Here is a 288358-nt window from a genome sequence, read left to right as displayed (position 1 = left end):
CAGCACCTTGAGGATAAGTCTCCCCCTCCCCCCACTTTTGTTTCATTCCAAGTTTTTTTTCTCTAGTTCAAGAAGTTCATGTCTCTAGTCTGTCATCGTGAAACTAAGCTTTAGATTTTCAACTTTACTGAATCTGATGTCTGTAAGGAAAAAAGTGAAGGCACAGATATATCAAAGCTAGGGATTACTTAAGGTTGCATCAGAGAGACTTTCTCCCATATTTGAAGGCTGTGTGACAATCTGGAAGACAGGGAGGACTGGAAGCTCTCTCTGTTTGCATACTTCTGCATATCTGCAAACTCAAAAAAAATGTTTTAAAATTGATTGTGTCCAAATGTAAAATATTTGAGTTCATTTAAAACTTGCAGTAGTATTACTCATTAGTCCTTCTGGAGTATTTGGTTAGTATCAAGCCCAGATTCCAATCCTTTGTAGAGTTCTGACTGGAGATAAAAGTCTTGAGTCCTGAGCAGGAGCTGAACTGTAGTCATATTTAGTCCCTGTGAAAGTCAAACAAGTAAATGACTTGTACCATTCCTTTTGTCACAGGTAGTAAATTAAACTAGCTGCAAAATTAATTTTGTCCATCTGTGAGAAGGAAAATGGGTCTACAGCTATTTTTAAAAGTTTATGTCAGTACTAAGATAAAATGACTAAATTAGTTTTAGGATATGAATAAATTCTAAGCATTTGCACAACAGATTATAGCGTACCTTTTCTATCAAACATTTCAGTGATAACAGAAAAAGAAATAAGTGTCAGTATGACAGTGATTCAGAATAAGCTGTTTGCAAGACAATAGAGAGACAAGAATTGCTTTTAAAAAGCAGGTTTCTCAGCTTCCTGCTATATTATTTTCAAGTTAGTGCCAAAAAGGCAAAGTTAATAAGTATTGCCACTTAAACTGTATTTTATCTTGTCAAACTGTTTAAGATAGATCACCTTGTAAAACCAACTATTATATTATCAGTTGTGTCTGCCTACTCTGAAATGAATCATCTTTCAGGTATTTTAACAGTGTCATCAACAACTTGTTTTCTGTCACCAAGGAGGTTCTGTGTTACAACATGCTAATACAGCCTGTGGAGAAAAGTTGTGGTTAGAGTTAAGGACTCTCTTTTTCTCCCCTTTCCAACTCCTGGAATTTAATTGAAAAATCTCCAGGTTTTCCAGAATGGCATTTTCATAATGTCAGAGAAGCTGGAGAATTCACTCTTCAGTTGTAACTGGAAGCAAGGGGCGTACATAAATCACCATTTTTACCCCTACTTCTACCAAGAACTTTTGACCATTTTCCTGCAGTACTCATAAGATACTGTATTAGGGTGAGTTCCAGCACAGAGAAGGAACCCATGTTCTTTATTATACAATAAATACGAGTTTCAGTTGTCTTTACTGCATATAGAGGGTCTTATCAGCCACTATAGCGTATAAATTATCTTCCTGTTGATGTAGTCCCAATAGCCTTTATTGTAGACTCCAGAATAGCCATTGTAACTTGCCAATTCTTCTACCAATATCTTAAAACCATACTTTCAGGCAATGTGTTTGATGCATCATCTTAGTTAACCATCTACTTGCTGATAAATTTAATTATTATTTTATAAATAAATAATTTTTCAAAGTTATCTATAATTGTTGCTTTTTTATAAAGGTCAAGAGGTTCAGCTTATAACAGCTGCCTTCCCTTGAAGAAAGGTTTTATCTAGTACTGTTTTCTATGTGTATATTTACAGAATCAATCTTAGAGTGCTAAACTGTGTGACCTAAGTTCAAAAGTGCAGTTATGCACTTGCTTAATTTTGACTGTGTGAGTACTTTTGTAGATTTCAGTGGCAATATATAGTTGCTTAAAGCACGCAATTAAGAATAGCTGCTATAGTATGGTATAGTGATTGATGAAAAGTCTGAGTCAGAAGCTTGTAAATCTTATGAGTCTTTAATAAACAAAAGTTAATTTAAAAAAAAAATAATCCTACTAGGGAGATTGATTTTTAAGTGTACTTTGTTGATGTGTTAAAGCTGATATTAGGGAACCTAACAAATTAAAAGGCTAATACAGTCCAAAAACATCATATGAATTGGTTTGATAACACATGGGGGAAAGAAAGGGGGGGGGGGGGGGGGGGCGCGGGCGGGGAAAAAAAAAAGAAAAAAAACCCACCTCCCAGCTCTGAGCCAGTGGACTTGTGTTGGGTCAGGTACTGGTGTTTTTTTTTCCAAAGTCTGACCTGCTGCCCACAGCTTTCTCACTGATTTCTTTATTCCAACCCACAACCTGTGCTGTGGGATTAGTGTCTCTCTTAAATGAAGGTTCACAGCCCAGTCTCTGTGCTTTCTCTTTGGACATTCTCAGCAATTGGATCTTTCTTTCCAAGCCATTGACTTTGTTTTGCATTGAGCATTCAGTCCCTTGTATCCAGAGCTTTGCTTTGGACTTCCTTTCTTAATATTGGTCTCTGCCACTTTGCACAAGGCTTCTGTCTTGGACCTTTACCAGGTCTTGCTGTGGACATAGCATCCAACTCCTGATGTGACACTATGGCCCTGTCATCAGGACTGAAACAGGCCCTGAGTCAAGTTGCAAGTCTGTCAATCTCCCAACACTTAGTTCTAATGAACAATGGTGATACCCCAAATTTTCTTTGAGTGTTCTCAGCACAAAGCATTTGTTAAGCCATTTATCCTAACATTCAGTTCCTTTCTATTGCTTTAAAAAGTTAAAAACATTGAAGACATTTCTTGAAGTCTAGCATTCCTGCCCTCCCTTTGGGAGGTAATTATTTGCTAAGAATCATCCATGCATTTGAGTTTGTACAAGACAAAGGAGTCAATGATCATCTTGTTTAATGGTCGAGGAAATATAAAGCATGACAGCATCAGAGACCTAAGAAAAGCCCCGTGTCTAGAGAAATGTACTATTTTTCATTTGTCGAGTAATAGGCATAAAACCTTTTTTTTTTTTTTTTTTTGCTGTTTTTGACATTACCATATATTTGGACACTGCTGAAGAAGCTGTTTGGCATGTTCTTGATACAGAAATTCACGGATGCTTCTCCTCACAGTCTGAATCTCCCCAAGGGAGAAACGGAGTATTCAGAGAGTCCCTGAAATGAAACTTAATAGCAACGAAGTTACTATTAAGCAGGTATTATTTATTGCAGCGCTGGGCAGCACTGGGGATTCTCCACCATAAGCGCTCCACCGATTTGGTAGACTTTCAGAGATTATATACTATAAAATCCTACATATTCACAGGATTTCTGTGAAATCATTTACATAAACATGAGATTTCCTGGAACTTATTAACATATGCAAATGTCTGATCCGCATGCGCGGTCATCTCCCGCGGTGGTCTTTGGGTGGTCTTTGGGGGTCTTCAGATGAAGGCTCGTAGTCTTCTTCACTGTGTTCACTGATTGACCTTTGCTTCTGCGCAAACTCAGTCCTAGGATCACTTAAACGGTGTCCTTCAAGGCTGTCGTCATTCTGTTGTGACTTCCTATCTTCCATGCATTTGTTCTCCCAAGGCCCAGTTGTCTGAGATGGGATTATCCCGGAGCCCCCATATCTTACAACCATTCTAACTACCCTTAAATCACAAAGGCCTTTCTTTTGTTTAGTTAAGTGACTAAGATATTTAAAATGTCCTCCTTGCCCCTAGGCTTTAATTCTTTCAGGAGGCATTTTGATGCAGTGGCTTTGTCTATCTTGGCTTTAACCCTTTCATTCTGAAATGCAGAGGTTTATGCAAGGCACTATAATGCAACGGGTTGTTCTGCAAAACTTAATTTCTGCCATCTCACTCGTTTATAATAGGGATCCTGAATGTTTTGTTTGTAGTGCATGCAGGCTATTTGCATTTACAGAATGCTCTAAGAAATTCAAATATTTACACTCTTGGCAGTGCAGTGATCTGTCACTCGTTGTCAGCTCAGGGAGCCATTTTATGAACTTGCGACAATTTTATCTGTAATACTTCAGTTGGCAAGAAGTCTTGCTGGGCCACATTATGATTCCCTTGTGTGTCACCTTGTCATCTTAGAGCATCACATAATAATGTAGCTCTTCTTGCTCTTTTCCCATGACAGCCAGCTGATAACTCCTTTCATCTGAAACATGACTTCTTCAGTGCAAATGGTCAACTTAGTAAGCAAAACATTTTGCATTTCCTTCGACAACTATTTTATTTTCTATTCATTTAAAAATTGTTTTGAGCTTTGACTAGGAAAATATCCTGAGTAACACTCATTGGTGAAACGTTTTAAACTATGGAACCATATTTTAAGTAAATTCAGTAATCTACATTTGAATGTACTAAAACAATCTTGTTCAGTAATACAAGCTGATACGCACTGCTTACAAAAAAATGCAGGTTTCACTAAACTTTCAGAGTATCTGCAGGTATCTATGTACTTGTGTATCTCTGTACAGGCTCTGGACTATGCTTCTAGACTCCTCGTGTGCAAAAGGAAAGGGGAAAAGTGACTGATCTACACTCACATCAGGACTGAACTGAGGTTGCACATAAAGCCTGCATATCCCCATGTCCAGTCTCCTGGGGTTTGGCTTTTGAAACAGTTCAGATGATATGGTGAAGGACCTGAGAGAGAGCTAAGACAGCTCCAGTAGTTGTCCTACAAGCACCACAGTATTATGTGCTTCAAGGACAGATTGGGTTTCCATACAAACAGATGACTGAGAGAAGCATTGATGATTGTGTTGATCATGCAGGAGTAGTATAGGTACTATTCCTGTACTTGCTTCTGCATGTACAAGGTACCAATTATTCCAAATTACCCAGAGGTACAGAGGAGGCAGTGTTGTTACTTAGTGTAGTACGGTACAAAGCAGCAAAGCTTGCCACGTGTTCAGGAGGTAAAGTCTGCGCAAGTCTATTGAGTAATCTGAGCTACTACCTGCCTTCCTGGGAGCCCTAGAGAAGGACACCGATAGGGTACCAGTCAGTGTGAAGTACAGTGTGGCCTAATGTGAAATCAGGGGCTTGAAACAGTACTTCCATATTCATGTGCATAATAACTATTCTCATGAGCAATGATTTGTTGGATCAGAATTAAAAACTGCAGGTGTAGCTTTGTAGCTAGGGAAGACTAATCTGTGTTCTTCCCAATCCTAAATATGTTAATAATGTGATTTTTTTTTTTTTTTTTCATCAGCATGTAAAGATGCCAGTGCATAATTTGCAAGTAATACATAACAGATAGGCTTGATCTTTTAAATTCCTGGAGGCTGGAACATCATTGTATTTTTATATAAGGGATTGGTAGCTAGGGAGAAAGGAGGCCCATTTGGTTAGGAAATGCATCTCCAGATAAAACTAAATTGCATTTAACTTGGTTGCTTGAACGCTAGTAACATATGAAACAAAAGACAACAATAATAAATAGATTATTTATATATTTTTGGAAAAGAGAGAAGGAATCAGTTTTGGAATTGTTTTTAATTTGCAATGCTTGTTGATCTCAATGGAAAGTAAAACGAGATACAAATTTAAAAGAACCTTTGTATGTCTTACTTCTAAAAGCTTTATTGAAGATGAATAGACAGAAAATATTCATAGAAATAATGTAGTTTTTAGGAGAAACATGCCATAGCATGATTATATACTGAAGCGCTGTTAAGTAATTTTTTTCTTATACCCCATAAAAAAATGCAAAAAAACCTTCTCTATTACATTACCTTCTCTGTCCTAAATACAGGTTCTAAGAAAGAAATTTTGGTAATTTCCCAACTAAGAATTAGGGCAAAAAGTGATGAGGAAAGAACAGTGGCTTCTATTCTCTCTCCTGCTGTGCATCAGAAAGAAGGCACTCTAACTGTTTCCCTATCACATATGTGAATCTAGTCTATTGAGACACAGGAGATGTCTAAAAGAGAAGGACCTATCTTTGATGTCATTTTCCCAGTCTACAGTCAGGGACCACCAGGCACCAGTCTGATACAAAATAGCCACTGGATCAGGAAAACAAAAAAATGACATAGAGAACAAAAGTTTGCTAAAGTAATCTTTAAGTTTCAGCTTCTTAAATAATTTGAGCACTTCTCAGGAAGTCCCAAAGACTTGTTCTTCTAACTCTATTGCTAGATAAAAGAGAAAAAAAAAAAAAGCAGGTAAGAAAATAATGTATTTTATAAGAAAATAATGTATTTTATTTCAAGATGTTTATATTTCTGTATTCCAGCTCAAATTCTGCACCATTATCAGTGGTAGTTTGGCTATATGCTGTTTTTTGAACACTGCAAAATAGTCATTAAGTCCATACACATACTTCTACAGTCTCTTAAAATCAAGAAGATATATATATATATATTTCCAACAGTTATACTATTATGTTTTCCATTGAGTAAATAATTAATGACACACTTAAGGCTAGATTTTTTCAATGATAGTGAGTTAAAATCTCATGGAAGTTCACTGAGTTGAGCACTAAACTCTTTTACATCTGTTTTTATATATTACAGCCCTATTGACCAAACAGACCATAATAAACTTGGACTGTTATGGTGAATTGTTCCAGACTGATCCCTGAATACTCATTACATCTGATACAGTTTGCACAAAAATCTATTTATTATTAAGTGCCTAAATGAAGTTGCAGGTTTACATGATAGGCTCTAATAGAGCTAGAGGAGACATTATAGCCAACTTCATTAATTTATGTATTTATTTTAAGGTTGGTAAATAATATTTGCCCCAGAACTGAATGATTCACCATGGTACAGAAAGAGCCAATTAGCCCTGCATCAAAGGTTGAAACACATCAAGGAAAAAGACCCTTCATTGACTTCTGTGGGCCTTCATGTTCCTTTTCATTCTCAAACAATATGCAGAAAATTCTAAAATTTCATAAGTGTATAATCATTTCTCATTTGATGCCTCCAAAGTTAACTTGGGAGAAGGAAAATCACTTAATTACTTCACATCATGACTGTACTAGAAGGTACAATTATAGTAGTGTATTAATTGATGTAACACAGTAGATTTTGGAGCTATAACTCCTGATTTTATGTTGGTGTAAACTAGGGCAGAATCAGGTCCACAGAATGTGTATGTAGGCCCCCCTTTTTGAAGCATCTGGTGCTGGCCTTTGTCCCAGATGAGCTTCTGGACCACAAGATTCAGTGACCCCACTTTGGCTCAGTGAACTTAGCCCCCATGCTCTTATAACAGAAGATATTTGAGACACATGCTAAGGATTTGGTTTTTGACAGGATGTGAGCTACATCCTCATCATTTTTTTTTATGATATCATGTTAGGGTTAACATGGAACCGTGTACTTCATAGATTGCACAGATGAAAATGCAGTGTCACAGGTGCATCAAGTGTCTAAATGAACACTGTCCTTCTAAAAAGTATCTTCCAATCTCTCTCTTGAGAGTTGCAGTTATTTCACAAAATAAACCATGCACAAGCCGTTGCCCATTCAGCCTTAGGCTGAACTGGGTGAATTAAGAAGTGATTGTTGTGATGAACAGAGTCCTCACTTTCCCAGAGTTCAGAGAGAATACAGCACGGTACAATGCATATTTTCCTCAAGTACACAGGTAATGAACCCTGAAGGAGGAAGAAAATATAAGCAGATATTCAATGGTTAGGTATGCCCGTAACAGAGTACCAATTTTGTAAATTGTATGGTAGTTTTGTTTTCTGCATTACCGTGTACTTGACATTGAGAGGAGATAAAACATAATTTACTTGTTGCCTAAGGCAAATTCAGTTAAGCTCCCTATCAAGTAAAAATTCAGTACAATATTGCCATTGTTGTTCATGTGCTTTAAATATGATGAAATATATTCACCCCTCAGAGTTCCTTCGTGGCAGACAAAGTCACTTGAATATTTTCTTTGAAACTGATGAGGCACTGTAAGCAGCCATTTTAATGGGTGTGAGAATTTATCATGAAACTGTTTCTTATGTTGAGGCTTTTTCATTTAATATTTACCTATATTCAGTATATGGATCTTCCTTGATTGTATCTAGAAGGGGAAAAGTGTTTTTACAGTAACTAATGGTCCTTTTTTTTGTAATTGTAGTCAAATTGATATTTTCTTCACCCTGAAGTAGTGACAAGGACCGATATTGACAACCGATATTGGGAAGTAGGACTACGAAAAAGGCAGACATATGAAGAAAAATAGGAGCACTGGTCAAAAAGTGTCAGCTGCATCTTCCAGTTTTAATCACATCTCAAAGAGCTAGATTCTAGAGAATAATGAAAGGCGTAGAGGGAACATACTGCTAAGAATACTGTGTGTACCCAATAAGGCTGCTGCAATGTAGGGAGGCAGGTGAACTGACTTGTGGTTGGGAAATAAACCCTCTGAAGCACTAGAATTAGTGAGAGAGCTGGAAGGATCATGAAGATTGGGGTACAGTAAAATCTAAGAAAACAAATAATTTTATAAAATTAAGAAAGTAGTTTTCTCATGATGTCTGTTGTCAGGGTAGGACATGTTTCCCTAGTAAGGAAGACTAGGGATGCAACCTGAAGGGTAATTTTCACTTTTTCACTTCTGTTGAAATAAAGACCCAACCTCAAATTTCTTAATATCTATCCACAGAAAGTGACACAACAAGATAAGGTTGTCCAGTCACCTTGAAGTTGGCTGCTCCTAATCTTCTTAACAGCTTGACTTATCCTTTGGGCCTTTACCGCCTCTGGGGCAATTCATTAACATCACCAAATATGTTAGCCTGCTCTCTTCCTTTTTATGCCATAGCTGGTTCCAGCCTAATTCAACAAAAGATTCATGAGAGGATAGCTATTATAATGTCTGTGTTAAACAGCGTCCAGTTTGAATGCAGCAGTTGAAAAGCTGAAGCAGACTTAACAAAGATGCAGTTAGTTAAAAGTGCTGTGCCTTTTCTCCTGACAAAGCTTGACAGCTGACTGCTGATTAAACACTGCAGTCCTTACCCCAGGAAGCTCTGAATCAGGCTAGAATTAAGAAAAATCTTCAAAGCAGTCAGAACTTCAGAACTGTGCTTTACAAATGGGAGATGCTGGGTATGTAATCTAAAAAAAAAAAAAAAAAAAAAAAACAACGAATACATGACACAATTTCCAGATAAGCTTCAGCATAGGCAGCTAACTTTGGCAGGCAAAGGATGCTCTTTCTGACTGATACTTCAGTGTAAAAGTGGTTGCTGCCATTCATCATAGTTAGGGTACTGATGTTGTTCTGCCTTGTGAGAAAGATCCTTTTAGGGACTTGGCCCGCTTAGAGCTCATTGCCTAAATGACACCTAAATAATAAACATTAAAGGTGAGTTCTTTTCACTGCTTCCAGTATCTAGTGTATTTGTCACTATGACTTAGTGAAGTATAAGAAAACAGTCTAGAAAGCAAGGTAAAAATGTATTTTTTCTCCAGCTTACATTGATTAATGTTTTTAAAGGGTACAATGACAAGAAAGTGAGGGGAATCAACTGATAAAAATTGAGGGACAAAAGTGATATACCTATAGTAATGGCAAGGGTATCAGCAATGTCATGAAGTTAACAAAAAATATTGCTGCCATTAACATCACAGAGTGTGGGAAAAACATGTGAAAATAGGACTTCAGGGTATGTTCAGAATTCAGAGACAAATATCTCATTGTGGCATTGGATTGATAATTCATTTTTATTCACCAATGAAACTGCATTTTTCTCTTTCAAGTGAAAATGAGAGCTATTAGTATTGGCAAAAATGGGGATTATTACTGAAATAATGAGGAAAAAAAATCCTTATTTTAATCAAAAAATACTCATTCTAATAAGAAAAGTCCCTGATGCTGCACATAGTGTAATACCTTCTCTGTTATTTGCAGAACTGGGTTTGATGGGATGTTGTGGTCACAGGCAGAAAAAGGAATTCTAACACATCTTTATTTTAAAATTAATATGCCTCAAATCAATTTACATAGAACCAGCAAATAGTCAGTTGATCCACCTGATCCTTCCCAATCTTGCCTGCTTTATGTAGCTAATTGGATCGACTTCCTGTTGCTGCATCTACTGTTCAACTTAGGGGTTATATCTTTAAGTGTTTTAAATAATTCACTTTCTTTGAAAGGTGGACTGTGACTCTGAGGCTCAAAACTCAAGGATTGTTAATACCTTTCAGGAATAGATTTACAAAAGTTATTTTTGTGACCCGTATACCCTAAATATAGCTTAAGCGTAATGAGAGCTAAATGAAGAAAACAGAAGTGGAATAAGCATATCTTTGAAACAGAACATACTAATTTGATAATAGTAAATATAATTCCTTAAGATGTACCTGCAGCAGACTGTGGAGCGCACATTTCAAAGGGAACTGGCTTCTTGTGTACGAGGATTTTGAAAGACCCCAGCGAAAAGTGCTGAACTTCCCAAAGCTTCTGGCTATAAGCAGGTGAAATAGGAATTTAAACCACAGATCCCAGCTGTTGAATTACTTTATGCAGCAAAAAAAGGATGTTAGTACTGATGAATTGATGACTATAGTTAGTTAAAATACTTTCACTGATTTTTTTTTTTTTTTTCTTTCCTAACTGAAAGTTTCTTTGTTTGTATACCTTTCTCTTCTATCTCTCTTCCTGATAATACAGTTCAGCTTCAGTTGCTACCTGGGACTTTTTCTCCTCACTTACAACCATGTGGGTTTAGCTTTTTTCCTAGTTCCCTTCCTTAAATTTTTTTTGTGAGCTTTGTCCGTTTTACTTCAATTAGTATCATGAGCATGATTTAACACTCATGCAGCATGGAACTAGTTGGAAAAGTCTGAAGTATATTGTTCCGAAGTATTAAGTTATATATTTTCTGCAGACATTAATTTTAATTTTTAAATGTAGAAAGTTAAATTCCAAACAAAGTAATTTCTTCTGATGTGGAGAAAAGTTAATAGCTAGCAAAATGCCATGCAAATTCAGCTTTTGTTTTGCCTCAGAAAAATGTCTCATTTCTATGCATTTGCTCTTATTATTTAGTACAACGTAGTTTTCAGCTTAAAAATTCTCTACTCTTGGATTTTGTTCAAAATTTGTATTAATTTTTACTTTCAAAATAGTTTTGGGGTATTGAAGATATTTTGCTATAAAAACAAAGTTTTTTTTAAAGGAATTGTGATATGATGTCACATCTTTAAAATGTTAAGTCATGAAAGAGCTCACTGCATATTTTTAAGCTCATTTGTGTGGCCAAATGAGTAAAGAAAAGAAGTCTAGCCTATGTAATGAAAGGTTCGAGTCCTTAGAAACATTTCTTGCTAGAGGGAGAGTCAAGGGTCTATAATCAAACAAAAGAATAAGCAGAGAAAAACAGTTCTTCAGTCAAAGTAGCTGCTGAGTTTCTGAAGATACAGCAAGTAAAGGAATGTAGATTCAAAGTACCTGTTTCTAGACGGGAAAGATTTTTCATACACTTAAGTCAAAATCCTCTGGCCTCCTGCAGAGGAATTCATGGTTCAAAATAGTGTGGTAATCAAACACCCCTGTGCATGAGAAGCCTGGAAGCAGAGTCCATGCAAGGTTTTGTGCAGTGTGGTATATAGAAATCAAAGATGAAAATGCATTAGAATAGAGGAAATATTCTGATGGGGTAAGATGACAAGATGGGATCCAGGAGGAGTACAGAGCATTGGACAAAATCTGATGCAAATTGGGTCTGTTTTACCTAGTATAGACTGGATAGCAATTCTACTATGGCTACTTCATTGTGAGGTTCTAGTTTAATTCTGCAAGTATCATGGGTATGAATCCTGTTTCCTTCAGAGGCATTCAAGGAATCTGATTCTGAGATGTATTCCCTACTGCTGGTTTGCTGTTACGTGTGGGGAATGGAACATCATTCTAGAATTTCACTCCAAAGTTAGGTGGGAAAATTGCTGAATATTGAAAGAACAAACAAACAAACTTGCTGTGCATTTTAAATTAAGCTTCATCTTTGTTTATTCAGCTTTACTTTCTGAATATTGTTATTATTGATTGATTTAATAAATCTGCAATCAAAATCAATAGCCATGCCCTTCAAAGCTCTGTTTACTGGGAAAATAAAAAAGGAAAAAGATTATTTGGTCAGTGTAGTTTCTCTTAGTTTTATTGTCTCTGTACAGGACACAGCGGAAACATATGAGTGAAGAGGAACAGAGTTTATTGTAGCTTTTGGAGTAGTGTTTCCCTTTGTAGTGAAGACTGAGTCCCAGTGGCTTAGCTCTAGTTTGGATTGGTGTATAGCTGATTTCCCTAAAGCAATCTCTGAAGATTCACACTATGTTCATAAAGTGGTATTCCAGAGGTTACCATAGTATATGCCTTCTAGTGCAGGAGCTAGAGATCTCTACCAACCGCTTAGACATGAACGTGTCTTAGGAAAACTTAACAGTATTTGCTGGATTTGGTTTTGCTTCTTATCCCTGTCCAGGGTTGCTAGCAGGGGACTAAATGATTACAGTGACTACAGTGATGGTGGATTGTCATGAAAAAAGCTGGTATTATCTTTGTTAAGCTCCTTACAAAGAGGGAGAAGATTTTTACCTTTTCTCCCTGGGCCTTCAGAGATGTATGAACTGCCCAAAGAAAAAAGTAGTGTGTAATTCCAGCAAACAGTGGCACATCTCTCCGTCCTCTTGTTGCCTGAAAAGCTTTGTTCCCAAATCTGACAAAGGCTACACAGGGGGTGTTTTTTTTTTTTTTTTTTCATTTTTTTTGACAAACATCTCTTATAATCAACATTTTCTCACAGGTAAATGATGAAATCTGTGAAGTGAAAGAGCCAAGCAGTTAGTTGAGCATTCATGCTCTGATATGGTATAGACATGTGGTTCTCTGTTCCTCCCTCTCTGTCATGTTACTCTCCATTTTTCCTTGGTTCAGTTTTGCCTATGTAAGTTACGAGAAAAATGCATCAGTGATCCTAATCTTCAAATTCTGGCAGTTGGACAAAATCATAATACATGGAGATTCTTTTAATTTCCCTTCTGATTTCTGAGACTTGCCATTTGTACTTTCTGTTGTTTCTGGACCACCAGAAGCAGAAAAACCACTTGTAAATTGATGACTTACTGTGGGAATCATATAAATTCTAACTGAGAGTGACAGAGTAATGACAACTGGAGGTGTGCTAGAAGAGTAGCAAGCGTAAATAAGGTAAGCTTAAGACATTGCTGATAACTAATTAAGAAATTAACTGAAGGACAACAAAACTAGAGGCAATTTTTACCAAAGGATAGCCAAACATTTTTAGCAATATGATTAAAAAAATTAGAACTTTCAAACAACATTTTAAAAATCTGTATTAAAGATTTAAAGATCTGATTTCTTTTAAATTTGCTATCTACAAGTTTGTGTTTAATTATACTTGCCATATTTATCACACTTTTGTTTAGCATTTCTTGCTGTTTAGCGCACTTGAGTCTTGGTTGATGGCTTTTTTTAGGATGGTTTAATACTGGGGAAAAAACCATAATATTTATGATAGCATAAATAATATGAAGGGTAACTGTTTTAAATTAACACATGTAGGTTTGCCCATTGATAAAAGGTTTTTAAATTCTGTTTATTTATTTTAATTTTTTTTATTATTATTTATTTATTTATTTATTTTCTCCCTAATTCAAAAACTATTTATTGCAGTGTTAACCAAAACCCTTGTAAACTGAGGTGTAACAGATTGTATTCTCATGTTCTTATATTTCTCATGTGGCAAAATCCTTAAAGATCCCAAATACCTGCCCGTGGTCCTTTAAAGACTATGTGAAAGGCAACACCAGGAAAAGAATATTTTAAAGTTTGCTGGTTCTTGTGGGATTCATATGAGCTTCATAGACCCATAATGCTGTATGTGTTCAAGTATGTGTAGCTCTCTTGTTTTAAAATATAAATAAAATCTAAAAGCAGGATGTTGAGTAACTTTTCACCCCAACTCTCGTAATCACATGGCTACTGCTGTTTGGAGTTGTGGGGTTTGTTTTGTTTTAAAAAATGGGGGAGGGGGGAGACTTGGTATCTTTGTGAAACAGCAGCAGCCTCAAAACGCTAAATAGATCAGCGCTAAATCACATATAGTTTTAATGTCATCATGATAAGTGACTTATATTAGAATTCAGCTGTGCTTAATTGCTGGATTGCAAAATTAGGGGTAAATCCATGATTTGTCTCACTGTCAGTCTATTATGGTTATCAGATATCCAATTCCCTCCAGCCAAAATAACATTTTTTTCTTTTTTTTTTTCCTTCATTTAGCCATGACTCATGGCTAGATATACATAAATGAGGAAACTTCTTATGTTCTGTGGAGATTTTATTGCTTACCTAGATAAAAATCTATCTGTAGTATTTCAAATGACCTCCTTTGGGCTAGAAAAATATTTCAGAAGAGCAAGGAAGTGGAGACTTACTGACTTTCTCTGCGAAGAATTTTCCTGTAATTGTTTTTCATTTTGGGCCAATGCTCTTAAGTGACAGAGGGATTTCATTTTACTGATAAAAGTATAGAGAAGAACATTGACAGTTAATTCTATCTGGTGATACCATTAACTGATAAAAAAGCCCATAATCTGTTGATGATATATAATTATCAAATAACCCATAGCATGGTTTGCACTATTAGTTTTGAGAACATTATAGGTGATATTCAAGCAGAAAATATTAAATTGTTTCATTAAGTTTATGTCTCTGTTTCCAGTTTTAACTGAGTCAGAATTTGATGAGTTTAACAGGATTACTATCAACTGACTCTTGTTACTGGAACACGACCATGTTATACGTCTACTTTTATAGTTGTCATTTTGTTGTTTTTTTTTAGTTGACTTGATATTGTGCTGTAATAAAGGGTCCTTTCACATTCTTGTAAAATAGTGAAACAAATCAGCCAGGACAACAGTAAAAAGAGAAGAGCCTTCCAGGCAAGACACGTTCTTCCTTACTTTCCTTCAGATCTATATGAGCATCTGAATAGAATAATCATATCCTTGCAGAAACCAAAGCAAATTCTGATGTGGATTACTGACTCCTAACAACTGTGACTTTAGGTAAATGTGACTGTTCTTCATTTCTGTACCTTAAACACTGTTTTCATAATTTTTTTTTTTTCTACCTTTCTTGTGAAACCTGGTTGAATTACATTCTTCAATGTTTTCTTATTCCTCTTTTCTGAAAAGTAGGGGAAAGGAAAATCGGGTTTAATTTATCTTGTGCCTACAACTGAACAGGATTGGCTATAGCAATTTAAAAGCTGGTAACTCAGACTTGCAATCTGAAGGAAACAGCTTAGAACCTGCATCTGTAACACAGCATAAAACTCCGTGAGGTTGTATCAAATCAGTTTTTATATTTTGTTTGTAGGTGCAGTTTGAATAACGTTTTGATTAATTAAATAATTAGTTTGAATAATTCTTTTTGGGGGGGGGGTAATAGAAACAAATCTTAATGAAAAATAAGGGAAAAACGTGACTTTCTCTTCTTGCATCTTAGTTCCATGAACTAATCCTTGTAACGCATTTGTGATCTACAGCATTTGCTGTCATAGGAAACATTTTATGTGAATCTTGAAAGACAAAAGCGTAATTATTTATGAAGCACTCAGTGCAGTTCTTAAAGAAGAGTCAAAGATTTTCTGTAGAACGAGGTCGCTACAGCTGTGCTGTGTGGAGGGAAACCTTAGAGAATCATTTGACACTGGAAGCCGTCAAAGGATGTGGACCAGTAAACAGAGGGGAATGAGAGAAATTGATTTGAAGGCTAAAAAGCAATAAAAGAGAATTAAGATGTGAGGAGTTGTGGTGGGTTGACCATGGCTGGATGGCAGGTGCCCCCCAAAGCCACTCTATCACTCCCCTCCTGTCCTGGTTTCAGCTGGGACAGAGTTAATTTTCTTCTTGGTAGCCGGTATGGGGCTGTGTTTTGGGTTTAGGATGAGAACAATGTCGATGATACACTGATGCTTTGGTTCTTGCTAAGTAGTGCTAAGCTGTTGCTAAATAGGTGCTAAGTAGTGCTTACACTGGTCAAGGACTTTCCAGCTTCCCATGCTCTGCCGGGTGCCCGGGGGGCTGGGAGGGAGCACAGCAAGGGGGGCTGACCCAGACTGGCCAAAGGGTTGTTCTGTACCATATGACGTCATGCTCAGTATATAAGCTGGAGGAAGAAGGAGGAAAGGGGGGACATTCGGCGTGATGGCGTTTCCTTTCCCAAGTAACCGTCACGCGTGATGGAGCCCTGCTTTCCTGGGGATGGCTGAACACCTGCCTGCCCATGGGAAGTAGCAAATGAATTCCTTGTTTTGCTTTGCTTGCATGCGCAGTTTTTGCTTTACCTATTTAACTGTTCTAATTTATTTTACTTCAATTATTAAACTGTCTTTATCTCAACCCACGAGTTTTCTCCCTTTTAGCCTTCCGATTCTTTCCCCCATCCCACCAAGGGGGGAATGAGCGAGCAGCTGTGTGGTGCTTAGTTGCTGGCTGGGGTTAAACCATGACACCTCCACAGCTGGACAGGGGAAAGAAAATACAATGAAAGGGTTGAGATAAGGACAGGGAGGGATCATTCACCAGTAACCATCACAGGCAAAGCAGACTCAACTTGGGGAAATTAGTTTAATTTATTACCAATCAAATCAGAGAAAGGTAATGAGAAAATAAAAACTAAATCTTAAAACACCTTCCCCTCACCCCTCCCTTCTTCCTGGGCTCAACTTCACTCCCCATTTCTCTACCTCCTCCACCCGAGTGGCACAGGGGGACAGGGAATGGGGGTTGTGGTCAGTTCATCACACACTACCTCTGCTGCTCCTTCCTCCTCAGGGGGAGGACTCCTCACACTCTTCCCCTGCTCCAGCGTGGGGTCCCTCCCATGGGAGACAGTCCTCCACGAACTGCTCCATCGTGAGCCCTTCCCATGGGCTGCAGTTCTTCATGAACTGCTCCAGCGTGGGTCCCTCCCATGGGGTGCAGTCCTTCAGGAGCACACTGCTCCAGCGTGGGTCCCCCATGAGGTCACAGGTCCTGCCAGCAAATCTGCTCCAGCATGGGCTCCTCTCCCCACAGGGCCACAGGTCCTGCCAGGAGCCTGCTCCAGCGCAGACCTCCCACGGAATCACAGCCTCTTTTGGGCATCCCCCTGCTCTGGTGTGGAGTCCTCCAGGGGCTGCAGGTGGATATCTGCTCCACCCTTAACCTCAATGGGCTGTAGAGGGACAGCGTGCCTCACTGTGGTCCTCACCACAGGCTGCAGGGGAATCACTGCTCCAGCGCCTGGATCACCTCCTCAACCTCCTTCTTCACTGACTTTGGTGTCTGCAGAGTTGTTCCTCACATATTTCCACTCCTATCTCCTGCTGCAGTCGCACAGGGTTGGGTTTTTTTTGTTTTTTGTTTTTTTTCCTTTTCTTAAATATGTTATCACAGAGGTGATGATGCGGGAAACTTCTAGCAGCTTCTTAGAGAAGCCTTCCCTGTAGCCTCCCCACTACCAAAACCTTGCAACACAAATCCAATACAGGAGTAAAGGATTAAATAGACAATGAATATGTTACAATTGAACATACAGTAAAAAATAAACAGGTGTAGAGGACTTTAGGGTGTGATGAAAGTGAAGTACAATATGATGAGAGAGAAACTCTTTCCAGAAAAAAAAGAAAAACAATAGTATTTTTGGAGTAATTTGGGGTGGTGACTTTAGTTGGTTGGCTTTGAAATTTAAAACTGGAAGAAAGCTCCTGGGTTGCTCAGTCTAATGTCCTTCTATCTTAGGCAACTGTATCATGTAATCCCTTTTCTAAACTGTCTTGGAGTCCTCCTATTCCTAATGAGAGACTGCTAGAATTTAATTTTTCTGATAGTTAAAAATCTTGTAACATTCAAACTAAATACATTCATGGCAGAGATATGCCCATTTTTGTAGCATCTCACAGCTGTGCTAATCTGTTGAAGTCAGTTGATGTGCCACAGGTTATTTCAACTGAATGCCTAATGAGAAGTAAACAAGCCAAATAAAAGGATATTAGCTATTGATGTGAAAGAGGCAGTTTAACTGCAAAGGAAAAAAATGGGAAGTGTATGTTTGCTTTTAATAGCTGAAAAACAAGTATTGTGATTTACTGCTTTATTATTCTTGGGGTTCTTTTAACCTTATTTAGTGTTGCAGGATTTCTAAAAGGCTACTTTCAGAATATGAGATTCTGAAAGAAGGAAATACTGTACTTGTTTCTGGTTCGTGTATCTCTGATTGAGAGATACGTTCCTGAAATTATTAGGAACAAAGAAAGGAGTGGGAATTAGTTACTTTTTTTTTTTCTTTGAAAGTAATAATAAATAACTAATGCTGAAAATTACTAATTTCTTGAATATTTTTTGTGTAGTTCTGATACAGTACTGGAAATCTTTTTATCTGATTTTATTGTACTGTAATTTCTTTATTTTCCTTGTGATTTCAAAATTCCAGGATATTCCTGAGAAGTAAATGCCAACATTTTGATAAATGAAAAGCATCTTTGACCCAGCAATGAGGATATCAAAGAATCTTTACTATTTAACATGATTTGACAAGACGCTGTGGGGGTGGACTTTCAGTAGGAATTATTCTGCCTTGCTGAAGCACTTAAACGTACAGGAAACTTTGTATTCAGGACTTCACAGTAGCAAATTGCAGTAGCATCTAGAGCGTTACAGCCCTGGAAGTAACTGAAGGGGCATGCTGTTCCCAAGTAACTGTTGCTTTTTGGAGAAAAGTTTCTCTATGGGTTTAGAGAGTAGCAAAGAAGAGAGACAGAAATTGCCCTAGGCAAACCTAGGAAGTTGTCAGAAAGGTTTTGGAAAAATGTGGAGAACTGTCTGTATAGCCTTCAGGATGCTGCAACCATAGGGACAGATGTGACTGCAGAATGAATTGGATTTCTCAGTTACACACAGGCTGCTTTGGAAAATTACAGCAGTGCTCCCTATGTCAACATAAAGGTGGAACAAAATAATTTGATGGTATCTTTTTTTTTTTTAATTATTCATTGTATAGTAAATAGTTTACAAATATTTTCTTAATCTTTGAGTTTTCAGCACATTAGTCCTGAACTCTATAAATATATTCATTGATTCACTAGGTAGTTTGGACAAACATCGGTGAAAAAATTATCTGTTATAATTTTCCTTAGTCATCACTTACCTGTGATGTAAAACTGGGCAGCTGAATCAGGTAGTATTCTTGCTGTAAGTGAAGTGAAAGGCTGATTACATTGTTTATTAACAGTATTCACAAGCATTAAGTTATAGACAGTTTATTGTGTAGAAGTAAACACTCTGTGCCCACAAGGAAGTATATTATGCAGCTACATCTACTGAAGATATCGTTAAAATTTTCTAATTAATTTTCTCTAAAAAAATCTAAACCTTTTAAAATATTCTCTGAACCGTCTGTATTATCAATTGAGTAGAGACAAACAAAAAGATTTTCACTGCTCTCGGTTGCCAAGTTTTCTGCAAAATTTTGAGTGCTATTTCATGATCATTCAGATATTATTCCCTTTACAGCAGATAATAGTAGATAGTCCAGTTTTCTTTTAATTTTTCAAGACAGATGCAGGAGGGAGATAGGACTTGGAAAGAAGGATGTCGTGGTAATAGTAGGATATATTACATTGTAACAAATACAGTCAACAAAGCAAATGAGTACCTTACATGAAGCTGGGAATGGAAGAGAGGTTTCCAGTAGGATTCCTCTAAAGAAAAGGGAAACTTTTAGAGCTGAATTTTGAATAAATCTTTATATATTTGGGGTTGAAGTCAGTAGTATAAAGACAAACATCTGACCAGGAAACAATGACAGAACGTCTTGGATATCCCTCACAGCGCGAGATTCTTTTTTCATTCTAATGCCTGTGTTCATCATCATTCAATTTACTGCTATTTCATTTACAAAAAAACCCTAGTGTTTCATGATGAGTCTTAAGATTTTGCTGGCTGCAGTATCTGTGTGTCAGCATAATCAGACAGAACAGTTATAGACTGTGTCTAAACAGATGGAACATTAAAATAAGTATGAGGTTTAGTTGTACATCATGCTAGAAAAGATGAATAAAATGGCATAAAACCAGATGTGGCTGTTGGGTGTTCTACATGGGACTGAGCTTCTTTCTTGTGCTGTTATCTCTGGAATCCTTTAGAGGATTTTGAGTGAGATTTGTATCCAGTGCTTTAACAGCTTAAAAATAGGTTCTTTCCTTCTTTTTTTTGCTAGACTGATTTTGACAAAGGTGAATCACTCTCCATTTTCTGGTAACAGCTTTCTGCTACAATCCAGGACTGAACACTTATATTTTGAGAGAACTTACAAAAGGTATGCTATTTAAAAACCTTAAAATCCTATAGCTTTGGCTAAGTTGTTTACACTGGTATTAGTATAAGCTATATGCAGCCTGCCCGATCACAGATGTTTAATTTACATTCACCTGTCTTGCATGCTTGTAGTATCTGTGGCTATCTGTCATGCATCTATGTGCTGAAAAGCATTTACATTTTGAAGAGCTATATAGCAAAATTCAGCAGGTTTTCTCATTGTTCTTACAAATTGCCACTAGCATACCAGCTGTATAAATAGATCATCATTTCAACAAGTAGGCCAAACTGAAAACAAATACTAAACTCTGAGTTTAAAGAAACAGAGGTTCACTAGAGGAAAAAGAAACTTAACTAAAAAAAAAAAAAATGCATCTTCGTCCACTTTTTGTGATTAATATTAAGATCAGCTGGAAAAGACAAACTCCTATTAAATATGCAGATCATCAAGATTTTTTTTTTTTTATTTTAGTCCTTAATGCATGATCCAAAACTAAGCAACAGTAAGTGCACCATCTGGATAGTTAATGATTCCAATCTTTTTTGAGTTCTGTTACCATGCTTCCCAGAGTATATTTTTCTCATTTATGTCTCTTTGTCAGTCAGTGTAAAGTTGACCAGTCATGTGGTTATTTAGGACTTCATTTTTGTGAGGAAAATTATAGATAATGTTGATTGCTTGCAGAAAATTTGTAAGGCTGTAACTCTTCTGTGCATTGTTAACATTTCAGTATGTGCCACTTAAGTTTTTTCAAAATCTTCCAAAAACTATGGAAAAATTAAGACAAGAACTGGGCTTTGTATGAATCTCTTGTTGAAAACTCTGGAAATGAGGTATGATGATTCTGGTCCTGGTTCATGACCCGTTCTGTTGTGTTCATTTAGTTCAATTGAAGTGACCTCTCTAATTTTCCAGGGGAAAGAATAGCTTGTAAATATCACTGAGATCACGCCATGCAGAGCATGATGAGTTTTGATATATTTTTCTCAGCCATAGGCAGGTTAAAATTCTTCTCTAATAGCAATGGGAAACAATGTAAGCAGAGTGACTGCCACACCGAATAAATAGGAGATATGTAAAACACTGATGTATGATCAAAAGGTGGCATCTTTACCAGTGGTAATGTCTTTTCGCGCTTTATATATAACAACATAAAATAGATCTGGAAGAGAAGGTCCATGACTTTTGGATGCTGCATCCAGGGTTGTGTGATTCACATTTAAAACTTCCCTCAAAGCTCAACCAAAGTGTACAGAGAAATTGGATTGGTTGGAATCACAGGTAGAAGACAGTGTGAAGAATTAGATGCAAGGTTTGTCCTAGAATCAATTCACATTTAAAGACATTCTAAAAATGAATTTCTGAAAGCATGCCTTTTATTTTGCATGGAGAATGATATTCTGAGTTGACCTGTGTAAGCCACTAGACCTGACAGAATTATTTTGGGATTCTATCTCATTTAACTTTCCCTGATCTTTCTTTATGAACTATTTGTGATCTATTTGCGGTGCACTTTGGCTGCTATGCAGACATTAAGACTGTTACTTATATACAGACTATGTATTGTACATTACCTGCACGCTTGGGATTCTGTTGATCTCTGATGATTACTTGTTTGTGTGTGTTGCAAAAGAAAATTTCCTTCATTCGCTACATACGGTTGCCAATACTTTTTTTTATTAGTGTAGCGTATCAGTCTAATAATTCAGGGAGTTACGTGCCTGAGGATTAAAGAGAAATGAATAGAGAGAAAGGTCCGACAGTTTGTTAAGAAAGGAGCTTGCTCTGTTATTTCAGACCCATTAATTACTTCGGGTGCTAGCTCCTGGGCACTTAGATTGTTGTTTGGCTCTGAAAGTTTATCAGAATAAGAAAACAAAGGACCCTTTCTGCCTATCAACTGTAACTTTCTTGGTTTCAACTAAACAAACTTTGTGAAATGTTTGAGCTAACTTTTTTATTGTGCGGAAAGGTCAGACATGACTAATGATGAAATGACAGGATGGATTATATCACAGTTTAAAAATGTAATTAAAATGGGGAATTTTTTAAGCCCACTGGCATTTTACTGCTACCTACAGAAGCAGAAAAAGTGTATTTGCCACTAACATATAATTTTTACGTGAGAAATTAAACCTGCATGCCCATGGCCTGTGTTTGATTTTGCTAATATCTTTTCAAGCTGAAGGAGGAAAATTTGATAACTGTTTCTCTTTTTTAAGATACATTTTTGCCAAAGCCTATGCAGGTATTTAAAATATGGTGTTGTGGGCTTTTTTTTCCTTTTTTTTTTTCTTTGTTCTTTTTTTAAAGGTATTTACCATTTCCTGCAGTAGTAAATGTGCAATCGTTTAGCCACTAATCCTTTTAATAAGTGAATAACCTGCATATGAAACATGAGAGTGTACCCAATACTTTCAGCTATAATCTGAAAGACAGTAGTTTTTCAAGAAAATTTTTCAAGAAAAATTTTTAATTTTCAGCAGTACCTACTACCTGAATCTGGTAAACATTTATTTCCTCTCCTGCATTGATGAACTTCAATAAGAAAGTATGTGAATATATGAAGAGTTGTGAGAGTGTTGTTGCATGAGGTCCTCTTATTATGTACTAGATTGTGTATATACATACACATATTCTGAAGTATGCCACACCACAGTGATAATTCAAAATTAATTTAAGAAAGCCTGAAACACTGTAGTGTTTTAGAGATAGAAGTAGAAAAAATTATCATCAGATGTGGTCCCCTGAGTTGTGACTGAAAAAATTAAGATGATTGGCTAACTGGACAAAATAGATGCTGATTGAGGGTGTCAGCCCTGTGTGAGATTTCGAGTATTGAGTCGTTTTTATAGCTTCTATAGTTGACTTGCAGGCCTCTGTAGAGATAAGCTAAATCAAAGCCAAACTGAATGAAGTCTCTGGAAGTACTCTTGTATTTCTACCATCCCAGACCTGTATCATAGATAGTTTTACAAAAAAGCTTCACCCCCACACCTTAAGAGAGACATTGTTCAAACCTATGTAGGGTATCTAGTTTTTCCAATTAAAACTGTCTGTGTTTCCTCAAAACCATTTGACAGCTAGCCTGGGACTTCCACTGCTTTGAATGATTTTACCAGTTCCAGAGATAACACCTTTGTCTTTAACGTGAAAAGACCTGACAAACTTTTTCAAAATATCAGATGCTCTGAGAATCACTGGAATAGATTTCCCTCCACCTAATAACATGTGCTATACAGGCTTAAGCTTAAGTGAGGAAATTGCAAGTTGCTATGTATGAATGAAAACAAGAATCAGAAGCAGGGATGGAGGCTGTCTGCAGAGGTGGCAATAGTTTGCTAGTGTGGCAGACAACTGGGGATATGCTGTGATATGTATATATATATTTTTATTTTATATGTATATATGAATGACTACAGGATCCCCATTTTTTGTTTACATGCTCTTCTGTTCCTTGTTTCCCTCCTAGGAACCTGTCTTCCTGGCCAGGTGGCCTTACTTATGTTCGGGGTTCAAAACTATCCCAGCCCATTCCTTCTGGGCAGCTACAGAACAGCCAAGGGGAACAGTGCAGTGGTACATGCTTGGGGAGAGCAACAAAGGTTGCTGACTCATGGGCAGGTGAGAGAAAAGGAAGCCTTCCGTCATGTATACTTCTTAGCTATACTCAGAGTAGACAATATCAACCCGGGGACAGCTCTACCCACCTAATCGTCTTTATAATTTACATATGTTGTTTTAGTTACATATATATTTCTTTTGCTAAATCTATACTTAACTATTAATGTGTCTAATTCTTGAGTCTAGTTCGATTAACAAATCAGATTTGTCAGTGATGTTATGATTATGTCATTATTTCTACTTAACCTTGCACTTGACAACTAACAATCCTAATTAGTAGTTAAATATTTTAAATTAACAGACATATTGTCTTTGATTTTGTTTTCCTCTTTCTCACCAACATTTGTATATAGCTTTCAGGTGAAGCAGATCATTCGTACCTCTTAACACACCTACAATTTCTTTATTCATATCATGCATCTGATATAGAAATAGAGGCAAAAGAAAGCAAGCAACTTGGTAAGTGCAGATACACTAGATTTGGAAAGTATTCCTAGTAAGGGCGCAACTACTGTAGTCAAAACTGTCCTTTTACTAATAAGCATATTCTGAATCCCTCATGGGTATATTTTGTGTCAGCAATATGAGTTTTCTCAAACGAACTGCAGCGACTTAATTTTTCTTACATCCATATTAGAGAATCTCAATTCGTCATGTCACTGTTCATCTAGGTATGCAAACAAAGCCTTGTAATCTAAACATGGCTTGAGGCCAAGAATATAGACAAGGTAGACTGCAGAAACATCAGGATTGTGTTCATAGGATAAATATGTTATCCTAAAACTTGTGCTGGCTCTTCATTGGACAGCTCCAACACCAGCTGAGTTTGGGGCAACAGAAGCTTGTGACTAATTGAAGCAATGTGCCATACTGAAAATTTAAGATAATCCTGTGATGCCAAAATATGTAGATCAGGGTTCCTCAAATGGTGGTATTCTGTTTGTATGCAGACCGCCAGTACGTTTTACCAGTGATTTCTGTCATATTTCTGAGCAGCTTTCTCATTTTGCTGTTCTGATCCCTGAGAAAACTGTTGCAGTACTGAGGAGAAGAGACCATGCAGAATGCAAAGGGGTGTTGAAACAAGGTGACATGAGACAGGACTTCACTTCTGAATAAATCTTACTAAAATTACTCCATGGACCTTTGTAAAAGTGATCTTAGTAACCTGGTTTAAATGAAATACCAACCATTTGAAATGCCTCCATGAAGTATCTAATGGATTCAGTTGGTTACAGACTTAGGGTGAATAGTGGAGTAAGTTTGATTTGCTGTTCCCTATTAGATGTCTTGGAATCATCTGTGGGGGAAAGACAAACTGTAACACTAAGAGGTAGTCTAGAGCACATACTAGATTAACGAAATAAGCAGAATTTATTAAATAGAAAAGTTCTGCTATTAGATAGAACTGACAGTTATTGGAATCATATAGTAAAGCTATTCAGTTGGGGAAAAATCATAAATAGCCTGCTGTTGCCTCTAGCATTTGTTGCATTGGATTGAAATGGTTCCTCAGAAAATTATAAAATATATTAATGCATAGAAATGACCACACACAAAAACTATTTTTCTTGGCATGCTGTTTATAGCCTGAGAAAAAAAGAAAATAATGAGTTTGGTGAGCTAAGTGACATCCATATTTTAAATATTGCTGTTCCTGTAATTTTTTCCCATTTGGCATGTTCCTTTGTTACTTAGGAGAAACTAGAAATGAATACTAATTAGGGGCACAATGAATATTTGATGTATACTACACTTTTCCTTCATGTTTTTTTTCTTCCAGATGTGATACTTTCTCATAATGGCTTATATTATTCATCATGACTAAATGAATAAGTGTTTTTTGACAATACCTGCCCTAAAACCAGGCTAACATATACTGTCATAATGAGTCTTCTAAGCCTTCTTCCTTTTATTATAAGATATTTTGTCCCCAAAGGATACTTGAATGATCTAAAGGAGAAAAAAACAAACAAACAAACAAAACAACCTGGAAAACTTATAAGAAATTCAATAGTGACAAGCGAAAGGCAACACACTTTGATAGGAGTAATCAGCTTCACAGATACAGGATGGGCAAGAACAACCTAGGTATCTTTTCAGCCTTGTTTTTAGCTCTGTGGGTTTTTTTTTTCCTTCTTTTAGTAAGAAAAGCCTAAAACACTATAGCATCTATCACAGGTTTTTATTGCCATACTTTATTTTAGCAATTGGAGAATTCCGAATCCACCGAGTTCTAATTAAAATTTTGGGAGGCAATGAAAAGGAGGATAACAATTTTCACTAATAATGTGATAGCTAAATTTTCTGCTAATGTTCCCATTACAAAATCTTTTTTAGAGTTTTATTCAGCCATGAAAATGTTATAAGATGAAACTCTACATGCTCTCAGCCTAGGAGTATTTAAAAAATCTGTTTAGCAGCATTGCATGTTCTTTTCAATAAAGCAACAACAATAATTGGAAGCTTTAGCATAGTATGCACTCAGTGATCTCACAACATCACTATTTTAAGAGTTTTAATATTCTGTGAAATAATATTCTGCTTGGAAAAACGGAATTTATAGAATTATCCATTTTTACGTGCTCCCATAGACAAGTGGATTTTCTTGTACACGCTGACTGCTGTATGAGACATGTAGTATGACAGAGTGGGAAGGAAGCTGCTGTGCCTGTCTGCTAGATATACTGAAATGCAAAAATGGACTGCTGGTGGTCTTGATCTCTTTAACCTAAATGTGGTTAGGAAATGGAATAATATTGGCACAAGTTGGAAATGGCCTAAAAATGGTTTGAGCATTTGGGCCTTCCAATTTCGGTAGTTATGAACAGGAGTTTATTACACTGCTTTTCTTGCTCTGACTTGTGATATATACTTAAAGCAAGATCCATAGCTTATGTTCTGGTGGCTTCACTCTGTGCCTTCTTTGGGAATAAAAGGAGAAAAGGTAATGAATGAGGACAGCCTCACTTCAGATGAAGGATGATCAATGCCTCTCCCCATCCCAGTGTACAGAACTGTGAAAGACAGTGGAGGAGAAGGCATTTTTTGGACTATGCTGTGTCCAAGAATCACTTTCTTCACACTTGCTATAGCAGACTTGCTTATTTCCTTATAATTTAGAATTGAATTCATGATGTCTTTACACCTGAATGTCTCTAAATGATCCTTGCTAACCTATAAGACAAGCTTTCTCCTTATGGATTGGCAGATGGGGACGTTTGTTTGAGCGTTAATTTTATTTAGTAATATATGTTTAGTCTAAATTTGGTAATAATACATCTTATGTGACTTTAAATTATATGCAAGTTCTCAATGTGAATGAGTGGTTTTTGACAGTAAAAACATTAATAGCAGAAATCTCCAAGTGAGCTAGTTCTATGAGGTCAATAAATTCTTGACCCTGTCAGACTTTCCTTGGTAAAGCTATTGTTCAACTAAAATAGTTTTTCAAATAAACAGAAGTTGTCATAGTTTTCTTCCATTTTTCAATTTTTAATATGAAGTAATATGCATTGACCAATATTTTGATTAATGATAAAAAATGGAATTTGAAATAAAAAAGTCTACTCTTACCTGAGGCAGTAGTTATTGCTTGTTTTTAAACTATGAGGCAGGAAATTTTGAAGTTTTTCTTTAAAAAAAAAAAGAAAACAAATAGTGGTGTTGATATAGAAAAAATCTTTTTAAATTGCCACCTGACATTTCTCAATCATACAAATGATGTTGGAAATCTTTAATGTTAACTCAGCTTTTTCAACTAATTTCTTAAGATATATTTCTATAAAGTATTGAGATCACAGCTTTGGAGACTGAAATCCCATGGTATCTTTATACATTCTTATATATCCCATAGTACACAGTGTAATATTAAAAGAGAAAATGAATATTGAATTTAAATATGAATTTTAAATCTGCTGCGTTAAAATCTGAAGGTACTTTTTTTTATGTAGTGGTTCTTCTGTTTAAAAGGGAGATTTTGTTAAAGCACAATAAGACTACCTCTCTAGGTTCCATTACCGTTTTTAACCTGAAAATGGAACTTTAGGATGGATCTAAGGAACTTGTTAGAGGAAGCAAATGGTCTGAGATGGTTGATGCAGTTGCATCTTGTACAATGGAGTTTCACAGTTCCTGGAACATGATCTTCACAAGACAGGAAAACTTAAATGTTGGTAGAGTTTGCAAGACAAATTCTCAGAATTTCTATTAGCTTGTAAAACCAGTTGCGTTTGCTGCATCTGTCACGAGCCCATTTTGAGTAGTGCACAGAAATGTTAATTCATACATTTAAATTTAGTCCTGTAGATTTTTTTAAATCAAAGACCATATCTGATACTTTATATCACAGCAGACCATACCAGGCAACTAGAGAATGTTTGAAGCTGTTATATGTAGTGTATAATCTATTATTGTGACAAAAATAATGAAATTCTACTGTTAAAAGAGTACAGGAAAGGTAAATGAATGGTCCTACTGATAAGATAAACTGACAAATAAAGTAAGAAATGTTATAATTAAAGTAGATGGCTTAAGGATTATTCAGAAGCTCATAATATAGTGTTATCCCATAATGTGCACAATGTGTGCTACAAAAACCTAACAGTACTCCCAGGAAGAAACTAATCGTCTTGAGTGACAACCCAGGAAAGCTTTTAAGATCTGGGATGCTTTGGACTGGGGCTTTAAAGTTTTCCAGTTACAAGTATTTCATATTGCAGTTTTTATGTATTTCCTTAGACAGAAAGTTAAGTTTGAATAAGACTGTTGGACTAAATCTTTAAATCATTAAGTGGCATTTATAGTCAATATGAAGATCTAAATAAACATAGCCTGATTTCTGTTGTTTGTATGAATAGAAGTTTTGATTCTCATCATATCTGAAAACCAAGTACCTTCACTTAAGTGTCTGTAGGTGTATGTGGTTTCAGATGTATAAATTCTCAAGAACTTTAGTAGAGGCAAGTGATGCTGTGGGGAAATCTGAGCACAGAGCAGCCTTCCTTTGTCTGCTGTAGATCACCATTTTATTACAGCACCTAATGATGAAGCCAGACTGTTTGGTAGGATCTGGTAGCATCTTTTTTCTTTGTTATTACACACTGGATTACTGTCGCACTCCTCAGTGAGACTGAGGGCTTGTGTTAGACTACTGCATTTTGAAAGGTCTAATCCATGAATTGTCTATCCTTGCAGGACAACACCACTGAGCAAAAGCAAAATGTTCTAAAACTGACTTCTAAAACCAACAGGAGCAGCCTTATGTGGAACTGTTCAAGTGCTAAACCAGCCCTAGTGACAATAAAGAATGCAGGGTAGAATCACCTTTTCTTCAGGACAAACTTGCAAGCTTTTTCTTTCATTGAGCAGTTTTTTTGCGATAGCTATTGCTAATGCTCTGTTGCAGTGCTGTAACATACTTCTCACCTAAACACATGCTCCTCAGTCATTTGTCATCTGCCGTGATGCTGTGATGTGTTGGCATGTGCAGCTTTGATGGAGCTGTCATTACTTGGTACAATTTGTTATCATCCCGTGTATCTTCAGATCACTGTCCTGTCATTTTAAATGTAACCTTGTCCTTGTGGAAGGAAAGTACTGCTTTTCTAAGTTACTGGTAAACTTCCCATGCACTATTCCTTTTCCGGATCCATCAATCGTACACTTCATAGTATTCCTGAATCCTTACCAGAAGACAGAAATTCTTCTTGATATTCCTCTGCTTCTTTGGACACACTCTGTTAAATAAATAAAACTGTAGATAATGATGAATTGCTGAAGTGTTGTGGGCCACCCATTTTATTTAACTATGGGGTTACTCGTTGGTCCAATAGGAACATTATTTCTCCCCAGTTATATATAAATAATCAAACAATAGCTGCTTTAATAATTAAGTCAAATAGTACCTGAGTGCTGGGGATCAGAATACTTCTAGCAGTCTGATTAACTTTTCTGCTTTTATCATAAAATCTCACTTCTCTAGGAACTGTTGTCAGGAGTACAATTTTTATAAGGTTGTTTCACTCAAGACCCTTGCTTTTAATGGGCATATGGAGGCCCAGAAGAAGAAGTGATTGTTATAATTCTTCAAAATATAAAATACCTAAAACATAGGGGACAGAAAGTCCCCATCTTCTTGCAAACCTTTATATGCAGTGTTCCTAGGTAAAAAGGAGCTTTTAAAAACAAAAATGGATGTAACTGTTCTAAATGGCACAGGCATTTGTTTCTATTGAATTGTATTTTGTATGATGGCATTTTTCCAGTCAACAGTCAAGCTCATATTTTTATGAATTCATGCATAAATCACATGTTGATTAGAAAACCAGTGCCTTACATCTCATACTTTAACCAGTTTTAAACTAAAATCTAACTACAGAATAAAGAAAGAGGAGAAAAATTAAAGTGAGGTTATACTTTGAACCCAATGGAATGAAAGAAAAACTGCTGTTTCTGAGTTCACAAATATGAAATTTCTTGAACGTACAAATCAATCTTACTGATTTGAGGAAGTACAGGACATACAAACCAGCCATTATTTCTGCCTAAAATTAGGACTACCAATATTTTATGAAAAGTAAACTTTGGTCATGTCTATATTTAACTCCACCGGTAGAGAATAAGTCTTTGAGAATTTGTGAAAACTTATAGAAAAAATATCATAGAACATGATTCTTCAGTAATAGTAAGTCCTGCCCTGTTTGTCTCTTCTGTTTCTGAGCACTGAAAGCTGGCTCTCTCCTGTGAAATCAAATCTTTCACTGACTGTCGTTGCTACAACTATTCATTTTAAAATGGATAAATATTATATATATTTACCAACATAGTGCATCTATATAGATACATGGATATAGATAGATATAGATATATATGTATTATATTGGTATGTCTTTTCACTTTAGGCCAAGGAGCATACAGAATTATTAGATGACTATTAGAAAACCATTAGTTTGAATTTATATGTCTTATCACCTAACATTGAGGGTCCTAATTATGATATTTAAGGGACATAAATTCAACCGAACACATAAAATCTGATGGCGGGATCAGCTCCAAGCTATCATCTCAGTGCTTGCCTTCCAGCTAACTCTGAAATTTGCTCTAAGCCCAAAACAACCCCTGCATAGGTGTTAATCTAATTACATCACAAATAACCAATTAAAGTGTAATGAAACACAGCTCAACCCTGTGTTCACAATGCAATATTCACAGTCCTAAAATCAGCCCCCACAGCCAGAATTAAAGGGGCTCAAAGTCTATTCTCTCCGCTTAATCTCTCTTCTGCTTTGTGTCTTCAGTTCTTACTGATATGTTCACAGCAGCACTGGTTAATTTGTATTGTAAGAGTGTCCTGAAAATATCTCCCTTGTTAGAGCTTCTCGGGTAGTTCATGATAAGTACATGTGAGGGAAGTTCATAGCACTAAAGAGCTTATAATCTAGGTAACTATAACCTTTAAAATAATTAGCAGTGTAAAACCTGGAGTCCACAAATCAGCTCTTTCTCTTCATTCAGATCCTTATGTTTTCAAGGAGGGTTGACAACAGTGGTGGCTACCTTGTGTAATTAATAGCGAGTATGTTCTAAAGTATTTTGTTTAATTTTTACTAAAGTCTTAGAATAGAGTGAGATAGGAAGAAAAGGTTGTTTACAATCAACTTTATCATTTGCTGATTTATGAGGTATTTCCTTTTGAGTCTTGATAATGATCTCTTAAAGTAGGGGCTTTCAACATACAGCATGTGTTGGGGTATTTTTAATTTCTATTTGAAATGGACATGAAATGAATATGTAGTCTCATTATAAGAGAAATGGAAAATAGATTTTCACTTGGAATGGAAAAAAGCCTTGGAAGTAACTAGTATATCTTGATTTGTGATTTCCTTTCTTCCTTTTTTTTTTTTTATTGTAGGTTTATCTGTTGTTTTCTCTGTCTTATTGTTTATTGAGAGCTTTATAATTTTTTTTTCACTTAGCTGATAAAGGTGTTACATCTCATCGTCCTTTAGCGAGTGTCTTGTTTTCTCTTGGACATTTCATTCTAGTTTCTTTTTTTAAATACCTTCCCTTCTTCTTTCATTTGTCATCTTTCTTACTAACTTCAGCGTTACCCGTCTCTTTTCTTTGATAATGTTCATCTACTATTTGTCTCTCTTTTCCCTGCCTTTTAGTTTCCTGGTGGCTTTGGTTCTTTTTGTCTACTCAACTGCTTTTGATTGCTTTCTTTTTATTACTCCTCTTCCTCCTGCATCAACAGTATCTTCCTTCTTGTTCTGAACTCCATGGCTATTCACAATATTGAATAATGACCTGTTGCAGTTGTAGGTTCCTTTGAGATGCTAACTTCTCTTCAGGACTCTGGTATTTTCCCAGGATGTGTTTCCTGTATTTATTTTACAGACAATGGTTTGGTGTTCATGAGGGTCAGATAATTTCTTTTTGTCCAGTATTGATGAATTGAGAATTCAGTAAAAAAATTCCCTTTTGTAATCATCTTACTGTAGCCTATACTGTGCTTGCTCTTTGATTTTTCTGTAGGCCATATCTTCAGGGTGATGAAAATTAGTACAACAGGTGATCCATTGAGTCTTGTAGGAATGGAAACACTGCAGGCCTTTAGAGGGAGGTTGGATTGCTTGTTCATACTTATTCAATTACAGAATGGTGGAAAATCAAACTGTCCCTTTGTCATCATATGTGTATTAAAATTATGCCTGTGCCATCTTTGTTAGAAAAAAGGAGTGTAATACTTCCAACTGAAAGTAACTAGGGTTAATTGTTAATTGCCTATTATTATAGAGTCATATTATTGTCTTTCTTACCCTAGGGATGATTTTAAAAATCTTGATTTTTATATGCAGTGTATATTTCTATGAGCATAGAAATCTGTCTTGGTAGTTTAGTGTTCATCTTATTTATTTTTTTAACACATTGTGTTTAATATACTCACTGAGACACAGTCCTCCCTAGTGAATTCTTGTAAACTCCTACCTTCTCAAATGACAATATGATTTGTCCATTTGCTTATGCCAATAAACTTTATTATATTTTTTCATAGAGAGGAAAAAATCAGTATCAATTTTCCATATCTTTTCCCTCAGAAACTCTCTTCATGCTGATTAAGTCCTTGAGATTTTAACATGCGATATATTTGTTTGTAATAAACAGGTATATATTCTATGCTGATCAGCCTCTTTCTTTGCTAGTCGTTATCAGTATCTGTGGGTTGTTCCCATGAGACAGGAAGGATTTAGGCTGATTAAAACACCTGATACTGTAATATTTGCTTAGCACTTAAAAATAAATAAAGAATAAACATCAATCACTTCTATGTTGAGTAGATTCTGTACTTATCTCTATTTATATAATTGAAAATAGAAAAAGGGAAAGCCATATGCATTTATTTTTAGGAGAAAAAAAACCTACCTAAAACTAGACTAGCGGCTATGCAAATCTGGAATTTTCTTCAGGATGGTGAAGTAATGTTAATTTCCAGAAATCACTGCTGTGGAGGTAGGTAATGGATAGATTTTCCTGACTGACCAGAAGTCTGTTTGTTGGTCATCAAACTTCAAAGGAACAGTTGCAAGGTTATCAATTCCTTATTCTTAGCACTATTTTTTCTCACTGTGGGGAGTGTCATTATATCTCCCTCCCATCCCTCTGCGCTACAGTGACCCAATGATGGTGATGTTCCAAATTGAGGATGATGCTGTGAGAAATTATTAGCCAGGGTTCATTCATGTAGCCCTTTGAACATATGGAGCTTTATTTGTGTGAGGATAACTCTTCCAGCTGGTCTCAGTCCAGTTCTCAGTGGACAGGCGTCTGCAGTCTGTAAATAGCAATGACGGTGCTTAATAAGCCATAACAATAGTCTCAGCAAGAAGACCTTATTTAATAAAGACAGTGGATCCGTTGATCAGTTCATAGAAACTCTGATGCATACGATTGTGCTTGGTTTATGTTTTAACTAGATTTTTTCTATTTTTTGTTTCCATTTGGGTTTTTCCCATGCCACTGCAATAATTTTCAGTTTAATCTTTTAAATGGCAGCGCCCTTGCATTTTCAGAACTTAAGAATGACAAATTGCGTAGTGTACGAAACTTTAGGATTCTTGTTTGCACAGCATATGTGAAAGGTATCTTTTAAAAGTACGTCTTCCCTTGAAATAAAATTGATTATAGATATACTCCTCCCCCCACATAGACCAATATTAAAATGCACCATGAACTATTTATATGATCATTTGTTTACTGCCTTTAATGTATTGATGGAGGAAAAAAGCATAGAAACAATAATTTAAAAGGTTGTGTGTATATATTGCTTTCCATTTAAATAACCCTGCATGTAAATTAGCAGTGCACACTTGAAATTTTTTAGCATGAGGGTCTCTTCTGCTCCTAGATAATTAAATATCACCCTCTGCTATCACAGGCAACTGATATCTAGTCCACTCAGCTCCAGAGAACAGCAGTAAATAGAGCAGCTATAGTAAGAGACCAAACGGGGAGATAGAGGGAAAGATGAATATAGCCAGGCAGAATAAGGAAGGTCTAGGACATTTTCAGTGCCCTGCCACCATTTAGTAGGTGTTTGGCTTGAACTATAACAGTTTCATCTGAAAATGTGGCTGTAGGTTTGTATGTTCTGATGTTTATTTTGGCCTAAAATAATGTGATTCGCTCTAGTGTTCACAAATAGTTGCTGGATGTGTACACTGCTTTGTGCATCGTTTTATTTTGCATCTGTGTGTGCGTTCAGAAGTACATCTCAGTATTAGTTTGTGACAGATGTCCTTTACAAGCAAAAATAGTTTGCTGTTTTGACCATCTCAAATGTGCTGTGAAATCTTTTTGATTATTACTATTGTTGTCTAGCAATCTGGATTTAATTGCTCTTTGATTTTCCTACTTCTGAGACTGAAATGATGTATACCATTACTTAAATGTTTTTATGAAAATCAGTGAGGCTTTTAACATGAGTAAAACATAGGTATATGAATAAATGTTTAGAAGGTAGGTGAAATATTTTAACGAAGAAATACCTCTGAGCTTATTTTGGAAGGCCTGAAATTATGAGTTTCCAAATAAGAGGCCTAATTCTAAAATACTTTATTTCTTCCTTAAAAGCATTGGCTATGTTCATGTAGTCTTTAGTTTTGGTGTTAGCACTTCTTAAAAAGCAAACACCTTCCAAAGTTTGTCCCCTTAGAGTGAAATTGGAAAAAACCAGACTTTGTACTGGTCAGAAAACCACTGAGAAAAAATAAAAATACAGAATTGTGAACACTGAAATGTACTCTAAATCATGCCCCAGCAGGATGGCATCTGTTTCCAGCTAAATTTTCAGTCTTGAAGTAGACACCTAAAAGCAAGTTTGCTCTTTGAAGAGACTGCAGGAAAGTTACTCTTTTAAGCAATATGTTTGGAACTCTTCCGTGAAGTATGAGATCAATTGAACTGTATTTCTTCTCTCTTACAGCTGTACATCTTTGAAGAGGAAAAAAAAAAGTTTCCTTGAGATGGAGAGAATGGAAATCTAGAATCGCATGTTTAAATTTAGAGCCTAATGTTTAAAACCACCCCCTGAGAGGGAAGTTGCAGGACTCTGTCCCTACCCCACCTTATTGTGTGTTTTGTTTAGTGATTGTTTAATGTAAAATACATTTTAAAAATAACTAGCAGAGGAACCAAACCACAATGTCCTCATTCACTAATGAGTGCTCAACCTGCTAATTGAAATTGAATCATAAATGTTCTTACTTGCCTACTGTCAGTCCTCCCATTGAATCTTCTTACAGAAAGATGAAGAGTGTCACTTTTGCAGAATAGCCTAAAGAGCTTATGATACTCTCTAGTCTTCTCCTTGGAGATCTGTGTTTTTCTATGCTTGGGCATATGCATGAATTAAACCAAGGTACCCTGAGTATTATTTATTTTCTAGAACAGATGCGTGGAACAGCTTTTACCTTTTCTTCTTACATATCCCCACACTGTGTATTTCCAAGAAAGATTTGAGCAATTTAAGCAATTTTTTTAGCAACTAAAGAATTCTAGAGCAATTTAGCATGACGGGTTGATAGAACCTGACCAATCTTAAGCACTGAGTTGTTTGGTCATGTCAAGATTTAAAGGTTGCCAAGAATACCCGGAGGTAAAATTTTAGGTGCCAGAAGATATTTAAGGCACATATCTGAAGTAAGTAATTTAGGTACCTCTAAGGCTTAAGTGGCAGCTGAATAAGGGCTTTCAATTTTGGATTTAAGAGTTTAGCTCCTTTTTTAAATCCTTTTCTTAGTGCTGAAATCCCATTTTTGCATTTAGCAGAGTATCAAGCTAAGGGCTTCTATAATGCCTAGTTCTTACATTTATCTATTAACTGTAAAAGCAGTAAAGCAATCATGACTGCATCCCATTCTACTGTTTGGATGATTTGTCCTTGAGCTAGAAACATTTGGTTTCTTGCTCTAGTAGGAAAACCAATTAGCTTCATTCTTATGGCCTTTTTTTTTTTTTCGCACCAAATTGTATTCAATTTGTGGAAGCAGAATTCTTGAAAACATGGAAATTTATATTCAGTATGTATGTATGACTTAAAATCCAGAGAAGGGTCTTTTTACTTTGACTTCTGCTGATTACTTTTGATCTGGTGCAACTCTTAAAAAACACTAAAATTAATCAGGATTATGTATTGGCAGCGTTGAATTTGATAGGATTACACTGGTAATCCTAAAACATAAACTGCCTGTTAAGAGATACAGAATAATGTACAAATTCTCAGCTGAGATGACTATATCAGTCTAACCGCAGCAGCACAGAGCGTGGCAATATAAATTAGCTCATAATGAGTTTCGTGTTGCACTGACCAGTTTATTGTCAGTGCCTGAAGTAAATAATTGAAAATGTGCTTTCAATTAAAGCTTCTCTTCAGTGTGCTTCAGTCTCACTGGTAGTATCTAGCATAGACTAACTTGAATTTCTTTAAAAAAACATTATAAAATACACCCCCCAAAATACTTCTTTTTTTTGTGTGGGGGGTGTTCAATTCTGTGCCGCCTCTGTGGAATTCTCACGCCTCTGTGAGTGTTGTCACTCACCAGTGGCATTTTCACTAGGTACCACATAAATGGCTATGGAAATTAGTTGCAGTTAAAATACCCTTTCTTCCTCTTTTGCTTTTTCCACTCTCAAAATGAACTCCTTAAGTCATTATGATTATGAAATATTTCATTTTATTCTTCTTTTTAGTATTTGTTGTTTCACTTGGTATGTGATACTTGATATGTGTTAGTCTTACTCCTATAATGCTATTTTTTGTGGGACAAAAAAATTACAAAAAAACTCAGGTTTTGAACTGAATTTTTTTACAGCATTTTTTCTGTTTCTTTCTCTTTTTTTGTTTTTGTTTTGTTTTGTTTTTGGCCCCTGGTGGTTGTTCACAGTCAGTGACATGCAATTACTGTAACTGACAAAACAAATGCTGCCTTGATAGCAAGGAGAAAGCATGTTTGCTGTTGCCACCACTGAAAAGTAATTACATAGCTAAATCAGCGGAAATGAAAACTACAATGCAAAGGATTCTGAAAAATAAGTAGGACATTAACTGCAGTTCTGTTTGGAACAGTAATTATGTGGAAATGCCGGCTTTTGACTCAAAAAGGTACTCCCAGACTGTGATTGCAGTTTGATTTATAGCAGTGTAAATCAGGAGTGACTGTGATGTTGGAGTCAGTGGCATTACAGGAGCGTAAAACAAATGTAACTTGCGTACACACTTTGGATTATTCCCAGTTTTACCATTAGTCAAACAAGAGCGTGAGTTGCACCAATAAAAACAGAGGTCTTCTCTGCAGCTGGGTCTTATGGCGTTGCAATCAGCAGCATTGACTGTTGACTGCCACGGCTGCAGTTTCTACAAATGCATCACAATGCTGAAGGTGAGAATTAAAGTGCTTCCAGATTTCAGCTATTAACAAGGTATGACCAGAAAAATAAAGATGTAAAATTGAAGAAACCAGAAAAGTATAACCTTGAAAGAAAACTACATTAGATGTGAAGGAATAAACACTAAGGTGTTAACGTATCTGTTTGAAATGGCAGCTATTTGGAGCTTATGGGCTTTTAAGCTTTGAGGGCTTATAATGAGGGTCAAGCACAGGAAATTGTAAGGGGACAATGATTTAAATATTATCCACATGGGTGCTTAAACTAGGCTTAGTAACATCACCTACTTGGGAGGCATAAAGGATAAAAGTAACAAACGCACACACATAGCAGTTACATGGAAAAAATAATTATCAAAAACTTAGGAGAATTTTCCTTTTTACTTTTTTTCTGGTTTTATAATTACTGGTTTTTTGTCTGTAGCTCCTGCAGCTAAAACCACCTGAAACAGTGTTTTTTCTCACCTTTCTCACCCTGGTTATTGTCAATATTTTTCATCTTGACAGATACTTCTGACTTGTGCTGCTTATTGTGTATACCATGACTCTGTGGTAATATACAAGAAATTCCAACTTGAATTATGCTATGTGATTTTGGGCTCTCACTGAATTTAGATGTCTATGCCCCTTTTCAGGTCTTGGAACTAAAAATATTTTGTTTATGGCAGTGATGGGCATTTGAGGTTTCTGTTTGGTTAATTATTTTTTCAATTGGAAGAGCTTCTGTTGGTTCATCTGTGTGGATTGACTGGATACATAAAGTTGTACATTTTAGAAAGTACCACCACCACCAAAATAGAGAGAGATGCAGGGAATAAAACACTAAGAAACTGTGATATGGATTCCTTTGAAAATACATGCAACTGTGCTTAAGTGCAACTTTGTTCTCATTGAAAATCAGTAGCAATATTGAAATAATAATTAGTTTTTAGTGCATACCACATGTGCTGTTGAATGCTCTGTGATAAAGACCATAGGCCTCACTAGTTGTTTTTACCACAACTTATGACCCGAGGCATTTACCTCAGTTGACTGTTGAGGGCTCTGTTGGATAACGTTCATTGTCCCAGCCTAGTTGAAGCAAGTATAATGATTTACTGGAGCAAATACAACAAGAGTGGTTTCATCATCTGCGTAGAAGCAGGTGATTAATTTCTGTTCTAGATATTGCCAGACCTGTATCTTTTTCTAAGGTTATATTTTCAGTGTCTTTTCATATAAGCAAGTTATGGTCTTCACCTTTAATACTTTCTGTTTGCATTTGTTGAAGAGACGGAAATGATAGTGCAAACTTCAGGATTAGAATTCAGTTTTAGAAGTTTTTCAAACACATTATACTGCAACTACAGTTAAAGTTATAACTTGGGATTCCATAAAATGCAGCAAAAGCCATTCCTTTAACGTCAGCCTACCGGCAAAATTCTTCTTTAGTCTGAACTAATTCCCAGAAAGGCTTGTTCTGCCGGTTTATGAAGAGTGACTTTTTGAAACTGGAGTAAAACTTTTGTGCTCTTTCAGTAATATTCAGTACTGCCAGCTAGTGGTCGACTTCAAAAGCTTAACATAATGGAATTTGTTAGCAATTTAAAAACAGAAAAATAGAATAAAAATGGAAAAATGGAATAATCTGCAGGTATAGCTGGCTCTCCTAGTATTTGTCTAGAGCAATATGAACAGCGAAAAAGAACCTACCTGTATTAAGATTTCCTTCAGCTTTTTGTCACCCTGTATCTATCAGACTCATTTCAGGAAGATATATTAACTAATTCATGTCACAAATTGCCATAAAGGCATGAATAGTCACAAGATTTGTCCACAGAAATCACAGAGGATTTTCCAATTCATTATTTCCATGAACAATATTGTATGAAATATGCAATATTCAGGATACAGTGAAAATATATCTAATATGCCTGTTCAATGAAGGAAAGTTTTGCCTAGAATTTTTTCTCTTTAAATACACTCAATTTATCACAGGTTTCAAAAATCGGAGCAATATGAGTTTCATCTAAAGCTAGTATTATCATCTAAAAGCTAGTATTAAAGTTCTTATTAATCTACCATAGAGAGGAAGGAAGCAGAAAAAAGGTTCTACAAAAATACTGGACTTCTAAAGTTGCTTGGCCTTCTAAGGTCACTTTTATAAGATGTAATCAGTCCCTTATACATCCTCTGTTTCACACACAGAAAACAATTTTTAGGTAAGTTTTTCTTCTTTTCATGTGACTTTGATCTCTATGAATGTTTTGTACATCTTCTGAATGGTGAGAATTGCCAATAATCTTCGATACTACCAATTATTTCAAAATTTTATCATGCTCAATATTATTTGGCATTAGACTTTTACAATATTTTTGTACTTTAAATAAGAGCAGAGAATATTTTATTTTTAAATTATCTGTTAGCTTTGGAAGTTTCCAGTATTTTATGGCTGTTTTAATGGAGGCTTTGAAAATCTTTGTTAACATGCTTGTGAATTTACCTGGTAAGTGACTTGAAAACAGTTAAGATTTTCTTTTTGATATTTGTAATGGTTCCAAAACAAATGGACACAATTTATGAGTTACAAATTTGTTTGAACTGCAGATCCTGTAAACTCTTCTTGTATATGAAAATGAAGCCCAATTCTCCACCTACTATAGCTTTATCAGGAATTTAGAAAATCCTGCACTTCTAGTTTAAAAGCATCACTGCCTAAAATCACTAAGAATTTGTCCTAAAGATCTGCAGGGGCAGCTCATCTGTCCAGTAGAAAGTAACCATTTTTGCACAATCCTCAAGGCAGAGCTTTCCTTGACAGGCCTTTTTGTGAATGCAATAAAGAATGAAGCAGCCATAAAAAGAAATTTCTGTTTAACATGCTGTTTAACCAAGAAAGCTTTAAGGTGCAAATCATAGCTGCCAATCCTAGTTTTCTGCTAGCGTGGTTCTGGTTTGCTAAACCTATAAATTCTTAACCTGTAACAACAATATATTGCCAAACAAACTTTCTCCTTGCCTTTCCTTCTTTTGGTATCTCTGAGAACGTGAAGATTGTGAAATTTTGGGGGGAATTCACCCAGTTTAAAAACTTGCTCATTTTGAGAACACTTCTGCAAACTCTCTCTTTTTGTCCTTTAATTTTGTAGAATGGAATCTGTTTCTTTCTAATGTGCTTTCTACTGTTCCAAATGATACATTAGGGTTTTTCTTTTGGTTTATATTTTGATCTTTGCCAAAGAACTAAGTGTTTAAGTCTCTGTAAGAAGTAAGTGGGATTTTGGCCTATTTACAAGAATGCAATAAAGAATGTCTTTGACAAGATGCATTTTCCACTTTTCCATCTTCTTTGCAAGTGGATCGAGAGAAATTTATACTGCAATGAGAGAAAATGCATGGGGCTTTCCACATCACCTGCACAAGAGTCAAACTGATTTCAGGTTTATAAAAGAGGATGGAAAACCAGAAACTGAACTGTAAACATTAAGCATCATTAGCAATTAACTTCTTCATATGTAAACACGTAACTAAATTTTTACTTATTGCAGCACCAGTTGGTTGAGTTCCTCACCTGACACTTTGATTGGGGGTTAATGCAAGCTGGTATGTAAAAGGTAGAAATACGGTAATAAACCGCTTATCCAGAGATACAGCTCACAGAGCTGTCATTTTTCGGAGCAAGTCCAACAGAAGACAACTGAAGCAGTTTTTCACAGTGTTTAGGTTTCTGGTCTGTACCAACTCTCTCTGTTCAGTAGACAGGTGGTTAGTTAACCAGATTCTGATGTGTCTGACCAGTAAACTTGTATCCATATCAGTTGATCCACATGCATCAGCGGAGGAAGTGGGACCACTGGGCAGCGATTCAGTCTCTGTACTTTGCACAAAGAACTTTTGTTGGAGAGTCTCCCTGAAGCTCTGCTCTTTTATTGTGGGTGTTGTCATTTTGTTTTTCATACAATAACATAGATTTTTTTGGAGTGTGTGTTGACTGGCTAGAGGATTTCTATTAAGATGCAGATGCTTGTGATTTAATACAAAAAATATAATTATGCTAGTTGCAATTGGGAAGATATTGGGAAGATAATTTTGGAATAGGAATGGGATTTGGATGCGAGTTCTCCGTCTGCAGGGTATTAAACAGAAAATCAAATAACATCATGCATTAGTTTTAATTAATGGTTTTGGCAAAGTTGACAAGAGGAGGTAGAAGTGAGAAATGCTTCCCTTGTGTGCAAATGTTGAGACTTTGAGGTACAGTATTATAGAAAGGAGTACTGCATTTTGACATGGATTAGCCTGTCCTGTTTTGTTGTGAAATAGATCCATGTACTTAGCTAATTTTTGAAGCATATTTAAATGTGCGTTACGTTTTACTTGTTGATGTTTTTCACTTTCTCCTTCTGAATTTCCCCTCACAGTGTGTTTACATGAGAGAGCATTTTCAAGCAGCCATGTTTTTATATCCTTTCATTTTCTGCTGTGTGGGAGCTGTTTCCTATACTGTTCAGGTACTTTCAAGATTACGGAAGCAAAGACAAAAATCCTCCATGCTTTCATCCTTCTGTTTCCCTGCAGGAACATCTGAAATGTCTGTCAAGCTCACTATGAAGCTACTGACAAGGGAATAAAGCACTGGGCTCTGCAGACTCTTCACGCAGGTTTTTGCTTGTTTTTTTAAATTTATTAAATGATTAATTTCATTTAAAAAATGTTTGAAGAGGGCGGGATGATAAACAGTCATCATAGTATCAAGTGCCTTTTGGATGGAAGGCAGCTAAGATCTCAATTTTTGTTTCTTTTAAGACAACAACTGGCTGAGTTTCTAGGAAAATGAGATCTGATCTCAGAGCAGCCAGTTTTATCATTGTTAAAAAGACAGATATGCCAAAATGACAGATATACCAGATATAGTCTATTAGATTTGACATTTTGAAGCTAAAAGTCAATTTTTTTTTCTTTGACATATGTCCTGGTTTCAGCTGGGATAGAGTTAATTTTCTTCCTAGTAGCTGGTATAGTGCTGTGTTTCGGATTTAGGATGAGAATAATGTTGGTAACACAGGGATGTTTTTGTTACTGCTGAGCAGTGCTTACACAGAGTCAAGGCCTTTTCCTGCTTGTCACACTGCCCCATCATGGAGCAGGCTGGGGGTGCACAGGAAGCTGGGAGGGGACACAGCTGGGACAGCTGACCCCAACTGACCAAAGGGCTATTCCATACCATATGACGTCATGCTCAGCATATAAACTAGGGGAAAAGCTGTCCGGGGGTCTGCTGCTTGGGAACTGGCTGGGCATCGGTCAGCAGGTGGTGAGCAATTGCATTATGCATCATTTGTTTTGTATATTTTTATCATTACTATTATTTTTTCTTTCTTTTCTGTCCTATCAAATTGTCTTTATCCCAGCCCATGAGTTTTACCTTTTTTTTTTTTTTTTTTTTTTCTTTTTTTCTCTCTCTCTCCTCTCCCCAATTCTCTCCCCCATCCCACTGGGGGGGAGTGAGTGAACTTCTGTGTGGTGTTTAGCTGCCAGCTGGGGTTAAACCACAACAATAATCTATTTGATTTGTTGTCAAGTTATTTCTGTTATACCTCTGCAATGTCATTTAATCACTATCTTATGTGTGTTAAATTCATCATAGTTAATAATATCATTATTGCTCCTGCCACATTGGAGTGGATTTGCCTGGAAAAGAAGAATGAAACTCCTTTAAAACTCTTTAATGCTAAGCCTGGAAAATCTTTCATACTCCTCTGGGCATGGTGCAGTTGCCTAAACAGAAGCATCTAGTGCAATTTTAGAAGTATTAGGCTGTATTACCTGTCTTGCAGCTACTACTAGAAAAGGGCATGATCTTCTACAGGTCATGTCATGTCCGTCAGCTGTGTGCAGAAGTCTTTGATACCCTAACACTTCACTCAGTGCTTGTGTTTGAGCAGCGGAATTGACCCCTTCAGTATCAGATTTTATCTGACCAAAAAAGTGTGCCTGCTTAAGATAACTTCTGACTCATGCCTAAGTGACTGAAAACATCTCTGTGTTGCCCAGTTGAGTATCTGATTAGCCTGGAAACTTCATGACAGAGCAGAATGCATTGGGATGACACTAGGTTGGGCATGAAATTACTATATATACAACTATATATACACTATATACATACTGTGTCCAAGCCAATAACCAATGACTCTCACCCATGCAATATGGTTTTAATTTCTTTGGGTAGCTCTTTAACTCTATAGTATAGAAACTTACTTTCAGAATTGATGTATGAATTAACAGAATTGACTATGTGCTGTTTTAAGTTTGAGGGACTTTGGGCCCTACACCCTTACTGACATTTCAGATTTTCATCCCTTGAACTAAATTTATGTTTGGGAGTCTTAAAATATCTGTGCTTGGTTTTGCTCTGATACTATCTGGCAGCAACTAGGTGCATACATGTCGGCTTCAGAGGAGTTTTCTTGGATTCATTAATGCCTTGTTTTCTGCAAGATAAGAGCAAAACTGTTCATGGCTTTTCACTATTGTTTTTTGAGGAGGGAGCTTCTTTTTGATATTAAAGTACTTTCTCATTTGATTCAGTTGCTTTTTTTTTTCTTTTTGACATTAGCGTGATGACATTATTTTTGAAATACTATAAGAATGTTATATCAAGTTTATGTTCATTAATTTCAATATTTAAGAGATGTTTTTTGGTAGAGCAAAGTCATATTTTACTGTCTCTTTTGTGAGAGGTTTCTGTTCATTTAGCCTAAATACATTTTCTTTAAACAGAAACAATCAATTTTGTACACTGCATCTAATGCCCAATCTAAGGTTATCTTGTCCTTGGTAAAGATAGTATAGATCTTAGAGTGGCTCATTTCTGTAGGGCATTCCAATGTCATGTAATTTAAGATTCTTTTGATTAACCTATTGATTTGGGAGGATAAAGGGTAAACTATTTTTCTTTTTATTGTCTTTTTCTATGAGCTTGTTTTTTCTTAATAAGTAAAAGAACAAATAGAATTTTCCAGTGTAATTTTTTCAGTACCTATTAACAGTTGAATGTTTGGGGTTTTTTTCTCATTAGTAACGGTAGTTCATTTTAAAAAAATCTTTAGTTAATAACGAATTAGGGAATCCTTAAAAAACAGCTAATGAATTAACTAGAAATGTTTTCCGTAAATACTGAGAATATGGAAGTATTATGCTGTATCATATATATTTAATGATCTGTTGCCAAAAAATACAGATTTTTCCCTCCTCAGAAAAAACAAAGTGTTACAGGCTTAGGGTTTTTTTAACATCTTAATGGAAAGCCTCTGATGAAAAGAACCATTGTCTTATTTCTATTTGAATATACATATATATATATATATATATTTTAGCTTTTACAAACAGAAATTTTTGTTACACCATTTCAGTATCCAAAATAGAAATGCCAACACTTTTCATTTTAATTTCTTACAAGTAAAAAGTTAATTTTTCAGAATTGAAATTTAAAAATGCTGTCTAAAACAGTTTTCATTCCTTAATTTAAAGTCTCCACTCTAATCCATTTTCTGTGTCATGCTCTCATTAAAAAAATGCCTTTTTTTTTTTTTTTTTTCATCAGGAATATTTTCATTTGAAATATTCTGGTCAGCACTGTGTCACACTTCTTTCTCTAAAAATTTCTGTGAAAAATATGTTGTGATGAGTCATGTTCTGCAACTGTGCAAGGTGGGGATTTAGCTGGTTTGCAATTTTCCATAAGTGGAGTTGCCCTATTTTGAAAAATGAGTTTACCAGCTGTTCTTAGCATCTTGCAGTACTTCTAGGTCATGCTGTTTGTCTATAAACAGGAAGTAGTTTGTTACTTGTAAAATAAAGAAGCTCCTATATTCCTCTGCTTAAAGAATCATAAAAAGGTATATGTGTTGATAGGTTTTCATCTTGGTTTACTGTATGGCTGTGTTGACTAGGAAGGGACTAGTAAATAAATTCATGTTTAGAACCAAGGAGGGATAGACCGTGATGCTTGCTGTTGGAATGCCTGGACAGGAACTTTATTTAACTAAAATACGAGATTGTCACAGAAGTAGTTGGAGTCACAGTATGTTTGTTCATGGGCAACTACCTGGAAGGTAACTACAGTGAAAATGGCTTTTTTTCAGTTTGGATGCTGGTTGTAGCTGATGCCTCACTGAAGATCCTTGGATCTTCTGAAACAGAAGTCAGGGAGACTTACACAGGTAGATTTTGACAGGTTTCTAGCTCCAAGCCTCCATGATTTCCATAGAAGATACCTCTGTAGGTAGTATTACTGAAAACCAAGCAAGTACTTCAAAGGCTGGAGGAAACTGTTAGTTCAAAATCTTGGCTCAGATTGCTACAGGGTCTGCTGTGTTGTCAGTTTGTAAGATCCAGACTCAATCTGTGTAGATCTATGATGATGGCTCTATGTTTTAAACACCATCTTCAGAATCTCTGGAAATTGTAACTCTGCTGTAGAGTAGATAAATTGCATTAATTTAACAGTTACATGAATCTTAGGGCTAGGCAATATTTTATTGTTAATTGCTTGATCTAAAAATTGTTTCCAGGTTATTTTCCCCATACAGAAATTATAATTCGGAACACATCCTATCCAGAACACAATTATAGTAGAGTATATATCCAGAATTATTAGAAAAAGGCAGAATTAATATTTCTCAAAGTTTACATTTATAATATTTTGCCTTATTATCAACATATAAGAGAGTAATTCAACTATGTGTAACCACTTACAACCATAGCATAAATGAATACAGAAAACAACGTAATTAAACAGAAATAAAATTAAAAGGGTTGTTTGGTTTTGTTTTGGTTTTGTTTTATAAAAAGTAGAACAGAAGCATAAAATATTTTGTCTAAAGGAAAGGGTAGCAGGTGTAAGAATGGGCAGCAGTCATTTGTCAACATAAGAAAACCATAATGGTAGCATCAAGAAAAAAATTATGCTAATAAAAAAGTCATGCCTCATGGTACCATTATTACTTGCCTGTGTTACATGAATGATAATGAGAATTACATCACTTCTTGAATTTCTAAATTGCTTTACAACCTGATTGTTTATACATTACATTCTGCTTCACAGTTGGCAGATTTTCAGCACTTTCCAAAGAGTTTAGGTTGTAACATTGTACATTCTTTGCCTTAATTATACATGCAAATGTTGTTTCACGTTTCCATAAAACTCATGAACCTTTTCCCTGAGGCTTGTCCTCATTTGTTCAGCTACGGAGGCTAGGAATTTCTGGTACAGAAAGGCCAGAGCACCCTTCTACTTACGTGGAAAACTGCCTTTCCCACTCATACTGTTTCTGTGCTTTGGTTTTCATCATATGTCAGCCCAGCACTGGACTGAGGCTCCACCTTCTTATTTATATGGATATTTCTTTTCTTGGTAGAATTTGGAAACTTTTTTTTTTAGGAAAAGTATGTTTTGCTGGAGTTTAACTTTGAATCTGCCCATTTAACACTACTTTAACTTCCTCTACCAAATGTCCATTTTCTTTTTTTTGGATCACAGCAGAGTAGTGATAAGAGAGATGTTTCAGAAACATCAGTTTCACAGCCTTGTAATTCCAAAGAAGGACATAAATGCTTTTTTTTTTATCTAGTCCCTAATATGTAAATCCCACACAACAGTTTCTCTGAACTGTATCACACAAGATCCAAAATGCTTTTGAAGATGAGTTAAATAACAATAACATTTTGAAAACTGACAAATCCTGAAGTGATAATCTGTTTACTTTAATATTGGTAGTCATAAACCCTCAAATTTGTTCTATGACCAAATAATTCCAATTAGTCTATTTTACTAAAATTCTGTTAAGTTTTCTTTAAAAATCGTTTTCTCATTTTAATCAATCCCTTCCTTAACACTTACAATATATACCTAACTGGCATAAGTTCAGTGAGGCAATTCTAATGATTCACTGTAAATGTAGAGTAGCTGGTGTTCATTTCTGTCCTATCATATGGCATTCTTGGTAATTCCAGAATGAGAGTTTTGAGGTGATTTGATTTTTTTCTTTTCAGAAACTGATATTAGTGATTTTTTTTTTTTTTTCTTCCCTCCAAGCTCTTCTTCTGACATGTCAAGTGTAGTACTCATTGTTCTTCTCTCATCCAGGCTGATTCTGGGATGGTAACTATTACCTTGAGTTGTTCCATTTTCATAGTTCCACAAGACTATGAAATACTGTTTTTCTTTGTTTGTACCGACTCTGAAAAATAACGTAATTTCTAATTGAATCAATGTCAGTTTTCTGGATTGCTGGGGCTGTGTCTTGGAGATCCTTGATTTTTCTCTTCTGTTGCTTCAGAATTTGGCCACCTGTGCCTTTCCTCTTTGATCTTCTGGAATTATCTGACAGTCTTTCCTCATCCGTCAATCTGATGACGTTGAAAAAAAAGCCTAGTGTTCTAAAGAAAGCGGACATCAACTCAGGAGTAGCTGCTGTATGGCTGGAATGAGAAGTCTTGGGTTCTTCAAAACTACACAGCTAAAACAGCATTTTATATGACAAATATATCTAGTTCAGTTCACTGAGTTTCAAGTTCAACATGTGCTAGTGAAGCAAAACGACTTCAGCTACTAAAAATTTTAAATTATAATGAAGGACTTGTCAAGAACTTTGGTTTTGCTCAACTTCTGGTGAAGCTCGCAATGGAAAGCACAGAAGGTCCAGACTATTTGCTAAGAAAGAAGGGGGTGCTGTAAAGAAGAGAAGTCTTCCAGTCTGCTGGGAAATGAAGTTACTTGGATAAATTATATTTACCTTTCTAAAATTTATAAGATAAAAATAGTGAAAAATTATTAATGACCTATCATCTCTTAGTAATTTTTTTGCACCATACAAGGAAGATTAAAGTTAGGTTCTAGCACTTCCTTTCCCTTTGTGTCTTTTATAAATTAAATTATCTGCAATTTAAGAGGCATGGAAAGCTCGCTCTTGTTGACTGCAATCTGTTCTTCTCAGATCCTGACAAAACATATATTTTAATTAAAAACCTTTCACACTGCATCTAATCAATTGGATAGTTCCAATTGAATAGTTCATCCTAAACGTGTTCAGTGAATGCAAAACCCACTTCAAAACACATAAAGTATTTACTAAACCAAAAGTAATGAAAAGGTCTTTTGATATAGCTGCAAAATGATACAAAAGAATAAAGAGGTGACAAGGTAGATTCTTTCCCTATGTGAATTGGCACAGGTTCATTTATTGTCAAACAGCTTGACTGTAGGTGTCTCATTATCTGAGCTTGTGGAAAGACCTGAATTTGAAACAGTGATTTGGTGATATATGCGAGAAAATATCTACCTATGATGGATGAATATACTCAGTGGCAATGAAAAAAGCATCTTAATTTTTAATCTACTTTTGCTTATGTTTTTCAAGAATAACATATTCTTGGTAGAACATGCTGCAGATCATGTGGTAACATTTTTGTTTCTGTCCTTATGCACAAATTCAGAGAGAGACATTTTGAGTAATTAGAATAACTTTGGAACTTCAGATAAAGTGAAGGCTTTTCTGTGCAGAAACTGTACAGAGCCAACTGTGAATTTAGTATTCACTGCATGCTCCTCCCTACTCCCTAGCAAATATTTTTAGTTTTTACCAGGAGTGCATTCTTGTGCTGCAGCTGTCTACATGAGTGGAATTAGTCAGTGTATTACTAATTCATAGCCTGGCTTGTCATGTGCTATTTGCTATGGACAACTCCTGACTTTTTTTTTTTTTTTAAAGTCTCTCCAGTTTCTGGAGTTTAAGAAGCGAAGTCAAACTGCTGAGCTTTACTGCTAAATATTTTGCAATAAGCATATTCTTTGCCAGCCTGATTTATTAATTTTTATTGTTCACCTATGTACAGCTAAGCTGCTTCCATAAAACACAAACATAAAAGATGTCTTCTGAGTCACCCTCGTGTTAACTGTAGCTCAAAACTGCATTCAGAAAAAGTTCCAAGTTTCACCATAGTGTTGAAACAATTCGCCTGTCATTACAGTGCATGTGAAGAAGAGTTTTGGAAAAATACAACTGTTCAGTTTCATTTAAATTATGAATAGTAGATTTATGTCATTACAGCTTTATAAATCCACAATATCCTGTTAATTACGCTTTATGGGTCTCTTAGGTATTTCATAATCCTTGCTGTAGCACAATATATTTTTCTTTATTACAATATGTTGCTTAGTAATGCACAAATCTCACTTAAAGTGCAGCTGCTTGCATTTTTTTTTATGGTTGTCTGTCTTTACTTAAAGGATGGCATCAGTAATATGCCTCTTTCTTTGTGCTGGGAATAAGGATGATGGTTTGATATCATGCTTCTGAAAGTTGCCATCATTAAAAGGGTGATAGCTCTCTTTATATGTCTTTTCAGACACTGGAATTCATTAATCAAAAAAGCCCATATACGCAAGGGGAAAGGGAAGCAGTTTGCATAGTCTAGGAAGCTACCAAACAAAACCATCCACTCAGCCACCTCAACCCCCCCAGAAAAGGAGGAGGGGAGAAGCAGAAGCAGAGAGCAATGTACATTAGTCTTTAATGATCTGCACCTGGATTCAATTGCACTTTCAGGCCAAGCATTGGGCATTCTAGAATGCAGTTTCACAGCTGGAACAAAATGCTGTATCTCAGCAAGCCAAAACAATTAGGGGTGTGAGAAAGGACTGTTTTGGTTTTAGGGTTGAAATGCTCAGTTCATGGTAAGATTTCTATTCAAAAAAGGCTAATTTCGTCAACAAGTTCTATTACAAAATGTAGCTACAAATGAAACCATGATGTGGTGTTTTTTTTTTTTTTTTTTTTGAACAAGTGAAATCACAAGCAGTATCATCCACATACAAGCTACTTAAAGGAATGACAGGTGGTTTTGTTTCTCCTATAGAAATTAATCCTTTTTCCTTCCCAAGGACCTTTGTGCAGACTGAGCTCTTTTCCTCTGAATGTCCTTATTGTAATTAGCACCTGAATTGATATCTTGTAAGAGAAATACAGTGCTGTTTTGAAACACATTCACACTTTCTCTCCTGTCTTGCTCTCAGAGATGGATAATGAACTGTTAAAGGGTGAGTACCAGAAACTCAACTTTTGATGAAGGGTTTGCAGAATAACTTATGTTTTAAGAGTAGTGTCCCTCTTTGTTCACCTGCTGTTAAATCACATTTGTTACCTCAAAAAGAAGTGTTGAAGAATAATTCTGCATAGCTGTTTCTACATGTAATATGTTTAGATTCTGGCTGAGATAACTTTATTTTCATACTGATGCTAGAAATCTGTATGGCAGTTTGTGGCGTAAAATAAAGCATGATTCTGCTAATAGATTTCTGACACAAGTGTGCTTGGCTGACTGCAGTCACCTAAACCATGGTTTACTTCACAGTGAATACTGAACTGCTGCCACTATGGGTGTTTCCACAGTAGCGTAGGTGTTCAGCGTGACACTGGCGTAAAGCTCTCAGCTTTTTAAGCAAATTTTGTAGGAAAAGGTGAAAGAACGTAATAAATGATGGCAGGGTGTGGGAGGAGAGTTGCTGAGTAAGATTTGTGATTAGAACAGAGAACATAAAAGGAAAGGTCTTTAGCTGCTTTGCTGTTCCCTGGAATAAGGGTGACAACTTAGCTAGGGAGGGTCTGTCATGTTGCTGTAAGGAGGGCCACCATTCCCAATCATCCTGATCCATTCCTGCGTAGTTATAGGTGTACAAACCGTTCAAGTCTGAATAGTTCATGAGAAAAAACATTTACAAGTTTAGTTGTAGATTGTAGGAGAGTTTGAGAGAGAACAGTTATAGACAATGGCATGAGTGATTAGTAACACAAAATTATGAGTTGTCTGGCTAGTGAGAAGCTGCTTTTGACCTTGACAAAAGAGGAAATGTTTTATTTGTGTATCTGATCAGCTGGCTCAAGTAAAGTAAAGAGGGTCTTTTGGTGCCTCAATTGCTAGTACAGTAAGAGGAGAAACTTTAAGTAAAAGGGATCAAATCTTCTGTGCAGAAATACTCATAGTTTGAAAAGAATCTGTAACTGTGACTCTGTTCAGACATTGGGTATGTGATAAGATCCATGAAGATCTAGAGCATTAGCTTTACATTTGTGTAATCCTTTCTTTAGTCACAGGTGGATTTCAGTCACACTTTAGTCTATTTCTTATTGACTCCAAATTGTTGTGCACAGACTTGTTATTTTTGTCTTGTTACAGAAGCACAATCTTTTTTTCCCCTTTCCTAGTCTGTACTGAGTTTCTTCCTTCCACCTGAATTTTTTTCCAGACTATTTGACACCACCGTTAACAGCCTCAGATCCAAGTTTTCTGTCTTCAGTAGAGAGTCATGGAGCATCAAAGTGCTTCATCAGTAAATACCCCTTTGCAATCTGTTTGCAGTAACACTTTTCAGAACTCAGGCCCATGCTGCCCAGGGAATGCAGTAAACCTTTCCACAGGTGTTTTTTTTCTGCTTTCTACTCTTTGCAAACAGTAAATCCGTATCAATTTTCTAGTCATGGATGACAGAGGAAATTGGTGACAGAGGAAATATTCCATAATAACAAAGACTCTACTTTTGAAATGGCCCCCAAATTTGCAGGGGTGAAGATTTTGTCCTATATATGGTAAACAGTAGGATTAATATTTAAATATTCCTTGAATAAAATGGTATGAAAAGTTTTTTCCTTCACAACTTTTGTATTCAGTTGGTGAAAATTTAAGTAATTAAATGAAAATAATTAGATTAAAGCTTGGGGTTTTTTTTTTCCTGTTTTGCTTGCAAAATTGAGGGGACCAAGTTTTTTTTATCCCAAACAAGATAATAGCAAGAGGAACTCTTCAATTTCATAGATATTTCTGCAACAGTTGTCTGTGTTCGATAGTAATCTGTGCTCTTGTGTTCATGGCAGGTAGGACACAAAATAATAGACTTAATTGGTTGAGGCAAAAAAGATCTAGGATAAAATTGTGAATAACTTTCTATTGATAATGATATTGAAACACTGGAATAGATAGCATGGAAGAGTAGCAGAGATTTCATATCTGCAGCTTTTAAAGACGTATCAGATTACTAGTTAGAATGAAATGTCTGAATTGCGTAGGTGGAAGAAATATTTCCTCTACGATTCTCTGCACGTGCGTATTTTCTGAAAGTGCAGCCATTTCAAAATAAATTAAAATGACAACATGTGATCTATTTAAGGCTTTTTGACATGTAACAACATATCTTAAACAAAAAATAATTTTAAAATTACCTTCCTGATAAAATAGTATTGAGGCAGCCTTATCTTAAAAATCAGGAAGTTCAGAAAAAGAAAAATCTGAAGGGTTTGTGTTAGAGGGCAGTCAGTGAATATTTGTGAGTGTGTATTGTAATGTGTAATCTTCTATGAGAAGATGACATTTTTAGGTGTTTGTTAGAGGTGAGAGAGATTCATGTAAAGATAGCTATCCTCAGAAAAAATGAAAAAAATATTTGGAACTTACAAGATGTTCTGGTCCATACTATAGTTTTTATCAAAATGTGTGCTCTCGTGTATTATGACAAATTACTTTAAATTCCTATTTGGGCTAAAATGTTGTTTGAAACCAATTATATGCACTGATTGGAATGTGTGTCAGCTGCCATATTTAAGTTCTACCACATTAAAATTATATGTGATCATGAATAATTAAAATAACCAGTAGAAAAGCATTGGCTTTGAAGGTTAAAAAAGCATATTGTCTACAGAAATCCACCTTTTTCTCCCTTTAAAATTCAGAATAGAAAATATGCAAAGTACATTTAGATCACGTTTAGACAAATTCACTTTGCAGTTCAGTGCAAGCTACGAGCCAAACTGGTAGAACTACATCAAGTTAATTGCTATGAAATGAAAGCTCGTACCTGTTCTCAAAGCCTTTACAGTTACCCAATTTCAATTTGTGGAAATCATGTTAAATTCAAAAAGACATTGTTAAAATTGTGAACAATATTTTAATTTTTAACTATTTTTTTTTTTTCCTTAGAAAACAATTATATCTCTGGAGTTAAGTAACTCTGAAAAATCTTGCAATGACTATTGTTTCTTAAGTGATTTTCCTCCTTCTTCTTTGTTGTAGTATATGGAAACTACTGTTAATAGTTTGAGGAACAAATCCTATTCTTTTCTGCCCTACATGTATGTTTTCTTTATCTGTTTGACTTTTGTAAAACAAGTCTTTGTGGGCCTATTTATGCAGATGTTAATGGATGTGAATCAATGTTAATGCAGTTAATGGATCTAGAGAAAACACGAGAAATACATCCACTAAATTTGCATTGTTTTTTCTTCAACCGTAGGGTTTTTTACTACCTACAAACAGATTTGCTAAAAATGGTTTGTGTGGGTTTTTTTTGTTTAAATGCCTAAAAGCTCTTAAAGAGAAAAAAAACTTTGTTTTGTAAAGCAGAAAAAAACCCTAAAACTTTGGAATGACAATTACTGGCTTGCTCTTTGTTTATGAAGTAATGACCAAAAAGTATCTGCAATGAAGTCATGTTGTAGGGGAAGGCAGCTCAAATTAAGATTATCTCACATTTTTTCCACATAATAAGGAAAAGTATCATATTTTTATACAATCAGAAGGGTTTGTATTTTGTTCATAAGGTTCTATTTTAAATTAGATTTTTATAAAGGTATTGCCATATAAATTTGCAGATTTTTATCTTCCCAAGATGTTTGATTAATAGACTGTAACTGGAGACTTCAGAAAGAAGAATATGGTAGCTTGTCAGTGATATGGCTCATTGAGCCAAGGAAGTACAAAGCATGTTATGGTAAAAGGCCACAGGTAGTGACTTCTTTTTAAAAACAAAAAAAACAACAATAAAAAACCCCAACAACACCACCAAAAATATATAGAAAAGGAAGTGATTGCTGTTTCTGTCTGTGCTCTGAGCAAATCACCTGATATTTATTTTGACTGCGTTCAAGCAGGGCCTTCTAACACTTTGTCTTTTAAATTTGAAAGAAGCACTATCTTTATGTACAAGTTGGCCAAGGTTCCTTGCCTGTTCCTCTTACTGCACACATTATGCTTTTTCACAAGGAGGTGAAACTTTTTCAAATATATCTTGTTTTCTTTTGCTTACTTTTTTTTTTAATACTCTATTCATACAAAAATGCAACTTTTTAAAGATTTCTTTCAAAGTTCTGGAAATGAGTCTGCCTGTTAATGACATGTAATGAAAGTATTCAGAGTACTGCAAATGGTGGATGTTCACCTTATGTTCACCTTATGGTGAATTACAATAACTTATCAGAAGAGATTAATTATGGGAGCAAAGAACTCTTTTGATGCCCGAAAGACCCTAGCTTATTCTTGTTTGATTAATGGTTGGAAGGAGCAGTGTCTTCCAAGACAGGTGCTTCTTATCCTCTATTTGGCTATTTCCTTGGCTTTTTGGGGAATTAAATGCATCCTTTTCTTCCAGCTTATCTCGCATAGTATCCTAACATACTTACCTGAGAGAGGGCTATGTGCCATTCAGATGGTTATACAATATACCTTATATTATGGTCAAATACTTGTTGCACCTCTGGTACTGGTATATTCTAGTTAATGTTGAGTACTCTGAAGGATAGAACACTGACATTAAAGGATGGCGATATTCTTAAACAAATCTTGATCTGTAACAAAATGGGAATCTTTTTTTCTAAATAGTAGATACCTTGTCTAGGTTTTCAGCATGTCTTTCTTGAGCCAAACTTGGTTAGATTGCAGATACAGCTGATGTAAATCAAAATCTTGACAATCAGCAGAACTAAACAAATTTATAGCAGCTGACACTTTGCTCTTCTGCTATGCACTACACCATATAGAATTTTTTTTGTTTAATGTGTTCACAAGAGCTGAAAAATTCATTCTTATAAATTACTGTAGGACTCAGCAGCACATAGGTATTTTTAATCAGCAATTATGAAGGGAAGATTCTTAATTTTAGATTTTATTACCTTTATTTTTATCTGTCCAAGAAACTTAGGATACCTGTCACTGAAACTACCTCAACAAAGTGAAATTTTATCTTAGTAGCTTTCTACCTGTACAGCATGTCTTTCATATTTGACTCTGGTAGTTTCTCCAAAATGATGTAAGCTGTTCCTTTCTTCCTATCCTAAACAGTCATGTAACAGTGCTGTCATAAGTAATTGTTCTGCTGACGTGCTAAGTTTCCTTTTATGTTTGTAAAGTCCGTGGGAATTTCGCTACTTTGGAGAAGTGTTACCTAAAAAGTAGCTTATTCTGGCAAGTGGGATGAGGCGACATTCAGCTTCTGGAAGGAAAAAAGTCATCCTTGAACTATTGAAAGAGCTATGTAATAGGCTGATACAGGTGCAGACTCTGTAGCCCTGCTGGTTGACTTTGACATGCTTTTTTGATTTTAAATGCAGGAGATTCAAACACTGACAGCTCTTCATAGCTCAGAAAGCCTGTAGGCTGAACAGCATATGGTCTGCTTTGGCATTGTGCAGGGGGATGATCCATTCTGAAGTGCACCATTCAAAATCCTCAGCATGCCTCCAGTCCTTCTATTGCAGTACAGAATCCCGTACCGGTACTTATCCAGTACCTATGGAAAGAAAAGGAGACAGGGATTCCCCATGAAAAGGATCAGCTTAGCTTTGGAATACATAAATACAATCTTCCTTATGACTTAACTTTAGTTATAGGAAGTCAGAACAGCTGGAGATTGAACTGTTGAAAATTGCTTCTGATGAATTCTGGAGAAGGATAAAAAGTAAAGGGAATAGCACTTTCACTTTGTTGCTCCCCCTTCCATTACATTCTCTCTTATCCAATATTTTTATATTTTCCCAAAAATGTTCAAAGTAAAACTGAAATCTTTTACATTACCCTTCAGGGAAAAGTTATTTGTTTTTAACAAGATTCAGCAGTTCTTATAATGTATTATTAATTTCTTTCAGTGATCATAACTTTTCAAGGTGTAGCCATAGAGAAATAATTTCAAAAGAGGCTGAAACTACTTAGATCACATCAGAGGAGATGAGCAAATGGCTGTTAGCCTTTCTTCCTCTTATCCAGAGAGTAACCATTGAGTGTCTTTCATTAGGTGAACCAAAATAAAATTGTTTCCTATCAAAAAAGATTTTGCTTTATTTTCTTTCCAGTGTTGTGATCTATATTCATTTTTATAATAAAAAATATAATTTTGAATGCTTCTTAGCTCTATTTTTCTAGAGGTCCAAAATATAAAACATTGTCTTATATTCTGTATTACTATAGCTCTCGATATATAAAATGCTTTAGATACAGGGGAGAGGTATAAGCACATCATTCAGATCTAAAAGGATTTCAAAATGTTTCCCATCTTTCTTTAAAAATTTCCAAAGTGTTTGGCTAGAAAGATTCAGGGTTTGCTTCAAAGCTGACTGAAAACTGGTGGGCAGTTTCTCATTGCTAACATGCTTGAGAGGGAGGGAGGAAGGGAGGAAAAATACTTTAATCGGCTTCATTTTTTTTAATCTAAGAAGGAAACCAATTATATAGTTTCAAGTAATGACAAATTTCATACCTATTGCCATCAAACCTCACAGTGATTGATTCCAGGCTTTTGAAATTGTTTCCAATAGCAACATCAGAATATTTCTATTGTTGGAAAAATTAAATTTTTACTATGTTTTCAATATAAATTAGCTTGCCTTTGTAACTGAGATGATGCCAGAAGCTCGTTATAAGAGAATTCACGGTGACCATCCAAAAAAGAGGAACTTCCCTTCCTCTTCCTTTTTAAATTTGATTTCCAGCCTTGAAAATAAAAACTGTTGCAATTTTTTCAGTAGGAAAGGGACAAGGATCTCACCATTTCTGCAGCATAACGTGGCAAAGAACAAGTATTTTATCCTCACTGTGCTTACTTGTACTTGGAGTTCTCCACAGGGCATTAGTCTTTTAGCAAATCCTGGTTTGAATTGACCTATTCTGTTTCCTGTGCCTAGAACTCCACGATTTGATGCTTATTATGAAGCACATAAAACTGTAAAGTATTATGAAATTTTACTGCAGCTACAGTAATGTTTGTTTCTTTCCTAAAGTAGCGTGTGGCAGAATAGTGCAGCATGAATCGTACCTGATGCACCACAACAGGATCATGATCTATTTAGATGTGTTTTTCTTTATGCTTCAATGAATTTCAAACCTTTTCACTTCGTTGCTCAGCCTTACTTCTACTACCTCACAATAGTTACAACAGATGTTCTTTTATTTATCAATAGAAAGCAGAAAAACACAAGGCCTCTACAAAAAAAGCCTAGGTTTTCTTTCCATCCTCCCATGACAATAAACTCTTGCTTTACCCAAAGTGACTGAACTTATGTTTAATATTTGATGGCATATCTTGTCTCAGATCTTCTCTCACTTATGGTTTATGATGAAAGGTGAACAACTAATATGCTTTGCATAATGTTTTGGCGAAAGTATCCAGTAATAATAATACTAATGCTTACTTTTCAGCTTCAAAAGAGATCTCTAAAAGACTTCTAAAATATAAATACTCTACTGTAATGCAATGATGAACCATCATAAATACTTTGGACACAGGAGAAAAATATGAATTCTATTACTACTTCATTGATTTTGAAGTGGAGTTTGCATTTGCTAAGAAGTTCTGCTACCTAAAATACTGATTTTTTTTAAACAAATATATTTAATGCTAATTTCTTAATTTATCATTTTTGTATGTCAGAACAGTGCACTGTAAGAGTTCTCATTTTCCTAAATAACAGAAAGCTGCTGCTTGCTATCGCTATTCTAATTGTAGCCTCTAGTTCACAATAAATAACTTCAAATGTGGTAAGGAGAATTCCTTGTCTGCTCTGTTAAGATATTGCTAGTCTTTTTTTCAGCAGGTGAGGGATGGTCTTAATTCCAAGATCCTTGCCAGATCATATCCCAGTACATTAGTTGAGGCAGAGGGATATTGATGAGATACACTAAAAAGCCTCAGTAACAAGGTTCTCATGAATTTTCTGAAACAGTGCTGAAGTGAATTAGCAATAGTCATATGAGTTCAGCAGAGGAATTTTAAAAGTTCATACCAGCTGAAGATGTAGATCTGAGGTAATACAGCTTGATATGGGTACTAATTAGTATATGCAATAATTTTCACAGTGCAAGAAGGATGTTCCTCTTGAGGACACTATTTTGAGACATGAAATATTGGTTAGTTAAAGCCTGAGATTACAGGATTAAGGGGCAAAGTTAAATCCAGTAAAACAATTCTTGTGTTTTAACATTAAAGACAGACCTCTAAAAAAATGAAAGCATGATTCAATTGTTAGTATTTAAGAAATCTGGAATCTGCCTTCTTTGAGTCTTTAAGAAATTATAACGTTGAGGGATCGGTGGGTGGAGAGGGAGACCTGCATGGGGATTTCCCCCTCTGCCCTTTTAAAGGAAATGAGATATGAACATATGAGAAACTAAATGTCTTTCTCCCAGAAATGGAAGAGACTTGCCTTTGCTAAGGCTAAAATTCAGCCTTGCGCCTCAAGCCCATGCAAGATGTGTGTATTATCTGCCTCAATTAACTTCCACTTAAACAGTAGTTTAATAATGTGCCTGGGACATCATAATTACAAGGAGTTTGCATGTCACTGAATGCCATGCTCCATGGTGGACAATGGTAACTTATATTTAATGTATTATGTATAGGAACTCTCATAGAAATACCATAGCTGTTAGGTTGCTTCTTAAGAGCATGAGTTTTAGATATTTCTTGATGTTATGGGCTATTCTTACAAATGCTAGCACCTTGACACAATTACATTTGTTTCAATGAGATTTGGATCAAGTTTTGGGGAAAACCTGAACAGCTTTATTATTTTTTTTCCCCCCTCTCTATTTATGCTTGATTGTCAAAAACAACAACATAGCTACTGACCAGAAGCTTTCTTGTTCTACATGCAATCTGTTTCCTTAAAAGACAACAGGAATCTGATCATTCCTAGAAAAAGATATTTTGTTTTATGAATTTCTTCTGAAATGTGAATTGCTACAGTGGCTGGTTTCTACTGTGAAAAGGCAGTCTGGTATAATAGAGTACAGTATATAGCACAAAAAGATTCTTTTGTCCCCGTGTATTTCATACTATTATGGTAAGTCCTGCAAGTTTCATAAAGTTTTAGTTCTAACTTTTTTTTTTTTTATTTTAATTGCTTATCTGGTGATGAACCAGACCCAAGCATGCACACTAATCTATGATTATTTGGTAGAAAACAATCAATTTCTAGTCTTATTATGAGACTAGAAGCTCCATCTTCAATTCCTCTTTTTTATGACTGGAGAGAAGCTCAGAATTCCTGGAATTTTTGTTATGAAATGTAATAATGGTATGAAAAAAATTTGAGATCACCAGAACAGTTACCTGGTTACAAATGAAACCTATGAAAATCAAAAGATTCCAAATCTGTAGGGTAAAAGAAAATGAAGAGGTGATTTTAGTATTTGGGTAACACTGCACAAGTATAACTATTTGAATACAAAAGGTAACCCTTCTATGTATCCTTATCTAAACTTCTACTAAGGACCCATCTTATTAGCTGAACCTACTGTGTCTGGTTAAAGAAATTGTTATTACCTGAACCCCAGTGCCTGGGTGAGCTTGAGGAAAAAAATATCTTTGTCTTTTATCCAGGAGGAAAGGAGGAAGAGCATCCTTTTGTCTGTCTCTCATCGTACAGCAAGAGTATCTCTGAGTTGCCTTTTGCTCATGTTACATGAAAAGTCTCCAGGCATTTACTTCCAAGATTTGCTGCAATTCTGGGAACAGGCTGTTACTGAAATACATGATGAGGTACAGTCAGTAATTTTTTTCTTTCTTTGACCTTGGCTAAAGAAGCTGCTCTATATGAGTTGGTATTAAAGACCTAAGAGGCAAACGTCACAATCTGTATAGGTCTAACATTTTATAGAATGATGTTTGAGGTTGAAGCACATGGTTCATTAACTAGAGATCACAATTTTTCTCAGTAGCTATGTGGCTATATTTAGAGAAATATGTTTTCACCTCATATGAAGAAGGTATGCATATGTTCACATACATATGTACATATGTTCACATACATATGTACATCAAACCCTCTCCCCACTGTAATATCTAAGTCTGTCGAAATTAATGTTTGTTACACATTAAAAAGAAAAAGCGGGGGGAAGGCAGCATACAACAACTCAAAGCTTGTTTTGCTGACATTTAATGAAAAGCTGTATTACCACACATTACGTCTTGAAGATCTATGAGGCTACTATAGAGTCAGTCTCTAGTCCCCTTGTGATCTTGGAAGAACCTCCAAAAACCCAACAAATACCTGAAGGTTTATTCCAGTAAGGGTTGAAAGCGTTTGTCTCTTAGATAGCTTTGTATGATATTTTATTTAGGACCTCCAAGCCTTTTTACTGATTTTTTTGGGGGAACAAAACAATGGTAACATGGAACAACTAGTTAAAGTCATCCATTTAGAAAACACAGACCATTTGAAATGATACTGTCTTTCCTGCAGCTCACAACTCAGGCAGCTGCACATATGTTTATCAGACATTGACTGCTTCTGTTATGGAGTTTTTTAGGGGAAGAAGCTGCTTTACACTAGTTGAAAAAGCATGATGGTAAAATCAGCCAGGATGCTTTATAACACCCCTTAAGACCATATCACTGTTTTTCATGTCTTCCCATTCAATTTGGTCCTTCTTTGTTATTCTACTGTATTCTTCAAGGGTCTTAATTGGGCATGTGTTTTATTTAGTCAAAGGTCTATAAATCCAGGTCAAACAAGAATATTTTTAAAAAATTGAAAGTATTTAAATTTATTTTACAGAATTACTTTTGTAACACCTGACAAATTTTATATTCCCTGCTCTCTTTTTCCCATGAGAGAAATCTAAAAAAAAAAAACCAAAACCACCCACATATAACCACTGTTTATTTACTTGAATATGTTCTGGTTTTGCCTCCATTGGATTTCTAATTCAGAATTGTATCAGATATTAGCTGTGGAATACAGATACAATTTTTTTAACTTTTCTTGCTTATCAGAATATGATGGACCAAGCTTTGTATGTTAATGGTTATATTTCTAAAGTGATGAGTATTTACCGTATGTAGCCATTCTGTGAGATCATTGGAATATGCAAGGATGACTTGATTATTATAAGTCTGCATGTTTTGAGGTATCCTTGATTTCTACTTGCCAGGCACCAGATCTTCTCATTTAGACCTGTTACGCTATGACCGAGTGCTAGAATATCTGAAGTTTGCAAAGCATGTTATCATATGAAAGATCAAGTTATGTAAAATTCAGTAACTTCTAAAGAAAAAAAATGCTTCTTAGTTTCTGTGGCTAAAATGAAATAACATTGTATTATCATTTCTTGTAGAGTAAGGATAGTATTTTTTTTTTTTTAGGAGAGTTTCAAAGTATTTGTTACAGATGAGATTTCCAGGTTCAAATCTCTGTATTCCACTTTTGTTAATCTAGATACCTAAACATCTACCCTCCAAGGAAATGCATCTGAAATATACTCAGCAATGTAGCTCACTAGAAAAGTCTTTGAAATTTAAAATAAAAAGTCACTATAGTATAACCTGCTATTTGTTGGAAAATACATAAGTAAGTAGCTTTTGGTAATTGTTCATGAAGCTTTTAGGCAGATATCCCCTCAGGTGCCTGTGAATTTCAGTGCAGTGTGTGATGATGTTGTTTATTCAGGCTGCAAATTAGCATTCTTTACACTTCACTACTTCTTTAGACATCTGGGACTTTGTATAATTGGTTCTGTAAACTTATTTCACTTGTCTGTAAACTTATTTCACTTGCCTACAGTGTGGAAATGATTCTCTATAATATATTGTCACATCTCACTATGGAACAAAGTAAAGTTGTACAATGACAGTTTCCTGCAGTTTACAGAAGTTTACCTCTTGCCATTGCAGGGCATGGCAAGTCATATTGAAATTCAGAGTCTAATGCCAGAAGTTCTGTAAGTTGACGTGCCAGTAGTGATGTCCAAAATTATTTTGCTGATGAACATTCCTCTGTTTCACTGATCTGAAAAGTCCAGTGAATTCGTCAGTGGTTTCACCTTGCACTAAGGTTTGAACATACCTAACTTTATCCTTTTACGTGTAAAATATTGTATCAGTCAAGAGACATTCCTTATCTTTTATAAAGGTTGATGCTACCAAGTTCCTTGTCACCTTTCCACCTGTCCTCTGATCCACATGGAATTACTAGTTCTAGAATGATTTTTCTTTTCAAGGAATAAGTTTGGGATTTTTCTTAAGAGTAGTTTGAGCTACTCAAAATTTTTGACTGCTGGAAAGGAATCCACAGCTGACAGGCTATTTATTAAGGACTATACATCCCACATAGTAACTCACCAGAAAAAAAAAAGATAGTCTGCAAGTTTCCCTACAATCAGAAAGTGTCTATTTTACCTTCGAGCATTGTATTTTGAATAAAACTAAATATGGCACCAACTGGCATGATTATCATGAGGTAATTGGACCCAAGGGATTAGAAGCATTTGGCTACAGGTTGTACCTCTAACAACCCAGAATGTAAATTATAATAATTACTGCACAATAAAACTCTGTATAGCTGCACCTTATTTCCCAAGTAGCCTGAGGTTAGCAAAATGCTTTTGGATACCTTCAGCAATTTCATTTCCTTTGTACCTTAAGGTTGCTTCTATTAACATCAGTTTGATGAAGGAGTGAAATGAACAAATGCAAATATACCTTAATTCTGTTCTATAACTTCAGTGCTGTTTTGTAAAGAAAGTGTTTATGCGTGGTATTATGTCATTATTTCTAATTTTTTTTCAGAATAAATTCTGCAGGTGTCTTGTGTCTCACACAAGTGTTCAGTGATTATTATCTGTAAAGTCAGGTTACACTGAGATTTTTAAGCAAGCCAAAGAGTTTTAATACATTACAGTGAGAAGCTGAAGAGGGTAGGAGGAATCTATGAGGTAGCTTTAAAGACTTAAGTCTTTTACCCTGAGCTTTACACATCTTGGATATTTTACTGTAGTTGTCATACCTATGTAGCCTCAACTGCTGTCAATGCCACTTTCTGCACTAGAAACTCCCTACATCACTTAGACTGGCAAATGTATAGTAGCCTGGCAAGGGGAAGGGAGAAACCTCTAGGGTCATAAAAAATGAAAAAGGTGATTTATAACTTACGTGACGAAGCAAGTAGTTCTAGCTCTGCTTACGTGACCTGGGAGAAGAAAAGGACATGTTAAAGTTTTGCATATGTTGTCTTTCACTTCCATATATCAGAAGAACTTCCATATTAGCGAGTGAAGGAGCAAATGTCCTTAACCTCTTCCTGTTTGGGCGTCTCTGTTCTACTCATAATTGGTAAGAACTGTTTATGTTCTCTCCATCTTCAGGGCCTAAAAATGGAATAACCTCAAGACATCATTAAAAAAAGTAATGGATCTGTCTTTTGCCTTTCTGGTATTTCTCTGACAGAACTGAAGTTATCCATTGGATAACACTAGTACTATAGCCCAGCCAAATCTCTGTATTGCTACAAATCTCACAATAAAATTTCCCATGGCTCTATCACCTCCAGTAGTAAGAAACACTAATCTTAAACTTCAGAGAATTTCAATCCCATAATACTTTATCACCAGTGATGCAATAATTCCAAACCACGAAACACTAGTGGGAGAAGGACATACATTTCTAAGATCTTTACTCACAGTCTTCACTTGCCACACTGAATTATCCTGTTTGTATGCATATTAGCGTATATGTTAGACAATGTATGTTTCACAGTACCACAGTAATGCTATGAATAGGTTTTCTTGCACGCATGCAACACTAGAGGGTTTATAAGATCCTTAAAATTAGCAATCTGATGAACTCATCTCTCACTCCACCTACATTTGCCTCCTCTCTCTTTCATTTATTTTCCATTAAGAAGCAAACTTTTAACTGAATGACTACTTTGAGTCAATTTGAACAGGCTATCTTTTAATGGATTGTATTACTTGGTAAACCACACCTTAGAACTGAGTTGTCCTTTACTCAGTGTATCCCAAGCTTAGTTTATCTGCAAGTGTATATTTTTTGCATGATTCTCAATTGAAATATTTCACTTGTAAGGTGATTTGAAAAATTAGGTGCCTGGAATAGTGGTAGGTGGCTGTCTGGTTCTGGAGTGTGTCTAACTCCATGCTAAGCATAACAAAACTTTCTTTAGGGAAAGTTTCTGCATAATTTCCTTATGCAGCAGACCTTCGAAAGAAAGGGATTCAGTGAGGATTCCTACTTTCATTAGATTTAAGGCTTTAGTGGAGCTAATGATACTATAACTGGTGGGGGGAAGCAAAGGAAAGATCCCTTTCTTTTCTTTGATTGTTGTGTTTTCTCTTTCTTCTGGCACTTAAGAACTTCTTCATCCTGTTAATCTACTTCATAGGATGCTGTTCAGCTCTGTAGATGATGGCACTGTTCTACAGTAGTAGCTGTGAGTGAATGCGCTTCTCTACCTTAACCTTTTGGTAGAAATGAAATACTTGCCTGACTGCACTTCTTTGTGACTAAAGCAACAACTGAACCTAAAGTTTTTAAGCAGAACTGAAAAGTAGAATTTCTCTTCTGCTCTGGTGTAAGACCTGCAAATATGCAGCAATTTGAGATACATTTTCTTTTTTCTTTCTGAAAATGTAGGCTGAATTTTATTTACCCTCTAAAACTTACATATATGTAAGAGTGCAACCAAACAGTGTTTGCTAGCACAGTAATGACCTAAGTTGCGCAGTCATTAATTATTTCCATCACAGAAATATATAATGCCATTAGAACAAAAGCAGACTGTAACTCCAGGAAATCAAACATCAGCCACCCAAAACTAATAGCCTGTCATTACATTTCTGTTTACCAGAGAAAAAAATTTTGTTCTTGCTGATTTGAAAAGGTTCCCTGGAGTAAATGCTTCTATAACATACATAAATCATATCCTCCGTCAAGTAACCTAATGATGCTTTGGGGGTCGCATCATTAGGCTTCCACATAATATTTTGCCTGACAAGGGATAAAAACTGTCTTCTAATTATCAAGGAACTGAATAACAGGGACAAATAAATAGTATTAAATGAGACTCTCTTCTTTTCCTGAAAAACAAACAAAGAAAACAAAGCACACCTTTCTGGGGTCTGATTTTACTAAAATCCTAGTCCCAAGGGTATGCTCTTGCTTTCAGTAGTAATAGAACTGGATATTTTTTTTTTATTTCATTTTTTACTTGCCGATCTTACTGTCTGTTGTCATAGATAAGGTGGATAAAATGCTTGGGGTTTGTCATTGGAGGTAGATCACTGACTTTTCTTCATGCTTCTTGAGAAATGTCTTCAAGATATTGATCAAAATCTGTTTGATTTTGTGTGTACTGTATCTGCAACATTGTTTCCTTGAAAACACTTTTTCTTCTCTTTCACCTAGATGGGTATGCAGTGTCTTTCCTTTCAAGAAATGTAGCAAGAGGCATTAATTGTTTCTATATTTTACTTTTATAAATCAAAGCACTAAATGTTAAATGCTTTTAAAACAACCAGAACTGGTAATCCGTATAAAATGTATTAATTACATTTATTACATACATAGTAACAAACTGTTATCAAGTGTTACTATGAGAGAACATAAACTATATTTTGGATGTCAAAAGAATATGATTTTTCAACTTGAGTCACAGAAATATGGTTGCCAGTCTTGCCATTTCTGCTCTAGCAAGGGAGAACCATAAAATGTCCCTTGATCACTTTAAGCTGCCCCATCACACTGGAGAGGGAATATTTCCTTGTAGGAAGGGTGACTGTAACCTCTGTTGCCTCCTTTAAGACTGATTTCCTTAGCATGTACCTGCAATTTGAATCCAGTGTCCTCTGAAAATCGTGACTGAAATACCCATCTTAAGAAAGCAAAACTATGAACAAGCAAATGTCAGATCGCTGTTTCTATGACACCACTTTGTATAGGCTGACTGACTCCCACACAGAGAAGGTGGGGATCAGGAAGGATGGAAGTCTGGGCTAATGATATGGATCTCATATCTGAATTATTCATCTGTAATAGTAATGAATTAGTTCATTAAATTAGTTCATTAAATTAGTAAATTAGTGAATTTATATTCTTCCAAGTTGAACCTAACCTATCCAGTGCTAAAACATATTTCTGCTTAACCATAGTAGCCTTATTAGTTTTTTTCTTGGTCTCTTTAATGTCTTAAAATCCACACTATTCTCTCCTTTTAGGGTTTGCACAAATTTAGCATTCTTATTTTCTAAAGTAGATTTTGGATCAAAACCCTGTTAAAAGCACATTAGGCAACTTGCATTATCATGATTAATCTTTCAGTCCTATCTATAAACCATGTAGTCCAAGCAGTAGAGTCAACAATCAGAATTACATTAACAATTTTCTGCAGTGTGCCTGACTGAGATAATTTGAGGATGTTACTAACTTGTACATACAGGCTTCTATGTTTCTGCGTGTGCCTCAACCTCAACTAGTTTTCTGAAATCAGAATCATCCTAATACTCTATTAGCCTATAATGACAGCCTTTCATGGTTTGTTACCCTCTACTCTGCCAGTTCTCAATCTTCAGTTATAAAATTAATGAAATCGCTGACATTTAAATGTCTTTTCATCCATACTCCAGATAATTGCCTGTATATACTTTAATGATTTCCTCACACACTTAATGCAATTAAAGACATAAGCAATTTGTCTTTCTTCTAATACCTTTTGAGGAAGCATACATCTTAGGGCTACTTGTGTCAAAATGTTGTTTTGGCTGCATCATTGTCCTCTATAATTCAGAAAGTTTCCTAATATCATATCCTTGAAATATCTGAGACTAATTTAACTACTTCAAAAACCAAATTGCTTAGATTTGCCTAAATTTTCCTTTGTTTCCTGTGTTTTTCATTGAAACTGCTCGCCTGTATCAACATGTGGCACATCTCTTCAAGCCTAGAAGGAAAATTTTAGATGCCTGTTGGGAGAAAGTAACTTGATGGATTTAGATACCTTCATCTAGACTCTAGTATTAAACAAAAGCTGTTTAGATATTTTGAGGACTGTAACTTTGGATATGAGTGACTTTGTTCTGCCAGAAGGCATGTATTTTTTTGTCTAGCTCTATGAGCCTTCTTGACTGACAAATGACCTTGTTATCTTTTCATAATGTTTTCCATCAAGTATTGTGGGATTTTTTCATTGCATAGGTTATCCTGTTGCTTTTTCTCTTGGTTGTTACTTGCCCACATCTTCTGTCATGGATGAGTGTCCATGCTGCAGATAACCACATGGTTAAAATATGCACAAAGTTAGAATGAAGTTTGATCCGCTCTAGTATTGTTTGGTTTTGATGCCTAATATAACAGGTGCTGTTCTAGACTGTAGGTCAGTACTTGGTAATAGCATTTCTGTAATATCACTATTTGCTTTTTATTTCTTTTAGAGAGGTGGTAGATATACTATGTAAGAGCCGTTAAATCTGAGATTCATTTATTTCATGGTATTTTTACTTCTAACAGGCCAGTGTGACTAGGCAGGAAGCTAAGTAGATCACATTCTTTTGCTTCCATTACAAGAGCATTCTTTTTCTACAGCTTAAAGCTAATTGTTGATAATCATAACTGTTACAGCTTCAAGATCATTCTTTTCTGGTGAATGTTGTGTGCTAAATTTTGTTCTACTGCTGCAAATAGAAGCTAGGATTTCTTATTTTACAATTTCCATTATACTTTGTTTCAAATCATATAAATCAAAATATTGCATATGCTTGGGGTTTTTTTTTCTTTTAATTTCAAGTTCAAAGCTCATTAAACCTGTGTCAATTCTATTAAAATTCATAACAGGACTAACAGTAACCAGGCTGTGATATTTAGTAGTGAGAACTGTCTGTTTTCCATCATAACTCAATAGCCAACACCCATTCATTTCACATGGTTCATCAAAGAGCCCCTGCATGATTGTAATGTTGTTCCCTATGAATTTTAAGCAGTAAACTGAAGACTTTACATTCAAAATATCTCTGCTAGTCCCTTGAGCCATTAAGCTTCCTTATACAAAATAAATTTTAGTGTCATCATATGTCTTGTTACCAGTGTGTGATACCTGTAATGAGACATGCCTTCCTTAGATTGTTAGCTGACAAGCTTCTAAAGCTGATCAGTCTTTGATCCTTCAGATGGAAACTGGAAATGTTGAAGTGAAGTAAGTAAGAAGGCTTACTTGGATATTGGCTCATAATCACAGCAAAATACCGTGTCCCCATTCCGCCCCCCCCCCCCTTCACATTCATTTGGCTCATGTAACAAATTATGCTAATATTTCTAAACTACTTCGAAGTTATAAAATGTTCTACAAGTGTATTCAAACAGGTGTCAAACAATAGCCATTTTATACTGAGGGGTTGTTTCGTATATTGTTATATTAAAGACAAGGTTTCTGTGATTTTAGATCCCTTTGAAACTCTTGCTTCTCACTTTGCAGTTTTCTCAGCTTCGTCTGTGCCCAGAGGCTGTGAATTTGGGGGCTCTGAATTTTCAGGAGCTTCAGAAATTTTCAGTAAATGGTCATTTTGAGTTTCATGAAAATGGCTAGAACAATAATTTTTCTATTGTCATGTTTTAGATTTGTGGCTGAAATCTGTGATGTTACAGGAAGATTACTTCTATTAGCTCAGTAGCTCAAAGCTATCTAAATTCCTTCTACGGGAGATGCAGTCTCACTTGCAACACAGACCTCTCCAGGAATGCCTTTCCTTATTGCTAGGGTCATAAATTGGATTTAGTACTTCCTCCTTTTTGAAAATTTGTGTATGAAATGATGCGTATGAAACTGGCTGCATGGCCAGGCCCAAAGATTTGTGGTGAATGGAGTTAAATCCAGTTGGCGGCCAGTCAGAAGTGGTGTTCCCCAGGGCTCAGTATTGGGGCCAGTTCTGTTCAATATCTGTATCAATAATCTGGATGAGGGGATTGAGTGCACCCTCAGCAAGTTTGCAGATGACACCAAGTTGGCCGGGAGTGTTGATCTACCAGAAGGTAGGAAGGCCCTGCAGAGGGATCTGGACAGGCTGGATCGTTGGGCCAAGGCCAACTGTATGAGATTCAACAAGGCTCAGTGCCGGGTCCGGCACTTGGGTCACAACAACCCCATGCAGCGCTACAGGTTTGGGGAAGAGTGGCTGGAGAGCTGCCTGGCAGAAAAGGACCTGGGGGTGCTGGTCAACAGCCAGCTGAGTGCCAGCAGTGTGCCCAGGTGGCCAAGAGGGCCAATAGCATCCTGGCTTGTATCAGGAATAGTGTGGCCAGCAGGACCAGGGAAGTGATCGTTCCCCTGTACTCAGCACTGGTGAGGCCACACCTTGAGTCCCGTGTTCAGTTTTGGGCCCCTCACTGCAAGAAGGACATTAAGGTGCTGGAGTGCGTCCAAAGAAAGGTAACAAAGCTGGTGAAGGGTCTAGAGCACAAGTTTTATGAGGAGCGGCTGAGAGAACTGAGGTTGTTTAGTCTGGAGAAGAGGAGGCTGAGGGGAGACCTCCTCACTCTCTACAACTACCTGAAAGGAGGTTGTAGCGAAGTGGGGGTCAGTCTCTTTTCCCAAGTAACAAGCGATAGGACAAGAGAAAATGGCCTCAAGTTGTGCCAGGGGAGGTTTAGATTGGATATTAGGAAAAACTTCTTCCCTGAAAGGGTAGTCAGGCCCTGGAACAGGCTGCCCAGGGAAGTGGTTGAGTCCCCATCCCTGGAGGTATTTAAAAGACGGGTAGACATGGTGCTTGAGGACATGGTTTAGTGGTGGAATTGGCAGTGTTAGGATTGTGGTTGGACTTGATGATCTTAAAGGTCTTTTCCAACCTAAATGATCCTATGATTCTAGGATAGTCTGAGTAAATTTCACACTATAGCCAATAACATAGCTTTCACACATTGAAGAGGAAAGTGAACATTGCAGGATTCCTCATACAAAATCTTTCCGTTAATTTGGGAATATGCAGACATATATAATGCCTCACAGCTGGAGCTATAGCATTTCCTAGCCTAGACACGTAATGAACCATTAGCATGCTACACTGTCTGGACTTTTTCTTTATGCTTCCAAGAAAAATGGAGATGAAAAAGTACAGAGCTGAAGCATGAATTTTCCCCATTCCTTAGTTGTTGAAAATACAAAAAATCACAATTGAAAGCTAAACTGCAGGGTTGATGCCTGGGAAAGAAAGGCTGTTTCATTTGTTTGGTCCTAAAGAAGCTTAGATATTTAGGAAAACAACCTGGTACCATCTGCAGCACAAAGTGGTTGAGTGACAAGCTGTTAAGAAAAGATGTGGATTTCTGTGTTGATGTATGTACATCACTGTTAAAAGTTCAAAGAGCCATGCCACAAGTATTTTAATGTAAACATAATGGATTTTTTAACAATTAATCCTCACAAAGCAAATTTCCTAGACATTTGTATAATAAAGGCTATTTCTGAGTTTTGATCTAAACTTTTAAACAGAGAATTGCTCAGCTTCCTGTCACCTTACAGGTTTTAGAAATGTTTGCTATCTACAATGAACTCTTTGTGTCAGAAATTTATGTAGACATATCACAGGTAACTTTTTATTCTATAAAAAGTATATGTAAATTAGGTATGACCAAGAGACTGTATCAAAATTCAAAGGCAGAAATCCTTACTTCTCCAGATTAAATCAAACCGGAATTTTAGGCTTTGTTCAGATTCTGTTCTTAGCATTGTAGTTTGTGGAGACTCCATGACAAGAAAATTTAAGTACATGTTCTAAAAACATCTGCTCGCTTATTGAAACTTTAAATATTTAAGTTTGTCCTTATATTGCTTAATTGTTGTATATGGCTCTGACTTGGGTATTTCATTATCCTGAGGAATTTTTCCTAGATAGACCTGTAGGAATATGCACTGTAGCTAATGTAATGGATCACATGTAAATGATAACACTTATTTTTTGTAACCCCATGACTACAAAATAAATGCTAACCATTACTACCTCCTTAGAACAGAAAATCAGACTTACCTCTGTGGAAGCTGTCCCTTTTAATCTGTAACAATCTGTAAAACAGAGAAGAGAGAGCAGCAATCCTGAACTGTAGTCACTTGTGCCAGGCTAGAAAATAAGTATCAAATCTTTCATGACTGAAGGCAGTTTTAAGGTAAGGCATGGATTGTTGTGCAAGGCATTGCATGAGGAAAATTTAGTCTTTCATGAAGACTAATTACTTTGGTTATTTTCTATGTTTTGACATAAATCATAAAAGGTGCCATAGTTTACAGGAAACCACTCCGTTTCAGAGTTGTTTTGGAAGTGAGAAGCCCAAAACTTCAAAACAGCAGATGTAAAGAGAAACTATTCTAGAACATCTAACTGAGCCTTTGGCTACTGCTTATCTGAGGTTCTGACATCCACAGTGCTTAAGTCCATAGGCATAACTGTACAATGCTGTCTTTATGTCAATCCATGGTTGCAATAAGAGGTAAAGAGATGTAACGCTTTATTTTAGGTTACCATAGTTCTTGATTTTACTTAAAGAAATTCTTGTTCACTCCCCCTTTACAGCAGCCAGTAATGCTTTAGACACATCTGCTGTAGCATGTACGTGCCCAGTGATGATCAGAAACATCTTTATGCTTTAGCATTTCATTCTGTGATGAACATATGGAGCTTTTTAATACACTTTCAAACCTAACCCATCACCTCTGGTCTGTTAACAAAACCCAAGATTTTTACAAAAGAAGCTAAAATATCAGTAGGATTACATTTGGGAGCAGTGTAGTTAACTCAGTCTTGCTTATACTAGTAGAGCAATGTTTGGGTTTGCACAATAATTCTTTCCTCCTTTTAGCATGTTGCTCTCAGAATTACTTCTAGTGTTGACCTGTGTTATTTCATTCAGGAAACAGTTGGATGAAATGAGCTTAGGTGAAGTCTGCTGCAGAGATCCCAAAATCTTCAGCAGACTTACAAGCATAGAGGTTTTCAGGATAAAGCCTTTACCATATGAAAGCACGTAAGATTCAACATGAAGCCTGCTCCAGGTGACCTTGCTTGAGGAGGGGATTAGCTAAGATGACCTTCAGAGATCCCTTCCAACCTCAACCATTTTCTGATTCTGTGTCCTCTTATTATACTGAGGTTTATTTTTATTTTCTTATAATTCTGTATAGCTAGTGAAAATAGGAGATGCACGCCATTAGCCTCTGCATTTTTTTAATTCCATGTCTTCTGAATTCTTTAAGCTTCATATATTAAGTCATGGAACACGCCTGGATTCTGAGGACAATTTTTCAAAATAGTGTACAGCCACGGAGTTAGCTAAAGTCAGTAGAGGCGTTAAAACACTAAAGGAAAAGTCACTGCTCTCATTCTAGTTCCTTTGTACTATGCAGAAAAGCCTGATTTCCTACAGGGGAATTTCCCTTGTTGCTGTACTGTTGAGGATGTCTGTTTGAAGGAGCCTCATAGGACCCCTTGGAAAGTGATGGAATAATAGTGTACTAGAGAGATGTTGGAGAGCTCTGAAATGGGAAATGGTGTCAATTTACAGGTTCTGTACTTAAACAATGCTAGGCCATGTGTGAGAGTGCAAAAAAGCTTTCTTAAAACTGACTACACTCATTGAGGCCTGAAGAAACCACGATCCACCTCTTAGCAGTAGAGTAGAAAATCACAGAGTATCCTGAAGAAAGTGTTTACAGGCAAATTAATAGCCTGCAGAATTAGAGTGTAAGTGCATGATGCCATAAATACTAATGGCAGTGCATATCACTTAACTCAGTTATTAGGTCTAATTAACTTGATGTAGACTATTTGGTAATAATAAGTTAATGTTATATTCCTTAGAATATGAATTAGAACATGAAAATATTGCACTCCTGTTAATAAAATGACAGAATTATGTCCAATTAGCTATTGGGAGATACATTCATTATTAAATCTTGCTGTCTATGAAATGCAAACTCAAATATGTCCTTAGAAATAAGTTACTTCATCAATAAAAGCTTCACCCCCTTACTCTATAGCAAGGCTGCTGTGTGTACTGATGAGTTGGATCTTTGCCTTACTTTTTTTTCTAATGTAACAGATGTGCTGCTTCATCTTGTTGTACATTGAGCAAATCCAGAAAGCACTTGATTTTTCTACTGATGTCTATCTAATTTCCATGATCCTACAATTTTAGGAGTAAACTGCTGAAAAATCTTTTTCAAAACTAGAAGAGATCAAGTTGATATTGAATATTTTAAAAGCAAACATTCTTAGAAAATATAATGTTCAGAACATGGATTCAATTGTGTTAAATGCAGTCACACAGGCAGGATTGTGCTGTTAATGGCATTATCTCTAAGTGCCTTAACTGACAGCTGATGACAACTGGAATCAAATGCCTATGCATGACTGCTTAACATAGCAATTAGAAGTATTTACATATCGTACCTCCCCCTTTGTCTTTTCTTTCTTAGGAGCTTGTCTTTTCCTTCCTAGCACAGCCTCACAAGTTAGGAAGGATCTTGTCTTTTATTTATGAAGTGAAATGTCTGACTAAAGTTATATTTTAAATTTAGCTTCTTGCTGCATATACACAGACATGTGGACTGCTTTAAGACAGAGTAGAATTATAGGATATACACTAGCAACAGTGAACCACATGAAGAATTCATTTTGACTACTGATTCTTTTAAGAACTAATAGGAGCTTTAAAGTATTTTCCTGTTGAATCTTACATGTTTCTACCTATAGTCAAGGGTTGATCCTGCAAACCTCCACACTTGTAAACGTGCTGAAGGTTTCAGGATCTCTATGGCAGGCTTCACCTCTGCTCATCTCATCCAACTGTTTCCTGAATGAGATATCTTGTAAATCAAGTCAACACTACAAATGAAAAATCATGCCATTAATTATTGAAGGAGACAGAGCTATGTGAAACTTGCAGAAAAAACTGTTTTGTATTTGTCTATCAAACATTTTAATATTCTGAGGCCATACCATCACAAGCTGGTTATAAAGAAGTGCTAGTTATTTTTTAGAACTGTTTTGGGAACCTGCAGTGATGGTAGTTTATCAGCAGTAAATATGTTGCCTGCTAGTAATAAATTTGCAAAATAAATTTTGAAAAATGAGAGTCTGTAGAGTCAAATATTTAAGTATCTTACAATTTGTGAGTCTGCATGTAGTTTACCTTCTCAGTGATGAAATGTTTATTGTAAACAGCAGAAACTATTATGAAAATCATATCTCACAAAATTATTGCCAACTAGCAACTGCAGTCTAAAGATTAAAATCTATTCAGCTTTCCTGTTAGTCAACTGCACTTGATAAAATTTACAGTAGTAAATTAAAATTACATACTAATGAAAGTGCAGTTGCCTGTTCCTGTATAAAGATAGGGCTGTGTTCCATCAATTTCTGTAATGTCTTTAAGTAGCCTTGTTTTACATTATAAATGTAACTAAAATGCTCTTACTAGCATATTTCTAAAGAAATCCATTCTATTCGTTAAATAGTTCTTACAGAAAACTGAAACAAAACAACCAAACAATAAAAGTAACTGTATAAGATGGATTTTAGAAAGTTACACTTTAAAATATAATGAAATTACCCCCCTTTTCTATTTTTTCTGTTAGTTAAGAGATGTCAGAAGGACATCAGAACAGCTGTTTGAATGCCTAATCAAAGTAGAGTTGAACTTCTACATTAAAAAAAAAAAAAAGATGCAAAGTGGTTTTAATAGCATCCTTTCTCTTTCTCTTTGAATTCTTACTCCATCAGAGTTTTATTGGCTGGTTGGACGTAATCTTCCAAGCTTACAATGTAGGGCTAATTTTTTTTTTTTTTTTTTTTTTATTGGGAAGATTCCATAATACTAGCACATATGGGAAATTTTCCCATATAAAAATAGACTCTGATCAGCTGATCCAAATTATACCCATCTATGCATGTAGAATTCCAATGATGTTAATGGAACTGCTCAAGTAAAGGCTGCTTATCGGGCACCTGGGAACACTATTCTATTTTGTGGGGAGATTAAAAATATCACTTTGTCAGTATTGCTTAATATGTAAAACACGTTATGCAAAACCCAGTGCTCAGGGAAGAGCATACGTTTTGCTTTTATATTCCCATTATGCCAGGAGCTTTGCCAACTCATGAGCAAAAATACTATTTTCTATGTTCTTGGAATATAAAACAGGCAGCAGACTTGAAAAAAATCATCTCTAGAGTTGTGTGACCTATTTGTTTGAGTGTTTAATTTGTGAGAGAATTCCTAAAAAGCAAAGAAAAGCTCTTCCTGTTAAGACTTGGCATCTTCATTTAGCTCTAACATGTCTGAGAGTCGTCTTTGCATTCTGAACTGGTGATTCAGTTAGTTTTTCGTATCCACTCTGGATTTCTGAGATCATATTCAGAAATAAAATTTCACTGGAGAAAAATAAGGTGATATTTTCATAGTCAAAAACAGATCACTGTGAATTAATTAGCAAGAGAGGGAGAAAAAGAATGGGGAAAAAAAATCTAGAAAGTAGTATTTCCCACCTCTTTCATCTTCTGAATATATAAAAATATAGATAAAGAATATGCATATCTATATAGAGAAGTTTATTATCAACAAATATACTCAAGCCCGATTTACAGTTTGTGAAATAAATGAGATTTTTTTTTTAATAGAATCATAGAATGGTTTGGGTTGGAAGGGATCTTAAAGATCATCTGGTTCCAACCCCCCTGTCATGGGCAGAGACACCTTTCACTAGATCAGGTTGCTCAAAGCCCCATCCAACCAGGCCTTTACTTCCATCCTCTGTAGGCTTCATTTTTGAGTTTGAGTTTGTCCAGAAGCTCCTTGTACATCCACGCAGGCGTCCTGGCTTTTTTGCCTGACTTCCTCTTTGTTGGGATCCATCGCTCCTGAGCTTGGAGGAGGTGATCCTTGAATATTAACCAGCTTTCTTGGGCCCCTCTTCCCTCCAAGGCTTTATCCCATGGTACTCTACTGAGCAGATGTCTGAAGAGGTCAAAGTCTGCTCTCCTGAACTCCAGGGTAGTGAGCTTGCTGTGCGCCCTCCTTGGCGCCCTAAGGATCTTGAACTCCACCATTTCATGGTCACTGCAGGCAAGGCTGCCCTTGACCTTCACATTCCCCACCAGCCCCTCCTTTGGTGAGAACAAGGTCCATCATAGCACCTCTCCTCGTTGGCTCCTCTATCACTTGGAGAAGGCAGTTATCATCAATGCATTCCAGGAACTTCCTGGATTGCTTATGCCCCATTGTGTTGTCCGTCCAACAGATGTTGGGATGGTTGAAGTCCCCCATGAGGACCAGGGCTTGTGAACATGAGGCTGCTCCTATCTGTCTATAGAGAGCCTCATCCGCTCAGTCTTCCTGGTCAGGTGGCCTGTAGCAGACCCCCACTATAATGTCACCTGTTCCTGCCCTCCCTTTAATCCTGATCTAAGCTCTCCGTCTGCTCTTCATCCATCCCCAGGAGGAGCTCCATGCACTCCAGCTGGTCATTGACATAGAGGGTGACACCTCCTCCTCTTCTCCCCTACCTGTCCTTCCTAAAGAGCCTGTAACCCTCCATTCCAACACTCCAGTCATAGGATCCTCTAGTCCAGTGTGGACCAGCACCATGGACCTGGAGGGATGGGGCATCACTCTCACTTGTCAGTGTCCTACTGTCTCATGGCTTGGCCTCTACATGTAGTGGCTCCACCTTGGGCTTAGCTTTCTGTATCGTGTTCAACACCCATGTAAGTATTCCACCACCCCCTTTAATTATGTATTTGTATTCTCACTAAGTTGAAGTGCAAAGGAAGCTCTTAAGCTCTTAAAAAACTAAGTGGGCAAAATTAGTAAAGATGAAGGTAGCTTTTTTTAACAGAACAGGAATCTTAATTTGCAAGTCCTAAGCTGCTTTAGAACACACATTGTGTTATCACAGAATTTTTAGTATTACAATCAATCTTCCTTTTCTTTCTGTCTATTTCTATCAGTTTCTTTTGAAAGAAATCCAAAGACACACTTCTAATTATGTGAAACTAACTGTTTCATGTCAGGATTGTCAGATGTGCTTACCCAGTATTTGGTTACTGAGGGATGTCGCTGTTGTGAAATTGTCACACCATATTTTGATGTTAAGCTGACTAAATAAGATGGTTTGAAGGCATTTAGTGTTCATCTTATTGCAGAAAGTGGCTGTCAATGATGGGGCTGGCACATCACTAACATAGAGCAGGTTTTGGAGCAATCAACACTTAAAACTGTGTTTGGTCTCCACTTTGTAAATTCATTCCCACACTTGGCCAGTTTTGTTTATGTCTCTTCAGGTATTAGTGAAGGTTAAGAAACTACTGTATGAAGTCATGTATAGAGTCTGCTAGGCATTACTGTAAAACATCCAACAGTAATACTCATGTCTAAAAAAACGAGCCTCATAGGTCCTTTTGTAGTCAAAGATTTTTTGCTTTAATGTTTGGGGACAGACAAACTGTCACTCCTTGTCTTATATTGATTGTCATTTCTTGTAAGTATGCTATGTCTTAATAAAATGAACAGCATCACATTCCACAACAGTAAGTTAAAAATTATGTGGAATACCACCATTCCCCTGTACAAAACAGAAACTAAGGTCCACACTGGAACTTGGTCTGAGGCAAGGACAGTTGTTGCATGGTAAGGCAAGAGATCATCGAACACTGGCAACAAATTGCACCAATAGTTGAGTAGCTCCCATCTCCAGCCAAGTTTCCTCAGGCATGAAAACTGTTGACTAGTAAGGGGAAATTTGCTGGTAATCACTTGTCTGGTAATAAAAGTAGGGACCTGGTTAAAAGTCTGCTTTATTTTTTTCTGATATTTGATGATGCATTTTACAAGTTGAATTGAATGCCTGCAGTGCTGTAGTAAGGTAAATTTACCTGCCAGAATTATTTTCAAGAAACTGGTTCTGCTGTCATCTTAATCATTTTGCCTGAAATACTAGATCCAAGAACAACATGGTTGTGCATTGCCCTAAATATCTGTTTAACTTAAGTATACTAAAAAAGCCTAAGTGCTTCTTTTCTCATTGTACGGTAATTATAAGGCTAGTTTAATAAAGGGTAAATGAAACCTTACCAAAGGAAGTGAGGTTTAGCCTAAAATAATTTAAAAGAGATGATATAGTGCGTGTTAAGCATGATATTTGTGTCAACATGAGTCTAGTTTCAGGAGAAGTCTAATATAATATCATTTACTTCCCATGACTTTTTATTTGTTAGTACCTGGATTTCCACGCTAGCTTGCCTCCATCTCAGCAATCTCTGTAGGAGCCTGGGAAAGGCTCCTGGGAGGCAAGGAGTCTATGGGAGTCTGTTAAAAAGTAAATGCAGGTACATTGTTTTTTTGTTTTGTTTTTAATTGAGGTGGTTTTTTTTCCTAGAACAGATGTAGGCGCTGAAAGAGCACCATATTCCACAAGAGGAGTGAATATTATAAGAAAATATTTGTGTCACCAGATGATTTAAAGAAGGTAATGTGATAATGCCTGAAACATCAAAAGTTGCATAGCAAACAGCTGAAATATGATAGACTAAAGCAGTTATGGAATTCAGTGATACAATTTGATTAATTTTCTAAAGAAGTTGGAATATACAAATTCAGATGTGTATACAGTCTTTGTTCTTTGTAAGTCAGAAGTAAGCATAAAATCCGAAAGCTTGATATTTGTGTATTATAGAGGATACTCTTGACTAAATGTTATTTTGAAGTTTTCAACTCCTTCCTTTGGAATTGAATTTGAGACTCTTGCCCAGATCGCTAGTATTCCTTTTCCAGCTGATTAAGGATGTGATGCTGTATCTTTAGTAATGTAGTGTTTTTCACTATAGGGTATGATGATTTCAGGATCAAATTATAAACAAAAAGCATATACTTTAAAAAGGTCACTTTTATTAATTCATATTTTCTTATCCCAATGATTATTTCCATTGAAAAAAAATTCTTCAGGTCTTAAGCTAAAGATGGCTTTATACAATAATTTAGCGAGATGTGTTATGTCACTTTGGATCTTTGGAACATTCTGAATTCAAATTGCTAGAGATTGCAGATAAAATGTAAGTATCCAAATCTCACAGACATATCCCAGGCCAAATTTGTGTGCATCCCCACATGGAAATAATTTGTAGATTGAAATTATCCTGTTTCTTGTATTTTCTAAATTTAGTGCTATTCAAGCATAAGAACATTAAAACTTTTAAGATATAAACAAACTGCTTCTTTGAACAGAAGCACTACATATCAATAAAAAATTGTGGATTTTTGAAAACATCTACTGATTAATTATTTTCATTAGATTTATTTATTTTTAATATATTTATTTACAAAGAGACATGCTTTTCAGCGTGTTGTACTTAAATTAAGTTTCTCAACACACAAAAGTAATTATCTCATTATTTTTTTAAAATATATCTGGTCATCTACATTTTTAAAGTTGAGATAAAACTGGAAAAGCAGGCTTTAGCATTCTTTACTTCAAATCTTTGTGATTATATAAAACCATATTTACAAAACCAGAGTGCCATTATGCCATAAGCCTCGTTCCTGCCTTGCATTACAATTAGTTGAATCATACTAATACCGTATTTCGACTGATATCAGCAATGGGAAAACACATTCAGTTTGTTCCAGGTTCCCTCTTCCATCTCAATCTGGTTATGAAACAAAAATCATGAAACTTTTCAACCAGCTACAAAGCACCAGTTAAGTAGAAGCAGATAAATTGAAAGGGTTTGGTTTTTGGTTTGGTTTTTGTTCTTCTTTGTAGAGCAGGGTGGAACCCAACTTTGCAAATTTCAGCTGTGATAATTTCTTAAGGACTCAGTTCTATCCATAATAAGTAGAGGCTAGAAAGAAGTGGTTATCAAAAAGCTGTATTTCACTTGAGCTAGGATATTAGGCATTGGTCTAAGATTATCAAAGCTTTACTGAATATAGAGTCTGGAGGAATTAAGAGTTTGGAAAGGGGTGGTGTATAAATTGAGAAGGATAATCCATCCTGTAGTCTTTTTTTGTGTAATACATTTGAAGACATAATGACTCTTGCAGACAATCCCACTGAAAGAACTAATTAAATAGATGCTATTACATCAGCAGAGTAGTTGCCACTGCGGGCAAGCTTCCAACAGGAATAATGTGTTCTACAGAAATGAGCTTCCTTTTCGTATAACTTGCACATATGTTTAGATGAGGAGAAACCAGAGATGACTGTGTCACAAAAGCAATATTCTTGATAGTTCCGGCATCCTGTAACAGATTATGAATTTCACCTGAAGTGAGTAACTTTGCCAGGCCTGTTTTTTTGTAGGTACTGCCTATGGCAGAGCAGTTGTATACACCATCTTGTTTGTTATTGGTCACGATACAAATATTCAAATGTTACCTTCAGTTAAAGTTGTTTCCATTTAGAAAGTAAATGTGGAGGCTTGAAAGCTCTGGAAATAGCTGGATATTAATTGCATTGTCTAAACATACTAAGTATGGTGGACTAACAAACATAGTAGGCTTCAAATTCCTAGGACTCTCTTGTTAAAGTCAATCTTTGCAATCATGGAAGGTACGCTTAAATTAAGACTTCGATCTTTTTCTTATAGTTGTATTTTCTAGAGAAGTACATTTGCAATTTGCATTTGTACTGTAAGGCAACTGTGTTTATCTGATTATTGTTGTCATTTTCAGTTTTCTGTAACTGAATATTTGAAGCATCTTTGTTATGGTTATTGTGTCTTGAAAATTCAGGGATGATTTCCATTAATATTTAAGCTGGTTAATTGCCTTCGTTACCAGTTCCATTAACTGCTTCAACAGAGTGACTGCTAAAAGATAATATGTAAAGGCTCACTGAGCCTTTAATTATGGACTCAAATCCACTTCAATACATCAAAATACTGTCTAAATACCTTCTGCCAACCTTTTATTCATTTCTTTAGCTGCAACCAGAGGTAGCCTTGTTGGGCTGTCACACCTCTGTTATCATTGTAGTCACAGATGTTTGTCTGGAAGTAGGCTATGGGAGTAATCCTGCACACAGCAGCACATTTTGTTTCCCTAAGATATATAGTTATGTGGAGTCACAGGTTTTCCTGCAAACTGTAGAGTCTAAGCCTCTGACTATATGATTTTCAAAGTGACTGTGACTGCTTTATTGCCAGAATGTTATATTCATATGAAGTAAATGAAAAGAGAAATAATAAAACATAGGCTTTTCAACACAGTGATGTAATTATTGATCTGTTTAAGTTTATGGCACATTGACTGGCCTCTAGAAGAGAACACCAGAGCCAAAGCTGTGTAATTCAGGGATCCAGTCTGTCAGTCTGCATTTCTGAGTGAGTAAATGAGTTGTTTCTATTATAGAAGTTTTTCATAGGTAGAATTATTTCAAGGATGTCCTAGTTTTCCTTCAGGAAGTTACACGCCATCAGTTAACGAGAGCTGTTCACAACAATGATCACAACAATATTTTCAATTATACTTGCAGCAGCTGGTTTTAACTGATACTGTATTTGAGCTAACAGCTGTCCATTCAAGTGATTGAAAATCCCAGGATTTGCACTTTGTCACTAATGTCCCCTTAAGTCCTCACATGTGTTGTCATTCTGTGCCAGAAGTAACGTAAGGTTCTACTTGTAAATTTTAACCAAGAGATGAAAGCAGTTTGCTGCAAATTTATACTAAAAAAAAAAAAAAAAAAAAAAAAAATAAAAAAATTGAACGTAGTCTTTGGATTCTTAAAAATAATTTGCAAAAATGTTACGTTACTCTATTTCCTGCTTTAACCAGTTCACTGTTCTAAACTCTCTCCCATCAGGAATAGTGACTTTTTCCCTCCCCCCCCCCCCCCCCCTTCTTTCACTCACTGGAAGAGGTATCTCATGCTGGGTAGCATGGGGACGGACTGCTCTGCTGTAGCTTTGCTGCTTAGCTTAGAAGATAAAGTGCTTATTATGAAAGACAGTACTGCTTTGTAAAACAGGAGATCTTGCTGAGTAAAGGAGGTGGCAATCCCCACCAGGGTCTGCTGATGACATGCTGTGTGACCCTTACCTTCCTGGGCTTTCAGTCTATCTCCTCATTTCATCTTCTCTGGAATTTGTACGTTTTTTATGACAGTGGCTTATCATGTGAAAACCATCAAGTCTGAGTATTCTAGGCAGTACTGAAACCATTGCTGTTTGTACTTGGGAATATTTATAATGTAAAGAACAGGATAACAAATCCATGACTGGAAAAAATGGTGTTCTTCATGCCTTGCATGCTCAGATCATGAACTGTTGACTGAAGGATTCTTTTAATCTACTTTAGGTCTGTGCACATTGTATTTGATAATAGCATACGTATTAGTTGTTAATATGCTTTCCAGTGCCTCTGGTAGTGGAAGATGTTACATGGCAACTCATTCACCCTCAGTTTATAGGAAGAAAGGTCTTCAGTATAGCCTAGATACTACTATGTACTGAATTACATTACCTGAAATAATAAAGTCATCATATTGATGTAATTTATCCTCTTTCTGCTTACCAAGACACTTCTCTGGATTACACACTTCTGTGTTCGTTTTGAAAAGCTATCACTGTTCTAATGTACAGAAGTATTTCAGTTTCTCTTACTTGTTGTGATTTGAACAGGACGGCAGGTTGTTAAACTCTCTCCTATTTAGATGCTGAAGTCTTAGTGATGCCTTTGCCTTGCAGATATAGCACTTTACTAGACTAGTAAAGTTGCTACTTTATAGGTACTTTTTTCTTGTCAGCTGCTTTTTTCTATGGGTGACGTGTCTGTTTTTTTCAGAGTACTGTTTCCATTCAACCATCTTTTAAAATTAAATCACATAAATTGTCAGGGAATCCAGTCCACCGTGTGAGATAAAGGATCATGAAACAGTGGCATATTTTCCCTCTACTGTCTGGTGTGGGTATCCAATTCTGCATTGTATAATATGGTAAGTTACAGAAGTTGTAACTAAGTATAACATGATCCTGTGGGAAAAAAAAAAAAAATAAAATCCATGTAGACTATAGCCCTTCTCAAGAAGGTATCCCCAAATATGATTTGCATCTCAGAAGATTTAAGCTGGCTCAGCTGGGACAGAGTTGACATACCTCAACCAGGGAGAATACTACTGCTTCACTTCTATAGTTTCTAATTATATATGATATTTGAATTAATTACATTGAAATATAACTAATGATGTGAAATTATTTTACAGCTTTTACATTAACTAAATCCAATGTACATTAGAAAAAAATTGCAAAAAATGGCTTTATTGAACATAGTTTTACATAATGCAATAGTTATTGTGAATTTTCTGTGGAAGTGGTGGCCTGGAAAGTAAACAGCAAAGTCATCTGCACTGCTATAAACAACACTGTGCCTTCACGATGTGCTAAATATATTGCAAAGCTTTTAGCTGTTGAGAATCTTTTTATATAAGTGAATTGGTTTGACAGAAGGTTTTGGGTTTTTTTCAAAGTGAAAAGAAATAGAGTTCGCACAAAAAGGTTTGATTTCTAAAGTGCTGCTTTTGCAACTGTCTGGTATAATAGGAAATGGGGAGGGGGGTTAGCTTTTAATGTCCTGGGAAATTAGGCACTAGTTAGCATTCAAAAAGTATTTCTAACCTGAAAAGTAGCTGCTGCAACTTTTGCATTTGTTTTCCAAGCCTAAAATTTTTCATTTCCTTGTTTGATAATAAAATTGAGGACTGGCTTCTCTGCTGTCTTGGTGCAGCAAAGACAGTTCAGTTGGAAAAAAAAGTGAACTGGAGTCTGCTTTGGCCTGTGCCTCAAAGGCTTTCCAGTATGAGATCCAGTTCTGAAGTTCTGATCAAGTTCATCATCTTCAGTGTCTTGGTTCATCCTTGATATTCTTCAGTTTTGCAGGGACTTGTAGAATAATAAGCATTACATATATATAATGCATAATAATATAACAAGCATAATAATATAACAAGCATATATAATAATGATTATGCTGATGACTCAGGAGCACAACTTGCTTGAGACCAGATTGATCTGTAGGGTGTGGATGAGGTCTTTGCTTGCTAAACGAGGAGTACTGCAAGTAAAAGGGGGACCTTCATTATTCAGCTTTGAATTTAAAACTTGCTAAAAGCAGCCTCTTTATGATGGCAGGTAGTTCTAGCTAATTTTTTTAAAAGTCACAAATTGGGTAAAAAAAGTCCCGTGACTCTTCAACAATGTGGTAGAAAATACAGTCTTTTCTGTACAACTACACATTTGGGGGAGACAAGCAGTGTAAAAGATAGAGGAAGTGTCTTTCTGATGGAATCTGCCTCTAATAGTCAGCAATTAAAAAAGCTGCATCATTCAGATATAACCTTTCCACATCCTGTCTGGATGTGCCCTCTAATCTTAAAACACATTAGTCATTATATGTAGTAGGTCAGAGGATAATGTTAAACTCTAAATCAGTTTCTTCTCTGATCTTTCTAAACCTTTAATGCCTTCTTTCAGACAGAACTGCAACTGCTAAAAGGGTTTCATCAGCCATTCAGTGTCAGAATTTGCAGCAACAGGATGGACGGTATCTTTTCACATTTTTTGCTTACAATCATAAAAGAAGAAATGGCTGTTAGCATTATTTTTCCAATCCAAATGGATTATTATACCCAATGAGAAAGTGAAAGTGGTATGTTGTGACCTCATTAGAACTACTTGCTATTGCTACCATGAATTTCTTACCAGATTTCTTAGCACCAGCTTCTTAATGATAGTGTTTCATTAGCAGCTTTCATCTGTGGATCTTTAAGAGGTTTAATTATTTAGTAATAGTGGTACATTAAATTAATTACTTAAGCCTTATTATATACCTTTGTGAAAGAACCAAAACATTTTTAATCTTATGTGGGAAGAAAAAGTGTTACAGAGACTTTAACACTTATCTCATAAAGCATGTGTAATAAACTCAGATATGGGCACTTCAGGTGACTGACCTGATTTTCATGGATATTGCATATGTGAAACCTAAATTGGCTGTCTGATTTAACGAAAGTTAGGGAAGGCTGTTCTAAACTATTTGCCCACAGCTGCTCAATGACCCAGATCATTTAACTCTCAGTCCCTTGCTTTAATGCTATGGCGTGCTTCACTCTTGTGTGAAAAATATGTTTTTCATTACCATTAAGACCTTTCTGCCACACTGTATCTGATACTACCAGAAAAATTCAATAGTAGTTCATGTTCATAGAAAAGAATCCAGCACGGTTTGGATGGAAAATCCAGCCTACCATGCTTCAGTGGTGAAACTGAATTAAAATAGGGGATAAATATATTGAAAATTAAAAAAAGAGGAGGTATGGCTTTTCAACACCAGAAAAGACATTGCTGAAAAAGAATGGGCCAGACGGGAGGAAAAGAACCAGATTTTTGCCAGTCTTTCTCAGTTAAAATATAGGTGAATTTGGCTGAAGTTGTTCCAGTAAAATCTGCATAAGAATAAAATCACTGCCACTGAAGCTAATGAAAAAAATTCTCATTCTTTCACTAGAGCTAATGAAAAAAACCTCTCACTTAAATCAATGTGCCCTCTATTCCATCTGCAGTTTTTGCACAGTGTAAGAAGGCTATGAAAACAAAGAAAAAGAGAACAATAGTCATGAAGAGGTCTGATAATGCCCATCAGAGGAATACTGAGTCTCTCTAATGGCAAAAAGTGCAGTGAAATGCGCTTTCAGTTCTTTGGTGTATTTTTACTCATTGGAAATCCAAATGAGCAGATGGAGTAACTTAAAAATAGGAGTCATGTCTTTTGCAATTAGCATTGGATTCTTGAAGAAGTTGGGGCTGGACTATTTCAGGAAAGGAATGGTGTGAGACCTTTAAGGGTACCTTACAACTTTTTTTTCTTTCTTCTATAAAAGAAAGGGGTGGCAAATGGTTGGATGTATAAGATCTTGAATGTATAGTAGATGACACAGAGAAGCATGGTTTATGTTGGCGGTAGTATAAACCCAGGGCACCTCTACTCTGTTAATTATTTTGCCTGGCTTACAGGAGAAACTCTCTTACTGCATCTTGTGAGAGGCTTTTTAATAATACATAATGAATTAACTAGAAGAAGGTTAACAAAACAGTATGTATCAGCACATAAACCTTTTCCATTAAGCACTAACTGCATGAATTGCCCCCCTTTCTTTTCTTTTAGAGATAAGAATAGATTCATTAAAGTAATTCTAAATATTTTATCACCTTTAATGTACTCGTATAGACAAGACTTTGCAATACAGTCTCAGACATAATTCCTAAATGAGCTCTTTCCTTCATAAAATCTCTCATTAATCTGTCTAAAAAAAGATGTATGACTGTCTGCTCAATAAAAGCATTGTCAAACCTGTGATATGTTGGTTTATGCATAATAAAATAAAGTAGCCTAAACTAGGTAGATAAAAACATTAATGACCTAAAATTATAACTCCTGAAGCTAAATGAAAACCTGCCTTGTTTTCTATGGAGAAATTGGATTCTTGTTTTTCGAGGTGATGAGTACCTCTCGTTATTAAAATGATTGGCCATAGAGTTCACTCATCACCCTTCTGAAATAGAGGGAAATTCTCCTCCCATGTAGAGACGTGCTGGACCTCATCAAAGCTATTCTGAATTTACTTCTGACTCCAAGGATGTAACCGATGAGCCGTTCTCTTTGGAGTGACTAATTGCTATTTAGATTACAGGTGCTACCTTGATAACTGAAAATTATCTTCTCTTCAATAGGCTTTGTCACATTGTGGCATCTTGTGGAACAAATCACTCCTAACCTACAGAAAAAGAGCTTTGTTATCCTGATTTCTAATGGAACTTGTGACTGAGATGGCTGGAAGGGCTAAACATCTTCAAAAGTAGCATTCAATTCAGCTAGGAAAACTAGCAGTGGAGATTGCCTCACATGAGTAGTACTTTATACCTCTTCCCAAATGTGTTTTGGGGACTCGTGAGATATGAATCTCACTTGGCTCTGAATGTTATTGATCTATTTTCTCAGGCCTTAATTTCAGAACACTACAGGTATCTGCTTTTCAAAACAAGTAGCACACCTGCACAGCTTCTGTTCAGCCTGCTCATGTTCACCTGATATCCAATTAACAAAATGCTCAATTTTCACACCTACAATACCTGTATCCTTCAGGGCACTGCAATGTTAAAGTTCACTCTGGGGTTCCCCTAAGTGAAGCTACCAGATCAGTAGGAATCTGATAAATAACTGACTGTCACAGACTGACTTATGAGTCCACTGTGAAACTGGACAAAGAAAAATGATGGCGAGCAAGGTAAGCACCATATGTTACACAAGTGGAGTGAAGACTTAAGTATTCCTTTTCCAAGAAATGTGAAACCCAGCTTCGCGCTTAATCCCAGGTAGCTGAAATGGAAATGCAACTGCAGCACTTCTCTCCTTCTTTACCATCTTCGTTATTGACTAAGGGAGGAATGCAACTCAGCACTTGGCTGTATTAAGTCATAAACTAGATAACTACGCAGTGTAATGGTCCTCTGATACTTCCTAGACATTAAAATATAAGAATATTACATCTTAATTTGAATTGTGTGCTCTGTAAGCTGTCAACTAAAAATAAAATCAAGGTCAACAGCTGCTGAGAAGCTGTAGGAGCAATCCAGTATTAACTACCTGTTAGTAGTAAAGAATAAAGCAACCTCTATCTAAACTACTCTTTTTGGAAGCATGTAGGGCCATATGTATCTCATATGTATGCATGCTCTTTCAGTCAGCTCTACTAATACAGTTGGTCACATCTTCTACCCAGCAAATGGTTGCTGATTTGTGACAGACACATGAGGATGCCACAGTGAGAGGATTTTTGGAAGCCCTTTTTCAAAGGTTCCTGGTTATTCACTTTGGGACAGTAATATGATTTCAAGACTTTTTTCATGGTATAATAGAAAACTTCACAAAAATCGAAGACAGCTCGGGCAGAATGGAGAACATTCCCAAAGTGCAAGACAGTAGCCAAATGAAAGAGCAATTTCTACTTCTGGAGAAGTGCTAGGCAGGCATATGAAGAAAATGAGAGGGACAGATGGAAGTGTACTAGGGAGAAATAGTGATTTGAATGAAGAAAAACACTTTGCCTTGGAAGAACAGTGAAAGTAGAGAATGTGACCCTATGGCTAAAGTGTTCATCTCTCTGTCAGGTACCTGGACATGGACGTGTAGCATCCTCTATCTCTAGGTTTTTGTGGATAAAGAGGTAAACCTTAAAAAGCTACTGTGGGGAGCTTCACCTTTATAGACTGTCTATTCATAATTTCTTTCGTGGCACATTATAAATCTTTGCTTTACATGAAGGGTAGAGGAGGAAAGAAAAATTTTCCTGATTTATGGCAGAGTCTCCAAGTATTTAATGTTTCAGTGATGGGTCTTAGCCTCTCTTGGTGTAAATATTTTGGAGGTAGCACAGCTGATACTAGCAAAGTTCCAATGTGGGTTTTTTTTTGTTGTTTTGTTGTTGTTTGTTTGGGTTTTGTTTTGTTTGTTTGTTTGTTTTAAATTAAGGTAGGTTTCATGTTGGAAATCCATGCATGGACAACTAGAGATAGACTTGAAGAAGGACACTTAGATTGCTGCTTACTGATCTTGTAATATGTATGATTTGGTGGATGGCACTGAGAGAACTGTGATCTTTGGAATATTCCCGTAAACAGGTTGCAAACAGTTAGTGAACAATTCCTGCAAGAAGGATACTTAATCATCATTTGGAAAAAAGTTCTGTTATTGTTTTACTGCAAGTTTGTAACTTTTCTTGATTTCTCTTTTTCATATATAATTCTAGAGCAAACAGATGTGTGTGTTAATTCACAGAGCACACATTTAGTTTTCCTGTGTTGTTGGGTAAGGTTTTGAGCTGGTGTATTTATTTGTGCAGAACCAAGGTCTATTGCATAGAATCCTTTATACTGGAATTACTGAGTTTGCAGAAGGTTTACAAATAAATAAAAAGACTGTGGTATACCTGAATGCAGTGGTAATGGAACACAGTAAATATAAGTGTATGAACATCACTGCTTGATGCTCCCAGAATAATAGCCAAAGAATCTAAGATGTGTTTTGAAGGGGTAACTGTAGATATTCTTATAATACGTAGTTTATACATAGATCCTGATAAGTTCTATAAAATAAACTTTTTAAAACTCTTTAAATACATTAAGACATCTTACTGAAAGGGCATTCCCACTATTAATATCTTTGTGCCAATTATACTTTTGTGTTAAGTCAAATGAGGAATGGTGTGCAGGGAGAAAGACTTTTCACTCAGAAAAGCATATAGTGTGATGATTGAAACATGAATGAGTTGAAGTGTTTTCAGGAACATAGGAAGTTGGGAAAAATCAATGTGATAACAGAATTGCAATGTGTGGAATAGAAGAATATTTTTCTGGTAGCACTCTGTCTGCTTTAAAGTTTACACAATGATACTTCCAAAATATCTAAGAATAATGTGAAAGAACTAACAATAACTTTGTCCACATTAAGTCTGTCAGGCTGATTCTATAACTTGTCCAAAGTGAAAGTTTATCCACAGATTCCATACCTGAGAATTCTTGCAGGACCTCTGAATTCAGCTAGAGTTTAGCCAGCAGATCATAGGATGTTTTTTCAGGGTACACCTAGATTTCCCATAGGAAATCTGGAAATCATCCCAATCTGGCAAGTAACAACTGCACAGCTGGTGTGGCTGCATCCCTACTGAGCAGCCTAGATTAGCCAATTGTTTTTATTTGTATAAAAGCCTCTATGGCTAAGGTTTCTAATTGAGACAGGTAGAAAAAGCAACAGAGCTATTTCTGTGAAAATGTATTGCTCAAATTAAATCAAAATCTTTAATTAAAAAAAGGGTTTTATTCTTAGAACTTTGTTTCAAGAAAAAACATACACAAAAAATAGGAAAAAGTCCTGGCAACTTTAGGTTATTCTATTTTAAAACTTGTTACAACCAACATGTCTTTTTTAGAACAAGGTTTAATATTGATTATTTAAAAAAAAAAAAAGTGTTATATTACCAAGCAAAAAGAAATTTAAAAAATGAACTGGTTTTGGCAAAACAAATTGTCTTCAGATAAATGCATTTCCCTCATGGAGTTTATAATGTTTTGGTTTAGAATCAGAGCAAAACCATATTTTAAATCTCAAAATCTTAGTGAAGTGGAATTCTTGTTCTCCAAACAGCCCCGCATTTTAAAATTAGACCTGAGAAAAAATCTGGTAATATGAAATATGAACAGACTTTGGAGAGAACGATGGGATACGACTCTTAAAGTAATTGTGAGAAAGAGAGAGGTACTTCTCCAGAAAAAAAAGATCATGTTTTCTGCTGTCAGCAATTGAAACCTCTTAACCAAAGGCTGAGGGTTTTTTTGAATCTTTATATTGATTTGGGAGTTTCATATTTTTTGGTTTATCTCTAAATGTCATTCAAAGAAATAATTGTTGCAAATGTTTGACAGAAGTGGCTGTTCCAGTGGTGCATTTGAGACTGTGAGTAGTCTCACTGTCTCAAATAACATGATGTGTGCTGAAGTGGGTTGTTGCATTTGTGAGACAATAAAGGCTCTTTTCTTTATAAATTATGAGTAAGCCGAGCATGAAGTTATGTGCCAAGGGCATGTCTGCTCCTTAAATACCTTTTTTCCATAGATTTGTATTGATAACTTTATAGAACTGAACTCACAAGTATTTTTGTACTGGTTGAAGGAAAATGGGAAGAAATGGAAAGAAATGGAAAAAAATGGAAGAAAACTTCATCTGTGTTTTCAAACTTTAAATCAAACTTTTTTAAAAATAAAACTTTTAATCTTAAGAGAGTTAATTATGATATTTTTGTAACGGAGGAAGTGATTTGAAAAGCTTACAGGTTTGGGTTTTGTTTTTTTTTTTCAAAAATGAAACTTCCATTTGTGCAGATAGTTTTAGTGGTTGTTTTTTTGTTTTCTTCAATTTTACATCTGGACTGGTAGCTGTTACCAAATGGAAGCCAATCTGAATTGCTTTGGTTTGTTTATTTGTTTACTGTGACAAAAATAGAAAATAAAAATAATTCAATTACAAACATTCCCTTGCACCTGCAAGTAGGATAGGACAGCAGCACACACATCCCTTTTTAGGATTACTCTTTCTTTCTAAATATTTACATATTTTGTGTAGAAATTAGTAACTCCCAAAAGAAACAAATACGTGTACAACACGATATTGGAAGAGCTGATTTAAATGTCTAGTTTGGTTCAAGGAGAGAGTAGATTTGGAGGGGGAAAGGCAGCGTCAGATCTGAGGTGGCTTTAATGCACAAGACTTGTGATCGGCAGCTATCAAGAACATGAAATCATTTATGTAGTGATAGCTTTTCCACCATTTTATAGTCCTGTAGCAGGCCATAGAAGCCATTCTTATTTTAAAGGATTTCTTGAGGAAGGAGTCCAAACTGCATCCTTTTTTCCTTGGGTGTGTTTCTTACAGACACAGGTAGAAGTTATTACAGCCAGAAGTATTACTGAAGTTACTTCTAGGGAATATTCCCACTATTGGTTCTCATAGCAGCTGGCTTCTGCCTTGTTTGCAATTAAAAAGAAGCTCTAATGCACTGGTGAATCAAGCCCATTAACTCTTATGAACAGTAACTTCTTGAAGTTACCTTCAAAGATGATCAGTAAAGCTGGGAAGGATTTAATGGATCAGTGAGGAGATAGGCAGAGATCCCCACTTTCGTCCACAGCCTCCTGAAACAGAATCAGAAGCCCTAATAGGAACTCTTTTATCAGACCTCCATCTCCACACCTAAAGACCTCTGAATGGCCCACTCACCAAACTCAAACCTCCCTGATCCGGCTTCCAAGTGTTGCTCTGCTGTTGCAGCAAAACTTTGCAAAGCAAGATTTCCTGAAGAAAGAGAACAAAGCATTTTTTCCCCTCATTCTTGATGAAGCAACAATGAAATACCTTGAACAAGTTCCCTTACTAGTGAATCTTGAAAAGAGAATTTCACTTTCCTGATCCCAGCACCTTACAGTGCTAATTTCATTTAGGGATGAACGGTTTTGTACAGAGATTCATCATTTTCTCTCTTTAGGAAAAAAAAAAAAAACACAGAGGGAAATTAAATCTCTAAGGATTTTTCAAGAGCAAGATTCCCATTGCACGAAATCTTCATCAGAGTATCTCATTAGATGGCTCAATCTAATGCGGAACAGTCTTTAACCTTCTGCTGCACAGACTAAGTGATCAACTGGTTGTAGGATTTCAAACACTTTGCTTAATAATGTCTTATAATGAGTGCTTAATGATGGAAGAGGGAAGGGGAGAGACATTCATATTCTTTCCATTTCCTCTTTGAAATAGTTTCGACTGACCTTTCCTAAACGGCGCTCAGAGTAGGTTCCTAATAACTTCTAATTAATATTTTCCACACGATGCTCTACATGTGAAATCTGATGTCTTACTTATTTCTAATGCCCAGCAATTATTGTATTCAGTCACAGTTGTTTTATGAACTTGACTTCAGCAGTGTATGTGAGGTCTTCCAAAATTTATTTTTGTAGGCGGTGCAGTATAATTGCAAAATGCTATTGTAGAAAAAATGAAGATATAAATTGGTGTTAGATGTGCAACGTGTATTCAAAATATTCTTTGCTATGACAGTAAGATTAATTTTTAACAGATTTTTGCTGAAGAGTATTAAAGGTTATTATGAATGAGTCACTGCAAAATCTGTAGAGCTAAATCTCATGCTGTCTTTCATCGTCATTGCATGTTAAGTTTAAAAAAATGCATGTTTATGTTGGCAAAGCATTTATAGTTTATCAGTAGTAACGTTGTTTATGGCACAATCATAATTATAACTTTGCATGGATTTAACATCTAAAAGTCAGTAACTCTGTAACAGCAAATTTCTTTTTCAAGATTTAAGGAAGAGACAAAGTTATATCTGGATAGAAAATAGGCCTTTTCATCTCAAATTATTCTATGTGAGTGCAAGATTTCCTGTTATTAACAGGAAAAGCTATGATTTCATCTACTCTGAGTTTTAGCTGTTTCTGATTAATCTTTTATTCTAAAATACATTATATATTTAGGTAGCTGAGGACTGAGATATAATGATATGTCATTTTCCTTGGATACATTCAACAGTGACATGCAAAAGCCCCCTAAGCTTGAACCTAGGCTTTTGACAAAAAACCTAAGATTTAAGAAATTTGAAAGTGGAACAAATTGACATTCATAAAATTTGAATGGAGAAGGACTTAGAAGAAGAACTTTTACCACAGTTAGAAGTTTTAAAGAAATTTCTTTCTACAGTTCAGGCATTAGGAGATTATTGTACGTGACTCAAGAAGCTGGCAAGTTTGATGGTTTTGTGATATTTTGTAATAAATGGTGTTACAAAACGGTACTACTGTAATTCACAGATGGTTATAGTGAAGCAACTGCTCTTTTTTTTGCAATATTTAGAGAATGCATTAATTCACCAACACAATAAAAATTCTATATGGAGCTATCCAGTAACCTACTATGGATTTTTTTTTTTATTTTTTATTTTAAACCTGGCTTCCTAGTTATTAACTAAATGCAGTGCTACTTTGAGAGTTCAGAGATCCACAGTGGTCACACCAAAAGTAACATTTGTAGCTTACTGGAGTAGAAGTGCCAAACTACTCAAACGCTTCCTTTTCTATTACAAAACAGTTACTATTTTAACAGCAATTTTAAGTGTATGTGTCAGAAGTATCACTATTCATACCATTCCAGCAGGTGCTCATATTTTTACATGGTACATGCACCATAGTAATTTAATAGATGGCAGGCTTTGCAACAAAATGCTTGCTTCAGACTTTGATCAGATAACTTCTTTTCATCCTTTGTCAATTGTGGGGATTTTTGGGATTTCAGTAATTTCGATCAAGATGCTTTAGGAGCTCAGTTGAGTCATTTAAACCTTAGACTGAGAGAAATGTGAATTACTTCTTTGTACTATACTCTGTGTTGCCACTTTTTTTCTGAAAGTGTGGTATGTATCTATTTGAAATCTTGATTGGAGTACAAGGGTGGTGTGTATACATGCAAGAAAATATCCCTTTTTATACATATATTCAGAATTTCAATAACATTTAAAGATATACAACTACCATAATGAGCTCACGCTGTAGTAATTATCCAGGATAGCTTCTGAGTATATTTTGAACTTCCTGTTCTATAATATTATTCTATCCCAAAGATACGACTTAAGTTTTTTCTTCCCAGGAGTATTAAACCACAACTTGTGGTTTTAAGACCATTTGAACAAGCAATTAAAACTCTACTGTAACAGTAACCTGTCATCCACATTTTCCAATGTCACCAATCTCTATGAAATGTTATGCTGTTGCAACAAACATATCTCATTTACATTGGATATCTTCTCTGTTTTTTCCAGGATTAGTAATACTTAATTTTGGAAGAGGCTGTCCCATGTCTCTTGTGCTACCTATAGCAAAGTTTCTACTCCCACAACATCACAGGGGATGTCTAGTTCTTCCTGCTTTTATTTCAAATGCAGCACGCAGAAAAACAGTGACTGTTTCTGCCTTTATAGTATTATCACTGCACTTATAAGTTTGCACTTCATTGACTTAAATACACTTTATCAAGTACCTACATACTTAAATATACTAATTTTTATTTCTTGTTGTTTTTCAACACATACTGATTTTTGTCTTAAGTATTAATTGTTTAGGTGGGTTTTAGTTGCACTTCTGATTATTATAGCTTCACATTTCATGGAGCTTCAGATGTAATTCTTTGAGCAATGAGATATGGTTTAATGTCTGTGTTATTGGAAAATCTAACTAGTTTGCCATTCTGTGTCCAGTTCCATTTTTTAGGCAGTATAAACTGAACTGGTACATTCTGCTCAGTTCTTTAAGTCTGGGGAATAAAGATCTGTGTCATTCTTCTGGGATACATGTGCATAGGCCCCTAGTAGATGTGGTGGACTCGAGCACTGTCAGCAAAGGTAGTGTCCAAATAATATATTTGCCAAAATTAAATAAACCTCTGAGCATGGAGCAAGCTTTGTTTTTTCTCTCCCTGTTTTGGAGATGGAGAGTGGACAGCCCCCTTTGGAGACCCATTACTTAACTGTTGGATGCTTTCTCATGGAAAGCGCGGTAGATATTCCTTGTAGTGGGGAACTCTTCCTCAAATTTCAAGACACCTATTCAAGCTATGATAGCACTTAAATGTCTTCAAAACAGTTCTGATAATCTTTTTTAAATATGGACAAAACACATTTTTTCTCTAACTGTATTTTGAGAATGGCTCGTTAAATGGAAATGTAAACCTGTTGAGAGTATCTGCCAGAAATACTGTCATGCAGACATACCCACAAAATCTGCTTTCTAAGCAATAACATTAATACTGGGAATGCCTTTAGGTTTGATTAGACTGGTCACTGTAAGCAAATTCAGTTCCAAATAATAATGAACATTCCAAGTTTTCAATTAAAGCTGTCTATAATGTGTAGCTAAAGCCGGTCATTTGCAAAATCAAATCACAAGCAACAGGTTTAAAAAAAAACTATTGCTGGCTCAGAATTTCTGCTAAATCTGTGACCTTTGAAGTCCTCAATTACTTACTAGAACCTGAATTTTCACCTCTGAATTTCTTTACTGAGCTTACTTAAGAACTTAGAGCAATCCCTCAGCTAAAGGTCACAGTGTTGTGTGGTGTTATCTGGGGTTTTATTATTCCATCGTAAACTATGACATTTATAAAATGTCAGCATCTGAGGAAATCAGGCCTATATGAACATGGAGGAAGAATAAAACCTGCTTACTTTGGCAATTCCATAAGTGGTGGTTCAGAGTTATAAATTTAATAGCAAAAAATAATACAGCATTCTCTATTGTTTACAGGTATTAGTAATTGTTGTCCTGGGTAGACATGCATGTTAGTACACTTAGGAATAAAAATTAAGGAACATCATACTTTGTTTAGAGTGATTGTGCCATGCTCAGTGACCACAGAAAGCTCTTTCTTGTCAGAACTAACAATAAATTTGGTTCCTTAATTTTCCTCTTCCTAGTCCTAACCTGGGGTGATCCACACTCAGGTAACTCATTTTGGTACCAGAGTTCAGAGGAAAGCAGATCTTTTCCATACTCAGATAACCCACAGGTTTTTTGGGGGAAAAAGAAGGAAAGTCATAGTGATAGTAAGATAGCAGAAGGTAGTACGTCGGATAACAAAAAAGGGACAGCGGAGGAGCAAGAGTAAGCAGCATCCCTGGTGGAGGCAAGCTGCTCCCTCTTACTTCCTCCTGTCATCTATTTCTCTCGCTGCTGTCTCACCCTACTGCCTTTTCAGGCTTGATTGCCCATTGACCCTCCATCTGAAATGACAATTTATGTTTCTGTGAAGTGAAAGAAAATGCTAGTGTTTTCTAATCTCTGTGCACAGGCATTAAGTGATAACACACTGTGATACCAATGAGGTATTGGGCACTTGAGACCAAACCCACCTGTATAAAGCTATGGAAATCCACTGTCTGCAATTTTATTCATTTATTTGTTTGTTAGTTTCAATTTATAGCAAGGCTGGGATCAGCTCAGATGGCTAACCTGAAACTGTTTTTCCAACTTTGGCTCAGTTAATTTACACTAATCCTTGATTCTGAGTCCTCTGACCTCTCATAAACACCTACGGAAATCAGAGACACATAACAGGGGCAAAGAACATCTCTATTTTTCCTTATAATTTTTAAAACCAGTGTTTAGTCACTGCAGTGAGTCACTTTGGGAAAGGAACAGTAGTTGTTATATCCATACTCCTTGTTTGTAGATTCTAGACCCATGCACTGACTGCATACTTGGGGCAAGGCAGGAGGGTAAAAGGTTTTGGTTAGGAACCAGGCAGAGACCTGTGGTCACTGTTGTGACAGTGGTACAGTTCTCACAAAATGGGAGACAATTAATCAAGGGGTTAATGTCATAGTTATATCTGAAAAAACTTAGGAATTGTGATACATTTTCAAACAAGACTTCCGTTTAATCTGCAGTATTCTTTTTGTCACCTAGAATTGAATTTGAGTACCCTCACAATAATAACTAGAAACAATTCAGACCATAGGCTTATCCTCATCTGAGGTTTTTGCTGACTGGTCTGTTACTCAAATTCCCAAGAATTTTTATGATCATGTACCTTTATTATTATATGCCAAATATATGTCTCGTCTCTCCCCCTGCCCGCCTCCCCCCCGCCCCCGCCCCCCCCCCCCCCCCCCCGCCTTGAAATCACTTTCTGGTTTAAAAAAAAAAAAAAAAAGAAAAGAAAAAAAGGAACAAAACAGAAAACCCATCTCACAATGTATCTGTTTGCAGTTAAAATTAAACCTGTGCTTTATACACAGCAACGTAACTAATACTTAAGTTATATTCAGCAAATTAACATCTCTATGGACATTCTTGTCTGTTTAGTTTTGGGTACCTCTATGTTATATGTAATTAAAGTGTTATTTAACATTAAAGAAAAGGTGAAAAATATATTTTAGCATTTTAGAGCATTTATCAATTTATACCTAACTGCTGATCATTGAGACTTTCTGTTAAAATACAAATAATAAGCAAAACTAATAAGCATTATTTATGTGATAGCAATGGAAAAGAATGCTAACCATAACAAGAGAAAAAAAGGAGCATGAGTAAGTAATCAGTGAAGACAGGGCTGGGAAGGGATGGGATCCATTTCAAAAAGCATCAGAAATACAAGATATGTTTGTCTACATTTGGGCTTGTTCTCTTGCCTCCCTTTATTGTCAGTGGAGAGAAACAGGGACAGAGATTCACCCTTTTTCTAAAACGTATATCTAAACTAGGATGATATTTTTCTTTTTAAAATTTGTTCCTTTTTCTACTAACCAGCTCCAATTGTTAACTTACATTGAGAAGCAGATCCAGGTGTGTGGTTACTATAAAGACACATGAAACAGAATAAAATAGACTTGGTACCTGTTGCCAGTGAAAGGCAGCTAAATATTCTCCAGGGAAGATAGGCTTCATTTTCTTCACACCTTGCTAATTCAATAGATTTGTGGCTGCAATTTGGTGCCACTTCAATTGCATTTTATGGCTTTTGTCACTTTGAATTTTTATTTTAGGAAGTGAGATTCTGATCTCATTGTCATCAGTGTAAAATCCGTTGCAGTTAATGAGTTGCACAAGTAAGGAAATGGTATATGAGTGGTCAGTATTGGCTATTAAGAATTGGGTCGAATATCTACCTGCATTGTCTCTGCTACAGTGTCATTGTAATGAGATACTGAGAAAAGTATGGATTTTGCTTTGATATGGATAAGGATGGTGCAGTTATGCACCTTCCCCTAAATATATGCTTTTTGCTGTTTGAATCTAGTGGACATACTGGTATGTTTGAACAGTTTGTCATGGTTACTGCTAAATGCACTAGTTCTTTTACTTGTTACAGCGTTATCACATTGTACCCATGACCTGATAAGGCAACTTCACCTTCAGAGGAAGCAGGTCCTGTAAAGAGTAACTTGACTTTTGAAAGGAGCATTGATTTTCACCCATTTCCTTACATTAGTAGATGTGTATAGGAGAGGAAATAAGTCGTCATTTTCAATACAATAACAAGGTTTAGAAACATTTTTCTTAACAGAAAAAGTGATCATTAAACAGGGTGGAAACATTTCAATATTTATTACTAGTATCTATCATCACTCTCAGACTTTTTTGGTTAGTAATCAGGTTGCATTATTCTTTAACTTTTAGTTTACAGATCCTCTGTACGTAGGTTATATGTGACTTTGGACCCTATAGCATTAAGTGTTGATTTTGTGTTGTGTAATTGATAGCATACATCATTTAGTGCTGTTTCTGCTCTCTGTTTCAGAACTTCTAAAAATGGAAAATAATATAATGTTCAGCAAGTCATGATACTTTGAAGAAAAAAAATGAAAGACATGCTTTATGTCCTGGATATGTCAGGAATCTGGACCTTTTCCTGAATAGAAAGATATTATTTATATCACCAGATTTAAAGATTCCTAATTTGATTCCATAAATCACACTAAAAAGATTGGCTCACTGAGTCAGCCCTTGTCAAACGTCCTTTGAAATGGTTCTGCTGATTTCCTTGGCACAATGGCATTAACATGAGTTTAAACAACTCACTGAAAATCAAAGAAAGTCTGCCTAGAAAGGCAGGTGCTTGGGATCTGTAGGAACCTGTATTCTCCCTAGCCTGTGGGACACCTGGCTCAGGTTTTCAATTATTTGGCTAGCGCTGTGGAAGGAATCCGGACAAGTCCTATTATTTCCTCTTTTTCCTCCTTCCCAAAGTAGGACATCGTGCGGCTGTTCTCATGCTGTTATTCTCATAACCTCACACCTGAAAATTCCAATAGCATTATGGTAGTTCTCATGGGAAGTGATTGCTGCTCGTGTGAGCAGCAGACTCACCCCTTCTTTCCCTTTTTCCTTACCTCTTAGTTGTAAGCATTTTGTTTCACACTACAGGACTCAATGATATGTGTGCACAAAGTTAAACAACAACCAGCGTGCAGCAACTGCCCCTTATAAAAGCATCCTCCAATCTGTGCTAATAGCATTATAAGCAGGAACTACCCATAGGAACTTTCAGTGGGCCCTGATGAAAACTATAGCTACTGTAACAGAAATATCATGGAGGAACCATCTGCTGCACTGGGGAGGACGCCCAGAGAGGACACTCACCTGAGGACCCCATCACTTTCAACTTCCTTTGCGAAACCCAACCGAATATATATATCCCTAAGTTGACACTCATCTTAACCCTCCAAATTCCTATTTCTCATGAGGATCCAGGGGAAAGAATCAAATCGTGTTGTCTCAGACTCTTCCATCATTATTCTATTTAAGTGAAGCTTGGATTTTGACTGCATGAGTTTGAGTGGCTGCATGAACTATGGAGATGGGTATTATTAATTCAAAATGTTGATAAACATTTTCATCGAATAGTATGGCTAAGAGAAGTTTATTTACAAACAACTGATGAACAAAAAGAAGGAAAATAATTTTGTTTGCTATAAACTGTAACAAAACCAGAAGAAATGTACATTGTAACAGCATGTGTAAATCTTTAGCTAAGGCTCCTCAGAATTGGGAGTTTGAACTGTTGAAATGTTGAACTGGAATTTGAAAGTGTCATTAAATAGTTGAGAAGTTCTTGAGTTGCTTTTCATACAAACATACTTGTTAGCATGCGGTGTATGTGATTTAAGTTCATAGCATGCTAGTGGCAGTGCTCTTTTTATCTTCAGTAATCAAGGCTATTTAAATAAATTGCATGTCATTATGAAGTCCACTAGAAATAAAGGGTTAGAAAAATAAAACCTTTATGGCCTCACAAAGAAAGAAATGAAGTAATATCAGTTATGTGCCTCCAGCTGTACAGCCCCTTCATTATGTGGGAAAGAAGTTGGTGTACCTGCCGTCTGTCAGCACTTTTTCATCTATGGCCCATTCTTGCTCATGCTGCTTCACCTGTGAGCTGCGTACTCAGAAACACAGTCTTTTAGTGTTACATGACTATATCCTGCTGCAACAGCAGGAGCTTTTTGAAATCTGTTTATCCAGCTTCTTAAAAAATGCAAATAATTTTTAGCAGCTCACACACCTTGTCAGGTTTCACTGAGATAATTCACTCTTTCTTTGATTCACCTCAAAGCTGCTGAAATCTGATAAAACAGAGAAAATCATTCCAGATAAACACAATGTCATAGAAAGACCTGGAAATGACAACAAAATTAGATTGTAATAATAAGAATGAACTGTTCTGGAGTATAAGCTATTTTGTGGGCAGAGCCATTTTCTCAAGACAAGGAACATGCCCTATAAAGTATGAAGAATATGAAAGTCAATATAAAGAAAACTGAAGATTTAATGCAGAATCCTTTGTGTGACTTAGAATATGAAGCACAAAGTCATATACTTGTATAAAGATCCCAGAAATTGACAGGAAGCCTAAATTTTTTGATTGAAGAGAATAAATGAACCTGAGGGGGGAAACAAAATTCTTTTAAAAAAAGGTCTACCGAGTATTTTGTATGCTTGTTGTAAGCTTTTTGGTGGGGTTTGGTTTGGTTTGGTTTGGTTTTTTAAGAGATCCTAAATAACCTAACTATTTGTAAATGGATATTGTGCTGGTTTTGGCTGGGACAGAGTTAATTTTCTTCATAGCAGCTAGTATGGGGCTACATTTTGCATTTGTGCTGGAAACAAAAATCCCTGATAACACAGGGATGTTTTCATTACTGCTGAGCAGTGCTTACACAAAGTCAAGGCCTTTTCTGCTTCTCACCCCACCCCACCAGTGAGCAGGCTGGGGGTGCACAAGAAGCTGGGAGGGGACACAGCTGGGACAGCTGACCCCAACTGACCAAAGGGCTATTCCACACCATATGAGATCATGCTCAGCACATAAAGCTGGGGGAAGAAGGAAGGAGGGGACATTTGGAGTGATGGCGTTTGTCTTCCCAAGTAACAATTACGCATGACGGAGCTCTGCTTTCCTGGAGATGGCTGAACACCTGCCTGCCGGTGGGAAGTAGTGAATGAATTCCTTCTTTTGCTTTGCTTGTGTGCGTGGCTTTTGCTTTACCTATTAAACTGTCTTTATCTCAACCCATGAGCTTTCTCACTTTTACCCTTCCGGTTCTCTCCCCCTATCCCACAGGGTGGGGGAGTGAGCAAGAGGCTGTGTGGTGCTTAGTTGCTGGCTGGGATTAAACCATGACAGTCCTAGAAATCGCAGGAAAACAGGCCAGAAAGAGACCTTCAGAGATCATCAGGGGAATCCTCATGCTCTAAAGCAGGCTAACACTCCTGGCTGAAGTTTGTCTAATTTGTTCTTAAAGCTCTTCAGTGATGGAAGCTTCAAAAGCTTCCTGTGTAAATCTAGTTTAATGCTTCCTGTTCATTTCTCCCTTTTATTGTACTCTCTGATATAAATAGATGAGAAAAACCTGAGATATGTTCTCATTCGTGAGGGTTTTGTTTTCTTATTATTTTTTTTCTGGTTCCCATAGCTCTAGTTAAGTGCCCACAGATTTTCTCATGAGAGAAAAGTCAAATACCACTTGACTGAATCCAAAAGAGGATGCAAATAAGAAGATGAAGCACAGAGTTTGTATGATCTAAATCTCCATATAGTTAGAAGATCTAGCTAAGATGCAGTGTTATAATAAAAATGGGACCTTGGAAAAGGAAGTAATAGGTAGCAGCCACCTGAACACTTTCAGTCAGACTCACTTCCTCCCATAACATCATAAGCATGATATGATTTAAGAAAATGAAAACTGAAGTTTGGCTTTAGACATTATGCAAAAAGAAGACATGTATGAAATGTTTTCTGAATTGATTCTCACTGTTCTATTCTGAACCTTTTGCACAGTCCTGGACTTCCCCCGCCCCCTCCCCAAGAGTACCTTGGGAATATTTTTTATTTGATTTTCATTAAGCAAGGACACAACCATTCATATACCTGTTTGACTCTTGTTTTCCAGGATGGGACTTAAATCATCCTGTCTGCCTTAGGTCTACCAAGTACCGTTACCACAAGCTCAGAAGAGACACAGAGGCAGTAAGTCCAGGTCAAGGTAGTCATGGACTTGAATTCTCTTTCTCTTCCCTCTGCTGCCTCATCATTCTTTGTAGCTTAGCCCAAACCTGTGCTTCTGTTCTTTGGGCCTAGCCTTTATGACCACAGCCTTGGATTTATAAAACTGTTTTCAACCTCTTTCTTGCCTGTTATATCAATTATTTATTATTATATTATTGATGTTATTATTGATATTATTATATAAATTACTTCAATTATGCATGATTTTTTTTTTTTCTTTTCCAAACTTCTCTAACAGAGACAAATAGAGTGCTTCTTTGGGACAGAGAAATCCCTCTTGACATCATTTCTTAGCTGTAACCCCATGCTGACAACCTGCATACTTAAGCCTGTAAGGAACAAACGACAGCATAACACTGACCACTGTCTCAACAGCAAGGGAAAAGTAAACAGCTGGGGCAAAACTTCAAACCCAGTGACCTATTGTGAATTCTGTTGAAATTGTTTTAGAACTTGTGATCCTTCTGTCCTTAGATGTTCAGAGTGGGATGTCTTTGATATATAGTGCTGATAAGAGGCTTATTCCATTAAGCTGTAGTGATTCTAGCTTTCATGCATCATTTGACAGAGAAAATGAGAATTTGCAGAAGTAACAGCTAATGTAAAGTATATTAGGTCGCAATGCAGTTAGACAGGTAGGAAATAAAGTTTATGTATTATGTTATAGAGGGTCTTGCACATTTATTATATGTGCACAAGAGAGATCTTTTTGGGTACTTTTTTCCATATCAAATTTTAAAAAATGCTAGGAACACTGTTTCTGGAGCAGGCTGTACCCTCTTAACAGCGGTTAGGATTTCAATTTCAAATAAATATTCTTATACAAGTCATAAAAGTTAAATTGAAATTGGAAGAAGAACAGGAAAGCTGTAAGCAGAAGTATGAGGAAAATAAAATGGTAGTTGACTCAAATAATAGTTTTACTAGTTCCATATTCTACCTAATATCTTCAGACATACACACACAGACACAACCTTAATGCTTAAATAATGCTTGTGTGACATTTTTTTCGGGGCTATTTCAAGAGCTTGTCAAACTAGTTCTCACCCTGCTTGCTGAAGTTCACTCTGAAGAGGGATTTCTTCACTGTACGTTTCTGCTTATGAGACGATGGAAGGAAAGCATTGCAAACATCAAGAAAGTGCACGTAATTGCATTTTAATTAATGCCTTTGATATCTGAGAAAAGATTGGCAATAGTTAAATAATTTGTTGCACAGTGAGTTGTGAAAGTGACTTGCAGTGACAAAATATATTACAGCCTATTAAAATATCCAAGCTTTTTGGACACATCACGAGCACTGAGGTGATAGATATTTCATTCCTGCTGTGCTTTAATGCATCTGTAAGTTGATGGCACTTGTAAGCAATAATCTGAATTGCCTGTCAGAAGAACCGTTTACTATTATTTACAAAAAAGGGAATAAATAACTTAGGATGTCACTACTTCTGTAAGGAAATAAAGTGACTGCAGCAACTTCTATAATGAAGGAAAGCTCAAGCACTGTTTTAAATTGTGGTCTTTGTGTAGCTGTGCGTAAGAAGTTGTTTTTCATATTAGCCATATGATTATCTCCCACACTTCAGAAATGAGATATGAAGAAAAAGAGGGCCAAAACCTGCATTCTTTCATACCATGCCTTTTGAGGAAATTTGGCTTAACAGTATTGCATGAATAGGTTGCAATTATTTTTACAAGTGCTGACAGTTTCCTGAAAACCTTATCCACTTTCAAAATGTGTTTCAGCTGCACCAATAAATGATCAAAACCTTTTAAATTTATTTGAAAATTAATTTTTTCCCTTGTGCAGCCCTACAACAGAAGAAAAAAAGGAGGAAAAAACATGAGAGAGTGTGTGTGTATTGTTTTGGTAACTGAGGCACTCCCCTGGGATGTGTGAAACCCAGGTTCATTTCCCTGCTCAATTTGTTTTGGAGGGAAAAGTTCTTCTGTAAGACCACGGAGATAGCACCAAAACAGACAAATTAAGGGACCCTCCTACATGCACAGGCAAGGTGAATAGCCAGCTTGTAAAAAGCATATGCTTCTTTCATCAAAATTTAGAGTCAGAAACTTCCAATCAATTCTTATTTTTGCCATATATAAAACAAAAGAATACTTTATTACTTCCGTAAGATTTTATTTACACCAATCCTAACCATAAGGAATAAACCTGTTTATATTAAAATGTTTTAAGTTTTCCAAAGGTCTCGGTCCTTTGTTTAGAAATACCTGCTTATCCTTCATTTTAGCATACGCACGTATTGTTTCAGAGCTTGATCCTCTATCACCTTTCCTACTACCACAGTATGTTGTATTTCAGATAGGAATGCAAAATCTGAAAATATCTCTTTTCTTTCAAACTAAGGAAGAAATTTGCAAGTGGTCACAGAATTCTAGTGCTGAGGCCTTTTGTTTATGCTTCCCTTTTTAGATGACTTGATCATTTGAGGTTAGAAGAGAATGGTGGCTTTTTTTCCCCTTGGAAACATTTGATCACAAGGGAAATACACAACAAAGTACTCTTCTGAAAACTGGTAAAGTCTATGTGCAGTATTAATAAATTTTGCTTTCCGCTGCTTTTGCCACTGAGCGTAGCTTCCCTTTTGCTGACACATATATGCTGCTTCTGTGTTATGAAGAAATAACTATGACCGTTCAAAACTATGTTTTAGTTATATATCATAGACTTACTTGCGGTGGTATTCTGAAGGGCAAAACTGAATTATAAATCCAAGTAAAAATGGTGTAAGAGCTCAAGGTATGGTAGCAAATGGAAGAATGTTAGAACTCAGTGAAAAAAATTGTGCGTGTCTAAATGCTTCTTTCTGTACTTGCCTTGAGGAGGTGATTCCCATTAAATAATTCAACTACGTTTTTTTCAGCTACTACATTATTTGCTGTAGCAAAAATCAGTAAGAGAAACAGGGAGAGTGTAACTGAAGAATACAAATAATCCCAAAAGTAACAGGTTATCACCCTCTTCGTATGCTAATTTTAGAACATTACAGATATTATGGCTTCCTAGTTCAGCTATATACATCAAATATGTTGTAATAAACTTTTTTCATAAATTCCAATTTCTGTTACTCACGTAATTTCCTAGTAGCCATCATAATCTTATCTTTAAAACATTACAATGCAATCCAGTACTGTGATGAAAAAGTTTGAGTATTTGACAAGGAAATAACAGTTTAACTTCGCGTTTGAAAGCCCAATGTTTTTAGTGGCTGAAGTCATCTGGTCATTTGCTTTTCTATTTATTGTCTTCAGGACAAAAGATTTTATTTTAGGAGACTATGTTGCTATTTATCTTGATTTCACAGGTTCTTTCTATTTTCTGTGGCACTAAAGTGTATCTGTTTTTCAGGATTGTGACTACTTGATATTTGGTTAGCTTCAGAAGCGTAGAACTCAAGACAGTTACAGAGTATAGGAAGAACATATATCATTCAAAAGGCATTGAATCTGACTTCCAGCCAAAACTAGAGAGATTTTTGCAGTCATATGTCCCGCATTTGAGAAAACTGTGGATTAAACCCTCTTTATTTGTTCACAAACTATGTGAACTAACTATACTTTTATAAACAAATTCACATAATTCCCATGGTGTGAATTCCAGTCCAGTGAAGAGGATCCCATGATGCAGACAGTGTGCTAGGAACACACTTCCACTGCAAAAACTATGGCCTAAAGAAAAAGGTATCTTGTCCTTCATTTCAAAATCCAGTCTCAGAGGAGGTCAAAGAGATGAAAAATACCTTATTATTTTAGGTACACTGTACTGTGCACGGTGTCTTGATAAAGATTCAGTCTATCTACTGTGGTATCCTTAATGGCTAGAAAACAATGCTTTCTTTAAGCTTTGTAGAAGTGATTTTTAAAATTTAGTTTCCCAACTCAGCAACTCTGTCCATAGGAAGTAAAACTTAGTATGAATCACAAATAATCATTACATCATTTCAATGCGATCAGCTCAGGCAGCATAACCCATTGTTTAATATAGAAGACACATAAATATTTCTTGGCACAATTTATGCATGAATTTATTATGAACTGATTAACTTTATTGGTGAATACTCTAAATATCAAGAGCAGAACAAGAAAGCAATTTCAAAGTACTACAAAAATATGTACTGAAAAGACTACATGATACATTCTAAATCCTCTCAGAATTCATTTTCCCACAAGGCTATTTTTTTAAAGATTGCTGACATAAGAGTAATGTTTGTTTAGGTGCCAGACTGAAATGACAATTTTAATCTTTTCCTCTAAAGGAACATAAAAAAAATCTTATTTTATTACAGTGGAGTGTTTTAACCCTGATGTGTGCTAGAGAATAATGATTTGGCTGTCATGGCCAATAAGAATGCAAATTCAGATGCTGGAAACCAGACAGTTTCCCAATAAAACCTGAACTGGAACTACCAGCTAGCTTTATGGAGACTGATAACGCATGGATTTTATGACTACTTTGTAACATGAGCTGGGTATTGGCCAGTGATAAAAGTGGAAATACTCATATTCCATTACAGTGCCTTTCTGTTATTATTAGTGGTATTATACTACCATCTAGAGGCCCAGTTAAGATTAAGCTACTATAAAGGAATACCTGTTAGACCTATAGAAACGTTTTTAGTTCTACTTTGAGCTAGTTACATATAACCACCAGTACAACTTCTGGAGCATTTCAACAAAGCTTTTCCATACAAGTGAAAAAACGTTTGCTCTTCTGTGCAACCTGAACGTCGGCACGAGTGCCAGAAAAGCGGTTCCTGTTTATATTTATCATTCAGTCCATTATGATTACCTGGGTTTCAGTGCATGCCTAGACTTTTGAAGTTTTTAGCCTAATGGAGAATTTAACAAATCTTAATGCAAAATCTTGTTTCCCCTTGAAATGGAAAGTTAAAATAGAAGATAACCTTCCTTCCCAGAATTTCTTAAACAAATTGATTCAGAGGGTATTATAAGAAGTTGCTGTTTCAAAGTACCTTTTGAGTACCAAAATTTTGCCCTTTTAGGCCCATTTTGCTGAAAGTTGTCAAGGCCTGACAACACAACTGCCCAAGTACCCTATGACAACTTGCTGAATATTTTCTAAAGGAATCCTTCTCGACTGTCAGGGCTGAGAGTAAATTCCTGGGGATCTAGCAGAAAGGTGAAAGGTTTGACAGGAAGGGCATAGATAGATATTCTCACTCAGAAAAGTAAAGGTGCTTTTTAAATTTTATTTAACCATGCATTTCATTATGTTCATCTTTTTGTATCTTCTCGTTATTTTAGAACTGAAATGTGGTGCTGTGTTTTTGAAACAATTATGCCAGAAGACAAACACCTTCACATCTGGATTTGCAGGTGTCTTTGGCCAAGTTAGATGATGGGCAGTAAGTAGATCACTATGCTGGTATTTCTTTGGAATTGTCTAAAAATGAGGATTTAATCTGGGTGGGATTTGTGGCATAATTTCCTAGGCAGAATATAATTGTTTATACGGGCCAATTTTTCTTAAAAAGCCCTAAATGAAAGTGATCTTTGTCCTCTATTCAAGGGCGCTTATCTGTAAAGATTTAAAAAAGAACCACAAACCTGAAAATCTAGGTTGTAAAACCTGTGCCTGGATCAGATAGCTCCTGCTCAGCAATCCTGAGAGCCCCAATGCAGCAGTGATCAACATCACCTTGGTCTTCTTGAAATACAATGTGGCTTTAGATAGTGAAAGTATTTTACTAAATGCAGCAGAGCATGGACAGCATAAAGGAAGATTAAGGTGAAATTTGGATGTATACAGTTAAAGCTGCAAGTCTCAACTAAACTTCAACCTATCCTCACAGCACCTGAAAAATCCATTGGTGTCTACGTTTTCACTGGGGAGATTTCTCAAGGGCTCTCTGTAATGCCTCTGGACATGCTCACAGCAGTCACTGTCTGGGAAAGGCTGACAGCTTCTACCCATCTTGCCTCTAAATTCACCTCTAAGTCAGAATATTCAAATGAGGTAACATTTTGGTTTTGTCTTTTGAAGGTCTGGTGAGCGTGCATTGCTCACGCCTGATGCATGAGGGTGACATTACAAAAATGTGGCAGCAACCATAGGAGATGAAGGTAGCACTGTATCCAGGAGAGGAGAGAGTTGATTCAGTGTCTTTCCCAGCTGGAAGAGGTTCCCAGTTATTTCTCCTGTGTTTTGACTCCCTGTGGTGAATCCATGTAGGAAAGAGCATGAGACCCACACAGTTACACTGGTGAACAAGCTCTCTGAATTACAGTCAGTGACTGATGAACAGAAATGCTCAATACTTTGCATATGCATGTCCCCCTGTGGCTACAGAACAAGGAGCTCATGTTCTAGCAAATAATGAAGCTTTATAAATGTCATTTTTAGCTGAATTAAATTATACAAGTTCATGATTAACCAAGCGAAGAAGGAAGAAGGACTTGAGTGTTCTGCAGCTTTTACAGGGATCCACATAAGGCATTAGGAGACCCTCGTCCTGAAGACTAGTTGTTTATGAACTAGCCACACATAAGCACCCATAATTAAATTTATGTTAATTTCTCTTGTAATTGATCTAAGTAACTCATTATTGTCAGGACGTTTAATTGTAAAATATAAATTAGCCAAACATCTCTAATATATTAAATTGCTATTCTAATTTATCCTAATTCCTATAAAAACACAGCCATGTACCGAAGTTAATAAAGAAAACTGATGTAGGTTTGGCTCTTGTGCCCATAATAAATTTAGTTTAAGAATCCAGACAGAATTGCAACAAACAAGTGAAAGATAAGTTTCATAAATTTAAATTTTAACCTAATGTGGTGTTCCTAACCTGTGTCTAAGCTACTTTTTTCTGCATATTGTCTTGATACATTTAAGAAAACAATTGCATGGATGTGTGAGTATATAGAGTATAAAATAGGCGTCTAATTCATAATGGGGCTACCTCAGGGTGGAGGATCAGTGGAGCAAGTATGTTCTGCAAATGGCTCCCATTAGGCTACTGCTAGAATCAACTGTTTTAAAATATAATCTCTCTCTCTGCTGATTCCAACTTTTGAATTTAATTCCTCATACTCCCACTCCACTATCTTCATGTCTTATTATATACACTAGTAAATTCAGATAATACTTGAGGTCGTTGTGTGTAGTGAGGTAACATCCTTGCAGAGACCTAGTTTCCTTAAGGTTAAAATCGTATCTTTAAATTCACAAATAAATCTGGATAGAAGGCTCTATATGAAGTATAGTTTTTAAAGAAAATTCTAGTGACAGTTCCACATATGAAAATATGAGGTTTTTTAATACTCAGAAACTATTGGGAGCTATGTTTGGCACCTTCTGTTTGGAATATCTGTTGAAGACCCAGCCACCTGATGAAAACCTAACCATGGGGAAACAGTTTTAGGTCAAGCAAAGAAATGGGACAGACTAGTACCCGCTGCCTGTTTGAGCCTAACAGTGTCTGTTCACTAGCTGCCTGAGCCTAAAATATACAGAAAAAATGAAATTTTGCTGTAGTTCTAGACAGAGTATCATTTTCACCAAAGTCACAAGATGGCATCATTACAAAACCCTTCACGTCAAGTAAAGTAGAAAAACAATTTTGTATGTAGGGAGGTTTTATCTATTTTGTCATTGCTTAGATGTATGAGAGTGTTTATAGGTTTAATACAAGAAACTCTGTTTGCCTTGAAATAATTACACGAAATGATGTACTTATATACATCTTTAAAGTGTCAAATATCTTCTGTGATATAGTGTATAAATAAGAAATAATCAGTTTTGCCTAATAGGGTGGTTAGTGCTCTGTCTATAATCACAATGGCTGAGACAATGATTACACAGGTTTCTTAAGCCAAACTAAGAAAAGGGCCTAAATGACTGTAATGGAAAGTACAACATTTCCGTAATCTATGTAAAAGCATTGCAAGCTTACTGAAGATATTTATTGTTTTGTCAGAAATAAGGGGAAACTATGCTCGCATTTTTGGATAAGCAGCCCAGGATTTAATGACAGGGTACTTGTCACTGTTGTTAATGAGTGGGGCAGAATCACTGGATAAGGAGCTATGGTGCAGATGAAACTACCATAAGGGGATTATATAAATGTCTAGAAAACCAGTCTCAGCAACTACCTTGCGGTGATTTCTTATGAAAATGAAATTCTACATTGACCAGGGCTTCACAAGGGGCTTGGAATAATGTACTAAAATAATGAGGTTGTGATTGGGAGAGTAAAATGGAAATTATCTGAGATAATGAGAAACAAAGGTAGCATATTTGCTAAGCTGACCAGCCATGTGGAAGAGGGTCTCAGCATGGAGCAGGTCACAAGCTATATCTGTTGTTGCAATAGCAGATCATGTGGATCAACAATCTCATAGTTCCAAAAAAGACAAATATTTTCCCAGAGTGTACAAACAGGGAGAAAGCCTGGAGGACCCAGGAAGTAATCCTTCTATTCTACTCCTCCAGTGCTAGGCTTCACCTGAAGTAATGAGTCCCCTTTTTCCTTTCAGGGAGATGTTAATCCATTGGAGAGAACTGAAGAGGAGGAATAAGAATGGTTAGAAGTTCAGAAAACATGTGAGAACTGGGATGTAAGTGAGGTCTGAGAAGGTAAAAAAGTAAAAGTTATCAAATGCTCTTCACAGAAAAAAAATATTTGTTTTCAATGCTTCAAGAAGTAACGAGTTTAAAGTGAAGCATGGGGTAATCAGTTTGGATTAGGGAAATAGGCAGAGTAATGAGGCATTAAATAGATGCTGCGGGAGGTTATGCAGCCTAAATTATTTAAGTACAGATTAGAAAGGTACAAGCAGACATTTGTCAGAAATGACTTGGTTAAAACTGATACTGTTTTGGGTCAACTTGTGGTCTAGAAGTCCTGTTAAGGTCTCTCTTTGTTCAGTTTTCTATGGATATCTGTACACAAACAGCTCAACACACTCTCATATTCAAAACGGGCCTTAAAACTTGACATGAAAAAATCTATGACTTTGAGTTCCAGACCTAGGCCTTTGGCTAGGTGGAGCAAGAGCTCAAGGTCACATTGTGCTGCAAGGTGGTAAACAGCCTTGAGTTGGGCAGGGGGGGAGCATGGCTCCATTGTATAGTGTCCCTGTGACAGTCTGTCACAAAATCTATGGAAACAAACTAGTCCATTAAACAACGGCCTTGCCCAGCCTCATAATTACACAAGTAAATCATTTCTCATCCAAAGGGTTTTTGTGCTCACCTGGTTCCCTTTGTTCTACCTAGATGAATAAATGTATTCTGTTTGCATCTGCCAAAGAACCTAAAACTACATAGGCTGTCTTCCTTCAGAACTACCGCTTCGCAGTGTTCAACATCTTTGCTGGTAAGAAGCAGTGTCGTTTTCCTTTACACTAGAATGGCATTTTCTAAAGGAGACTAGGAAACCGGGACCTTTCATAAATTCCTGAGTGATCCCTGTAGGCATGAATCAGTTTTCTCCTGACTGCATATTGTTAATGATTTCTGAGAATACAATATCTAGTAATTTAAAAAAACAACAGACATAATAAGGAATACAAGGATATACATCATATGTAAATTAACCTTATAGTTCTCATGTCTAATTGCTGGATGTGACATAGGAAGAAAACAAGGTTTAAGAGCTGTGGAAAGTTTCATTCTTATGCACAAAGGGCTTGTTGGCTGACCTTTGATGTTATTGCTTTTTCCCCTTTGCCTCAGTGAGAATATGTATCTGAACTGGCACGCTGATTGGCATGCTTATGTTACACCTTCATTTACCTCTTATCTCTTCACTATGAAAGTTCTTTCTGGTAGAGACTTTAAAAGTCAGGAACTGTTTTTTATGTCTGTGCATTTGTGTTTCTGTTTGTTTTGTTTTTAACAAGGCACTGCTCTATTTTGGGCACAAATATAACATCAAAACAAATAAAAATATTTTAAATATTTGAGAGAATTCCTATTTTTCCTACTCTCATAACCAGGGAAAAGAGCTAAGTAAATAGCTTATTTCATTAGCATGGTGCTTATACTTATATGAGCAAAAGTACCACAAGGTGCTTACGGTACGTGCTTATGCGAATATCCCTTTGTAGAAAGAAGGGCAGGTACAATAAAACATACTTTATTAGGTTGCAGTTTAGGTTTACATCTCTCTACTAAAAATAATACTTTCTAGCAAGACCCAATTAAATTTTCTCTTAAAATGAAGCATTATATCTCAAAGCACACAATGTAGCTGAGGTAGCTTTGACATACTAGTCTGGCAGGGATTTTCAGAAGCCAGTCTCTTCTCCATATGTATTCCTGTCTCATCTGAGAGCAGAAACATCTATTCTTAGGTTAGCACTGCTTAGCTGTATACCAGGAAGACTTTTTTATTTTTCCAATGAATGCTGATATCTTGATAAAGCCATTTATCAGACTACTGGGGAAATAATATTTTATGATAGATATGAAATAGAAATATGAAAAAAAAAGCAATGTTTTTGGGTTTTTTGTTTCTAGGTCAAAAATTCAAAGTTCATGCTAATCTTAACTGCCTTCAACTGAAATAATGGTGTTGGCCACTTCTAAATCAATGACATATTTGCTGTCTTTATTTTTTAACAATTTCCATCACAGTTCTGTTGAATTTTACTGCTGTGAACCAAACCACACCAGACAGCAAAGTTACTGCACCATTACCAAGATCATCCTCCATGCTGTGCTGCCAAGCACACCCTTGCTTGTATTTCACCTAAAGTTACACAGCGTTTCCTTCTTCAGGTCACCTAACAGGATGCAGTCCATTGTAGGAACTCTGCAAGCCTCAGAACAGGACAGATTTGTTTGATCTGGCCTTGTCTGCTTGGAGCTTTGTTCTAGTTTTTAAGCTGTAACAGCAAATCGTGTAGTGATTTGGTTATTATTACTCAATCGGTTTCAGCTGTACTTCAGCTTTCCACAGCTACGTGGCATAATATCTATTTTTATAGTCATTTTGCTTTATTTCTGCAGCAAATAGCTATTCTGTGTTGAGTACCTGTTCATGACTAAAAGTATAGTGTAATGTGGAGGAGTGTAGGTAGGGGATGATAACCAAGGAAAAGTGCCACCAGTAGTTAATTACTTATTACTATAGGAATGCACCGTTGGGAGCTGGGTAAAACTGGATTTAGCAATAACAAAGAGAAAAGAGAGGAAATATCCAACATAAACACAACACGCATAATAAAATCAGCTTCCATGTGGAACTGAGAACCAATGAAGAAAGAGGAAAGTGTTGTATTACAAAGCACGTGGAAATTTGCACTAGTGGATTCTTGGGTAGGGAGGACACTTCCATCAACATCAGGATCTTCCTTCTGGTAGAGAACATGGGGCACTGACAATTTGCCATAAACCCCTCTCCTCCTCCACCTCCTTTTTGAGAAAATCTGGCACCACTGACTCAGAGGACCTCACCAGAGGGGCATTAAAAAAGGAGAGAATGACATGAGAGGAAAGGGGGAGATACTGGGGACTGTGTGTAGAACTATTTCTCCCCACCTCCCCCCCACCTTCCACCCCTCTTTTTGTAATAATTAGATCAAACCAGTAGCCATTTTTTGATTGGACAGTTCTGTTAAACTAACAAAAAAGTCTTAGCTCCACATATGCAGTGTGTTCCCTTTTTGTCCCATGACAAATGTAAGAATTGCACTTTGCTTGCATAAAAACAGGGAATTGTGCTGTTTATATGTGATTAAATATTTAGTATCCACATTTCCTTGTGTACTTTAAGAAAAATTGATATAGCAGCTCACTAAAAACAAGCAAACCCAAGGATAGCTGTTGCTGTTAAATTCTCCTTTAAGACCATTTTTAAATCCGTAGTGTACTATGGATTTAAAGTAAAGAAAAAGAGAACCTAAAATTCTTCTTCAGTTTTTCAACATATTCCTGGTTAAAAAAAAAAAAAGTTTTACAAATGTTCCAGTGAAAAAAAGTAAATATTGTTTCTGTGCAGAAGTAGCATTTTGATGAGATTAACTCAGTCTAGGCATAATTTAAATCAGGAAAGTACATATATAAAGATTTTACAGAATACTAGAAAATAAATACTTTGTACATCTGTTAAATTGATTCCATATGCTCATTAAATAATTTAAAGTGTTACTAACATATTTCTTCAGTGTTTCAGTGTTTTCTTTAAAGTGCTTAATTCCCTTCACAGTTTATTAAGCCATTTGCCCTTCAAATTGCTGTAATCATTGTAAGAAAAAGTGGTTTTAAAGATAGACATACCAAGTCATCTATGCAAAATAAAACCTTAATTTCAAATTTTGAAATAACTGAATGCAGGTCTTTCCAACAATACATGCCATGAGAAAAAATTTTTTCCTCCTCACTTCCTTCTCTCCACCACCGATTCAACTTAAGCCTCAGCAGCGTGCATTTGGATGAGTTTATATGTGTAAATGATAGTAGAATTGCCTGGGTTCTCTGGGAGGCCAAATGGTGCTGGTAAAAGGGAGTAGAACTAGCTTTCTGGTCCTTGCGTGCCTTTAAGAAAGCTTTTTTTTCACCTGTAACCCACGAATAAATTAGCAGAGCTTGCTTCAAAGACAGAAACTGCAATATCCCTGCTTCCCTTTATAACCACTGAGAGCAAGTGTCACTCAGATGCCCAAATGAATCCTCCGAATATTGTGGTACATAGGTTTGAAATGAAATACAGATTTCAAAAAAGAGGGGTGAAATAAATGGCTATGGATTCATCTCACTAACTCCATGGTCATCCCTGGGACTTCTTACAGATGAAGCAGGAGGTAGCGATTGGGACTTTTTGCAATCTAGTCTTCAGAAAAGACTGCTTTCTCTGCTGAGCCAGAACAACTGCAAGGAGAGAGCAAAGCACTGAGCAGAGCCGCTCTCCAGGAGTGGCTGCCTTTATTTTAGGTGGGTGCATCTCCTGCTCTTCTCTCACTTCCCAGCTCATGCTTTTATGTATGTTTAGTCAACTTGACTAAAAGTCAGCTTAACTAAATTGAAACAAAGTAGTCACAAGAGGCTGTGATCTGTTTACCAGCTGGCAATTTTAAGTTAAATTAGCTATCTCGTGCTTTCTGGCAGCCTTTAGTTTGCATCTTCAAACACATGTACAATTTTCTGAAATTTGCCATTTGTGTGACCACCTTGAAAGGACTGGACTTTAAAACTCATTACTTCAAGAAGCTGGGAAAATATCAAAGCAATGCTAGAATGTGAGGGGTTGGTTTGTCTTATTTTGAAATTCCTCCAAAAATCTGGGATAAGATAGGGTAGAATTAGAACTTGGTGAGGTAGATTTTCACTCATGAGCTGTCAAGTCTGTCTTTTTTTAAATAAATAAGAAAAAAACATAAACAGGAGTGGCAACAAAAAGTACCATATTAATCTCCTTTCTTTTTTTTCTAATTCCTTTTCTGTTTTTCTCTACTGCTTTCTATTCTTCTTAATTTTTGGTATTTTATTAAGGACTAATTCTGGCTTTCAGCATATGTGATGTAATGTTAAATTCTGAATGTAGTTAAATGCATGTGTATGTGAATAATCAGTGTGTCACCGAGGCAACTTAATGTATGCGGCAGCTATTATTCCAACCTAGCTACACAGTCGATATTAGAAAAATAATCTTCATGAATTCTAATTGTTTTGGTTTAATAGTATGGGTAATTATTGTGGGTAGGAATTTATTTTCAAAGTATGTTTCTTCTTTTTTTTGTGGGAAGAATTTTAATAGAAAAGGAGGATTGTATCTTGAGCGCTTCTTGGCATTTTTAAAAGTTGTAAGCAAGGTAAACTACAATTAATTTTTCAGACATAGGTACTGTTTGCTTTTCTGCAACATGAATTTTCTGCTAATCTTGTAATAACTCTATCAAACTTGAAGCAATAAATATTCTAGCTGCCTGTTAGAAAAGCCTTCTAAGAAAAGTTCCTGTTCTTTCCACAATGGAACCAGGATTTCATCTAATAGAATTGCACTGTTAAAATCAACAGAAGTCAAAAAAAGACTTTGACAAAATGTTTTTAGCTTAATCAAGAAAATTGCCATGCAGAAGTACACTTAAACATTGAAAATTACCTTTTGCTCTCATATTTTCATGTGCTGAGGTTCTCACATTTCAAATAGCAGCAAAGCAATTAGCGGATACAGAAATGCCTCTCACCTTCTGAAGTGATACTGCCTAAATTCTTTCTTACATTGCACTATATTTACTTTGGGTTTTGGATCCTGGATATTTAAAATGTTAATATGTCAAAATACAGAATTTCTGAAGAACTAAAAGCATGAGAAGGAAGATTGCTAGAGGTAAGCCATTACTCACTGTGTTCTTAATATTTTATGGGTGTATGATACATGTGAGCTGCATTAGTTGAATGACTGACTAGTTTATACTAGAATATACTTATGCCTTTTTTCTCTCAAACCTAGAACGGCTGGATATTTCCTGAAGGAACTGTAGCCTTTGGAAAGCTCACACTGGAGCAGACTTTTCTGAACAGGAGGAGGAACAGAGAGGGACCTTAACCCCCAATCCTCTTCTGCTGCTGGCGTGGCAGGTAAAGGAGTTAAACTGAGCCCAGGAAAAGATGGGGGGGGAGGGATTGTTTTAGTTTTTGTCTTTGTTTCTCAGTATCCAAATGTATTTTAATTACCAATAGAGTAAATTAATTTTCCCCAAGTCTGTTTTGCCCTTGACAGTATCTGGTAAATGAGCTCCCTGTCTTTAATTTGATCCACAAACTTTTTCATCTTATTTTCTCCCTTTGTCCTGTTGAGAAGGGGAAAGTGGGTGAGTAGCTGGGTGAGTGTTTGGAAGCTGGCCAAGGGTAATCCACCACACGTTTGCATTCAGATTAATCAATATCTATTTTATCCAGATTAAATTATAATTGGGCATAAATTCATTTCTTAGTTTCTTTCTTTCGTTCTTTCTATTGCATATTCAAAAATTGTTAAATTCAATCTCATTTTACAGACGGTCTCTTCATTGCTACAAGTGACAGAGTGTTTTTTCCCTTTCAAATAGGGATGCCCTGGTGCGTTTTCCTTTGTGTTAATTCATAATTTCTCTGGAAAAGACTTAGGACAGAACCTCACGGGTCTGTAAGCTTGTTCTCAGGTTCTCCATGGGCACAGAGGTAGGATCCCTTACTCTATTTCAGTCCTTCTAAATCTGTCATTTCTTTGTGAAGCAGCAAGAACCTGTTCCAAAAATACCATGGTTGTATGACTGGGATGAATCTGCACTTTCAAAGATGATAGTAAGAGGTGTTGAATTTTGCTATTTGATTGTGAGACACGTGTTGCACCTGTCAGTTAGTGTTTTGGCACACAAAATTTGAAAACCCCTGACTTACTATACTTTTGCACTTCACTTTGGAGTACACGTAGAGAACTGTTCAGAGACGAGTTTGAAAAAAGCAGTTTAGTACAGTTATCTTGTACTTTCTTCCAGATAGCGTGCTTGGGTGTTACCAGTTTGTGGTGTGTTGGGTACATGTGATTATCTCCCTCTCCTGGCAAACTGTGGTGCATCTCCAAGGCTTAGATAAATTTCTGTATCATGTAGTTGAAGGAAGACAGAATTTGAAACTAGCTATTATGGAAATCACAAAAAAATACCCAAAGCTACAGTATTTTCATTGTTCCAGTATTTATATTTTGCCTGTCCTTGCAGTCTGGAAGGATGGGATTCAACTCATTCAATTGAAGCCATTTAAAATGTATGGATCTAGCCGAAGCCGGTTGTCTTAAGTATTCTTTACAGAGGTAGACACTGGCAGGGGGCACTTCATCTCATGTAAGACACCTATCTTTTGATGGCTAACTTTGCCTCTGGAAATGCTACCTCTCTGTCTGCATTAACATTTTGTATAGCCTAGACAATCACTTTCAACCATGTGTCTAACTTTTAAATGGCCAAAGGTACCTGCCATGTGATTTTTCACAGTAGTCTCCAAGGCTGTGAATCCATTATCAATCATAATCTTTCATTTGCTTTGGATTATTCGGTTGCACAATAACATTTGGTAAAGCTTACATGAAGCTAAGCTATCTTTCTTCTACTTTTATAACCTAGAAGGGAGTGTTGTAGCAATTGGAATAGCAATTACAAACTACTTTAAATGTGTATCTTTTTAGCGTGTTTTAATAAATGTATGCATTTGAAATAGAACACATATTTTACATTCTACCGTACCTCTTAGGTGTTCAGTATCCTGCTACTAGTATTGAAGACAACCACATTGAAAGATTGACAGGTATTTTGCATATATATATATATATAATATCAAAAGATTGATTATAACATTGCATTAAATTCACATTTATAGTTTACATATATTCCAATATCTAAATATGTATCTGAATAAGTTCTGTTCTATCTGAGAAAATGGTTATTTTAAATACTGTATTTACTTAGTTTTATTTATTTCTTGCTGTATTTATCATACCGTATTTATCTTAGGAACAAAAGCCTGAAAATGAAATAATGAATTTTTTTAAGTGGTTTTTTTTGTTTGTTTGGGTTTTTTTTTGCTTCTATGAAAATTTTTACAATTTATTCTAAAATGAAATAATGGGATAATTTTAATAAAAAAAAAGGAACCTTGAAGAATCAGAAGCCTGCAGATTGCTTTTATCTTCCTGTGTCACTGAGGAAAACAATTACAAATTAACTGCTCTTCTGACAAAATATCTGTCCAATTTAAAAATAGCTTTTTGTGCATCCTCTCAAAGCTGCCAACATGACCTACTGTAGTGGGTTCTTCTCCTCTGCTTGGGATTGCACCAAGAGAAATGTTTTCCTGATTGACTCCATCTCTCTCATTACAGCAATATATTTGGGTTTCTATTTTTTGAATTCTGATCACCTTGCTGTTCTAACTGAAAATAAAGTTCAAAACAATGATGACATAGAAGAAAAAGACATACTTTAACCAAAAGGTATGATAATCTTCAGATGGAAAGTGAAGGTATTTTACATAAAAATATTATTTCAAAATTCAAACAATTCTTATGGAAAGAAAATGGAGAACTACTAGCTGAAAATGAGAAATTTGGGAATAAAAACAGATCCACTTCAACGCGGTCGCTTAAATTCATTATTAATGAAAAGGAGAAGTGTAAAGATAAAACACCTTTCTTGATATTGCTAATAGCAACTACAGCTGCTGAAATTCAGCACAGAAGTTCCATCAGAAAAACCTGGGGAAATGAATCTGTGGTTCCAGGAGTTGAGGTTGCTCGGTTGTTTTTGCTGGGCATTGAGAGCAAGGGTCCAAATGAGGTCCTACTGAGAGAAAGTGAGCACTATCACGATATTATTCAACAGGACTTCCTGGACACTTACCATAACTTAACTCTTACAGCTTTGATGGGCATGACGTGGGTTGCCTCTTATTGCAGTGGCTCAAGCTTTGTGATGAAGACAGACATTGATATTTTTGTTAATACAATGTACCTAATAGAAAAGCTCCTCAGGCCTCTTTCACCTCCTCCACAAAATTATTTCACAGGCTGTCTTATGAAAGGGCATAAGCCTATTCAGGATAAAGAAAGTAAATGGTACATATCAGAAGAAGAATACCCAGGTGACAAATACCCTCCTTTTTGTTAAGGAACTGGCTATGTCTTTTCTGGAGACCTGGCTTCAAAAATTGTCAATGCTTCTCTAACAATAACATGTATACATTTGGAAGATGTTTATGTAGGGCTCTGTCTTAAGGCAAAGCGAATACAGATAAGTCATTCATTGTTTAACATGTAGGGGGTCCCATTTTCTCCTTGTCTGTACAATAATATAATTATACCTCATCATATTTGGACAAATGAGCACATATTCTATTGGGAAACACTGCAAGAGAAGAACCCACATGTCAGGCAGAACAGAAAGACCCATAATGGAGAGTCCTTTCTTTCCTTCACAATGGACAAAACAGCAAATATTTTCTTAGAAACAGAGCTTTTATGTAGTGATAATTTTCAATGTTCAGGGCCATCCTGAATCAGAGGTACAGTTTTTGTATTAGGTTGCATTCAAAGGATTTTTCTTCCATAAAGCAGGCTTTCTCTGTTGACTGAATACTGCTTGGTACCTTACTTTGTTTTGGATGAGGTGACAATTAATTCTCATACTGTTTTAAAATATGGCAAGAGATCAACTATACTGAAGAAAAAGCAATGAAGATGCAATGAAACTTAATTTTTCATTAACAAGTAATAATCAGTTAATGTGTTAATTTTATATTGCTCAGCTGTAATTAGTCTATGTACCAGTACCTTTACTCAGATGGCATTTCAATGTGACTGAAGAAGAAAGCATGCATGATATCCTATGCTGGTGAATTAGTGATAGTAATATGGATGGAAACAACTTTTTTTAAGAAAATCTAATATTAGGATTTGCCAGGTCTCTCTTAGTGCATGCAGCTGCTATTACTCTCTGTAGTCATATATACAAAGAACACCTCGCACACAAGATACCCCTTGGTTGTTATTATGGAGATATAATAAACAAGAGGAAAATTAAATGCTGATAGAGTATTTGACAGGAACATATTAAATTCCATTTTGGGGTACCCAGCCATGTACAAAATATCCTCATGGCTAAGGAAAAAATAAAATTATGTTTAATAACCTTGCAAGCTAAAAGTTTGAGTCAAAATGTCTATGTAAGTAAATTACTTTCCAGATTTCTCTCCAACCAAGAATATAAATTATCTGCTACTCCCAATAAGAATTAAGAGACCTTTATAGTAATTACTGAGTGGGCCAACTGTCTGGATTATTGAATGGCTAGAAAAAAGCACCTGTAGCTTTTCAGGAAGCTTCTCAGTTGCATGTGGGAATCAAAATGTCAATCACATAAGTACCAAATACTTCAACCGGAGCTGAAGTGAGAAAGTGAGAATACAAGATATGTGTCCCCACCGTCATTTTGTAAGCATACCTTATGATGTTTAAGAAAGAAACCTAAATGAATTATATGTCTTCATGTGGAGAAAATAACCCTTTTCTGCAGTTGCTCAGAAAAAGCCAAAATACACTTCCTTTAGGAAATTCACCTATAGAAATCAAGGTTATGGACTGAGTTTCCTTTTTTTCCTCTTGGTAAGCAGGTTATTTCTATGTGTTGCCCACTGAGTCCAAAGATTTGAACCATTTAGAGAGAAACCAAAGGAGAAAAACATGAATTACCAGGAGTCTTGATTAAAATGACCAGCAATGAAAACCTGAAGAAGCTGGAACTCTTTTCTCTATGCCATCGTCTATGGTTATGTTACACTAATATGCCAGCAGTAACTTAGCTGATCTGCCCTGGGAGAGAGGTAAGGATTAGATTGTACTTTTCATCCGTACAACTAAAGAAAGCCCTGAGCAGCCTGGTCTGATCTCACAGCTACCACTGCTTTGAGCAGCGGGCTGGGGACTGGAGACCTCCTGAGCTTCCTTTCAAACAGCATTATCTTGTGATCCTATGATTATATGACATGATATGATTATAGGAACTTATCTAAAGCATGCTGAGATTCTGACTGATTGCAGTGGCACTTGGACGAGAACGAAGACACACTCCAGTAATAATAATTCTTACTGAGAAGGGACTTGCTTCAGAATGCTGCCTACTAGAGCTGTCAATACTTGCTGATGCAAATTTTCCAATTAAGTCCAAAAAAGAGTGCTTACTTGGAGAAGTTTACTGAGTGTGTCAAAATAATACGTGTATTATGACTGTGCAGTTAGAATAATGTGGGCTCTAACAAAATGGGATGTGTATCTGGCACCAGAAAGAGAGAACAAGCCGTTAAATACTGCTTTGTTTCTGCAATATCTCCTAAGCCCTTTCAAAACTTTTTTATCTGTCCTCAGAACAATAAAGAGTTTTAAAAAAGCGAGTGAAATTTGAGTCTACATTAGTTGTGGTACAAAAGCACTTGAAATTTGTGTTTATATTGTGTTTTGGGAAAATCTTCAAATTTTCTTTTACAAATGAAATCAATATGCCCTGCGTAAGACATGATGCTGGTTCTCTAAGCCTGGCTGCAGACACAGGTGAAGCTTCTGACTGGGGTCATTTACAAACAGTCATGGCAGAGGTTGTGATCCCTGTGGGAGAGGTTTGAGCTTCACAGTCCTCTTTCCTCTGGAACCATCTTTTTTCAAGAAAGTCTTAATTATATCAGAAGCACTTACTGCTGTGAGAGGAAGGATATTGGAAAAATAACTTTTCTGCATCACGTTTCTGCATTCAGGTAAGACTAATCTCAGGAAATACAAGCCTAAGAAGAGTACTGTCTTCCAGTTCTGATGTTGACTGAGAAAAATGTGTGTTTTGCATCCAGAAATAATTTAAAGCTATGTTTGAAGAAGCTAACCGATAATTGGATTTTGTTATTGCCTTTATGGTTGCTGGCATGTTGTTTACTGTTCTGCTTGTCAGTACACAGAACTAAAAGAAGCTGTATTTTAGATTTGGTGTCTTGATCTTTATCTTAAGGACTTCTGTACTTTAGAAGCTGTTGGAGAAGGATATAAAACTTTAGGCTAAGTTTTATCTGATTTAGAACAACCATTTGTGTAGTTCAGTGTCTAGAGATATTCCCTTCAACCATCCCCTATTCAGTGTAGTTTTGTGGTTTTTTTAATGGACATATTCATCCAAAGTATAGAAGAAAAAAAAAACCAGTGCAGTCCAATTAAAAAGCAATCTCTTGCCTCAGATATTCTATTGATTTGTACTCATAATTCGAGTTGTTTTCCAAACATTTGCATAACACTTTCAGATGACCAGAGAGCTGTTCTTATGCTGCAATATATTCTTCTTCCTTCTAGACTTAAGAATAAATTATTTGAGGATGACACCCTGAAAACTGAAGTTGCTTGAAACAGAGTAGTATTTTATGTGCCACAAACACTGCAAGAGCATAGCAAAAGTGTAGCAGTTGTCCAGTACGCTGAATGCCTCCAAGGTCCGTGGATTATTTGAATTCTTCAGTCACTGGTTCCATTTAATGAAAAAAGCTTATAGTTAACTTATCATGCTTGATTGGCCTTCAGCTGTGTTGAACTCTTATTTTATGCAAATTCACAAATTCTTTAAATTCTTTTAGAAAATGTTTATTGCCTCTACCATAATGTGAGGGCTACTGCAAACAGTAGCTCTTAAGATGGCAATAATGAAATAATACTAGGCGTGGAAGTTGTGGATTATGTGTAAAACTCAGATGTAGCTGCAGTATTGTTGCTGATAAAGGTTTTAAAGAAGTCAAATCTGTATCAAGAGGGAAGGTAAATAAAGCATCTGCATATGTTTCTAGCCATCATTTGTACCTTGATCTAATAATTTTTTTGTTGTTTTTGAAGCTGGTAATGAGGAAGTTCCACATAGTGATCTTAAGGACTTTCCTGCAGAAACAAGCCCTGTTACAGTCAAACCTATTAATATCATGTCTTCCCTGCCCTGCCAAGCTAAATTAAAAAAAAAAAGTTTTTTCTGCCTGCATTTGTCTCTGCATTTAATGCAGCTGGACTGCACTGGCCAGGTAATCTGCACAGAGAAATTTAAGTAGCCTATGAGTGGGAATACTTAGCACCTGAGATGAATTTGAGGGACAGGTCTATAGTTTGACAGAGGACCAGGTTGTAAGTAGTTACAAATGCTCTAGATTTTGTATGTCTTTTGTTTTAGAATAGTGCCCCTTGTCCTTGGGAGAAGGGGGTTGTGATGATTCTTTTGGGTTAGAATTGGCATCTTACCCAGGTGAACAGTGCAAGATTTTCTTCAAAAGGATTAATTTCCTTCAACAGTTTCCTGGTTCAGCTGCCACCTACATGCTGGTATGTAGAAGACACATCTGGTGACTTGTAGTTCCTGAGGCCTCAAAATGTTCTTCTACTGAAAAGCTTCTGCACTTTGTCACATCTTCCTTTTTGGTTCTCCATTTCATTATTTTGCTGTAACTATGTTCAGTTTTTTGCCTTTTTTTTTTTTCCCTTGTAATTTATACATGTGTATATTTTTGTTAGGTGTTTTTAACAGATATTTGTAGCTTACAGACACATGCTGATGCCTTGTTGTTGTTCTAATAACAAGACTATCTCCAGACCTTCTTATACGAAGCCTCATCCCGCATGTGTGGTTGGAGAACAGGCCGTAAGACAAATAGTGGGGCAGGAGCAGGGAATACCTGATATGAGACTCACATCTAAATGCTTGTGAAATGTAGCTTTCTAGCAGCTTTGCATTGTTATGATTTTGGTGATCATACGTGCAGCCACCGTCAGAAACCTCAAGTTCCTTAGCAGTGCTGCTTTGACCTCTGCTTAATAACTGCTGACACAAACAGAACTTTATATGCATTAAAACAATTGTACTTAGTAAGTTTGGTTTTGCTGAAATGAGGCTTACTTTGTCAGGCAGTAGTTGGCTCCGATATGAATTTAGATATATAACTTATTAACTTTCTGGCTAGCATAGTGGGATATGAGTGCATTTTAAATGTAAGACGACTTCTAATGTTTATTCCATCCCATCATTGTCCATGGTCTAAGTGTAAGGAGCACCTATGAATAATATATTTGGATGCCTCATACAGGCAGACCAGTATAAATACTGAAGCATAAGCAATATGTGTTCTTGATTAAAGCACCTGTCTAGAGACAAACCATGTGCCCAATAACTGAGCAATTAAAACTGGCATTGGGGAAAGCTGTTGCAGTAGACCATTCCACAGTTCAATCATATTCTAGGAAAAACTTGCATTGAAGCACTAAAAATATGTTTGCTGTCTCACTATCCCCAAACAAAACAGTGAGCTTGCAAATGTGCCAGGTGATGTAGGGGTAGCAACTACAGTCTTGAGAGTTGTATTAGACCAGCTTAATCACAACTGTGGAACACTCTCATAGGTAAGAAAAACTGCAAAAATGAACTTAAATACTTTGATCTAACTGATTTGTCTGGATGAATTATATGTGCCTGTAGATTCTTATACTAGATGTGTATAGAAAGTATAGTTGTAGTAATTTTTAATAGTGGAATAACTGGGACTAAAATCAATGGCGTGTTCTACCTCATTTCCTCCATTAAGTTTCTTGCTTTGGAATGAACTTCTATTTTCTGTAATATTTATATGAAAACCTGTAAGAATCAAAGATACCTCTTTGCACTTCAGCCATTACTCTGGTTTGTGATTATGATTATTTCTAATCCCTATTAAAGCTTTCTGAAGACTGGCCAATTCCCCCCCACCATTTTACCCTGATTGCTGAGAGTTTTCCTGCAACTTCAATTCTGTGTTCATTCTTAGTTGATGCTCACAATAGACTCCGAGTTCATGCTGTTGAGTATGCTGTAGAAAAGAAAATCTGAAACTTGAAGAAGCTGCTGTAGATATCATATGCTTGATCTTTCTTATATAGTGTTGTTGAGAAAATGTGTTAAACCATGTCATGTTTTAAACTAGATAGCATTCCAATGGTGTGAAAGGACTCAGGCTATGCCGCTCTGCCTTGTATTGAATCCACCCAAGTGGTGATAAAAGTTCCTGATAGACAAGAATCTTCTTGAAGCACTTCCTTATTCCTTGCAACGTATTTTCTTTATTTGAGTTAGGTAAGGAAGAGTCACTCAGGAGAAAGTCAGCTGTTCTTTTTGACAAATACAAAGAGAGTGACAATTTTCAAGTTTTCATTGGAGAAATATAAAGCAAGCATTGAGTCAGCTTGGGGGGGGGTGGGGAGGAAGGGAGGAAGAACGAGTATCTTGGTCATTATTTCTTTATCTGAGGAGACACAAGTCTAGAGAAACTTCTCCTTTTTTATAGTGCTAAAAAGCTAATGTTACAAAAATACCCTTCCCTAACCATTATATCGATCAGTCTTTCTAGTATGAAAGTGTATTAACTTTGTTATATATTAGTTTGTGTTACGCAGTGCAATGTAATGAGGTAGTGGAATTTTACTGGAGACTTTGTTATTGTTCATAAAAAGTAAAACAAACTAAAGGACAGCTTCACCCTGGAAATAAGGAGTTTGCTTAGAATCTTAGAGCTGTCCATGAAGGATAAAAGATACCGCTGGACAACCAAGACAACACTAGCATCCTAACCCCTTTAACACATTTTTGAAACCCTCCCAGTGTTGTCTGGCATCATAGGTAAGTATCTATAGCAAGACTGACTCCAGGGACATCTGGATCAATAGACAAGCAGTAAGAATGCTGCAGAAATATAGTTGCTTTTGCACAAAAGGGAAAGAATAGAAAAAGAAAGCTAGTCTATTGGCAGCATCATTGAATAATAATCCTAGATTAAGGGAACAAGGGTGTGGAGATGTCCAAAGTGGGGCAGAGGAGACAATTTTCGAAGCAATGGATCCCAAGGAACTGGACGCTACTGTAATTATTGTGGACAACAAGGCCATTGGAAATGGGAGTGCTTGGTACGATCAAACCAAAAAAAGCCTCCCCAAAGGACCTCTGAATCCTATGGTGCAGTCTTTTCCTGCTCTATGCAACAGGGGCAGCTACATTTCACCCAGGACGGACAGTTAGCGGAGGCCTATTGTGCAAGCGCTATAGGAGCCTCTGAATATGAAATATTTCCCTCTTCTTATGAGAATTCAGTCTTAAACCTTTTGATTAGTGAACATAATTACCCCTTTCTAATGCATACAGGGGATACTTTTTCTACCTTAAATCAGTAAGCATATTCATCTGGATTCTCAAGACTCTTTTGCATTTACCCGGGGAAGGATACACCTAACATGGACAAAGCTCCCTCAGGGCTTCGCTGGGTCCTCCACTATCGTTCTAAAATTTTAGTATGTTTTACAAGATGATGTGCTTATAAAATGTGGGTTTTGACACAATATGTTGATGATTTGCTAGTAGCCATGGAATCTTGCACAGCTGACACCTGTGCCTTAGGTTAAGCAATGTAATAATCTGAACCCTACAACCCTACTCCCTTTACCTGGGGAAGGAACACCACATCATGGTTGTGTGGTAATAACCCATGAAGCTGAAAAAAAAAAACCACCAACATAATAAAAAACAACCCAAAACCTCGAGAATATTCTAAGGGACATGCCGTTTCCAGATCTTGAACTATGTGTAGACAGATCCTCATATTATCTGAATGGTAACCAAGTTACAGCTTATTCAGTAACTACTGAAGATAAGGTAGTGGAGGCTTCACCACTCAGTCTGAAGCTGAGTGCGTGAGCAGCAGAATTGATTGTGTTAACAAAGGCTTGCCAGCTGTCCAAAGAAAAGACTATAAATACCACACCACTGGACAGTTATGGAAGCAAGGAGGCTTTATAACTTCTAGTGGGAGTAAATACTGAACTGTTAAAAGCTATACAGTTGCCAAAGAAACTAGCTATCATTCATTAGCCAGCCCATACTGGTGAAAGGACAGAAGAAGAAACAGGAAATGATCTAGAGAAGTTTTACTATAATTAGTAATTGGTAGTGTGGGTGTTGGTGATTAGTCAAATCATGTTGTACCTGAATGCTTTAAAGGTATAAGAGTCCTATGTATAACCATATTCAGGGTGCCCCAGTTTGGGCGGGACACCTCATGCACATAAATAAGTATTTACTCTTTTAATTCTATACTTTGCGTCCCAGCCTCTCTCCTCGGTTGGCATGGGCCAGTTGCGAATTTTTGTAACAGTGTACAGTCTCGATTTTATAGAACAAATAGAAAACGTTAGTTCATAGAAACTTCAAATGCTTGTTTTTAACTTTATGAAGCAGAAATATTTGCCTTCTTAAGCTTCTTGAGAGGCTGTGGGAGTTTATACTTGTATTGAATTACCATGACTGACAGCATTCTTGTATTAGTAGTGTAGGCAATAATGAAGTATATAACAAAATCATCATTAATATTTTGGATTAACTTCAGAAGATGACCATAAGAAAAGTCTTGGTCATCTCTCATAACTTAATATGAATTAATAATTCTTATCCTGTCTCCCTGCAATGTATATTCTGCATCAAGCACAAGGAACAGTGGCTGAAAATCTGAAGTGCAGCTCTTTAGACATTTATTCAATGTATGTGTGTTTCAAAGTGGGCTGAGCTCTTTCTAATATAATTTCAAGAATATGCAACAATATTTTATGCAGATTGCTTTATAATTCTGCATTTATATCACTGCCTTGAAAAAGTCTTTTTAATAACCTTGTACAACTTGGTGTCACTACAGTGTTGCTTGTTTTTATAAATTCATTCTAATTAATTTTTAATTAATTTTTATTAATTCATTTTAAATCATTTGATTTCCCTCAGATACCAAGTAGAATTCAATGCAGCAAAAACCTCATGCATCAGTGCTCTAAAATTACAAAATAGTTGCTGTCAGCCCTAGCTGCCTAGAAACTACAGAATTGTGTGTTACTTCTGGTGCACTTGATGTCATTTCAGTTTTTCTCCACTTCTGAAGCCTGAAATCTATTTGTTCTTTAGCATTTTATTGGTACATTGGTAAATAAGGATGTATAAGAAATATTCAGTAATATATATATATATATACACTTGTATACTTTAAAATCGTTAAACAGTAGTTGTAGTAGGAAGCTGTTTGTGGGAGGGGAAATATGTATGCTGGGAAGTACCTGTTCTTTTCCAAGTCAAAATGTCATGAAAACTTCACTAACTCATTCTACTGCAGGTTTTAAAAGCTCAAGCTGTATGCTTTCTCCTTTGTGTGTGAATTAATGAATGTTCTGGAATTGGAGTGAAATAGTTAAAGAAACACACTGCATTCCACTGAAACAACTTTTGTGACTTTTTATTGCAGACTAGGTAACATCTTTTCGTAAGTAGGTCTCGCTTTGCTGGAAAATTCCCTTGTGAGAATGAAGTAATCATTATCTGCTATCACTTTCTTCACTGGAATTGTGACTTTGAGTACCAAATTGCTTGGTATGTGCTAAGGTAATGTTGGGGAAGATGGGCATCTCTGAATTATTGGTAGAAGTAAGTCAGGAGGAAAAAATACATACATTTTAGCACAGATTGTAATAATCCGATTTTTTTTTTTTGTGATTGAGAGAAACAAATACAGGTTATCTGGCCATCTGACTTTTGACAACTGGTTTACGATTAAATCTCTTGCTTATGTCAGTGATCACAGCTCTGTATTTCTCTGTTCACTGAGTGAACTATGACCAGACAAAACTCCTCTGTTTGACAGTCATTTGGACCTGCTGATTCTAGAACTTCATCGTCCCTTCTCCAGCACTGAGCATAGGGATTACTGTTCCTCAGTCTGGTCTCCAGTCAGGCTAGACTTGTATTATGTTTCTGATAATAACGATGAGAAGAAAGCATGTGAACATAAGCTTGCCTGTAGGATGACCATTAAAGAATTACCTCCCTGGCCACCAAAGGAACGCACGTACTGTCTCATTCAGTGTTAATGTAGAGGTGCTTAGGATGGTTCTTGAAAGGTCAAAATCCCACTAGAATGGGGTCTGCCTATAAAGATATGCCAGAGGAAGCAAAGCTGTTCTGCTTTTAACATGAAAGGCAGTCAATTTTGAATAACAGAACTTTGTGGTATATTATTCATGGGTTATTCGAACTTCTGCTTCATAAGAAGCTGTTGTTAGTTTTTATTACCTTGCTTGTCTTCCAGCAGATTTTGAAGATAACCAAGTATTTTGTTCAGAAAGATTGCCTTTCATTCATTTTAGAGACTGCAAGTGTCTCCAGCTGTCTTTGTGTTTGCTTTAGCAAATCTTCTGGGGCTAACGAGCAATTAGAAATTCATCAAGCCTGGAGAAATATCAGGTCACATTACACGCTACTATTCAATTCTAGCTGAGCAGCAATTCCACTGAGTTGGGTGGGAGAATGGATAAACCTGACTGCTTGTTTCTACTGCTTTATGGGCTGTTAAATGCGAGGCATCAAGTCCCAGCTATAGATCCTTGTGGCAGAGAGTCCTTAAATCTGTGGTGGGTACTATAGGCACTGTACAGGGAATGCCTGTGAACAGTGTGTGAATCACACTGAAAGCAGAGTATCTAGCTTGCCAGCTGAAAGGTAGGCATGGTTCTGGAATCCTGTCTGCCTCCTTGAGACTCCGTTAGAAAGGCCTTCAGTATGAAACAAGGGATCCTCCTAATATTTTGGAGTGAATCCAAGTTAAGAAACTTGGATTTTTTTGAAAATATTCAACTGGAATACAATCTTCTCACTGAAGGCATTAAAAATAGGAAGTTGTTCACACTGCACATGCAGTCTCTTCTGGGATAACTTCTATGACAAATCTTGGACAAGATCCTGTACCATATACTGTTTTTTAAAAAACTGTAGACTTAAGTCTGCACAGCTGTTTCAATTGTTTCTTTTTTTCCACAGTACCCAGAGGGAACATTTGAAATACTTTGTCTTTGCCTGTGAATAATTTGATAAATGACTAGTGTGTGTGGAAAAACACTGAACAATAATGTGCTCTATGCAGAATAACTGAAATCCCTCTGAACCACAATGCTACTTTAATGTCAAGATAAAAAAATTGCTGAGAAACTCTACTTCCCAGTTATCCTTTTTCCTTTTAAAACTGGTACTCTTGGTCTTCTGATGGCTTCAGTCCACTCTGAGACCTCTGTGGTTTTTTTATAATTGTGGCTTTAGGATTTCTGACTTAATATGGAACAGATTAGTTAAGTTTTGGAAGAATTAGGAGGAAGGGAGGGAATAATAGCAGATTTGCTGTCATTCCTAATATGAATGTGACTTGATTTCAACATCCTTACAATGCTGATAAGCATACTCACATCCATGAGTTGTTCACTGGGCAACTTGGTATTTTATTTCTCAGAAATGAATTGTAGTTGTTCTACCAAATAATATACAACAGAATGTAAACAATTTTGACTGAGTTTTTGTACATGTAGGACATCAAGGGAATTCAAAGAATAATCAGCTTTTTCCATTATAGACTACCTGCCAAATTTCTTGTACCAGTTCTATATGGATAATTGTAACAGTAGGTTTTTTTACCTTAAGCATGCTCTTCCCCCTTTGTGACAGATGGCAAAGCCAGAACGTGATTTTGGAAGATCATGTACAGGCATGCTTAATTCTGTAGAAAGCTTGACCAATTGTGGCATTCTTGTATGTGTAGACTAGATATTCTGTAGCAGCTTCAGATATTTCATACACTAGCCGGTGCTTTCTTGTGTACTTAATGCCAAAAAGGATTCTTCAGATCCATGGTGCCTTTTCACATAACGTGGTATTACATTCATTTTATGGAATAGGTTACAAAGTTCTTTAATTTTCAATGTGATACATAATTTCATATGAAAATGTATCACGTTTGGGTAACCTGAATGACTGGTCATGTACATACTTTGAACAGTTGCATTCTGGCATATTCATGGAAATGAGAAGGACTTGTGGTATGAATCGTTCCCTAGAGGGATGCTTTCACTTTTTATCATAATCTATCCAGGCTTCTATTGACAAACTCACAAAGGTTAAAAGGGTTATATTTCACCTGAGCTATATCACTGTTTGCAGCTTCACACAGATAGTACCTTCCCAGTTTTTGCAAATATGGGGGGGTTGCCTGTGTGACATGATAGGGACTTTCCTCCAGGTGGGCTCCTCCGAGCTAATCTTTCAGTGAATGGGCCTCCAATCTCAGCCTCTACGGTGTGATGAGGCTGTGTCACTACAACCTGACCAGTGTAAACCCAGAGAACTAACACTCAAGTCCTGGAGGCTAAAATGGGACTGAAAGTAGCCTGTTCTAATATAAATGGGTGACAGGCTGAGACTGAAAATATTCTCAAAGGCTGGATTCTTGGCACGCAAAGCCTCATTGGTGCCTTTAGGTATTAACATATTTTCTACTACAAACTATGCATGGTCTCTCTACAGGCATCAGATAATCTTTACTGATGTAGGTCAGAAGCTTAGTCGCTGACATGCTGTCACCTTGATAAGTATGCTTAGAACCATCTAAGCAAAACACACGATGGAATCTGTCACTTTTTAAACCATTTGTTCATATTGGTTAAACAGTAATAGGTGTCATAATTCTGTTAAGCTGACAAATTTCAACTGCCATATTGGACAGGACACAAGCCTGACAATCCCTTAAATCAGAGTTTCTAGACGTCACATTTCTAAACTTGGTCACTTACCCACTGTCATTTTGTTTCCAAAATCTGAATAAAATGTACCACTCAGTTTTCAAAATAGTTAGTGGAAACAACATGTGTATAAAATTGTCTCTTAATTTTGTGATGAGCTTTACACATCAAAGTTGCGTTTCCTCCCTGGTGTCTTGTCCCACTGTATTGCAGAAGCTGTCTTTTCGGCTGGGTGCAGTATTTGGAACATAAGCCAATGGATCAGGTCGGATCAAGTATCTATAAGAAGAAATTATAACTCTTATTAAAAATACTTGGTGCGAGCAAGGATAAAATAAGCACATGCAATTGTAATGTTGAAAAGATCTGAGGAAGACTTAGAGACTTATTTTGAAGGTGCTTAGTCTAGTTCCTGTTGGGTAACTTGGACACTTGGGTAACACCGCTCACTTTAGATTCTAATAATAAAGCTTTTCATGTTTTGTCTGCCTGGACATCATCTGTGTGTACTAGGCACAGCTAAACCTTAATTTTGACTGACGGCTCCTTTGCCTGTAACTGTATTTCTTTATGCATCTCTTTTATTCATTATGCCTTAAAGAAGGGACAAGCAGTCCACAATAATTTCTAAAAGAATTTTGTGAGAAAACAATCGATAATTCTTGTCACTGTGCTCAATAAATAAACAGCCTGATGTTGATAATCTTGGTGTAAGCTGGCAGTCTGGAGATGGACCCGTATTCTAAGAACTTCTAGTAGATCCGAATACTTGAAGAAAATGCCTCATAAGTTTGAATCTAAGTTTGAGATGTTTAAAATAACTGCTTTTCTTAGGATAACGATGGAAAAGCTTCCTATGAATTTGTAAGTATATATTCTGCACTGCTTTGTCAGCTGTCTCAAGTGACAAACTATCTGATCTGAGACAGCATTTGGGGCTGACGCAGTAGCAGCTTCATGCTGCTGCAGAACTAACATTTCAGTGTTCTGACCTATCAATCAGTGCTTCCCAGTGCCACTATGCTCCTAAAGATAAGACAGACAACTAGATTCAATCCCAGTATTTTAAACTTGTCCAAAGATGAGCAGTACTGTTGAAGCCACTGGAAATTTTATTTCAAATCCTGGTTTTGACTGGGGTTTTTTTTGAAAGAAAGAAAAACGAAATGCAGGAAAATGAAATGTGAAAGAATCCTTTCTCTCATATTCTCAGAAATCTTGGTGCCACATGTCTGTCCATCTCCTCATCAGCCAAATGAAAATGCTTAAATATCCAAACAGAGACCATGTATGTGCTGTGGTGCTTATAAAGATCTGCTGTATTACTTTTGCAGTGGTCCTGAAGAAAATTTCTGTTTTTACAGGCCATGAACTTCTACCATTCAGTATAATGAGTATGTTTTGCCCCATGCTTAATTAAAACACCCTGGAAAATTCTTCAACAAAGTGCAAAATCCTGATTAACTGAACTAACATGTTCTGTGAGTGTATGAGCAATCACTGTCATATTTCCCACAGAACTGCTGTATCTGTTTTCGGCTCACCTGGTAACAGACTGTTCCTGGCTCCTGAAAGCATGGGCTTCTGAGTCTGTGGGGCATTGGCTTTATGGTGGATACCCAGGAGAATCACCTGATCTCCATGATTTGGAAACACCACCTGCCTCTTTGTTAATGTTTCTCCTTCTGTCAGGGCTAAAATAGAATAGCAGTGTTTTCTCTCTCTCATAGAGTTTGTTGCTACAAATAGCCTGAACTTATTTGTGTAAAACAACAGTTGACTTAAATATGGGATTAAAAAATCTACTCTTACTGTTCCTATCTAGATGATGTTCTCATGGTATCTATTTGTTTAAAGTCAGACTTATTACCCTCTATTTATAACATCTGATATTTATGTTTACTCCAGAACAACCTATTTGTTTTGCTGATCCAGCCAATGAAACTGAGGAGTAGTGGAAGAGTCTACTCTGTTCTGTTCATCAAACCCAAAGGAAGCATGTTTAAACACATGAAAAAAAAAAAAAAAAATCTTATTTTTCTTGCCTTTTTTTTTTTTTTTTTAAGGAATATATTTTCTTAGATTTGCGGGGGGAATGCAGGTCTTTCTGTTTGTTTTTTTTTTTTTTTTTTTTTTTATAGAGTAAACTAAACAAAGACTTGTACCTGAAATACATAATTCACAAGTTCTACATCACAAATAATTCTGTAGCAAGTAAATCACAGCATCCCTTAAGTAAAAATCAACAAGACTGTTATAGTGATAAACCTTGATAAAATTGTAAGAAGCCCAAATATATGACTAGAGCCTCCAGGGTTTATAACTGGCCAGATGTCACAGCTGCCAAATCTCAGTGGTCGCCTTCCTCCCTTAAGCATGTCTGGAGCAGTACTGCACAAGCAATTCCTGTGCGTGATCTTTGGATGTTACTGCAGATTCCTGAAATTTGGAACTCCCAATGGCAACTCTTGGAACCGAAACTGCAACTCTGAATTTGATGTTTCTATAGGGCATCATCAACACAAACCCTAGAGCAAATAAGGAGAGTGTTAATCTCCAGGAAAAAAAACCAAAACATGTCAAAGGAACAAACAGCCCGTAGTGGGGTTTTGGTTGTTTTTTGGTTTTGTGTGGTGGGTGGGGTTTTTTTGTGTTTCTTTGTTTTTGGTTTTTTGTTTGTTTGTTTGTTTTTTAAATAAGGAGAGAGTCAGTGCTAGCAACAGAATGTATTGTACTAATTCTGGAATGAAAGAGAAAAAGGAGTGTTACTGCAAGATCCACTTGCAAGTGCTAAACTCCAATATAGAAAAAGAACATCATGCTCTGCTGAGAGTCAAAATGTTAAATGTTTTGGTAGAAAAAAATCTCATGGCTGTAGAATGAAAATGCTGCTATTCGGTACCTGCTTCTTAAGGCAAATAGGCTAGATGAAATGGGGAGTTATTAAGGCAAAGTCTGAACGTATCACTTGAAATGTAAGTGCTTTTGTTTTAATTGTTCAATAAAGACAGTGAGATCATTGTCCTTTAAGCTCCATCAGGTCAAGATACTAAACATTAGGTTGCAAAGCTAACAAATGCAAAGACTAACAAGAAAGCTTTTTGAGCAACCAACAGCTGCGAATGCTGCTTTGGGTGCAACCTGTCTCTAAAAGCTGAGAAAATTTCCTCATATGCTGGTTCAGGGTTGTATGTTACCTAATATATCCGTGATAAATTACAAATGTAATAGGATCATAGTGAATGCAAAGGACTTAAAGTTGTATAAGCATGGGAAATGGGAGAATGAAGGTTGCATCTATAGGAGTTAAAGTGAATACGTGTTTTGGCTTCTATCATAGATATGCACAGAAATATGTGGTTTGGATAAGAATAAGCCATGTTGGCATAAAAGTGCAGCTAACAAAGTGTGATGAGAGAGTAACCAGCTGGAGGAATTCTGCAAAATATATTGAGAAGGGGAGAAAAAAAATAGGAAGACTAGCCTTACAGCTTGTTATCAGGAAGGACAAATAGAAAAAGCTTTTTACCTGCTCTGGGATTTCTGACTAAGACAACTGTAGAAAGAGAACAACCTCTTCTTCCTTGCCCTTCCACTAATAATCCCCCATTGCATGAGGGTGAAATGGCTGCCTAGTCAAGAGAACTGTAATCAGATAGAGTAGTGATCTGGGTTATTGAAGCATTAACTGTTATCCAGGTACAAGGATCATGTTCCTTGTGTTAGGTTTTAAAAAAAAAAAAGAAAAAAAAAAAAAAAAAGTCTGAGCTTAAGCTGAGACACAGGCCCCCTCATTAAGCATCAGGAAATGAACGTACATCAAGCTAGGTAACAGTATGTGCATTTACAGGCTAAATATGCGTAGGTAGCACATTACAAATTCAGTACCACTGCAAAATTATGCAATATTGGATTGCTGAGTACCTTTGTTTTTGCGAAGAAAGAAAAATGGAATGCAGGATACCTACTCCACCTATGTAGACTGGGTAACAGTATGTGAATTTACAGGTTAAATATTAGTACACATCATGCTGTGGAGTTCCATAACAATGAAAATAGTATTCCAAATAATTTCAACAAATTTTATTATAATTGCCTTTGCTGTTTGATACAGTTAATATTATGCTATGCTTTTCATATACTACAGTGCTACAAAGCACTATGAATATTTTGTTTTAGTATCAGGAGGGCTGATCAAACAGATCAAACAGATCAAATTGTTCAAACAGTTTTCCTCCTTGTGAGCAAGCAGTGAGGTGGGTCAGCACTGATGTGGAGAACCTTGCACAACTGGGCTATGTGGTTTCTTTCCCATGGAGCAGATGGGGCATGTTAGTATAGCAAGGCAGAGGCAGCAGAGACTAGAGGCAGAAATGGCTCAGGACCTTAACACAGGGATCTCATCGGACTTTAGTATGAGACAATGCCAGATAATTATCTAAAATTCTTGACTTTCAAAACTTTCTTGACAGTTCAAATTTGTGTTCACTTTTTTTTCATGTAGTCTGCAAAATTCCTGATAAGCAAGTGAAAAAATTTCCTGTGTTAAGGTCCTGCCATTTGTATTTGAATTATCTTAAGTGTGAATATCACATGATATTCAGGGCAAGACTGCTGTTCATTTAATGATCTTTGAATCCATGTAATAAAATCCCATTTGAAAACACTGATTTTGAAGCGTTGATCTTTCTATTAAGACTGGATAGCTAAATTATAAGCAAGAATTAATGAGAATATTAATTCTGTGAAGCTATCCAGCAGGCTTGGTTAGATTATTTTTTAAATACACAGAGTAAGAGAAGGATGAGAGAATATGGAGGTAAGAGCATTACTAACATGTATTATATATTTATATGTGTGTTTAGAATATATACATATATATGTATAATTAGGTGTCTATTTCAATAGAAGTCTCCATATTTTTATTTTTTGCAGGTGTATGGGAAAGTTTGGGGTTCTTTTCCAGCAGAAAGATAATAAAATAAATTCAGGCAAAAAATGCAAACAAGAAATTTTGCAGGTCTTGTAACTTTTTTTTTTTTTTTGGTGCTTTAACTTACACTATATCATTCAGCTCTAATCTTGTATCCGGAGAAGGATTGATCAGGATGTAAGAAAGGGTGTTCTGATGATCATTCATTTCATCTAGAGGACAAAAAAAACCCAACAACATACCAAATTAATTATATTTTCAAACAAATTTTGAAAAGTATGATTTCTGACAAACTAATCTGATAAAAGATCATCTTTCATTCATAGAGCTGTCAAAAAGTGTCAGGTGTCAAAGGGATTTCAAATAAGTTTAGCAACTTCTTTTCAACTGTACTTGAATTGGAACTATCTGACATAGCATCTTTTGAGTTATCAGCTCTCAAAATATCCTGTTTTCTTTCTGAGTGTTCTAAAAATGTTCTTTTGCATTTTTTTCAGTCATAGCAATTCTGAATGCAAACCAATTTTAGTGTAATTTACCAATCTGTCATGCGGCTTATGTTAGTATGTGGGAAATAGGGACTTCCATCGTCAGTTGGCATTGAGTTCAAGTGATAAGCAAGGTTAAATGCAGGTGTATGGCATTCTCACCCATTTCCAGGTTTGGTCAATATAAACCTTTTTTCCCTTTCCCTATTTATCTAGTAAGCATTTTCCTTTTATCACCTGTGCCAATGGGTTGAAATGTGAATTCTGTATAAATGGAAATTGGTATTTATATCTTGCATTTTTGACTCTTCTTTAATGGTATGTTGCAAATGAAGGCTGACAGAATTTTTTTTTAAGTTTTTTGCCTAGTCAAGTCTCGCTACGCTCTTGCAGCTGTCATTGCAGTATCTTTTGTATAGCTTTCGGTACACTTCCTGGGGTGCTGCAGTGAGATTAGTTTTAATTTTATAGGATTAAAAAGGAGAGGCATTTCTTCTGTGTTCATTTCCCTCTTCAGCATTTTTGGGAAAATGATTTGAAAGAGAACAGCCCCATTCTAGTTTCAGTGCAATTCCTAAATCTTTTGTTAATGAAGAAGTATTGATATGCTGTTTGTAGGTTGAAAATTACTGTATTGGGTATTTTCTAGTATGTGTAATTTTTCTACATGCTTGTGTCATGTATTTGCACCACCATAAGTACTTCTGTCTAGAAAACAATTAGATGCGCTCACATAGACTCTTGTTATAGATGCAATTATTAAAATATGGCTAAAATGGTGGTTTACAATACAGCTTATTTCTGTAAGGTGAAACTGATGCAAAGTATTGTAATTAGTTATACAAGCACCTGTACCACCATACTAACATCATCACACCTCTGCTAGAGGCTTGCATAGTCGTAACTGTGTTGTGTCTCAATTGGCTTAAATGAATTCAGTTAAATGAATTTAAATTTGGAGGTCTTGGAGGTCATTAGGTTATCAATGTAAAAAGGATACTGAAGATGTGAAATTGGCTTTAGAGATCATCTCCATACACAGAGACACAGGAGCAGCTGCAATTTTTGTTTCCTGTTTATTTTTTTTTTTCCTTGTTCCACACATGCAGAGAGATAGTACTGAGGAGTGTGTTTAACTTCTGCAGGGAGCTAACCGGCATGATTGATTTCTGCTAGTTTGAAAGAACAGGGAGATTTAAAAGTTTCTATTTCATGTTTAATATGTGGTGGGATGAGTGGGGAGTGAGGTAGCTCTGAACAGGGGTGAAAGGCTTCTGACATTTCTTTCTGAATGTGAAGGAGGGTGGAGAGATGGCGGTGGCAACGTGACAACCCAGGTTTGCAGCTGACTGCACATGTAAAACTGGTTTGTGGTTCTTTGAGGGTTTTTTGTTTGGTTTGGTTTCCCCCTGCCCCAGAATATGGGTGTTCCTGGGGTTGTGAAAGTAGAAGCTTTCTTTATAATGAAAGGGAAAATAGGGAAGTGATCATGAAAATTTATAAATCAGAATCAGGGCAGAGAAATGTAATCAAGTGAAGTATTTACCTATCAAGATTTTGCTATTCTGCAGATGGTATATAATCTTCCTAAATTTAAATAATGAAATGAACATTTACTGTTGGGTTTTAACTAGGATTTTAAAAGAAAAGCAGGAATACAACAGTTTTCTTGTTACTAGTATAAATATGAATCAAATTTACAAAACTTCTTTGTGGTTGATCAAATGTTATTGTGGCCTATGTCCCTCCTGGAAAATATTTAGTCCTGAATCTTCCTGCAGAGAGTCATATAGTATCTACAAAGAAAACAGGAACAGTAATTATCCAGTTGGAGTGTGAGATAAAGAGCTTGTATTTACATATCTAATTTGTAAAGATTGAGCAAAACTATAGCCATGAATTCTGTAGCAGTCTTCTCTCACAATTAAGTTGATTTTGTATCAATAGCAACAATAAGAATTACTGTTGGGTAGTACATTGCCATTGGTGTCAAAAATGTTTTGACCCTGCATTAAGAATGTGTGTAGTTAAAATGGAGAAAGAAAAATATGCATTCTGCAGGAAATGCCACATTTACCTTCAGTTAATGGATATTTTAGGGACAAGTCAAATTTAAAAATAATTGTGTTGAAAAATGAAAGGTAACACATTTGTAAAACAGTATATTTTGGATTCTTCAAATGAAAAGTGAGTATGGGAACCCCAGTGTTGGTGTTTCTGAAGTAGAAAGCACTAAGCTCCATATTGGACCTACTATGGAGACAAATAGGTTGGGATCTAGAAATTCTTGGTGTTTCTAGGAAAACTGGAACCCGTAGTTCTGGGAGTTTCCACACAACATGCTACAGAGCCAAGGCCATAGAAAGGCAACCCAGGCAGCTGTGGTGCTTATATTAAAAAGGGTATTACAGAGCTCTTGTCAACAGCTTTTAAAAAAGGGAAAAAAACCCAAAAACGAAAACAAACAAAAAACAGAAAAGCAACCCAGCATCATCCTTGCTGGAGAAGGACTTGACGGATAAAAATGTCACCTAAAAACCTAGTGAAACATGCTTCATAAAAATGACTTTAATGTGACACTTTGGCATTAATTTTAAAAATTGTGGGGAAAATGCAATATCCTTCACGTATAAACAACTCTCCACCTTGACATATGAGTGAACTTCACAGCAGTTCTATCTTCATCTGTATTTCAAGAAGTTTGTGGAAATATGGCACAGTTGTTCAATGACAGGGGAATGTTTATATATTCTGCATACACGTATCATATGTGCTAAATATAAATGTGACTGACATGCTGCTTTCTGAGCTTTCCATCTGAAAATAGGAATGGGTGATAATAGAACTGATTAAAAACACTCTAGCAAGTTTTTCTCAGTTAAACAAAAAAAAAAAACCACCAAACCAAAACAACACAAAAAAACCCCCAACCCAACCAACCAAATAAAAAAAAACCCAAACCAACAAAACCATTATCATAAACTTAATATTTTGTTTATGGCACCCTCAGTTCTTAAGAATAAGTTCATTTTGCATAAGACTAATGTTTTTATTAATTTAAAGTAGTATAGTAATCATACCGTATCCTGCTGGAGAAAGGCCCAGATGCTTCATTCTGTTTTTCACAAGTTCAGCAAGCTCCTGTCTTTCTGACCTCCTGTAAAGGTTCATTCGCTGCTGGTTTATCTTCTCAGCTGTTTTACCAGAGTGTCGCGGTACTCTTCTGCTCAGCCGTCGGGCCCACTGCATGCTTTTTCTTCTTAACAAGGGATGATCAGACTGATCACTAGATGTTGAGTTACGATGATTACTACGATAACTAATCTGTTCTTTGGTGTCTTTAGTGTCTTCCCATTCTTCCACACTGATAGAGATTTGAGACTTGAAAGGAAAATGACAAGAGGGATGAAGGGCTTTAAAACATGGAAGCAGATGAAGATGTTCTCTCCTCTTTTCAACAGTGCAATTGAACATGTGTTTTGGTTGCAGTGGAGCTGAGGGGATTCAGCTGTTTGTACCTAGCAAGTGTTCCTGAATTGGGCACCCTTTACTAGACTTTGACTTTTTATGTAAAAAGCTCATTTATATAAACACATTTCTCAAGCGCAAAAGCAGTTAAGCATTATTTAGTGCCCGATTCCATTTTGATTCTGAGAAGAACAATCCTAGCCTTCTGATACTGCCTTTCTTGAATCTAGGAATCTGTTTTGAATGATTTCTTCACTTTCTTCCAAGTGTGCATATTTTGAGAAATTCAAGTTCTGTAACTACTTTTCAGATGTATGTTGTGGATTCATTAAGTAATAGTTGAACTTTGGCTGCACTGTTTTGAGTACTCTTTTAAGACCACAGGTGGAACATACCTGTTACATGTGTCTCAAATTCCCAGGCATTTTTGACCTTCCAGCACATAATATCTGGAATGCCTCTGTGTCTGAAAATAGGGACATATGCAGTAGCCTTCAGTGTGATTCAGGGCACCTCTTGCAAATGAGGTAATTAATTCCTACCTTAAAGCATAGTGATGTTGCTTTTTCACTCCTATACTAACAAAAAAAAAGCAGACTTAAGGGCTAAAATCTGGCCCTCTGTTGCTGTGTTTTCTTCATGTCACCCAAGTATGACCAATAGTACGCGCATACAGTAGTACTGAAATAACACAAGTGGATTTCAAAAGATAACTTCAAAACTGTTTTAGTGTCTATTTTACATTTAACTAATACTATTACCTTCTCGTTTCAAAACTACTTCATTATAATCCTGAGTTACTGTTGTGATCTTCGAAACATGTCTTTTATTGACAATGAAATAGTGAAGCCCTTGCTGGTATCAGTGCAGTCATATTACCAAGTTACTGGTGACTGATTTCAGCATGTTCAGTGTTTAAAATAAAAAAAAAAAAAGAAGTATAAACCAAAGATGACTTGAAGTGGAGCTGGCTCAGTTTGTACGACTCGCCAAGAACAGGAGTTCACAGTATGCTGGAAGTGAACAGCGAATAAAGCAAATTTAACTGAAGAGCTACTGAGGTTCTAAAGGCCTTTTCCCATTAATACAAAATCTGAAAGCAAGATTCTGTTGACCTCATCAATGTTGAATATAACCTTTCTTTAAGAGGCTCAGCATCCTCTCCCACACAGAATCTCTTAAGGTTCCTGGAGTCCATAAAATAATATTTGATAGGAGTAAGTCTGACAGTGTGAGAAAGATAGTAATTTTTTCCCTTTTGCACGGACTAGCTTTTATCTGTGTAAAAAAAAAAAAAAAACCACCCAAGAAAAAAACAATCAAACCCAATAATAAAGAGCACTAAATATGCTTATGTTGTAGTACTTCAAGCAAAATCACATTTTAATATTCTAGACTAGGACCTTGCAATAAGCCTCATGCAAAGACCTACTAATTTATTGAGGCTCTTCAGCTTAGTCTGCAATAGAAAGGGTTTTTTCTGAAAAATTACATGATTTTTGAAGTTTTGTTACTGACTCAGCTGATGTTATTTTGGGTAGAGCATAAGAGACAACCCTGAATGCCTGTGTACAGGAATGCTGTTTGATTTTGTTGTTGTTGTTTGTTATTTTAAATTGACATTTTGGGTTTGCATGTACTTTACAGTACGGATTAAGGTAAGCAAAGTACATTCCATATGATAAGGTGCTACTTATGGATGGGAAGAGTCTATTTGGTGTGAACAAATCTGATACAAACTGAGTATAAAGGATGGTCTTGTTTTGCCTTTCTTCCTGTCTACGTTGGTAGCTTTCCTTGTCCAGCTCTTGATAAAACAGCCATCTGGAGTTGCTGGCAGTAGTATTGGAAAGGCAGAGACCAATCATCCTAATTATTACAGGAGGGTAAGTCACATTTTTTGAGCCAGAGATTAATTAGGGGAGGCCAAGTAAAAGAACAAGTCTTCTGATTCTGTGAATTGGTAAATCCTTAGCTTGAACTTTTGAAACACTGGGATAGGTGAGCTGAAACCAAAAATGAAGATGATAAATATTTACTTGGGTGACTATTCAGTTTTTAGGGTACCTGTTGAGAAAGGTGTGGAGAATGGCCCTTCCCTGTATGCAGGAGGAAAAAATTAAACTGTTTAAAGACAAAGCAAAACCAAAGAAACCCAAACCCTCTTTCAAAGGCTGCACAAAAGCATGCCTGCCAGTGGCAGCTGTTCAAGACATAGAGGATAAAAGCCCAGCGCAGAGTACTTCTGCGTCCCCCTCTGTTTTAATCAGTTTCGAACTTTCTTTAAAAATACTTTTGTAACAATCATCAATTTATTTTCAGGTTTGGTTCCTTTAATTTCTTTTCATTTCATTTCCTTTTTGCATAGTTTGTAAACCTGCTGTATGAGAAACATAACTGATGATATGGTGTCACTACTACTATATAGCAGTAATTGATCATCTTATGTTTTATGAAGTGTACGGTTTTGGTTTTGTTTTTTTTTTTTGAGATTCCTTAAAGAGAAACATGGTGAAATCTCTGGAAAATACCAAGGTGTGCGTTCAGTCTTTACATAATCACCACTACTTTTACTGGGGAAAAATCTGTATGTCGCACATAAAGTGAAGAAACATTTGCCTTTAATTTTTTTTTTTTTTTAAGTTTCAGGTTTCTTTGTGTGAGTAGGTGTTTGTTGTTTTGGTTTGTGGTTTTGGTTTTTTTTTTTTTTTTTAAAGGCAAATTCTCATCTCAAGTATCAGACTGTGTGCCCAAATGAGTGTGATTGCTCACTTGTGCTGCTGGACATCTGTGACCCACAGGGGCTTTTCCACTTGGGCAAGGTGCTCTAATAAGATGTTTTGCACCCTTATTTAAACACTAGCTCAGGTTGGCCAACATGTGGCAGAAACAGGAATGTAGTCATGAACACACCAGTGCTCATATTTGAGATGGTCAGGGCGGCTGTGAGTATGGCGATAACAACACTACAACACCAAACATCAGTTAGTTTCTTGGATCTTTGTTCCCTTGCCTTGCTGCTCCCTGGAAGCTAAGTGTGTAAAATACGAAACAGTTTTAATGTGCAGATTCATCTATTCTGTTCTGAAGCAATGTCTTATTTTTATCTAACGGCAAGTTTTATGTTCAAATAACTTTACTGTTCTGTCTGCCAATAGCCTTTAATTGCACCTAGGTGCACCTAGGAATGCTTTTTTGCTCCAACAGCTGTCTGAACCATAGTTAGATACAGCCACATATTCCTTTTATGATAAACTTGGGGATTTTTGTCCATTAGCATTTAAGGGGTTTAGGATCAAGGCTTTCACCAGACTGGAAGGATGATCTGTTATCTTCAGAATTCAATAGGGACAGGCCCAATAGGGACCAAATTCCATGGGGCTTTTTTGAAAGCCCCAGTCTTTCATCCTTCAGATTTTTAATTAGATGTTTGTGTCCAGAACAATGTTGCTTTAAGCTTTATTTACTCAAGGATGATCCATTGCATAGTTCCATTTCCTGTAAGGATTTACTCCCAGGGTTTAACCCAGTGTAATGTTTTTGGCTGGGATAGAGTTAAATTTCTTCATAGTAGCTTGTATGAGGCTGTGTTTTGGATTTGTCATGAAAACGGTGTTGGTAAAACAGGGATGTTTCAGTTAGTGCCGAGCAGCGCTTACACAGTATCAAGGCATTTTCTGCTTCTCACGGTGCCCTGCTGGTGAATAGGCTGGGGGTGCGCAAGAAGCTGGGAAGGGAACACAGCCAGGACAGCTGACCCCAACTGACCAGAGGGATATTCCATACCATATGGCACCGAGTTCAGCAATAAACGCTGGAGGAAGGTGAAGGAATGGGGGGACTTGCGGAATTACGGCATTTGTCTCCCCAAGTATGCATCATGGAGCCCTGCTTTCCTGAAGATGGCTGAACACCTGCCTGCTGATGGGAAGTAGTGAGCGAGTTCCTTGCTTTGCTTTCCTTGCGCGCACAGCTTTTGCTTTACCTATTAAACTGTCTTTATCTCAGCCCACAAGTTTTCTCACTTTTACCCTTCTGATTCTCTCCCCCATCCCATTGTGGGGAAGGCGAGCAAGCGGCTGTGTGGTGCTTAGTGCCTACTGGGCTTAAACCACGACACCCAGAAACAGGCAGACAATAAGCAAATACTTACTTGTGAAGCCATTTCTCGTGACTGACAAAGGAAGGGGAAAAAGAAAACAAAAGACAATTTAAACAGAAGTGAATCTAAAGAAACAGACATGGACTGTTTAACAGGAATCACAGAAAATCAGCTACAGAGGCAGTAAGGAAGACTTCGTATCTTTTTTTTTATGAAATGGAAATGGTTTGAGTCATAGGTGCAGGTCATTGAGAGGCAGGCTAGATTTGCTTGTTATTTAGTAACTCGATCACTGAAAACTTGCTTTCTTTTTAAAGAAATTATATTTATCTGTCAGAGTGAAGTGAGGACTTCTCATTTGCATAGTACAAAAAGGGGGTGTCAAGGGAGAAATCATACATATAGAATTATTAATATTGGCATATTGTGACTCAAGTTAACCATTAACTGACAGCTTCCAGGTGTGTGCAATACAAATTAAGTTTTATGAGTCTGTTTAAACTCAAATTGATATACACATTGGAGGTCCTGTGAATTGGAAACCTTCAAATTACAGTTAGAAGTTCATAATTCCTGAGAAAAACAGCAATTTACATTTCTCTAACCTCCATTTTAAAGTTCTCATCCAACGATATTTTAAAGCGTTTCTGGCTTAATATATTGAAAAGCTAAAATGATAGCCCACGCTAATATTATTTTATTAGTGCAACTAGTTAAAAATTCCTTTAACTTCAAAAAGAAACACTTTGGAGAGAGAGTACAGTTTTCAGCATCTCTGCATTTGTAGGTATCTCCCTATAAAGACTACAGAAGCAGAGCTAGATGTTGCTGTTTTGTATTCCCCATATATAGACGGGGAAGAGCTAGGTTAGGGAAGATTGCCCTGCCCCTCTCTAGAAGGGGAAGAATTTCACAAATACTCACCCACTAAACAAGAAACTGCTGAAGTATTTAAGTGTGAAAATACCACTGGAGGTCTGCATTCAAAGCCTTGAACTTTTTAAAAAGAGTAAATGCTTTTACTTCACTTAATAAACAAAGACAGTGCCATGCTTCCACATTAGGCCTGTACCTGACAATTTGAAAACTCAACTAGGAGATTTCTGCCCCCCTTCTTCCTCTACCTGATTTAACTCAAACTCTTCATGAGATTACCTGTGAAAGCTGGTAGGCAGTAATAGTAGAACTCCTCCTATCTATTGGACAGTGGCTTCCAGGCTGGTTTCAGTGTCTGAATGTTTTAAGAAATTGCATCTTTGTAAATCACAATCAATAACTATCTTAAACTAAATCTCTGCCTGGTCTGATCAAGCACGTGAGCAGCTGCATGTGTACAGGCCCCAGAGGTTTCCAATGTTATAGTAAAATTGTGAGTTTAGAGTTAAGTGACTGATGGTCCCAAACCTTGTTTTCAGCAAAACATTTGAATGATCTTTAATTTATCAGTTAAGCTTGCCTCAGAAGACTTACTTGAGTGTGTATGCTTACCACAACCCCAACGCCCTGCCAAAAAAAATGGTTCATGTAGAAAAGCTGAGTGTTACTCTTACAGTTCCCCTCCCCTGTACAGATGCTGTTTGCCAGTCAGCCTGTGTGTTTCAAAGTATGTGAAAATGCAGAAAAGAAATAGGCCACTAAAATGCACTCCTAACAGTATGTTGTATGCTCACAGTTCAACTGTTCTTGATTCTCTTTTTTGGACCTGAAGTTAAATAGCTAGCTGTGAATGTGAGAATAAAGCATTGCCACAAATCTTATCTTACTTATCCTTATTTAATGAATTCTTAAAATCTGGCACGTCCTCTGTTTTGTTGAAAGCTGTGACAGACTTTTTTTCATATTAGCAGTGATGCTGCCTATATTCTTCTCCAAGGAATGATTTTGAAGGATTATGTTAATGCTGCTACATTTAAAAAAAAACCCACTTACATTATAGCAGTGGCACACTCCACTGGCTAAGCTGTAAAAGCCACTTGTAGGCGTATTGGTGGTCCACAAAGAGAGACACTAGTGAACTTTGAAAAATCTTGCATAGCTTTTTGTAACCCTTATTTTTAAATTAACTTTAACTAAATGTTTGTACTTCCTCCAAGATAAATCTTACAGTTAAGCATTACATGGCTTAATGTTTTATAACATTTTTCTGAAATATTGAAGATAAAATACAAATTGTCTGTCTTGGAAATCAATAAACTATGTATGAGTATTTCAGAAGAAAGGAGAAAGTTGTTCACTGTTGCATTTTAGAGCTGTATTTGAGCCATGGTTTAATGAGATGCCAGTATTAATGGTCACGTAGACAAATGGCTTATACATGACAGAAATAAAAGCTGCACAAACAAAAAAATGTATGTTAAATAGTCAGGAAAAAGTATTTTTGTCATTCTTTATATATATATCTAGGGAGAAATGTATACATTTATATGGCAGACAGATAAATAGAGATGTACAAAAAATTACCACTGTTTGGCAGCTAAATTTAGAGAAATCTCACAATACTTTTAATAACATTAATTTATGCTCTTTTTGCTCATTTCTAGTTAGAAATTCATGTGAATACTGAAATGCCACCTCTTTTGAGATATAGTGTTGACATTCTTGTCACACCTGATACAGGACCTGGTCATACACCTTGTAATGGATACTGCCTTTATTCATCCCATGCAAGTTCAGACTAGAGCAAACTATCCTAGCCTGTCCTATCAGTACCTGAGCTGCCCCTTGTTTTCAGTCAGTCAGTTCTCTGTAGGTGAGCACAGGAATGAAAGTCAGTATGTAGACTGGCTCTGGGTATTCGTGAAGTCTGGGGCTGAATGTGATCCCTGACCGTATACATATGTGACCATATACATGCCAGCAGAGGGAGACCTTCAGCGGGTTATTGGAATTCTGTGCATTTGCAAATATGGCATTCACAATATAAATACGTGGTTCCCATTCTTATGAGGACCAAAGAATGTTGTATACTCTGTAATCAAATCCAAAGAAAAGTATAGTAAACTGACGTACCTCAGATGTTGTAAGCTTTTGAGATTCTGTCCTGTAGACTCCAATTGGAATGTCTCCTGTAGAAGAACAAAGTTTCTGATATAGTCTGGCATATGTCCTAATCCATAGATCCTCTTCTGTGATTTTCATCTGAACAAATAATAATAGGAAGGAGGACTTTTAACTCTTGAGGGGTTATCACTTGTTCACTAAACCGCTCTTGATAAAACTAACACTAGCTGGTAATGATCATATTGCAGTATTGCACCTTTGCTCCACAACAAATCTGGAACTGCTATTGAGTTTGTAGATAATGTTTCTTTTGTTCTCTCCCTGTTTGGGAGACATTGCAGTGCAAATGGTTGAGCTTTGTGAAATTAATTCTGTTCTTGTTTTAAAATTACTTAAAAACTTATATGGCATCCTTCATCCAGTGTTCATATCTGACTAAAATACAAGAGAATGAACTAAATATTGGCAGCAGTAGGAAACTGGTGATGGACAGAGTGAATAATGCACAAGTATTTTGAATGCAGCCAGATAACTGTTCACTAGACTGCAGGCTGAATATTTGGGGAGAAGCAAGTGGGAGGAAAGTAATACACTAAGTATAAATGGCATAAGAGAGTCTTTAATGAATCTCAAGTATTTCATTACTATTACACTAGCTTTATTTCAAGATATGTGAGCCTCTTTTCAGAGATTCAACAGTCTTGCATTCACTGTAACAAAGCTTAATGATTGACCAACAAATCCATAATTGTTTTTTATTTAAACAACTTTCTTAAACCATCATTGGTAACTTCCTTTTTGAGAACAACATCCTGCAATTCTTTATAGTTCCCCAGAAAGCAACTGGTAAATAACTTCTATTTATCTGTTTGCCACCTGCGGTATGATGAGTGTGGAAGAAAACAGAAAGGGGGGCTATTTTTAATAAAAAAATAAATTTTTTTGGTTTTATTTTTTATGCGTCTGTGTGTGTACATATAAAAAATAGATATTAAAAATAAACTCTGCATCGGGGAATATTGATGTACATAATAACAAGATGACTTTTGAACTTTGACACCTAAACTGAAGCTATTTAATGCATCTTATTTTTATGAAAAATCCAGTTCTGCCCTTTATTGCCTATGATGGAAAAGGGTGTTGTGGAATAGCACTGTGTGTAAGCGCTAGGCAGGCTGTACAATATAGGTAGTGCTTCGTGTTCTTTTTATATACTTAATTTTTAAAATTTTTGCTGCCATTGCTATTTCCTATAAAATGCACTTTTCCTGTGTTTTCCTGCCTTTCCTATTCCTTTGTGCTTTATAGAATGTATTGTGGTTTTGGGGGTGGGGAGCGTGCTATGGAAGTAACTAAAAATGGGTATGTTTTCTATCCAATTTTCTTGGCTTCTCCCCTGGTGAAAAAGGAAACAGATGGCCTTTCTTGGACTTTCACAAAAGGAAGTGCCATACAAAGAAAGTAGAGGTATTTTGCAGACGGTACAGAATCTTCGCTGGTACACTGTAGTAATTTTTTTTTTTTTTTTTTAACTTACAGAACAAAGAAACCCAGATCCTGGTGTGGTATCAAGTCCCAGCAGAAGTCTTGTGATAGAAATCATATAATCTTTCACAAATGACTGCAAGATTTTTAACAGGAGAGATGGAAAAGAAAGAAAAAAGCTTTAATGAACAGATGAGCAGGTAACGATTAGTACCACATGTTAATTTGAAAGAAATTGTACATCTGTGTTTACAATCAATCTCTTTATCTTTTAAGTATCGTAATCACTGTAGAAATAGCTATCCCTTTCTTTTTGCTGAATCTACTTATATAAAATAAGTTTTCTTATTTGATTCTGCATATGCATGCAATCTACATACCGGATTCAAAGAGACTAAGGCATAATAAGGCAGCATGAAAGCGAAGATGAATGTAGATCTAAGATCAATGGAAGTCAGGCGTTAGCCTTATTAGGTGTGAAATTATAATAATGAACTCTTCTGTGTAAAAGAAATGCTGTCACACATTAGATGGGTCTGCAGTACTGAGTAGTGGGTAATACTAAGGTGAGACTGCTATTATTTTAGTTCAAACGAGTCATTTGCCTTTGCCAGTCCATCTATTTTTTTTTTTTTTTTTAGGGTTGATCTGCCTTATCTCAGGTCAGGCTTGTTGCTCTGCTAACAGAAGTGTTTTGCTGATTGGTTGAAAGATAGAAATTAAGCTAAACGTAGAAGTGTAGGCTAAGACCAGGAACAGACATTAGATCACCTGAAATCACAAATATTTCTCATCCTTATGAGCTGGGCTGCTGGAATCAGAGGGCCATGTGGGTGCTCTGCTAACTGTGGTAGGACTGTTCATTTCCACTTCTTCTTAGGTGTAGTAGGGAAGCATTCAAAGCAGGCTATCAGTCCTTGTTGAAACACAACTTGCGATTAGCTTTTTTGGCTTAATGTAAATATGGAGCTAGCAAATAGGTTTTAATAAAGAAATACCTTACAAACGTGTTATATAAATCCTTTAGCGTTATAGCATCTGAATTTGTTTAAACTCAGAAGCTAGACAGATTTAATTTGATACATAGTGGTTCAACTGTTTTCATTTTTGTACTCGTAATCTTCTAGTTGTGATGGGGTAAATGCCAATGAGCATCTTCTTGAAAAGAACAAAAGTTTGTGTAACCTTCACTTATTTGTTATCTTGGCTGCATCATTTATGCTATGGAATTATCATTAGATTACCAAGTGTATTCATAAGGATTTGCCAGACCAAGTTTCCATTTTTCAGTCAGTGTCCTAAAGATAATTTGAAGGCTTTTCTTTTGGCCTAAAATAGGAAGGACCAGATGAATCCTGCTGTTTCCCATGTCATTTACTCTGTATGCAGAAGAAAAAGATGTCATACAGAAAAGGATGGGACCATGAAAAAGAACAAAGAGGACTTGCTGTCATAGTATTTGTTACTTGGAATAAGAAAGATAATTCTAGAAAAATGACAGTTCACGTGAGCAGTAGGAGTACAAGGAAAGAATGGGTGGAATTTGAGTGAGAATGAGTGTGTGGGGTTTACTGTTTTAAACACTTTCTGGTGAATGGTTTTACTCTGTCAAATCATAGCATGACTGATCATGTCTAGGAGCAAATATAAAATATTGAAGTTACTTATGTGCTGGCAGGAGTTGATGATGACAGATCTGTTTCTATATAGGTGTCTTAATCTACTTTTTTTTTTTAATTTTGCCATATATGATGTTAATATTCTGGGACATGATTAAAAACATGTTTTATAAGCAAATACAATTATTTCTAAAACATCTAGAATTTGATAAATGGCTTCACATCTGCTGGCTTATCTGCTTTTGGTACCTGTCCATATACATGACTGTTTTATATATTAATGACTTTTTGAGAAAAGTTTAGCTCCAAGAATTTTTCTATTTACGTTGAATTTGCCTTCAGGGAATTTATTTGGAAGTAGAATTGAGATGGAAGAACAACTTTCATGCACCAAATTACCAAGTAAACTAATTTCCCCGGAAGAATGTCTTGCGCCTGAATACAAAAGCGTCCACAGGCTACCTCTAGGTATAGGCAAAGTAGGTAGCTGCTTAGGTAAGCAGACTACACGGGCCATGGTGGTGTTGCTACTTATTCTGCGTAGCTAGATCCTTGAAGGCTAGTGCTGGAGGCTGCTGCTTGGGCATCCTGATGTATCAGGGTGTGCAGAAAGGTGGCCACTGCTGAGGAGCGAGGGCAATATTCTCTTTTTCCACCCTGAGACCAGCAACTACTACTTTCATTTGTCCTGACCTCATATATTCTGATATGTTTCTTCAATTGTCTGAGGCTGTTGCCCTTCCCTTATCCCCACTGACTGTCATCACTTCTTTTTGCATGAGGAGGTCTGTCCTGGATTCTTGGGCAACAAGGTTCAGTGCTGCCTTTTCTTCCCCCACTGTTTCTTTGTAACCACTGCATATATTTCTTGTTAGGGCCAGAATGGGTTACTTTAAGATATGATGACTGGTCATCTGGAGGCCTAGTCAACATGAGTAAGAGGACAGGACACAATGAAGTAATTGAGGCCTCTATCAGCAAGTGCAGATGACTGATACATTACTCATAAAAGTAATTCTGTTGATTTTTGTGGTTAGAGACACTACTTCGTGGGAATGGGCACTGCCTTTTTGTTGCAGAATACAAGCATTATTAGTCTGTATAATCTGTATTTTCTGTAGGCCTTATCAAAACTATCCCACTTATTTGACTGTGGAGAGGTTCACAAACAGTATTATATTGTCTAACAACAGAATTTGTGCAAAGACTGGGTGATTTTTGGGTTGATAACTGAGCTAGTACCATCATGTGGAACATGCTCCATTATCTTTTGCCTTTGATTGTTCCTGGTACAGACACGCACATTAATGGCTTACATGTAGGAAGACAGAGGTCATCTAACAATTAAGTACAATAAAATAGGTAGTAACAACGCATGTCTGTGTTAAGATAAGTCACGTTATTGTCCATAGTACCTGATAAAGCAGCGTATCCAACATACTGATGCTGAAAACCCTGCCAGCAGCGAAGGGCAGTCGAAACATAAATGCCAGATTAGATCCCTTCTCCCGCTCTTTCTGTTAAGGAATTAAAAAATAGAAAATACTTTTAACGCTGGTTTTGGAAGGACTATAATAAAAACATCAAATTGATGTTACCTTGAAAGAGGTCAAAAGTGTAAAATCCCTTTACTCTGAATATACTTTCTTTCTACAAATATGTAGCATCTTTGTTCAGTACTTACAGTTTTTCAGGTTGAAAGATTTTGTTTAATGCATATGTTGTTTCAATCATCACATCTCAAATCGCATAGGCATATTCTACCAGATCATGTTAAAAATGATTGAGGGATTTCAACTGTGCTTAGAGCAAAGCTCTTGTTATTCCTGCTCCAATTCCTTGGTGCTGACAGTGGACTTTCATTCAGGTCCAGAAAGTCTACTAGGAATAGGAACATGAAACATTAACAGAATCTGATGCAAAAGGGAAGAAATGGTATTTTAGTGAATGTGAGGATGTGAGAGGAGATCAGACATGGACTGGGGTAGAAACTTCTGGCTCTGATGCTTCTGAGGAAGGGATGCAGAAAAACATAACTGTAGTTATGCCTTTTTCTTATCACATCTCACTGGCAGAAGAATCACACCACAATGTGCTTCCTATTCCTTTGGTTACCAGAGAGTAAAACTACAGGTTGGAAGTGATTTTTGTTATTTTAAGAAGAGAGGAAATATCAAGCTTGCAGTTCAGAGATGTCATGAAGAATGAGATGCGTTATCAAAGTACAGAAATGTTACATGTCTTGGAATTGAGACACTTAAATCCACTACATATATGCTGTAGTACATGCTGGGGACTGACTGACTGGCAAGCAGCTTGGCAGAAAAGACCCTGCAGGTCCTGGTGGACACCAAGTTGAACATGAGCCAGCAATGTGCCTTTGTGGCAAAGAAGGCTAATGGTGTCCTGGGCTGCATTAGCAGGAGTGCTGCCAGCAGGTCGAGGAAGGTGATTCTTCCCCTCTACTCAGCACTGGTAAGGCCACACCTGGAGTACTGTGTCCTGTTCTAAGCTCCCCAGTACAAGGAGATATGGATCTACTGGAGGTAGACTAGAAAAGCACCACTAAGATGATCAAGGGACTGGAGCATCTCTCCTATGAGGAAAGGCTGAGAGAGAGAGCTGGGACTGTTTAGCCCAGAGAACAGTAGGCTCAGGGAGGATCTCATCAATGTGTATAAATACCTGAAGGGAGGGTGTAGAGAAGGCAGAGCCAGGCTCTTTTCAGTGGTGCCTAGGGGACAGGACAAGAGGCAATAGGCACCAGCTGAAACACAGTCAGTTCCTTCAGAATGTCAGGAAATACATTTTTACAGTGAGAGTGACTGAGCACTGGCACAGGTTGCCCAGGGAGGTTGCGGAGTCTCCCTCTTTGGAGATAATTAAAAGCCCTCGGGACATCATCCTGGGCAACTGGCTCTAGGTGGCCCTGCCTGAGCAGGGGCCTTGGGCAAGATGACCTCCAGAGGTCCCTTCCAACCCTAACCACGCTCTGATTCTGTGATATGCAAATAAGCAGTCTGCTCGAACTCATGGTTTTGTTGAACAGCAGCACTGTAACCCCAGTTTGTCGTTGTTGGATAGTCTGGTTGCACCTGTTGATTTCTGTGGCTTTGCATGAGTGGAGTTGAAAAAGATGTCACACAAAAAAGAATTTCCTCTCCAGATAAAAGTACACAGCAAATAGGTCTTAAAAATATGACATTAATCTGTCCCTTATAAAATGTCACCTCTGTCAATCTCTTCAGGTTAAAGGGTTTTCAAAATTTTTAAGGAAATAATAATTATTATTTCAGGGGTTTTTTTTATTCCAAGCATTCTCTATGTTCTGACCAAATACTACTGGCTTGTATTAGAGTTTCTTCTCCATGAGAAATATATACATACATATACATTCACGCTTTCTCACACAAATATGCACACACACACACGTGTGCTTTGATGGCTGAGCAGCAAAGGGGTGTTTCCAGCAAGTTGCGTACTTCTGACAGTTGAAGAAGAAAGCAGCCTAATTGTACAAAGAGCACTTTACTTAGATAAGCATACCATTGTGCTTACTGGTGTAAGCCACACAAACAAGAACTTATGTATTTCTTTTGTAGTTCGATCTCATATATTTGAGTGCTTTTCTTGCAGTGCGGTCAAACAAAGTACAAGATATTTTTCTTCAATTGTTATTGAGAACAAAAACCTGTGTGAGAATTATGGAAGATTGTAAGATTTGTTTTACAACAAATACCTCAAAATTAAAGCTACATGCATATTATAACATACATTACATTAAATCCTTTTAGATTCATGCCATAAAATATTTTATAGGGAACTGGCTGTGAAGTGACTATCCTCCTATCATGTGACTGAGGTATTATGTTTATCCTTCCATCTGTTTAGAGAAATTTGCAGCAGATACTGGTTTTGTGCCAAGAAAGGTGGGATAAGGCAAGAGATATTTTGATTAATTTGATTCTTATCCAAAATTCTGATGATAAACATAAGGATGTTCCTATTTGTTTTATTTTAACATGGAAACTTAGAAGTTTATTCTCCCCTTTTATTTTAAATTTCTTACATTGTTTCCTTTCATCTCTTGTTACAGGCTTGCCTTTTTTTTTATTCTTGCTTAAAAGACATTTGTGAGAAATACAATTTTTACTCAGGCACTTTGCATTGAGTTCTGCTTTATTACTTGCAGACTTATTTGATTCCCAGAGAATACTGTGGATGCAGAAGCCAGAAATGTGCCAGAATGCCCCAGCAGTTCTATTTCATGGTAAGTGTGAAGCCCAGCAGGTCATTCCCTGACACTTTTTGGAATTACTGAGGAAGGGGATATAACTACTTAAAGAAAATCACAGATCATTTCTAGGAACATAAATAAAAGATCATGGTATGACTGCATCCTGTAGAACTTCACATATATAGATGACATTTTAAGACACAGCTATTAATAGATGGAGATCTTTACTTCATCCTCAGTCTTCCTATATTTGTGGCTTTGCTCAAGTCATGAAGTTCAGAATTCTTACTGCTTTCTTTCTAAGTAATAATAGGTGTACACTTGTGGTTTTGAGAAGTTCTTAGCATGTGCTTCCTCCATATAGGCCATTTAATTTGAAGTTAATTAATTATTTCCTTTTGGGTTTGCATATTGTCAGAATACCAGAGAATATCTGTCCAGAAGGTCAAGTTCATAGGCTTTTCAGTTTATTTCCCTCTTTTCTACCTCTATTTATATTTGTATCAAATGCTTTTTAAGGCACTTTATCATGGTTTTATCTTTTTACTATTTCTAAATAAATACCTATTCCTTCATAACCGTTAATTCTATGATACCTGTGGTAACGAAGGACCAATCCCAAACTAACCTGAAGCCCTGTTTTGGCCACTCTGTCAGTGGCTGAAAGAGATCTAGGGCCCATCTTGATTTAATATATTCTCCTCTGATATAGACAGTAATATGGGAGCTGCCATGATAGGCTCTAACTGTTGTGTACAAACAATGTAAAGTTGCTTTAATAAACATACAAGGATATGGGGGTGGGAGGTTTGAGGGTCATGCGAGAACATATAAAGGTGACAGAGGTAGTGCCTTATTACAGGGAACACTCGGTACACTGTTAGTGTTGGTAAATGTTGGTTGTTGCCCATGTCAGATATAAGACCGACCAGAAATCTGGGCATGGAAACCTCTTTACAGTACCTTTCTTGACATAAGGGATTTTGGATTGATAACACTTCACTTCTAGAATGGTTTACGATATTTTGGACTATGTATTCTTAATTGATTCTGTTCTACCTTTTTGGCAAAAACAGGTTCACTTTCTGTTGTTGATCTGGAACAGCGTTCTAAAAACGTGCCAGTTCAACAGCCAAATGTGTATGCTAATTATTTATACAGTTTTAGAATTGTAGCTGATGTAAATCATTAGAGATCCATCTAAAATAAGACTTACACCAATTTAGAGGTATCAATTTATTTTTTTATAACCCATATATCACTACTGCTTGCTATTACTTAATGCTACTTCAAATCTGCTTAAAACCTGAACAATATTAAAAACAAATGGGGACATCATGCCCTGTCCTTAATTGAAGGTGAAAAAAGCAGCCTGGCTTTGTGTATACCACTGCAAATATACTGGGCTATCCCAGATAGATTTCCACTCACCTAACATGTACGTGCTTATCCCTGTGGAAGATACAAAATCACAGTATTGGTTTGATTAAAAGAGGTAGGAGTTTGCACATATTTTAAAATGATCACTTAAAGATTTAGAATTTTTATCCTTCAGTTAACACCTGCAATATTTACTTGGGGAGGAAAAAAAATCTTAGAAAACAAAAGTGTCAATCTTATCCAAAACATTCTAAACCCTTTCTTTCAAGAAAGAGGGAGTGGTTACATCATTTTTTTCTTATCTAAGACAAATGGAGAACATAAGTTTTAAGTTTAGACCATGGGTGTTTTTTTTTTTCCTTTTTTCTGTTGTACAAGGGCCACTGCTTTCTCCTATGTCAGTGCTGAGTTTGGTGTTCAGATTTATGTCTACAATGAGGAAAGTTGCAGCTGCCACAGCAGATGGACTTCTCTGATTTGCGTATCTTTCTTCTGCAGCCCATTAGGTTGAAAAGTCAGTTTTGCATGTGTGTTTCAGTGCTACCTGAACGTAACTTGCCCAACTTTTGTGGTCTTTCTGAAAATGAGGTGCTTAATGCAGAAATAACAATCAACTGTACATTTGACTGCATCAGATAATTTTTACTCGAGTTTTTAATTGCCTTTCATTTTGCATGAGGGAGTTCTGAAACATCAAATGAACTACAGCACCACCTGTGAAGTGCTCCCTGCAAATGTTAAGATTAAATGAGTGGGAAATATCAACAGCAGACAACTTCAACAGCAATGAAGGTGATGTTCTTTCTTTAGGATAATTTATCTACCTCTATTTCAGCATAGCATAGTTTGGACGGGAAGTTAATTAACTGTCCAGCTTCCAACCTGTATTCACAACTTTACATTTGTACAATAAATTAATAAAGATAGGGAAGAAATTATAATATTTCTAATGATTTCCAGAACCTTTACTAGAAAAATGAAGGAGCCTATGTAAAGCAAGAAAGAGAACTGAGATAAAAATCTTGGTTTCACTGCATTGAAATAGACAGGCTACAGACAATGGAGTATTCCAGAAGCAACTGTAGACACCACATACTGGGAAAGCTATTACTATTCTTACCTTCCCGTATCACTAAGCTGTATGGATTAAGGGAATACGTTTAAAAAAAAAAACGCTGTCAGTTATAGTACACCAAGGAACTAAGTTAGGCTGGAACATAGTCTTGAAGGCGCCATCCAGCTGTTGGCACTTGTTGCCCTAAATAAACCGACAATGCATTATTCCAGCCAGTTCTAGCTACTTCTTCCTGAAGGCACCGTTGAGGGAGGGAGTACTAAAATGGAGGAGCCACAAGTGCAAACCTTAATGGATAATGGGATCAGCATAATCCAAATGAAGATGTGCCTTCCACTGCAAACTGCTCCTCTCTTTGTGTAACAGCTTTTGTCTAGCTTCCTCACAGTTCTTCATTTTATGTGCTTATCAGAATACTACCTAAACAAGATTAAGCCTTCGTTCTATTTCAGGCAAAGGTCAATAAATCACAAAAGATCACCCAGATATTTACATCTTGTGGTTGAAATGTAAGCATGATAGTCAACTGAGCAAAAGATTGACTTCTAATACTTATCCTATCTTATCGAGGCATGCTGAATTTTTGCAGAATTCAATTCCTGTGTAAGAAACTAGGAGCTGGCCTGTGAAGATAAGTTTGCATGAAAAGGCTGGTTTCCATTAAATATATATTAAAATTAACTATGTGAACACTGTACAGCAAATTGTGAAGTATCTGAAATTCAGTGAAATATCTGAAATCCCCAAAATCTAGGAAACATACTGTACAGCTAGGAAATGCAAATTATATGCTAATTCTCTATAATGATAATGATTTTAGCATGAATTCAGATTTGCTAAGATATGTAAGATATCGGATGTGAAGAGATTGGGAGGCTACACAAGAGAACCTATCAATAATGTCTAGATTGATAGTAAGGGGAAAGAGAGGAGACTGGAGTGAAAGATCTTGAAGACTGGCACAGTGATGCTACTTGTCTTACTCTCATAAACTCAGAAAATGGCCTGAAAGATCACAAAGGTGATACTGTAAGTTTTGTGGACTGCAGAGGTAGGTAGGTCAGATTATCAACTAAGATCTGTGAAAGAGAGGCTTGTCCTGGAATTTATCAAGTTAAACAGATGCACAAAAGTTACTTTCTATGCTCCATCTAATGTTTTAGCAATAGTGTTTTGGACAAGCAAATTAAATTAAACTAAACTGAACTTATCTCCATATAGCCTCCTTGTTCCACAGCTCGAAAATGCCAACACATGCACTAGCATGTATAGAATATGAAGGTTTTATCTAGCTTTTAAGTAGTGTTAAGTAGTGTTACTATCCTTATTGCCACAAGGACTGCCCTTTGACAGAGAACAATTGCTGTTCTCAAACTGTCGCAATAACGCAAATACCCTATGCAGATACATGGAGATGTATACAAAATATGTAATTACAGTGCCTTTAAAGTGAATTGGAATAAAAAATGCATTATAATAAAAGCTGTATATATTTTAAGTGTTTAGTCAATTAAAGTATTTTCCACATTAATTGCCTGTGGCAGCCTCTTGGAAAACCATATTAGGTCTAAATTTTCAGTTATCAAAAAAAATTCGATTTTCCTTGAGCAAATTGTGTCCACCTCTGTCCAGAGGGTTGGTGGATTAATATTATATTATAAAGTGATGGAACTCAAATCAAACCTCATTCTTAAATGAGGGTAGAATTTGGAAAAAATAATCTTTTACATGAGCTCTGAAACCATAAAATCATTTCACTGTTTCCACTTGTTTTGAAAGCATTGTTACAAAATCAGAAAAAAGTGATAAAATTATAACATTTAAATTGGGGGTGGGGAAAGCAAATCACCTTACCTTTTCTAATTTGGATAGAGCAAGAGAATAGCAGTCTTTGGCTCTGAACTGCATGAATCTCATATTGGCTGGGTGAGTTAGTTCTGTGATAATGCTTAGGCTTGAGAACAACCTGTATTTTAAAAGAATGTAACAGTTATACCTCTAATTATAATAATTCACAAATATAAAGCTCTACATAATGCTATAGCTTGTGCTCATGTCCATGCTTTTAATGAAGTGCCTGAAACCTGTGGTGTTTTTTGGCACAATGAAATGCTGGTATAATAGCAAAGGAAGCTATGAAACATTCTCTGTAGAATTCACAAAGAAGCAAACATACATTTAAAGGTTGAGCTTATAAAATATTTTAATGCTAGAAAGGAACCACTTAATTTCATTACCAGAGATTTTATTAAATAACTTCTAAAATGACACAAATCTGTAGGAAACAACAAAAAATGCAAAAATATATAGCTTGCACATAGTATCTGGTTGCATGTAAACTACCATTTTATTAGAACTGGCTTATGTACTCTTTCCATTTGATTTTTTTTTTTTTTTTTTTTTAGTTCTGTTCATATGCTCTGTGTCCACAGACTGAGCAACGTAGATGAAAATTGATACTTCTCGCGAGTTCAGGAATTTAAGTTGCTGAGAAAATGTATGCTCATGTATACCTATGTTCTCAATTTGAAATATGTACATATACAAAATATTTATAAGTTATATGTTCAGGCTCCCAATAACAAAAAACAGTGAAGAAAGTTTAACTCTGATCTGGCTGAATTGCACAGCTTTTTCATGAAGCAGACTAAAAAGCCCCTCCCCAGCCCTCAGACAGAACTAGATAGATATTTGTAGTTTATGCTATGCAAATACTAAACAACTTGGAATAGAACTCAGATTATTATTTGAGTATTTCCTCTACAGATTAGTGTCAGAAAATGAGATGTGCATTTGTAATCTGTCCTGATGACCCTGAAAGTACTTATTTACATGTGACAATAGATTATTGTAGTACTAATGACATCATTAACGTGGCTTCTGTTTAATTCAGATAAAAATTAAAGTGGTTTTCTCGAAAGCTGCATTTAGTAAGTTAGTGTCAAATGGAATCCAATGTACCTTTTTGCAAGACTTTAGTCTTTTTTCCTCATTTTTGTAGGGAGGAACTTCACTGAAATGGCAATTCAAGCAGAGCCTAAATGTGGGGAAACGTATGTCAAAACTATCTGTCAGTATGTGTTAATGCCATGTTATTGCAATACATTTTCCTAGGTCTGTTGATGCCAAAACGTAGACTGGTAATGACCACATGATTCCACTCATGTTCTGAACATACGATCATAGGATGGTAGAAACACTAGTCATTTTTATGTTAGCAGTTATCATGTCCCTGTGAATAACCACATATTAAATGTGATCATATAAGGAAAAATGGACTTGGCAACTGGGTGAGAATGTGAATCACTTAACAATGACCGTTTGTGTGCACTATAGTTTGAAAGGCATTGTGCACGCTCAGAAATTTCTGTACCTCTTTAGCTGTTACAGTCAGGCTTTGATACAAACTCTGAGTGATACAGTATTGTTATACAAAGTCTACTTGTGTCCTACTAAAGATTAAGCCCTTAGGGAATGGAGTCTACATGCACAGATTAAATACATAACTACACCCTTGAGATGCAACTGTGGTACGTCTTTACTTGTATGCTGTGTGTTATAAAAACCTGTGAACTGCTCATGAAAATTGAAAAAAATACTGATAATATCACACTTGTAGGTATGAACTTGTTCTTACTAAGTAGCTTAACCAATGTGTTAAAGTTCTGAGGAAGCAGAATAAATTTCCTCTGCATTAATTCTGTATCATAGAATTACTTAAGCTTTTGCTGGCTGGAAATTTTGTTGTATTGCTGTATTAAAGGACAGGCATTCATATTTGAAAACGAACAATATAACATTCAGAACTAAGAGTAACAGGAATTCAAAAGGTTATCTAATAATAAAATATACAGAATATACAACTTTCAGAAAAAATGCAGGTTACTAGGTTTCTGTTAAAGATGGGTTTAGTTTATCACCAAGATATGAAAACTGATTTATATTAGGAAATCTGTTTCAAACCTGGTATCGGTAAAACTCATATTTTAGTTATGAGTGCCTTTTAGTGGAATTAGGGGAAATGACTTTCCAGTTAGTTAGGGCCAGATTGCCTTTTGCCCTGGGTGTAAGGCACACTGCCTGCAAGCTTTCAGCACCGGAGTAGGCTACTTCTATGCAAAGATCCCTCTTTTCTATCCCATTCTGGTAAAAAAGGACTGGATGGGGTGGAAAAAGCCCTAATCAGCCTGATGGAAGACATAGGTTGCTGTTGAACTGGTACTTGGGAATCAGACAAGCAAGAGATACACTTAGCTGTTTTCTGAAGCAAAAAGATAAACCAAGAAAACAATGTAATGCCATCATAACACCTCATCTGGTTTATCTATAAATTGCTGCTGACTGCTAGATACCAGTCAAACTATTGACTTGTTAGGTGTACTGCTGTTAATAGGCTTCTTGCAGTATTTGAAACATAGCCTTCTAGATGTTAGCTAATAAAAACTTAAAAACAGGGCCTCCCACACACCAATGTTTTAAGCGATTAATTAATCGAAAGCAATAGTAAATACAAACACTCCTAGTACAAACCTACTGCCTGAGGAAACCCGCTATTTTTCTGAGGTGGACTCATAACTGTCAATAGGGACTCAGTGGTTGGCTTCATATTTCATATTAAAAAGTGAAAAGCATCTCTAGGACATAGTCTAAAACTAGTAATTTCTCCTTGTATTTTAAACTATGCTAAGTTGTTCTTTCCCATCCAAAGGATTAAAGATTTACTCTCTTAGTCAGTGTGACCATTTGAGTCACACCTCTTTACTGCTTTTAACTGTAATTAAGTCAGATAAGATAGTGTTGTGCCACAGTTTTAATTGGTATGGAAGAGTTTCTAGCCTCAAAGGTTCTAATAACCCTGTCATTATAAACAATGCATCTATCTTTAAGGTGTGTGAGGGGGGAACGCTTCTGGCAAAGCAAAATTATTAATTTATGTAAATGGGGGAAAAATGTCAGAACAGGTACATGAGAACTGGCAACCTAGGCCAAACAGTACTGCAGCCATTGCCTTTTCAGGCCTGGCCACAACCCTTAATGAGGTGAGCTGAGCTGAGTCAATCAAATCAATGAGGTTTAGAGTCACCTGTATCTTCTGAACGATTTCACTTGGGGCGACTTAAGTGGAATCTTCCTCATTGATGTGATATCTTTGAGAACAGCATGTATTAGCAAAACTCCAGTGGTTTAAAATCCTTCTTTAACACTACAGCTTGTGTTAAGTGCTATTGCTCTCCACCATGTCCAGCCTCTTCTTCATTAGTTTCTGATATTATTAGCTATTATTAAGCAATGAAAAACCTTTAAACATATTTTTAAAATTCATTTGCAAAACTATTTACCTTCGTGCAATGAATGTAGTGTATTTTGTAGGACACGTAAATGCCACTACCTTATGCCTCTTCCCAAAGCTTACTTATTTCTACAACTTTTACATGATATAAAAATGCAGTGAAATTATTGTATGTGTTCTAGGGAAAAAATTAGAAAAAAATTATAAAATACACTACTTGTGAAAGTTTACAAAGTTTTCTGAAAAAGTATTGTGAAGTCTTAAACCGATATATTCTGATTTCTTTTATTTGTAAAAAGTACCATGCAGTCTTAAAATTATACTGAACCAGATATATAGTTCATACGTGAGTTAAAGCTGCCATCTAGTTGTAAGCATTGTGCAAGACAACTGAATGATTACATAGTAAGTTCTAGTTGGATACCTATGATATGTAGTGTACTACTATGACCTTTTTTTTTCTCTCTTTTTTTTTTAGTATGCTTTACAAGGTAGAACACAACTATGGGAAAAATCAGCTGGTACTTTGTAAGTTTTTATCTTTTTATTCAACTCATTTTTCTGTTTTATATTTGGGGGTAAAATATATTTCTGAAAAACTTAAGTGATGTGCGTCAAAACCTCAGTGAGATACTTAGGCACAATTTGGTTAAGAGTAGACTTGAATGAGGCACAGATTAAGTTCAGTTATAGTTTCCAAATTAAATTTAGGTGTGATTATGAAACACACACATCTGTGTTATTATCAGGTACAAATTCAAAAACTCAAAGTTAGAAAAAGACCGAACTAAAGTTTCTCATGCAGCATAGTTTTTGCTTCTTTTGAGCACATGCAGAAATGCTAACAGTATTTAACTGCATTCTCACACATGGTTGCATTAAAAAAAAAAAATCTCTCCATTGAAATACTTGTGTTTTAATGAGCTCAGTTTTCTAAAACACTGACAGATTCAAAAGGCTATGCACCTCACTCCAGTCTTATGTGAAAGGCTTGACACAGAAGAAGGCAGCAATATTGAAGGATACTGAACCCTCTAGGGAAGGACTTCATTTTGTCCAGATCTTATTACAATGAACAACAGGAAGTGCTAGGCTTAAGCCCCAAATCAGGGAGGCATTTCATACTTGACTGTATTGTGTGTTTTGTTTCATGTGCGGGGGTTTTTTGGTGTGGTTTGTTTTGGTTTTTTAAGCAAATAAGAATTTTTTTCAGTATAAAGGGACATGTATCTTTTGGTACTTGTTGAGACGATATCTAACACAAAGTGAGGCTTTAATCAGGAGGGGTTCTGAAAAGAACAGGAAATCTCAGTTCCTTTAGCTCTTCATCACAGCACTGCCTTCTCAGCCTCTTTACTAGACTCATCGTTTTTTCACTCTGTATTCAGTTATTCCCTCATGACTCTTTGTATGTTGTTGTCATATGTAATGTTGCATACATGTGCCTAAAAACCTAATTTTTGTTCAAAACTAAATATTCAAAATGTGAAAACTTACTACCAACTTCATAGTGATGCCTTGCTTACTTTTTAGAAGGATCTGCTTTTCATACTGGCTTTAGCATTACTGTGAAAGACTGCTGCACTGAGGAAAAATTTCTTTTCTCTACTATCTTTGGTCCTAAGTCTTCAAGAGTAGCTTTCTTTTCCTTCCTGCAAATCTGACAGTTGACTTTAAAAATGATCATCCAGTTTTGGGGTGCATAGAATTTAATCTGAGATTTCAGGAGAATACCTCAATGCTCTGAATGTATCGCTAAGCAGGGTGGGAAAAGGTTTGCCCATGTAAGACACAAATTCGTATAAGAGAAAACTTCAGTAGAAGAAAGGAAAAAAAAAATTTCTTATCTGAATACAAAAGGCATTAAGTATTTCACGATTAATGAAGATGTATAGATGGATTGCAAAAATGTCTTACCTGAAGAGTGTTTGAACATTTACAATAGTCTTAGCATCTGCCATGTAGTCTTCCTCAGCACTCATTGTACTTTCTTTGTCCACCACCACCATATTAGCTGCAAAGGTGACCCCACATCTTAATAAGTCATCTAGGCTTTTGTGAAGAGAAAGAGGGAGAAAGAAACAAGCAACTTAAATATGTAACACTTAAAAGATTAGGGACGGTTGGAATTTGCAGATCACAGGCTGAGTTGCTGGTTCCCTTCATCTCCATGTACATATCATAATTTCCAATATAATTTATATCAAGTATATAATCTCAATTAATTGATATTATAGAATATGAATAATTATTTTTCTTTAAGTCATACAGAATGCACTTCAGTAGGTTGTTACAGTCCCCTTCCTTTTGCTAAAATGATAAATTTATTTCAACTTTTTAAAATAAGTCTTTAACTCTTACTTGGGAAGACGGTATGTCCTTAAGTGCTGCAACAACTTGCTTCATTGCAGTTACTTCTGGCAACAAACAGACTGAAATAAATGCTTTGGGTTGCTCTTCCCACAATTATATTTCAGTTTGAAAATGTTAAGAAAGGTTCTGTCAAGACATCTAATACATTCCTCTTTCAGGTTAATCTATGAGTTGGAGTGTACTCATGGTGCTTTTAGGAGCAGCTGTACATCAGTAAAACTTTGCACTCTGCTGGACAATGTTTCCTGTGAAGCCTGACCATAGAAAACACTCACAGATAACTGAGTTACAGTTCCCATCTTGCCTTATAGCTTTGTTTCCAAAATGAGGCATGTTTGTTGTTTTAACAATAATATTTTCCACAGAAACTAAGCACTTTTCGAAAAGTTTTAAAAGGACTTTTCTGTAATGATAAAGACTGCTAGGAACCTAGCAGTTTTTAAGTATGTGAAAATAAGAAGAAAGGGTGAATTTCGTGGTTTCCAAGGGAATTGGAAAACTAGATTTTTGCATCATTCTGTTTACTTCCCAGGTGCAAAGCTGTTTTGGCATTATAATTGCTTCTCATTTGGCAATCTATAATATTAATTGTCTTAATTGTCCTGATATAGTTTTTCTTTTCAGCAACGATCTTCTTAGGTTCCTAAGTTTACGTAACCTATTATAAATTCTTTGTGAAATTTCGGATAGGGAAAACTCTACAAATTTGTGGTATTTATTTTACATCTAATACGTATTCTTCCAAAACAAATACATAATATAATTATTTTCGAAACTGTGCAGTATCATTGGTGGTTGACTACAGAAAAAGAAAGGCTGTATTTTATATGATCTATATTAACAATTTCAGTGCACAAGTAGAACTCCAACCTTTCTCTGAGTAATTTGTATTTCTGCTTTGTCAGTTGATCCCTGAAAATAGCAGCATATTCTGAAATATCTGGATTTTCTGCATTTCAATGTTTCATAAGCTCAACAGCTATTCTTATTTTAGCAGTTACATTCAACTGATTTGTGGAGAATTTAAAAAAATGCTAATTTAGAAGTATTACAATTCTAGTTCTCAGGTACCTCTAGCTATAGGTTTCTTAATACTGAATAGATTTCTACACAGTGGTGAAATCTGTTCAGTTACAGATCTCACATCATTTATATCTGAAGACTGTAGAACAGATTTCTACTACTTGATGACATATTTTGATGAAGTTCGTCCCAGCTATGAATTTTGGTAAAGCTATGTTTCTTCAGGCCATTCGCTTCTAACAAAAAGGAGCGGTAAATGAGAGTGATTCCTTTGGTGGTTTTCTCTCTAAGGTGATGACATTTCATGCCAGGTGACCAAATGACAAATATATTAAATACTTAAAAGGTAGTCGGTGGCACTTTGGGAATATATTCTATACCTATTAAATTAAGAAAGGAAACTTTGCGTACTTTACACTGTAGTTCTTAGCTAAAGATGATCAGCTTCTATTAATTGTACATGATTTAAAAACATGTTTAGGAAAACATGGAGTAAGTATGAACTATATTTTTAGAAGACTTGTTGCTTATGAAAACAGATGTAAAAAAAAACCCTACCAAATACAATTGGTTATTGCACTAGGAATTAAAGCAATTGTATTGTCAGAAAAGATGCAGAAGTTCATGCTAGTATTACTGTAACCTGTAGAATTCTGTATAATCACTTATTTCAAAGGCACTTCATTTTTTTTGTGCACTGAGTTCTAAAAACAACAAAAAACCTTTAGGGAGGGATTTGGTGACTTCCTTTTTGAAATCAACTCAGTAAATTTAATTAAAGGTTAATTTTCTATGTTAATAAAAACAGGTTAATATCTTTGGGTTATTACTTTGGATACTTTGAGTCAATTCAATTATTCTGCTGGTACGATTTCTTTTTATAATTGTTGTAGAATTAAGAGTTAAGAAAGTAGCAGATACTAACAACCGGAGACACTTTTTTGGTTTAGAGTAAGAAATGTAGAAAGCAAAAAACATTTCTGTAGATTCTTTGCAAATCTCACAATGACTATGATATCACCAAGGTAAATCTGTAACTGTATCACTATTACAAGCAGTTTTAAAGCCCTTGTTGCAACAGGTTGAGATGGAGGAATGCTGAATCTCCAGAATTCTCATTGAAAAACTGGATTCTGTTAGTCTAGGGCAGGAAATAAGTTTTTTTGATTTCTGCCTGAGGAAGGAGTATTATGGGCTTGTAGCCCCAACTCAAAATTAGCTAGGTAGTGAAGCAAACCATTTTCTTCTTTAAATTGACACTCTACACACAGGAGTTCACTAAAATGCTAATGAGCGCTTGCTCTTCTCTTGTTTCTGCCTGATTTTTACATTAAATCTATGTTGCTAAACCTAGGCATGCAAACATATATTAGCAGAGGTGAAGACAGAAATGGAGGAGTAGGTGACATTGTAAGTAGTGGAAGATGAAGACTGTTGGACGCATTCAAGACTGTCAGTATTAGTACTGTCTACATTCTGTAGCTATCTTTACAAAACCCTAGTCAGTAAATCCAAACACATTATAACTAAGTATAGAATGACCCTAGAATCAGGGCTATAATCTGGCAATTTGTAGGAAGATACTAATGCACCTAAATAAATGTTAATCTTATGTTTTTGAAGATATTAACCTGTGTTCCCTGTCATATACTTTTCACTAATGATATCCTTTATACGTCAGAAATTTGAAATCCCAAATTATAGCACACAGACACAAACCACGCATGCAAAAAGATCATCTTCAAATACAACACACACTTAAACATGCAATGACAATACGCACAACAAACGACTGAGCACTACAATGTGAAGTTTTCTAACAGTTATTTCACCTACTTGTCGATAGAGCCCACCATGTAGTAAACCATTGGAAACCAACAGATTGCATCCAGAAAATGCATATCTGGCCTAAGCAGCAGATGGGATTACAAAATGAAACACAATATCACAACAGCAGCATCTCTTCTAAAATATTTCAATAAACTGGTAGCTTTTTTTAAAAAAAAAACAACTTTTTTAAACTTTGGCAGTATAATATCACTTTAAACAGGAAATAGGTTTGCAGAAAGCTGTGAATCAACAGTTTGCTGTGATCATAAAGAATGATCAGAATTAACATGCTTATATTAATAAATGCACCTCTTAAATCAGAAATTTTATGGCACAGTACAATTCCAAATATAAGAATGAATGACTGATGTCAAAGACACACTACCAAGTTATACTCTAATGCATGACTTTGGAGTACTTAAAATAAGCAGTGGGAATTTTCAATTAAAATGTGAAGTGGAAACCCAATCATCATTTGGTTTTTGTGCCAACAGCTCCATTCAAGTCAATGAAACAATATTAGATGAAACATTTTTAAAATGGAATGTGAAAACTAAGATACCGTATTTTATTGCATTGTTTCTTTAATCATAAATTTTACTGTGCTGCTTCTTACATACCAAGAAACATCAGAAATCTTAAAACACCTGCGATGTATAGATATCAGAATAAGAATACTGTAATAAATTGCTTTGATAAATAGAGAAAGCAGGAATATAACAACAAGGCATAGATATGGTCATCGAAGGTGGCTGAATTCCTAAATCCAATGAAGTAAATTACAAAATTCCAATTGACTTGAATGGCAGCCTGAATTCCACCTCATGCATGTATGAAAAGCATGCTGGCTTTTCAGCTAGCTTCTGTAGTCCCACGAATGCTGGCCTTTCAGAGGAGGCATTGCAAATGCTGCATAGAGAGAGACAAAACTAAGGGTATTAGTTTAATTAGCAACCATAGCTTTCACTTTATGCTAATAAAAAGTGGTTTTAGCCGTAAATGTCACAACAGCATGAAAGTATGTAAACCCAGGCACTATGCTGGAAAAGAGAACAAGCACTAGAGGGCACTGTATGCTCACATCTTTAATCTTAAATCTCAACTCAGAAGTCCTTAGCTTAATTTAGGTATTTTACCAATTTGTGTAATTCACTTTATGCCATAATATGTACATTAAAATGCTTCTGTTTTGCAAACACAGGTGTATACAGCTTCACTAAAGAGCTGTCTGAAGCAAAAGTGGGACACTTCACAGCAAGCCTTTGTATAATAAATCACTTAAACTAGAACATATATATGCAGTGGGAAGTGTCAGCCTGAAATCAGAACCTATAAGAAATTTCTGCTGCTGACATTTCTTTGACTCATAGTTTGATCTAATTTTCTGTATATGACTAACCTCCATTTTTGTGTCTTCTAAACTGTGATTTTAAGTACTTGAGTATGAATGAATCTTTTTCATTCATTGTCAGATTATAAATGAATCAGTCTTGCCAGAGGAGGATTTGTCTGAAATTTTAAACAGCTAATGCAAGAAAGGCTAAGAATTCCAGCAATCTCCAGACAGATATGGTAGTAACAAGAATATTGCAGGTTTTCATTTTCTTCCATGGCTTTATGTAACTGTAGACAAACTGTGCGTGTAGGGGCAGGCGGGTGTCCTACTGGCTTAAAGAAATGTTTATCTTAGAGTCTAAAATTATTAAAAATATACCTAACTGGTCCAGGCTGCTAAGTGCCTTGTGTTCAGTAGGTTAGTGTTGTCTGAAGTGCTGTCATGTAGCTGTGAAACTGTTACACAGTTTGCTTTTCACAGTGTTTATGAAGTTATTTAATTTTAGCAGTAATATTCACATTATTTTGGGTATTTTTAAGAAATACTCAGCTGAAACATTGGCCATGAAGAATAAGGACATCTAAATGCCCTATGGCCATTTACAGTCAGTAAAAAGTCAATTTTGTGTATGACAATGAACATGGGGCATTATGTTTGTCACCAACTTTTCTCAAAGATAAATGTGCCATAATGTTTTTGATTTTAAGTTGGCCATGTGTGAAGAGTGATTATCCATTGAAGTAATGGTAAAATGAGTTTAAAATGTATCTCACACAAAAAAAATTAAAATCTACTTACGGGTTATCCAGGAGTAATACAATGGGATTTAGTTCTTTCTTTGGTCGGTAATAAGCTCTGAGTGGAACAATAAAGTTATATAAGCCATTTCCAGCAGTTTCTGCTGCAACTATAATCAATTTATTTTTGAATCCATAGGCTTTGGCGTCTTCATAGTAGTTATGTTGGCAACCCTAAAATCAAAATAAGAAATAAGTTCAGTGGATATGAATAAAGAGATTTAGCTGTGACATTAAAGGGTTTTACCATTAGAAATAGAAAATTGTATCAGATGACCTGATATAGGACTGATTGGACATAAACAAACGTTTGGTGATGAAAAGGACAAAAAAACATATTATAGCTTAGTAAGTGCTGAACAAAGTAAGTGCTGAACAAACAAACAAACAAAAAGCAGAAACCAGAATTTAACTCTGTTCAGATGCAAGAGACAAATGAGAATGCAGTTTTGTTCAGTAACAGAAACTCCCTTTACCTTATCTAGCCTTAGGCAACAGAATGGTACTTTTTCATGCAGAAGATGACAAAAAGTGGGAGAGCTTCCGATATATGGAGAGTAAGGAGGATAGCCTTTGGCATACCTAGGGGAATACAACAAACGTTTTTCAGTATAGCAAATTACTGAAACACAGTTGATTGTACAATTATTTTATGGGACGTTTATACCTATGTTTAAGTTTTGCAGTTATCTATAGACTAGCAGAGTCAAGTACATGAAATGAACTATGTTTAATAAGAGTCAAAGGAATATATTTTGTAGCTTTAACCAATTTGATACAATTTTGTGAAAGCTATCACGCTTTTGTGGACTAAAGGAATTCTGCTTGGGTTTTTTTGTATAGGCATCTTTGGAAATGGGCTGATATATCATGGCGTGCTGTCCTAGTGTTTTGAACACATGTACCGGAAACTTCTAAGGAAGGAAAAAAGGGAAGGAAAGAAAATAGAAATAATTGTGGTACTTCTGCTCTTCCTTCTCCACTTTTCTTTCAAACACTTAGCAAGAATGAGTGAGGTCATTACCTTCTTGCTTTAATAACATACTTTCAACATGGTTGGAATAAATTTTAAATGGCAAATCCTCTTGCTGATAAGATGAAATTTCTATTTGGCCTTAGTTTTTATTAAGAGGCCTTTTAAATCCTGCTATTTCAGTCTGCAGATTTAAGATGATTTGTTCTATTATTTTTTTCATTGGCACTTTATGATCTTCCCTGGGGCCTCTCATGCTTGCCACTGTTGGAGGTGGGAAACTCTGCTGGGTGAGACACTGGCTTAATTGTGTATTTCAGTTTTAACATCCCTGTCAGCAATCCCAATAAACATAATTGCTTATCTGCATGGCAGTTACAGGATTGAATCTTCTGGTTTTATCTGAGTAATGCATCATTACTTTCAGTAACATGCTAACAAGCATTTGAAATTGGATGTAATAATTTTGTCTCATACTGCTTTTTTTGTCATTCCTACATTTTGAAGTCAGACACCTAGCCCCAGCGTTCAACAAGCCTGTTGAACGATCTGATTTCTGATCCGCATTCTTAGGATAGAAGTACTTATCTGTTTACAAATGAGTTGAGTCTTGTCTTTATAACTATAGAATGTAAGAAATATGGTCATAAAAAATGCTATTAAAAAATTGCAGTACACAACTAGATCTTTATAACTGAGTATAGAAAATCTCCAGCAAATGGAGGAGTTAATCTGTAGGTTTTTTTGTTTCAAACTGGGCATAACGGCATTCTGTTAACAGACAATAGCATTGCATAAAAGGGAATAATTATATAATTGGCCTTTATGGGTCTTGTTTGCTACAACTGTTTGGATTGATCTGCATGTCAAAAAATCATCCATGCCATTTACATAATATTAGCTTTTCAAATTATCTTGTTTATTTTATATTTAATATACATACTCTAAGCCTGCAGACACTTCATCATCTGATGGGGTAGCTTCATCTTCTGACTGGTCACTTAGCAGGTCACACGTCTGAAGTGAGGATGAGTCTGCAACCTCCAAAACAGGTGCTATACTGGGCCGTCTGCCCTCTTTACCTCCCTCGGAAGGAAGAGCTAGCGTAGGTCCACTGGATGTTCGGCATCCTGTATCTTGTAAATCGATAGCCACCGTCCCTGAAGTAGCATTGAAAGCATTCTTTCAATGTAGTTGTCAAACCATTTGAATGAGATTCCCATATTTAGTGGGGATTACCTGACTACACGGCCAAAGACTGAAAGGAATACTATATTGATTGTGTTTATTACATTAAAATATTGCAAATATTTAAACTATACCTGAGGAAGCCTTTTCTTGCAAAGTAGTACTTTTTCTGACCACTAATATGTATTTTATTGTTAACCACCTTTTTAAAATCATACCTTATGTAATTAATCCATATATATATATATATATATATGTGCATCAACAACCTGCAGGTTTTTATTCAGCGAGGACATTATATTAATTAAAGAAGCTTATGAAAACTTATTACAAACAACCAGTTACGAATGACAAAGAAATTACCCATGTGATTTTCCCAGTTGTTTTGCTTTGCATACATTTTATTATTACTTTTTTATACAATATTCTTAAGTGTTTTGATTCCATATTCTCAAGTAAAAGAAAAACATAACCGAATTCCAGTGTTGGTTTGTTTTTTATTTTTTTGAAAATATGAGGGCAAGTATTTAATATTTTTTCTTTCCACACACTATTATCATTTCTTATGTATTAATTTAAATTATAATTTTAGGAATACACTGTTAAAAACTTTAAAATGCACTATTCATTGAATAAGAATATGTTGTAAGGCTTTTTTTTTTTTACTTACCCATGCTGGCTATTATACTGTGTACAGGTAACCTAGAAGCTCCATGATAAGATAATTTTGATTCATGGTTTTTTCTATGCTTTTCTTGCTTCTTAAAAGCAGAATTCTCTTCTTTGGTGATATTTATATAAAAACATATATCTGTAGAACTCATGATATACCGAGGACCTGGATTCAGCAAAATGTTTTTGTTATCTTCTTTTCTAACACCAATCAGACAGACTCCAAACCTTAATTAGAAAAGGAAAGGCATGGTTCATTTTGCATAGTCCCGTATATACCAGAATTTCCACTGTCAAAAATGAACCTCCAGTATATTTTTATTTTTTGCAGATTATGAACATTTTCAGATTTTTGGATGACAAGTATGTTTGAAAAATGTTATCTCCTAAATAGGCCACTTCTGATCAAGAAGTTTTTATGAGCTCATGAATCCCTAGGCATTTGAATCCAGTGTTTTTCTTAATCCCTATAATATTCTTCTAATGCTGCTCCAGTTGTTTTTTTTCTATCAGATGAATAGTCCCTTATGGGAAAATATCATTAGAAGAATGGATATATAATATGAAAAAGTATTCATCGTGTTAAATTGTTCCATTACTCATATGTAATGGAAACCATTTTCAGAATTCATTTTTGCGATTCACTCTTAGAAATGTATTTGATTAGTGATAGAAAATAAGGAATTAAAGCAAAAAAAATCTTTCACTTATTAAGTATGAGAATAAACTCAGTGTTCAGGGTTTGATATATGTTCATTTTGTTAAATATACACTAATATACGTGATTTGTGTTCAGTTTGTATGTTCATCTTGGAGCAGCACTGAATAAGTGATGCATGATCTCGAACCTAAAGAAGATATGCTAGCATCTAATAAAAAATATGGTTGTATTTTGAACAATCACCAGAATGTAGCATGTACCACCTTTAAATTGAACTTTTGCATAAAATGAACATGCCACAAAGGAAGACAGGTTTCCAGCTCTCTCCTAAATAAATAAATAAATAAAAAAAATTAACACCCTCCCACCCACCCTTTTCTAGATTGTTTTAGGTATGGGAAGGGACTGGTGTTCTCATATAATCTCTCTATAGTAGAATTTTTTTTCTGGTTGTCAGGCTTATCCTTTATATTCTATTCTCTCAGATTGAGTTGGCCTATACAGAACCAACACGAGCCTTTACCTGACCAGCTGTAGCTTCCAGAAGAATATCCATGAAATATATTAGTGGCCAGATATTTAAACCCAGAATGTAATACTGCACCTTTGAATGCAGAGCTACGTTGCAGGCAAAACAAATAATTATTTGTTTGAACTTTTAATTGTCGATAGGAAAATAAACATACTTTTTATGTGCATGGAAAGAAGCATATGTGAAGCTTTTCCCCTCATATTCAGCAAAAAAAGTGCTTTCTTCCAGGTTAATATGATACACTTCATTACCAGAGCATCTGCCATACATTTTCTGCCATTGTTCTGGTGACTGCTGACTCTCCCTGAAACATGTATGGATAAAGAGGATATTTTAAAACTTAATGTAAAATTCTTATTAACCAGAACAGTATTTCACGGCAATAGAAACTACAAATGTCTATTAAAAAGGTCCCACAGGCTAATCTGAAAGAAATATTTGAGATGAAAGCTTGGTAATACTGTAAGTACAGAGATTATTTTAATGAATTAAAGAGCATTTTCTGCTAAGTAATAGGCATATAAGATTATGTACTTTAATATCAGGAGAGATATGGCTGAATTACTTTAAATTCAAACCATAATAAGTAGATTCATTGCAATTTAAAGATGACAAGTGAAACCAACAGCTTGCTCATTCTATTCATAAAGACAGTCTCTTCAGATGCTCCATGGCAGATCGTCTGGTTCCTGTTTGAAGTAGGTAAAGAATCATTAAAAATAACTTATGTAGGAGAGACCCATTTGGCTTTGGTCGCTTTATCTGTAAGAAAGATTTTTTTTTTCTGCATTTGCTTGTTGGTTATCTTCAGCATTTTCCCTATGGACATTTTTAGTTATTGTGCCTTGTATACATATATATATGTATATATGTATATATATATGACAAATATATACTTTTCTCTAGTGCAAGAAAATAAATTATTACTTTAACCATATTAAGCATAACATCCTTTACTATATGCAGCTAACGTTCTTCTCCAAATGGATTGTTAGTGGAAATGTTCCAAACCTCAGCTAACACCAAAACTTGCAGACCTGGGGCTTCTCTGAACTTCTTTATTAAGTTTCACACGGAAACAAGGTTCTGTCTGCATGAGTTTTACTGGATATAATGGATGCATACATATACACAACTATCTATCTATCTATATATATGCAGATAGGACATAAAGCTGACAAATGTGCTCTGTGTTTTGCCACTTGGAGTTAAGATCTCAAGATATTTGGACATGCTCCTTTGTGCTCATTTATACATTTTCAACATCTTAACACAATTTCTGTTTTTCTTCAATTTACCATTTTTCTCCACCCTCAGTGTAGAAACATTTTGTTTCAAGATGGAAATATGTAAACCATTTTTATTGCAACAGTGTTAACAAACAGTGCACTAGGTGTAGAATAGCAGAACTAGAAATTTATTTACAGAAGGAAATTTTTCCATATTTCACTTTTCCCATTTTCTGAAATAAAATGTTCACCTGTTTAAAGTCTGCTTGGTTCCAGTTAGTTGTCTAAAAGCTTCCCATGGGGCTGTTCTGTAAAGACCACATTAAGTTCAAGTCAGAAAGGCTATTTTCTTCCAATATTTTGTATCACAATACAAACCCTAATAAAGTTCTATTACTAGATTAGATAATTAGATAACATTTAAAGATAAATATTAAGATTAATAATTAAGATCAATAATAAGATTATAAATAAGGTTCAAGGTAGAATTTTGGTGTCTTACAGACTGAGGTTTTGAATTCCATAAACAGCTGAGAAGACAATGGGATCATTTACGTCTAGTTTGTTTAATCTGAAAAGTAGCATTAAAGACCAAAGCCAGTTCGCACAAACAGCAGCAAACTTCCCTTTAATTTTAATAGCTAGTTAGTCTGTCCAAAGTTGCTTAGAAAATGAACATTTTCCCCAGTTTCCTCACATATTAATACCAGAAGATAAGGTGGTTTTAATTTATGTACACGTGTTTTTATTTACTGTTTATTGTATTATCATTTTAATTAGGATAATAGAGAATAATAATTTTTCCTGTGTTCTGCTGCTATGTATTGCTTTCAACTTCCAGTAATTTCCCAGTGTACTTACCTTCGTGATTATCAGAAATGAGCTTGTATTATTAACAGTGTCGCACTATTTCTTAATAAATATAGGAAATAGATTTCCCATGGAATAGGTAGCACTTCATTTGTAAGAGTACAACAAAAAGTTGGGGTAATGTTTTATCTATGAACAGTTTAATTCCATTAAAATGTAAGTCATTTAGGTTAAGATCATAACTTCACTAAATTAACAAATGTTAGGCAGCTAGAATTTGAAAGTGGTCATATTTTCCCTTAATGAATGACTTTTCACCAGGGAAATGACAAAAAGTAAGAAATGCTCTGGTCAGTTCCTTGATAATCTCCTCTGGTTATATGCACCAAAAATACTGTGTAAAAAGACGACCCATTCCTCGTGGAATGGAAAGGCATAGGTAGTCATTTGAACTTGGTTATCTGTGACAACAACTTGAACAAACATTCCCAGTCACTATATTGAAGTTACTAAACTTGTGAGTCAACAGATACGGGGCTTCTGTGAATGGAAACCTGAACTAATTATTAAGAAAATCCTCCCAATGACTTTGAATAGGCTTTAAAAAGATTTCCCAAGGTTGGAAGCAGTTAATTCATTGTAGTCTCCCCATAATCCAAGTCTGGTTTTTTTTATATAATGAAGTCAATACTGTCACGGATTTAAAACTCAAGTCCTACATAAAGTTTAATGCAGGTGCCGGTAGTAACTAGGATAATGAAAGGATAATGAAACAGGAACCAATGTAAAAGAATGCAGTTCACTGTTAACATTGGAAGTCTATTGAACAAATACTCTTCATTATTTAGATCTAATTTAGTATTTAGTTTGGATATAAATGCATGTATAGTTAAAATTTTTATTTGTAGTTTAAATAATCTATTTTCACTTCATCTTTTTACTTATACTTAGCCAAACTCTCATGTTCATCTGACTTCATCTTTCATATGCATAAAGGTAGTTTAACCTATTTTCACTATTAGCAGTTAATTTACCTATTGTTCAACATTTAGAAAATATTTAGAAAAGCCAAAACAATTATTCTGATTTATAAATTAATGAAATCAGTTTTATGTCTGCAATACAATGACAACCTGTAGATGAAGCTCAAAACCAACACCTGTTTTGAAAAGAGATTTCCCCATGAAGACAATGAAGTGCAGAATCATATGTTTTACCAACACTATTCAAACACTCTAGAGTCAGTGTAAATCTCAGGAGATGCTTATGAAGAATGTAAGTTTAAAAGGAATTTTTCCTCTAAAACATTAGTGTATACTCAATAAGAAAGTTTGAAAATAAATTTCTTAAGTATAATACTTCTAAAGAGCAGATTTATACCTGTATCTAGCTATGAGTTTATTTTAGTTGGCAAGTGTTTAAATCAATTATGGTATTGAACATAAAAATTATGAATAAAAAAGTAAAATAAGTACAAGATTGGTAAAGCTGGGACATGGAAGTGGTAATTCACAAAGGAGAAATTATTTTCACATATTTAAATATTTTGTATGATTTTTTCAGTTATGTGTGATTACTGTCCTTTGCTTTTAGAATATGATATTCAAGAAGCTTATACATGTTAAAAAACAGTGGTTAAATCTCCAGTTGTTAAAGATCATCTTAACTAAATGATCAAGGACACAAAACTTGCAGATTAAACATGGCGTACGTAACACTCAGCTATGAGTAAAAAGTAAGCTTAAGTACGTCATTACTTAGTGTTTTCAACAGCACAGTAGGGTTTTTTAATAGTATCAGAGCAGTCTAGCAAAAAGATAGCTTTGTCCTCATTTCCTCATTTTGAATGCTTGATTTAGTGACTTTTATCGTACATTGAACAGATTTGTGCACTTGTACAAAACTTAATGAAAATTAAACTCACAGGTAAATGAAACTTTAGAGAACGTATTCCAGCATTTCCAAGGGATTTTAAGAATTTATAAGGAATAAAAGGAGAAGAAAAAACTCACCAGTTTGGGAATTATGTACTTTTTTTATTTATGGGAATTATGTAAATTTTTAACAAAAATGAAATGAAGGGAAGTAGCAAAAATATTAAATTTGAAAGCTTAGAAAGTGATCTTTTGGGAGAGAAATACTTGATTTCTTTGAGTTTTTTGTTTGACACCATGAAGTCAAGACTACTCAAATTTGAAATATTTTTGAAATTTTTTTCCCTGTCTGTTTTAAACTTTCACAGATATGTGTGGTTTTAAAGAACAGTCATATCTATTCAATCAATTAACCAGCATTAATACACATGCTCTAAGATGTCCAAAGTTTGCCATTTTTCAGTATTTTGGAGCCCATCTGAGATTAAATGCTCTGATGAGTGCTGATTAAAGTAGAAGAATGACAACTAGACATTTTCACTTTTCCACTCTTTCTGTATTTATACAGCAAGCTTGTATGCTTCTGTAAGAAGGATTCAAAGTAATGCTGACACTATTTGTGCAAAAAAATGTTTTCTTGCTCCTAGTATAGGAGCAAAACTGATTTCCTAGGCTGGAAATCAGTTACTTTAACAATCACATCAATTAATTCTGATTGCAAAAGAAATAATAAGCACTTTTCCATTCTACTATAGTTTGCATCATAGTTGGGAATCTGTATAAATGATCAATATGCCTGTGTTAAAAATGAAATGCTAAAGTTCTTAAGTACAACAGAAAACAGAGTCCCATTCATATGCCTGGTTTTGTGCTGATGGAAAATTTTCTGCTAGCTGTTAAGAATACTACTCTTCTTTCAGGTACATATAATATGAAATAACTAAAAAAGGCTCTGTATTCTGTGCATGTCAGATAATGAAAGCTAGGCAGATGAAAAATGTATTTCACCATGATTCTCAGGAGGCATGGCAACAGTATTTTGTTGTCATCTTATTAACAGATTCCAGTACAGACAGTGCCATTAAAATCTTGACATTTGTTGTTCTTGGTAGTAAAAGTTCTAGCAATAATTTCAGTTTTCCCCATCCTGGGCACAGGGGAATACTACAAATGCCATATAGAAGGTTAAATAACTCTGCTTGTAAATACCAAGACATTACTGGGTCCATGGTTACTTGAAAAAAAGTATGCATTTTTACTAGACTCTCAAATGTATTCTTGTACGGTCTATATGCATGTATTCCGTTTCTATAGATATATTTGGAGATTTACTTTTTAATGCCTCTGCCCACAACATTTGAATAAGAATACCTTATTATTCCAAGAATATAGCATAACAGAGATATACTAGATGTGGTAAAATTATTTTGGTAAATATAGAGAGGTTCTACTGTGACTATGCAGTCTGTAGAGACACCGCAATTCTATACCTCTTCCGGCGGTGTGGTTACTATGTTAAAAACCATCTCTTTACCTGTATGTTTGCTTGCTTCTTAACATACAGGCACTGAATAGTACATAATATTTTATATGTTATCAGGAAAACATACTTTGAGCTCAATGAATAGAAATTTTTATATGTGTACAAAACCAGACCCTCAAATTAACATATTAAAATAGGTATTCTTGGGTCTTGGTGGTGTTCTTAAGTAGAACTGTGTGATAGATCCACGATTCAATCTACTAAGGGGGAGGGGGGGGTGTATGTTTCTCTTTGAAATTATAATATCTTGAGTAAAACATCTTGACGCTTTTATTGTGCAGAAAGTTCCAATTTCTTTTGAAAAAGTGTAGTTGTCTGGGAGTTCAGGGTAAGCTATTTTCCAAAGAATATCAGCTATAACTTTTATAAGTTTAGGGTTTTTTTATGGTAGTATATACTTACTGTCCCCTAGATGTATGAACCAGCAGTGTGATTAATGTAGAGGTAGCTGGGCATATACAATTTAGAGCTAGCATAGCGTATTTGAATTCCTCTTCACACACAACATGATCTGCAGAAGAAAAGAAGATATAAATTGGTTTACAAAAATACTTTCCGTTGAACAGAATTATCACCTCTTTTCCTTGCCTACGAAAATAGTGAAGATAGGGACAATCAAAATTTGCCTCCAGATCTTTATCTTCCACTTGAACCTGGAGAGCAGCTGTGTATGTTTTGCCCTATCTATGCTCTCTCTCAGACAGCATGAATAGACTTAATTTTGCATCCAGTTCATACTTTCTGTCCTGCAGCTACACATGGAGAGGATGCAATGGCTCTGTGAATTCCACTTCCACTATCTTGCTGCACTAGTTGTATGAGCAAGCCATGTAGCATAGTCTAGTTTGTGTCTTTTGCCCCTTCTGCAGTTTTGCATAAACTAGTATAGAGACATCAAGTATTGAACAGAGATATAAATTTGTGTTCAGGAAATAGCATACCTAGGCTACTGCCATGCAGGAGTGCTGATCAATTAGATGGGCTGTACTGGCTTGCAGATTGGTTATTTGGCGGTGGCTCTGGGATTTTGCACTGCACTTCAGTGTGTGATGTAGATTTGACTAATATCTCCCTCAGGGACTGCTAACAGCTGCTGCCTCCTTTCAGTCTAGGCAAGGGGGGGTGGGGTGGGGTGGGGGTGTCTTTTCCAGTTTTTTACAACTTCGCATTCTTTTTACCCCAGTCCTTGTCTGGCTTTTGTAATCACAAAATTGTGCTTTGTTTTTGAGAGTCATTACCAGAAAGTATGTCTGCACATTAGTACTTGCTGTGATGGAACAGTACTATAGATATACCTATTTTTTTCTGTCTTTATTGGAATTTGTGGAGGGGAAGTGAGAAGAGAAAGCAACAGAGGCATTATATCTAGTCCTCTGTATTGGCTTATACTTATAACTGCTAAATCTTCTGCACATACTTTTAGTATTGTATGAATTATTATTCAAGCTAGTGCTTAAAATACAGATCACAGTTAAATGCTCTCCAGTGCTGGTGACGACATGAAAAGGAAACAGAAATTACTCTTTAATGTCATTCATGTATACCTGTGACAGTATTAAAATAGATAGAAGAAGGGATAATCACAAAACTTACAACTTAATTAAATTTCTTGTCAGTGTAGAAACTTAAAGTCATAAAGGTTTTCTAAGGTCATGAATGCATTTTTTGCATGCTAAGTGAATTTTTTTTTCTTCTGAATTTAGTGTTTGATTCAGTCTATGCTCCTTTAAATGGAAGCAGAATTTGCTTCTGATGAGAAAGAATAATACAAGTAGTACAGCTCATGATGAAAACATAAGCCATATGAAAATTGCTGAGTAGAAGTAAGCAAATAATCTCCCCACCTAGATCTGAGCTGTCTGCTTAGAACCACCTTACCTCTCTAACTAAGCTACTTTCTAAACAGAATTTATAGTATAGCTATAAGCATGCCACTTACTGAAAACAAAAGTGAAGGCATACTGTGTATGTCTTCTCTATTCCTTTTTTTTAAATTTCTAGAGGCTTTTCAGTAACAGAATCATTGACTACTAAAAGGATAAATTCATTCTCTCATTTTCTGAAGATCAAGGCCTATTTAAATGTCATGGGGAAGGAATGAATTTACTTATATAAAGACCCTGTCAAATATAGAACAAAATGAGATTTTTCCTCCCCTAAATATATTTCAGTTATAGTAATTAAATATTTCCTGCAGAAAATATTTCAGACAGAAATGTGTTCTTTTAGTTGACCACGTGCAATTAATAAATCTATTTGGATTTTAAACTAGAGATTTTGAGAGAGTAAGCCACAGTCTACTGCTTGGAGGGAATATCTGCATTCCATTACCATTAGTCAGATGGCAAAGATTTATGAAAGCGAATATTGACCTCCTGATATTGAAGGAATGAGAATTCTCCATATTTTTGAATTTGTATAGGATTTTGCCAAATAATCTCCCCATATTTTTTGTTTAGAATGTTGTTATATTATAGCTAATACTTTTGAAAACAGGAGCAAGAAAAAATATACAGGAAAATTATTTCATTGTCTGTTATTTCAGATCTTGTACTTGAACGAAATTGTGCATGCTGACCTAAATATATATAAATGAAAATTAATAAATCATGGATGGCACAATGCAAATGAAAACTATATCTCAGACTTAAATCCTCCCTATGCTCTATATTCTCTAATGTATATGGTGGACTTTTTGGATGGATTTTATGTAAAATATTGTGTTAACAGAGAATATAGTACACAGCAAACAGAGATTGCTGTCCTACAATAGACATCTTAATCTCATATGTGTAAGAGATTCACATTGTGTTGTCAAATGTTTTTACATCAGAAGCCATGGAGCTGGGACTTGTAGGACTATTTCCCCTCCCGTTGTAGACTTTGACTTGTGTGAGCTATTTATGCCCTTCGTGACTTTTTATGCATCTGTAAAATGGGTATATGAAAATAATACCCTACCTACTTCAGAAGTGTTTTGAAGCTTTTGAATTCTCATAGGTACTTTGAGAACACCATGTGAAAGATTCTTCAATGATCTCATTACCACGGTTAGATACACTGTAGCCATTTGAAACATGAAGAGAGGTATTATGGGTTTCCCCTCTTGGCTGGAGTTAAGTTCTTGTAGCTTGCCCATAATGTTACTGTGTTTTATATTTATGTTCAGGACTCTTATTGTAGAGCTGTGGTGAGGGTTATACAGAACTTTATCTGATGCTTTCTCTTCTAAAGTGAGTAGGGAGGAAGCTGGGTGACAGGTCTCCCATTCCTCAGGTCTGGGACGTCAGTCAGCTCCTGTGACAGCAGGTACTACAATCAGCAAATTACTCATTCAGTGTGGCAATGAAGCAGCAGAGGAAACTGCAGTTTATCTTCAATTGAATATTAAATATGTCAAATCAGTTTACCAAACAGAAGTATTTTGATTGCATTTATACTAAAGAAATATTCCATTTAGAATTTCCAGAAGCCGTAGTTTCTGTTGAAAATATATTTTGACAGAAAATTTGTTGCCAAGTCTGTCTAAAATAGATGTAGTAATGCAGTGCAGTGAGTTATGACTTCTGTAATGTTCTTGAAGATAAAACATACTCAAAATACTGATTTATGCCTGCAGCATCAGCCATGTGAGAAGAATGTCCTAGACCTGACACAATTATTCTGAGAAACCTTACTTTTGTCAATTTGATAAGTTAACATGATCCCTACCGGACCACATAGAGAAAAACGCCCATCCATTATCTCTAGACTATTTTTATCTGTAATTGGATAGATTAATCATCAGATGCATTCAATGTCCATTCTGGTGAATCTGTACTGTGTTCCTTTACGATAAACTACTGAAGGTTTAATGTCAGACTTCTCCAATCTGTGCTAATTCATTGGCGCATTTTGTATAAATAGTGTCAAAATGTATCCCCAGTTCCTGGAACTGTGATTATACATAATTTCACAATATTCAAGGTAAAGGCAATTAATTTATTTTCTAGCAAATATATAAAAGTTATAAGTTCAACTCAGAAAATAGGCAATTTACTCCAGCCACTGAATTGCATAAATATATTGCTCTGCTGTGGACAATCTTCACTTTATTTCATGTTTGTGCTGAAATGCAAGGCCAGATGCATGCATTAAGGGCACATGGCTTTTTGTACCCCTGTGTGTTTGAAGGAAAAGCAGGAAGATTAAGAAAACATACATAACTGCTAGTGAAGGAAAATGCAGTATTACTGAAAGAAAAACTGGGCGTGTCAAGGCATTTGTATATTGGAAATTACTAAGAAGTAATCAAAGCGTTTCAGCTTATGACATAAGACTGCTAACAATGGTGATAGAGTGTTTCCTTATCCATCTGATAACTGTCATGTTAGAGTGACTGAGTATTTATAGAGTGTTCACACTTTGAACTCGCAAAGGAGTTTGCTGGGACAAATACTTATGCCCTTCAGATTCCACTGATGAGCCATATTACAGCACAGAGAAATATTTCCATTGTATTAATATAAGCATAAGTTAGCATTTTAAACAAAGTAGTTAAACTCCACTGCAAAAAATAACAGAGAAAATGCAGGATGCGAGGGTGTGTGTCTGGCATCAGGTGAAAGACAGGAAACCTGCCTTTCTGACAGGCCATATTACCCTGTGCAAAGTGTCTCCATTCTATTGCTGTGATGACAAGAATAAGTTCACATATTCTCATTAAAGAGAGGAAGAATGTAAAAGTCTTGTCTACCAGATGGGAATAAATTACAACAATTACTTGTCCTATATACTGTTTCTGAAGCCTAAGGCAGAAAATCTCCAGCATGCTGTTCTACAGGAAAATGCAGTCAGGGTCTAAATTTCAGGACTGGCTCATGCAATCTAGAACAACTGGTCAAACTACTATAAGATGCTGAGAAATTGGGCTTCTAGTGTTATATAAATTTTCAATGTAGTTAAAAGTTAAACTGTGGTTAGTAGGACTTTCTGGAAGTCTTTGGTTGTATTTTTTCTAAATTCAGAAACTTTATTTTGACAGTTATAGTCATAGGAAAAAAAAAAAAGAAGAAACCCTATTACTGAATATTTCAAGTTCATAAAAATGCACAATATTGTTTTGGGAAGCCTCCAGACAAAAGGAGTCATTTTTTAAAGGAATATCAAATTTAAAAGAAGCTTTTGCATTAAGGCAATAATAAAGAAGTCCTGAATCATAATAGGAAAAGCACTTACAAAAATGTTCCATATGGTTATGACAAATTTTATTCTGAAGCACTCTGGACAGGCCTATAGTCTGCATCCCCCACTGGGTACGTATTTCAGAATGAAGACGAGTTGGATGAGATTAATAACCAAAGTAGAGTTCTCTTAGGAAAATGCATGCAAACCAATGTTGTTCTCATGACTATCAGTGGCCTAACCATTTGCAGTTGGTAAGCATCCAGTGGTGATGTTTATACCATGTTCGTAACCTTGCCAAATTTAAAACTGCATTAAAAATTTCCTGTGCTTTATATGAGTAAGATTAAATTAATCTTGAAGGAAGGCTTGTAATTCTCTGCTTTTACTGTTGTCCAGAGGGAGTGTGTGGAAATGGATGCAGCGGTCCCTATGATCCATGTGAAATTCTCTTCGGATGTAAGGTGCTATATAAATATTTAGACTTACAATACAGTACTACTATAATTAATATTAGAGCGGGCTAACGAGGCACAGAATATATAAAGTCTCCTCAAGCCCTTGAAGAACTACAGAACATAAATGAAGGCAGTAAGATACCAGATTGGTTAAGCTCAGTTGAAGGAAATATTACAAAAAGAGGTTTTGGGGTTTTGTTGTTGTTTGCTTTTTAAAAAAAATATATAGTCCGAATTCTCAATCTGAGACTTAGAACAGATACGAAAAATTATCTCTGTTTTGCAAGTCTAGTCATATGTAAGCTCCTACAGAGACAAGCCATTAAGAATAATGAAAATCTCTTAAAAATACAATTAGGAACAAAAAATTAACACAGTTACTGATAAAGAAAAGTGGCCATGGCTAGAGAGAAGAGATTATGTTTGTGCTGTGTGGTTTTAATGGGCAGATGAAAAAGCACTATCATTTTTGTCACAGCATGAGCCTTATTCCCTGCTGTGCCATCTCATAGTTTGAGATTACACTTTTATAACTTCAGAACTGCTATTGATGCTTTTTTCCTTCTTTCCAACCAAGTGGTAAATTCAGTAGCTTTTAAAATTACAGTTTTAACTGTTGCTCTGGAATTGTTCTGTGCTGGAATTTACTTTTTCATCACATTCTGGGATGATGGAGGAGACTAATATTTTTCCATAGAGGTTTTTTTGAATTTTGCATGAATCAGCAATCTTTTCTTCCTTAGAAACATCCTTCAAGAAAATTGAATTTTCAAAATTACAGTTGAAAAGGAAAGGTTTGCTTCTACTTCACAGAGACATTTTTCCAAAGATAGGCAAAATGAGTTCATTATAAAAGTATTTGCATGTTTTTGCACATGAGCATATATATGTCTGTATGTACGTATATATGTATGTATGTGTGTGTTTATAGACAGAGAAAGAAAGACCTATCTACATAGAGAAACAGTTTGTCAAATTAAAGCTAGTAATCACTTCTTATAAGGGAGGATTTGTTTGGATTTCTTAACATAATTTTGCATTTTATGTCATAGTTTCTAAGACACGCATTTTACTGGATATGGAATTAAACTATATGTCTCTTTCCAAAACATATGAAAGTAATTAAAATACTGTGTTTCATACCCCTTAGGAAAAAAACAGTCCAATGGGAAGATTTCTTTTTTTCAGTTGTTTATTGAATAAAGTTCAGCCTTTTCTGAGCAGATCTTCTCATACACCACTTTGTAACAGCATGTTTTAGTAGAGAGAAATGATTTAAAGACATAGATATAGCAAGCTGGAAACCTACCTGGATCTATAATTAAGGAATAACAATGTGTTACATATCAAATAATTCTACTCTGTATATTATGTAACATAACAGAGTAATAATCCTTAAAAGTGCTTATAAATAAGACTTTAATGTAAAACATGACATTTTGTTATTGATAGAATATATACAGCCCATGTTATTTTACAATACTGCTCTCTTAATCTGTTTCTAACCAGTAAATATGTCTAGGGAATGTCACTTTGCCCGTGTGTTTATGAAATAAACTGCCAAATACTAACAAGTGTTTCAAATGGCTGAAATCTTACACTTACCTGCAAACTTGATGTGGAATTTATTCTCAGGTTTCAGTATTTGGACATACAAAGGACAATTTGGAGCAAAGTCTTTAACTGCCCATGCTCTTAAAATGGTTTGATGATCCTAGAATAAAGAGTATGAGGTGATGACAATGAAATACAAATAATGATGTTGCATTAGAAAAAGAACCTCTTACCAGACTGACTCTGTTGAAGAAAACTCATTTTAAGACTATATAACACCAGCTGGTGTGGATGTTTACATACATGTTATATAAGAGATACCTTTTCCCTATGAAAACAGTCAGGCAGTGGAACAGGTTGTGCAGAAAGGCTATGCTGTCTCCATCCTTGGACGCTTTCATACCAACCTAGATAAAGCCCTCAGCAGCGTGGTCTGTGCTCATAACTGACTCCTATCAGACTAGAGACCTCCTGAGCCTCCCTCCAACCTCCATTATCCTATGATCCTAGTATAATATATTCTATTTGTTGGAATGCAGAATAGAGGGCTTGTTTCCCAAAATCTTCTACTAATGAGGTATTTTGTCTCTCTCCTATCATTCTGCAAGTGTTAGGGATCATATAATTTGGAAGGGGTGGAATTTGGATGTGGAAGAATTGTCTGAAAACTTAGATGGTAGTGATGAGTCATGTCTAATTAATCAAGAATGATGTATTAGATATTGTCTTCCATAGAAACTCAGAATTTAAATAGCATTAAATGAGGACATCAGGAATTAAGAGTTTAAAATCGTGGATAATTCTAAAAAATATCAGCTCCATTAAAAATCAATCCACATTTTTGTGCAACTAAAACATTTGCATAACTGATGTCAGAATTTAGCCAGCTATTGACCAAAGGATTGCAAGAGATTTCCCAGCCTGTTAGTTTTTGTACTTGTTACCGCATGTCAAGAATGAGTTACCCACAGGATGAATAGTGCTATCCCATAAAAGTAAAGTATGTGATAATACATTCATATATTGAATTTCATGAAATATGGCTAATTTCAGCGTATCATCCATCAGTTTTTATTTATTTCAGAACTAAAAAGGAATATTTGAGAGCTGCATGTAGGAAGCAATACTTGGGTTGAAATGCCTTGCCTAGTCATGAAATTGGTGGTATTAAAAGATAAAATATAAAGAATGATTCATTATGTTTGCAGCATCAGCAATAAGAAAACCTTTCAGACTCGTGAACACAAGGGAAAATCTCTGCCTGGAACGGAGCATAATTGACATTTTCAAACCACAATATTTTAATGTTAATTGAGATGTTAGCAAGTACTTTTTCTACTAGAAATACTAGGATGGAGTCATAAGAGGAAGACCTTTTGAGGATGGTAAAATACATTATTTCACATTTTTCTTATTAACAGTTTCATAGATGTAGGATTGCTACGCCCATTCAGGAGATTTCAGAACTTGGATGTACCCTGCTATAAGCTTTCCTTGTATGCAGTCATTTTTTCTTCACTTTTTCTATAGCATATGGTGACTTCTCCTCCTCAGGGTTTTTTTTGTGTTTAGGGTTTTTTGCTGTTTTGTCTTAAGGAAATGAAGTGGCAACACACCTTAGAAGTAGCAAATGCCTGCGTAATGATAGATGGCGGTCATACAGGTATACTACAGGAGGAGTAAGACGTTTAAGAGTAGATTTGGGACAGATTTGAAAAACCTGTGTTGTTGAAGATGGTACCTAATCTTTTTATGCAAAAGGTGTCAGGGAAACACATTCAGAGTCACTTGCAGCGATGGTGTGGCTTCACTGCACAGGTGCTGATACTGCCAGTTTCCTCCCTTCCTTTCCATAGCAATCATTCATAAGCCACATTGCAAAAGTGGTGAGAAAAGGCTGTTTCCTGTGTGCCACATGCATAGAAATACAGCTTATATTCAATGAAATTTAGGTGAATTATTTTTTTGGTTCTTGAGTATTACATACATGAGCTAAGATTAAATTTACTGCGATAAACTGAAACTGTACCAGTAAATACAGTTTTGACTAAGTTTACTCTTCTTCTTTTCTTCTCAATGTTAGGTATTTTCTTTGATTTTTTTTTTTAATTATTTTGTCTAAAAAGCTTGGTTTATCAGAAGGTGCAAGAATTGTTAAAAATAAGAATGAAGAATGCTTATTAAAATGGTTCAAATGACACCATTTTATTCAAAAAACCAAACAAACCTAGACCCATAGAAGTGAGTGTTGTAAAACTAAAAGTATGAATCTCAACATAAAATATTTTAGATAATTGTATAGGAAAGAGAAAGACTCCTTAAAATTAAAATCTTGATGATTACTTGGTGCATTTGCAGTTTTAACACTGCGAAATATGCATTGCTTTCCATTTGCTAACTCTTTTTTGAAGAAGCAGTCTACAAATACGTAATATATATAAAATGGATACTTAAATGCCCTATATAGCTTCACAAGACCAACTCGGCGTGTATGTACTTGTTAATATAATAACCTTGCATTATTGTTTCATTTTCTCTCTTTTCATTTGGTATATACATGTGTTTGTGTACAAAAGTTGGTTATTTGGATTTCCATGTTTTTTTCGCTCAGTTACTCTCCCAAGTTGCACTCTGGAGAAGCACTCCAGGAGAGAGAAATGAAAATACAGATAGGCCCTTTAAGTGATTTTTTTTAGATTCGGTCTCTTCATATAGTATTGGTGGCTCTCTGTTTTACATATGTAGCAATTTCTGTACTATATTGCTACATATGTAGCAATTTCTATAGTATATTGTAGCGACTTCAAAAAATGTTCACATTTTTCCCAAGTAAAAAGGAGGTATATATGTACATACTATAAACAGAGATAACTGAAACAAAATTATTCACATTATAAAATACATGCTTCTTTGAGAGAGGAGGGAAAAAATACATTCCCTTCTGTGTGCTTTCCATGCAATGAACTGAAGTCAGTGATGAAAAAATTACCACTGATACTGATGGTGATTAATATAGAGGTGATATTTGAGTTCACGTATCAAAAGCTGTAAGTGTTAAAAGTGGGTGTAACAGGAATTTAAAGCATCAGAACTCAAAGTAAGTCCTTGATTTAATATATATTTTTAAATTCTGTTAATTTAATTTTTTTTTCTTGCCACACACAACTTGATAAATTAGTTATATCTTGTCATGCAATGCATCCATCACGTGATGCTATTAAAGCAGCGTAACTTAGATTACCAGTATAGTAGTGTCACGCACTTTGATTAATGGAAGGGAAAAAAAAAGGTGCGAGTTTGAACTTAACCATCTCTGAATTTTCAGAAAGCATCAGAACAAAGCTGTCAGCAGTAGAAGCGGTCTTTTTGTATATTTATATAGCCTATTAATGGGTTATCTATAGGATAATTCAAGAGACTTCTCCTCCCACCCCTCCTTGGGTTAAAACAGCAGATGCACTTTTCAGGCACCTTAGTTCTGTGGAGCAATTTGATGTAGGCAGCCCAATGAAGTCACTGGCTAACTTCGTTGTGTGGCATAGACTACTGTTCTATACCCACCAATCAAAAAAAAAAATATTGTCATCCAGACTGAAGTACAACTTGAACTCTCTTTAAGAGTTGCATCCTCCAGAAGTGAGAGAGACGTCTGTCCTGCTTGCTGTAGCAGATGTGCAGCTTACATCTTGGTCTGAGATGTCAAAATAGCATTTGCTAGAATAAAATTTGGCAGAGCTTTCTCTTGCCAGAGAAGAGAAAGCTTCTGGTAGGAGACTTTGGAAAGCTGACAAATTCTTGGTCTGACTGTTGAAGTTCCTACTCCTCCAAGTGAAAAAGGAAGCAACTGACAATTTTTATGAACTGCACGTCGCCTGTTATTGTACTTTTCTTCTGAGCTATAGCTGAGATCCATGGATCAGAAGCAACAGAGACTTTGGCAATAGAACTTATTAACTAACAAAATAGCAAGCAACGAACAGCCAGAGGTATCCATGGCAAATGAGTAGATCCTCTGCCGAGGACCGTAGCTGGGGTGGCAAAAGCCCTCATGGACTTCGAAAACTCATGAGTAAAAATAGCTGTTATGGTCCAGAATCTCCTCAATGCATCTGTTAACTTTTGACAGCTGTCAAACATAGGAGAGTATCCAAGGCACTCCTAAGAGTTTGTCAGCTTCTCAAGCACAGCAGGGTGAAAAATCAGTTGTAGTTATAAAGACTGATACAGGGATGACAACTGAACTTCCTTCAGCCCAGTGACAAACTGTAACCTTAGGTACTACATTACTTAAGTTCTTAGCAGTGACTAGAGCTGGAACAGTGCAGGAAATTAAATTCATTTCATTTCAGAGCTCTAGGGGGCAGTAAAATAAAATATATAAAAAAAAAAACAAACAACAAACAGTTGTCCTATTTTCTACTTGCAGTATAAATAATTGCATTCCCTGTGAAAAGGAAATCTGAGCAACAACAACAAAAACAGAGAGGGAGGTGACATCTTGTTTAAAAACTTCAGATGACATTGACCCTCAGAGTATCGCTTCTACAGCTGAGATACTGCACCATTATGACTAGCCAGCCAGTCACCCAACAGGGCATTCTGTCCCAGAGGAAGGTAATAGGATTGTGTCTTTGGTAAGATTTGCCTGTTTGTATGCTCCAGATAAAATGACAAATGAGATCTGATGATGGTCTGTACTGAAAGTCGAAATGTGCCAGGTACCATTTTGGTATTTACTGGGGCATACTGTCCCTGAGGGCAGAAACGCTACCTGGAGAGAGTTGTACCTGGCCACAACTCTGAAACGAAAACTAGATAGTGCTGGCCAGAATGCATGGAAGCCCCATGAGCTCCATGTAGAGCCCATTGTCTGTCCTGTAGGACGCTTCAGCAGAGTTGAAAATTGCCCTTTCTTAGTGTAAATTCTGGAGATGTTATGAGCAGAGATGAACAGCTTACCTCTAAGTGAATCCTGTGTTGGTCCTGTCCTTAAAGCTGCATAAACCTACCAAGTGCAGTGTAAATCGCATGCTCTGCTTGTATGGGATTTCTCATTTCTAACCATTTCACAACTGTCAAGTATATTTCGTGAAATGAGATGTTGTAGCTGATTTATTCTGAACTTCATGGCTAATTTAGGCAAGGCAGTTTGGCTTTTTGATACTTTTCAGTCTTGCAGAAGTTATCAGTATTTTCCCAGGTATTTGCAAGAACTGTTGCTTGTTCTTACCCTTAAATACCCTAGCACCTCTGTCACTTCCAAACAGTACATTCTGAGTGCTTGCCTTATTTGACTACTCCAGGATTACCTGCTGCCAATTCAGTGGCTTTCGCTAGTGTGTTTTCAGGATTCTATTGCTGATTAATCAAATTCAAAGTTTCTCTTAGTTCAATAAGTTTGAATATTATAGTGGAAGCACAGATTTATTTCTCAGGGAGTTCAGTGGCTTTCTGCAGGTGATGAGTCCAGCACAGGGTCTTTAGCTTTGAATGAAATATTTTTCACAGCATGCTTATAGTCTACAAAAAAATTAAGTTATTTTTGACAAAATTTGCTTCTGGAGGCTCATTTGCCTAGCAAGGAAATAATCCTTTCTTCTTGCTAGCTGCAGCTTATGTTGCTTTTTTTGTTCTTCCTTCTCTGATAAGCCATATGTGTAGGTAAGGAAACAACTAAGTTTTGATGGCATATGAAGTAATTGTAGCAAGTCATAGAGAACATAATAAGAAATACTACATACATAATGCAAAGCCTTCTTTTCCCATGTTTTACTGTATCTATTTTTAACATTTAGAAAAATAATTGCTATTTCTTATAACGTAGCAGCAAAACAGTTTTTTTTTTAATTGAGATAGCTTAAAACATAATTACTGAATTATAAACACTAGTTTGATCTTGTTAGGCAATTTGTAAGCATCTTAATTTAACTCTGTGAATATTCAGGCTTATTCTGATATTCCTTTGGAGTTCAAGATCGAACTGAATAGAGGCAAGTGTGCAATAATTTAGCATGCAGCTCGTGGTGAAAAATGTAAAATTGTGTTCATAAATCCTTCCTCAGTGGACTTTTTTCCTGAAAATTTGTTATCAGTACGTAATTTCATTAGTTTGAAGAGTTCTAGTTCATACTAAAGTAGTTTTATTCTTTTATCACAGATACGCTGAGTAGAGGCTTGTATTAGAAGTCTTTCTTTGTGGACCGTAACTTAACTGACCACAAATAACCAGTAGCATGGGCAAAACTATAGTAATTTATTTACAGAATCTTGCCATTTTTCACATTTAAAATTGGCCAATGTGAAAAATGGCCAAATACTCTCAGATATATTGGTTATTTGGTATTAGTCACAAATTAATTTATAAAGTTGAATTCAATCTTTACTTTGTTAGTAGTAAACTTTCAATACTTCAATAGTTCTGAATGGAAATACCAGTCAGTTGATATATCTCTCTTTTCTGATTTAATAAACATAACTCATTGAATTGGATATCTAGAGCAAACACTGATATTAATCCAGGTAATTTGAATAAAACTTTTTTGACAGAATACTACCCTTTGGAGTGATTAATCACCAAATATCAATATATCTATAAGGTACTATGATAGTGCTTATGTGGTATTCTGTCATTCCATAAAAAGGGAGAGAACTATTCAGCATGAAGATTGTTTTTGAAAGTACTGTATTCTTACAGTACTTTATTTTTTTAAAGTCCTGTAAGAATGTATAAATTATCAATGCATAACTAAAATGTGCTGTAAAGTCCTAACTTCTTTGGTAGGTAGATCATGTAATTTATTTTCTAAAAAAGCAGAAGTATATGCATTATGTGAAATGAGCCATTAGACCATGTTTCATAAATTTATGAAATCCTGGCCTTATAGAATCCAATAGAAACTTTTTCACTATCTTAACTGAGACAAGAAGTTCATCCCACGTGCAAAATCTCTGTGTAAATCAACTAATTTTAATCTTCTGTTCACAGAAGTCTCAGTCTCTGAGAGGGAATAAGGGCAGTTACAGTATAAACAGCATGCACATTCATTCTTAGTTATTTCTTCAAAACTTACAGCTGCTGTCCGGTCAACCTCACAGCGGCTACTCAGAATGAAACAAGCTTCAGCATCATCCATTCTAGAAGAGGGGAGACAAGCCTGTTACATACCGACAAAATACTTATGTGGACTTGTGTTTCACCATTTGTAGTCTTGCATGCTTATAGAAACAGAATACAGAGAAAGTTTAGTCTATCTGTTCTCATGCATTATCTGAATGTCAGCAGCAGTCACCTTGTGCACTAACTCACGGTGTACCGGTACTTCTTGACGAGGTTCTGGGAAACTTTCTTTCCCTGGTGCCAGTAGAAGCTGTGCCAAAGTAATAAAAGCAGGGTGGCCTCAAACACACTTAATTTGCAAAATAAATATTTATCTGCCATGAGTATAAAAGGTGAATAAATAGCACCAGTCTGCATAGCATGTAAGGGTATGATATTACAAGTTATTACAGATAAGAATGAATGAGAGGGGGCAGATAATATATAGACTTGTCTTGCCTAGTGATAGCAGAAAGATGGTTAGATGTAGTAGAATAATGCATTAGGGTTAAATAACAAACATTTGCGTGCGTGTATGCATTAAATGAATTAACTGTTTTCAGTTCATGGTCTTTTTTTGAACTTTTAATGCCTGCTTGTTCTCTAGTGGGTACCACCAGTCACATAATAAAGAGCGGTGGTGGAAGCGCAGAGAAAAACTGACTGACTGAAGGTTTCATGAAGTTTGCTTTTCCTCTCTTGCCTCAGATCTTGATATCCTTCTCCAGTGAATCCTACTTCACTTATTGGTACATGGAAGTAAAGAAATAGGGACTTGGTTGACCTCCTTGGAAAGACAGGACTTTCTGGGCAAAGAAGATGATCAGAAAGGGTTTCCCAGGAAGCAGAAAAGTGAGACAGAAGCTGGGGAAAATGAACAGGCAATTCTCTGCTCATTACAGCAACTCCATTCTGGAGTCTGGAATGGGACCTGAGATTCCGAAATCCTTGGTTTCTCTGCTGCTAGAAAATGGAATTGGTGGTTGTTAGTAACAGTTTAGGCCATTGGGACCCTAGGCTTAGACTGAGAGCCCATTCTTTTAGGTACTGTACAGAGAACAAAAAGACAGTCCTTGCCATATAAGCTCTAAGTGACATGACAAAGGACAACAAAAGTATATGCAAACATAGGAAACAGGAAGAAATGGTGTGACAATACCTGAATATAACAATTATCATGGTAGAAAGTGGTCTCACTAGATATAAGAGCAGAGAACCGACTGAAGAGAGGATGAGATGGAGAATACTGGGATTACTTTACAGATGTTTCTGAGAAATTCATCCTAGATTGAAGAGACAGCATGGGTGAAATCATAATGGGACATGTATGTTAATCTGTTGCATGTGTGAAAGAGAACAGCATTATAGACCTATCAGAAGGTTACCTCTCATTAAGAACTGGGAGTTGCAGGCTAAGTGAGAATAAGGGGTCACTCCTTGATGCAATAAAGAAGGGTAAGCCAGGGAATGAGGCAAAGTGATGTACTACATAAATAATATTTCCAGAGTTCTGAAACAAGGTTTCAGGGAGTTGAGATGATATGTGTCAAAAACATACAGTTTTAAGTGGGGCAAAAATGAGAGCTTGTGTGAGAAAACACTTGCAAGATGCAGGCTCAGTCTACATAGGATGCTCTACAATATGATTCCAAGCTTATGATCCACAGTAGGATACTGGTTTTATTTTGGTAGCAAAAATTAAGATCTGTTTACAACTATCTGCAACTAAACTAAAGTTGATTAATAGATATCTATAATGAGATGTCAGACAGCTTGGCCAACCTTTTAGTTTTTGACTATAGAAATAGTGATTAAATTTGTGAGTTTTGTGTGAGGTCATTCAGAGAAAGTATAAAGAAAAGAGAAGGATAAAGTTAGGTCATTGTAGATTCCCCATAGGCACCTAGCAGTAGGAAAACAGGGGAAGCCTCAAAAGATTAAAGTACTTGCAATGGAAAAATCACTGCAACAAAGGCAAATCAATATATCCAAAATACTAATGTCAAATGCAGCTGATGTGGAGAAGAAGTGAGGACAGGAGGCCACTTCTGAGCACTGATTAGGAAGAAATCATGGGAGCTGTATAAGTAGTTTCAGCTAAGCATGGGAGCAGAACTGGAAAGGTAAGGTCTTTAACAAAGTTGTAGGAAAGAAAAGTCAGTGAAATTAGATGATATTTTGATGAGAGCTGATGAAGGAACTGGGATTGACACTATATATAGATGATTTCGTAAGGAAATGAAACCTCATGTGAACATATTTATCTTTTCCCCCAATATTTTTTGTAACTGCTTGAATCACTTCAGCCACAGATGACAAGGGCAATAACCTGAGATTAACATCTATGAATGTCATGAATTTAGACAACAGAAACACTAATAGCATCTATGTCAAAAACATTTATTAGAACCCAGAGTATCCTTATGAGAGAAGTGTTATTAATGTTCTAACAACTGAAAAAGCTTTGTCAATTACACCATTTTTATGTGCCAGAAAGCTAAATCTGAGATGGAAAAAAACAATAGTTCCACTGCTTGAGGATGGCAGAAATTAAAGGGACTTTATATATTGAAGAGAAATTTGTGAAAGGAAAAAGTGTAAGGTAAAGAAAAAGAGCAGACATGAAGAGGATTAAGATTTATAATGGTTCACGAAGGAAAGTGGAAGGAGAAAGAAAAAACATTTGAGGTCATGACAGAACATGGGAGAAAGCTGTAGGGGAAAAAATCAAACATGGTAGTGTTATTCACTTTCTAGTGCTAGTCTGCATGGAGAGGGAGAGCTGTTTTAATCAGTTACTGTGTTGTTTCAAATGCTGAAGTAGCTATAAAGTTTCATAGAGGAACAATATAAGTATCAGTGTGATACCTCATGACAGAACTCATTCTGTTTTTTTGTTAAAGCTGGGCACATGAACGCTGTTCAGCGAACACCAAAATTTTGCAAAGTGAAGCTCTCAAAGGTAGGAAGCAAGAATGAATATAATTTTTGTAAAGTCAAATTGTGTACTAGGGCATATACAGAAAAATACAGTCTTTAGTTAACTGACTATTTACTACTTATTCAGTCATCCAACTTTTGGTATTCCTTTACTTTTTGGTGCGACCTTTATCATGTTATTTTGACATTGCATTTCATGTATAATATATGTATAAATTTTGATAATGAGACACTTCATGATTATTTTTTTTGTTGGTGGTGGTAACCATTATTTTATTTATTAGAAGTTTACCATGTGCCTTGTTATCTTCTCAGTGCATTATGTTCTCATTAAAAAGAAATACAGCAAATGTCTTAGGTACTGGGTTATATTTCATATTAAATGTTCTGTTAAATTCCCACTATGCTTCTTCCCTCAGGAGAGGTTGAAAATTATTCTATGACAGGTACATTCAATTACATGTTCTGCGGGAAAAAGCACAGTTCCACAGTTGACTACCTCCAGGTTATTATAAGTGAAATTCAAGATTATCTTTAGGGAACAGCCTAATTTTTCTTCTCCTAATGTGTAGAACAAATGCCAGCTAAAACCCCACATGAATTCCTGCTTGAAATCAGCAAGAAAGCAAAAAAAAAAAAGGAACCTCTCTCTAAAAGAAAATTCCTAATCCTGAAAAAAGCTTTATTGTATTTTCAAATTTTAAACAGATATAGAAGTAGTTGTTTTTTCAGTGGCAGATATCTGAGAAGATAACACTGCTCACTAGACTTCTCACAGATTAGATTCTTGGAAATAACTCCCCTGGGGTAAAGAAGGCTAAATGAGACAAATACTCAGACAGATATTGGCTTAATTTTAGATATCTGTATTAGTTCTGAATAAGTTCTTATAAAGAGCAATGCAGATAAGTCAGTTATTTGCTAAGAATCACCTTTTCTTCTCTTTGGAGAGTTTAAAGAGATGATCCTCCTACGTGAATTCCACTGTGAATTCCTTCACACCTTCAAGTGATTGAGCAATGGGGGGGGCGGGGCGGCTGAGGAACTGTGTTTGACTGATGTGTTTTGATTAATGTCATTCACTATTAAAACAGGATTTTTTTAGAAGTGGTGGAAGTATGTGGTAAGAGGAAGGCCCTGAAAGAAGAGTATATGGAGGTATAGTAGAGTAGTTGCTTATACTACCAGGCTAAGCTTAGGAAAAAAACAAAACTGTGCAATGAGCTCAAAGGGTGATAATTATTTTTATTTACTTTTTTTCCCGTTCAGTTGGCCAGGAGAACTACCATCACATTTACCATCTCTGATCAAGGAACAGAAACAAAATTCTAGCATTACTGGCAGTTTTGGAATTTTCTGTGCTGCTTTTTCAGAAGAAATCACAGACCCTCTGTTTCAATACCTTTAAAAACTGAGACAGAAAAGACAGTGAAGAAAAATTTAGTCAAATGAAAGAGCTTACAAATATTTGTTCCTTGAAAAATTTCAGATATTAAGAAAAACAAATTATATCAAAGAACCTTGCTTTCTAAATACATGTGCTTTCCTGCTAGCACAGTTTTTGTTGTTTATCGAACATTTATCAAACAGTATGAGTGAAACGAAAGTAAAAAAACAATAGTGGTCAATATTTGCCTACTTAGCTCTCAACAGGTCTTGATCTTTTAGTGCTGAGCCTTGCAGATAGATAACTCTCTGGGACCACATTGGGATTTGTAACACCCTTCGGACCTGAGCATCCATCTCAGTAGGACACAAAATAACGACATAATAGTCCTGTCAAAAACATAAGTGGGAATAGTCATGTTAATTTCTTATGTTATCATTTATTGTTGCTAGAAAATGAGTCAACAGAGACTCAGGATGTCAAAAACGTCTCTGATAATTCTCAAATTTCATTGACAAAAGTTATTTGAATACATGTGTTTAGAATACTGAATTCTTTAATAAATTCTTAATAAATTAATAAATTCTTTAATAAATGGCTGGACAGTTGTCAACTGCTCACAAAAGACTCCAGGGTGGCAACTAAAGTCCATGTAGAAACATTTTTGTTTCCATATGAGCAGAATTTTTTTTAGAGACAATTTACATTTCTGTCATTCTAGCTGGAAAATGTAGGAAGTTTTCAACAATCAAAAGGGAATTGTCTTCCCCCAAATTTTTTCCTCTACATTAACGGGCAGATGCAAACTCTGTTTCCTACAGGCAGTCCTTGGTAGGGAAAGTAAGGTTGCTCTGAAGTATACATGTGTGTACGTATGAAAAGGAGAGATAAACATAATGTGAGAGGAGAGCCTGAGTGCTTAGGACAGGCTTGTCGTAGAAGTCTTCCTTAGCGCAGACAGGCTTTTGCAGAAAGCTTAGTGCATTGGATCCAGTGCATCATCTGTATCCTCCAGCTTCCCATTTCAACTGTGAATGGAATCTATATAAGCTCTTTTAGGCCACGTAAGGAGTATTAGGACTTTTCTTCTTTGTCTCCAGTGAACTGCAGAGCCTGACTCATTCTTCAGGCTAGTTAACTAAATTTTGGATTTCAATTTGTGTTTGCATCTATAAAGAACTGGATTTCTTTGTGTATTTGCTTATGCCTCTTACTAGCTAATTATTTTGGGGAATATTTTGGATTTGGGATTTGTCAAATTGCCGCTCAGCAATTTGAAGATTGTATTTTTGTGATTTTTTGCACTAGTTAATGAAGCATGGTACCACAGATAACTTAGTAAAAGACATAGAGAAGATTTAGTAAAAGAAATGTCCTGTAGCAAAGCTAATGATAATGAATCCAAATTGCTATCTCATATAAATAAGTTTTTATATGATCAAAACAAGTCATATGACATCTGTTTGCATTAGCTAGGGAATACGTGTGCACTAAGAAAATCTCTTGTGTGTAATCTTTCAAGGTCTTTGTCCTTTAAAGTACATCTGTTTATTTCTTAAGTTCAACAATTCCAAAAGCATCTAATCTTCCTAAAACTGGCAAAACACAAAGCAAAATGCGAAAACCAAAAGACATTTGACTTCTGAAGAGTTTTGGATCCAGTCCCAAAACAACAGGAAAAAATAATTTGAGTAGTTTTCATTTATTTTCTATTTTGGGGTAGAATATAAGGAATTTGCATGGAAATATCTGTTTCTAAAAGGACTGGCATAATTCAACAAGACAGTAATTCTATCTATTTAGTCTATTTACCTCAATTTAAAATTAATGTCTCCATACTGTATCTCAGCTTGTTATTGCAATTATAGATTCCCAGTTCAGTCCGCTATTCCCAAATTCAGTTTTACAAATTAAAGACCATCTCAGAAGGCCATCCGCAAAAAATCAGTGTTTTGAGTTTCTTTTCTGTTTTTTTTTTTTTTTCACTGTAAGTACCTGCAATCTAGGGTGAGCATAGAATTCATTTAAGAAATCCATAAGTAAGTCAATCTTCAGAGAGCTAACACACAGCACAACATGTTTTTCCGTCTGAGCTCTGTGTCGACTGTAGTTACCACCGGACTTTTGTCTCTCCATCCACAAATATGCCAGCTGTTCAAACTGCAAGAGATGCCAATTGTCAGTGAAATACAGACAAGCAGATGAGCAGTACAGCTGTATCATGACTTAACAATGTTGCATTGTTCATCTCCTGCCTCTATGAAAACATGCCCTTAGCTTGCAATGTCTTTTTCTTTGTAAAAAGTTCTCTAGTAAGTGGGTGAGATGAATAGTAGGGTGATTGAAAAGCATGGCAGTAGAGCCAGTCTCTACCACACACAAATAGCGGGGTAAATCCATTAAAAGATCATGAGATTACAGTAAATCTTAACATTTTAGAAAAAAATGAAGGCTGTACCTTATTTCCTTTATGTATTTTATACCTCTGAGCTCTCTTTTTCCAGTGCCATGTGACATAAACGCTTCCCTCAAATGAAAGGTTAAATCTTCACACACACACAAGTGTATACTGTGAGTATAGATACTCGGATAGAAGCACCATTTTACTTAGTTTGGGCAATATCTCAGAGATTTTATAATGTTCTGAAGGTGACCTTCTGTATATTCTCTTATCTGTCTTATAAATTTAGATACAACTTAAATACACAGCAGCTGTTAATACAGCAAATTTGCCTTTGCCAGCTGAACAACATATGCAGGCTAACAGTAAACACTGCTCTACTAGTCTGAATCCTTTAGACTAAAGAGAATACTAAAACAACCAGTGCCATTGTAACAATCTGTAATAAAACATACAAACACCATTTCAAAGCTTCTTGTAAGTAATGTGCATTTAATACTGAGCTCAATTTAACTATACATCTGTATGATAGCTGCTTTTTCTCATCCACATTCAACTGATGGAGAGACTGAATCGTGAATAATAATTGATTTCATATCATAGCAGGACAAAAGCTCAGGAGGGAATGCCTCCCCATTCTGTGTATGAAAAACTATATGAAGCCCCATTATCACTACAAAGCTATAAAATAAAGTAGCTAATATTAGGTAAGTTTATGTTAAAGGGCAGTAGATTCCAGGTTATTTACTGGTAACGCAGAGCTCTTATGCCTGAAGTGTATTATCAGAACTACCTGAAAGATGAAATTTTTATTTTCTAGGAAATTCCAGATTTCTTAAACAAAAGCATATTTTAGTTTTTACTAGAATATATATTTTACTAAATTTCCACTGAGTGGGAATATAATTGTGTTAGTGCATATGTCTGTGCATGCAGACATTCAATATTTGGGTATAATGAAAATGTTCAAATAATGTCAAGAAAATGAATGCTGAAAGCTTGAGCTTCCAACCTCCCAGGGTTTCTGTGTTGTCTGCTCACGGTGAGCTTTAGTTCACTGTCAAATAAGCAGAGTCTGGAAACTACGGCTGTGTGAGAAACTCTGGAGCTTCGTGGTCTAGCAGGTCTACTATAAACTTTGATAAGCATGCACAATGTCTCCCCACATCCCCTTTTTGTGGCACAAGGTCTGGATGATCACCAGGTGTGGAACAGTTAACATTTTGGCAGAGCTTCCCATGTAATCTCAGGGTTTCTGTCATCAAGCCTCACCTAATGAGCTGGGAAATGTTCGGTACAAATTTAATTAAACTGATTGACTCCTTGAAATACTTGGATTTTCATAAATCAGCCTTTTCCTGTTGAAACTCTTAGAAGTTCTAAACTTAAGTAGGCATCAAAAATTCCTAACTGTGCAGTTGGCTCTGTGTGTGTGTGTGTGTACTGACGTACACAGCTGTGAACCCAATTTGCTTGAGTTGCAGATTTAATAAGATTTTTTTCAAGTTAGCACTGAGCAGCAAGAGCAGGAGAGGAAGTGGAGAGAACCAAGATTAGAAACACGGAGAGCCTGCAGAGGAAATGCTATACTCATAAGGAAAGTGCTGGCTACTGGGTTTTTTGGTTGTTTTTGTTTTTTTAAATTGCTCCATTAATAACAAACCCATGTCTCAGGATGAAGGAAGGGCTCTGTGGTACCTGACAGGAACAGAAAGCTTTCACCAACCAGCACTTGAAAACTGTTATTAGTGCTCTGTTTTTTAGTATAAATCTAGACTATAGGAGAACAGACAAAGGAAAAAGCAAGAAGAAAACCCTCAACAGAATAGGAGGTTATAGAAGATGGTTATTTTTTCTGACATTTTATATGCAATAATAATAGTAGCAATAAATTATTTCCGTTATTATTCTTTTGTTTTAAAAACAATTATAAAGAGAAGGAAAATCCACATTTACCTGTATGGGCAACACCACAAGAGCAACACAGATCATAATGACAACAAGCAGCTTTGAAGGCCATATCTTGGGTGTAACATCCCCAAAGCCCACAGTGGAAAATGTCACTATGCAGAAATAAAGGGAGTCAAAGAGAGTCAACCTGTTTCCTGCTCGTTCCAGATGCTGAATTCCACAAATACTATGTAGGAAAGAATGAATAAAGACACGAAAAATAAAAACTGTACTTAGGGTCAGTTCAAGTTTGATGATTATATGCGCAGAGAACTATTTATTTTCAGAATTCATCAATTGCTTAGCAAAGACATTTTTTCAAAGAAAATTGGTATCGAACCAGAAGTGTGTTAGTAGTATAATTTTCAAATATCATTTGTAATAAAAGAAACTCATTTTTTGATTATTTCAATATGATAGTCACAACTTTGTTGCTAGGTTTTGCTTAGTGGCTGTTGTGAGGGAGGGGTGGTATATAGAACAGCATGGATTGATGCAATTCCTTTCTAAACCAGAACAAAACAGATGGTATATAGTTGCCACCATTTAGAATTTTTTACAAACATCTTTTAACTTTTTCAGGGAGAGTTTGCTGGTATGGGAGAGAAAATGTACATACTGCTTTCTTTAAATCACTCTTCATGTTGGTCTCTATCCCTTTCTGTGGCAAGAGTTACTGGCATGAACTAGTTATGAGAGTATGTGTGGCATACTAGAAAGATAATGTTGGTAGAAAAGGGTACTGACTGTCTAGAATAAACTGAATGTGAGAATTGCAGGCTATCGAATTGTCAGAGGAGTAAGTGTCCAGGGTCAGCCTTCAGGTAGAAAGTGGAAGATGCCAACGGGTATGAAGATTCTGCTTGCTAAAAGTACAAAATAGAAATATAAGGCTTGGTTGTCTTTGATAGTAGAATGATTGAAGTTCATTCCTTCCAGTCACACACCCCTGTGAACAAGTAAATGGTAGCCCAAGTTAATCGGTAATTATTTCTCTTGTAATCAGTACGATGTGCTTTTGATTTTGAGAAGCAGTAGCAGAATCTGTCTACAGGTCTTACTGCTATTTCATACGTTGCAGATTTTAAAAACACTTCACTTTGAAAAAATATACCATGATAAAGAGCTTCCCAAGCTTAAAATATGATCTTCCCTAATACAGTAGAATTACTTAGATCAGTTCAAGCTTTTAAATTATATTCACCTATATGAAGAAAATCAATGTGTGAACCACCCTGAATAGTGTTTTTTCCCCTTGGAGTTAGCAGAATGATTTCTCCTCAGAGAATTAGAGATAATTGATAAATATCATACTCCTTAGTAATTATTCTAGAACATACCGAAGATTTTTTTTTTTTTTTTTCTTATATGGTATCCAGATGGTAATAGTCACTCATTAATATCTGCCATGGTAAGATCTTTGCATCACCAGGGAGACCCTGTGTTTATAACAGCTTTAGCAGTTGTTCTTCTGTTCTCTGTTCTGTTCTCCAAAAATAATTTAGCTGTGGGCAGTGGCATTTCCAGAACATATGGATCAAATTCCCAGTTTCCTTTTCACAGTTCTAGCATTTGTAGTTTTCACACATCTCAAAATGTTCTAAAAAGGGTGGGGATTTTTTTCCCCCGTTGTTTGCATAAGTTTCATACTTCAGTCAGAACTGATACTTTTATATTCCTATCCAATTTGTCCCACATTTTTCACTGGAGTTGTAATCTAGATCTTCCATAATTTCACTATGTTCCCAGTTTTTCTTTTTTTTTTTCTTTTTTTTTTCTTTTTTTTTGACAAAAAGGATAATTATATTTTTGTCCCTGAAAATATTAACAGAAGGACTGTAAGGAATTATTCTAATGAAGCTTTCTTTTGGTCACAGACAAGGAAGGTTTCTGCTAAATTCTTTTCCAATGTTAATTTGAAATAATGGAGTATACTGCAGAGGCACCCAAGTATGGAAAAAGAAGCTATTTTAATATCGTTATTCACTAAGTTATATGTAATTTTAAAGGCACAACAGTGATGAATTTTTAATTCTTCATTGTTATTATTCCTGATCACCTTGGTGCATTTTCTTCTCTTTAGCTGTCTTTTGAGGGTATATCTCTAAAAGATAAAACCTTGACTTCAGGAATTAAGGTTACAAGGGCCAGGAAAGCAGCAATTACACTGAGCCAGTGATATGGCTCCCACATAACAGGACTGTTACACCACTCCACTAGGTGTGTGAAATATCTGCAGATGGGTTTGTATTGAAGCATAATGCATGATCCTATCATTGGTAGAAATGTATTTTTTCTGATGGTGGTTCCTGTGAAATTGCTTAGTGTTTGTATATGCAAAACGGTCAATTTTACCCTTTGTATCTGACAGGATGGATTAAAATGTAAAAAAAATTGGTACTCTAGGGTTTTTTTTTTACATTATCAAGGAGTGAGACTTGTTTCTTCACTTTTTATTCTTTTTGTAAAACCTTAAAAAAAAAATGTAATAGTTGCTGGTAGGAAAACTCAAGTCTTCATGAAGGAGATATTTTCTGTTGTTGTTATTGTTGTTGTTATTATTATTATTATTCATGAGCTTTCCATAGCCAGCCCACCCAATCATACTTTAGCTTAACTGCAATAAGTTAATATATCATGAACCATTTCAGTGTTTTCTAAGTGAACAATAAAATTCCCATTGAATTTAGGGAGACCAAGATTTCATTTTATCAGCTGTACTCCCTTATAGTCCTATATATTTCTCTTCCTTGAAGCCATCAATATAATTTTGTGCCCGATCCAAAATGTTGTGGATTCAAGCTGTTTCTCCTTGAACTCAGTGGGCATGAGCCAGAGCTTCTCACATTTAGTTAACAATATTAAAGTCAGCAAGACATGTGAGCTATTTCTTCTTTGCTGAAGCAGAAATTCAGCTCTTCTAACAACTTGTTGAACAAATTAATTTCTTTCCTCAAAATTGCTTACACCTCATTTGCAGTTCTACCAAATTGTACTTGAAGCCCTAACTCTGAAAACAAAGGAATGATAAATCCAAAATTAGGTTACCAAGGCTTTATTTTACTGGGTGTTTTGCTGCTCTGCCTTTTGTTTTTACTAGAGTCAGAGATCACAAAACTGCAGGAAAACCTGACTTTCAAGGGACAATGTTATGGCCATCTAATTACCGAATGAAATATTACTTCTTTTACTCTTCCCCTGAGATCATTATACTTCAATCTCACCACCAGTGCCTCTTAAAGAAACGTTACTCGGCATCTATAGCATGTTCCTGTCTGTTTGGGCTACCTGATTACACTGCATAGAAGAGTGCAGTGGAAAGTTACTGGCTGTCCATGAAGCCAAGTCCACATGGATTAGTTATTCCATTCCCCACAACTTATTCACATCTTTTAATATAACCTAATGCTTTATATGAATATTAGTATCAACTTCTTGTTTTCTTGTAAATTAAGTGTTAAGCATTATTTTTAAAAGATGTATAAATACTGCAGGTACCAATACAGACAGTGATGTTCTTGTCTGCTTTCTCGTATTTCCTGACATAATGAAATATGCAATAACTCGGACTTCATCTTTTGGCTGTTTTGATATTTTATGGTCGTATTTTTATCTCCTTGTTCTTGTTTGCTTCCTCCTCCTCTTTCATCCCATGAAGAAACAATAATTTACTTGGTCATCCCTGGACAAATATGATTTCATGCAGGAAAGGAATGTTTAGCAAAGGCAATGCTCACACCAACTTGTTCTTGCAGAGAAAATAAGCCACTGTAATAATAAATACACAGAAAATGCCTAATTAAAACATAAGGCCCAAGTCAGCACCTTCTATACCAATTTTAGGTTTCCTGTAAATTCAGCAAGGCTGTCTTTTCATAGTGGATCTAAGTGAGCAGTTACAACAAAACAAAATTGGTTTAATGGAAAGGAGATTTAATATTACCAAAAAAACCCACAGAAACCCAAGCCATGGGTCTGCTAAAGCAAAATAGACTCAGAAAATTTATTAAAAACTTATGGAGAACAAAAGTGTGATTTTAAACACTACTACTACTGCACTTGAAAAACAGACAGTAAAGATAGTAACATGTAATCTCTGAAGATTAGTCATGTTTAGCTTAGGTATCATTTGAACTTTTGAGAGTTCAATCTGAGTTTTACTGGAAGTTTTCTTTCTAATTCCAGGAATCTTTGTTTGCTTGAGTATTTTATGTGCCAAAACTAACTTCTGTTTGTAAATAACCTATCTCCACATTCAGTACAGAAATGAATACTGTAGAGTAAAATAACCCCTGAGATTAAGTCAGATTTTTGTCATGCTGCAGTAGCATGTCATAGAAATGGACATAACAAGAACCATTTGGAAGTACTGTTCATTAACTATCCTTATTTATAATCATTAATAATCTGTTTTATATCGCTTTGTATTTTCATTTGTCAGTGTTGCCAAATATGTCTGATTTCTACATTTTTATTTTTACTTTTAGAGGAAATTATTGTTTACAGGTACAACCTCTTGAGCTCTAAAATAATGCACCAGAGGCTGAAACCAAAAGTTAGAGATCCTTAGGTGTCTTCAGGATTAGGTAGCAACTAACAACATTGTTTTCTTTGGACTTTAACTTTGAGCTTTAACTTGTATAATTACTTTGTTGTGTTTTAAGTAGCTAGCTACAGGGACTAGCTAACAGATATGTTGAAATCAATGGGGATTAATTTTATCGGGTTCAGTGAGATTCTGTGGTACAGGCTCAGTGCTTATATACTACAGAAGTTACATCTGAAATAACTCAGAAATACAGTAATTTTGTGTATTAAGTAAGTGTTCCCAGTAGTTTCTCACACCCAAAACTCTTTAAAGTTTCCACATACCCTACCACAGAATGGGGATGTTAGAACAAATTACAAATTAAATTATGATTATTTGATTGTTCTGTACTGCCAATTGCTGTTTGTATTATTTTAAAATTTTCTGATGCTACTGTCACAGATTTTTTTGTTCTTTATGAGAAAAATTGGAATGAACCATCAGTCAGCAAAATTGTTGATATACCATCAACTGCAGCAAATATCTATGGGTGAAATTCAAATACAGCGAAATACTGAAGAAGACAACCATGCTAACTTTCCAGGAAATATATGGGCAGGCATTTGAGACATATTTTACCACTATAGTGGCTGTAACTATCTGCTTAAGGAAATGAAGATTTGGAAGAGTTCACCCAAGACGTTTAAAGAAACTTCCTCAATCTTTACACCAAAATAAAATGTGGCTATAGAACAGTCCATACTTCAGTCTCATTCTGGGAGGCATACAATACCTCTTAGAAGTCTGACAAATGCATAGAAGTTTTGCCTGAAATAGGCAAAATGTGCTCACTACTTGCCAAAGATGTTAATATTAAGCTGGTGCTAGTCTTAAGTCCTCGAAATGAAAGTGACGTTAGGACTAATGCTGTATCTGGAGAATGCCCTGCTTTGTACAGAGGCAAACAGGTTGTCATACTGGAAGTTGTTTCTGTGGGGTGTTCTGTCTTCTTTAGGGCATTGATGTGGATCCAGATGCAGTTTGGTGCTATATTTTAAAATCAGACATTATTGGAAAAGCAATTCTCAGTGCTTGTAGAATTAGCATACATAGAATCATTAAACACTCAATTTACACTTCACAAAACACTGCGTTGAATGCTGATATAACTGGAGTGACATTAAAGTGGCATTTTTTTCATTCACTGTATCAGATACATATAGAAACATTGTATGTTGACTTCTGAATGATAATACATGTCCTCTGAATTTTAGTTATCTTTTTCCTATGAGACACTACTGAGCTGTGTATTCTAGTCCTACAAAGGTGAAGGTGTTGCTAACCACCTTACCTATGACCTAAAAACCTAATGCTTTCTGATAGAACCTCTGATTCTTTCGTAAATTATAAAGAAGAGGCAAAGAAAAAGAACAAGGGATGAGTGGAAACTACAGCAAGTAAATGAGTGAAGAGAAAATACTCCAGCCAATAATAAAATGTCTATCCTGTCCAAACATCCCGAAGCTGAGGTTGTAAGTTGCTGAAAACCAAATGCTTCAATTTTTTCCAAGTCCTGTAATGCTTTCTCAGGTTTTTTATAAAACCTTTTTTTTCCTCAACATTTATTTTCTGAAAAGCAATTTTCCATAAACAGCATTAAAACAGGAAAAAAAAAATTACTAGTATAAGTAGATGTGCAGTTTCTAAAATGTTACAATGACAGAATCTGGTACAATATATCATGTATAATATATGAAATTTAAGAATTACAATGAGAAGTTCCAGTTTGCACCTTTCATTCCATATAGAAGGCTTTAAAGCTGCAGGAATAACTGAATTCCAGGACATAGAAATGAGTAATTGCATGCAAGACAGTGAAAGGAATGAGGGAGAAATGCTGATTGGAAAGAAGATGAAGGTTGTTATGCTGTATTTAAAGTAAGTCAGTAGAGAAATATACTTGCTATTCTTAGTTGGTAACAAATGATCCTGCGAATGCAGTAGATCATGCTGAAATGTATTCATTGACTGGACAAAAAAAAAAGATACTGCTGGACATTGTGGTTTCTTAATATTCAAGGACAAAATTAATGTTATAACAAGTATCCTAGATATTTTTGCAACTCTAACGCCACTTCATCAGACAGACCAATGTAAATCTTTATTTTTCCAGAATATTTTCTTTTCAGAGATGGGCATATGTTTTCATACAACACTCTCCCTTTTTTTCAGAATCACAGTAGTGAAGGGAAAGACTCAGATTACTTCAACAGGCTTTGAATCAAACTCTTCGGCTCTGTGGGACTTTGAATACAAGCTGAGGTAGGGGTGAAGAACTCTTTCTTTCACTACACAGCAATCCCACCATGTCAGAAATTAATTCTGAATTTCTCTTCAGCTGGAAAGGTCAGCTTTTTCTGTATTCCTAGTGTATCTTTATCCTAAATGATGGTGTTGGATGATATCATTATTGCTTACCCATAGTGTCTAATATAAGCATTTTCCTTCCCCAAAGATCAGTACAGTATATGCAGCTAATGGTTGCAAAAGCTCAACTTATAAAAATAAACTTCCACTAGTAAGCCATGTGACTTCCAGAAACTGCAGAACATCTTGTTAAGCAGAATAGGATATTATGAAATGACCAACTGTATATAAATATTTGTTGAAACCGAGTGAGGACCTTTCTACTCCTGCTGCTGCATTTTGTGAAATGAGAAGTGAAGCTGCAATAAAGCAGCTCTGGTCATTGAGACTGCGCAAGTGGAGTCCCACTGTGGGCAGCATTCAGCTCAGTGTATTTCCATAAAAAGGTCTGTGCACACTTCAGTCTGTAAGTCTAAACTAAAAAGAACTATCTGTATTTTTGCATGCTTTCAGTCTGCCCCAGAGCTTTGATGGTAAACAAAGTAAACCTTGACATTCCAACATCAGTGCATCAATACTGTTGCAGCTAAGAGCCTGCTGGAGTCTGAGGTTTTGGACTGCACACACAAGGAGCCAGTAACTATTCAGGAAACAGAATCATGCAGTCAGTACTTCAACCACCAGATACTCTTCACCTGCAAGGCATTACAGAATTAGGTAATATTACATACCTGTCCTTGCTCAGGAAGAATAAGTAATCTATTGCTCAGAATACTCAGAAATTATATGTGTTGTGCTGGAAAATTCAAATGCAAACTTCTAATTTAATACACCTGATACATTATGCTTTGGAACATCATGCTTAATGTTTCTTGCAATAGTTTTGAAACACTCTTAAGGGTGTAACATTTGTTAAGCAAACCACCCACACTCCCTCGATCAAACTGAATTAACAACTGAAAGATTCATTATCTGAATATTTGTTAAATGTGTGTACGCAGCATAGGAATTGGAGACAGAGGTATTGATTATGACCAGGTATGCATTTCATTTCCTAGTGACACAATGCAGTCCACAGTTATCCTTTTAGCATAAACAATAAAAAGTAATAAAAATCCTTATAAATATGAAGAAAACCTAAAAAATGCAAACTAGCTCTAGGACTGTGTTTGGATAGCTGTCTGAACCTAAGGTTGGTTTGAGGTAACTCGTGGAAAATTATATTCAATTTCCAAAGCCTGGTATTGTACCACTACTGCTATAGAAGTTGTTTAATTATGTACTTGACAGATTTTAAACATGCTAAACTTGGATTTTAATCACCAGATTTGTTAAAGAAAAATCTTGAATCATAGAAGGTTGGCTAAGAGAAGCCAATAGTAATAAAGAAATGGAAACTCAATCTTTTAAAACTGAGATCAGGTTATATCTACTATGGAAGCACCACTTTTTTTCTTTTTTTTTTTTTTTACTTGCTCCTTTCTGAAGGAAGTAATCATTATTGGTTAGATTGCTACTGGAGATATGGAATATCCAGCTTCATATTCATCCTCTATGACTGCAAATTCAAACCCACACCCTGTTTCTTTCCTTTTTATGACAGTGATGGAGAGAGATGGTAAGAAGAGGTGAAAAGATTCTCAAGTTGGATGGATAAAGTTTCCAAAAGGACTCAGAAAAAGTGGCCAACATCCATATTGGATTAGGCAAAATGCTCCTCTAATTCAGTGTCCTCCTTCTGCTGAGAGCAGTAATAGATTTTTAATGAAAGAATAAACAAAAACAGTATGGAAAGATCCTTCCGTGAAACACTCTGCCTGCATTAAGAGAACTTGTAATAAGACTTCAGTATGCATACCCTAGTTGTGGTCCAAGAGCAGACTTTCTCTGATGGAGGGTGAATCAGCTCTGTGTCCAGCCTAGCCCAGGTACACTTCAGTCTCACTACAGACATTTACTTGTTGTAAACAAGCCTGCAGTTCCTGACCTTGAAGTATCCTTTCTAATGTTTACATGTATTCTGTACCAAACCTGCCTACAGTGAGAGTGTTTCCAGACCTCACTGAAACGCGTAGTATCTTTCAATGCCTGGAAAATCCCAGACGCCAGTATTCCTTTATGGCAGCTTACTAGGTTTATGCAGCACCTTGTGTGCATCTGTAGTGGTAAAACACCTTAGCTTCAGTCTATTTGGATAGTTTGTCCACAACATATCTAGTTTACTAAATTTTTGATTCCCATATAAGCTAGGCCATGGAATTAAGTAAATGTTTAGGAAAAGAGTTGATTCAATACAATTTTACAAACACTTGAGACAGGATCGATCTCAGATGATTTACAACCTTACAACTGTTACAGCATTATGATATAATCTATAAGCTACTGATAAAATGATTTTGTTAATTTTCAACATAACTGAAGCCATAGCATATTTTAATGACAAATGGATTTAATTTTATTGTTATGTACTCATTTTGATTTATCTTAGACTCGAAACCTGACAACTTCTCTTTTCCTAGTTCCTTCCTTTTAGGACAGGCTTTTTATGGAACAGGATTTTTGGAATTTTCCTCCTAGTTTTCCCTTCAGTTCTGGTGGTCAAAATTCTCTCCTTATTAGATTCTGCCTTTTCATTTTATTCTCAAGGGTATTCATCATGGATCTTCCTTACACTTCCATCCATTTTCACATCTCCTCGACAGCCTCTCATTTGTTTGCATGTTGAGTGCAACTCTTTTTTGCTGCTCTCGTTGCTGCTATTAAAACAACCGCTTCAGGACAAGCCAAATTACCTTCTTCTAGTTGCAACATGTTCTTGTTAATAACACCGTAAACAAAAATTAATTTATCAGAAATTTACAGATGAGTAATAATCAGGAAGAATGGTCTTTCTTGCACTGCTTACCCTGCTGTGAAACTCAGACCAATAGTAAATACAGGCTGGAGTGGTCTAAAACTTGCAAGTGATTCACAGCAGATACCACTTGTCTTATCCACCTTAACCATAGGCATGAAGGATGCAGCCCTTTGGAAAGCTCACAGGTGAAATTTTCCTTTCCAGCTTAAATTTCCGTAAAACATATTCTGTTGCAGAATTATACCTAAGCTCTGTCAGAAGTGAATTTTACTTGTAGACAATGAAGAAACTGATTTCTGCTTGCCTTATTTATCTCTCACTCACGATCTTTTAATATGCTATTGCAGCCAATCCTCTCTATCTGCATTAAGCTCATCTTTTTCCCAGAAATTTTCATTCACATTTGTTTTCATCACCAATTATCTAAAAGGACTGCACAGTATAATGATAACGATGACAATCTTTATCATTAGAAGACATGGAGAACTAAGACTGGTATCAGAAAGCTGACTGTTCCTGAGCCAGAACGTAGGCTCTGAGGCCCCCCTGAAGCATGGTCTCCTCACAAATTCTACCCTTCTCATTCCAGGTCCTGCAAGTCTAGCTTGTAGAGTGATTATTCCATATAGCAATATATTTTTATGTGATGTATAACTGAAGCAAGAAAAACTAGTCATGGAGTATCATTTACTAGAAACAGTTTTTCATATGTTTACTGAGCTTATGGATTCTTTTATTAGGCATCCAAAAGGGAGAAAAGCACTTCTTGAGAAAAACAACAGAATAAGCATTTGGAAGACTAAAGGGTGAAGAAATAGAAGACCCAGACATGTAGGCTAGAAACTGATGAGAAATATCTGTTTCTCATGGCAGCTGCTTGCTGTGCTTTATATAATCTTTCTGAGAACAAAGGAGAGGTTTGCAGATACGGAGAGGAGATAGATGGAACATGATGGACTTACTCAAACATTTTGAGAAGCCCAAATGAAGACCACTGTGAAATGCTATAGTTATGTAGGAACACAGAGACAGAGATCTGTTGTGCTCCTTCTATTGCACAATGTTTACACTTACAACGAGGAGCTCATTCTGCAGATGAATGTTTATAGATCAGTGAATGCAAAAGCTTTATGATAACTTAAATGAGGATGTAATATACTCCATTTTGGATTTTATTATTGCACTATTAATTACCTTTTAAGTAGATGTGTGTATTTTTATGAACTAAAGATGGTATTTTAAATAATTGTTCAAAATGCTGAACAATGAACATAAGCACATTCTCTAGTATTTTAAATAATAATTGAAAGTATCAGTGAAAATAACAGCACTGTATATTAGTTAAATTATAAAGTTGTGCTGTTTTAAAATGTAGTAACCCCCTTACATTTATAAAATGAAGCAAGCAGACAGGTTTGTTCTCCAAGTCACAAGTTAAATGGACATATCTGTTTTCTGTATCTCTGAAAGTTGGATAAAACACACCTGTATGGGTGAGCAGTTTAGGTAATGGGAAACTTTCTATTGTTCTCCCTTCTGGAAAACTTAAATTTAGAAAGAGTGTTTAAGGTAAATGGCTGTAGTCAGATCACATCAGGACAGTGGTGTATGCTTCTTACATTTCAAGCTGCACTGTGAAATCACTGACTCATCGATGGTCTTTTCTCTGTTATCATTATGAGTGTTTCCCTTCAATAATTTTGTTGTTATGTGCACAAATATGGCATCATTTAAACTTCTTTCATATGCATAGGTGTTGTCAGTGTTGTTACCTTTGCCAGTGAGGTCACCTGTACAGAAAAGAATAAAGGCCACTAGTTACTGTCAAAGCTGTGGCCTCCTTGCCAACATCAGAAACAGTTTTGCTTCATTCCTTTGATTCCTCTCAGCTCTTACCAGCTCGTTCCAGTCTTGGGGTACTGTCATCATCTTCCTTATTTTTGTGGAGAACTCTTGAGATTGTGAAGGATAGTGACAAGGGATGGATTTATTATTAAACAGGCGGATGACTGCCGTCTAAGCAAGTGGAGAAAAATCTGAGCAATAATTACACAGATACCTCTGCAGGTTGCCAGTGGGGTTTGCTGGATCTGGGCAACAGAAGTAAATCCTGTGCATGTGCATTTCTATTAGTTTGTCCTCATTTAGCTGCTACATTCCATAATATTCTTAAGACAGAGCAAGATTGTTCAAACCGCCAGCGAGCAAAATGGAAGCATACACATGTTGCTGCTTTACAAGGGCAGTTTCCATCAAGTCGGTTAAATGGATGGCTGTATGGGCAGTCTCAAGACAATTGCACTGATGTCCAGTCTCTGCCTATTTAGAACACTACCTGCAGGCTCACGATGAACAAAAAGTTCACTGAAAAGAGTAGTACAAGATCCAAAGGGGTATATGGAAACCGCAATGTGACTTAAGGTATATCCTTCCTTTTATTTTTTTTAAATATTCATATGGTATGCTTTGGCTCCTTTATTTCATAATAATTTCTTATTAAAAAAACAAGAGCATAAGCAAAAATGTGTGCCACTTAAATAATTTTTTCTTGTTTGTGTTCCTACTGGAAAGGTATTTTTACTTCAAAGTTGCCTCCTTGCTGACCTACTGTCTTAGCTAGAGAGAACTTGTTTGGCCAATGACCAGGGAAACAACTGGCCTGTGAACAAGTTATAATTAAGCACCAGGCTCAATGCTTAGGTTTGCCGAAATACCAGAAGGGGGCAAATGTTTAAATAGAGGTTGTCTAGTGGGGTGACAATTATAGGAGTCAACTATTAGGAGATAAAAGCAATATATTATATCATATATTACAGAATTAGGCTCCTTTATGGTTTGACTTTCTGCCTGGAAACCGCAATTCTTCGAGCTATGAGCCAGAGGACTTGGATACCTTGGACTGTCTGTGTCTTGTTTGGTTTGATCAGCAAGCTCCACGATTTCATCATCATTCTCCTCCTGCTCCTCACTATTATTAACACTGGTGGAGTCCTGATGGTGTTTTCAGTGAAATGTTTTGGTTGAGTGAAAAAGTCTGAACTTTACAATAGCTAAAGAGCTTCCTGAATGTCATAGAAGTTTTTATTAATTCCGTCTGAGTTTTCTTCTTTGGGCCACCTGTTTTGACCATGTGTTTGCTTGAAGAAAAACTTTGAAGTCTGGTAATTTCTTTGGCTAGAATTCAAGTGGATCTATGCATGTAACTCTTTCTAAAAATCAATGAAATCCAAAACTTTATAGGACTATTCTGAAGTGTGAGGTGTAACTGTTTAGCAATAACAAGTATGTTTATGATGGTTTATGATGAAATCCCAACAAGCTACATTCTGAAAATAGCATACTTGATTATACTCATCATTTAAAGGAAGAGCACAGGTTGTATCGGGATAACCAAAAACCAGCAGACTTATGAGTGAAGAGGGGAGCTGATTCAAGTAGCCAGGAAAATAATATCGGATTAATGATCATAATACTGGAAAGATGAAGGCAGGGGAGGAAGAAGAAAGAAGATCGCCATGACTACCAGGACTGACAGCACACTATATAGTTAGTCTCTGCTATGTTTTGTCTGGCATATTTTCACTTGATTGCTTAGCCCGTGGAGAATATTCAGTAAGATTTTATTCTTACTACATACTCACTACAGCCCTTAGAATTAGACTTCCACTCTGAATATTCAAGATGAAGTATTTCACGTTTGCCTTAAAGTTGGCTGAATCTTTATTTTCTGCATTATTTTTGTTTTGTTTTGTTTTAGTTTTAGAATATTAACAAAGTGAACAAAAAGAGATCAAGTGAAGGAGTACAGCTGAAACATGACCCACTATAATTCTTTTTGCTATATTTATCCAGTTCTGGTAAAAGTACATACATGCCCACATGTAGCTGTGCCCTCTCATCAGTAATTTTGTTTTGAACTTCTTTGCATAAAATATGTCCATTTACTTTTTTTTTCACTGCTCATCACTAATGATAACAAGCTTGAAAAATATAGGACTGTAATTTGTTGATATCAACACACTGCAAACTGAAAAGCAAATTAAGTACAAGTGATCATTCTCAGTAGTTAACTAAGGTTCATCATAAATGTAAGCCAGTAATAATAGATGTCCTGAAAATATGAAAAGGTAACTCAAAAATTTATTGGAATGCCATGAAGAGTTTTGTTCTTACACTGTAGAGTTAAGCAAAGCAGTAGAATGCATGTGATTGTAGGAGACCATAACGTACTGGACACGTTTAAAAAATCTCTTATATGATCTCCTACTCCTTTTGTAATATATTAGTAAACATATTGCTTTGCTGTGGAATGTAATTACGTACGGTATTCTGTGCCCAAAGGAACTGACAATTTTATTTCATGCCTGTTGTTAAGTTTTCAGTCTGCAAAGTCAACCCACAGTTTGTACTTAAGTGTTTACTAAATGAATACCAATTATTTTTTCTTCCTTATTGCTGGGACTCAGGCACTTCCACTCTAATGCACAGTATATTTAATTTTTCATATATATTGCAGAAATGTACAGCTTCCACAATCATAAAAAATATAGCCGTGTTTTTGCAAATGGGAGTTTATATTCAACTTTAAGCTTACGTTAGAGTTCCTTTATAAGTATACAGTTAGATATTTTACTGAGGTTAAGAGATTACAAAACTCAATATAATTTACTATTTTTAACTGTTTTTAGGAGAAGGTTTTGATTGCCAATGGAAGTACAGAACTCATTAATCAGAGTGCTGTTTATTTGGATTATACCCTAAAGAGTCTTTATTTACAGACTTCTAGTTTGTGGGGGAGAGGGAGAATGGAAAGCGATACCTGCTAACAGTGCTAGAAATACAAATTTATTGGAGCTGAGATACCATTTAGAGATTAATCTTTAACTCTCTCTGACATCAAGTTAACGTTTAATTGTTGTGACTAAATCAAATGATCGGCAGACCTCTATGTTTTGGTAAAGACTTTTGTTGAAGTCCACAAGCAATTATCAGAGATAATTTTACAAGATAAGTTTACAAGGAACATTTTTGTAATGAATCATACTTTTAATTCTTTACTTCCTTCGTTTAAGCTCAGTAAGTTATTTTGGCATGTGACAGCTCCGGCATGGGGGATGGGGCCCCTATTGCTAATGGAAAGAATATCACACACAGGTGAGTTAGAGGAATCCATGGACATTTGACTTTTACATGTATTTGTTTATCACCCAAATGTGATACTACGTTTGGATGACGGTCTACCCCTCTAGTCTTCACCTGTTTGAAAAACATCTGTCTAAACATTATAGTAATTTCTAATGGAATACCAAGTATACATAAGAAAAAAAGGAGAAATTTTTTTCTTTTAAAAATAATTGTAAATGCACTAAAATCCATCTTCATTTTAGATCATCTCATATCACATCCCTAGCTCTACCAAAGCCTCTGAGATGTCCTTTCAATATTCCATAAAGTTATGCCTAATACAAACAGAGTATAAGTGAATAATTCCCAGTGGCTGGTGCCAGCTTCTGCTAGTATGTCTAGTATGGCCAAAGTTGTATCAAAATCTTTTTTAACTCTTCACTTTCTGATTTGAGAAATATGAACTTTGCTTAACTTCACACCCTTAAAATACAGTTGGAATATGAAACAGACAATAGAAGTGAAAAAATCACTAAAGAGTTATGCTGATCACAAATCAGCATGATGAGTTACTGCTCATCAGAGAACCAGAATAACTGATGGCATCTAATAATACAGTTAAATGTGTTAGCATAAACCACCATAAACACCAAATTTTAGTAAAATAGTTTTTCTGCCTAATGAATCAGTCAATGAAAGATACTTTTTTTTTTTTTAAGTCTGCATGCTAATGACAACTTCATTTTTGAGCCAGGAGTTGTGAGTGATGATGGTTTGCTGCCAGGCATTGAATTTTAAATGGTGAAGTAACATCCTCAACATAATTAGTCATCCGTTGTTACACTTGGCATTCTATTTGCTACTGTCTAAAATGATATAACATTCTCAAAGACAGCATGCGAGTATCAGGTTTTTCTTTTTACTGCAAAGATAAAATGAAGCATGTGAAATGTAATACCTTCCTGTAATGAAAGAGGTGGAAGACAGAGGTTTTTAACACTTATTTTATATATCAAATTTCCCCTCTAAGGGGAACTTTACCTGCTTTTATTGAAGTCCTCCCAAAACCAAAGTAAAACCTAAGATTTCTTTTACCAATATGATGATACAGCATTTCACAGCCTGCAGACTCTGGTTGCATTCCAAATCGACTTTGATTCTAGCATCTTATTTTACCAAAGTTATTCTTGTCACCCCTGTTCTGAAGGTAACATGCGTATTTTGCATATGTATCATTTACATGTTCACACAAGATATCTACTGACAAGCCTGTGATTCAGCAGCAGATGTATGTGTGCATGTGTGTTTATAAACCAATGGAAAGCTTACTAGAGAACCCACATCCTAATAATTTGCATACCTGTGCATGCCTGTTGAGTTTACCTCCATCGCTCCCTGTGTCTCAATCCCCCAAGCCTTTTCTCTGACTGCATTTTTTCTGTGGATCTTTTCCAAGTGATGATACTTTTGAAGACGTACATATCTCAGATGCATATTGCACATATTAAAATATGGAAATTGATTTTTGGTAACGGAATATGGTATTCTATTTCTCTTTGACATTCCTTATTTGTCCTTGCTTTTTGGATAATCACTTCTAGATTTCCACCAAATCTCCCTTTATTATGTCATGGGGTTCACATGGCAATTACAAAATTATATGTTGTGGCCCCAGTTCTGTCCTTATGTACATCAATGTGACACAGAAAATCAAAGCAGACTTTGATAATTTAATTTTTAATTTTACTAAGACTTTAAATATTCCTTAGTGGCATTCTGTGTTGTGCTATGTTCCTGCAAAAGAACAAGGACAGGATTGCATTTAGATTAACTTTGAGGAATTTTATGTTTTGCTTTATAAGTGTTGGCAAGCCATAATTAGTTAATATTAGCAGTAGCTTGATTTTGGTTATCTCATCTCCCACAAAATTCAAAATATGATTGCTAAAGAAAGGATGCTATGGAGATGCAGTCTTTTAGAATTGTATTTCTAACAGTTCAAATGTTATATGACTCAAAATCATTTACTTATTTTCCTCCTTTCATAATGGTAATTGGTCTTTGCTGCCAGAACAACCTTTGCTTGTCATGGTATCTGGTAATATTATTACTGTATTACAAGATGTCATGATAATAAAAGCCGAAAAATTGTTCTCCCAATGGCATATTCAGAGTGCACAATGTTTTGCAAAATATTGTGTATCCCTCCCAAATATTCTCAATGCATCATTAATGAAAAGTTGTCCAGATTATTGTAAATATTAGCAGCATCTGAGAGACAGATATCAGCAGGTATCTGAGAGACATTTTTACATCATGTGAAACTTACTGGGGAAAATATTGGGAAAGAACCTGAGAGACATTTTATCTCCTTCTTGGGCAGGAGTTTGTCTTTGAACCTATTTTTACACTTTACTTAAATATGCATATTCTGATTACTGAATTTTCAGTACCTTCACATAGCAGAAAAAAATTATTAGAAGAGGATGATCACAAATGATTCACAGGATAGAGGCTGGAAATTTCAGAATGGAAAATAATTTAATGTCTATCTCTCACCAAGAGTAAAAGTCTTGCAAGCCATGCTGAAAATTCTTCCTAGTGTCAATTTAAAAATATTGATTTAAACAACACACTACTAGATTGTGAAATTGCCATTGCATTAATTGTCAAAGGATGACTTACCTGACCTATAATGTAATTACATACCATATGAAATATTAAAATATGATGTAGTACAACAATAGAGAACAAAAAATGTGGTAAATTTATTTTGTCTTTCAAATTTATTAAAATTTGACTTTGCCCACCTTTATCTAAATTCAGTTTGGAACTACAGATTTTCAGGTTAATAAATGATCTGCAACCTGTGCTAGAAAATCAGCAAAGCTTTGATTGTAACTTGAAAAGATCACAAGTACCTGAAGCCCTGACTCATCTTCCAGGCCAAAATAAAACAATAGAAATCTCTCAATAGATTGAACTCTCTTAGGGACATGGTTTAGTGGTGGACTTAGCACTACTAGGTTAACGGTTGAACTTATGATCTTAAAGATCTTTTCCAACCTAAATGATTCTATGATTCTATGCTCTCTAACTTTGTTCCACAGACCACAGTAAATAGGCTATTCAAATTATTATTAATTTCACTGGTCTCTGTGTCTAGTTTTAAATGTTCCATTACATCAGTTGCACAAAGAATTCCCTGCATGTAGCGTGGGAAAGATGCTGACCTAATTATTTTAGAAATAACTATGTAGAAACATCTAAAAAGATTAACAAAGGAAATATTATGTCACTACCAAATTAATAACTAAAATAGGTTGAAAATCACTGTATAATTATCTAGGTTTCCATAGAAACTATGTTTGATGGATAGCCAAAAAGACTTCTGATTGGACTTCCATACTTTTGCTCTCCCTATAATAAACAGGATTTCTGTTCTGCCTTTCACAAACAACTAACCAGTCTTTCCGTAGCATAAGTCCTTATCCTATACTCTTTAAGCAGCGCTCTAACAGCACTTGTCACCCATATGCTCTTTTAAGATCTGAACTCTTAAACTTAAACATGTGAAAATATTTTTAAAAATGTATTATGACAAATACCACACTATCAACCAAAGGAAACAAAAAGAAAACGTAATAAATTTATATATGGTAATATTTTTGTGTTGTCACAATACAATAGTTGCATAAAAATAAGCAAAGGCATTAATCCAAGAAACAAGTTGGGGGTTTTATTACATTTTGTCATTGTAATTTTTCATTACATGTTCTCATCAAGCCTTCTCAAAGGCTTTGGCCCTTAAGTACTAATAATACAGGTGTAAGCAAATGATCCCCAGTGCTAGCAAAGGTGAAAAAGGTGTGGCCCATCCCGTAAGTCCGTATTCCATTAGAAACAGTAGGAGTTTTATCTGAATTTGTGTTTCATTTAAATAATCTAGATTGACAACTATTTGTGGCAACGCTCTGTTTTCACATGCTTCTTATACAGCAGATTTTAGCAAAGCCACCTTAGAAATTCCTATACCTAAGAAAAGAAACTCTGTATGCAATACTTTTTTCTCCTACCAAAGTTGATGAAAATGTTGTCCTTGTGTTCATGCATCCAGTTTTCCCCAGAAGGCAATACTTTAGATAAACTTTAATTGAATTTATAGATTATTTGTTCGCAAATAGCAAATGGATATTTTAAGAAATGTTTTGTTATTGACCCTCCTGAGGCTTCACAACCTTTTTATTGTTCCATCACTTAAGGGAGTACTAAGGTAATGTCTGAAGTAGACCTCAGTTCTAATTGTATACACTCACAGGAAAACTACCCACGCATGCTGCCCTGCTTCCAGTAATTGAGAAGCAGGACAAGGGTAGGGTGGAAGTTGGTACAATGGATTTGGAAGGTACTACGTGTGCTACCTGGCCTACTTCTAGATCTATTTGTTTTATGTTTGGAGACCACTGCACAGGAATATTTCAAAACAGAAAATAGAGATCCTTTGTTTGAAACAAACAAATTCCTGACAAATCTGCTTTATTTCAGAGAAAGAAAAGCACAACTGTTATTATTTTAATACTTTGTGGGATTCTTGTAGTAGTTGAATAATTTATTCTGTATTATTTACAGTTACCTAGAACTTTCAGTTCATGTTCTATCATATTCTGGGTTTTAAATCCGGCAACTCCTGTTTAGTCCGTTAGATCCTGAGACTTCATGTGCTTTACCACTTTAGGATCATTGGATTTGATCAAACTAAATGACACAATTACAGTTTAATTTAGTGCTATTTTTGAATGCAGTAAATCTCTCTAAATCATAAACTGAGATTGGGCCTGAGCACTGAGAGTGCTGTACAACAAAACATAACATCACAGAAAGAACTGTAGACCCAAAAAACCACATTGTATTCTACATTACATAATCCACCAACACTCTTCAAGTTCATCCTACTTAATGCTAGGCATCTTTCTTGGAGAACTGCCATTGTAGGCTCCTGATACAATCAACACAGAAGGGCAGAGAAGCACAGACCTCCATGTGGTGATTTAGTTCCCTTCAGATCTGCACTGCATTCTGAGTTGTCTGTCTCTACTTATTGATAATAAAGGGAACTGGAGCACTGAGATGCCTTATTTTCTCTCGCATTACGTGGCATTAATCCTTTCTTGTTTGGTTGGGTTTTTTCTGTAACACAGTGTTCCAAATCTGAAGGTCTTGATTTGTCTTATTTGGACTAGATTGTTGCCTGGATTTGTTTTCATCCTTACAACCAACTTACTTGTGCTGTTTCCTCCAGATGAGAATTTTGAGTGTGTAATTGACATTGAGGCTACAGTATTGGCATAATACGTTTATTCTGTGAGGCAGTGTGTGGAAACATCCTAATTTTCTGTTGTTGAAAGCACTGAAGGGTAAAAAATGTTAAGATTGACCTCAGTGAGTTTTCAATGAAGACATAAGCACAGTTTGTGCAGGCTTCTTAGTATTCAGTATGAAAAAAATAAATGCCCAGCTCAAACAGTTTGTAGCCACCTTTTTCACAAGCTAATCATTCTGCACTGGTGATATATGACTAATACTGATCTAAAAAGCAAAATAAGCCCTAATAGATGATTCACTGTGTCACAGAAAGATGCCTGAAATAGTAATTCACTGTTATTTGTCTTCTTGTACAGTTTACAGAAATAATTAGTATTCCACTTGACAAACAAGTGCAAATATCCATTAGCTAAATGACACAACACGTACTTTGACTAGGTCTGTAACTTTCACTAGAACGCTATCAATAGTAACTGCTGAACAGTGTCATACAGGAGTACACATCTTTTAGTATACGTATAATTGCTCTGCTTAGGAGGCCACTGAGGTATTTAAAGAAAAAAAATATTGGATAGCCTAATCTGTCTTTGAAATCAGAAGAAAAGAGAAAAAAAAATCCTTGTATGTAATGTGTAAGCTACAGATACATGGAGTTGGTCTTATGAATTTATTGATGTGCAAATGAGTTCTACCCTCAGATCCATAAACAATTATCATCAAAAATCAGAGTGGAATAGAGCAAAAAATTTGTTATGTGATTACTGTTTGTTCTGTAATACTGTTGAAAATTGTCAACTGTATACAAAAATAACCGAAGGAGGCTATTCCCACTATATTCTGAGTGCAAAGGACAGCTTGAATAATGTATCTAAAATTTTGAGATTAGCCAATTAGATGTAAACGTGAGATTATTTATTTTTTTAACTTTTCATCTGAAAGCTTACACCTGAGTTATAAGACATAAGTTGGAATGAGTCTACATGTGTAACCACCACTTGTAAGATTCCATTGTGGAGATGTAACTGATGGGTTTGCTGATGATGCATGAGGCAGAATTTAATTAATTTTCTGTGGGTTTTCTGCTAGCTGTGGCAGAAGTTATCTTGAAAATACTCATTATGTGCAGACAGGAGCAGAGTTGATGAGGAAGAGCTCCTTTTATGCATTTATAATTTTTTTAAAATGTTTTCTATAAATATGCTGTTTTCTTGCAGCTATTGTATGTAATATAGATCCCTCAAACTGATCTTTAAAGTAAATTTCTGTTGAGAAAGATGACCAGTCAAATGGTAACAAATGCAATGCTGTTGTCTACATACTAGAAGAACAAGTAAAAATGTACTGGGCTTAGACATACCAAATTTTCTCCCTCCATTGTAAACCATCAGGAGACCAGGAGGTCCAGCCAGGTTCTTCCCCAGGGTCCTGGGTGTGCTGAGGCATTTCTAAGTGACTGGGACTGAACAGTTCCTCCACATTTAAGAGAGCATAATTTCAGTTACGGCTGGACAGATAGATGGCAGAGGCACGTTCCTGCTCACTGAACTTGCATCCTTACAAAGATCAGACATAAGTATCTTCTGATATAAATATCCTCTTATTCTGTAAACACTCGAGCTTTCAGAAAAGATCCTATAATATACATTCTGCAGCAAAGTTATACTTTCAGAATTATCAGTGGAGACATGTCAGCTCCAATATGCTTGTACATATCCAGCTATTTTGTACTCTGTACAAAACTACAGGTTTCTGTTATTGCACAAGGAAGTAAAGAAAGCATCTCTTTCGCACCTCAGCAAAAACCTACTTTTAAATATGTTAAAAATATACCTAAAATTCTGAAAAAAAAATATTAAGGAGCATATCTTTTAGATATGAACTAATTGCTGGAAAGTAGTTATGTTTCAGCATTTATTTGTTTTAAACTTTCTCACAGAAATGACCATAAAATACTTACAAAAGGTTTCAGTCTCACTTGAAGCAGTAAGAAAGCACTTTTGCTGCACTTCCTCAGTGCACCAGTCTAACTGAACTGGTAAAAAATGGAAGCAGAAAGAGGAGTCTTTCTGGGCTTAATACCATTTTGGACTTCTTATAAAATGGTGTCATCCCCATACAAAGCTATGTGTCCCCTCTTTCTCTGTGTCTGATATAAAAGCATGGTTTTAAACAGAACCCTGTGTTGTAAAGTTATATTGACTTCAGAAGTGCTAAGCCAATGTTCCTATTGAAGCAGATGGTAAAAGCAAGCCTGCCAACCAGGAACTAAGAAGGGCTGTGGTGTTACAATCTAATCCATACGGTGCCTGAAAGTCTTTATCTCATTAACCTTAAAGGTTGGCAGGGAGGCATGGTGAGGGCAGTTATCAGCAGCTCCAAAAGCACAGCATGAGCATGTCCCCATGATATTGAATATAGTCTAAGGGGAAAAGTGCTCTGAAACTGTAAGCACTGTATTCAAGCAACTAATCTAGGCTTATTAATTTTGCATTACTGAAGCTATAGTACTTCATGGACCAAAGCAGTATCTCTAAATGTAACCAAAAAATTGTTATGAAAACAGAGCCGTGCTAGCTCAAAATTTTTTTGTGTTGTGCTCCATTACATGTATGGATAAGTCTAGCACTGGCTCCCATGTGTGTTTGGGGGGAATACACTTGGTTACTGCTTGCTGTTGCAAAAAATGTGATAGATCAGCCTTGCGAAAGTCATCCTTAAGTGGACAGATTCCAGAAATGAACTTTGTTCAGCATGAAGAAACTCACGTAAGAGCTAAATGATGTCTCTTAAGATGAAACGCTGTCTCAAATTCAGCATAGGTGTAACATAATCAAAGACATTAAGCTAATTCATTTTGACTGTCTATAGAGAATTTCTTAGATATTTTAAAAATATACTCTGTAATATAAAATCATACATAGATGGGTAAAAAAGTGTAAAAATGCCATTATGTGTGTTCATGTAAGCAATAGTAACAACTGCCTAAACAGAACTCCAGTCTTGGGCAAGCTGCAGATGCCTGAACAAATATTCTTAGTCATTCTAAAAGTGCTTCATTTCCTTAGTTATTGCATTACGGGGTGTTTTCATCCTATTTAGCTTATTTTGCACTCTAGCAGGGTCAACACTAGGTCAGTATATAATGATCTATAATGAGCTGGTATCTGCAGCTGTTAAGACCAGACATAATTACTCTAAGTGAGCTTGCCATTTTCTGCATGTTTTACTATCAGTTATCAAAATGCCTGGTGGTGAGCATGGTGTTCTGTTTAGCTGCAGCTTCTATACCTTATTCAACCAGGGATCATCACAGTGAGTTCTTAGGAAACATTCTTGTTACTAGCTTACTTCAGTGAGAACTGAATACGCATTTTGTTCAGCAGTTCAGTAAAATATTAAAGTAGGTTAGTAAAAAAGGTGAAGGCATATTTACTCAAAAGCGCTTGGTATTGTAAAAAAATTAAAAAGCAAAATTGGAGCCAATTAAAAATGTTAGTGCTACAGTGACAAAATTTTATGCATTCTGGTTCAAATATTGTAGTCATTATTCATATAAAATTTCCTCTTAAAGGACCATAATATTCAATGGGAAATTGAATCTCACAAAAATTCATTACTGTTTAGAACTGGCAGCATTTGTCATTATGCAGTTGTGTGGCCATAAGACAAAGGGTAAAATTGGACCATTTGTTTCGCCACTGGCTCAAACAAACCCTTCTTGAATAAAGGACAGAGAGGGACAAGACTGGAAAAGGCCATGTGGTATTTTACACTGTTATTACCAAAAGGGTTAGGCAGCACATAACAGTGGCTATTAGAAAAACAAGCTAGAGAAATAAAGTAAGAGAAAATCAAATCACTGTCTCCAAAATGCCAGACCAAACTTTATCAGTGTGCTGACCCAAAGGCACCCTGTCTGGCAAAATAAATACAGGTGATGTAGCCTTTCCACACAGAATCATCTTCTCCGTTTACTGCCCTTTGTACACTGTCTTGTAACACACGCATTCTTCCTCTACGATTTGATTTGCCATATATGATATTCACTTCTCAGGCACTCCTGCTGGGAAAATTCTGTATGTTAAGTAAGCTACCAAGCTACATTATAACAACTATCCATTTATGTAAACATAAGTATGACCATACTGGGTGAGACCAAAGACTCACGTAGTCTATTTTATCTGTCTCTAGCCCTGGTCAACAGCAGATCCCTAAGGCATATGATAAAAATGGTGCAATCAAGTGGTGTTTCCTGTGGATCTTTTCCTAGCCGCCAATAATCTGCAGCTCATTAATTTCATTAACCAAGTACGTTTATATTTAATGCCCTCAATGCCCCTTTTTCTCCATGCCTCCCAAACTCCTGTAAATTTAAGTTTTCAAGGTCTTGCAGCAAAAAGTTCTTCAGAGTAACACACTTTGGTTGTTTGAACCTACCATCCACTACTTTCTGTAATCTAGATTAATAAAATCTACATTTTTGGTAATCTAGATTATTAACAGCTGTCCCCTGTACTCCTTATGGAAACTTGACTTGGTCATCAGAATGATAGGGCTGAGATCTTCCCTGTTTTCCTCTTGTCTGTCCCACCAGTCAGAGGGAGGTGACCTTAGTATGGGTACTTCTGTTGGTACTCTTCAAATTTGAGTGACTTTTCTGCTGAGATTGCATTCTTGGTACATATGTAAATTTTCCCCCACTCCTTTCTCCTGTGTTTTTGCATCATCAGTATTTCTTTCCTTAGAGTGAGAATGATTCCCTTTCCCACGTGTATCAGGACCCCAGCAGTACCAGGTGCTGGTCAGCACTTTCACTGCAAGTATATTACTCTTTTTATTTCAATGCAAGTATATTACTCTTTTTATTTCAATGCATGATTTTGACAATGCTTGTTTTATCACCATGTAGTAAAGAAAGAGAAGCCAATATATATAATAAAAACAAAGGGGTTTTGGTCACTTACCAAGTGAAGATAAGACATAGTAAGGTAGATATTAAAATGAGGACTTGGTTAAACATTGCAGACTGTGTGCGTTGGATGGCTCTGTGAAGATCATTCTATATTAATGGAAAATAGGTGTTATTTTTGGTTTTGAATTAATAAGGCATGAGCTGATTCTATAGAGGAATTATATAGTGCCCTGATAAAATTCAGTCATTCAAATGCACTTAGATTTTGCTGATCACATAGAAGAGCCAGCTGTGATTCTGTGATTATTTAACTAGTTCTTTGTTCATTCTGGCACAATTCTGATACTATTGCAAGCTGCCTTAAGGTCTGTCTGCTCATGTCTAGCTTACAAATTACAAGCTGCAAGAACCAATTAAGGCATAGCAGTTGAGTTCCCTGCAATTGTGTATGAATGGAAGAGTAGCAAAAGAACCAGTCATTCCAACTTTCCCTTACTGGCACAGTAACAATTTATACTAATTGAGATTTCACTTGATGTCTTAATATTTTCTAATTTTGATTCAGAAAGCAGTTTAGCAATGCTTGACCATTTGTATAATCTAAATACAGATCTGGTTAGTTTCCTATTAAAGTTGGACAGTGGACTGTACTGCCAACATCCCACTAAAGACAGTATACTAAAAAAATAGAAACTCTAAAATGGTTATTTCCTTTGTCATACTTACAATCATATTCTCTAAAGCATGCTTTGCCAGCCAACAATTTAAAAATACAGGAATAAACAGGTTTCTTAGGACCGGCCAGAAAATCTGAAAGAAAAATTAACAAATTCATTAAAAGCTCTTCTCTTCAAGAACAGAGCTTTTCTATTGAAGCAGCAATGAAACACTTGGGAAAAATACTTATTATTAATGTGTTTCTAGCGTGAGATATGGCTTTAAATAACACTTTTTCTTCCTTTGTGATGAACTATATGTAAGATAATTTGATAAAATAAGGACAGTCAATTTTCAGTGCAGACACCAGAGATTCTTAGATTTTTACATCTAGCTGGTTTATTTTATTGATTGTGCTGTAGTTGGAGTTAGAGCGTTTTGGCTTTGTTTGTCCCCTATCGGGGAGGAAGGGGAAAGTGATCTGTATGTATTATTACTTCATTCTAGTAGCAGACTACCTTCTTGTTGTTGACAAATTTCTGTTCTCACAAGCACAAATTTGTCATCCACATAAGATTCAAATTTACTTCAAACAAAATGAGTATTTGTGCAGCTATAGAAGTGCAATGTGCAAATGTATTAATTCAAATATGTTTACCGTGATGATGAAAGGGACAGCATTAATTATTTCCAGGAGAAAGGGTATTCTCAGAATTTGTTCCCAGATATTTCCCTTCAAAGAAAAGGAAAAAAAACCACCATGTCACAGTAGGCTTACATATAGTTCCGATGAGAAATATACATGATATTCCAATGCCACATATGGAGTCTCTCCCACTAGCTGAATTTCAGGAAGATCATTCATCTCAGATTTAAACACATATGTCAAATATGAATATAGAATATAGGCCACTCTGGCCTATTTTTCTTACTGTTTATCATAATGTACCTCACAGGTAAAAATACATACTTTTAAGTCGATATTTTTACTAGAGCAGTTCTCTGTTTCCATATATTTCCTTGCTATGACCTAGTTAGTAGGACAGCTCAAATGAAGAATTCTAGTTGCATTAACTAGTCAACTCATTCTCTCAACTAATGAAGAGCTTCATTAAATTAAGTTTTCTTTTTTTTCAGAGAATAATATGCTCCTGTTTTCTTCTATTGTATTTTTAGGTACCTTGGAATCATACACAGACATCTTGTCTCTGCTTTTTTGTTCTTCAAAAGTTAGTTTACTTTCATTTTTACATGCACACTTACACACAGATAAGCACATGAGGTTCCTGTCCTAAGGGATTTATCTTTTTAATAATTCTCATTTTTTGGTGACTCTTCATACAAGTAACAGACTACCCTGCTGGCAAATTATTTTATCTGCAACTATTTCTACTTCTTTTTCTTAGAAGCCTCTAAATCTTTAAAATCAGAGGTCTGGATATTTCTCTTCATTAATTCTAATCCTGCTATTAAGATATTAACTTATTAAGAAATAAGTATTAAAAAGAGGAATGAAATTAAGTTAGATAGCAGTATTCTATAGTGCATCCTTCCTTCCTTTGCATTGATCTTCTTTTATCTTTACTTTGTATTTTCCCAACTGTTTTGGAGAGAGAAGTAAGGAAGACAATCTATTGTTTAATGTTTGAATTAGGACTACAAGATCAAAGTTCTGTATTTCTGCCACAAACAATTCAGTACACTTCAGGGCTTTTTGGAACTTGATCTTGCTTACATGACATTAGAGGTCTTCCCACATATTTCAATGAAAGTGGTACTGATCTTTTAATCTGCTTACTGCTAGCTACAGGATGGGGATAATACTACTTCTTTTCCACATCTGAGCAGTGACTGACTGTGAATGATTAAATGTTGGGATGAAAATCCACACATTTAAAAAATAAGGTATTTAAAATTCAGTGACTTACAGCTTTACTAACTCTGTATATCAAGACTCCATCATAGGTAATGCAATAACAATGTAGCATATATCATGGCAATATTACAAGAATTCGCAGTACAGCATTATATTTTCAATCGCAATGACATATTAATCTTTCCTGTTAAAATAACCACCTGATATATCCACTGAAAATTAAATATGAGCTCCATAGCATATAAAATTCTTTTTCTATTTTTAACTTTTCACATCTGCAAGCCACTGTACTTATGGGGCAGGGATTATTGTCTTCCATGTAATTGTAATTGGTGGGAGTTAGATATACTTGAATAATCTTAAATATTTTATGCGATAAGCAGCCCTGTAAACAGAAGTGAAATTATGAGACTGTAAACTGAGGTTTTATTTGTAGGAATAATAAAATCAAAAGAAAATTTTATTTTCCCAACTGACCTATTCTGTGTTTTCACTAATTTCCTCATTTTTAATGTTAAGAGCTTTCTTTTCTGCATTATAGAAAACAAATGTCACATAATTTACTTGTGCAGGCAAAATACCTGTGCAGGTGTGCTCCAGGTACTTAGCGATGCATGCAACTGTAAGATTCTGGCTTCCACATACAAATGCATCGTGTCTTCTGCAAAACTGCCTTTTGCAGTGAGAACGTATGGTACTGATAAAAGCAGCTAAAACTGCCTGCGCGCCAGTGATATAGTAGGATTGCCAGATGTCTGTGACGAGTTTTGGCAATGAGAATTTCTAATGTAGACATCTTTCAGAATTTTGGCCAAGGGCAAACCCTCATGTAATGGGTTAAGCTGTGAAAATGCAGATTGTAAAACATTCGTTCTTGGATCCAAGTTATCAGCAGTGTAATACAGTGCTACATTCTTTGCATTCCTCCCCATATAAAAGGAATAAAAAAATGCAAATTCACTGTATCCTAGTAGCATGATATACTATTATGTCCTCACTATTCTGCATGTTGAATCATTTCTCATATGTCATCAACCAAGTATCAGAAAGGTAAATTCCTTGGAGTACTCTCTCTCAAATGACTTCTTTATTTATTTTACAGGTTATTTGTGAAATCCTAGCAATGTGCACACAAATGCAAATACAATCATCTTTTTCTTGTTGTTTTCTTTCTGGCTCATCCTCTGACTTGTGCCTAAATTGTAAAAGCTTTGGAAATGTTGGCATGAAATAAGTAATCTGTCACAGATTTACATGAACCAAGACTCCTTTGGTCATCCTGGCTGTGCAGAAAGGCCTTACAGTGAGTGAAATAACAACCTTCTTGGCTTCCTGAGACCGGTGTAAAACTGGGATAAATGGCTCTATCATGATGTTTCCAGATCGTAACTAAGAGGACAAGACCAGAGGGAAGGAGGTGTTTGCATCAGGTGGATTGCCAAAGTGCATTTCAGTACTATTATTCTTCCTTACAGTACTCTTGTTCCCTTATGGGGGGTGGAAATATAGCCGTCATAAAATTGCCTCAACTTCTGTGACAGGTATATGCAGCAAATCAGGATAGTAGAGCTTTATACCCATCACACGCTAATAAGTAACTTCTCATGGGAGCTGACTTGCCAATATTTCTTTCATCTTCTGTACTCACATAAATTGATGCAGACTACAAGCAGAATGGGTAGGGATAAAATGCTGCCCAATAAACTGAGGAACAGTATAAATTGTGATTGCTCTTTATTGTTTTGGCACTACATGAGCTAATTTTGGATTGTTTCTGCTTATAATTGATTTGCATCTGTAACCCCCAACACCTAAATAGTATATGCTACTTACAAGGATTAAGAAGAATAATTTTTAGACAGTAGACAGTTTTAAGCCTCTTAGCATTATTGGGCGCTAAGGAAAACATTTATGCCGTAATCACTTGATAAGCAGACTAAAGTACAACTCTCTAACTTCAGTGGTGGCTCTGATAGCTACTGAATGTCAGTAATTAAAAAATTTTTAAAAAAAGTCCTCCAAGATATTTTCAGCTTTAGAAACGAAATCTTTTCATATTTACTTTGATAAATGGTTTCAGTATTTTTCTCCTGACGATAATAAAAATGCAAAGTACCTAAAACTCACTAGAATAGCACATAACAAAATGTAACGAAGAAAATTGAATAAAAATATTAGGAAAATATTACTTTTTAAGAAGAATGCAAACACAAAAATATTGTATTCACATCAGATGATTTCAAGGCATTTGCAAAGATGTTCCAATAGCATCAGAGAGATGGATAACACAAGTATGTAGGTATCCATAATTTAAAAAAAAAAAAAAAAAAAAAAGAAGTACTGTCTTGGCCTAGTTTTCTGGTGTGCAGTTTTAGAGGCCTAAAACTTGAGCTATAGATACTGAGCAGCTACGGCTTTGATATCAATGAAAATCCTGTCCATTGCATTATGGATAGACATATAAAACTGCACTTGAAAAATCAGTATCCAAAAATCAAGGTCACTTTTGAGAATATGTTTTCAAATTACAGTGTGCCAGTGGACAATGGAAAAAAATGGAAATTTCATTTCAGGCTTCCACTCTCTAGATATTACTGTTTGCTAATAAATTTGGGAAACATGGGCTGCTTGTGACCATATGCTGTCCTTTACATGTGTGTTTTTCTCAACTTCCTGCTTGTACATCAGTGTGGGCACAAATGCAGGCACATGAATTTTACATTAAAACATTTAACTCAGTTACTTTTTGTGATGAATTATGCCTAAAAGTAAGTAAAAGTACTTACCTTGTAGCTTAGATAACTCAGCAGCAGAGTTTCAAAGAGACTTATTAAAGCCACAGAAACCTTAAATGATAAAATATGTGTATTAATACTGGCTTCTAAAGAATATATGACATTAAGCATTATAATGGAAAGTAAAAGATAATAAAAAACAGCTTTTCCATGCATCCTCTGAATCCATCTCAGCTAACAGCATTTAGCATGAAGCTTAAATATTGTTATTTTCCTGACTAAAGCACAGGCTATGACTTGAGTCTCATTATTCTTTTCCAAGTATAACACTCCAGAGAGCCTGCAGGGTGGTCTTTCCATGGTTTTTAGACAGCTCCATACACAGTCTGCCAGATTGTTTCTCAAGTTTCAGTTGTCTGTTCCTAAAATGTACCGACATCTTTTCACAAGACAGAGAGAGGACAAAGCTGTAAGTAATGGAAACTAACCAGCTCTTTACTTTTCTGTACAGATGTTAGGAATGTGTAGAAAAACAAACACTTTTTTTACTGCGTATAATTCAGAAAGTTGAAAACAGCAAAAAACGATACAGATGAATCATTATTTATTTTAATATTTAAATGCAACTGAGCTCAATTTACCAGCCTTCACTTAGATTATATGTAGTTAGTGTATGTATTATGTAATTTTAAAGTATTTAAATAGTCAAATATCAAAATAGTAAAAATATACTTAAACTTTATACATATTAAATAACCACAAAACTTACTTAAATCCTTTGCATAGCAAATATTTGTATTTTAATGTATATTGTGGTAATATTCTATCAAGAAGATGTACAAATTCAGCTGGAGCCTGAAGTCAGACAAGCCTCATGATTCCTAATTTTAAACTACTGCTCACTACTACTGAAAACTGAGAAGAGTGCACTATTTGCACTCACAATATCATTAACTAGAATTAAAAGAGATGTAATGAATGGGAAAATTATTAAAATACACAATCAAAATACAGTATCAGTTTCTCCAAATAAGTATTACTGTTTTATATAAACTCAGGTTGTATCTCAAATAAAAATAAATCTTTGTTTGGAACTATTGTATATATCCTACTGTGAATGCACATGTATGTACACATGTATACAGATACACATATGTATAAATTCCTGTGTTTATCAAATGAACTTATCAGAATAAGACTGTAACCATAAGCAAATAAATCTCTCAGTATTTTTTAATTAAATTCAATACAGTAATCTGAATGTCTAGGTCAAAATTTATTCAAACTATACATACTCTGAGCAAGGAATTGAAAAGGATTTTCATCAAGGGATTCTTCCCCTAGTAAAACCGTTTATTACATAGAGGTACAAACCATTGTAATGGCATTGCACTAAACATGGTGCAAGAATATAATGGTATAACCATTCTGGAAGCTTAAGGAATTCTTACTAGAAAAACACATTTCACAGGGAGAATTCCCACAGCACTGTCCACAAGTAAAAAAGTGTTCCTAAAATAAGCTGAACGACAAACTTCAAAAGATCTCTAAGACTCACAAAGCACTGATGTAGTGCATCTTTTGTGACATACTCTTCTAAACAAGTAGGCTTCTGTATTATGAAGTAACTTTAGCTTTCTAGTGTATTCAACAAGAAAGCCCACGAAGCATGTCAAAAGCTAGTCATAAACAATTATGAAATTTAAACTCATCATTAGAGCAAACAGTGACTACTTGACTCAACAGAGCTTGATAATTCTGAGAGAAAAGGCTATCTAATTTTACAATATTTTGTTATAAGCTTTAATATTTTATAAATGTCTTGTAAAGCCATATAAATTCAAATCAGCTCAGCTCAGCTTATCTTTATGCTTTTGTTGTACTTGGTCATCAAGTAGATTTCTTTGTTAATATCAACTTTTCCAACTATCCTTTAACATCACTAAAATGCTATAAATCAATATTGCCTACAGTTAGTAAATGGAAATAGTTAAATTGGCCATTTACAAATTACCTGTAATCCCCATAAAGGCAAGCTTCGATTCACCCAAATAATAGGAGACCTGTTCATTATAATAAGAAAATTAATATGAAATTAATCAAAATCTGTTTAGTGTTTTGAACAAAATCAAGAGAAAAAAAAATTGTACATGTGAATGGAAATTAGAGCAGCCTTATTTTTTTAAAAAATTCTCATTAATAAAAATTTTAAATCAGTAGTTGTCTATTGAGTATTGACACTGCTTGTATTTCTAATGCAGATTCTAATCCAGATTTCAATCACTGAGTTCCCATGGGAGTAATCCAACACCCAGTGACACCAAAATCTTGTATTGGCTTCAGTGGCTGCTAGTTCATCCCCTATGATTCCAGAAAGAATAAATCAATTTGAGCTTTTGATTCTAGAGATGCAGAGGAATAATTATTTCTGGTAGGAAAAAGAAACTTGCCAATTCTTTTGTGTGAACTTTTTACTATCTGTATAATGATATAAATGGCATCTAACTCATAGTGGCTGTCATATCTTGGAAAAATCTCATGTTACCTTAGTATTTACTAAACTCAATGATAATAGGCACTTGATACAGTAGTAATGGAATCTGGCACACTCAATGGCACAGTAGTTTACTGTTAGTCATTTACTGCTAGTCATAATCATTTTTTAAATAAGAGCATCCATTTTTTTCAGTAAGATACAAGCATTGATGGAATTCAGATCTTACAAGGGCATCCAATCCAGCAGTTTACTTACGCAATCAGAGAAACAATTAAAATACTAAAGGCACTTCTGAATATTCAGGAACACTGAGGTAATTGCTTGAGAGTTATGGAAACATCACTGTTATATGTTAAAATGTCACCATTCCAGATGGAAATGGATTTGTCTTCCTGTTTCCCTCCCCTTCCCACCATTATGTGGACTTTTGGTTTGCTTTTTTAAATTAGGAACTCACCAATCAATCGTTCCTGGTGTATAGTTTTGATTGGAACAACTCCGGCTTAATTCCTTACTGATAGTTGTCATCCCATCCATGCAAAGTCCATTTTCATTAGCAAACGTACATGGGAACACAATCATAAAAACATACGGGAGGAAAGGGATATCAATTACATTATTAAGTGTTCTATAAAATGCATGCAATAGTTTGAAACCCTAGGCAGTGGATATAGACATTTCAAAAAGTAAAATAACTTTTAGACAGTAGTTCCATATGTGTTCTCTATCTGTAGATAGAGGACTGTGAAGCATTTCAGGTTTATTTTCAAACATGTTCCAATTTAAAAACAAAACAACTGAAATTATACTTTTAAAAGCTGAACGAAGTACACAATAAATATTGAAGATCAAGAGATACTAGAAATCCTATCACATGGGTAGGCTGGGATAGAAAGAGCACATATATCTGCCATACTCTCAACAGGAAAGATTGCATCAAACTACACTTTATATCCTCTTGTAAGGAGGGCTGGAGATTCATGCAGCAGTAATTCAAGTAAGAAACTGGTGACATCTGTGTAAAAAAATAGCCGCTATGTACACGTAATATTATCTCGCCTTGAATTGCTCGCAAAAATATTCCCTTCAAATGGTCATGTAAGGATGTGGGAATATATATTTGTGTAAATGATGAAAAATATCATTGTTTATCCTTGGGGAGCAGGGTCAGTGGAAAAGGAAAGGATTTGCAGACCACAGATTAGTAATAGCTGTATTTTTAGCCACTATGAGTGGGACAGGTGCTAAATGGTATACATTCATAAGGATGCTTTACATCTTAAGCTCTTCCCTGTATACCCGCTGTTCCTGAAGGAGTAAATGAAAGATACTGACTTGTGCAGGCATTTCTGAGAAACAGGAAATAAATCTGCAGGGGGAGTCTGTGATGAAAAGCATTCCTCCCAGAACTGTCACTTTAAAACCAACCAGGTGATAATGTTTTCTGTGGCCATGCTTTCAGCACACTGAGTAGTTTCTTTCATCAGGCTGTGACACAGTATCTAGAAAGGATGTTTTTTCCCTAACACCGCATTTGTAAGAATGCACTACAGCAGCAGTTTAGGTATCAAGCCCTCAGGATCTCTATGGGCAAAACCACTGACATTAATGGGGTACTATTTGGGCACAGGGCTGGTTTGTCTGGCATAGCTTCTAAGACTGGGGTCTTACTGAGCAAGCAGAAGTGACTTATCTGAAACTTCTCAGCCAGACAAATGTTATACAAAGAAAGAACAAACTAAATAGTCTCTTAAATGTACCACAACACAATATAAGGGAATAATATATATAGAAAAGACAAATACACTCTCTGGCTGGTGAATTGTTAAACATTTAGATTGAAGGAACAAACATGTCAGGAAAAGCCTGGGGAATCAAGCAGTCTGCAAGTTGCAGAAAAATCTCTGCATATGAATACAAAAGTATCGAAGTATACCTGTGGCAGAAGTGCTGATGTTCTAATCTGTTCTGCATACCCAGACATAACCTTGCAGTATAATATGCTCATTTGGGCTCACTAGAGTTCTCATAACAAAACAGTATCAGCAGCTTCTTCATGCCAAAGAGTATCACTAGCTGTAAAATTTCAAGTTCCCGAGTTGCTGTGCTACTATGTCTAAATTTCTGAGGATGGATTTTCTCTCCTCCATCACTGTTAAAGGTTTTGCAAAATCTTTACTGCTTGTTTCCTCCCTACACATTTCCTCTCCTTGAAGAGACATTCTAAAATACATGTGGAGTCAACAAATAGCTTTTTGCAGTTCTTGCTTTCCCAGAAAGCAGAGTACCCAATGACCCATACAGAATACCATACTGACAACTGTAGGTGTGCAAAATCATGCATTATGACCATAGACCATCATGAGTATAGAATGTACTTTTGGTCTCCCTCTCTTCTAAGTGTTTAGAGAAAGCAGAGGGCTAGAAAAATATCATTGATGTCAACTGCATGAAAGCTCAGTTTCATGTATTTGTCTGTTTCCGGGATCTAAGGTTTTAAGTAAAATTATTTAAGTAAAATTTTAAGTAAAATTATTTAAGTAAAACCCTAAAATTCTTGTTGCATAAACTGGCAACCAGATATTTGCAATTTTATTTTTATAAATATAAACATAAATATGATACATAGAAATGTTATGTAATAATACAACTAAAAGATATAAGTTTGCACAACCATATCTGATGCACAGTATCTGAGCAAATAGCCACGATTATTTTAACAGTAAAGTGAAAAAAGAATATTGTTATTTTGGTTCTTATTTCCATTCACAATGTAAGACTAGTTTTATAATTCTTTCAAAAAATCTGTAAGACATAAAACCAAATCCCTGTTGACCGAATATCAAACATTTATTCATTAAATTCATTTATTTCTTGTAAGTTAAACAATGTTTTGAGAGCAGAAATAACAACAACAAAAAAAAACATTACCATCCAAGCCCTTGTGAAGGATCATCCAGGAGCACACGAATTATGTATAAGAAACAGCTTAGTAGCTTGAGAGAAAAATTGAATAATCGTATTCTCAGACCTATTTTAAAAAGAAAAGAAAATACAGAAACAAATCAGGTTCTTCACAGTTTCATCTGTTTTTAAGGTAAAACTAAAAGGACATAGAATATGCATGCTGCAACAGAGCAAAGGTCGATCTAGCCAGTAACCTGTCCCTGATATGGGCGATTGGTGTATCATACAGAAGAATATAAGAATAAGCCTGTCAGATACACCTATAATACACCTTTGCAGCTTCCAGATATCTCTGGGTTAAAACTCAATCTGTTTTAATGTAAAGAACTACTCAGTCATTTGTTTGAAAGCTATTCTATGCCATTCATCTTTCCTGATGCCATTCTTAGGGTCTTTCATAATTTTACAAGTCTACTTTCTTGAAAGGGGAATCAGAACTGTATATGGTATTTGAGATGCAAGATACAGGGACATGGAGAAGACATACTTTCGACCACGGGCAGAGAATATACAATGGCAAGTATTTAAATATTAATATCTGAAAGTCTTCATGCAGTAGCTTCTCATACAGAATATCTTAATATTATCCCAACTTATAAAATATTAAACTGTGGTTATTTAATGTTGAAGTTGCATAATTATGTGTCCAAGAATCAGGTCATCTGAAAGTGATGCTGAATGCACAACTGAACTGAATCAACAACTTGTTCTACAGACGATGTGCATATTGAAATGTTCTAGCTGAAAGGATATATCACAAATACTATAGCAAAATATTACAGTATTTCCCACAAACATAGGTCTACGGCACAAAAACATGATTCCTTCAAAGGGATCCATACAGACACTTGCTTCTATCACATGGGCAATTTATTTCAGTGCTAATTGGAGCCATTATCTACTATAGTGGAACTTAACTGTATTTTAATCAGATTTTGCAGTCATTAGAGCATTAGAGTTTAAACTCTCAGTCTTGTTATTAAATTCAATAGCCTTAAAAATTTTCCAGTGTAAATATTTGTATCTAACTCTTGGTTTTAAGTTTCCGTTCACTAATTTAAGTTAAAACTGTCAGTTGACTAAGATTAAGTCAGGGGAGGTCACTTTAAGTATTAATTTTTTTCAGGCTTGTGAACTGAGAGTCCAGTTCTGCATAGCTGAACCCTTCTGCCCAAAGCAGAGTACTATTGACTGAGTCTTACACAGATGTGACTTCATTTGCACCTAGTCATAGTAAAGATAGTATGTTTTATTGTTGAGTTGCAAATACATTGCAGGTCTGCTGAACTCAATGTAATTACTTCTGTGGTTTAAGAACTACAGCTTCATTATACATACCCTAAGCTGTTGTGCATACATTCCCTTTTAAGGAAAGAATCATAATTATCTTATGGTAATATTACATACTTTTTGACTTTACTCAGTCCTAAGTTCAAAATGAACACTTTTTGCAGGTAAAACTGATAAATCACCTTCTATATCTACTAGTTCCCCTCCCATTAAAACACAATCTACAGCAAACCTCAAAAATAGAAAATATATTCTTAAATATTCTACCATGCAATTGCTGAAAGAAATCTAAAGGTTTATTACACAACACTGCTTACTACTTTTAACTGTGAAGTTGCAGTTATCACATGAGAACTGGATGGAGTTTTACAGCATCTTGTCATCTGTAAACTAGGGGTTAAAATCCTGTGGTCCCAACCATGAGAAGTCCCACAGCTGATATTGGCAATTAGGTTTGTGAAGATTAACCTAGTGATTCCTGCTGTCCTATCAAGAGTAATTAGCCACAGACTATTTATTCCCCAACATGAGTGAAGGGGGTGAAGTAGTAAATGGTTTACTAAGAGGCTGTAGGAGGTAGGTAAGTGTGTTGTCATGCTATTATTTGATTAGGAAGAAGCCCAATACTTTTCTTGGATGATGCTATGATTTTTTTTGCAGGTTTTTTTTTTTTTTTAACTGTTGCTGAAGAAAACATGAATTGTTTGTCTATGCTAACCCTTTTGTGGAAGTCTGCTGGAGTATGAATGGTTACCATACAACTAGGCTCTTTCAACAAGAAGAGCATGTAATGTTAAAAAAAAAAAAAAAAAAAAAAAAAAACAACACTTGACCCCAAACAAACAAAAAACGCCCACCAGGATTTCTTTTCCTTACCAATTTTGTGTTGTTTAACTTCCTTAGATAAGTACAAAATTCTATTGTTTGTTTCTTCTGTTTTTTAGCTCTGCAAATGTTAGTCTTGGTATGAAACGCTTCTTTTTTGCATTGGTAATGGCCTGGTTTCTCATCGTCATTTGAAATTATATGTTGGTTTAAATACTAAAAGAAAATGGTGCTTTTCTGATTAAAAACTACATTAATACAAGGGATCTATGCTCCTGGCTGCTGCCTTAAACTCTTAACTCTCAAATCTTAGTCCTGAAAGGTCTGGAACTACTTAAGTATTCAAATATTTAAGTTCCATAGATCTATTCCAGGCTATGCCTAAAAGCACTTTGGGCTCTGGATATCTCCACAGGAATGGCTGTTTCCCACAGAATATAAGGCAGGGTTTTCACACAAGACATGCTTTCATCTGAGGGTTCTAGTTAGCATAGATATATGAGTGCATATCATGGACTCGGTAATATATAAATTAGGATAGGTCTTGTACCATATGTGATTGGGTCAGTTATTATAGTACAAATATGGAAGAACAGACTTCAAGTCTATCCTGTTTCAGAAGGTCACCTCTCCTACTTCCGTATGCCTCAGCCTTTAGAAATCGGATGTGCTGTGAGAGGGATCATAGTCACCCCTGCTAAAGCTTTAAAAACTAATGTGGGAACTACCAAATAAGCATTCTCTCTGGTCAAAATCTTCTGTAGCCTCATAGTTGGGGATGTCACCTGTGAGGTGGAAGAAATGCATTTATTCCACTATCATGGAGATCTAGGATTTCAAATATGGGAAGGAGGGAACAGTCACTAGAGAAGGCATTTAAAATAGTTTTTCATTTATTACTCTGTTACAAAGAAAGCATTTCATATTTCTGTTTGCTGGCTGACTATTTTTTGTCCTCTATTTTACATGATGTCAGTGGATCAACATGGTCTGCTTGACTTAATTTCTTTTTTTCTGTTCACAGCCAGATTGTTCAAGTAGAAGGGTCATTTGCACAGAATATCTCTATGTTTTAATACTGGTGCCTGAAACTTGTATTCAGCTACATCCATCATACGCAGTTATCTGTTAATGTATTGCTTAATGAGATTGTAATTTCACTGTGTCCATGGTGTTACCTCCTTCATATTCTTTAAAAGAAGAAACTGGTAATAATAGTTCAAAATCTGTTTGTAAACTATGTCAAATGTTAATGTTTCCTTCTCAGTTTGAACAAGTATTTGCATTTTTTTTTTCCAGGCATTATTAAGTACAGAGTGATAACTTGTACTTCACCAGTACTGACTGACTGACTTATTACAAATTCTTGATGCTTCCCTTACAAGCATTTTTGGAGATTAATCCTCTGGTTTAGAGAGCTGATCTAAATCAAAGCAAGAGTGACAGAGATATCAGCTGAAGATTTTACGATCACCTTCCATTATTCCTTTCACATAAGTCTCTAACGTACTTTTGGTTTTTAGCAAAATCATTTCAGTAGCAGCTGGCTTTAGGAGTTAGATCAAAATATACTGTTAATAATTCATATCTTGGTGATGGTTATCTTTTATTCCCTCTCCACTGAATTGAAACTTCACTTATTCTTTCCCTTTGAGACTTATTTTAGGCTGTGATAATGCAGTGTGTGATCTTGGCAAGTACAAGCAAGTCATACTAATATGTCATCTTTCTCTCTCTTTCTCTTTTCTTTTTTTTTTTTTTGGGGGGGGGGGAGGGGCGTGGGGGGGCGCTGGATGACACCTTTGTGAAATGCTTTCCATGCATTGGTTGAACTTGATTAGACATTTGCTTGCAGAAGATTGACTGGAAGCTAGGTTGACATTAGACATAGAAGAAGGCTTGTGTCATCAGTTTATAGACATATTTCCAAAACCAGAATAATGAATGAAACAGTTGATATTTCATGCTACCAGTCTGCATGTGATTTAGATCAGAATAGTATTATGAAGAAAACTCATATAAATTCTAGAGTTGACTGCTCTAGTTGACAAAACCATGTGATATTAAACTCTGATGTGTTAAATTCACTTGTGAAGTCGTAAGGATTAGCGAAAACTGGTGAACATGTGTAGTTTTAGTTATAATATCTGAAAATTTGCTGATACTACTGATAATTATTTTCTCAATGATAGCAATTACATCTTTAGTATGTGAAGGAGGGTTTTCAGTGCTCTCACTGAACACCAACTAAGATCTAAAGGGCAATATCTTTATTTATCAACTCCCTGATGCCTCTGGGCAACAGAATCCTCCAATTTCAATGAAGGATTGAATGAGTACACTTGAATCAGTGGCAGGTACTATCTCAGCAGCAGGTTTTTGGAGATTGTATTTTAGAGGATTCTGGTTGTGAGTACTTGGACAAGAACCAAGATGAGCATAAGCAGAAGGAGTATTTAAGTGAACTTACCAATACTGAACATTGGGGATTTTTTTTTCATTCAGTACAGTAACAATTTTGTTGTATTTCCTGTTTGTTTCTCCTGAAAATTGTTTTCTTTAATGTCTAATTGGTTAAGTTTCTTGTATCATGAGAATAGGTAGCAGCGCTTGGGTAACCTGTGGGATTCTAGTGGGAAATGGCATGCCCATGCCATATGCTGCTCTAATACAGTAAGCACCCTCATTCTCCAACTTATTTTCCATGAACTGGCTGCGTAATTCAACAATAGAAAAAACATGTCTCATCTCTTAGGGTTTTCTTTGGAGTCCTCTCCTGAGGACCTGTCAGGAAAAGAAGGTGCCCATAATGACAGTGTCTCTACTAGCTGTCTACAGGGACAACTCATTACTGTGTTTTCATTTGTTAATCAAAACCACAGTATGCTTCTACAAAACATACCTCAGCTCTGTATGGCATCACTGTGTAGGAGAATTCATCAGAATCTGCATTTTTCCAGCAATCATCAAGCAAGCCAAGCAGGAAAATTCTTGTGCTACTTGTCTATAGCATGAACCCATCTCCAATAGGATGAATTAACAGTTGTTCCCACTCTCTTGCTTATTTCAAATAAACTTCCACATCATTCCTCTCCTTTGGACCCATACATCACACTTACCCAATCATAACCTAATAGAGATGTCCCGGTATAGTAACTTATGATAATTCTCTTAACGTGCTTAGCCAGAAGGGTACACACTTGGCGAAGGAACGGCCATGAATTCATACCAATTAACTAACTTCTGGTTTAATTTTTGTGCTGATGATCATAAAGGTATCTATTTTTAGATGTACAGAGTCTGCAGTTCTGCCATCAAAGTATGTATCTGTATATATGTATTTTTTTAATCTTAAGATCTAAATAGGAAAACAAATTCTTTCACTTATCTCAAGAAGGTACTATTTAGAACCTTCCTATCTTACCAGTGAAAAGATATTTACAGTGAGACAGGTCATAACTCTATAGATCTTCTTAGTAAGTAAACAAGAATGCATCAAATCCCTGTTTTGTGGACTAGATCAGAACAAAAAGGCTATTTATTGCTTACAGCTTCCCAGACTGCCTTTCTAGCCAGGAGTAATACTCTTTTCTAGTTTAGGACTCTGTTTTGTCTCTTACTCCATTACATGCTATATCAGCAATGTCAGAAGTCAAAGGCTATAAAGATATAAAATAATTAAAGACATGTAAAGTCACAGGGAGAAAAGTAGAAGAGAACTAAAACCATTTGAGAAGTTGCAGTGCAATTAATTACATTTAAAATGTAAATCTAGTTAAACTCATTTATCTCTAACAAGAATCACAGAATGGTTGAGGTTGGAAGGGACCTCTGGAGGTCATTTTGTGCAACCCCCCTGCTCAAGTAGGGCCACCTAGAGCTGGTTGCCCAGGACCCTAGATGTTTTTTAATATCTCTGTGGAGGGAGACTCCACAACCTACATACAAAAATGTATGAGCAAAAATTCATTCTTTGTAACACAGCTTTGTAAACATAAAATGGAGTATGAAATTGTTCTTCACATACCTCCTTTCTTTGTTCCATGCATACTGAGTTTTTGTACACATTCTTTCATATTGGACAAAATGCAATAAGAGAGCTCTAAAGTGTGCTAATACAGAATAAGAAACTTATTTCGAATAAAAACCTTCATTAGAAAATAAATTTACCAACCAAATCTAGTTAAATGTGTAATAATGTGAAAAAAACCTATGTCCTATCTGAAGTTTAGAAGAGAAGATACTGTGAAGACTATCCACATCACTTACTAGCAGAGGTAGTCCTCTGCTTTCTATACTATTTAGGCACCTGAATTAAGATGAGTTTTCCCCTGTGTGTCTATGTAAGTGTAATAAATAAAGCTTTCCCCATGGATGAACCTACAGCAGCTTTGTTAAACCTGATTCTCCAGCTGGAAACCGGCAAATAATTCCAAAGCTCAAATTGAAAATATCAGTTATTCACGGCACAGTGCCTCTTTCTTCTTCTCTCTTTTTTTTTTTTTTTTTTTTTTTACTGCTTAGGGGAATATTTTGCTTATCACACTTGGAAAGTTAGAGAAGTTTAGCCAATAAAAATCATATGCTGTGATGTAAAACTAGTATTTATTTAATGTTAGCTCTTGCAGATGGAAGATCTTATGGTATGTCTTATTTTTAAAAACTTGATCTAGTCTTCCAAATTTTGTTTGTCTGGGTTTTTTTAGATTGGGACACCAAAAAAGTAAAGTCTTTTTCTGTTTTCTGTCTCTTTCTGTTCTTTCCTAGACACAAAGCCATGGAACCATCTTAACTTATTACAAAGGCCAAAATGTATTCTTTCTATTCTAAAAGCTTTATGTATTTGTATTCCATAATATTATTATGTATTACTATTGTAATTTTAGTTCTTTACAGGTGTAGGGCAAATGGAGCTAAATTCAATCCTGCTACACAGAGGAAAATTGAGGTCAGTTACTGCTCTTCTCAGGTATGAATTCTACTGGTCTAATCAAGATTTGATAATATACAATGCTTCCATCCCCTTGGACCAGCTGCATGGATGTATATAAAAAGATTAATATATTAGTTCCTCCACATTATTCTCTTCCATGATGGCCTATGATTTTAAGTGCATATGTCAATGAAGATATCTTTAAATCAGACTAAAGACAAGGACTACATTTCTGAGGTACCACATTCAGGAGAAGGAGGTATGTCCTCCCCATTAGTTTCCTTTCCAAACTGTTTTTTTTTTTTTAGTACAGATAGAGTTTGAAATTTATTTAGGAATACTTAATAAAATTGCACACCTTAAAAAGCCATGTACTTCTGCATCTTTTTTCCTCCAGCATCTTAGAGGCTCTTTGCTTTCCTAGACATAAGTTCGTGACTTGTCAATGTGCATTGTAATGTCAGATCCATGCAAACTAGTCAACTTGATCATGATACTTAGTGACATGATTTTATTTCTGTATTTGATCCTACAAAATAAGTACACTGCTTTTAAGTTTAAATAATACTTTCTGAATTTATTTTGGATATTACATAAAACTGACTTCTCCACGGGGTAAAATTTTAGCTCAGAAGAAAATTAATAACTTTGCTGTTGCCTGCAATGGAATTGGATTCTACTCAAAGTATCACAATAATGCTTAACAGAAATTAATCCAACTGCTTACTTGATCTTTGGTTTTTGATGAAGAAGAGCTTTAGTCTCTCTTTAAATGTATTTTCATTCATATAGAATTCAACTTGCACCCTGAAATATAAAAGGAAGTATTAGAATTGAATATGAAAGATATAAAATAACTTTTTCAAAATTACTTGTTTCCCTAATCATCTGTTCTTTATATGTAACTGGAGGAACATATAGAGAGCGTTCAGCCAAAAGCTCACTTGGATTTGAATGACTAATGTTAAAAGATTAAAAAACAAACAAATAAAAAAACCCCAACAAACCAAAAAACTTATTTAGTTTATCCCCTTTACATGCAGAATCATTTTCATACTACTTGGACACTCTACACTGCAAAATCAGAAGCATCGAAGTTCTTGGTATTTTCATTGGAAGACTATTATCATATCTGCATCTTTGTAGGGAAGATTTCCTTGATGTTCAGGTTAAACTGAGATGGAAGGTTTAACTCCCTTTCTGCAAAATTGACATTTTAATGATTCTTCTTTTTTCTATCTTGTTCATATCTCTGTTAAGCATTCCTGTCTCAGTTAAGTGTTCGCTTGTGTTCACCTTTAATCAAATGCTCATGCACCAAACAAACCACCCTCTCTGAACTTCACTTTTGTAACAATGAAATGCTGAGACCTGAAAGCAAAATTATATTGCAATAATACGATATTGTACAGAAAATAACTGCCCTTCCTGATTATATTAGAGCAACAGTAACATCTTATTTTCCTCCTTTCCCCCCAAATTTGCCAGGATGTATTTCATGTTTCTGTCCCTCAATTCAGTCTGAGTACAACTCATGCAATAGTTCTACAGACTAGAAGAGAGAAAACAACCATTGCAGGGGCTGGGAAGGGGAAAAGGTGGTGTGCATTAGTTGTTGTGTGGAAAAACTTAGGCCATTGCAGAGCTGTGGAGCTGCACCACTTGCTATATGATGAGTGCAGCATTAGCTCCATTTCAACCGAAGTCCCTGCTCTACGCAGCTGACTGGATCTCCCTCACCAATCCCAGTTCTCCTCCAGCAATGAATCACTTCACTCAGCACAATTTCTGTGCCTTCTCGAGAAGTCTGCCCTCAGTTTGAGAACTGTTCTACTATTGCTAAAGAATAAAATGATATCACAGAAGTGAGTTACTTCCTTACTTCTCACTTTCTCTGTATACCAGCATGTGTTGCAAAATTGCATATACCTTTTCTGTTCATAGGCATACTTGATCTTTATTTGAGCATTTGCTTTCAGCAGTCTTTCTTTCATCAAATGACTGTACTTCAATTACTCGTTCTTATATGTACTGTCATGTTTTTCAAGCAGGATCCCGACTTTAGTTTTTTCCCTTCTTGCATGTGAAGCCTTTGCTGAAACAATTTTTGTATAATCTAATATTATCTATAGTCCCTCTCTTGCCCTCAAACACTTGTCTAATAGCATATACCTCTGTACACTTATAGAATTGGAAAATTATTTAGTTATGGGCCCAAAATGGATGGCATCTCAGGTAATGGGACTTTTTCATGCTTGCTTACTTATTACCAGAAGTTTAGGCATGTCACTTTGTAGGACAGGGTCAGCACGTCATACAAAAGAAGGCTCTCTATGACTCTCTCAGTGAGGTCAGTTAATTTTAGCTAGTCACTTCTTAGCTTTGGTGTGGTTTATTGTAGTGTTCCTTGTAGAATGGAGAAATATGCTGCTTCCTATTCAGAGGAAGCAAAAACATAACCTTATTTTTAAGAGTCTGTATTGGAACTAAGCTCTGTAACTTACAGGGTTTTGAATTTATTTCTGTGCAATGACATGTTTGATACAACGGTATGAGCAATCCTACCCTAGACCAGCTTTTCTGCCCTATCTGGCTCTACCCCTTCTGTGTAAGACCTTTAAGCAGTTGGAATTAAAGAGGAAGAGCACACCTGCTCTTCCGCTTTTTAAGCTAAGAATAGTTGCAACTGCATGTTTCAAAGTGCTTGGGCCCAGAAGAATGTCCTAGAAACTGCCACCAAACGAGGGGAAAAGGCCATCAGATGAAGAGCAACTTGTTTCTGGGCTTTTATTGAGCTTAAATATAGACTAAGTGTTGTACTGTTCAAGACTGCAGGAGTCATTGCCATTAACAGAAGCACAATTTAGATAGTTGGTAGCCTTAAGGCAAGTTAAGGAAGCATGTCCAGGGGTTAATTAGTAGGTGAGCAGGTTTGTGGGGGCCTGAGTTCTGCTTCAGTTCTTTTCTGCATGTTTCCCAATGTACTTACTGTCATTAATGCAGTGACAGTTTTAGTGGGAAACATTTCCCATGATTTGGCAGCTGCTGCATGCTAAGTGTATATACTTAAATCTTCAAGGACATATTTCAGTAGGTAAACAAAGTGGCACAAGCTATTGAAGTATGGGATGTTATTTAAAAGGAGCACAGTATCAGGGATCTTTTTTACACATTTTAAACTAATCTCTCAGATTTTTCAGGAAGAAAATTACAGTAGTCACTTATCATGAAAGAACAACATGTTAACAGTAAGCCATGATTTAATGATAACGAGGAAAGAGGATGTGGGAGCTAATCACCCTCCTATCACTACCATTATGAATTGCTCTGATAGCCTTCTAACAGCTGTCTACTTCTCTTCCCTTAGCAACCTGTTCTTACAGCAGACTGGGATTCCACAGTGCAGCAGTTTCCATGGCAAAATGGATTATGAATGCTGCTAACACCACTTCCGTGGCCCAACTCCTCCTTCTCCTTCCCTTGACTTTTTTAAAGTTAAGTAAAAACTCTATCAGCCTTCTAGATTTGCAGGAAATACATTATCATGCACCTACCATCAATGTACACTTTCATGATACTCTGGCTACCCGACAGACAACATTTCACTTTGTTTCTTAAAGGTTACTGTTTACTAAGTAAAGTTAATGATGAATGGCTGAAGGAGCCACTGGCGGGCATAAGGACAGAAACCTCCAGATACTGGTCCTTCGCAATACTCTGCTTTTCATTTTTAGGGAGAATGTGCATTCACCTTGAACCTTTGTTGTAATCTTCTAATGATTAAAATTCTACCTTAAGTATTTGCTCTTTTCTGTCTTTTTCCCTACTATGAAGTGTAACCTAGAAAATTAGTATTTTGGGAATGTAACACAAATAAATTCTAATCCTCGCTTGCATTGTTAAGATCATTTAGTAGTAATGAAGGGCTTGAACAAGCTTTTTCCAGACTTAATTGATGTTTCAAGTGAGTGAGTGAAATTCATTCCCACATACTTATGTAAAACTTGATTATTCTGTTGCAGGATAAATACTAGTTGGAATTTGATTCCAAGCAAATGGTTTTGATGAAATGGCACACATGCAGTACAGGGTGATATTATATGTGTACGCAGATCATCTGGTCTATGGAATAGGTTTGGTTTTGTTCTATATTTCTAGTGGAAGTAATTTAAAAGTGTAGCTTAAACAATTTCTGCTTCATGTTTTTTTATCTTCATGTAAAAGACGGTTGAAGTTCAGTCCACCTTGACCAAAAGGAAATCAAACTGAAGGATTAAAACACTATTTCTTGAGAATGGTTACTGGGACAGAAATGTTTTATGAACGTAAAGGGTTTGTGTATGCAGTCAGTTAATCACTTATGACTTTTTCTGTATATGTTGTAAGCATTGAATATTCCATGAAAAGCTGCTTTTGGAAGTTAAAGAATAGGTCTTATGCTTTATTGACTCTTGCTTCAGCTTTCTTGAAAATGCACAATACGTGGCTGATATACCTGTGCCAAAAACAACTGAAAGTTATACGATTCTCTTGAAAACACATTGTGTGTGTTTTAACTTTCTTTTTAAAATTAAATACCATTAATAGTGGTCTTTCCTAGTCTAAACGCAAAGAACAGCTATGTCAGCAGAATCTTTCAAAATGTAAGAACCATCTTGAAGTACCCAAAGTACAAGTATACGTTGCACTCTTCTAATTCAGTCAAAATGTAATTTGAGTAGTACATTTTAATGTAATACAAAGTATAGCAGGCAAATACTAATTCATGCCAAGAACACTAATGCAAAGCACTTGTCATGACTGTAAAGCACTGGGACCAAACTGTCTGCACCCCGGTTATTTAACTAATTTTGTCTGCATTTTTCCATTGCTATTTACAATGTCGTTCTAACTCCATAGTCACACTTTACTATACTAACAATATTACCTTGCACACTCAAATCTACAAATTGGGTTTCTTTTGTGTTAGAAAACAGCAGATTTGGCAGAAATAATCCCTTAAAAAATGAAAGTATGACTTGGATTTCTCACTACATGCGTGCTAAGGACTGTAAATGTTTATGCTTACTAATTCTTGGCATTGGAATCAAGAAAAGGTGTTAACTGTACAAATGGAGCCAATCTGAAGAAAACTACATCAATTTATTTAAATCTGTCTTTATGGGAAGGGACCTTTTGTGTTTTTCCTACAAAAAGAGCCTTGTAATGTAGACACAATATGTTTGTTATTGGGATTTGTCAATGCAATATATGTGAAATCCTGTTAGATTTCAAACCTGAAAATTTATTACATAAGATATAGATAGGTGCTTAAAAATGAAGCATTTGAAGTACTAAAGTGAACTGCTATTGTCAGAGCTTATTTTACTGCAAAAAAAAAAGAAACAGGCATTTTTTCTTATAGCTTTTAATAAAAGCTTAGTGTATTTTAATGATGCCTGTCTTGGGTAGCAGTTTTGCAAATTTTGAAATACTCAGAACTGATTTGTTTAGAGCTTCACAGAGAAACAGTCATTTGACTTTCCAGGCCTGCTTGTTCCATCAGAAGCAATATGACAGATCAAGACTGCTTGTTGAATGATACTTCATCATCTTGTGCTGAAGAAAATGGCAGTAAGAGCAGTATTTTTCCATTACTGGTTCTTAACTTGGGGAAGCCTTCTATTTGGTTCTGGTAGGAGATCTGTCAGCAGTTGCATTGGTCATGATGAACACTGAACAGATAAAGTTCTGAATTTTTCATCTCCTCTCCATGATGAATGACAGCACTCCAAAACAAATGGTAGTAATTGGGGGAGGCAGGGTGCTTGTTTCCTCCCGCTTATTGGAAAGACAGAAAAGATGCTATTTCTTTTGCAGCCTCCTAAGTTGGTAGTCCATTCTTGCAGTGTGAGTATGGCATGAGAAAGTTGTGGAGATCAGGGCCTCAACATTTTTCTAGGTACTTTATGACATAGTCTTTAAAAGCTACACCCTTACTGAAGCCATTTGCCATGCACTATGCTGATGAAATCGAATATTTGCAATATGGCCCTGCATCTTCTTAAAGATGACTTCTAACAAATGTAGAATAATTAAAACTGACAGGTATAAGGTCTTTTTCTGATAGGGAATTTTATCTGTTTATTATGAATAAACCAATGAGTATTTTCAAGATCTCTGCAGAACTGTGTTTATGTAATACTGTCTTGCAGATTCTTTATAATATCTAACATAATTTTTCCAAACTAAAGTCTCACAATATTCCTCTAGAACAACTTACGCAGTATAATTGTCTGGTTCAAATTTGAACTGTCATGTAACAAAGACGTGTTTGGCCATCTTAATACTTAGAGTGTATGCTATGACATCTGTACCTGGGCATTTCTTTTGTTCTTTTCATTCTATGGGTATATTTATTTAGAAGTTACTTTCTATATCAGTGAATCTTAGTTAATCTATTTAGTGAAGTTTTTCCAGACATACATACATTCGCTTGATCATGTAATTGGATGTTACCATAACTAATGGATTTATAGAGATCAGGTGTTATCAGCATCACTGTAAAAATTCTCTATTAATGAAGACAGAAATAGCATGAACTGAGTTCAGCTTAATCACAAGTTCCAGAAGAAAGGATCAACGATGCATAAATAACTTTGTAGCTTAGAACTGTATGTGTGCTCAAACCCTTTTTACTGTATCTTTCCAGTAAGTGCTGCTTGTTTCAATTGAAACAAATCTAAGACAGCATCAGAGAATAGGCCAAACCGAATCTTTCAGGTTGCACAAAGTAAAAATTGGTACCTGAAACCACAAGAAAATGTTTTCTATGTAAAAGCAAACCTTTACTTAATTGTTCAAAAGCCAAAATGCTAAAAATTTCAGCCCTTAATTAAAATTTTCTTCCTTACAATTTAAATAGTATATGTGTATCTATATTTCTACATATATAAGTAAAAATGTTTTAAAATCTGATTGTGAGCCAGCTTCATGTTCCTTTTTACAATCAGCTGGCTTCAGTTACATAAAACTATCTTTGTGAAACCTACACAGGCCTACGGCAGCAATTTAGTATTACAGCAATAGAGATATGAAATGACACTATTTTTCAAACTTTTCTGTGCAAGATATCTTCATTTTTTCCATTCCTTTGAAGGAAAGATTTTTAAGGGAAGACTGATAGCAAGTGACTGAATCTCAGTGGTGGGTAGTATGCATGCTTTTCAATCAAATAATACTTTTATTTAAATCCCTCATTCACAATCAGTCTTGCAAATGCAAAAAGGAAATTATCATCTCAGTCCTGCATCCATGAAAAGCAGTGACAAATTCACCATTCCAGTAACGGTACAGTAATAAAAAAAATTGCAATCTGTATTCTTTGTCATTGGAAACTTTAAAACAAACAAACAAACAAAACAAAACAAACCAAAACCAGAAAATATTATGTTTTACTATGAGGAAAAGAAATCTCAGAGCAAGCTCCCTCTCCGTTTTAGCAGCCCTGCAAACACCACACACTTGACTTTTTACTGCAAATACACTTACCTGTTGCAAATCTATTGCCTAAGGTTAGGAAGTTAATAAATCAAATGTGAATGATGCATTAAGAAATAGTGCACTTTTAAGCTAAATTTTTCAAGAAAATTACGCAAGGAAGATACTTGACAAGTTTGGTAAAACTTTTCTCCCCCTTCCCCCCCCCCCTCCCCCTAAGCACACAAGGCGGGGGGGGAAACATACATATTTTAAAGTGAATTTAGTGCATGTGAAAATAGCTCTTTTTAACCTCTGGGCAAAAATACTTCACGTGTAGGATATATACAGCACAGAGCTACTGCAATGAAAATCCATTATGCAAGGCTTTTTAACTGTGTAAGTCTGAATATCAGAGAACTCTGAGTAATGGGGTATGCTTCCAGAGTTTGATTCCAGACACTATTCAGTTGTATATAGTTGTGCCAATTAACCATACCTGAATAGCAGGAATGTTTGTTGGTTTGGGGTTTTTTTATTATGTTGTCAACTACTTGCCAAAAAGGGACTTGAAACAAACTTGTTTAATATCAGGCATACTGTGATAACACCTTTCCATTGCTGTCAGCCTGGATTTAACTCTATAGTAGAGTGTTAGGAGCAAAAGACAGAGTAACCCATTACAAGCTACCATATCTTTATTTTTTTCTGCTCAAATTTTACCCTCTGTTCACCAGGACAATTTCTCTATCATTTTCCTAAAATTATTTTTCTGTACCAACTTTTCTTTTTGCGATTCGACGAACATTTAATTTTTGTTTCAAGGGAAAGGTTGCTTTGCTATGAAAGGCAACAGGACAGCTGGTGATTCATGAGTAATGAAACTGCCTTAGATGGAGGACGATTCATGTGCCTAACGTTGTTTTCCTCTGTATCACAACTACATGTCCCTATCACCTGTTGATGTTCTAAAACAAAAGTTACATGACAGATCCTTCTCCTACAACTACAGCAGTCTATTAATTTAATCTATCCTCTCTGTGATAGGCGAGGCATGCACAGGGGCAAGTAGCTTGCCTGGGTACCGCGCATATATTGTGTGAATGAATTAGAAATTACTGTTCTTAGAATAACAACATGCATCAAGATGTTGATTTAAAATTTAACAGTATTTTCTACTACAGTATTTTAATGCTAATCATCGTAAACCTTCTGTTTGAAGCTATTTATTAATGCTTACCAAAATTCTGTCTGTTGTAACATTACCAATTAATTGTTACCTTGGTAAGACTCCTGTTCTCTCTCAATAAAACCCTTAGTTATTTCCCCAAGCAGACACATTTGTATCTACACTAGAGTCTGCAGGGTCAGCGGTAGTTTTAGTTGTTTGTAGCCCTCCATGTATTTACCTTCTTGCCCTCAACCTCTTTCTTTGGTCCTCTGAGACATCTCTCCTGCTACTCCATGCTCAGCTCACAATTTGCTCTCCACCATCCTCTCATTCCGACTCTTTCTTCTTCCTATTCTTCCATCCAAATTTTAAGAATATTTCCAATCTCTTCTTCAACAGTTCCTCTTCTCTAGTTCCTTGCAGAATTCACCCTGTCCTGTCGTCTTCTATGTACCACAGAGTTTCACTATGTCACATGAAAACATTGAGGAAATGGCACACGGTACCTCCTGTGGTTTCTTTTCTTTGCTCTAATTCCCTAGATGGACCTTCGCTTTCAACACGCCTTTCTTCTTTACACTCTCACCATCTGGAATTGTAACTCAGGACTCTGTTTTTCTTCCTTTCCTTTCCTTAGTAACTAGTCCTTTTCTGTTCTCCTTTTGGAAACTTCCCTTCCTTCTAGTCAAAGTCTCGTTCTCTTATTTTTGCTTCTGCTCTTTCTTTTGCAGGAAGAACTCACTCTCTCCCATAGTACCACCACCTCTAACTCTAGCCACAGTCAAAACAGAATGTATAGCCTTCTCTCTAGGCTTCCTTCCATGTCACTGTTAAAAATTTCACGGTTCTCTATCACCAAGTGTCATTAATTTAGTGTTACTTCTGGCCACTTCTCCTTTTTCATTATCCATCTCGTCCTGTCACTTTATCTTTTAGCTTAATAGTAAATCTAAAGGTCATTCCTTTTCTTCTAAATTCCTAGTGTTCAAAATCTTGGCCTGTGCCATGGGTACCTCCGGACTTTACTACTCTTAAAGTCATCATTTCATAACCTTGAGAAATTTCAGTCTTTTGAGATGTTTGGCTTTCCTCTCCTCTTGAATTATTTCATCAATTTTCAGCCTACTTCCAGTATTGCACATAAGGATAGCCCACAAATATCAAGGCTTTAATAAATAAATTCTGCAGCTGCATAAACGCCATATGGGTCCTCTTACTGTTGGTGCTATATGGCCCTTGAAAGATACTTCTTCCTCAGGCCCATCAGAAACTTAATGGTGACCACGTATGAAAATATCCACTGTATGTTCGAAATAGATGGATGGCAGTGATGGAGTTGTATCACTCCTACTCCAACACTTAACATGTGATGTTATTTCTCTGTAGATTTTATTTTAATAAGTTTGGATTCAGTTTGCATGCTCCCCATTTAACACTTTTCTCTTAGAAAGCAAGCAGCTAAACACTATGAGAGACATTGTCATGGAGATTACCCAGATAAAGATAGAAACAGGTGTTCAGATAAATAGGAGCCTTAAACTGTTCTGGTAGATTTTTGTCATCTCTAGGATCTTAAATACAAATCTTTAAAGATTCATTGCTTGCTTTAGATATGGCAGTTTACAGGTACACACACCTTTCTTACATAACAAACAACTGTGAATGAAACATGTCATCTTTGTTTAGGCATAGGAGCTACTTATTACTTTTTATTGTCTGTCTTTTTTTTTTTTTTTTTGTGTGTGTGTGTGTGTGTGGCTGTAGTAGTCCAGGGCCTAAAACAGCAAAAAACACTCTGTGTGCATAGGTCTCATGTTTAATGAGAGAAAGGATGAGCCAAACATGTCTTGACTTTAAGGAAATGCTGAGCAAACACTTCTTAAATTTGGTCCCTTGTAAGTGACTTGAGTTAGCCTCTGATTACCAGAGAAGTCAAAATCACTATTCACTTAAACTTTACTTGTCATCAGTAAGAGAAACATATCTGACTATTCTGTTACTGCTCTTCTGTAAGTTATCTTTTTTTTCCTTCTTATTTTTCAAGATTGCATCTTTTCAAAAACAGCAGGTAGAACAAAGCTGAGAGCTGTTCGTACATGGTATCCTCCCAGATTAGATCGTTTATCTCAGTTTTATTTTTACTTAAAAAAATAAGAAATTAAGATTCAGTTTTCTGAAAATGCAGCAGAAGGGTGAAGAAAAAAAGAGCAGATGGATAGAAAAAAAAATCCAAAAAAGGAACAAAAAAAACGTTGTGGGTGAATCCCAATCTGTCATTTTTTAAGTATCACATGACCAAGTGTAAAATATAATTTTAAATATGACTCATTAATATGTTACCTGAAACACAGAGCCAGCTTCCTAGTAGGTCTGATCCAATGCCCACTTAGATCAATGGAAAGATTCTATTCACTTGGAGTTGAGTAAAATAATCAAATAGTAAAAATATTCAAACTAGATATTTCCCTATTGCTTGAAGTATTTAATTACTGTTTTTCTCCCAAAATGAAAGCAATTTTCTTGCCAGTTCAATTACACAATGTATTTTACACAAAACTGGCAGGTCAGTGTGAGATTCAGAAGAGCATATATATTGATTCTTCTCTAATATAATTCCACAGCTTTTTATGGTTACCATCTTGCTTTATTATTACTTCTGTTTGCTGGCTTTTCTGCTTCTGTTTTTTTTACTGTATTATGCTTGTTATATTTGGTAATCTTCATTTATAACCAACAATTTGTTCAGTGCTTCCTGGAAAAATGCGCAGCATAATTGTATCAAGTCAGAAAAACAAGTTTTGAAGTTTGGTTTTGGTTTGTTTTTTTGTTTGTTTTTGTTTGTTTGTTTTTTTGTTTTTGTTTTGTTGTTTGGTTTTGTTTTGTTTTTCCAAAATGAAATTTTGGGAATTCAGTAAGTTAACCTACATTTTTACCAAAGACATAGTAAGTTATAGGGAAGTATTAGCTGCACCTTCCCAAAAGGAAATACAAGCTTATGAAAAATTGTCTTAAACTACAGCATTCAGTGTAAACAAACAAACAGATGAATTTACATGATCTGTGTATGGACTCTTACTCACCGATTAACATTTCATAAGGAGAGAAGTTTCAGAAATGGAATGTTCTGAGTTCTAAGATAGAAATGTCAACGTGTCCTGTCTCCTGAGGGGAACAGAAGGCCCAATAGGCAGACCGGACCCACTTCTTAGGGAAGTCTGCTTCATCCCTGGGGCCCAGGGCAAAGGTGCGAAGAAAAAGCTTCCTACCCTGGTACAGCCCTCAGATTACTATCCATTATTGATTTTTCAGGTAGGCAGTGAGAAAGTTGCAACTAGAAGTCCGAGGGCAATCAAGACTTCAGGGCCTTGGGATGACTGGTTAAAGGATCGGGAGCACAAGTAGTGTTCTCTTCTATCCTTCCAGTTGCAAGGAATGATGAGGGAAGACACAGGAAGAGCCAGCAGATCAATACCTGGCTCCGAGCCTGGTGTCACCAGCAGGATTTTGGGTTTTTGATCATGGGTTGGTTTACATGACACCAGGCCTGCTGGCGACAGACGCAGTACAGCTGTCTCAAAGGGGGAAAAGGATCCTTGCACAGGAGTTAGCAGGGCTCACTGAAAGACCTTTAAACTAGATTGGAAGGGGGAAAGGGATTAAACCAGGCTCACTAGAGATAAGCCTGGGGGTGGCATGCCAGTGTTTGAGGCACAGTGGGCTAGCAAGGTCCTTTGGTCTGCTGTCTCAGTGAAGGTAGGGGATGGAGAGCCACGTGGCAGTAAAGATGCAAGGGCTATGGATGTATTAGAAACCACAGAAGCACCTGAGAATGGTCACACAGGAATTAGGGCTTCTCCCCCAAAAAAGGTGGCGGGATCAATAGCCCAACTGAAGTGCATCTATGCAAATGCACGCAGCATGCACAACGAACAGGAGGAGCTGGAAGCCATTATGCAGCAGGAAAACTATGACATAGTTGCCATCATGGAAACATGGTGTGATGACTCACACAACTGGAGTGTTGCAACAGACAGCTATAAACTCTTCAGAAGGGATAGGCAAGGAAGGAGAGGTGGTAGGGTAGCCCTGGACATTAGCAAATGTTTTGATTGTCTGGAGCTTAACAATGGGGATGATAGGGTTGAGTGTTTATGAGTGTAAGAATCAGGGCAAAGGCCAACACAGCAAATATCATGGTGGGAGTCTGTTATAGACCATCCAACCAGGCTGAAGAGGCACGTGAAGTATTCTGTAAGCAGCTGGGGGAAGTCTCACGATCGCTAGCTCTTGTTCTCATGGGGGACTTCAACTTACCAGATGTCTGCTGGAAATACAATACAGCAAACAGTCTAGGAGGTTCCTGGTGGGTGTGGAAGATAACTTCCTAACACAGCAGGTCAGTGAGCCAAATAGGGAAGGTGCCCCGCTGGACCTCTTGTTTGTGAACAGAGAAGGACTGGTAGATGATGTGATGGTTGGAAGCTGTCTTGGGTATAGTAATCATCAAATGATGGAGTTTTCCATTCTTGGAGAAGTAAGTTGGGGGGGGGTGGGGGGGGTGGGGGTGTCAGCAGAACTGCTACCTTGGACTTCTGGAGGGCAGACTTTGACCTGTTTAGGAGCCTGGTTGACAGAGTCCCTTGGGAGGCAGTCCTGAAGGGCAAAGGAGTCCAGGAAGGCTGGACAGTCTTCAAGAAGGAAATCTTACAGGCACAGGAGCAGGCTGTCCCCATGTGCCAAAAGACGAGCCGGTGGGGGAAAAGACCGGCCTGGCTGAACAGAGAGCTTTGGCTACAATTCAGGAAAAAAAGGAGAGTTTACCACCTGTGGAAGAAGGGGCAGGCAACTCAGGAGGACAACAAGGATGTCGTGAGGTTATGCAGGGAGAGGATTAGAAGGGCCAAAGCCCAGCTGGAACTTAACCTGGCTACTGCTGTAAAAGACAAGAAAAAAATGGTTCTATAAATGCATTAAGAACAAAAGGAGAGTTAAGGAGAATCTCCATCCTTTATTGGATGCGGGGGAAAACATAGTGACACAGGAAAAGGAAAAGGCTGAGGTACTTAATGCCTTCTTTGCCTCAGTCTTTAATAGTCAGACCAGTCGTTCTCAGGGTACACAGCCCCTGAGCTGGAAGACAGGGACGGGGAGCAGAATGAAGCCCCCATAATCCAAGGGGAAATGGTAAAGTGACCTGCTACACCACTTAGACATGCACAAGTCTATGGGGCTGCATGGGATCCACCCAGGAGTACTGAGGGAGCTGGCAGAAGTGCTCACCGGGCCACCTTCCATCATCCATCAGCAGTCCTGGCTAACTCGGGAGGTCCCAGTTGACTGGAGGTTAGCAAATGTGACACCCATCTACAGGAAGGGCCAGAAGGAGGATCCAGGGAACTACGGCCTGTCAGCCTGACCTCGGTGCCGGGGAAGGTCACGGAGTAGATCATCTTGAGTGCCATGACATGGCACATACAGGACAACCAGGGGATCAGGCCCAGCCAGCATGGGTTTATGAAAGGGAGGTCCTGCTTGACTCACCTGCTCTCCTTCTATGACAAGGTGACCTGCTTAGTGGATGAGGGGAAGGCTGGGGATGTTGTCTACCTGGACTTCAGTAAAGCCTGTGACACCATTTCCCACAGCATTCTCCTGGAGAAACTGGCTGCTCATGGCTTGGACGGGCGTACGCTTTGCTGGGTAAAAAACTGGCTGGAGGGCCAGGCCCAAAGAGTGGTGGTGAATGAGTTAAATCCAGCTGGCAGCTGGTCACGAGTGGTGTTCCCCAGGGCTCAGTACTGGGGCCAGTCCTGTCTAATATCTTTATCAAGGACCTGGAGGAGGGGACCGAGTGCACCCTCAGTAAGTTTGCAGACCACACCAAGCTGGTTGTAGCAAGGTGGTTGTCGGTCTCTTTTCCCAAGCAACAAGCGATAGGACAAGAGGAAATGAACTCAAGTTGTGCCAGGGCAGGTTTAGGTTGGATATTAGGAAAAATTTCTTCACTGAAAGGGTAGTCAGGCACTGGAACAGGCTGCCCAGGGAAGTGGTTGAGTCCCCGTCCCTCGAGCTATTTAAAAGACGTGTAGATGTGGTGCTTAGGGACGTGGTTTAGTGGTGGACATGGCAGTGCTAGGTTAACAGTTGGACTTGATGATCTTAAAGGTCTTCTCCAAGCTAAATGATTCTATGATTCTATGTCATGTCAAAATCACAAGTTCCTATTTTCCCTCTGAAAATTGTTTTGTTCAAGAAGGTAATTATATTTTACATTTCCTTTATTGTTCTTTAAGTAGAAAATCTATTGAATTTTTCCAAGGAAAATGAATTCATCAACTCAAAGAACAGTTTTGGTTTTGTTTGAATTTTGGTATTGCTTGGGTTTTCTGACCCAATTAAAATAGAACGTCTGAAATTTTGTAAGTCTTTGTAGCCTTAAATTTACTTCCTGTGTAACTACAGTTACTATGCAAAACATTATGCTGCCTTTTGTATCACATTGACCTGGTGGGATGTGATCTATATTCTGTGTCCTCCCTTTTGGGAGCTGTATTCTTCTCATATTTCTCTGTCCTAACTTAGTTGTCATGATTGCTTTCTAAATAACTATATGGGGATGATAATATGATTCTTAAAAGCTTCCCCCAGAGTTCAGCAGTAAAAATGGCAAAAATAAGGCCATCTTCACTGAAAATACTAGGAAAAGTTTTAAAAGAAGCATCAGATGAATTGGAATAGCCTGCAGTTTCAGAAAACATTGCATTTGTCCTTCAAACATGGAAGACTTTCTTCCCAAGTGCTAAGCTAAAAATGAGTACATTTTACACTTAAGATCCTACTTTTTTTTTTTTTTAAATTGGCCACCAAAGAGATATCTCTAAGCAATCTGAGTTCTCTGACCCCATTCAGACTGACCTGTTTTTTTTTTTTTTTCTTTTTTTCCATCTCCTAAAGCTGCTTCCTTCAGGACAAACAAAATGTCCATATTATGGATATTTGGAGGAGAAATGAAGCCTAAAATTTAGCATATTTCTCAAAAACATTTATAAACCTGAAGTGTGTATGACTATTAACCCTGAGAACATCTGAACATATTGCAGTTGCTGGATCTAAAAATCCAGCTTCAAAATGAAGCCAGTGAAATGCCTTCTGTATTTCCTGCGATGTGATACTAACAAACATGATGCCTCGGAACTTGAATCACACAATTCCCTCAAAAAATATTCTGTCTGCTATAGAAAGTAAAATTCATCTTCAGTCAATGAAAGTTTGGCACTCAGTCTACAATTCACATGTGCCTATTCTGCGAAGGCAATCCATGTATGAACTACGTTTTCAGAAAGTAGTAGACTTTACTGACAAGTCATGGGAAAGTAAGCAGCAAAATTCTTGAGACACTATATCCTTCAAATATTTAGACCTTTACTTCACCAGAATGAAGTTATTGCTAATTTTAGTCTCCAGTGAGATCACCTGTAGTCTGTATGTACTCCTCTATATACCTGTGATATATAAATCTTTGATTCCTTGATTATTTGACCTCTTGCCTGTTTCCTTCAGCAAAACTGTAGAATGTTTCTTCAGCTTAGGAGATGTGAAGGAAGAAAAGTGCTCAATTTCACGTTCTGTTACCACCCTTGCTGCTTACTACTTTCCTTCCATCCCTAATCCTCACAACTTCCTCTTGCCACCCCCAGCTGTCACCACAGTTTGCTTTGTCACCTCCTAATCCCCTCCAGAGAAGGATATGATGAGTGTGGAGTAAGTGCCAAAGCTGCTCTCCTGGGCCCTGTGCAGCAGACTCACTCACAGCAGTTTAAACGGCACAAAGAAGGCTGGCTCAGTTTTATGCTATGATGTGGAAGGTAAATCCATGTACGCATCTACCTAGCAATGCAAATATAAATATCTGGGTAGGACTGGCAAGTTAAGATATTATAGGTTCAGAGAAATGACCTCAAACCTTTATTTGACAGGTGCCATATAGTGCAAAAGAGTTTAAATAAAAGTCTGACAGTCCAAATCACTATTGCAGTAGTAATCCACAAAGGCCAAATGATAAAATTGATTATTTCTCCAGTTGAGTGTTTAAAAAACAAACAAACAAAAAAACAACAACAACAACAACAACAACAAAAAACAAAAAAAAAAAAAAAAAAAAAAAAAAAACAAAACAGAAAAACATGAGAAACAATTGTTAGAAAGGAGGCATAGACGGCAACTACCACAATGAAGCTTAAGCACAGGCTGGAGGAAGTGGTAGCAAAGCCTCACAAAGCAGCATACAATGTGGCAAATAAAAAGAGCTGCCCAAAGTTACAATGATGTGGGCAGTAGCTACTTTACACAAAGCCATTGGGCTCAGACTGATGGAACAGAGAGGCCCTTAGTTTCCTTACTTCTGCAACCTGCAGTGGAGGGAACAGCAGCTCTGAATGGAGGAGGGGCCCAAGCCTTGGGCTTTGATTTGAGCTTGCTATTACTCATACTACAGAGAAAGAGCTGCTGCCAGAGGCCTGGCAACGCAGAGGTGTTTAGGACACGAGGCTATGCTTAGACTGCACTTCCAGGTCTACCAGTTTCAGTCTGAACTAGCTGAACTCTTTAATGTTGTGGTGTATGAGTGATAAACTTGCAGTCAAGTGTATACACAATATGGAAAATATGTACATGTGTTCAGTGTGGAGTCTTTTACTAGTGTAGATTTAGGATCTCTCTGCAGAAGCAGCAAAATCACTAAGGAATATTCAGATGCATGTCCTAACTGAATCATCTGTTTGGTATTTATCAGCTTACTACTGGCTTTCAGGAAAGTCGTACAGGCAGTTTTTAGTTTACAGATGCAGTAGGTGTTTGGCTTATGTTTAGAACTAGATAGTGGTTTATTTATCAACATGTGGTTCACCACTCTCTCTACTGCAATCAACAACGCAATTTCTTGCCAACTATCATTAAATCTATCAGTACTGACCAATCAACACTTCATTGGCTTATTACCAGATAAACCAGTGATACAGATTTGTATATGAATTAGACGTAAACACAAATCATTTATCTGTCAACCATGTAAAATAGGCTTGTGCAGACTGTTGGCAGACAGCAGTAGGCACATTGTCAAGTTAGGACGTTGTTTTACGACTGCTGTAAGAACCCGCCATTTCCACAAGGGGGGGTCTCTGCTCACGTCACCCTGACAAAGGGGTGATTTCCAGATGAGTCTGACTAGGAATTTGCTCTAATTGAAGACAATTTATATTCTTTCCTTTGGAGAGGGAGTTTTCAATTGGGTCAGTTTGTTGATCAGACCCATCTTAATCATTGTGATTATCATAGCTAATGCAAAGGCATAGTAGGAACAAACACTGAGACAGTGGAAAAGGCAGGACCTTAGTGCAACTGCAGTGTTTGACTGACTTACAGTGGTTATGAACTATCTCTTTGTGCTGGTGTAAAAGATAGCATAAATTTGCTGCCACAAAGTTAATGGACTGATTCTTCAGTTGCCCAGATAATGAAAATAATGGCAGGAAAGGGTGGGTGGGGAGACAACAACCAAAAACTCTAGTCTAGGATTGTACAGCGTGATGTTCATGGCATTGCATTAATAAATGTGATTATAGGTATCTGGGTTTATGTTGCTATCGAGTCTTTTTTAAAAGACTGGTGTTACCCATAACTATTTCTAAAACTAAACGTTGATTTAGCACAATAAACTGTTGTGCATTCATTACTAGCAAGACTTTTGCTGGCTATACATACTTCTATCACTGGTCCTTAGCTAGTAAGCCTTTTAGGAAAGGCCTTCCACTGACTCTGTAAAACATCTATGCTATTCGTAATACAGGTATAATAGCTGTCATAGTTCTATTACACGTTTGTTCAGAATTTTTGCAACTGGCAAATTTATATATTTATAGATACCATTTCAAAAATAAATTGGTTCATTTTTGTCTCCTTCAAATCTGGAGAAGTGTTATTATCTTATTTTCAAAATTAATTCCCTAAACTGAGACAATATTTTTATAGGCCAAATCCCTAAATAGTGTTCTTAAAGTGCTAAAATATTTCCAAACGGATTACGAAAAAATCATATATCTGTCACTATTTGGATGTTAGAGCTCCTACAGGGGTAGTTTAAGCAGGACAGTTTAAGCTTAAACTACTCCTACAGGGGTAGTTTAAGCACTTGTTGATTTGATCATGCTAATAACCGTCCAGTCAAAGAGCACTTCACAAACACAAAGTACTTCTAAGACAGTACAGATGTTTCTCTGCAACCTTTCCTTAATCGCACTGCCTGTATTAGGCTGCCTAATAATATTTTGTAAATGTTAACTAATACAGAAGTTCCAGAGCACATTTTAGCACTTCAGAACACAGAATCAGGAGTGCTTTGGTATCATTAGGAAAATGTTGATGACTTGTTTCAATAACAACTGCGTTGATAGTATGAACAAAATGGAGAGAATATGGGAATGGGATGAGTGTTGATGGAGGGGAAAGTCAGAAAAGAGGGTATACCAGAATGAGGCTAAATCAGAATAAGAAACAGTGTGTTACTTGCTCTGCTCTTACATTATTTCCTCTTCTCACTTACCACTGTCTGCTAAATAACTGACTGAACAGACCAGTTCAATCTGCTAAATAACAGACCAAATATCAGGGAAGTGGTTGAATCTCCATCCCTGGAGGTATTTAAAAGATGGGTAGACGTGGTGCTCGAGGACATGGTTTAGTGGTGGACTTGGCAGTGATAGGTTGAAGGTTGGACTCGATGATCTTAAGGGTCTTTTCCAACCTTAATGATTCTATAATTCTATAAATAGTCTGCCTCAATGCAGACACTCTTAAATTTTAAAAGAAACCTAATTGAGCAAAGACAATCACGACTGGCAAAAAAATAATATTGTAATAGCTTTCACCCTTTTAACAATGGGAGTTAGAAAACTTCCAAACTTCAGCTGTATAGATTTCCACAGTCAACTGAAACAGCATTATACACTGCTAGCTTACTAAAATAAAGTATGGTATAGCTCCCTATTTCAATTCGTAGTGTTCATAAAATCAAAATTGATTCTTTTACAGGCATAGTCAGAACTGTGTTTGAAAGAAGTACAAGTAAGAAGATGCATAAACACAGTATTCCCAAAAGAAGGCTTTTATGGGTCATCTTTTTTGTGCTAAACTGATTCTGGAGAAGTGTTAGTTACCTGCAGTCAAGAGCTGAATCCCCTGTCCTACTCTACCGCACAAATATATCTACACATGAAGGTTATCAAGCCACTGCTCTGTCTAGAGGAAGGCTGTGTACCATTTACTGCTGTAACCTTGCCTATTTTTCCTTCAGTCATTCTTCCATTTTCATGTTTGCTGTCTTCAAATGTTCTTCTTTCTAAAAGTGCCTCTCAAGTATCAGTCTTTTGTACGTCTTCAGGATTCGGGGTAGTTCAGTACCCTGAATTCTTCATTGTTTGATTCATATTTGATCTATGCATCCTGGTCCTGTGCTCCATCTACTTGATGCACATTGCTTGACTTCTGCCACATTCTTTTTGAAATGGGAATCATATGCTCCTCTGTTTCCCTACAGTGCTTTTCTACAATGGTCTGACCTAGATTCAAGGTCTCTGGATTGTATCAAAATACAATTAATAATAAAAATATGAGTCAAGTATGTATGAAGTTCAAAATCAGATTTTTTGTATATCGCAATGCTTTCCTTCCAGCACTCTTTTGTTCCTCCCATTTTTCTCTTTATGAATCCCTAAGAATGCTTTGTCCTAAAAAAATTAAAATATAAGAGTCTCAAGGATCCAATTCTATAGCCATTTAAGTTGGACAGCACCTTAATATTTTAAATGGACAGGAGATAATGCTCAGCGTGGAGTGATTTCAATTTCTGTGGAGTTGTATAAGCCCTGTTCTTAGCACAAATATGTCCACACAATTCCTAAATGGATGTGAACAACATGCATGGGTATAGTAGTCTTAGATATATGGTTAGTGTTATTCAATTAATATCATAATTCTGCTTAGTTTTATACATTCCGATTGTCATACTCCCAACATTGCTAAAATGTTAGGAGTTTCCAGGCACAGAGACTAGGCTACAATGCCAGATACTGAATTGACATATTTTGTAACCACAGTATTAGAGATAAGAGTAGAGTTAAAAATAGCAGCCAAATGAAATCATGGCAAAAGGCAAATAAAAATATAATGTACATTAGGAATGACAAAAATATAAGTACTGGTTAGAATGTCAACAAGAGATGAAAAAGAATAAATGACACCCATGCCAAGACCTACAAGTTGGATTTAGCCTGGGAACAAACTAAGAATGAAGCAAATGACAGATATAAATAGAGTATGAGCTCTAGCACTCTGCTCCATTATGAGATAATTGGAAGAGATAGGTAAGGGGGAAGTCTGAAGTGAACATCATGTACTTAAATTTTTATAAGGCATTTGAGAAGGTTCTCTGGAGATTGATACCAAAGGTAAAAAATCAAATGCTTATAACAAGGAAAAGAAGTAAACAACTCAAAAAGTAAATAAACAGGTTGATATAACATGAAGTGAGTGCTTATCCTCACAGAAGACATTTTCTTTTGGAAAGAATGTACAGCAAAAATGTTATTATGGCCACAGAAACATATCATCTTTTTTTTACATTTTTAATATAATAAATCAGCTTGAAAGTCAAAGAGGAAAAGAACCTACTGAATAGGAAAGTAGCTTAACTTGAAAAATAAAATAGCACAAAATCCTTTTTCATAAAGGAACACACAATGTTCCTTTAGATAGAACAGAGAGAGTCCTAATAGAATAAGCCAGATAACTTCTTATAGACATAGCAAAGCAGAGGCTGGTTGCACCTATAAAGCAGAAGCACAGTAAGCAAGACAAAATTAATCTTTATTTGCCTTGAACCCAGACAATAAGAACACTAAAATAACCAACAGCAATTAGTAGATATTAGTAGATATTTTGCAACTTGTATACATATATTCAGTTGTAACACAAAGGAACTATAAATCCATATACTTCAACTCTCTTCCTATGGTGTGAATATATTTATCATTTAGGTAAAAATGTGTTCTTCAGCATTTATTAACCAGACACTGACTTCTGTACATCTGATCATAGAGGAGATAAAAACACTTTGTGGTCAAAAGGGACAGATACATACTTCAGGTATAGAATAAGCTACTTTGGCAAAGGGGAAGGAAAACAGTTGGAACAGGCTGACAGAACACTGCATATTCCTAGGTACATAAATTAGGTGTTCAGATAATGTAGCTGCAGAATAAAATTGCTGATGATTAGCTCTTATTTTTGTGCTGTCTGTATTGCTTTGGTAAAATAATACACAGCTGACATGCAAGTGATAATATATACATACTCATGTCTGCTTTATGAATTATATTTATATATCAGTACTCTCTAAGGCAAGCAAAGTACTTGGTATGCCCATAGGTGGAGGTAAAAGCAATCAACAGATTGACAAATAAATACTTCAGTTAAACAAAAAACACAGGCTAAACATTAGTTGTTCAGTTCATCTGAATAAAGTTTTCTTAAGACTCTGATTCTGTAAATATTTCTAGACTGGCATATTATCTTTCTTTTTTTTTTTTTGGCAGAATATTAAGAATTCTAGTACATGGGACATTGCTTTGCTACGTGCTGAGAGAAACAGAACACACAGAAAAAATTAGCCTTTCCTATTAAGAATTTATGACTAAATATGTAAAAGTAGATAAAGAATTTCATTACATTAACTGTTACGATAAACAGTGGTCTTAGCATGATAAGTATTAAGAAGGGTATAAATGGGAATGAAGAAGTAAATAATTATTATTACTTTATAAAAGACCCATATACCTTTCCCCCATATGCAGACATATATCCTGCACCATTAAATGAGATTTTTGCTGTTTATCTCACTGTGGCCTAAGATTCCATCTTTGAATCTCATAAGACAAGAGCAGATGTAACAACTTTGATTTGTGCTCTTTTCAATCTTCATCCCTTTGTTACAAGGAAATTAGTCTATTTTGGTAACTTTTCAATCCCAGGTTTTCTAAGCAGGTTTTCCTGATAGCACCCAGACTTACCTAGGTACTTTCTATTAGACACAGAACTTAAAAATTACTTTAAAATGTATAGCGCAAACACAAGAGAGCTTGGTGGTGGGTGGGAAGTGGAATGGACTTCTGTGGAAAGCATGGCAGTGCTCTCCCTGTAGGTGCTGGCTTTAAGCTGGACAAGTACGAATTATCCTCTCTGCACCCCTGACTTACTCTGATCTTTCTTCCTTTTGCCCTCCCTCCACACCCATCTGACTCCTAGGCTGATGGGTTGTATTGTTTTTATTAGTGATGACCCTGCACACCATCAGTTGCTGAACTGTGCAATGCCAGAGAGGTAGCTCTTGTTGGCCTTGGGAATCCCTGGGAATTGAGGGAAATGTTCATCAGGAAACCCTCTTTTTGCCTCCTTCTGGGCACTCCTTGCAGGTTCAGGGTGGGTCTCCTCAGCATCATCGAGCTGGGTTTTGGCATAAACTCCTAGCAAGTGTTCAGGCGAGGGCATTTCCCCAAACTGAGTGCTCTCCTTTCTCACTCTGGCAGACCAAAGGGTCAACCGTGTCCTGGGGTTCATCAAGCACAGCATAGTGAGCTGGCCAAGGGAGGTGATTGTCCCACTCTACACTGTACTGGTGCAGCCCCCACCTCGAGTACTGTGTGCAATTTTGGGCACCTCAATGGAATAAGGACATTGAACCATTAGAGTGTGTCCAGAGGAGGGCGACCAAGATGGTGAAAGGTCCCGAGGGCAAGACTTACTTACAAGGAGCAGCTGAGGTCACTTGGTTTGTTCAGCTTGGAGAAGAGAAGGCTGAGAGGTGACCTCATCGCAGCCTACAACTTCCTCAAGGCGGGCAGCAGACGGGGAGGTGCTGCTCTCCTCTCTCTGGTGACCAGTGACAGGACACAAGGGAGGAAATGGAATGAAGCTGCATCAGGGGAAGTTCAGATTGGACATAGGAAACAGTTCTTCACTGAGGGTGGTCAGTCACTGCAACAGGCTCCCCAGGGAAGTGGTCACGGCACCAAGCCTGTCAGAGTTCAAGGAGCGCCTGGAGGATGCTCTTAGTCAGCTGGTTTAGTGTTAGGTAGTCCTGCAAGGAGCAGGGATTTGGACTCGATGATCCTTATGGGTCTCTTCCAGCTTGAGATATTCTATAATATTCTACTGTATTCACTCTTCTAGGATTTTTTGTAATGAAAATGGAGGGTATATTTTTTTTTTTAATACGGAAAGGGAAAAGAAATACGAACAGTTTCCAAGCCTGTGTGATTCAGAAAACCAGAGGGTTCCAAGGCCTTTTTTTTTTTTTTCTTTTCTAATAGCTCAGAACTGCATGTATCCATCTTCCCCTCCTGGTACCTCTGTGACTGAAATTGCATTGCTACAGTTGGCAGTCTGAGAAATTACCTGAAAGACAATGGAAAGCTTAGGACTTGCAGTTTACCACCTGCACTGGAAGAGCAGAAAGACTATTGTTATTTCGCTTCCTGCATTTTAAACATGCTATCATCTAATCTACCCATCTAATGATAGGTAGGTAAGAGAAAACATGGCCTTCTATTGCATGTCTTTGAGGTCCTGATTCAAATCCTTTCTGTAGCCTGGACTTCTTGTATTGTCTGTGGTCACTTCCTTATCTTGGCACTCTACTCTCCAACTCTAAAATGTTACCACAAAAACTACAAATAGATAAAAGTTATAAAATCATTCTTTCATACCTCAGTGTTGTGAAATATACATTATAATCACTAATGTGAAGGAAACAGTCTCAGTTAAAATGACCAAGCGTAAAATGTCGTCTTCGAAACGGTCCAGCTTCTTATCATTAACAAAGCCATGAAATAATGACTGGTTTGGGGAAATTTGTTGATAAAGCTGTAGCCTGAATTCAGTCTAGACTCAGAGATTAAATAAATTAATTGGTCTACCCAGAGTTTTTGGGTTTGTTTTTCTCAGAATCTTTTTTTTTTCAATTGTGCACAGTTGAAAAGAAAATTAATATAATTTATCAATAGAATAACTTTGTTCTAGTTGACTGGTAGAAATGTAGAAGTATATCTCAGATACATTCCACTATACTGTTAAATAGTGTTCCTACTCCATTTATAGAGTCTATTTATGTCAGTATTTTAGCATTTATCCACCAACCCTACTTATGCTATATCATATTCTGTGTGAGATGATCAAATACCAATGGCAAATTTTCTATACCACTCTGGATTTTCTCTTTGACACCTTTGGAAATTACCAAACTTCCAATGAATTTACTGAATTAACTTTAAACACATATGACTACAATTTTTTTTATTCTGAATATCAACTTGACACTGTAATTTTATTTTTTATGTTTATCTGTGTAACATCTTATCAAAATCTCAGTCAGACTTCAGAGTAAGATTTAGATCTTCTGTATATGGTTAGAGAGTTATGTAGTAATTTATGAGAGCTTTCCTTGTAACATTAATGTGAGCAAAACTTCCTGTTAGCTACCTAAATGCCACCTACTTGAAATACCAGCTTATCTCTGATGCCAGATATTTACATTCTGATATAAAGCTTTACACACAAAAAAATTGTTAAAAGTTTCAGTTCATTATTTGACACTGTAATCTTCAGCCTGTGGTACTTTCCAAATTAAAATAAATTAAATTAAAAGAAATACTGGTCATGCTTTGCTTCATAATACAACTAAATTTCCCAGACTCCTGATACTCCATATTAGCCAGTTTACATTCTCTTAGACAAGGGGCAAGAGTACTTGAAATGGGACCTGGTGTTAAGGTTTACAAGAAAACCAAGTGCATGCTACAATATTCAGTTACCATTTTCGTATCTGCTCGTTGTTTAGCACTGGACTTGTACAGCAGTTGTATTTTCAAAAGTGCCCAAAGCATCTCCATTCTTAAAATACTGAATAACAACAAATTAACATATTATTTTCAATATTTTGACAGATACACGACTTACCTGTGAACTTCTCGATCTTCTAGAATATTTTTAGATTGTCAAACAATGGTCACTAAGATGTCACCTGAAATATTCTATTTAGGACCTAACAGTATGCATTGATGATAGCACTGCCATTTAAAATATATTATGTCATGTAAAAGAGAAGGGTTCACTGGCATAACGCTCCATGAACCTCAATATAGAACAGCACAGAATGGGACCAGTAATTATTAGTTGTACATACATCCCAACTTTGTAGGGGGTGAAAATGTACACATACATGTCATTTATCAAACTGAGACTTAGAATAATAAACTATTATTTCACATTTGATAATGAAAAGAATCAGCATATGAATTCACAGAACATTCATTTAGATTAGTTGTGTTTATTTACGTTTATTTTTGTGTCTATTATGCCTATATTTATTCCGGTGATAAGGGGAATTGAAGCTATCTTTGAGTTTTCCATATATTCAAACATCCATGCAGTTACATCTGGTGCGTTAATAAGTTACATTGGGTCAAGCTGCAATGAGTAAAGTTGTTCATAAAGCTCGATACTGTATTGCCTGGTATGCTTTCTCTTCAACGGAAAATAACCTCTTCCACTCAGACTAAGACCCATATATATTCCCATTGAAATAAACAGGACTACTTGTAGTAGAAGGTGATAATTAATGTAAAAAGATGAATGCCTCTCTGCAAGTTCCTTAAAAAGAAGTTGTGGGCCATGTGTGTGTGTCCCATTTCTCCATAACTGTCAGAACACTTTTTGGCTAACTTTCTTCATGTAGATTTAGTGTTTTTACAGTATTTTGATGAATACTTAATGATACACAGGGAATTAAACTCTGGCCAAACCAATATTGTACAATACTGATGTAGTATTCTACAGTCTTCCTACACAGATCAGAATTTGTACAAATCCACTTAAGGTTGCATGGCAATCTGACGGATAAAACATTGGTGTTTTGCTTCCACAATGTATAGTCTCAACTCTAAATCTGTTGGAGGTGAAGGAATGACTATGAGACGAGGAGAGCATGGCAAATAAGGAATAGAGTTGGTGTTTGGGGTTTTTCCGTTTGTGCATAATTTCTAAGGAACAATGCCTTTTACAGGTTATCTACATTAGGTTTTGCAACAGGGGATAAATGCTGAAATCTCTTTTTTGTCCTATGATCTAAAGTGAAAACTGATATAGAACTTTTTGGAGTGTGAATCTTTACTTGATCAGAGAAGCAGAAAAGTACTTGAAAAAGATTTTTCAGCTTTGAAGAGATTAGACTTCCAATTAAAATCAAGCTTTGTTCCAATTCTCATCAAACCACTATTCAGTATAATAATTTAGCCTTTCTTCAGTTTCTTTTGAGGGAAGGATTAAAATAGCCTCTTCAGAGTTACTTAAAGTCATTATGGAAATTTACTGACCAAGTTGAGTGGTAAATGTGCATAGTCCTTTTCATCTAAAATAAATATCTAGCTAATTCTGATCGTTCCTCACCTTCATATGAACTTCATTTATGAAGAAAAAACCCCCACAACAATAGACAGAAGTCTAGTTTTTATAGCTCTTTCTTGACTCTAGTCATAGCTAGCAGTATTCCCAGAGGAGAAATAACACTAGTTAATAATACTACTCTTAAAGATAATGATACTAGATTTACTATTTTTAGAATTTTTAGAAACTAAAAATATTATACTATTATCTTTTGGATTGTATTCCAAAAATGTGTACTGATCATTGTCACAAAACACACTGAAGCATGGAATAACATTTACATCAGACAGTTTAAACTGAATTTTTCTGGCGCAAACATTTATTTCTTCTACAAGCTACGTTTTTCCTTCTACTGATAGAAGTAATATTAAATTAGGTAGTATGCAAGAATATGGCATCCAAAGCAGTAAATAAAGTTAGTTTAAATGTTTCATTCATTTTTTCTGTACTCTGCTCAATTCCGCACTTCTCTACAGCTTTACTTAGATGACCGATATTTGTTTATTACAGAGTAAGAAATTATAGCAACCATGCCTGACCTGAAAGGAAAAAAATAGTAAAAAGTGAAATTAAATTTGTCAGGAACTTCCCACAGATACTTGAATGAGTCTAGAAAGAACTTATCTGAGATTCCATATATAGCTGAAGTGTTAAAAAGTGAAAAAGGAAAAAAAAAAGTGATACTGCGCAGACTTTTTATACATGCCCAGGACCAGGGTAACTTTACAAAAAGGAGTGTCTTTTTTTCTTTTTTTAAAGTTACATATTCAAACAGTCCAGACTTGCAATCTGGAAACACTTATACAATACCCCAAAAGCTGCCATTAGAATGCCAGCCGCTCTGAGAAGTAAATACAGAGCTGAATCTGAGATTGTCACAATTTCCCTGAAATTATGTGAGCTGTATACTCTTTCAGTCTCCCATGATCACGTGTTTAACAGTTAGTTACACAAAGCACAAAGGCGAATATTTAAGAGCTAAATACAAAGAGGAGGAGTATTCAGGCAAAGACTCAGAAAAAGGCATAAAACAAAAGCCCAATACTGATGGTAGGTGTCTCGCCCGATGCTTCCCACAGAGGAAAGGTGGTCAGAGACTCCATTGACTCTACCAAATCAACAGGAGAAATGCGCTGATGACGTTTGCTGCTGCTGCTGCTTCCTACAAGAATTGTGCATTGATACATATCTATTTTCATTTGCTAGTATTTAAAGGTGCTTTGGCTCCAATGTTGTCATCCAGGTGGAGGATACAATACATAGGATTTCTGAAGTAATACTTGCAGCTTAACATATGTATACACTGTAATATATCTAACAGTGGTGTGGAATTGCTTTCTTCCTTTCAAACACAGCTTGCTGCACAGTACAACCATACCATATGATTATTGTTTTACATAAAAAAAATTTACAAGATTTTAATACAAATTATAAATGTCTCATAAAGGAGTGGCAATGATTCAAGAACTCTGAACACATAATAGAACAAGTATTTTAAAAGTCACTATTATCTCTAAAATGTCACTTGTCTGATAGTGTTCTCTCCACAGCTAACAGGGTATGCATAATTACAGACTTCATATAAATCTCAGTCTCCTTACTCAGAGTGAGCTATTACATTTCCTGATTAATCATAAGGCATGGTTTTAATTGTCTTTTCATTAGATTAAGAAAAATTTAAAATATCCATTTTCACAATATTTTAAAAGTTTAATTCTGTCATCTTTATTCATGTTAAATAGCACTTACTTAACATCTCAGTATTCTGTGAAGTAAAATGCTGCTAATCAGTATTATGGCTGGTATAATAGTATGCCCAGTATTTAATTTTTCAAAATAATAACTTCAAACTTTCATAATGTGCCTTGTATGTGTTTAGAAAATAATCTAGTGGGTGCCTTCAGAAAATTGGCCTGTTCAATGTAAACACTTTTTTCTTTCCTTATATGTGACTTCCCAAATGAACGCAGAAATTTCAGAGTTTGCTGGCTTTGGTGAGAGTCAAATTATTTAACATCTCTTTTTAGCTAACTGTATTGGTGAGGTGGGTTAGGACAGGTATTTTTCTGTCATCTTGTTCTGGAGTCTTATATAGATCTTAACGCTGATCAGACTTAGGTGGAATATATGGATACAATGAGGAGAGATCTGTGTTTATGAACTGGACTAGCTGTATTGATATTAGGAGGTCTGATAACCAGTCGTCCAATGTCTAGGGCAATACAAGAAGGCACAGTAGTACTTCCAGCTCCTCCTTCTCTCCATACGACCATTTCTATCACTGTAAAGTGGCACTGCCATCTTAGAAAGGAAAGGAATTTCTAAATGCTCAGTTCACCTTAGCCTGAAGTCAAGTAGCAGCAGGTTGCTAGACAACTCTACATCCCCAGTCATCTCTGCCTTGGAAGAAGACATTTACCTCATCATTTTTATAATGGTGATCTTCTAACAGCTCATTTTTGTCTGAAATTAAGAGCAAAACCTGAGGTCTCAGCACACAGTCTCAGACTAGCCCATGGTATATGTCAGAAGACTGCCTATTAGAGGCTCACCAGAGTTCCCTCTCTCCTACACCCTCAAAGATACTTCCTCTATACTCTGACACATTTCTAGTAGCCAGCCTTGTTCTTCCCACCACTTGCAATACTCTGCCAACATCACACTAAAATCCCAACATTCTGAATGACCAGCTGAGCTAGTCACAAAGACATAAAAATAACATCACTTGAGTTTTCATAGACAGTAACTGCCACGATTAATTGTATTAAATGAATTCATAATGTCAGCAGAAATTTAACTTACTTTGTTGTTTCTTCCTGGACTCACTGTGATCTGTGAACTCCCAAATAAGAGGAAAAATGGGAAGCAAAAACTAATCAAGCCTTTAAAATTAATTCAATGCATTTTGAATGTTGTTTGTATCATCTTAGCTAAATTTTAATTTTCATGCAATCTATGGTCAGTCTCAGTACAAAAATAAATGATCATGTGGGTCACTGTTTGAATACAGTTTGTAAATTAATTCCTTTATGTCAATGAGATCCATGATATCTGGAACTACTCTTTTGAGATAAGCTTCATTGTTACGATACTCTTAGGTAGGTGAAAAATCTACTTAGATTTTCATAGTCTTTATAAAGCCTGGTTGACTAATCAACATCTGCACATTACAGAATATTTTGTTCCACATTTTGTGTTTGCATTATCTTTTTGAATGACTGCTAAGAGGACAAAACAGGAATTAAAAACGGGACCGTATCTACAAAAATGCCTTTTAAAAAGTTATTTGTTTAACTGATTAAACCCCTTTGAACAAGTGATGAAATGCTAGATTGTTGTACACAGTGAAGACATAGCCTGCTCACTTTTCAAAAGGGTACATTCAGCTAAATATAGAGCTTAGCCTTTAGACCATCTCTGTTATAGCTGTCTGTGCTTGATGGTGAGAATTACAGGGCAATAACGATAAGCAACCAATGCCCTTAGCTTTTTTTTGAATTTGGTGTGAAGATGGGAAACTAAATCCCCTTCCAGAGTCAGGGAATGTTGTATATTAACAGGTGCTGTCACATAAGGAACAAATATAACCACAGTTTTCCATTTGCAACTCAGCTTGTTGTTTTTCCCATCTGCATTTGTTTCAGATTTGGTTTGGTAACACTGCTTTTATCTGTGCTGCAGTTTTCTCTAGTCACAAGGGGAAGAGAAAACAAAGTGAGAAAAACATAAAACCTCTAGAACATTTTTGGCTATTTAGAACAATAAAAGAGTGAGGCTATTTTACAGTGTTTCTCCTTATTAAATATTTTAACAATAACTATACTTTGAAGGAGCTCTGTAACTTAAAGCTACTTGAAGTATGGTAAATGCTATTAACTTTAACATCATAAAAAGCTAAAGGGCAAACTCTTTTCTTTGCAAAAAGCCAAAGTGGTTTGACTCAGGGTACAGAATCTAGGAGGCAGGGCTGGACTTTCCTGGCAGAGCTAATCCATAGCAAGGACTGTTGCTCAAATCTTGTAATTGCCCCTGCCAGGCATATGATCCTTGTGCTAGCTATTAGATATGCAGTTATTAATGGCTAAAGCTAGCAGAAGACTAGTAAGACCCAGGCAGAGAAGTAGGCAAAGTTTTCTTCTTTCTGCTAACCCAGCAGATAACTTGCACTGATCTTAACCTAATGCCTTCCTTCCCCATCTACCATAGCTTGATACTCGGCAAGTCAAGTCAAGCACAATGATGCCAGACTTAGCAACCTGCTTTCCACCACAAGACTACAGCACTTCCTAACAGATATCTCCGTAAGTGGAGGCAGGATTTGTTCCTCAAGAGATAATTCTGAGTAAATAATAATATCACTGTTTTTATCTGTGAGTATAAACACTGTTTTTTGTCTCTTAATGACTGTTTCTGTTTTACTGCTACTTCCCACCAGGAAGTTGACTGCTAACATAATTAGCAGATGATTGCACGGGGGAGGCTGAAATCTTTAACAGCTGTTTTAAGGCACTCTGTACCAAATCTTCTGTGCTGCAGAACATTTACAGTTTTTGAATGGCATTCTCTCCAATGACACAGAGATTATGGGCCCATGGTGTGCAGGCCTCTGGGAAGGACTTGCTCATTTACTTGAAAAAATATGAAGAATGCACATTTATAGCATCTAGTGGATTAGTACAAGTACTTAGGCATACTGTATATATCAGAATTCTGTACAAAAGATCACCTTTAATTGTGAAGGCTAGAAAGCAAATGTGTAGTGATGAAATGGTTGGCAGATTTATTATACAATAAAAGTATTCTGAAGCTTCAGACATTTCTGATGCTCCAAGTGATCTATTTCTTTGTTACAGGATAAAAGGGAGACAATATGCATCAATGTTACCATTTGTTACAGAAGAGTCATTCTGAGAGTAATGCATAGTGCAGCACAGAAGTTTACTGTTATAAAATAAATAATCATTGGCTGTAATAGAACAATAATCATAAAACTAAGAGAGAAACCATTTGGGAAAGAACTGCTTCAGTTCCCCATGGAGTATTACAGTGTCTGCCAGATTTAAAGTAGCGTGTATCAAGTTCTAGATGGAAAAATAAGAGCTTTAGAGTAATAAGTGTGTAATTAAGTAATGATTGAAGTACCAAGCACGTTTACAAACTCTGCATCATGTTGTCCCAGAGGAGGAAGGCTACTTGATCTGTGGGAGTTTTTAAGCTGAGACACTTAAACTTTTTCTGCACTAGAAAACTTTTGCCGGGACATACCACCGAAGTCTTCCTCAGACAGATACAGTTGTAACAGCACTGAAGTGTTCCTCTTCTCTTTCCATGCCCTTCCCCCAATTCCAGTGTGTGCTACTTTAAGTGGAATATAGAAACAACGCATTTTTGCTTCCCTTGTTGTTGCAAGAATTATGCTAAAACAGAAATTAGCATGAGGCTGACAGAACTGCCTTCTACAAAGCATTACTTCCTTCCACACAAGTAAATTGATTCCCTCTTTTATCTGTAATAGGCACCCAATCCTAAGATCAATTTAGAAGGTAGGTGAGTACAGAGATATATTAACAGTTTACTTACATGGGACTGTACTCCTAAACCTGCCACAGCAGTGTAAACTCAGACCTCTTGGTGTGGCTGAGGCAGTGGTTTTACAAATGTTAATGTTTTTCTTTAATGCTTTTTTAATTTAGGTAGCTTTGCACAGTAAGAAAGGGCTTGGCCTGTACCTGCAGCAATTTTTTTCAGGGTTTAGGGCAATTCAAACTTTCCAACTACTATTGTGCAAAGTCTCACTGCAGATATGAAAACACTTGCTGCTCTCTTAGTGCATTAGACCATTAAGATTTTGAGCAGTTTCAATCAAAAATCAAGCTTTTAAAATAGAATTTAGGCTTCTAAATCACTTTATTTCTTTTGAAAATTTACTTACAAGGATAAATCAAGATAAATTTGACAATATTTGCTTAAGTCCTTTTATTTTGTAGCCTCTGTTAAATAGAAGAACTCATAAAAGTTAACACGTTTTCTAAAATGAGGAGGTCAAATTGACTGAAGTATTTCTTGAAGAGGAGGATTATTTTGAAGAAACCATAACAGAATTTTCTTTTGAGGAAATTATAATAGAATTTTTGTGCAAGTTGAATCTAGACTTAGATATTTTAAATCACTCGATTCAGAAATGTGTGGGCTTTTTATCCCCTTTTAGTTTAACAATCTCAGATGATTTCCAAAAGGAAAGGCAAAGGGAGGGCTTTACTCACTAATTCACAACGTAACAAATGACTGTTAAAGTGCCTTCTGAGATTTACAATAGGGAGTTGTTCCTTGAAAGTCACCAGTCAACATGACAGCCAGCAGTATACAATTGTCCAAGTGATGTGTGGAGGTGTTTTGTATTATCTGAATCTCTTTCCTTTCCAGATAGGTGGTAATGTTCATTTATGCAGTAAGCACACCAGAAGGGAAAGCTGATTTTAATTTAATCCTTTAAGTATCCAATGTAAGAACAGTTCTTGCACAAAGGTAAAATTTAGCTCTATAGTTTCATCGTGAAAGTATATACTGTAGCAAAATGACTCAAATTTTCATCTCAAAAGCAGGATTTTAAATTTATTTTCAGTATGGGTAATGTGTCTATATTGGCATTGGAACTGGTATGTTCCAATACCAGTTATGTGTATACACATATACAGAAAAGAAAAATATTACAGAATGGGAAATGTAAATTTTTGTTCCATGACTGTGAAATTGTAAACACTTATTGCAACAGCATATAGAAAAGTTATGAAGTCTGATGCTTTGAAGGTGGGGGTTGGAAAATATATTGGGTTTCTATGTTCATTTTTTGTTCTTTCAATTCTATTTGTTGTATGTGATTTTGAAGTGGCACAGTAATAATGATATTTTGCTAGAACATATTAGCTCTGTGTATACAGAGCTAATGCTAAACTTCAACAGGCAGCAGAATGAAACAGTAGTATAAAATAGATATTTATGATTGTCAAATGACGTGTTCATATGACAGACTGTATTAGTTCAGCAATTCAACGCTGGAATGTGTACTTCCTGGTCTCTTAATTAATATTGCTAGAAATATTCAGCATTGATAAAATTTACCTTTGTGTGCAAGGTCCAAAGAAGGCCCAACATACTGCTTAATCTTACCTAAACCCAAAGGTACTTAAAAATGTAAAAGGTATATAAAACAAAAAAAAAACTATATACATTTTTATGAAGTCAATAAAACAAATCTCACTCTGCATATTTTAAAAACATCCGTATGTTTCTTTCTCTTTGTCTTTCTCTAAAATGTTGTGGGAAAGAATTGTTCCAATAAATCTAAGCTCTTTAACAGCAAGGGGTTTTTTTCCTTTTTTAAGGACTCTGGGACAAAACACACTTATTGCCTATGTATAAGGGCTATACTGCATATTTCAGGAAGGAAGGCACCAAGCATAAGCACGTCTGTGCTTTACAAATGCATCTCTCTGCAACACAGTCCACCATGTATGCGTAATCTGAATGTGTGACTGTGCAGGAAATATAGGAGACCAGAAAGAGCGGAACTAGCATCACAAATGGGAGAAGCAGCATGTGATGTTAAAGTGCAGAGGTTACCTTCACAATAAAACGACTTTGACCCTCTCCTCATACATCTTTAAGCAAGTTAAACTCGCCCAGGCACAATCACAGGCACTGACATTAAGTGGCACAAAATAGCCTACACACATATCAGAAAACTGTTTCAGCTTCCCAAATTAGGTGACTCCATGCAACTTGTCTGCTCCGAGTGTTTGCTTGGACACTCAAACTGACAAATCATTCCTGGGCACTGCAGTGTTCGAGACAGTTTTGGCTAGCTGGCTACAGCCAAAGCCTGCAAAGGAAAATTCGAACAGTTTACTAATATACGCAGTCATGCTTCAATGGTGGGAAACATTTCTGGCTTGCTTGAACTTACTAAAACAAATGAAGCTTTTATATCTTTATAAGCTTCTAAAGAACTGACTAGACATCTGTACATAAATGGTTTAAGAAATGTGAGGTAAATGTGCTCTGCAAGATACTCAAGCACTGAACTTATATGACTGACGTTACTAAAAAAGCAGTGAGATCGACAGAATGTAAATGCTTTTTTATTTTTAACTTAGAACTCTTTCTTTACATCTCTAGTATCCTGTCGTTTGGCTATTTTGAAGTACATGGTAACTATATATGTACACAAGAAAACATTTTTTTGTGAATAACCTCTTCATTGCATCTTTCCAAAGCCTACATGGGAACCTAAAAAAAATCCTCTTTTCTTCCCTCCACTGAGGAGGACATTAAATATGTCAGGTCTTCACTAGGTAGGATATTTTCTACTTTTATTTCTGTTGCTTTTCAACACAGCTGGTAAGACTAAGGATTGATGGTCAGTAGGTTTATGAAATGTTTTATTACATAATTTACTGTTACAATCACGATTCAGTAAAACCTCACAGAATTAATAGGTGAATAACTTGTGTTAATCACTGAGTTCCCTCTTTATTTCTGCTTGCTTCCCCTCCAGCCAAACTGAAAGACAAATTGCATTATGATGATCAAGAAACATCTCAGAATATCCAGCAAATCAAAACAGTTTATTTCGGTTTCAGATACTTTCAATAATGAAAACAAAAGGTGAGATTCACAAAGGGATATTAGCGACATTTACAAAATCAGCAAAAAAGTCAATGACTCAATCTTCTCTTTACCCTCAGTCCAGTGACTGGGATATTTACATGGCATAAAAACATTACTGGGATATTTACAAGAAACCTGGTACACTACCCTACCTGCCACAGTACTCACCCACTTGACACACACACACACACTCTAGCTACTGGGCTAATCTTTTACATGCTGTCCTGTGGAAGCTTTTCAGATTAATCCAGGCAATATTTAAATATTTTATGTAGTCACAGGAAAACAGGTGAGTTTTTACTCAGGGTTCTCTCTCTGAGTAAATGAATATTTAACTATCCCATATAAAACGTGTGTACGGTAAGCATCAAGCCACATCTCCACAGTTTTCAAAGGGAACCAGGTCCTTTGAAAGTGTAGCCCTTCAAAAACCAAAACTGGCTTTAACATCCAATTTTTTTCAGGAAAAAATCACTCAGCAAATTCAGGAATGTTAATAAATTATTTGAAATAGTTTATTTACTGAACAAATACATTTGCCAAAGATTCATCATGTTCTTCCGCACACAGCAACTTCTTTTATGAACAATAATATAAAATCCAACTTGGTGGTTTGTAGAATATGACAGCCCAGAACCCATCTGTCACTGAAGCCAACTGCAAGCTTGGTTAGGAATCTAAGCTATGCAAGAAGAACTGTTTTTCTGGGAGAGAAATGCAAAAGCAGTGAGATGGATGTTACTGTATTGGAGAAGTATAGGTAAGAAATGGACTATGAGCTCGACACCAAAAAAAAAAGAAAAGAAGCCTGAGTGAAGCTCCACCACAGGAGAAGTCCTCGAGAAAAAATGAAGATCAGAAATCTGTCTCCAAACAGGTACAGATCTAAGAATAGAATTCCTGAATCAGAGTCCTATTACATTCAGCTAAACATTATAGCATGTGTGCATTTATAAAATGCTCATTTAAAAGAAATAGCTGATCAAACTCTCCACCTAAAGAAACATAACCAGTACCGTTTCAAAATCGGTTACTATGCTTATGTCAGAAATATATCTCTCATCAAAAAAGGGGAGAGCTCTGTATCATTTCAATCACATTTATTATTAAATAATACCATATGACTTACTGGCAAACTATGCTACCAAAACTGTGATTTGGTGACACAGAATCCTGGGTGGTTTGTGGCAGATGAGAGGAATAATTCCATCTCCTCTCCTCTTTGCAGAGTCAACAAGCATCTGAAAACACAGAGCCAGCAAAAAGAGAGCATCTTTCCAGAAAGGGCAGAATGGAAGAAGAAAAGACAGAACTGAAGGATGAACAGACTGGGAAGATCAAAAAGGGAATGGGATTAAAGACAGAAGACAAAGAGTTCAGCTGGTAACAGATCGGTAGTTCACAGACCACACAGATGGAAAACCCTTGATATACATCAGACTGCCGGACTTGAAAGCAAGTGGAAGTAGGAAGTTGCAGCGAACTGGAAATATGCAGAAAATTATTTCCACCACCTCGGCCAAGGGCCAATAACATCCTAAAATGAATTATCTTAATCACTTGCCATTGTGTAGCCATACTATAAGGCTACTTCAACTGTATTTTAGTGTTCAGATATTCCATTCATAATGTCCATTCAACTGAAGGGGGTACAAGCAACACCTTTGGCAATATCTATGTTGCACACTAATTAGAATAGAATACAAAAGATGCGCTTCACCAAAAACAAACTTGAACCACTAACATAAGGGTACAAAGAAAAGACAAAAAAGCAAGCAATTAAAAATAAGGTATACTTGTGTAATACTAATCATTACTAACTAATAAGCAATTGCTCTCAGGGTCCCCACAGGTCTGCATTCTTTCTCATTAAATATTTCCTCAAAGCATGTCTAATATTGTAAATATTCCATTTGACAATATTTCTAAGCAGAATATGTATGCTTTTCCTGCAATGGATAGTAGCGAAATACTAGTAACATAGGACTGGATTGTTATTTCAGTATTAAAAGTTATATCCTCCAGTACAGAAAAACAAGAATTTGGACAGGGCCCTATTGTAAGGTGGACAAACAAAATACAATACTCAAGTTTTTTTAAGAATGGACTTTCTTCAGTTAATGGAAAGCTGGTATCAAAAGAGACTGCTATGGTAACTTGCAGAGCTGGAGGAGAGAGTGCTGCTATCACAGCCTCATGGAAAGCACAATTCTGATTGCATTGTGGGGAAACAACTGCACAGCCTTCCTGCCACAGTGCAGCTGCATCCAGCCTCAGCGCAGGACAATAGTTGAAGATCTAGAAAGCCATTTCCACTAGCCATTTTCAGTCCTGGGTTCGTATTTTATATTTCAGATGTGCCAGAAATCTTTCTTGTAATACTTGTATGAATATTAATGAAATAATTAAAAGTAACTATTAATTTTCCACTAATCCTTTGCTACAATTTTCCAACAATAATCATGCTCTATAATACTCTTATGCTATAATTCTGCTATCAATATTTTTTTAAGGATTATTTATTTTCATTTTGTTAAGTGCACATAGACTTGAAGCAGACATTTCTATGGCTAAATGGATGCTACAGTTTGTGAAGTTGCTTATACACTACTTCCTATTTGAGACCAGATCATGCTTCTTCCACAGAAGGTAACTTCAAGTCAAACAACTGCTACCAGGGAAGTGCTTGACAGAAGTTTAAACTAGAGCTGGCAAAAGTGTTAAGCCACAGAGTGGTCCAAAAAGGTGTATAGAGAATATTTTGTTTATTTTAGCCATCAAAACCCTAGCTAAATAAATAAAGTTGATAAAATAAGAAAGATTGCACGTTTTTTTTCCTATTCCAGTAGAAAATAAAATGTAGGCATAAGATGCTAAGATCTACATTTTCTAAAATCTCAAAGAATACTGCAGTCAGAAGTTACGAATACAGAATATACTTATGGTTTAATTATTTTTTAAACTATAAAACCATGCTTTGATAAACATATTCTTTAACTCTCCATTATGTAGTTACAATGCTGTCATTTCCAACCAACAGCATTCATTTTTTGTGACTGTCTTAAGATGTCATTCACCGTTTCATAACTGTCTGAATAAACATCGTTTGTTTAATTGCTTCAATGGATAGCATATTCTCCTAAACAAAGGTAATAATTCGTTACATATCTGCACGATCTTGTGATTATCAATCAATAAGAATCCATCTTTCTTTAGGAAAGTAGCTAAAATCTAAACATTGTAGACCACCATTAAAATCAAAGTTTCTGACTGCTGAGTGAGAGATTCATTCTGACAATGTAAATATATTGAATTAACATCGATCCAATATGCCGTTACATAGTACCAGACAATTTTGCTTTTCTGTCATTTGACCACAATAAATTGTTACTACAAAGTGTTTCTCACACATAAATTTGTAAGATGGGATCGTTTAATAGCCTAGTGACACACCAGGTTGTATGGTCAAACAGCGCGGCATGGTGCTGTTTGGGGCTGATGAATACAGTTCATTTAGCATTTTGAAATTAAACACACATTCCGGGTTTGTTTGTTTGTTTGAATATAAGTTTTGGTTTCCTTTTAAAGACACTATTTGACTTGAGACAAACAAATACCTTTTTCTATTGGTTTGTAATTAAAGATGCTGACATTCCTTGAAATAATTCATAGAGGAATAAATTAATGGTAGTTACATCCAAGCCTAGGACCCTAGCATGAAAAGAAACTGCATGTAAAGAAGCATGCATACTGGGCAATAAAAACATCCAGTGACGCCGGCAGTCAGCCTTCCGACAAGCGGCAAAACCGTATTTTGTCTGGGGCTTCCCCTCGGTGCACGTTAGCATCCGGAGACGGTACCGCACCTGTCCCTCTCTTCCTCCTTACCGTAGCCGCCGGGAAGAGAAAGGCACTGCCCTTCTGCAGGGGCGGCAGTGCCCCGACGGCTGCGGGACGCCCAGCGCCTCGGTGAGGGGCGCCGGCCCCGGCCCCGACTCGCCCCCGGCTGCGGGGCGGGGCACCGCAGCCCCTCGGCGGCCGTCCCATCCCGTTCCCGGGAAAGTTTTTCACCGGGGCCGGCCTCCCGCGGGCGGTGCGTGCCTCCACAGCGCGCCGGCCTGCCAGCAGCAGGGCCGCGCGGCGCCCGGGCAGCCCGCTCCGCCGCCACCCCGACCCTCCGCGGGGGCCGCGCCGCCGGGCCGCCCCTCTCAGGCGGGCTGGCGGGGGGCGGGGGGCGCCGCCCGCGGAGCCCCCCCGCCGCGCCCCCTCGAGCTGTCACCGCGGCCCCCCGCGCCCGCGGACCGCGCACTCACCTGTCGTCGCTCTGCCAGCCCTGGTCGCCCAGCAGCAAGTCCCGAAACCGGTACCGCGGGGGGAGCGGGGGCACCTCGCTGTCCAGGTCCACCATCCTGCCCGGAGGCGGGGAACGCCCGCCGCCGCTCCCCTGCGGAGGGGCGGCCGCCCCCCACCCACCCAAACGGGCGGGGGGAAAAGCCCAGCGAGGCAGGAGGGGCGGGGGGCGGGAGCGGCGCGCGGCAGGTTGCCCCCCAGGCGAGCGCGGGGGCTGCGCGCACAAAGGCGGCGGGCGCGCGGCGGCGGAGGGGAGCGGCGGGGCCGGCTCGCGCCCCGGGGCGCGGGCGGCGGTTCAGGGACCCCGGGCTGAAAGTTCCGCCTCGCGCCGCGGGGGCCCCGCGCGGCCCGCCCTAGGGGGAGGCAGGTGCCGGCGGGCGGCGGCCTCGGCGGCGCGCGCGCGCCCGCCCACCCACCCCGCGGGAACGCGAGCGCGAACGCGCGCGCACCGCCCGCCGGCCGCCGCGGTTGACAACAAAGAGCCGTCCGCCGCCATGCAAATGTTGTTTGGAGCCGCCGCTGAGAGGCGAACCAATGGGATGGGCGCTCATTAGCATACTCCAGTGACGGCGCGGGAACCGCTGCCTGCCG

At 36.2% G+C, this 288358-nt stretch overlaps 1 protein-coding gene and 1 pseudogene across 5 annotated transcripts; one reads left to right on the top strand and one right to left on the bottom strand.

The window, feature by feature from the left end:
• The first annotated feature begins 120652 nt into the window (after nucleotides 1-120652).
• LOC309590290 (beta-1,3-galactosyltransferase 2-like) lies at nucleotides 120653-121696 on the top strand (annotated as a pseudogene). Its single transcript has one exon. The product of its transcript is annotated as a beta-1,3-galactosyltransferase 2-like (transcript).
• A 12286-nt stretch (nucleotides 121697-133982) lies between these two features.
• On the bottom strand, nucleotides 133983-287825 carry KCNT2 (potassium sodium-activated channel subfamily T member 2; the record flags this gene model as incomplete). 4 transcript variants are annotated; one of them, XM_082314689.1, is made up of 30 exons in its annotated part: nucleotides 133983-134094; nucleotides 138876-138960; nucleotides 142317-142617; nucleotides 146858-146878; nucleotides 149816-149944; nucleotides 151344-151427; nucleotides 154326-154427; nucleotides 161457-161568; nucleotides 166810-166944; nucleotides 170125-170196; nucleotides 172253-172425; nucleotides 172728-172833; nucleotides 174168-174384; nucleotides 175083-175312; nucleotides 176432-176581; nucleotides 182136-182244; nucleotides 188960-189068; nucleotides 195979-196042; nucleotides 200584-200720; nucleotides 202327-202491; nucleotides 204689-204869; nucleotides 229845-229939; nucleotides 230519-230602; nucleotides 231108-231182; nucleotides 235112-235171; nucleotides 237075-237123; nucleotides 238015-238071; nucleotides 240489-240588; nucleotides 248300-248379; nucleotides 287731-287825. In XM_082314689.1, 30 exons carry the CDS (start codon nucleotides 287823-287825, stop codon nucleotides 133983-133985), a joined length of 3489 nt encoding a protein of 1162 aa, XP_082170815.1. The 4 variants fall into 4 exon arrangements, with proteins under 4 accessions (XP_082170815.1, XP_082170816.1, XP_082170817.1 ...); XM_082314690.1 differs by lacking the exons at nucleotides 146858-146878; nucleotides 238015-238071; XM_082314691.1 differs by lacking the exons at nucleotides 146858-146878; nucleotides 170125-170196; nucleotides 238015-238071.
• Nucleotides 287826-288358: the final 533 nt, after the last annotated feature.

This window comes from Platalea leucorodia, assembly GCF_965183815.1.
Source record: "Platalea leucorodia genome assembly, chromosome: 5".
In the NCBI taxonomy this organism is placed as follows: Eukaryota; Metazoa; Chordata; class Aves; order Pelecaniformes; family Threskiornithidae; genus Platalea; species Platalea leucorodia.
This window is presented reverse-complemented; position numbering and strand designations above follow the sequence as displayed.